The sequence below is a fragment of the Scleropages formosus genome, chromosome 4 (genome assembly GCF_900964775.1).
Source record: "Scleropages formosus chromosome 4, fSclFor1.1, whole genome shotgun sequence".
Lineage (NCBI taxonomy): Eukaryota > Metazoa > Chordata > Actinopteri > Osteoglossiformes > Osteoglossidae > Scleropages > Scleropages formosus.
In genome coordinates, this window is record NC_041809.1 from 31,204,121 (window position 1) to 31,492,478 (window position 288,358).

The 288,358-nt window shown below is 42.4% G+C and overlaps 8 protein-coding genes and 1 long non-coding RNA gene across 18 annotated transcripts; 4 read left to right on the forward strand and 5 right to left on the reverse strand.

Annotated features, from left to right (window-relative positions):
* Positions 1–6,190: 6,190 nt before the first annotated feature.
* LOC108934380 (spectrin beta chain, non-erythrocytic 1-like) lies at positions 6,191–74,351 on the forward strand. 4 transcript variants are annotated; one of them, XM_018752099.2, is made up of 40 exons: positions 6,191–6,797; positions 29,196–29,382; positions 34,149–34,256; positions 47,827–47,978; positions 49,043–49,216; positions 49,372–49,463; positions 49,618–49,698; positions 50,341–50,456; positions 51,030–51,142; positions 51,252–51,439; positions 52,089–52,206; positions 52,386–52,544; positions 53,240–53,542; positions 54,644–54,797; positions 54,889–55,283; positions 55,853–56,116; positions 56,289–56,500; positions 56,922–57,059; positions 57,850–58,069; positions 58,237–58,773; positions 58,907–59,109; positions 59,262–59,352; positions 59,670–59,816; positions 60,186–60,449; positions 60,760–60,984; positions 61,080–61,169; positions 61,633–61,923; positions 62,833–62,963; positions 63,356–63,560; positions 63,907–64,281; positions 64,904–65,148; positions 65,619–65,757; positions 65,893–65,977; positions 66,331–66,527; positions 66,803–66,930; positions 67,128–67,203; positions 69,732–69,925; positions 70,165–70,338; positions 70,518–70,560; positions 71,134–74,351. In XM_018752099.2, exons 2-40 carry the CDS (start codon positions 29,226–29,228, stop codon positions 71,344–71,346), a joined length of 7,197 nt encoding a protein of 2,398 aa, XP_018607615.1. In that variant the 5' UTR covers positions 6,191–6,797; positions 29,196–29,225; the 3' UTR covers positions 71,347–74,351. The 4 variants fall into 4 exon arrangements, with proteins under 4 accessions (XP_018607615.1, XP_018607612.1, XP_018607613.1 ...); XM_018752096.2 differs by lacking the exon at positions 34,149–34,256; XM_018752097.2 differs by lacking the exons at positions 6,191–6,797; positions 34,149–34,256 and adding an exon at positions 15,999–16,051.
* Positions 74,352–78,941: 4,590 nt separating this feature from the next.
* cdc42ep2 (CDC42 effector protein (Rho GTPase binding) 2) lies at positions 78,942–86,805 on the forward strand. 2 transcript variants are annotated; one of them, XR_001966105.2, is made up of 3 exons: positions 78,942–79,390; positions 84,468–85,662; positions 86,090–86,804. XR_001966105.2 is itself a non-coding variant. In XM_018751585.1 (2 exons), exon 2 carries the CDS (start codon positions 84,875–84,877, stop codon positions 85,601–85,603), a length of 729 nt encoding a protein of 242 aa, XP_018607101.1. In that variant the 5' UTR covers positions 78,942–79,390; positions 84,468–84,874; the 3' UTR covers positions 85,604–86,805. The 2 variants fall into 2 exon arrangements, 1 of the variants encoding a protein (XP_018607101.1); XM_018751585.1 differs by having other exon boundaries at positions 84,468–86,805.
* Positions 86,806–93,338: 6,533 nt separating this feature from the next.
* Positions 93,339–105,102, forward strand: LOC108934426 (zinc finger protein ubi-d4-like). 3 transcript variants are annotated; one of them, XM_018752234.2, is made up of 12 exons: positions 93,339–93,394; positions 95,271–95,431; positions 95,940–96,047; positions 96,135–96,316; positions 96,823–96,915; positions 97,351–97,432; positions 98,518–98,559; positions 100,566–100,703; positions 101,153–101,284; positions 101,541–101,653; positions 101,994–102,075; positions 102,432–105,102. In XM_018752234.2, exons 1-12 carry the CDS (start codon positions 93,363–93,365, stop codon positions 102,512–102,514), a joined length of 1,248 nt encoding a protein of 415 aa, XP_018607750.1. In that variant the 5' UTR covers positions 93,339–93,362; the 3' UTR covers positions 102,515–105,102. The 3 variants fall into 3 exon arrangements, with proteins under 3 accessions (XP_018607750.1, XP_018607748.1, XP_018607749.1); XM_018752232.2 differs by lacking the exon at positions 98,518–98,559; XM_018752233.2 differs by lacking the exon at positions 98,518–98,559 and having other exon boundaries at positions 95,374–95,431.
* A 2,663-nt stretch (positions 105,103–107,765) lies between these two features.
* LOC108934173 (muscarinic acetylcholine receptor M1-like) lies at positions 107,766–113,791 on the reverse strand. The gene is made up of 2 exons (XM_029251116.1): positions 113,322–113,791; positions 107,766–109,401 (listed from the first exon to the last, which is right to left on the reverse strand). The coding sequence occupies exon 2, from the start codon at positions 109,269–109,271 to the stop codon at positions 107,766–107,768; it is 1,506 nt and encodes a 501-aa protein (XP_029106949.1). The 5' UTR covers positions 109,272–109,401; positions 113,322–113,791.
* Positions 113,792–127,567: 13,776 nt separating this feature from the next.
* Positions 127,568–139,968, reverse strand: LOC108934229 (sodium/potassium/calcium exchanger 3-like). Its single transcript, XM_029251301.1, has 15 exons — positions 139,903–139,968; positions 139,107–139,181; positions 136,966–137,050; positions 136,293–136,396; positions 135,170–135,244; positions 134,377–134,402; positions 134,101–134,154; positions 133,828–133,970; positions 133,533–133,696; positions 133,033–133,261; positions 132,298–132,464; positions 131,554–131,668; positions 130,397–130,509; positions 129,210–129,275; positions 127,568–128,274 (listed from the first exon to the last, which is right to left on the reverse strand). Exons 2-15 carry the CDS (start codon positions 139,170–139,172, stop codon positions 128,164–128,166), a joined length of 1,518 nt encoding a protein of 505 aa, XP_029107134.1. The 5' UTR covers positions 139,173–139,181; positions 139,903–139,968; the 3' UTR covers positions 127,568–128,163.
* Positions 139,969–160,843: 20,875 nt separating this feature from the next.
* Positions 160,844–201,011, reverse strand: sipa1 (signal-induced proliferation-associated 1). Of its 4 annotated transcripts, XM_018752141.2 has the most exons (19): positions 200,795–201,011; positions 199,466–199,582; positions 181,552–181,610; positions 176,527–178,375; positions 175,310–175,434; positions 174,709–174,897; positions 173,555–173,729; positions 173,053–173,156; positions 172,581–172,738; positions 171,675–172,275; positions 171,036–171,310; positions 169,730–170,071; positions 169,042–169,180; positions 168,633–168,774; positions 166,952–167,050; positions 165,943–166,027; positions 165,701–165,779; positions 163,914–164,013; positions 163,710–163,786 (listed from the first exon to the last, which is right to left on the reverse strand). In XM_018752141.2, the coding sequence occupies exons 4-18, from the start codon at positions 177,656–177,658 to the stop codon at positions 163,963–163,965; spliced, it is 3,696 nt and encodes a 1,231-aa protein (XP_018607657.1). In that variant the 5' UTR covers positions 177,659–178,375; positions 181,552–181,610; positions 199,466–199,582; positions 200,795–201,011; the 3' UTR covers positions 163,710–163,786; positions 163,914–163,962. The 4 variants fall into 4 exon arrangements, with proteins under 4 accessions (XP_018607653.1, XP_018607654.1, XP_018607655.1 ...); XM_018752137.2 differs by lacking the exon at positions 163,914–164,013 and having other exon boundaries at positions 160,844–163,786; XM_018752139.2 differs by having other exon boundaries at positions 163,706–164,013.
* Positions 201,012–203,348: 2,337 nt separating this feature from the next.
* Positions 203,349–207,466, forward strand: LOC108934172 (insulinoma-associated protein 1a-like). The gene is made up of 4 exons (XM_018751702.1): positions 203,349–204,644; positions 206,468–206,539; positions 207,083–207,210; positions 207,313–207,466. The coding sequence occupies exons 1-4, from the start codon at positions 203,349–203,351 to the stop codon at positions 207,464–207,466; spliced, it is 1,650 nt and encodes a 549-aa protein (XP_018607218.1).
* A 9,131-nt stretch (positions 207,467–216,597) lies between these two features.
* Positions 216,598–221,450, reverse strand: LOC108934291 (uncharacterized). Its single transcript, XR_001966116.2, has 4 exons — positions 221,281–221,450; positions 218,350–218,695; positions 217,787–217,876; positions 216,598–216,865 (listed from the first exon to the last, which is right to left on the reverse strand). It is a non-coding gene; the product is annotated as an uncharacterized LOC108934291 (long non-coding RNA).
* Positions 221,451–246,959: 25,509 nt separating this feature from the next.
* Positions 246,960–274,079, reverse strand: LOC108934097 (leucine-rich repeat transmembrane protein FLRT1-like). The gene is made up of 4 exons (XM_018751613.2): positions 273,698–274,079; positions 256,738–256,927; positions 256,154–256,498; positions 246,960–250,759 (listed from the first exon to the last, which is right to left on the reverse strand). Exon 4 carries the CDS (start codon positions 250,635–250,637, stop codon positions 248,559–248,561), a length of 2,079 nt encoding a protein of 692 aa, XP_018607129.1. The 5' UTR covers positions 250,638–250,759; positions 256,154–256,498; positions 256,738–256,927; positions 273,698–274,079; the 3' UTR covers positions 246,960–248,558.
* Positions 274,080–288,358: the final 14,279 nt, after the last annotated feature.

Sequence of the window (288,358 nt, forward strand, 5' to 3'; positions counted from 1 at the left end):
GTAACACTTGATGAACAATCCCATAGTTCACTCATTTTGGTGATTGCAGTTTATATATCTTGTGCAGGGTGAGAGTTTGCTTTCAGTCGTCAGTGCTGACATGCCCCCTGCTGCAGAATTAGAATAGATGGAGACCCAGAAAAACGATATCTTGCACTGAAGGCAGGAGGAAAGAGTGACCCATTTCCCTGCACTTTATCCCATTTGTCTTCCAAGTCTGCTTGCTGACCTCACCTTCCCAGCACCCGTCTCTTCTCATCTACGGAAAGATATTAGCCCACACATACTCGGAAGAAAAAAAAAAAAGCGATATGTTGCACTCAGGAAGTTTCAGACTTCATAGGCGGGCTGTGCTTGTTCATTGTTGCCCCCTTCCCTTCATCGACCCAGAGGAAGTTAGAAAAAAAAATAGACTCAGGCCAGATTTTACATAATGTCCTCTTGTGGTCACATCGTTTGCTCACCAGTCCCGTGACACTCATCAAACCCCTTCCTACTGTCCTGGTTTCATTCCGTCTAATTATTCTCAAGTTCAAACTGGAACAGGAGGGTGACCTTGAGCTACTTGTTGGGGAAATGAGGGAAAATGAACAAGAAAGATACCAGAAATAGTGCGTCCCAGAGAGATGGTTAAAGCCGGAGAAATATAAATATGCTTTAGTAGGTCGCACACAGCAAAGAAGAATAACGTCCTGAGTGCTCAACGCAATAGTTGTGCAGTGTTTCCAGCCATATGTATGGAACTCCTTTCTCTTCGAAACTGAGGATGTCGTTTAACGTCGTTATATTTTTTCTACTCTTGTAAAAACAGGATCATCCTTCCCTCAATTATGTGATCTCTGTTTGCAGGCAGCTTCTATCTTTATTGCCTAATTTGAACTGCACTGAAGGTCCCAGATCCGACGTGTTATCTGTCAGCCTTTGGGAATGACCAGTACAATGGTCATAATCTCACTACAATTACTGAAAGATTATAATTGTACTTCGTTAACAGATTAAATAACAATAGATTCTGATAAAAGACCACGTGACAGTTTTGCTCTGGAACATCATGTTAGGACCCTTACGGGCTGCCAGATGTGCGGCAAGTCTATATTTTAGTTTAAGTAAATGAATTGAGAAAAGAAGATTTAAGAAAAAGCAAAATAACTGAAAGCCAGGTTTGCGGCAGGTATGAGGAGAAGGGTCTGACTCCTCAGTGCCTGGTCATTTCGCATGTGCGGCTTTGGAGATTTTGGGGTGACCTGTCAGCTATGGCCAGCAGGGTCAGTATTCAGGGTCACTTGCTGCAGGCCTCAGACTGAGCTGACTGCCACACACATGCTGAATGGAAGGAATGCAGCATAAAGCACATGCACAGAAGAAGTGCAGAGGAGAGAAAAGGGGCCTTTTTATCATAAGACTATGTATTTACGTGGAAATGTATTAACACTTTTATTAGCATAATTGGTTAATAATAAATTGTTGAATATGAAAGGGGGGCACAGGGGTGCGGTGGCACAGCGGGTTTGGCCGGGTCCTGCTCTCTGGTGGGTCTGGGGTTTGAGTCCTGTTTGGGGTGCCTTGCAGGTGACTGGCATCCTGTCCTGGGTGTGTGCCCTCCACCTCCAGCCTTACGCCCTGTGTCTAGCCAGGTTAGGCTCCAGCTCCCCCGATCCTGCTTGGGACAAGTGGTGTCAGTTAATGTGTGTGAATATGAAAGAGCAGGAGGGTGTAAAGACAGGTAGCAAAGCGGGTTTACAAGTCCAGGACGTATGTGTGTATAATGTTTTCAAAGTCAGAAATAGCTGTTGAAACTTAAAATAACAATGGTTAAAATCTGTCTCTCTGTTACACGCTCTGCATTTGTCATTGTCGGAGAAGCACAGCGAGAAGAACGAGTTCGAAAAAGTTGGGCACTAAATCAAATCTCATGTCACGGTTCCTGACATCAGTGATGCCTCCTTTCCAATTTGCCTTCGACTGGCCATGTCCACAGCTGGTGGACAGACAGGGGTTTAGATGAAATTGCTGCAATCTGCAGAAAGCCAGCCTGTGTAAGCACTGTGTCGGCCAGAGCCAGGCTGCCGGTAATGGCAGGATATCATGGACTCAGCTCTTTCTCTTTGTCCTGCCAGAATCTGGACAGCTGCTCTTCCAAAAAGAGGGACCAGGTAGGGAAAGGGGGTTGGGGTGGTTGGGGATACTGTATATGGTGCTTTATAAACATCTAGTAAAAGCTCTGGTTTAGTTTGGTGCCTGTTGCAAAATGTGACATACTTAACAAAAAGTTTAAAAATGAATTAATTTCCATTTCAGTGCAGTTTTTAAATCCAGTTACAGGTGCAGTTAAACTTGTCGAGGAGGGCAGTACTGAAAGTCTACAGTGTGATTGATGTACGGATGGTGTAAACAGTGATGGATAAAAGAATTCCCTTGAGTCTCATGAGGGTTACCAGTCTAGTACTCTTTAGTAGAAAGGCTAGCTATCCTGAACTGCTTTGACCGAATTTACTGCTGGGCAAGAATTATAAGTGAAGTGAGCTGTAATCGCTAAAAGAAGCTTCTCAGCAACAACATCCCCATCATTTAGCATCACAGCAACTATAGCCTACAATATAAATTCAGCATCCTAACCAATTAGTCCAAGTCTCTACATATATCCTTCTGCTGGCATTCTGTCCTGAAGGAAGGAGACAAAAGTCCTTACTGGCATCACAGTCCCATGCCAGCATGTGAGATGTTTCCCATGTGGCCCCCAGTGTGCCATCCGCTTCCAATGCATGGGGACAAGGATGAATGTTCCGCAGTATGTGTGGGTGCAACATCGGATGAATCCACCCAAACCTGTTCAATTGCTGACACCGCAGTTGGTAGCTTTACAGGGTTACAGTATTCTTTAACAAACTTTATCAAAACGGAGAAACACCAGACTCATTTGCGAAGGGGAAGAGAACTAAGCAAACGTACGAAGTGCCACCCCTCTTGATGTTCTGTCTGTAGAATTAGGTACAGTATATTGAATATATGGTTTTATAACAGGATATGAGTACACAGTCTGTACTGTACCTGTGAAAATTGCCAGAGGTCAGCATTTAGACTGCATAATGACATCATGAGGTAAATGAGTAATTTGGCTGTCAGATTTTAAATATTGTTTGTCTTCAGCAATGTGCAAATTAAAGCAAGAAGAAATAATTTTTTGCCTATTTACAGGTGAGGTAACATCAGTGTTTTTTAAGTTATACCAATCAACTAATTATGTTTTCTCCATCCTTGGGCATAATGAAAAGAGAGATGGCCAGCTGATGATGATGGGTAAACAATGAAAGTTAATAGCAACAAAAATATAACATCATAGTCATAATTATGTTCCTACCCAAGTGATACCACAGCACTGGATTTAAATTTAACATTAAAATGGTATCTGAGTGCTGCACCGTAGGACAGACATCCTACATTTTGGGATGATAGACTGGAATGTTACATAAATACAGCTTTCCTTATTAGGTTACTTCATATATTGCTAGAGGCAAATTACACACATTAATGTCACTCTGAACAGCTGCTAGTGCAAAATACAAAAATAACACTTATTACCAATAACACTCTATATTAAAGCAGAAATGCATGAATAAATACAGGTTGACATGGAAGCAGAAAGAAAGTGTGTTTACCTATGTGTTTTAGCTGAGGCTCATAAACATTTTGTTACTATTAGTGCAATCCATCTCACAATCATTTTTCATTGAAAAAATCATGAAAAACATTTTTCAGAGAATGCAGTAGAGTTTAATTATGTTTACTGCTTACTTCTTGTCACAATATTAGTATCACAAACATGGAGTAATTTTGCAGGGCAGACCTTGAAATGTTCTCAAGGCAATTCAACAGACATTATAAACTGAGCTGCTGATTCATTCATATTGTCATGGCAATTATCCTGAACTTTATCTATCAACCTAGAAAAACAAAAAAATCACTGATTTCCATTGGCTATCATTTGGCCTCCAACAGATTAGACATATCAGTGTGTTCGGGACCAACCATCATATGAAAAAACCTTCACAGAAGTCATATTTTTCTTCTATTTATACAGCAGCACTACAACAAACCTTTTTAAGATGCTTGAATTAATTACACGTATTCATTTAGCAGATGCTTTTCTCCAACGAAACTTACAATGAATATTAGATGGTATTTAGCTGACGCATTTTTCAATCCAAGGTGCCGTAGAATGCAGATACACTACAGTAATTACGGCCAATCACTCGTATCTGTGCTAGAGTAATGTTAACACACACTCTCTCACACACTATATCAAATTCAAGACATCGGATCAAATTCAAGACCCTGGTTATTGCCTACAAATGCATCAATAGAACTGCTCCCAACTATTTACAAGACTTGATCAACCGCTACACCCCAACAGGACCCCTTTGCTTGTCTACTTCTGCTCGCTTGGTGGTTCCCTGCACGAAAGGTAAAGCACGGAGGTCCTCGGTTCTGGCTCCGTTGTGGTGGAACGACCTCCCCTCTCACTCAGAACTGCTGAAACTCTGTCTACATTCAAGAAGGGTCTGAAAACTCACCTTTTCCGGACTCGCTTCGCCCAAGATCTCTCCAGCTCACGTATGGTGTAAATGGTCATGCACCGTAACTTTATGATCATCCCCAGATAAGCTTTTAGACAGCCGCTACTCCTGTATTGTATGTAAATGTTTGTGTACCTTAGGAAAAAAAAAAATTGTAGGAAGGTTTATCAGGATTCATCTATCCTGTGTTTTATGCACCTACTTGAGCGATGAGCATCGGTGCATCAAGTGGAAAGTAACAAACTAGGTTTACTTAACATGTCTGCAGCCATGTCTCTTAATGTAATGTACAAATTTGTATTTTTGTTGAAATGTAAGTCGCTTTGGAAAAAAGCATCTGCTAAATTAATAAATGTAAATGTAAATGTACTATAGCCAATTTAGAGTCACCAGTTCACTTTAGACACATCTCTGAGAAAATCCATGTAAATACAGGGACAACAACATGCAAACTCTGCACAGACTGAGCAGGGATCAAACTCACATCCTCTCACACCATCCAGGTTGTGTGAGAAAACAACGCTACCCGCTACACCATCATGCCATCTGTTGTTTGCTTGTTGTCCTTAGCCTGGAGTTCTAGGGAGTGCGAAATATGGGAGAATATAAATATTTTAGGAAAAAGCAGCAGTCCTGTGTTCTGGGACACAATCACCGTGAACTACAGGTACCCTGAAGATGACTGCGACACCTTGGGGTTAACGGGCCTGCAGTTGCTTTTACGAACGCTCTCAACTTTTCACCTGAGCTGACCCAAAAAACGCCGCGACTACACCCCAACGCAAAACCTCATAAAACTGATCGCGCTTACAGAAACATGGCGGAAGGTACCGGTTACACCGGTTACCTCATTTGACTTTGTCATCATAAAGGGTGCAGATATTAAAAGTAGTGACTGATACCACAGATGTGGACGTGGGGCACGTTTATGCAGCTCTCGACTTTGCAGTTAAGGCATTGGCATTTAATATTGTTAGTTTAAATCCCCACAGTTCGTGTTTATTGTTGGGAAAAAGGGGAGCAAACAAAAACAGATGTGGACTGGGGGTCCAGAATGTATGGAATGTGACACCGCAAGCATTTTAATTGGGCCCAGACGATGTGAGGAACAAAAGGCACGGGCATGGCGGCATTTTACTCGTCTGTGAAAAGAAAGGCATCGCCGAGGTCAAGATGTCAAATTTGTTCACGCGGTTTCAGACACAGATGGCAAGCAATAACCTTTTTACACATAGTCTGAAATGCTTATGCTCGAGGCGAGCAGTTTTCTTGAGAATTAGCTTTTGTAGCAGCTTCTCATGAGGATCTCTGCTTGTTTTCCTAAAAGTGCAGGTGAGGAAAAGTGCTTTTTTTTTTTTTTGGTCAGGTTGACAAGCTTGAGGAAACAGTAGGGCGGTCTGGCCTGCACACACTGTTTGAAACTCCTTCAGTTGTAGAAATTCGCGTCTTGAGAGAAATATCCAAGCCGTTACTTCAAAGAAAAGGGGGGGGGGGGGGGGGGGAGAGAGAGAGAGAAAAAAAAAAGGCCGCACAACCCACCCGCGTGCCGCCTCCTCGGCGCGAGCCGCGCTCCCTCACCTCTTCGCGCCTAGGAGATAATATCCATCCGCCAGTCGAGCGGTGTGTCGCGACGCACAGCGCAAAAGAAAGTGCGTTTTAAACGAGGGAGAAACACACTCACACGTGGCCGAAAGAACGCGAAATCCGAAGAGAGCGGAGCGAACGAACTGCCCCGACAGCAGAGTGCGGTGCAGCCTGAGGCCCGCAGTATGTAGGGTGCGAACCCCGCGCTTCGGGATGGTTCACGGAGAGCTTCCCCCCTCCTCCTTCCCCCCGCACTGCCATTCATCCTTTCTTCTCCAGCTAAACAGGAGGAGAAAAGGACGAGAGCAGGAGGACAGCGGAGCCCCCGCCGCCCTCCAGCAGCACAGCCCCGCGTTCTCCTTCCTTTAACCCCCCACCCTGCTCGCCGCAATTTTTATTTAGCTCCTTGGATTTCTGAATGTTCCGCGAGGCTCCGCGCTGCGCGAGCGGCGTGGAAATGAGGGAGTCCACGGCGCGGATTTAACGGACGAGCAGCGGCGCGGTTCGCGTCAGCGGCGACAGACGCGCCTCCTTCACGTCTCGACCGTTTCGTTTGTGACGAGAAAGAAGTACATTCGCAAATATTTGGGGGCTTCTTCGACTAGAGAGAGAGAAAAAAAAAAAACGGCTGCGGAACTGGTAAGCTGTTTGTTTATTTCTTTATTAAATAGAGTGAATATTTGAGTAGGCGGCTGTAACTGCGGTGCATGTTGACACACTCGCGCGCGTGTGTATCATCATTTTGGGTGTTTCGTTTCTCCCGAGCTGCGCGTCCTGTTCACGTCTTTTGTCGAGGTGTCCCGGCGGCCGCCTCTCTTGTCTGTCTGCCGACACCTTTTGCCTCTTTATCCCTCAGCTGAGTCGGAAATGACATTCGACTCGCTGTTGTTATTAAAAACATTTCGCATCTTCAGCCTCGCACAGTCAGTGTGTGTGTGTGTGTGTGTGTGTGTCATTGCCAGAACCCGCTTGGACAGAGAGAAATATAACCAATTCTGCAAAAATGTGAGCACACTGGGGCTGGAACACTCAGGCCGTGTGGGTCTCGAGTCGGGGTGCTCGGTGGCTGATTTATCATAAAACCAGCGATTATTATTATTATTAATATTGTTTTTATTATTATTATTATTATTATTATTATTATTATAAACCTGCGCATATTTTCGATGAGCAGTATGAAAAACACGTTAATTGATTCCATTACCGGGAACCGGCTGTACCACCACATTACCACATGTAAACGTGCTGTAAATGGATACGTTATACATATTTGCTAGTCTACTGTCTAGTGTTCCAGTATAAACGGGGCACGGAGATCTTCTGCGATTTGCACACCATTTATGCACGATTTTAATTCTCAAAATAGGTGCCAAATGCGCATTTACCTTGCCTTTATTTTCTCTGTTGAATTTGAGGCAGACCAATTGATGTTTGCTTTTACTTTTATGTTTTTAAATGTAGTTTTTCCAGTAACTGGGAGGTACATTCCCTTTCTGAAGTTCACACTAATGTAAGAGATGTTTTTTTCCCCCCCTACAGAAGACATTAGGTATCATGTTGGCCAAGAATCATCCTTAACAGAGGTACAGACACAGGATGCAGTGACATATGAGGTCATTTTGTGTTTGAAATGAATATGTACTCAACATGAAAACGTTGAGCTTCTGGTGTTGGTAGGCCAGACCCCGCCACAAAGGGGATTTATGAAATATTGCTACTTTTAAACATCCCCACCCCCCCCTGACTCCACCTCTTTCCCCCCGATGTAAAGAACAAAAGCTACACATTCTGCACATCACCCCTCAGCATATTAAACGTAGTGGATTAATGGAACATTGATTGAAGGTCTTGGGCCTGTATTGTTTTTCTGTCTTGTCATTTTTAAATACCACTCGTGTGTGGCCTGCTTCAGAAAGGCATAGCTACCTGTGTGATGGGTTCTTGCATTACTTTTGCTTTTAGTCAGCAGGCTTTGTTAACCCATTCAGACACATTGGCATCACCAGCCTCCCCTCCCCCACCCCACCCCACCCCACCCCACCTCCTCCCATTCCTACCCTTGTTCCCTTCCCTCTCCCTCCTCTCCCCTCTAAACCCTCTCTCCCTCTTTCTCACTTCTCCCGAGTCACTTCTCTCCCCTTGTAGCAGGTGTACCCAAAGCAATGAGTCACCTTTTTTTTTTTTTTAAACAAGTTCTACCTTTGGTCACGTTGCACTTTGCTCTTTCGAGGATTTACATATTAAAATGTTAAAGTATGAGATAATGTACAGTGAGCAGACCAGGTGTATACAAGTTGGCATGGTGATGTCAGTCGTCTGCAAATGCAGAAAATAAAAATGCAAGTTTAACAGGCTGGAGATGCTGGCCAGATGGCTTTCTACGAGTATGACTTTACTCATTTGCTTGGCTGAACTCTCTATCCTTGTGTGCGTTCACAGACTTGGAAATAATTTTATTGTATGTGCCACAGCTTCTAAATATACAACTACAAACAATCAGCGTTAAGGATCAGTTTTTGTTTCACAGTTGGAAGATTAATGTGTGATAGACCATATTGTAAGTTTCTTCACGTTTTTAATATAAAGCCCAGGAATTTTGTATGATGATATTTGTTGGCCTTTTATTAGCTAATTTCTCCAAATTAGTGTAAAAGATAGATTTTATTTTAATGTTATTTGTACAAGAGGGGTGCGGTGGCGCAGTGGGTTGGACCATGGTCCTGCTCTCCGGTGGGTCTGGGGTTCGAGTCCCGCTTCGGGTGCCTTGCGACGGCCTGGCGTCCCGTCCTGGGTGTGCCCCCTCCCCCTCCGGCCTTATGCCCTGTGCTGCCGGGTAGGCTCCGGTTCCCCGTGACCCCGTATGGGACAAGCGGTTCTGAAAATGTGTGTGTGTGTGTGTGTGTGTGTGTGTGTGTGTGTGTGTGTGTGTTATTTGTACAAATAACCTCCATTGTTCAAATATAGGCCTTAGTGTCTAAACTTGCATAGAACAGACAAATTATTTGTATAGTTTATTATTAGTGTGGGTCTTAATATGAGATTTAAGAATTGACAACTTATTGACACAGAAAAGGCAAGAAAAGATTACCATTTGAACATTTTTACGTTAATGAGTTTGACATAAATTTAAGGGTTAATCTACTTATAATTATTTGCCCATTTATACAGCAAGGTAGTTTTTGTTGAGTAATTCAGGATATGATATCGCGAGATTTGAATGCAGGTCATTGAATTGCAAGGCACCAGCTATAACTACCACCACCTGCTGCCCCGTTTGAATTTTTTTATTACTTTGAGAAATAATGTGTTGTATGATGCGCTACATTCGTGGGAAAAACGCTGCATTGGTTTATTGTTACAAGCTGTAAACAAACCAAAAAAGCCAAGTGAGCAAACAGTTCGGTTTCGACAAATCATGATATTTTTGTTTTAAACCGAGTTATACAATGGAAGATTACAGATAATCAATGAAAGACATAGTAATTCTTCTTTACATTCAATAAAATACATAAGTATGTTTATTTATTTAGCTGACGCTTTATTCCAAAGCGATTTACAATGTTAATCTACTTACAATTATTTACCCATTGATGCAGCTGGGTAGTTTTACTGGAGCAATTTAGGGTAAGTACTTTGCTCAAGGGTACCACAGCTGGAGGTGAGACTCGAACCTGCGACCTTTGGGTCTGAAGGCCGGAGCCATCAGCGATCAGTGTTAGCAATCAATAAGTATTGTACCAATCAATCAGTGTATCGATCAACAATCAATACATTCACTTACTGTAATTTATCACGTAATCTGGGCCCTGAAACAAGATGCACACTGTGGACATGTGACGCGCTGAACGCGCTGAACACAAACACACACACTTTCTGAACCGCTTATCCCATACAGGGCCACGGGGAGCCGGAGCCTACCCGGCAACACTGGGCGTAAGGCCGGAGGGGGAGGGGACGCACCCAGGACGGGATGCCAGTCCATCGCAAGGCACCCCAAGCGGGATTCAAACCCCAGACTCACCAGAGAGCAGGACCCAGTCCAATCCACTGCGCAACCACCCCCACGCTTTAAGTCGCTTTGGAGAAAAGCATCAGATAAATAAAATGTACTTACCTATTGCTTTCCTTCAAAGCGACCTGCAGTATTTATATGTTAAATATTTATATTTAATATAAAGAGAGTCTGTCTTCTCAAACTCACCCTTGAGGTCTAGACTAGAGAGTAACGAAACACGGAAAGTGATTTCGTAAATTATCCACTGTTATTCCTTTATTTATACGAGTTTCAGGTGATATTACTATGTTTACTGTGAAGAAACATCACATCAGACTGGATGTAGTACTGACCTTTAGATCATGAACTACTGTTGAGTGTCATACTCTTTTGCGGTCTCAGTTGTTGCAGTAACATTTGTGTGAATATGCAACTCGTAAAGTAACATCACATGTAAATTCACAGTACTTAGAATATAGATTTGAATTTATTCCTGAACTGAAGGGGGATAACCTAATTGTCGACACAAATAAACATTCGCGTATATATAATAAAAAACTGTAGGGCAGATATATTTATTCAGTACCCGGGTACCCCCACCCTCAATCTGTACACACAGTGACCTTTAATGGTTGTTTTTTCTTTCTTTTTTATGCGGTTCGTGACACCATACAACATAAAGCGGAGACTGAAGCCGCGTAATCGCGCATTTGGTCATTTGCCGCGTTTGTTTCTTTGGCGGTCGCGTTTCTCAGAGGAAAATGTGAACTAAATGGTCTTTTAGAAAAGGCCCATTTGGATGAAGAAATAACTTTAGACCTTTACGGCACAAATATATTCTGCCTAAAAAGATGTGAAGCGGCAACACAGTACTAAATTCCCCATGAATTGCCATTATTCGTTTATTTATTATTGTGCCGTTTTTTTCCGCTCCCGCCCGGCGCTGCCTGCAGTCCTTATAGTAGTGATTCGCGGGGCTGTACCGCAGAGCACGGTAAACTCAGTACACAGAGTACGGGCCGCTTACACACCAGCGTCGCCGAAACGCTTCTCAGACCGAGAGAGGAAACCGGCGCCAACTGCACGCAGACAAAGTAGAGCTCGAACCCAAGTCCAGTCTGCCGTTGTGCCCCATTTCATTAGAGTCATTTTTTTAAAAATGGACACAGTCACTGCCAAATTGTTTCTGCTTCTGGTCATTCTTAAATTAGCTTTCTAGTAAGTACGGAAAGTTGTGTGTAAAAATCTCTGGTCTAGCTAGAATACACACACACACACACACACACACACACACACATTTTCAGAACCGCTTGTCCCAGACGGGGTCATAGGGAACCGGAGCCTACCCGGCAACACAGGGCGTAAGGCCAGAGGGGGAGGGGTACACACCCAGGACGGGATGCCAGTCCACCGCAAGGCACCCCAAGCGGGACTCGAACCCCAGACCCACCGGAGAGCAGGACTGCGGCCCAACCCACTGCGCCACCGCGCCCCCGCGCCTAGCTGGAATAATAATAAAATAATTTTGTAATTCGTATTTCTTTATCAGCTTTGAATTCCATAAGTTAAAGTTGCAATTAACGTTTAAGAATTTTCGAAAATAAAGACACGGTGTCGGCAAAAAATCCCATGTTATGCCGATTCATACCATGCATGGCATGTTCGACGTTCGTAATATCGCCACTTTCTACGTTATTGTCCGTTACCATGGTAACAGTAAGCTTCTTAGTGGCGCCATTGGAATCACAACATTCTCAGACACGGTCTATGAACACGGTGAAAGCAAGTTGAATGCTTGATCCTTTACACATATATCGACTGAGCAGGTAAATATATGGTGTACATTTATGTTACAAACTGAAACTTTAGAAAATGGGTTAAGAATATATGCTTTTTTTTGAAGGGGGTGGGATTTGTTAAAAATTAGTTAAAGAACGTGAAATTGGAAGGGAGTAGACTAAAATTCATAAGTTGACGGTAAGTCCAGCAACCAGTTTTTAGTAAGTGTGGGTTTACTCAAGTGTACTAAAGTGGCCCTGTACAGGATGGTGTAATTCTTAATTATTAACGGAATGCTACATGCAGACTTTCGGTGTACTCTTGCCAAGTATCCTATAGGCTACTTAATTATTAATGAGTAAACCATGCTGAAAAACAGGCATGCACATTTTGAAGTATAGTGCATTACAGAAGGGTTCCAACCTGCAGACTTTCTCAAATGCCGCTGGATTGCAAATGAAACGGTAAAATATTTGTCCAGTTAGTATTTATGTTGCAAGATCACATCCTCAAAAAGAAAATATTTTAAACCAAAATGAATTATTTCTCTGCAGTATCATAAACAAAGTCCAAAGCTATAATCTGGTAGCTGCATAATTTTTTTTGGCTCTATAATCTAGTAGCTCAAAATGCACAGGTGAAAGACTAGGTGGAGGATGTCTATTTGTCTAGTCATTGGCCGCTACACAAACAAGGAAACTGTCCTTGTTCTCTGGACGTACCCCATAGGTTTCCTTCCCTGGGCAGTGAATCTGAAGAAGACATGAAAGAGAAGACAAAAGAGAAGGATAAGGATGTCAGAAATACTGATATACAATGTGTAGAGAGAAGGAAAATGATACAAATCAATTCCTGTGTGTACTGCTCAGTAATCAAGAAGTGGAAAATGCATCAAACTAACCAGACACAGCCAGAACCAGAAAAGCTGTTCCTCAAAAGTCGCCATCTGAAGAAGATGACATGTGAGGGATGGTACTGAGAGGCCAAGGATCAGGCTTTTAGACCTACATTGTTCAATGGCAAAGGGAGGAACAAAGGTGCATAAGGCAACTGCAGTATTTCAGGAGCACTACATATTGATCTGTATTTGAGGGTGTTAAGAAAGAAGCCCCTAGTAAGAACCATCTCAAAGCCTGTCTGGAGTTTACATGACATCACCAGTTATCCAGATAAGATGTGGGATTTTTGGTTTGATGACACCAAGATTGCGCTTCTTCGCCATTATGCAAAGCACTGTGTGGTGCAACAGTTATTCTTCCCACGCCCCAAATGAAGTATGGCGGTGGCAGCGTTATGCTGTAGGGATATGTCTCATCAGCGGAGCCTTGGGGGTCTGGGCATGTTAGAAATGGCATAATAAATAGTAAAAAGTAGCACAAACACTATAGTGGAACATGTTTCAGATTGCAGAAAACTGAAGCTTCTTGCTAAAATTCATTTCATCAAGACAATGATCTCAAGCCCAGAGCCAAAGCAACACTTGAATGGCTCCAGAACCAAAAGGAACACACACTCACTGTCTGAAGCTGCTTGTCCCAAGCATGGTCACGGCAAACCAGAGCCTAACCCGGCAACACAGGGCGTAAGGCTGGAGGGGGAGGGGACACACCCAGGACGGGACGCCAGTCCATCGCAAGGCACCCCCAGCAGGACTCGAACCCCAGACCCACGAGAGAGCAGGACCTGGCCAAGCCCGCAGCACCACCACTCCCTGTTTGCCTTCTAATATGTTTCTGCACATGTGACTTGCAACGAAAATACAAACTGGACTAATATCATTTGTGTTGTAATTTTTGAAAACTTTCAAGATTTCAATACTATTTCAAACAGTGCTGTACAGTGCTTTGCAACTATATGAATTCTGTAGGAGTGATCATTATTCTTGTATAAAATATAAAAATGAATGTATAAAATGTAAATCATAAACTAATAAAATAATTATGATTCACACATCCAATTCTACTTATTTGCTTAGATTAACCAATGCAATTTGGGGTTCAATTATTTTTGAACCTGCACTACTTCTGTTTATCTACTACATGCATGATTTTTTTCTAATCCAACAATTTGTAATTTCACAGCTGTTTTGTCAGATGAGGAAGACTGCTTCTCATCAAAATTTAGTGGTCAAACTAAGGGACGCAAGGGATTCACATACTTTCAAGCAGCACTATATATAAAGTAAAGCAAATTACTCAAAAGAAGGATTAACATTAATAAGAGGCATTGAATAGTCATAGAATACTTTGTTAGAAATATTTGAGTAATTATGCCATTAAAGAAATCCTTTTGGGTCACGTGTTTGCGTGACCTGTGTAGATAATACTGCACGTTTCACTGTGCTAATTAACTAAATGTTAGTAACTTACTGTCTTTTAAATCAAGGCCTTAATAAGATGGTAATTGGAAATTAGTACTGAGTGGCAATTTTTGGTTACTTTTCAGTGATTTTATAGCTGAATCATTAATTAAAAAACAATGTGTTTCTGTTTTCATTGCTGACTAGTGGGGCGGGGCTGGAAAAACACTTAATACTCAGCATGTGATCAAGTTGAGTCCGACTCATTGGGACTGCTCACATGGTTTTCGAAATGATGGAGGAACAGACGTGTTTTGCCAGGGCTGTCTATGCATGTGTGTTAGGTGAAAATACAGGGAGAAACGTAAACTCTACACACCCTTGGCTGGACTGAAACCCCGGCCTACGGAGTAGTTTAGAAGGCGTTGGTTAAACCCACTGAACCACTGTGTCCCTCAGGCCTTAGTCTGATCTCTTTTTATTGTTTAACTCAGACTTAAGCATCTGCATCCTAATATTGAAAGTGTACTAATGTAATCCAGATGCGTTATTGTTGCTAATTTGAAAAATTTTCTGCGAGGGTGTATAGTCCTGTCTGTTTGTCTTTTATCTCAAGTTCATGTTCCTTAGAGATACTCGTGTATTATTTATTCTTTTTGAAATAAAAAAATGTTTTGTTACTTTGTACATGTAGATGCTACTCACGGCACTGTAGTGATAATTTAATATGGCAAAGTTAAATGGTGAGTAATTAGATTATATATACCTTTAAATAGGTCTCCTTCCATACAGTTTATTGATATGAGGGTATGTGTATTTGAAGGGGGCACAGTGGCGCAGCGGGTTTGGCCGGGTCCATCCTTCTAGTGGGTCTGGGGTTCGAGCCCTACTTGGGGTTCCTTGCGGTGGACTGGCATCCCGTCCTGGGTGTGTCCTCTCCCCTTCCAGCCTTGCTTCCTGTGTTGCAGGGTTAGGGTCTGGCCCACCGTGACCCCGCTTGGTTTCGGCCAGCGTGTGTGTGTGTGTGTGTGTGTGTGTGTATACGTAAACCTGTATTTTCCAAGTTTTTGGCATAAATTTATTTTTCTTTAAAGAAAACGTTAAAATAAGTAGTGTGAGTCAAGTAGTTGCCTTCTACCTATGTAAGGGCTGGCCTGAAGAAAAAATGTTTCCCATTTCGGAACCTGAAGTGTGTTGTGAACTTCAGATGTCTAATGTTAACCCAACAGGTTAAGGTATTTAAGGGTGGGAGACAGGGAGTAAGTCTTTACTGCTTTACTTGTAATTTGGGATCAGCACAAGGGTTTGATTCTGAAGAAAACAGAGGTTATTGTGTAAGACCAGTTGTTACGGTTGCAGGGCGGTAACTAGCCGTAGTCAGGATCCTCAACAAAAAACATGGTGTTAAGATTCTTAAAAAAGAAAGCTAACCCTTTAACACATTTTTTATTTTGCAAACTTATGCCACTTGCTTAGGAAAGGGATCTTTACTTTAGGGTTGGCCTGTTGGTGCAAAGTGTGGCACTACTGCCTGGGCTGTTTGGGTGTGGGTTCAAATCTAGCTCATTCAGTGTGGAGTTTGTATGTTCTTCACATGTCTGTGGGTTTCTTTTGGGTGCTCTGGTTTCCACCAACAGTTAAATGACTTTCAGTCAAGGTGAGTTGACCATTCTAAATAGCGGCCCTTGGTGTGTCAATTGCTAGTCTCTTTGTTTTTGTTTGTGGCTACCTAATGATGGCCTGGTGTTCCTCCCCCAGCTACTGATTCCAGGATAGGTTCTGGACCACTGAAACCCTGACCAAGACAAGTGGTTACAGAAAGTGAGTGAGGCTGTACTTCAGCACCAAAACCTGTATTGACAAATGAGATCACATCCAGCAAGTCTGAGAAAGCTGTCATTACATTACAGTTCAGTGAAAAAGTTTCACTGCATCCTACTGCTTTTTAGTTGAATATGTTTGAAGTTTCCATATGCAAATATACAGAAGTCCTGTTTCCATCTAATGTCTTTTGTCTGTTCCGATTATTATTGTCTTTTTGTTTCTCCAAAGCACAGGTGTCAAATATAAACATTTAAGAAAACTATTATAATATGTTCACTAGTAATGCTTATCGTGAATTTATTGACTATAGTTGTGGGACATTTTTTTATTTGTACAAAACAAACCTTTATTGAAAAAGAATTGGATATAAATTTACCATTGTAATAAAAATTTGGAGAAACAAGTCCTCCATCACCCTTCAATGTATATGAAGTGTATATGTATAATTCTCTGGAATTTGTGTCTCTAGTTATTAGTTTATGATGTCCAGCATTTGTAAGAGAAGATTTAGAAAATGGCCAAATGAAAGTGCTCTGTACTCTCTTTGGAGGAATCAGTGATACTTAAAGGCTCAGTTTCTGTAACGTGATCCTTTTCCTTGGGTGTGTGCTGGTTTCTCCCAGAGGCTTTGGCCATCATATTTATAAGTGCAATGCACTATCATTACCACTGATGTTCCTTCCCAGCGCAAGTATCAGAATTAGGCCGCATTAAAAATGCATTGGCCTCCGCAATGTGCTTTTTTCACGTGGTCTGGGAATGATTTTGAAGCCCTCTTTTTAGCATCTTCTACCTCATCTTCCTCTTGGGTCTCAGAGAGCTGTGCTCACACTCCCTCATGGTGACCTGCACTTGTTTTAAACAATGGATGTAGGGTGAAGAGGGCATGCTGGGATGCCACAGTGTGCATTCATCAATTTTACAGACTGTTTTCCCCAAAGCAACTTCCAAAGGAGACTATGTAGTTGTATCAGGCTGCACCTTTTCAGCTAAGGTGACTTGCAATTCTTAGATGTACTACAGTACTCGACTTAAGTCATTTATATGCCAGTGAAACACCCTCGCTGGCATACAGAGTACTGGCGATTTAGAGTTACCGGTTCATTTGAAAGCATGTCTTGACAATGACAAAGAAATGATACAGACACATACAGTATTAATCCACTTTGTATTTTTGTAGCAAAGACATTTTTTGATTCTGGAGGCATGCAAGTGTTACTTTGGCTCTGGGTTTGTGATCGTTGTCTTGACTGTGGGAGGAAACGGACACAAACACAGGGAGAACATGCAAATTCCACACAGACTAAGCAAGTATCGAACTCGGATCAAACCCAGAGCCAAAGCAATACTTGAATGCCTCCAGAATCAAAATATGTCTTTGCAACGAAAATACAAAGTGGAATAATGTGTCTGTATTGTTGCACCAACATGCTGCCCACTTCTCTGACATAAGTAATCCCACCTCACCCCACCACAGGCTTTAGATGGAGCCACAGTCCTTTCGTACTCCCCAGGGATGAGGGAAGAAGGGCGAGCTTGTTTAGGGCTGCCGGCTAACATTAGCCCATATGCTTACAACCATGAAACGCTCAGATTTTTGTCCTTTCTCGAAGGCAAGAAATCTGTGTCAGTGCAGTGGCCTCATCTGCCTAGAACAGCCCGTCTTCATCGCAGTTTGAGCTGTGACCTTGCAGTCAAAGGACCCAGGTTCAGATTCCTTCTCCCACTGCAGTACCTTTAATTCCCGCAGTAAACTTTACAAAGATAATAATTCTAAGTAGGCTAATGTATAAAAAAAGGTTAATAAGTCACTTTGGAGAAAAGCACCACATAAATGTAAATTAATTACTTATTTTTAACTAGTAATGTCTTTTTTATGGCCTTTTTAGAAATTCCACTCCATTTAGGACTCAAGGCTCTGATTCGCTGGCAGGTTGAAGGTTCTGATTGGTCTGAAAACCAGGTGCCCGAGGCGTACAGCCTCCATCCTGGTTGCCAAAGGTCCCCGGGGAGGTCCAACCACCGGCAGCATCTGTGCAGCCTCGTTTTCACCGGGGCTAATCTGCCGAATTAGGGCATCAGTAGTAGGAGGGAGACCGACACAGGAAGGAAGAGGGACAGAAGTAGGTAAATGAAATCAGATTATCATCTGTGCAGAGGGATAAAGCAGGGGGATGGGTGGAAAGGAACGGCAGAGGCCTTTGTTTGCAGTTGGGCTTGTTTGGGTGGCAGACGTGCCTGCAAAAATACATTGTTGAAGGTGCTTTACCAGCTGCCAAAAAACCTCAACGGACGAGACGCCAAAGAGGTTGTAGCTGAGCAGTCAAATCTTTCCCGTCACATAACGTGGAACTGGCATTTGAAAGCACTCCAACTTTGAGGGGCGTCTCAAGTAAGCAGAGCAGCGCCTGTCCCTCTAACACATTTACGGCATCGTGACTCTTGAACCGTGGTACCAAGCTGCGGCGATGTGAAAGTGCTGGGTATTGGCAAGGTGTGAGTGGCGTACAGCGTGAACAATCTAAATCTGTGATGTGTCCCCATACACCACAGACACATGTTAGATCTGCAGCTACTTGTCATTACACTTTTGCTTTGGCCGCGCAAGTCTGAAAGACTGTTGCTATTTGAATTGCTTTGTGCTTGAATGATAATACGCAAATGGTATCCAGGGACTTGTGGCCCAAGTCCTGGTGTGCAGGTCTGTGTATGACAGTGTGGGTCGTATTTGAATGTACGTGGATGCAGGTATGAGCGCCGGCAGACGTGCACATGTGTGTGTTCCCAGATGTGTGAGGCTGAGCCCAACACACTGACGTGCTTTCACTAATTCAAAGCTACAGGAACGCAGTGGACCAGGGTCACCCCACTGAGCTGCCCCAGTCCCAACCCCGATTTGTACCCCTGATACATTTGTGTGATTTGCTGTTTAATCTGGGGCCTCATTGTTGCCAGCGGAAGGGCTCAAGCGGCTAGCCGGGTTTCACGGCTGACTCCGCTCCCGCTTAGGGTGCCCATTGTCCTGGAGATTTGTGGGTTTTCACCCGGATAATGTGAGAGGTGCCTCTTCATCCTGTCACTTCAGGAGAGCATCACTATTGTGAAACAGTGTGAAGAGTTTGAGCGATGAGTGAAGAATCCTACAGTCAAAGTAGAAACCTTGTGAGCTCTGAACTTATGCCCTTTGTGGTGTGTATGTGAGCATGTTCACATTTGCACCCGTCTGTGTGTGTGGATGCATGCATATAAGTATATGTAATTCCCTTATGGCCAATGCATTCGGGTCTTGTTTTCTCACTGGCTGAATAACTGGTGCAGTGAGAAGACAACCAGCCGGATGGGAAGAAAACAGGTCGGGGAGTGGGAGAAGGGAGAGGGATCTCGCTGATGTCATCTTGTATCTGTCTCTCTGCGTTTCGTGTCATCAGTCTCTCCATCTGATCTCACATCATCCACTGAATCTGATGAGTGGGGTGCCCGCGAGGTCACCAGAGCCCTTAGGGTTACCAAACCCCGCTGTGCCGGTCATCCCTTTTCTGCACTGCCCAAGAACAACTTTGGTGGGGTGGGGGTGGGAGTGGGGGATGTACCACAGTGGCAGTATTCCCCATTTTCATCTTGTCTTCCTCTGAACAAGCCACTCAGCGGTGCCAAATTATAGCTTATGTTTCCTAATGGAGGCATTTGTTTTGTCTCTCTCTGTCTTCCTCGTTTTTGACACCACTTGGAAATAAGTGTCAAGCAGCAAGTAGGGTGGGGGGTTTAATTTGGGAATTTGCACGAGGACTGAAGCATGGGACGCGATGTTCCAGTAGATTAAGGTTCTCTCACACGCAGGCTTTTGTGACGCTCTCTCGACACACTTCCAGGTCAAGTGGTTCAGGAATGGCATGTCAGCACTCTTGTCGGGTATTTTTTTTATGAGGTAAACTCCCGAAATGTCCCATTTATTTCTTTTAGTAGATTTCTTCTGGGTTCATCACTGATATTTCACTCCATCCTATGAATTCCTCAAACGGCCTAATGTCATGAACGTCATACTTCTACTGCATTCTAGTTTTGTGTTATTACCGTTCACTGCAATCTTTTGGCTGAATTTGAACACACGGTATTGTTAAGTGGTCTATTTACTCTGTTTCTTTTACAAAAATAGGCTGTTCTGCTGACCTGTAGCCAGTAATACATCTTAGTTTTGACCTTGCTGATATTTCTGCATTGATTTAATTAAAAAAAAAAAAAAAAAGTTCAAGATGGTATTTGAGGTGTTCAGTGAATTTGCATTCCTCTATATTCTTTTGAGAAATGAGGGGAAGGACTTAAATAGTTCTAAGCACATTTCTTGAATATAGCAACATTTTTAAAGTTTGTCCTATTTGGGTGTGAAGATCTGAATCACATTATAGTTTGTATTAATGAAATTGTTTTACTTGGCCTGATATCCGGAATAAATTTGTGCCTTATCCCGTCTGTGGACTGAGGGTCAAGGGCCAGAGGTTTTAACCGTAAATCTGGTTCACCACAACAGATGTTCCAGACGGTCAGCACAACAGTGGCTTTTCAAAGGCCCATCACAAAGACAAAGAAGCGTTCGCACATCTGCTCGTATTGTGAGGTTAAAGGTCAACCAAACCCTCAATACGTGGGCACCAATGGAGAAGTCTGGTGAGACATGATAAAGGGTGGAGCTGTGTCTGGAGGTCCCCAGCTGCTCTTGTTAATTTAAAAGCAGAAAAAGCTCTTTCCTGGGTCAGCTTTGGCCCTACAGGCATGTTATGGAGTTGTCCTTCATCTTTCTAATGCTCACTGTTTTATTTAATCTCTCTTGATTCTTCAACAGAACAGTTTTAGTCACCAGAAGTGAACAGAGCATCAAGAAAGTGGTGCCATTTGGTGCGATCTGCTAACCCAACTGCCAGCAAAGCCTTTGACGGCGCAGTTCCGTCTGAGCGGTTTTTGAATATTCCTGCTCATCAAAGACACACCTTTTGTTTCAGAAATGGATATGTATTGTAATTGTTATACGGACTAAAAGTAGCAGGATGTCTGCTGTCTAATAAAGACATTTATTTTAGGATGTACCCTTTTTAGAACTTAGAAATGCAGGATTTTCAAAAAATAGGTTTTGGAACAGGGAAATAAAGTGGTGTCATACAAATCTGAGAAAATCTTGGTGCTTAACAGCTGAAGGGTGTATCTGGGCTCATAAAGAAGATTCCTAATGTGAACAGGTCTACAGTAGGAACGAGGTATATTCTGTAGGTTGTATGAATTACTAGGGAGACAATTCCATTTCGCTGATATGCCTGTTCTTGTGGACACTGGCTGGATTATAGGAGTACCCGTCACCCATCAGCTGGTATTGACCCCCCCCCCCCCCCCCCCGCCATGTGGCACAGTACCGGGTAATCCAGTCAGATCTAACTAGTTCTGACATTCAGTTGGGCCACCTGTCACCAAGCGCGGCCGCGTGGCTCCACTCACCCGGCAGAAGTCCAGTGACAGGTAGTTGCCGTTGCCATGGTCACACCTCACAGGAGCTCTAAGTGGTTTACAAGAGCTCTAAGTGGGTAACGTTAAGCTGGTTACACAGTACATCAGATTTAAAAGAAAGTGTTTTATGTGGAAATTAGCCTTTGTGCTTCTGTTTTGTGTTGTGTTCAAGGGGGAATTTAAGTGTTTTTCTTGTGTCTGACTCTGTCGGTAGATGAAAGCCAATTAACAGTATGATCTTATTACAGTATTTTTGCAATGTTACTTGTAAATTTCTTAATATAACTGTAGCAAACTGTTTGGGATAATGTTAAAAATTGAATGGCTTAATAAGATAGCTTATTACACAAATAATATTACTGCACAAAGGCCATTATAAAACAGTGTGTCAATTATTAAGGAAAATATGGAAAAACTACATATGAAACAGAACAACGGCTAATTCCAAATAAACCTGTATATTAAACTAATTAATAGTAGTCTGATGTCATGTATTCTGTATATGAACAATAATGTGGTATAGTGTAGTAGTTCAGGATGTCTCCTTCCACACAAAGGATGTGGTTTCAAACCCCTGCACCTTCTACCTCTGAGCAGGGTACTTGGAGATGTTTCTGTAAAAATAGCCCAGCTGTATTAATGGGTAAAGTAGTGTAAGTAGTTTAAAGTATAACACTAACATTGTTACTAAGGAGAAAAGTGTCTGCTCAACAAATAAATAATAACTGAAAGACTAAAGAGAAATGTGATGTTGTCTTTCACTTTGATCAAACTGGTTTTGAAGCAGTTTGTATACTGCAGTAAAGGTGTATTGCAATGGATTAATATACACAGTTATCACGCCGCTGTGGAAGTAGTTAGTGTAAGAATGATGATAACACAGCTTTGCAAGTGAGACCAGATAGCAGATGCCCATATCGAGGGTGACTCAACAAGGCTTACGGTTTCGCACCTCCTGTGACACGGCAGCGCTTTGAATGTGGCACTTTAGTCAAAGCAGCATGCATTTTTCTAATGCCGAGCGGTGCTCCGTGTTGGCCTTCCAGTCATGAGTCTCATCAGCAGCCATCAGAGAGTCAAAAACGGTGAGAGAACAGAGCACTGAAAGGTCAGAACTATAACAACCTTTTCAAAGCGTGCCGCTGTACAGGGAGCTGCCGGCCTTTATCTAGGAGGACGTCATGCATCATCGAACCAAGTAACATCTTGGCTGAGTTGTTGCTTTGCTGTTACACCCCCCCAGTGGTTTCGGACAGCGGTGAGCTTTTCTTCACTATCTCATTTGCCGGTAATTATTGCCATCGAGGACTTGAATCACAGAGCGTCTGCTGAGTATCACGAAATAGGAAAAGCAAAAAAAAAAAAAGAATAATCATTATAAAATCTCTGCCTGCGTGAGCATGGATTTCGCTTAACTTGTTAGCTTTTCCACTCATAACTTTAAAGTTATGTTGCTTTCTTAGTCTCAGACAAATGAAAAACAGCCAACATTCATTTAATCTTTCGCGGGAGTGAAAAGAAATGTGTCCCTGTCCTGCAACTTGGCTGCCAAGGATGTCTCTTCTTCCATCTGGCAGCAGGTTGGTCTGTGGGCTTACTGGTGGGATCATAGTCTTTTATTACATTTTTCTATCGAGAGAATGAATATTTAATTCGGCGGCACGGTTACATAACCACGGTATTCGGCGGAGTCGGAAATGTACTCGACACCCTCCCAAAATTTGTAAACATATCATATTTTGTTTCGCAGACTCTTGACAGCAAGGATGAAGTTCACATTGTGCTGACATAAAGGATTGAAGAGGTACAGCCTTTTGGTGAAAGTAAGCAGTAAATGTATTGAATTTGACCGGTGGTTTATACACAAGAGTGTAGTAAACTGAGAGGGATCAAACAGCACCGTTTGTCACGCGTCGGATCCGTAACGGGGGTCTGCATTCCCGGTCCAGTTTAATGCCGTTAGAGGAAGTGAAACGTGTGACCTTGTCGCATTTTGTCAGGAGCGCGATGACGACGACACGGTCGGCGTACCTGCAGGTGCCACATGCTGCTCAGATTGTTATTAGAATCCAGCCTTCATTCTGACTCTGCAGAAATAGCACTCTTCTGCTTAAGAGGTTGTCGTGAATCTGCGCAAAGTGTGTGCTTGACACGTATTTGAATCGAGGACTTTAAGCAGGCCGACACGGTGCGAAGGAGCCTTCCTTCTATTTTTATTCGGACAATTTCGCTTCATATCAGATTTTAATAGCTTAGATTGTGGTGGGATTTAATATGCTCTTTCTCTGAACCTTAATGAGAACGACGGAGTTGATGGGTTTCATAACCATCATCTTGTTTTTTTGTTGTAACTCATCACTGCTGAACAATAATAACCGAATGTGACCTGCTGGACTGATAACTTTAATAGTGATTCCTTTTCGATGCTGTACCGGTGGGCCTGAAATGAGAAAACTAGACCGCGGCGCAGCGTTGGTATTATTTCAAATAATCGCAGCGGGAATTTTCAGCCAGTGAGAAAACAGCTTTCGAGAACACCAGCAATCTGGAACATACAGACCCTAAGTGCTATAATGCGGGAGCGTGGTACTGGATCGAATGTGATGGAGCATCGTGTTGCTTTGATATGGGCAAGTGGATACCTTTAGAGGAATGTCTTAACTGCGCTGGCACTGTATACGGCGGAGCGTATGCATTAGGGTGTTACGTTAATGAAGGGAGATGACTTCCTGCAATCTGGCCAGCCTATAGAGAGTGTGCCATAGCTGAGTTTGCTGGCCTCGCTGGTGCTTCTTTTCTTTCGGTGCAACCTTGATGCAGACCCTTTAGAAAGGCGCATTTCTCAATCGCAGGTTCAGATCTGTGCCAGGTCACCCTCGCCATCTGCGGTGAAGACGCCCAGAAAATTCACATTGGCTCATGTCACCTTAAGCGAATGCGATGCCTGGGTGCCTTCCCCTCAAACTCGTAGTGACACCTACAATCATGTGGGTGCCGACAGGTCTGCTGGCGGAATCGGATGAATAGCGCTCTTGCCTAAGAGCGTTACCTCGCCTGACGCAGCCTGCGGCCCCTGGAATGAGGAGAAGCAGGTGGCTCGCAGCACGCGCACCGAGGGAGGTGTGCGACTGCAGTCGCCTGTCCTGAAAAGGCTTGGTTGGCCTGCTTTCGTAAAGAGACTTAAAAAATGGGCAATTACCTATAAACAACTTCATTGGAGAAAATGAGCAATTAGGAAAAAGGTCGTCCTTTTACTTGACTTCATTCGGGCACAGGTAGGCATGGTAAAATTGACTTTAGAGGTTGAGTAACCCACCTCCGCTGAGGGTGCGGGGGCAGAGTGCTGCAGCCTCCGGTGGCTGCCGAGGACCCCCTGCGCAGCTCTTGGCAAGCCGGTGTGATCGAGGGGACACCTGCACGGGAGCATCTTCACCTCGTGCTCTAATCCGGGGATGATTACGCTGCGCAGCGATGCTATTCTTGACCACTTCCTGAGCTGCCAGTAATGGGATTGTGTGTTCTTTTTTGCTCTTGTTTTTGTTTTGATGTATAGTTTTCGTCACGCGTGTGATTCATGCTGGGCGGGGAGGGTTGCTCTTTGTCTCCAGGGGATTCTGTGATTACTGTATGCATTTGCTGCACTGATCGTTCTGTTTGAAGGCATCATTCGTACTCGTTTCATCTGCCCATTCCTCCAGTCTTCAAACAAGTCTAAAATACTCTTTATTGAGGTGCTTATCCAGTCATCTTTCAATATGGACTTTTTGTCTCATCCTCCTCACATCTGCTCAGACCCCCCTCCCCAACCCCCAGTTTCTTCCCCACTGTTCCGCCCATCTGCTGCTTCCAAGACTTTAGCCCTTGGGAAATGCCCCCATCTCTTAATCTCCCTACTAGAGCAGCAGTGTGGTGTTCCCCTAGTGAATTCACGCTATCTCGCTCTTGCTCCTGGTCTCTCTTCCTCCGTTCGTCCTTCTATCACACTCTCTGTCCCTCTTTCTGAACCTTTTCTTATGCGGAGATCCTGCTCCGTCCTTGACGGACCTCAAAGGGGTCGAGGTCGCTTCCGACAGACACGTTTTCCTGCAGCTTAATTTCCATTCGTTTCCATCCCATTCCACCTCCCATGGTCCTATGTCGTACTTTGTCCACTGTCTCGCGGCAGAAAAGGTACTTCTGGTGATCCTTTTCGCGATCCGAGGTGTCACAGAGAAAATTGAAACCCGCGTAGGGTCATCCGTTTCAGTTTGGAGTTATTTTGGGGAAAACAAACAAACAAAAAAAAGTGTTTGTGTACCTCCAGGTGTAGGAGTGGAATCGAGAAAGAAAGGAGCTAGTTTATATGATTGATGTATATTCATTTAACTGATGCTTTTCTCCAAAGCAGCTTACAATGTCAAGCTACTTTACAATTATTTACCTATTTCTACAGCTTGGCAATTTTACTGGAGCAGTTTAGGGTAAGTACCCTGCTCAAGGGTACTACAGCAGGAGAGGGGATTGAAACCTGTGACCTCTAGGTCCAAAGGCAGCAGCTGTAACCACTAGGCTACCAGCTGTCCCTGTATGTAGGTTTTTTTTTTGCAGCGGATTACCAGTAATTATTTAATTACTTGATATTTTTAATTTTTTGCCTGCATATTGGTTGTTTTAACTGGAAGTACGAATTTGTTAGATTTGCGGCTTTTCTGAAGAACACAGCGAGAGCTTTTTAAACAGAACTATTATTAACCGTTCATCCTTGCACCAGGTTCTCACCATGATTTTCTGCAGTCCATTTATCTGGGATTGTATATGCTATAGAGAATGTGTTAAACTGGTACTGTAATTAGGGTGTTTGCAAGGGGAGTAAATGATTACAGTAATTTTACAGTCATAATGGTGTTGACCGGTGGAATTATGGAGTCTTTTGTTTGTGACGTGTTTTAATGGGTCTGCCAGCGTTCTCACTCTGACTGCATTTGTGTGTGGAAAAGGGGAGGCAGGTCAAGCCCTCGCACTCAACAGCAACATGCTCGCTATGAAGACCTTCTGTGTCCTACAGACGCGGTGCGCTCGGGGAGCGTCTCGTGACCGCTGGTGCACTGCCCCCTTCTCCCCTCCTGCCCCCCTCCCCACAGAAGGGCTTGGTGCCGGGTTTGCACATGCGAATTAATCCAGGGCCCCAGCAGGAGATTTTCTTTTTTGACTGAAAGGGCGGTCAGCTTGATTGAGGACACGGGTTTAACAGGGAGGTGGTATAGCTGAATGACCGCACCCCCCGCACCCTCACTCCTGCCCACCGTCTTCTGCTCAGATCCTGAAGGAGCCAATGTCACTGACTACAAACAGAATTAAAGTGAAAGCACTCATTAAAATGCCAATTTAATAGCTAAGGCATTGCGTCATCACCCCCCACAGTGACCCGGTGAACATATTTTTGTGTTTCTGGGCTTTAACCGTTGATTTAAGTGCTTTATGGAGAAGTTGTACAGCAAACTGACCCTGGAACATTTGAGTCATACGGCCAGAACCTTAAGTGCCATGCAACACGCTAAACACGAGGGATTCACTCAGCCAAAAGGTTAAGCCAGTTAAAATCCAAATACGCTTCTGTCCACCTGTCCTTGTGTGGGTTTGTGGACTGCTGCAGTTCAGCAGGTGTTGCCCACATTCCTGAAGTGAGTAAGAAAGTTGTGGGTTAGCAGGTATGGGGTGTGCGCAAGGACATGGAGGAGAATGGTCAGCATCTGTCTGCATAATGGATATGTTGCCGTGAGATTCACTTTAACTATTAGATTAAGTCATTTAGCTGGTGCTTTTTGCCAAAGCAACTTAGAATGTTAATCTATTTACCAGTTTATACAGCTGGGAATTTTTTTTTACTGGAGCAATTTTAGGGTAAGTACCTTCCATAAGGGTTCTACAACCACAGGTGAGATTTGAGTTCCAAGGCAGCAGCTCTAATCACTACCCTACCAGCTCTGCCATATTACAGACCCCCCCCTTGGTGCATTGAGCCCTCGCACCCTACCCATGTGTCCTAAGACACAGAGGATCAGCTGTTTTCTAGTCGTGAGCAGTCCTGCGTGAAAAAGAAGTTTCCCGCTTTATTTACTCGACCTTGTCTTTCAGATCGCTGCCTTCCCTCTGCTTCCGGGAACCTCATTACTGAAATAATTCCTTACTTTTCTGCGTGTCTGGCACGAGTTTGGACACTGAACCTGCTGCACTCAAGACATCCTGATTGGCATCCAGTTGAGAGAACGATGCTGTTGCACAAAGCACCATAGCGCCAGCAGTTCTGTCAGGCTGCAGCGGCCCCTCATACAGCTGGGAGAGATCAAACCGCTGCTAAGTACCGTGGGACAGTCAAAGCTCAGGAAATGCAGCTCTGCCCACAAGACACACTCCGTGCTGCATATAAATACATAAACATAGCGTGTCGGGGCAATTGATCAAAGGACACAGAAGCGATGGAGGCGAGCAGCCGTACAGTCTTGGTGAAGGCAAGACTTCCTTTGTTTCTGCCTTCAGTGTTCTCAAGCTTTTTTTTAAAAAAAAAAAAAAAAAAAAAAACTGGCCTCATTAGGTAGATGTACTGCATTTTGGGCTTTGCTTTGGGTAAAATTTCAGCGAAGGGAATGAAATTGTGAAGGTCGGGGGGTGGGTAGTGGCATATGGAGATTATCCAGCCTGTACGTTTAGTTAACATTAGCTGCCCCAGTTAGCCAAGTGGGACAATGGAGGTGTGTCCCTGCAGCCTGGTCTTTCCCTTGGGCAGAGGGGTAAATGTGGCCCTGGCAGGGGGGCGGTGGACCAAACCAAAATACGAAAATTTCCACCTCGACGCTGTCAGTGTAACGGCGTACAATAACAGTTTACAGCTGTTGTCGGACTTGGCGTAGGGATGGAACCCCGATATTCAGGGTCTCTTGTACTGATGCACATGTGTCTTGTCCCATATCAGCAAAACTTTGTGCTTGTCATACGGAACCATACACACTCTTTTTTTTTTTAGACAGTCATGCAGCCATCTGTTAAGGGATGGAGTTCCTGAATAACTGCTTGATTCTTGTTCATTGTTTCATATGCGAGAGGGGACGCCGTGGTGCAGTGGGTTGGCTGGGTCCTGCTCTCTGGTGGGTCTGGGGTTCGAGTCCTGCTTGGGGTGCCTTGTAACGGACTGGCATCCCGTCCTGGGTGTGTCCCCTCCCCCTTCAGCCTTATGCCTTGTGTTGCTGGGTTAGGTTCCGGCTCGCCGCGACCTACTTGGGACAAGCAGCTTCAGCCTGTGTGTGTTTTTCACATGCATTTTGTAGTCTTGTATTGAATCATGGGGGTGTGGTGGTGCAGTAGGTTGGACCACAGTCCTACTCTCCGATGGGTCTGGGGTTCGAGTCCCGCTTGGGGTGCCTTGCGGCGGACTGGCGTCCCGTCCTGGGTGTGTCCCCTCCCCCTCCGGCTTTATGCCCTGTGTTACCGGGTTGGCTCTGGTTCCCCGTGACCCCGTATGGGACAAGCGGTTCTGAAAGTGTGTGTGTATGTATTGAATCATTTTAGTCCAACCTCCACTAGGATGATGCAGTGTATAATTTTCAGAGTCCTTCGAGAAACCCAGACTCATTCCTCCCATCCCTCTCTTTTTCTCTTCTGCGCACTCCCAAACCAGGTTGGATGGTTGGCCTCTGCCTAGGACACCATGAGCACCATCTCCCCCACCGACTTCGACAGCCTTGAGATCCAGCAGCAGTACAACGACATCAACAACCGCTGGGACCTGGCGGCGGAGACTGACTGGGATAATGAGAACAGTTCGGCGCGCCTCTTTGAGCGCTCGCGCATCAAGGCCCTGGCGGGTAGGACACACACCTTCCATCTTTTCTGCTTCTTCCCTTCCCTTCATCTTTTCTCCGATGGAGCCGGTAGCGAATGGCGCGTCTGTGCCGAAAACACCCCTGGAACACTGGACGCGTTTGTGTCATTGTGTTGGGTGCTACAGAATGCCGCAGAACAGGAATACAGTACCGTAGTTCTGCCTTGGGAGTGTGGTACCGTTGCGGTTCCAGCAGATGGAGGTAAATCCATAACACAGGAGTTAGATTTTTTCTTCATAATTTGTCATGAACTATCTGCGTTAAATTTTACGTAACTCTCTCTAGTCATTAAGAGAATAATATTACGAGTAGATATTATGCAAATTTAAAAAAATTGATATAACCCCTGACTACATTTACTGCACTACAACATGTTGAAGTTCATGACACAGCAAAAACATCATGCGTAATTCAGTATACGGTGACATGCAGATTCGTAGGAAATTTAAAGGAGCATCTTTTAAGAAGACATTATGTAGTAAATTACATTATTTTAAACGTTCTAACACTTTACCCGAAATGTGTTATCTACATCGTGTGGGTCATTACGCAGCCCGTTTCAGCCAAGTCCTACGGAAATACGTCTAGAAAATGTGTGCGGCATGGCTCCACAGAGAGAGCATCTGGAGATGTCAGACATCTCAACAGGTTGGCGTACGACACCGGGGTGAATCGTATGCCAGTGTGCATTTCTCTCCCTACACGTGGGCAGGCGGACAAGCAGAGGCCTGATGTGCATTCATTTAAAAAGGACCCACACTCGAGGGTCAGCGGCCTCGCCGCATTTATGCTCAGAGACGCACTCATGGGGCGCCTCATACCACCTCATTTTTCTCCTGATCACACACACACAGTGTCCCTTGCAAAACCTTATCGCTTAGTGCTATTGTTTAAAGAATAACTTATTTTGATAAAAGGCCTGTTGCTCTTGTCCATGCTGCTCTATTGTTGCTTTGAGAAAGTGTCCATCTGTTTGAATGGATGAGATACATGTAGGTACTCAGCTGATACTTTTGTATTCATTATTAATTTGCCTGTTTGCAGATGGATATTTCGGTAATGTAATTCAAGTCAAAAACCATCCTCAAGGGTGCTACCAAGACACCTTCTTAAGATTCACGCCTGCAAACTTATGGTTTCATATATGTGTCCTTAACCGTAATGATGCCCATGGTCTCCCATGCCAACTGAGAGCTCAAAGAGTTGATATTGATAAAAGGGTGGAATGAATCCAGACCTTGACCTTTGTCCAAGTCAGATCCAGGTGCATACTTGTTTACAAAGTTTTGACAAATCAGTATTTCTGTCCTGCCTTTCCCAGCACCTCAGTTACCGTAATTGCATTTCCTGTAGTTACACACTTTTCACTAATTTATATTGATTTGTTACTGGTTTGACTCGACACCTTTATCCAAAACAAATTAGCATTCTCCCTGGACAGTAGGTTATAAATCAGTTGTCTAAGTATAGCAATTAGAGCTACTGGACCTAAAAGTCATAGGTTTGAATCATACCTTCAGCTGTAGTACCCTTGAGTAAGATACTTAGCCTAGATTGCTCCAGTAGAATTGCCCAACTGTTTAAATGGGTAAGTAACTGTAAGTAGCTTAACACTGTAAGTTACTTTGGAGAAAACAGCTCAATGAATAAATGTAAAGGATGTGTCACTTGTTTGTCCCATCTCAGGTAAGAGGGTTGTACTCTCCTCTGTTGTTCTCACTGAGCCTCCGCAGCTCTCTCGTGTTGCTCTACCATTTCTCTGCAGGTTTGCATGTAAAGAATTTTTTTGGCAAGCAAGGCTGATGTGAGGGATTTTTGGGAGTGAATGAAAACACTTGAAATGCTCTTATTTAGACCATTTTTGGACAGAATCTGGTAAATTTCGTTCTTTGTGTGGGATGGTTTTACTGTAGCGAGAGCTTAGATGATTTGGTAACACTTGGTTGTTATAGCTTTATTTGCTTTTTTGTTTTACATCATCTGTTGCATTCAGGAAATCACTTTTGAAGGTGCAGTTTAAAGCATTATTATTTATAGTTGTAGTTTTTATTTTTGTAAGTAAATTTAAACCCTTGTTGAACCCCATGATGTCATGTATTCTCTTGCATTGGGTCAGAAAGTCTTTCCATGAGTAGATGAATCAGTAATTGACTTATAATTAAATAATTGTCCTTACCCTTGTAATTGTATGAATTATTTTTGGCCATGTCACTCATCCTTGCTTTGAAAGCCACCTGAACACTGCAGTTCATCCCAAGTCCCATGCAAACAAGGTACTTCATCCTTGACATGTGAGACCAAATCAAACATGAGAGCAGGCTGATTTTAGAGGGAATGTGGCCTGTATGGACCTTGTTCTAGAGAGAGACACACGTCATGCTTTCTGCCTTAGGGTTTGGCTGGTGTCGAGGTGGCCTTTGCTCCACAGCCAGATCAGTGGAAGTCTTACAAAATCAATGTTGACTGTCCTAGTGTAAAGCGGACTGCTTGCTTCCTGCGTTGCTCCCGCGCCATGCCTGCGATCTGTCAAGAAACGGGAAAGTGAGCATACACTGACAAGTGGAGATATGATTAGATAATCATTTTCTCATCCCACACAGACTGCTTCCTTCCCATGTGACGTGTTCCCGGAGAGAGCAGGCTGAAATGCGGGCGGGTTGGTTAGGGAACACACAAGGCCCAGTTGATGCTGTCCTGATGGACTGTGTCTAAGTTCTGCGATTGAGAAGATGTGATTCATACCATCCTTCAGTGTTTCTCATTGTACGCATTTCTTCTGTATCTGCTGTGTCCCAGCGTATCTCCGTTTTCTCCATTGTTTTATCAGTCTTCAAACCCAGCACTTTTACACATGTTTAACCTGTCTTATTCCCTATCGTGGCCCTCACCCCATCTGTCCCCCCTCTTCTTTTTTGGGGGGGGATATGTTCCAAGACCCCTAGCAGATGACTGAAACCACAGATAGTACCGAGACCTGTATATAATATGTTTTTTCCTATATAGAAGAAGAAAGAACACTAAGGACCAATGCCCAGGTCCTCATAAGCACTGATTTCTTAAATAAAGTTTTTTTGTTAAAAACAAAGGAGTTACTTGAACACAAGTACTGCGATACCGCGACAGTCGATCTGATAACCGAGATGCCTACTGAGTGACTAACGGGCGGGTAACATATACAGCATGGATACACTGGACAAAGGAACGATTCACGTCCAGGGTGGGACGGCGCGAGATTTCATCACGCTAATCAGAACGGCGTGCAATTTAAAACTTAAGAATTGTTTATTTCTGGAATTTTCCATTTAATATTTTCAGACCATGGTTGACCGCGGGTAACTGAAACCCTGGAAATCGAACTCGCGGATAATGGGGGGACTACTGTATATGCCCACAATTTCTAGAAACCCTTATCCATTAATAATTTTTTCAAATGTTTTTCATCTACAGCTTTTCTAGGTAGGCAGTGCATGTGTATTGGCTATTGCATCTTTTTCATTTATTAATGGAATATTTTTTTTAATTAGATTATCAGATATACTAAAGCAATCAGAAAAGTATGCTTTTCCTTGTGGGAGTGACCCATTGTAAGTAGTGTAAGTAAGTCACCTTGCTGAATAAGGTGCGTGGCTGACAACACTACACAGAGTTCGTTGGAAGTTGCTTTGGAGAAAAGTGTTCGCTAACTGAAGTAATGTAAACGTCCTTATGTTCTGGATGATAACTTTTACACAGAGATGGGAGAACTTGCCGACAATTTTAGTATTCCTAAGTATTTCCTTCCTCTCTTAACATCTTTTGGAACTTCGAACTACAGCAGGAGGGGAGACAGACTGCTAGGGGAATAAATATTGTCTCGCTGCTGATTCCCCCATAAATGCCTCCATCCGTGCTACAATTTGCGTGGTGCGGGGGACAGACCTCCCCCCACAGTACCTTGCTGAATAGTTCAGTCCTGCCTCACCTGGCCCTCTTCCAGTCCCCTCTCGGCTCCGCCCCCAAAGCACACCTCATGCTAACTGTGGACACTGAGCCATTATTTTCCTGGCTGTGGTTGGATCTCCTGCTGCGTTCAAACAAGGTGTGTGTGTGTGTGTGTGTGTGTGTGTGTGTGTGTGTGTGTGTGTGTGTGTGTGCTTGGAGGGAAGGCAGAACCTAGTGCTCTTGTGTTTGGGGAGGGTCAGGACGGGAGACTTGTGACTCCACATGCCCTAACTTCACAAGGGGAATAAAAGGAGTGTGAATGATACAGTGACTGAATAACAATGAAAATGTAAAAGGAATGGGGAAAAAACATCTTACATTGGAAGATAAGTTTAAAAACTCTTACTCCCCCTCCTCCCCCTGCCCCCACCGCACCCCACCCCCTGCTCTGATCCCTTCTTCTTTTCCGAGAAAACAGAGAGGAGAAAATATGAGGGACAAACAAAGAGAAAGAGGCGGCAATATGGCTCTGTTTGCCGTCACGCACCGCTAGAGTAAGCGAGTTGCACTTCGGAAAGAGAGCTGGGACACAACAGAAGCGCACTTATCTTGGACCTCGGGGGTTCATCTTTTCTCCTTGGATTAGAGCTGGAGCAGTGCTGCTCCTGAATTTCTCTGTACAGGAGAACAACTCTACAAACTGTATTCTTGTGACGTGAAACACTGAAGAACTCGGATTTTCCATTTTTTTCTAAAGCTGCGGGACTCTTCTTTGCTAGAGGTAAAAAGAAGAGCTGACAGGGCAGTGCTTCCAGGCCCGTGAGGAGGGATGGAGCTGGAGCAGAAGCCCAGTGAGCCTTGCCTCTCTCCAGCTGCTTATTTCAATCAGGTTCAGGTCTCCAGCATCCTAGAAGGGCGGTTCAAACAGCTGCAAGGTAAGATGGGAAGTGGCTGGCTAAGACATGGGGTAAGGGTTACCTTCACACTGTCTCAGAGGCATTGTCATAGAAGATTTGGCCTGATGCGTTTTTTTTTTCTTTTTTTTTTTTTTTTTTTTGACAGAAGGGTCAAAGACCAAAATATGGCAGTTTCACACTTGAGTATATTTTTTGCTGTGACAGCTCTGTCATATTTTTTTTGGTTTCATTTAAATAGAAGGCTGAGTGAACAATAAAATCTCTTATTTATATTAAGAAGAAATCAGACTAGCCCTATATTTTTATTCCAGTGGTATTTCTTCCCCATTTATGTAGTATATCAGTTCTTCCCTTGGACAGAGCATTTAATTCTCCCACAAGGGGTCCAAACAAACTAAATATTAATTTTTTTTTTTAACTACCCCTGACACGCTTTGGTTTTCTCCAGGAGAGAAACCATAATTTATGGATATTTACAGATATGGATATTCTTCTACAAGGGACTGTTGTATATCTGAAGCAATATGTCGTTGCCGCGATGCAAGTGCCATCATTATATTCATGAAGTCTAGTAACTGTAGATCTGGTTCCAATCTGCCACTTCTTTCACTTTTTACTGTAGGCATATTACATTAATTAAATAAAGATATAACTGTAATTGAGGCTGATCTATGAGCCGTGCTAATAATGCGTAAATGAACACGTTGTTTTTTCGCTATTACATTTACCACCAGGGCCCTTTTACTAACAGAACAGCTGTTCCAATGGCGGTAAACATTTGTCCCTCTAGAATTCTCTATCACTGCTCAGAACACAAATTAATTAGCTGGTTAAATATAAACTCACATTTTACATGCGTTAAAACATACCGAAAGAGTAATGCAAGTAACTGACTATGGCTTGTGTTTGTATTTCTGGGAAAACAGTACCTTATTTATTGTTGTTCATATTATAGACTGTTTTCCTTAGCAAACTTGATATTCACAGCGCTCTAAATGAATTCTTTTACTTGGTAGCAATAGGACTCCTAACTTTAATGGTTAGGAGCACCAGATAAAATTTCGAAGCACCAGAAAAAAAAGTAGTTTCCCCCAGTTCCAAAACAAGCAGCTCCTTTTAACATGTTAATTTCAAGATTATGTATGTTTTATTTCTAAGGCTGAGTTATTCTCAGAGCCAGCTCCTTCATTTCGGAGCATCTCAACATAAGTGAGCTGTAAAATTTGTTGCCCTTTCAGTTGCCTTGGATACCAACACAGGTTAGTTGAAGTCATGTAATGAAGCATCGTGTCCAAGTTGCACCCTATTGCTACCTCCTGCCAGCCTGCCATGGGTGAACTGCAGGATGAATACTGTCCAACTCCATCTCTGTTTTGCACAATGGGAGTTTGGCCTTTCATTAATGTTGTACATTTGCTTAGGAGCTGCTATGGCTCGTCCTATTTCAAATGGCACTAATTCTCTGTATTTCCCTACCTGCATATTTTGCTCTGGGTTGCAGCATCATTGTCCCACCTGGAATTATAGCATGGGCTACAAATTTTAAAAAGTTATAATATAGCCAAGTTATCCAACCGTAACCCTGTTCTCCTGTCTGGTGGTGACTATGACTCAACCATGAGGTTTCGTCTATGTAACACACACACACACATTTTCAGAACCGCTTGTCCCATACGGGGTCACGGGGAACCGGAGCCAACCCGGTAACACAGGGCGTAAGGCCGGAGGGGGAGGGGACACACCCAGGACGGGACGCCAGTCCATCACAAGGCACCCCAAGCGGGACTCGAACCCCAGACCCACCGGAGAGCAGGACTGTGGTCCAACCCACTGCGCCACCGCACCCCCTTCGTCTATGTAACAGTCATTGCTAAAATAAATTTCTGCAGTAAAATCCTTAGGTGGGCTGGTGATCCATTCTGATCTGATAGAGAGAGAAAAAAAATCCTTTAGTGTGCACTTTTGAAAAGTTTCCTGGTTTTCCTTTTGAGTATTTAAAATTACATTTATTTACTTAGCAGACAGTTTTCTCCAAAGCGACTTCCAATGAACTCTGTGTAGTGTTATCAGCCCACACATCCTATTCACCGTGGTGACTTACACTGCTAGATACACTACTTACACTGGGTCACTCATCCATACATCAGTGGAACACACTCTGTCACTCACACACAGCTTAGACTAGACAAACTATATATTACACATTCCTGAATTGTACAGAGGGGCAGCGTGGCGGCGCAGCGGATTTGGCTGGGTCCTGCTTTCTGGTGGGTCTGGGATTTAAGTCTCACTCGGGGTGGCCTGTGACGATGGTGTCCCGTCCTGGGTTTGTCCCCTCCCCCTCCAGCCTTGCGCCCTCTGTTGCTGGGTTAGGTTCTGGTTTGCTGCGACTCTGCTTGGGACAAGTGGTTTCAGTCAATGTGTGTGTGAATTGTACAGACAGCAGTGAAGCTCTGGGATAACTATAATGGGTTAACAAAAAATAATCTGTCATTTGCACTGAGGGAAAGAGTGAGGGAGGAGTTGTAATAAATGCTCAAGAGGAAATATAGTCACATCCCAAACACAAAACTCAGTTTTGCCACAATGCTTTGGGAACACAGAGTTTATACAAAAAGAAAATCTGATTTATCAGTACAAACTAAAGCATCACATTACGTTGTTAGCTGATTTCAGTAATATTCATCCTGGGACTTGAACCAGTAGCTGCCACCCCCCAACATATGCCACTTTTAAACCACTGGTCTGTCTCTGATGCACTGAAGGGAAAAAGCATCAATGACAACCTGACAACATTCTGCGTATCAAGCACTTAACAGTCAGTATACAGACTGTCAAGTTTTGTTTTAAGCATTTCCTTTCAGAAGGGTTTTGACATTTTCTTGCGCAGGACCGCGTGGCCTTTGGCTCGACATCATCTGCCAGTGTGTCAAGTGCCTTTTCTAATGTCCGTGCCATTTCCCCAAAGTGGTCACTTTGAGATGTTTCACTACTGTTACTGAACCTTACTTTGAAAATAAGTGGGAACCACCAGAATTAGGATGCCAAGTGCGCTACGGTGAGTGTTCCGGAATGGCGCTGTGAATAGCAGCTGAGCTTAATTCATTGAGTTTATTTGCCCTGACATTTTGAAATTGGAAAGTTGGAAGCTATTCCTTTTCCCGTCCCCCTCTTCATCTCCTTCCCTTGTTCCTTTTTAGTTTTTTTGTTCCTTGTTACTTTTGTCGTTGTTTTTTGCTCAGTCAGTGTAAAAAATGAGTTATGTTAAAATAGTCAGTTGGTTGACCAGGACCATATTTTATCTCTTGTGAGCCTGGTCACTTTAATGCGAGTTGTTGTTCCGTCAGTCCAGTAATAAGGGCGCTCCTGAAAAAAGGTCAGGTGTAGAGGAGTCACCTTGTTGTCGAGTCCCATGCTGAACAGTAAAAGCTCCTCCTGAGTCAGTGCTGTGAGGCCAGGGCCGCTGGAGTGCATATCTGTACTGACGGGAACGGTAGTGGGGGGGTCTCCTTCGGTCATGTTGAGGCGACACTCTTCACTGAATATAAATTGGTAGAACATCACATTAGGAGTACTAGAGGGAGCGATGAGGCTGATAGCTTGGTGGCCTTCTTGCTCCAGGGCGGCATGCCGTCCGTTGATGGTCCAGCCTCTCAACTTGATCGATGCATCAAATCAGACTGATCGGTCCTGGCTTGTTTTCATTGTGGTGATCACTGTGAAGTTAGCAGATCAGTGTTGCACTGGGGTTCTACCAGCTCCTGGCCAACGGGTTGAAAAAACAAGAATGTGTGAAGTTTCATTTTTCTTTATTAGAAGAATGGCAGAGCTTTCAGTCGTTGAATCAATTTCCAGTTGTGGGGCTCACTTAGAGCTCTGTCCTTTTATGTTCAACACACCATTTCTTCTTAGCTTTACTGCAGCAAGTGTGGCATAGTGGTTAGCGCTGCCACCTCTGTGGAGGTTGCACATTTGAAGCCCACCTCCTCCTGAGCAACTTAAGCAGCGAGGCTGCAGGAGCACCAGCGTGCTCACTTCTCGTGAACTCATTTACATTCTTGTCATTATTATTTAGGTTTTTTAGATGTTTTTTGGGGTCTTACATGTTTCCATCTAAATAAGAGTGAAAAGGAAGGTATTTATTTTCTAGAGTTGTGCTATTGTCCCCTTTCTCCTCCTTAACATTGCTGTGGCTGCTGCTGCTCTCTGCGATCTTTCACCCCTGGTTAATGCAGCAACTCTGTTGTGGTGAGGAGGACTGACAGCCACACTACTCATGGCCCTTGGACTGTCTTTCCACATAGACTCCTGTAAAGCTGGGTCAAAGTTGTGTTGGCGGGGGTCCGAGGCAGCGTTTCAACCACACACCCCAAACTGGAGCAATGCAAGTAACTGAGCAGAGCCCCGGTAGCTTTGCCAAGTTTCCAATTTCAGAGACACATGGAATAAGACCTACTATTGAAGTGAAATGGCCCCTACTGTGCCACACATTCGGAACATGTGTAAATGTTCCTGTCTTCATTTTATGTGCCTGCCCCGTTACATGCATTTGTGTGAAGATAACCTGTTTCTGGTAACATCTGTGTGTGTTGATGTTAATGAACACCCTTGGAGTGAAAACCCTGTCGGCGCACTAGGAGAATGGTGTCTTTAGGACTCAATGATATGTGTTCTCCTGACAGTGATTCTGCATGTACTTATTAACTGTGCCTTTATTTTGGGACTGGGCACCAGCTGTGTTCAGTACTTCCCTGGATGTGTTTTGAGGCATGGTGGTACACTGAGGAGTAGCATCGTTCTGGTGTGGAAAGCAGAGCTGTCGGTTTGGATTTGAAGGCCCCAGCTGGAGGTGTTAGTCAGGTTATGGATTTTTTGTGTTTTGTTTCAATAAACATATTTAGCTGTTTTCTTTTTTTGTGTCTGGGGCCGCAGCCCTCTTTTACAGAGATTAGAGAGGGTTTCATCTGGGGTAGATGAAGGGTGTTTAGGCACTTGCTAATGGCAGTCGGACTTTACCGCATGTGTAGCACCTCTGGGTACTATATTCAGGTTTAAGTGGTGAATCAGAGGTGTACCATAAAACAGGCTTAATATCCATTGTCATCAATTGACCTTGGCCGTTAGCTGTACCAAAACACCGGCTCTGCAGGTGCCCTACGTGTGGTTCAGGCCTGAGCAACTGTTCTCCCCTCTTCACATAAAAGGAACACAGTAGGGGCCTTTAATGGAGAGTCTGCTCCAGGGGGTGTGTTAATACTTATTTTAATGTAATCAGCCACAGTTTCCCTGCAACCTATTGCTGAAAGTAAAACAGTGACTTTCTTGTCTTAGTGCCTGTTTCAAAAAAGCCTTTTTTGTGCCTTAATATATTTACATTTATTCATTTAGCAGATGCTTTTGTCCAAAGCGATGTACATCTCAGCAAAAGTACAATGTATGCATTACATTAAGAGAAGGAAAGATAGCTGGAGACACAAAAGTCTCAAGCAAACCTAGTTTGTCATCTACCACTTGCAGCACCGAGGTTCATCGTTCAAGTAGGTCTATATCTGTTCATTTTATCTGTTGAAATGATAATTAATTTAAATGTTAACTCAGCATATGTACAATGGTTTCATTTTTTTAAACCATTATGCTTTTTTTGTTCAACCTTTGTGTTTCATTTCACCTTACCCATTTTTATGTTTTAGATATACTGTTTGTAATGGGCTGTGATGGGATTAGCATTCAGTAGAGCCCATATAAAGTGAACACAAGCATAAATAGAGGCATAAACGTAGTACAGAAGTGGTAAACCGACAGGTAATGGTAAGTGTGCTGTAGCTCCTCTTAATGCTCTCAGTAGAGACTTTGACGGGAAACTGTAGTATTAGACATGCTGATTGATGGCAGTAGTTTCTTCGTTATTTCCCTCCGGCAGAGATGGAAAGCGCCACTTTTCCCAGGGCCAGTTTTTTGGGCTTTGTTGGTGCATTAAACGAGGTTGTCAGTGGGCATAAAACATACCTGCAGTGGGGTGGAAGGGGTAAGATGGAAGTGAGATTTAAATATGTTTCCACCCGCCTCACTCTGATCATAAATAATGTTCAACAGTAGACCATGACATTACATAATGGTTTTTTGCATGGGTATATACACACACAATGTTTATAACTGCTTGTCCCAAGTGGGGTTGCAGCGAGCCGGAGTGTAACTCAGCAACACAAGCTGCAAGGCTGAGGAGGGGGGAGACACACCCCGGACGGGACGCCAGTCCATCACAAGGTACCCCACGCAGGACTCGAACCCCAGAGCGGCCCCACAGCGAGGCCTGGCCAAACCCGCTATGCCATCACATCCCCCCTAGGGGTATCTAAGCTGCCCTTATTTTACCTAAAGGAGTGTCTATATTCTAATAGCCATATTGTACACGTGTATGTTACATGAATTCCTCTGTCACTGCAAAAAAAAAAATGGATTCAAAGAAGCATGGACCTTTAAGGATGTCTTTTTGACTGAATCCACCATTATGATTGAACTAAAATGAAATAAAGTAACACCAGGGTCATCGGTGCAAATATGGTGATTGCACCAGTGCATTTACTGCTTGAATGATCGTTTGGTTCAGTGTGTGCCTCCTCACCTTGTTCAGTCGTTGGAGAGGACATGGCACTTGGCATTTGCCTTTACCTGTCAGCCACAACCTCAGTCTGTCATTTTCCCACCGCTGGCAGCTGCGTATGCGGTGAAAATGTTGAGCAGCTCCAGGAATTCAGAGGAATGCTGCGTATCGACACCTCAGCTCTCGGTGGCAGTAGCCCGGGCTGACCTGCTCCGGGAGGCTGCAACACTCAGTCCATGTGACTTGTAGAGAACTGACCGTTTGCGGAGAGGTAGGAGCCAAAGCGGAACTCCTGGAAGACGAGCGAACGCTCGGCTGCACAAGGGAGCTCTCAGTCACTGATCCGGAGAGATTCCTCCCACCTATTTGAAAATTATTTTTGGAAAGAGGTGGCGTGACTTACCCTTGGGAAAGAAAGAACTTAATCAGAATCTGGTGAAATATCCATGGTTTCATATGAAAACTGCTGTGAAAACTCCTATGGGCTAAACTTCTCTTCGAGGTGTGCGTCCGGAGAGCAGACAGCTCTTTGGTTCACCTCTTTCTTTTTACTACCAACAGGAGGTGGTCCTCAAAGACTGCTTTGCTTTTGTGAGCTACGGAGAGCCTGGTGATGACACGTCCTAGAAGCTGCTGTTTTTTTTTTTTTTTTTTTTTTAGGTTTTCTGTCAGCAAAGAGGGGACGCGATGATAAGGCAACTGGCGCCTTAGCTCAGGAATAGGTGTCTCATTTTTTTCTGTTTTTGGCCTTCTAAAACCAGTGCTGCTGTTTAAAATGTCGCCTCAAAGTAAGCAAAATATTGTCAGTGCTAATCCAAATCATCTAACAATTGATTTTTAAAACACTGAGTAACATTCTAACAAACCCCAGGAAGGGTGAGTTTTGGAGACCAAGAGACCAAACAGCACACGCACATTGATGCTGTAGCAACACCTGGAGTATTACTACCATTATTATTGCAATAATTACATTTACATTTATACATTTAGCAGACACTTTTCTCCACTCATCCTTACATCAGTGGAACACACTCTCTCTGTCACTCACACACTATGGGGGAACCTGGACAGCATGTCTGTGGACTGTGGGAGGAAACCAGAGCACCCTGAGGGAACCCACACAGACATGGGAAGAACATGGGAACTCCACACAGACCGAGCGGGGATCAAACCCATCTCTTCTTGCAGACAGCAGTGCTACTCGCTGTGCTACTGTGCCGCCCAGTAATTAATTATTGGAATTATTAATTTATTATTAATTATTAATTTATATTAATTATTTAAATTTAATTATTAACTGAATAATTGCCTTATGCCTTTATTTAGGTGGCCATACTATGGATGTTTTGAGAGTCAGAAGAGATGAATTTGGATTTTGGCTTAAACAAAGTCAACGAAGGTGCAGATATATTTGTTGGGAGCTTGTATGTGATGTTGGTAACCTATGATCGTACCATTGCCACTCATCTTCATGATGTGATGACAAGTTGGTGATTGTGAGCCTCTGAAACTTTCCTCGAGTGATAATGTTTTTTTAAACATTGGCTTGTGGTACCAATGAAAATGCCGCAAGATTCGCATGCCGCTGACAGCTAGAAATGGAAGGGAGACCACGATGAAATAGATGAACAAGGACACAACTTGCCTTCTCAAACAATGTGTCAGCACCTGCAGTGGGAAGGATTAGCGAATCAGGCTGCCTTCATAGGGTGCTCTGTCTCAACAGGTTCTACTCACAGTTTCCAACTCTACCCACGCGCTCTTTTCGACCCTGAGGGGCCTTTTCATTTGGTCTTCTCTCTTTAGACTTTTCGGCAAACTACCCTTACTTTGTGACAGTCTAGAAGCAGTCTTAAATAAAGTTTTCTTAAATCAAGTCTTTAAATGTTTGTTTTCTGATGACTATGGTGGGACCGCCACCATTGTTGGTACATTTGGATAGAGTGGACAGGGAGAATCACTGAAGTCATCTGCTGGAGAATGGCATCCAACTAATCTACTCATTTGTGCCACACCTCAGGCTCCATGAAAGATCAGTATTTGTTAGCATTTTTTGATGATTCGAGAAATACTGCATAAGATTAGTGTGGTGCTACCAGTGTGCTCCGCTCCCGGTGGTGTAGAATGAAGGGCTTCCATTGCTCTGAAGTGTGTCCTTCACAGATCTCACTGACGGAGCCTGAGGGGAACGTCACCAAAGTCCCCATAATACGAATAACACTTTGCAAATTCAGATCATGCACATAGTGTGAGTCACCAAAGGTATGTGGATATTTAAGCAAGATGCAGTACATGAAGCCTGAGTGCGCACACACACACACACACCCACCCTTTGTCATGTCCAGTTTACTGTAAAAATAAACAGGGAACGAAAAAGCATGTGGTACAAGTTGCAGCCAAGTGACTGTATAAACACTAAGGTGGTGAAAGACTGTAGTGGTGTTGAGATAAGTAGGCACTTTCCACGCTACCGCACAAGGTCTGCTGGCTCACTGTCCTCCGTTGCAGACACAAACTTGTGGTATTGTCCGAACCAGGCTGCTTGTGTCTCACCAGTCCAAAGGTTGGTGTTGCGCTGATCAGGTATCTTTGGTCCACTTGAAGAGGCCCATTCATAAGCAGGCAACTGAGCTGTTGTGTGTGTGTGTGTGTGTGTGTGTGTGTGTGTGTGTGTGTGGGGAAGGACTCCTGACATTTCCCTTTTTGTGTGATGACAGGTGTCACCTTTGTGGAGGCTTTTCAGGATTCACAGATGTTGTTTTCCACAGAAATAGGAACATAGACTGGAAATGGGAAAGGAATGACATTCAGTCACTGTAAGAGGACGCCTTTCATAAGTGCATAACGTTCTTTTAAAAGTTTATACGGTCCTTTGAGCCGTTTTACCGTGTTGCTGTTTTGCATATTTTTAAGCAGAATATTTCTATGTTAAAAATCGAAAGTTATTGCTTCATCTAAGGGGCCGTCATTTGAAACAACATTTAGTTCCCGTTTTTCCTTGACTGCCTGAGATGTTCGAAATTCAGCCTGTAATGACCTAAGATGGCTCTCGCAAACCTCTTAAAAGTTTTGCAGCATTTTAACTGCTCTGTAACCCCCATGAATAACCTCTCTGAAGCTTTCTTCGCTAATGTCTGAAGAAAAAACAAATAAAAACTTCCAGTATACCCTGACTTTGGCATCTCCTGATGAGCAGGACATCAGAGGGTTGCCACAAACATCAGGAGCCTGAATCCTCTTCTGGGAGCCGCCAGACACATAATAAAATATAAAGCACATAACAGCTAATTGTTTCATAGATGGTAATGAGAAATGTAGAAATCTGATCAGGCCTAAGTCATGACAGATTCTGAACGTTGGGGGTTCACGAACAAGTGCAATATGATAATGTCTTGTGTTGCTCCAGCATTATCCCCAATCTTGTCCTCTGCTCAGGGCAAACAAGAAATGTACAGCTGTTTTGGAGATGTTCCTGGAATATAGTGGTGCTTAGCCTTTTCTTGTTTTTCTGGAAACCTGATAATAGGAGATATCCAGCATTCTTCTCAGTGTTTTCCTTTAGTGTCTTTTTTTTTAGACTCTGAGCATGGAGATTTTTTTTTTTTTTTTTATCTGTCATAGTATGACCACCATAGTACAGTATTTTCTTCATAGAACATGCAACAGGCAACATTATTTTTTCATCATTTTACTTCTTTCTGCCAAAGCCTGGAAGCTGCAAAGAAGGTTACTGGATTACTTTAGGGCAGGTGTTTGGTCAGAAATCCGTTTACTCTAATTGTTAAACAATACTGCTTACCGTAGATTTTTAATGTCTCTGGACAGGCTATTGTACACTAATATTGTTTGCATTTTTTGTTGGTACCCAAATTGCATCCAACAGTGAGTGAAAATGTTACTACACTCATACATACACATGTATGTTTCTGTGTATTTGGTTACTTCTGTGAGTTTATGGTACATAATGTTTACGCTACTGTGACAACAGTTGGTGTGTTTGTATTTGGCTGGAAAGGTAGCCATAAAACTGCCAGGGACACACCTGTGTTTACCCACATGGTCAGTTGTTGTCAATGTAGCTTCAGTGTGGTAATGCTGTTTAGCCTCTCAAACAGTTCTCTTTGACATATGGCCGTCAAGCAGATAAATGGCAATGAATTTGTTCAAGCTTAGGTCATTGGTCTTTCAAACTAATAAGCTGTGAGATGGTAAATTATTTAAATGTTATTTTAATGGATAACAGCAAATGAATGTGTTTAACATTATAAGTGGGATAGGTGTAAAAATTCCCCTTTGGTGGTGTGCACTTTCATGAAGATTCGGTCCACCTTGCCAAACGCTAATCCTGCTTACCGTGAATTGGACCTGTGTCTTTCAAGGATAATGATTATTAAAGTTATTATGGCCTATGTTCTGCATACTTTGATGTTTACCAGTGATGAATTTTGTCGTATATTCATTTCATTAGCTTATAACTCTTCAAGGGTTGAGGTTTTATGAAAGCTGTGTTTTTTTCTGGGACGGTTCGTGAAAGCAATCTGTCTCTGAAAGCTCAGAAAAGCTTTAGCTGGAGGGATTCCCTTTTTCCTGCGCCACCCACACACTTCACTTGTCTGGATGTTATTCTAGTAAGTCTCCTAACAGTTGTTTCCACTGCAAGCCTTGGGTCTGTCCTTCCACAATGAAAAAGGCACTTCTTTTCCATTCTTCTCTAATCCATTTACATGGATTACATTCATTTAGCTGATGCTTTTCTCCAACGCGACTTACAGTGTCATGATGCTTACAGTTATTTACCCATTCATACAGCTGGGCAGTTTTACTGGAGCAATTTAGGGTAAGTACCTTGCTCAAGTGTATGAAAGTTTTAGGTGTGTTCAAACCTGTGACCTTTTGGTCCAAAGACAACAGCTCTTAATCTCTTTGCAACTAGTTGCACCTCGACATATGCTCAAAAGAACTTCCATAGGATTGAGTTTTTCAGATCCGAAAGAGGGTTTTGCATACCGCAACCTTTCTTAGGGACAATGGTGGTAGCGCGTCAATCTTGAACCTGCAACTTTTCAGTTACAAAAGCTCTGTAGGTTAAGGCTCTGCATGCCATTCCACACAAAATGCATTAGTGTTTCTATCCAGAGGATTCCCCTTGGTGGATGTGGCAATTTAATCCTTGAAGTGCCACCATAAATCAGGTCAGGATTAGTCTTGCTCGGCACGAGGGTAACCTGTTCTGCCTTAATGGTCAGCACACTGATGTTGTGACTGCTCAGTCCTGTCACTCACAGCTCAGCTCTCTTTTTTGTGGCCCAAGATGGCTATCCGCTGGATGTGGATCTGCTCACTTAGGCATTTTTCAAATGAAGTTCTGTGTGGTAGGAAAATGTTCATTTTCACATCTGAGCTCTTAGACTAACCCGGGATACAATAATCTGTTTGCATCTACAGTGCGGCACATGTACAAAAACATACACTTTAGGTTGACGCTATCCTCTACTTATACTTCGCTGTTAACCCTTTGGTTTTAAGGGCATTTTGGGTCATATCCTTAGTAGTTAAAGAAAAATATTTGCCCCTTTATCCACGATCTTCACTATTTGTATTCCCTTCAATACAGACATTTCATTTTATAACAGCAGGGTCTTCTCCCATTTCTTTTGAAACAGCGAATGCATTACATTTCAGAATAAGTTGGATGGATCATGTTCCTGCCTTTGAATCAATACCGTATCATATTGTTTAGTGGATTCTCTTAGGAAACACCATGATGTTGCCACAGTATTCAGGGCTGTTTGCTGAATCCTTTGTTCTGCCACTCAGCAACTGTAATTCTCATTGTCTATATTCATACACACAAAATACTCTAATAACAGGTTTTGCTCTGTACATTAATTCAAATATGAAGCAAAATGTAACAGTAACTCTGTAATATAAGACATGAGTGTTCGTAACGGTGCCAGATCTAAGGCAATGAGAGGACAGTTTGATGAAAGAATAAGTAAAGCCTTTGGGTAGTTTGACCACTGTCATTTCTTTATTTTCACCCCCTCTTTTTTACAAAATATGTAAACTATAGAATAGACTGTAGAACAGACTGATTTACTTACAACCATTCTACAGTGTTAAAAATGAGGCATTTTGGAAGCACCTACATTTTCAGACTCTTCCATGTTGCCAGGCTCCAGACTCCTATCAACTGTGGTGTAAATATTGTGTTTTCTGAATCACCCTAGTAGTTGCGGTGTGTCATCCTGTGCCCCTGTGTTGCTTTCAGAGCCACTTCTTGTTTTGAGTAACATAGTAAAATTATAGTAACAACTCCCCCAAACCATGCCCTTTGACCACTTCTCTTTCCTTTGCTTGCAACCCACTCTGTCATGTTCTGTCAGCCTCCTTTTGGTTGAAGCTTTAGTTTGTTTTTGGCAATATGTCACGTTGCTGAGTTCTGGACTGTGCCACAGTTCCTCGGCATGACTTTGGATTACTTGAAGGCTACAGGTTTAGAGATGCATCCAGCCATTCTGCTGATTTTCTCGATAGTGCCTGGATAAAGAATCATATGTAAACAATCATATCTCTCGTCCTGTGTGACTGCTATCTTCTCCACGTGAAGAATATCTTGTGTGTATTCCTCCTGCCTGCATTTTCTTTCTCCTGCTAGTTGCCTGGGTGTTTCTCACTATGTAATTCTTGTGTCATATTTTGTGTAGATCTGAAATTTTGCAGCTGCTGCGGCATTTATTTTTTATGTTGCTTATATAGTTGATATAAAGTGCAGTACAATAGCAGCCGTGCAGGCCTACTGCTGTGTATCTTTGTGTTGCTGCTTATAGAGGGATGTAGAGAACCAGTACAGTATTTGCATTATGTGATAATGTACCGAATGGTTCCGTTTCAGGTCACACGTTTTAGTGGCCCACTGATAAGGTCAAAACCAGATGTAACTGCACCCTCTTTCCCCCACCTACACCCCTCCCAAATTTTCACTAGATGAGCGTGAGGCAGTGCAGAAGAAGACCTTCACCAAATGGGTAAATTCCCACCTGGGACGAGTCACGTGCCGCATCGGGGACCTTTACACGGATCTTCGTGATGGACGCATGCTGATCCGCTTGTTGGAGGTGCTGTCGAGCGAACAGCTGGTGAGCGTTTGGACCTTAATTCTGACACTAACATTTGATTTGGGTGTATGTCTACAGTCATAAACAGAGAATGTGTAGTCCTAAAAGTTGGAGATATTTTATTACAAAGTGATTTATCGAAATGAAATGTGTTTGCTCCGTGCCGAATAATCACGCCGACAGTAACTTAATGCCAGAGTTCTGCCACTCACGTTGCACACATTTAAATCTCGTACAAATGTTGTAGTGTTTTTTGCCTCTTGTGTTGACCAGTGTTTATGAAAAAATGCTGAGTAAAATTTAAAAAATATACTACATTTGTTTTCACTGTAGTTTGAGATTGAATGATAGCGAGTTTTCAGCAAATGGATTTTAATTTGTGATTTGAATGCTGTGATACTTTGAGTCACCCCATCATATCCTGTGTCATTATATCCTTGGTATGACTCTATAAAGCTGTCAAAGGCAACCAGTTGGGAAGAATACAAAAATAAACTGAACTGCCTCTCTCTCGTAATATATTTACTGAACCAAATAGTGGTTCGTTGAAAGAAATTGAATCCAATTGTCAAAAAAACTTGAGAAAGCTTCACCCCCTTAAGGGACCAGTTGTTCTGTTTCTCTGGGATGCCTTCTTGGGGCATTGTGGGCAAGTGGGGCTCACATTATATTACATTACATCATTTTATTTGCTCAATGAAAAGTGTTATGTGAGCCATCGAATGTACAGTTTCACCAGTTTGTATCTGCTGCTTTGCTTTTGCTGCTGTCCTTGTGGGGCTTTTTTTATTTCACTTTGTTTCCCTTTTTCTCTGTCCCCCGACTGATTGGTAATGATATCAGTCATTAAAGTGGCCCGAGCAGTAAAATCTGAGCACTTCCATAAACATTCTGTCACTGTCGTAAGGCTGGTTTGATTTTGGTCTTTGGTGACGAGCAGAATCGGCAACAGGGAAAGATTAATTCTGAGGAAAAAACCAATATATAGACAAAAATAATCCTGAGTCATTCTTCACTAGGGCAAAGAGTTAGACAGCAGCTATTTGTCTTTCGTTGCGTTCTTACCCTACACCTTCTGCCTACAGCCCAAGCCCACTAAGGGCCGCATGCGGATCCATTGCCTGGAGAATGTGGACAAGGCGCTACAATTCCTCAAGGAGCAGAAGGTCCACCTGGAGAACATGGGGTCTCACGACATTGTTGACGGCAACCACCGCCTCACCCTGGGCCTCATCTGGACCATTATTCTCCGGTTCCAGGTGCCAAATCTGTACCTGTGCAGAACCCCGAGTCTCACTGTTACCACAGACCCTGTTGTAGTTCTGCCATGTTTTTTTCTTTTAGGTATTTCATCGTAATGTCTGGTTTGTGTTGGAGGATGTATTTGGTGACAGGGCACTTCTGCCTTCTGCAGATCCAGGACATCAGTGTGGAGACAGAGGACAATAAGGAGAAGAAGTCAGCTAAAGATGCCCTCCTCCTTTGGTGTCAGATGAAGACTGCAGGGTAAGCAAGGATCCTGGGTTGTGAGAGGAGTGAGAAGGCATGGGCAACAAAATGCGGGCTGAAAGCCTTTGATTCCTAAGCCTTTTTTTTTTTTTGCAAGATTTATTGTTTTGACTCTTGGCTGCAGAAAATTGACCCACACTCTTCTATGCAGGTACCCCAATGTGAATGTTCACAATTTCACAACCAGCTGGAGAGATGGCTTGGCTTTCAATGCCATTGTACACAAGCACAGGTAACTGATAATACATCACACTTTCGAGGGAAGGCTGATTAATCTGTACGAAAGGAGCAGTAGAGTCTGTCTTCAGTCAGACTCCTTGACCACAGTGTATCCGTTACATGTTTGATAATGAGTCGCGAGTGTCCAGTTTCTGCCATCGTCGATCCTGTAAACAGCAGCAAACCCCACAGCCTCTTGCAGTTCCAGATGTGGTTTAGCATGGGGTCAGACTCATTTCCCTGTGCTTTCTTCGTCAGTTAATGGAAAACAACTGCAATGGTGCTAACAGGATGATGACAAGGCCTGTGAATGCACTGACCTAGAAAACAAAAATACATATTTAGCTCATATACACAGTGGAAGCAGTGAAAGGAAGGCTTTGCACCCTCTGCTGGGCGATACCCTGGTCCTATGTAAGAATGTTTAAATATGGACACTTCTAGACTAATTTTTGATCATAGAATTCAAAGAGATTATCTTTAGTTAACCACAGTACTGTAGTGATGATTTGTAAAGACAGGCTTGTGTAAAATTTATATTGTCCTCATTTATAATGGCAGATGTTTGCAGAAATATTTCAGTTTGCAATACCTGTTTACAACAAGAGAACCTCAACTATTTCACATCTGGTATAACATCTCTGTGGTCTTGTAGACCAGACCTGATTGAGTTTGACACGCTGAAGCGATCCAATGCGCACTACAACCTGCAGAACGCCTTCAATGTGGCAGAGAAGGAGCTGGGTCTCACCAAGCTGCTGGACCCTGAGGGTGAGTTGCATCGTTCCCTTCCTTTTTCAGAAGAAGCTTTCTACCTTTTCTGTGCCCCCTTGGTCCCATATTTGAAAGATCTAATTACCAGGATAACACATTTATTCTTGTGATGCATCAACAAATTACATATATCAAGTGCAACAATGTCTGTAGTAATCACATTGACTACTGTAAATTTCCCTAGTCAACACTGTTGTTTCCTTTTGTTTATTCTTCAAGGTGAAAGTGGAAAAATTTAATACAGTCAGTGCAGCAAGGTCCAGAAGTTGTGGTAGTGTATTCAAATGTAAAACGTTGGTTTTTTTTTTGCAAGCTAAGCGCTGGAACTCTTCCAGCAAACCAGTCAAGGACCTCTACCTTCAGGCCCTTTGCTCCAGGGATCTCCAGTGTTATTAGAGGAACGGGTTGTGTAGTGAATGGTGATAATGGCCACACAGACACATTAGACGTGTACATCAGACATCACTCAGTCATTATTCTCTAACTGCTAGTGTGGATTGTTTAGATGAGCACAGAAGGTTCAAGTGTGAAGGGTGTGCTGAGATGGAAATTTCTTTTGTTTCCGAGCAGATGTTAATGTGGACCAGCCCGATGAGAAGTCTATCATCACCTATGTGGCCACCTACTACCACTACTTCTCTAAGATGAAGGCCCTGGCAGTAGAGGGCAAGCGGATTGGCAAGGTGAGACCAGGGGCCAGTGCACTGTTGAATGTCTAATGTGGGCAGAGTGTTTTCCTGCCCCTGCACCTACTGACACACCCGTGGACCTCACGTGTTTTCCCCGACCCAGGTGCTAGACTATGCCATCGAAGCCGACCAACTGATAGAGAAGTATGAAACACTGGCATCAGAGCTATTGCAGTGGATCGAGCAGACCATCCATACTCTCAACGATCGGCAGCTGGCAAACTCCCTGAGTGGTGTGCAGAACCAGCTGCAAGCCTTCAACACCTACCGCACTGTGGAGAAGCCCCCAAAGTGAGCAATAAGCAGGGCGAGCAGGGTGATTTACAGGGTTTAAACAAGAACTTGAAAAATTGAAAATCAAAGAATTTGATAAAGGCAGAAAGTAGTACTGGGAAATGCACAGAACATGTGTTCATCAGCAAAAAAAAAAGAATGTTCATTTTATAAATCTTATGGGCAATAATAAATTCAGTTGTAAGTCAGCTGGAGCACTGTATGGTCCCACGTGAAAATAATTTTGATGCTTGATTATACTAATGCCTCATACTTTATGTACATGGAATTCAGAGTCACTTCGAGGTCCATATAAAACTTGGGAGTGGATTATGAACAGGTCTGTGACCATGGCTGAGGTTTGGGCTATGAGTTTGAGTGATTTATTGAATATAGCGAGAGGTGGGAAAATGACTCCATGACTATACTGACAAAATTTATTGGAAGCAATAAGTGTTTTACATGTTTTAGAAAACTGAATATATTTTTATACATGCAGGTAAACACATTTCAGCATGGGCATAGAGTCAAATGTAATAGGATGCAATGAAAGTGGTACATGGGATGCATAACCCTCTGAAAATACATTGTCTTTATTGTGAGATACTATCATACATGATCAAGCCTTATCACATGTGTGTATCCATGTTATTTGTTTGCGGTGCAGATTCACAGAAAAGGGGAACCTGGAGGTTCTGCTCTTCACCATCCAAAGCAAGATGAGAGCCAATAACCAGAAGGTTTACATGCCTAGGGAGGGCAAGCTCATTTCAGACATCAACAAGGTACTGTGGCTGAGGTTTAGGAAGTGGTTTCGGGGTATTCCCACACCACAGAGCCATGGTACTTCACTCTGTGCACTCATATCCTGGATATCTGTGTACGTACATGTTCATACATTGGGAAGCTTTGCGTTATGAAGGTAAAGGTTTTTACTTTCTCCTGCTGCTGCCGGCTACAACAGGCCTGGGAGCGCCTGGAAAAGGCAGAGCATGAGCGTGAACTAGCACTGCGAAATGAACTGATTCGTCAGGAGAAGCTGGAGATGTTGGCGGCGCGCTTTGACCGCAAGGCTGCAATGAGGGAAACGTGGCTCAGCGAGAATCAGCGCCTGGTATCTCAGGTACGTCACTCTTCCACACAGTGGTAGCGCTGGAGGCACTGGTGTGGAGTGTGGTTTGTTCAAAAGAGCAGTAATGCTGTTGATGACAGTAGTGCTCGTTTTGGAGGATACCTTGTGTATTTTTGATGTTTCACGGTGGGAAATGAAAGGATGATAAGAATGTCAAATATAAACAATCTAAAACCTTTGTGATTTGTGTGCAAAAGCTTTTTTTAAAAAAAATGTAACGGTTTGGAGCTCAACTGAGGTGGAATTAAGAATCGTTCATTGCATTAAAGTGAATGTTAATGTATAATCTTCACAGTTTATTTTTCCATGTGTGTTCCTGCATTTCCATCCATCTGTTTTCGGTTATTGCTTCTTTAGGGTAACTTTGGCATCACTCTTAGGATACAGTTCTAGTACAAATGCAGTTACGTCAGATTTAAAAATGTACTCTATGGCAAAATGCTGTTATTGCTGTTATAGAAATTTTAATTTTGAATCGTATAACATATTTTGTTTGAATCGTGTTGGTCATTTGAAAAGAGCAGTGGGAGGCTGAGAAAAAAATGCATGGAAATGGTTGGACAAACAGGAACTAGGTAATGAAGCATTATGTCAAAGCCTTTCACGTCCTCCGTGTATGTCTTACTGTGCCCTCTATAAAGTGGTGCGTCCTATGTCTCTGTTGCTTTCCATCCCTGTCTTTTCAGGACAACTTTGGCTTTGACCTGGGTGCGGTGGAAGCGGCCACTCGCAAGCACGAGGCCATCGAGACGGACATCGGGGCTTACGGCGAGCGCGTAGCAGCCGTTGAGGCAGTGGCCCGTGAGCTCGAGGCAGAAGGCTACCACGAGGTGCGGCGAGTGCTGGCACGGCGTGACAATGTACTGCGCCTCTGGGAGTACCTGCGGGAGCTGTTGGCTGCACGCCGCGAGCGCCTCAATGCACACCGAGATCTGCAGAGGCTGCTGCAAGAGATGAGCTACATCATGGACTGGATGGGTGACATGAAGGTGCGACATGCATGTATATGAACCACTTGGCCAATGTCTTTATCTGCCAGTAAACACGCATTTTGTTCATTGACTTCTTACTGTCACATTTTACTCATTTACCTTTTACATTCCTGAGCAGTTCACTGAGTTAATGTATAAACTTTTGTGAGAAAAATTCCATACTGTGACTGAAAGTCACTGAAACTCATTGAAAGTCCACAGATTGTTTCCATGTGTCATGACTTCTATGAGTTATTTCTTAGAACGCGAGCTCAGAGGTCTTTCCTGAAGCTGGGTCGAGTTCACGGTCGAGGTTCTAAGGCTGAGGGGTCGAGATCCGAAGGGTTGTGGTTTTGATGTGAAGATCAAGGTCCGAGGAGTGGTGGTCGTGGTTCAAAGAGCAAGGGTCGAGATCCGAAGGGGTTTGGTTCCAATGCGAAGATCGCGATCCGAGGAGTTGTGGTTTGAAGAGTGAGGGTCGAGATTCGAGAGTCAACTGAAAATGGGCAAGGAACAAACTAAAGTGCCATGAAAAGACAAGGTTTCCCAATGAGATTCTGCAGTTTGGTGTGGGCAGGTCTCCACTTTTTAACAAGTGCTTTAATTAGGTCCAGGTGTTTAGCATGTGTTTGGGATTAGTAAATTACCTTCCCCTGTGGTCTTCTGGGGTATTTTCCCCAGAGGTCGTGACACATTGCTGATACAGCCGAATGTTGATGATGAGTTAGAATTTTTCTTATGCTCAACATTAACTCTATTAAGTCATACCCTTTTTGATCTCAAAATATCCTTCCAAAAGTTTGCACCTGCAGGCAGTTTGAGAAATGCCGCCACTCCCAAACCTATTGCCTATTCATGAGTAGGCAGGCTGGAAAATTGAAATAGATTCAAATCTAATTTGAAGACATTCACTGTAGTGCCATCCACACCCATAAGTAAATTTCCTTTTGGCTGCATCTTTATAATAGAGTCAATTCAAAACTACAGTATATAGCTTAGTGCTGTTCATTTCCAAGAACTGGTGATGCATTTCTGTCTAACAACTTTCCCATTGTAGCACGCTTTTCATTTGGGTAAAGTATTCTGTCAGTTATCAACATTAGTAATCTGTCTCTTCAGGGACGTCTGCAGTCACAGGACAGTGGGAAGCACTTGCACGATGTAGATGACTTACTGCAAACCCACACCCTGGTGGAGGCTGACATCTCTGCTCAAGCTGAGAAGATCCAGGATGTCCAGGCTGCAGCCCAGCGCTTCATCAGTTCTGATCAGAGTGAGTGCAAAGGGAGGGCCTTGTTGTCATGTTTCACTGTGTAGATTTTTAGTTGGTTTAAACAAAACCCTTTACTAACCCTTCACCCCAGGCTATAAGCCATGCGAACCAGCACTGGTCAGTGAGAAGGTGTCTAGGCTGGGCAGGGCCTATGAGGAATTGGGCCGCCTGGCAGCAGAGCGGCGGGCCAGGCTGGAGGACTCACGGCGCCTCTGGCAGTTTCTGTGGGAGCTGGGCGAGGAAGCGGCCTGGATGCGTGAGCAAGATCAGATCTTAGTGGGTGGAGATTGTGGGCGTGACCTTAGCTCCGCCCTGCATCTGCTGAGCAAGCACGAGGCCTTCCGTGATGAGATGGCTGCCCGCTATGGTCCTCTCAGCAACAGCATCGCTGCTGGCGAAGCCCTTGTGCAGGAGGGTCACGTTGGGGCACCGGAGGTCGTGGAGAGGATCCGGGATATCCGTGCACAGTGGGCGCACCTGGAGCAGGTAGGGCTTTAAATTGAGAAACTACACAGTGTGGCACTGAGGCCAACGTTTCTACCAAAGAGGTTGTTTCAAAGTCATGTTTTGATTGTATCTCCCCATTGTCCATCTTAAGACAGAATGTAAAATCAAGGACTAGGGTGAAATCTAATGATAGCCAGTCAGTTGCTGTTACTTCACACAGCTGTGAATTCATTCATCACTGGTTCAGCCACAGTGTATTGAAAGATGGTTTGTTTAGGCTGGTGGTTCTTGACTTTATCAGGCTTCAGTATGGCACCTAACTCCTAACCACCTAAACTCTTAGTCATTTATACATGATTAAGTTGTCGGTTGAATTCCTAGCGTGACCCTCCCTGCATTTTTTTTTGTGTCCGGGCTGATGACAAATGTGAAACAATAAAGTCTGGGCCCTTAAAATAACAATATTATAATTCCATAATCCATGCTTTTATTATGAGAATTTGTATCTATGAGCACTTGTACAATTAGAATAACAAGATATCAACTCACAAATTCCTTACAAGAACAAAAATTTCAATTTTCAATGCTTCCTTCTGCTCTTCTTCCAGGCCTCCCAGCTGAGGGAGCAGCGCCTGAAGGAGGCAGTGGCCCTGCACCAGTTTCAGACAGACGCCAATGATATGGAGGCCTGGATCATGGAGGCACTGCGCCAGGTGTCGAGCCAGGATGTGGGCCACGACGAGTTCTCTACCCAGACGCTGGCCCGCAAACAGCGGGAGGTGGAGGAGGAGATCCGGAGTCACCGCACATTGATCGATTCACTGCACGAGCAGGCGCTAGCTCTTCCGCCAGCCCATGCCCGCTCTCCCCAGGTAAGAGTGCTGCTTGTGCCACCTCCACCATTAACGGTGAAATGTCCAACCGCCGACACCAGAAGACAGGGCAAAGCAGCTGAACCTGGTGGCTGATGTGTATAATTACACTAAGACAGAAGGTGTCCACTGAAATTACTTCACCCTCACACCGATCCTCTGTCCGTTCCAGGTGGAGGGTCGGCTGCCGGCTATTGAACAGCGGTATGAGGAGCTGGAGGCCCTCTCAGCAGAACGGCGACAGGCTTTGGAAGGTGCACTAGCCCTGTACCGCATGTTCAGCGAGGCAGGGGCCTGCCAGCTCTGGGCCGGGGAGAAGAAGCAGTGGCTGGACAACATGGAGATCCCCAGCAAACTAGAAGACCTAGAGGTTGTGCAGCAGAGGTGAGGAAGAGACTGAGTTGTACATCACTGTGGTGAAAGGCCTCTGCCAAATGAATAAATATGAATGTTTCAGGGGTTTTGGAGATGTACAGGAAGGGCCCAGTCCTGAAAAGAATGAATACCTTGGCATATATTACTATATGGATTTTATACCAGGTGCTCCACCAAAATAAGAGCAAATGTCATCCACCATGTAGTTTCAGAGGTATTATTTAAAAAAAAAAACCTCGGCGCAGCAAGTGGTAGGTAACAAACTAGGTTTGCTTGAAACTTTCATGTCTGCAGCTATGTCACCTTCTCTTCATGTAATGCATAAATTGTACTTTTGCTGAGGTGTACATCGCTTTGGACAAAAGCGTCTGCTAAATGAACAAATGTAAATGTAAAACGGAAGTTGAAGATTGTGTATGTGTGGTGGCAGATTTGAGACCCTGGAAACGGAGATGAACAACCTGGGTACGCGCATCAGTGATGTGAACCAGGTGGCACAACAGCTGCTTGGCACGGACCACTGCAGCAAAGAGCAGATCCATCAGACCCAGGCCCAGCTAAACAACTGGTACTTAGCGGCTCTCGCACACAAAATTCACAATACAATACAGTATGTGTCAGCAAACAGGACTTTTATTATGATCCAGTACTGTCTAAATAAAGGAGCAAATTAATAAATCTAATTGTCATCATCTCTGTCACTGTTGTCAGGTATATTTTGATGTTTTTTTCTGCAGCAGTAGTAGAGAAGAAACAGGAGCAGACAAGAAAGCTTTCCCAAGTACAGTTCTTGATGCTTTGTAACCTTTTCACCAAACGTGAAAATCAGGCTCTTGCATAAATACGGTGCTCAACTGAAGTTCTTTTCTTGTTTTTTTATGAAGCTGGTTTCGGTTATAAAATTAGAATCCATAATCCACAAGATAGAGTTTGAGCTCCATGTTAATTTTATGATGTCATTTTTTGATATTCCGTGTTTTGTTTTAGTGTGTTTCGACTAATATGTACACATACATGAGTGAAGTCTATATTGTTTAATTTTGTGGTCAAACATTTGTTAGCCATTTAAGCCCTCACAATGTTCAGGGTTTCTGAGTGTAGTTCCCCTTGTGTCTGATTTACACCCACTTTTTCTCATAATAAATTCTTCCGTTAAAAAAAAAAGAGGCAGAGCTACAGCCAGATACCCTGTGGCCTCTGAGGACTAGTGTTGCCAAATCCTCTTTCTAACAGAGAAATGGGCATGATCCAGCTGCTCAGTATTAAATTTTCACAAGGTAGACTGACACCCTACACTGTGATCCCCAAGTTTTCTTCTGTCTGCATCTCCATCCCCAACCTCTGTGTTCCGTACCCAGCTGGAAAGAGTTCCAGCAACTTGCTGACCAGCGTAAGCAGGCCCTGGAATCAGCACTCAACATTCAGAACTACCACCTGGAGTGCAATGAGATCCAGAGCTGGATGCGGGAAAAGACCAAGGTGATCGAGTCCACTCATGGCCTGGGCAATGACCTGGCAGGGGTTATGGCCCTACAGCGTAAGCTCACAGGCATGGAGCGTGACTTGGAGGCCATTCAGGTACATCAGCCACTTTTCAAACCCAGGGACAAGCATGTATGTATATGGTAGCTTCATGTTCATGACAAGGAGTCAAAAATCCTTCAGTGAATGGTTGTGTGTGCATTGTTTTCTGAAGTTACATGACCTATAATAACTTGTTATATATAACTAATTTATTTATTCAGGGTAAGTTGGACAATTTGCGTCAGGAGGCCCAGAAACTGGCCCTTGAACACCCAGACCAGGCTCCAGAAATCCAAGCTCGTTTGGGAGAGATCCAAGAAGTGTGGGAAGAGCTGAATGCCACCATGAAGCGACGTGAGGAGAGTCTGGGTGAGGCCAGTAAGCTGCAGGGCTTTCTGCGGGACCTGGATGACTTCCAAGCCTGGCTGTCACGTACACAGACAGCGGTGGCCTCTGAAGACAGCCCCACCTCGCTTGCTGAGGCTGAGCGCTTACTTGCCCAGCATGAGGGTATCAAGAACGAGGTGGACAACTACCGTGAGGACTACGAGAAAATGCGTGCACTGGGTGCAGAGGTGACCCAGGGTCAGACGGATGCTCAACACATGTTCCTGGCCCAGAGGTTGCAGGCACTGGACACTGGCTGGCATGAGTTGCGTCGCATGTGGGAGAACCGCCACAGCCTGCTAGCCCAAGCCTTTGACTTCCAGACCTTCCTGCGAGATGCCAAGCAGGCTGAGGGCTTCCTTAACAGTCAGGTTAGTAGGGTCTAAGGTGCAAAATCTGTGTCAGTATGGAAAAAAGAGGCTAAACGGAAAAAATGTGTCTAGTGTGTGCTTAAATTGGCATGGGTTGAGACAAAGTGATGAGCCAGCCTCCTCTCATCTCAAGGAGTATGTGCTGTCACACACGGAGATGCCAGCAAGCCTTCAAGGGGCAGAGGATGCCATTAAGAAGCACGAGGACTTCCTGACAACCATGGAGGCCAGTGAGGAGAAGATCATGGGCGTGGTTGAGTCTGGCCGGCGGCTGGTCAGCGACCTCAATGCCAATTCCGATAAAATCCAAGAAAAAGCTGATTCTATCCAGGAGAGGTGAGGAGGTGGGGCTCTTAGGGATATGTGTTAAAAGCAGTGAAGAAGCTGGCTGAGAAAGTCAAAGACTGTGGAAAGGAAAAGAATCATAGAAATTAAGCAATGGGAGCAAGAGTTTATGTTTCAGGTTCACATCTTTCTCTCACCTTTAGACATAAGAAAAACAAGCAGGCTGCCCATGAACTGCTGGCTAGACTGAAAGACAATCGTGAGCTACAGCACTTCCTACAAGATGGACAGGAGGTAAAAAGGCTCCGACACTGGGTCATTGAGTGTTGTTAGTGGACATATGCATTCACAATTTAACTAAATGTCTGATAGCGTAATGTCACTTTAACTAAAAGTGCGACAAAAGTTATTTTGACACCAGAAGGGCAATTTACTGTAAGCTCAATATTGTTCAGTGGCATGTAAATGTAAATAAGGAGACTTAGAATTAGAGAACTTGCTTGTCATTGCTATGTGCTTCCAATAAATTTCTCTACTTTTATTTTAATTGTTCTGCTACTATGCAACATAAGACCTATTCTCGTTGCCCCCCTCTCTCTTGTTCTCAATAGCTCACTCTCTGGATCAATGAGAAGATGCTTACAGCCCAGGACATGTCTTATGATGAGGCCAGGAACCTCCACAGCAAGTGGCAGAAACACCAGGCCTTTATGGCTGAGCTGGCCTCCAACAAGGACTGGTTGGATAAGATTGACAAGGTGTGGAAAACATTTACATTTATTCATTTAACAGATGTTTTTCTCCAAAGCGACGTACATTCATAGATGTACTAACCGAGACTTTCCCATTTTTTGTAAAAACAGTGCAAAAGCATGTATAGTTTCAGTTAATATGTCTCTTCTTAATATGTAAGAATTTAAAACTGTTGGCTAACCACAAATGAAATTCATTATATTCAAGATGTATACCTCATTAACTTCATTTAACATTTGTCTTGTTTTGAACAAATTATAGATGCATCATAACAGATCATGATGGGCCATAATAATCAGGGAAAAGAGAACTGAATCACTTTTTTTAACCTCTTTCCCCTCATCACTGATCCCGATTGCTCCAACCAACGTCAGGAGGGCCAGGCTTTGGTGAGGGAGAAGCCAGAGTTGGAGTCTGTGGTGAAGCAGACGCTTGTAGGCCTGCAAAGGCAATGGGAGGAGCTGGAGGCCACCACCCGTACCAAGGCACAGTGCCTCTTTGATGCCAACAGGGCAGAACTCTTCACCCAGAGCTGTTCGGCCCTTGAGTCTTGGCTGAAGAACCTATCCGCACAGTTGCAGAGCGATGACTATGGCAAGGACCTGACCAGTGTCAACATACTGCTCAAGAAGCACCAGGTAGGTTGTGGAATACACAAGAACCGTATCTGGAAAAGAGGTAGATGTGATGTCACTAAGCAGTGACTGCAACACGTTTTGGACACGTAACAAGACACGTTGAATGACTGCTGTAGCAATAAATCCACTACTGCTTCACTCTTGTTTTATCCAGAGCGATGCTTCAAGTTTGCACAATAACTCAGCCGGGATAATTTAAACTGTGTTGTTTTCCATGATTTTATAAAATGCTTTTTAGCTTCAGGGTGAACACATTACAGGGGTTGTCACTGTCCAAGTCCTAGCTGTGAATTCGTTTTTTTCAACCCAGATGCTGGAACACCAGATGGAGGTGCGTGAGAAGGAGGTGCAGTTGTTGCAGTCACAAGCACAGGCCCTCACCCAGGAGGACGCCGGCCTGGCTGAGGTAGACGGCCAGCAGAGACATGTTGCCGAAAGCTTCGCCCAGCTCCAGGACCCTTTGAAGAAGCGGCGGCAGCAGCTGCTGGCCTCCAAGGAAGCTCATCAGTTCAACCGTGACCTGGAGGATGAGATTGTGAGCATCGACTGTGACAGCAAGCAGGGAACCTAGCACTCACCAAAATAGCTTTGATCTTCACTCTGCTCTTACTTTCTTCCTTTTGTTTTCAGCTCTGGGTGAAGGAGAGAATGCCACTGGCAACCTCTACAGACCACGGCAAGGATCTGCCTAGTGTGTTGCTGCTCATCAAAAAAAATCAGGTATGGGTTGGGGAACTGGAGGAGATAAAGATGGTGGGAAAGAAGCAGGTGTTCTTGCATATTTTCATCTAGAGGTTATTAATCCAGTAGACCTTGGATTTAAGGGCTGATATTCACAAAAGTTACTCTTGACTTACAAGTCGACGACAGCTGGTAGCAGTTAGAGCTGCTGCCTTTGGACCCAAAGGTTGCAGGTTTAAGTCTCACTTCTACTTGTAGTACCCTTGAGCAAAGTACTTACCCTGAATTGCTCCAGTAAAATTACCCAGCTGTGTAAATGAGTAAATAACTGTAAGTTGCTTTACATTGTAAGTCACTTTGGAGAAAAGCCTCAGCTAAATGAGTAAATGTAAGTTAAAATTCTCAACCCTGAGAATATTTTCTGGATAAAGTTACAGATAAATAAATTTGCAAGACAGGACACAACATTCGTTATTTTTTCCTTTAATGTTTCCTCTTCCAGACGCTTCAGAAGGAGATCCAGGGCCACCAACCCCGGATCGATGACATCCAGGCCCATGGGCATTCTATGAGCCGAGGCCAGGAGCAGGTGGACAGTGAGCACCCGTCCCGGCAGGAGGAGCGCCTGGCAGAACTACGCGAATTGTGGGCACGCCTGATTGCAGAGACAGAGGAGAGGCGCGTCCGGCTGGTGGAAGCCCACCGAGCACAGCAGTTCTACACTGATGCGGCTGAGGCAGAGGCCTGGATGGGCGAGCAGGAGCTGCACATGATGTCGGAGGAGAAAGCCAAGGCAAGACCATGTGGTTGTCTTCTCGTAGTACTGGGGACACGAGCAGTGTGTTGGATGAGGATGTCGAGCTAGAAGACAGGAGTTACTGTCTGAATGCCCAGCTGTTTTACCCTTGAGCACAGGTGATGAAATGATCACAAATGTAAACTTTCTCAAGTGCACTTTTAAATAATTCAGGTGAAAGGAAGTTTGGGTAACCCTACTACTTTCCTGCACTCAAACAGTGAAGCACCCTGAACAAAGGAGTTGAACATAAATTCCTGACAGACAAAAATATTGCAAGGTCAACAACAAGGACTAGATGTTCAACACTGTAAGAAAACAAAGCCACAAGAGACTGGGGCTGCAGACCAATTTAGATATGTGTAGAGAAAAGATTTTTTTACACAGATGATTGGAAGGAGTTTGCAGTAAGTTTCCCAAGGACATAAATGTCAATAATAATATTAAATATGCAAAATTATGTTCATTTATAACCAGAAGAATGTAATAAATAAAGTCGTGTGTTACAGCAGTTCAATTCTACTTAATATGCGCTTTTTTTCTATGCCCAGAGCCATGTACTTTAAGGTGGAGGCTGACTAATCGAGATCTTTGCAGTGGAGGCTGAGACTTTTTCTACTGCAACCTCTCAGCATTATAGAGAGAGGCAACAATTGTAACATACATGTTCCACTGTATGCCTGCTTCAAACCAGGAATAATTTACTTGTTTGGAAGATTCCAGATGTCCAACATCCAGTATATACAATTTACTGAAAAAGTGCAGCTCTGGCCTCACTGGTATAACAGCAGTTTCCTTTGTGAGACCTGAACCTATGGCTTTTCAGCTTCTTGCTATGTCCTTCAGGAAGAACATCATGTGATGTATTCTAACTACGTCCCTGGCTTCATCCCTGTCCCTCTGTAGGATGAGCAGAGTGCCTTGGCTATGGTAAAGAAGCATCAGATCCTGGAGCAAGCTCTGGAGGACTATGCCCAGACCATCCACCAGCTGGCCAACAGCAGCCGGCTCATGGTGACCGCGGAGCACCCTGAGAGGTGGGATATCCGTCATGTGGGGGTTCACATGAGCAGGGCCGAAGCACGGTGTCCAACAAAATCAGATTTTTGTTGAGAACAACAACCAAAACAACTCAGTGTCCAAGGTGTAAAACCAAAGCAAGAAGAGAAATGGCTGAAAAACCCATGATACAGTAGTCAGAGTGTGGAAGCTACACTACTCTCTATCAGCTCTCTTGATTTTGCTCAGGTCTCTTAAGGCTCTTTAGAACAGCTTCTCTAAACATGTGTTTTGATTGTCCCTCAAAATACTAGCAGCTGATCTTCATTACATCACATTGTCTTGGGGTGGGCTAAGGGGGCTGTACTTTGAGTCTCCTGCCCCATGCCGTGGCTCTGAGTGTTTCAGCTCTTTCCCACTCTTCCTATAGCGAGCGGATCACGTTGCGGCAAGCCCAGGTGGACAAGCTGTATGCTGGACTTAAAGACTTGGCAGAGGAGAGGCGAGGCCGTCTGCAAGAACGCTTGCGCCTCACCCAGCTCAAGCGGGAAGTGGACGACCTAGAGCAGTGGATTGCCGAGAGGGAGGTGGTCGCCGGCTCCCATGAGCTGGGCCAAGACTACGAGCACGTCACGGTATTGCCCTCCACCCCTACTCTCGGTTCTCCCTCTCATTCTCTTGCCGAGCCCAGCCCATCTCTGTGGCAGGTCCAATTTCATGCTCTGAGCGTGACTGATTGCTGTATTGGTCGCTGTCATCTCTGTCCACTGCTTTCGTAATTGCCGTTTTCTCATCTTTTATGCACCGTTGCCTTTGCATTCCACAGTGAGACCTTCATTTCACTTTATTTTCACTTCTTTAAACAAAATTTATACTGCATTAGAGACTTTCTAAAAATAAGCACAAGAGAATGTGCTGGAGATGTAGAAATGTCTTTAAGCCCAGGAGGTATGTAGAGTATGTCTTCTTGCATCTAATCAGATGTTACGGGACAAATTCCGCGAGTTTGCACGGGACACCAGCACAATCGGGCAGGAGCGCGTGGATGGCGTGAACGCCCTAGCTGACGACCTGATTGAGTCCGGACACCCAGAGAATGCCAGCGTAGCCGAGTGGAAGGATGGCTTAAACGAGGCGTGGGCCGACCTCCTGGAGCTGATTGATACACGGACACAGATGCTGGCCGCCTCCTACGAGCTGCACCGCTTCCACCAGGATGCACGTGAGGCGCTAGGTCGTGTGCGCGAGAAGCACCAGGCGCTGCCCTCTGACCTAGGCCGTGACCTCAACACCGTGCAGCACCTGCACCGACAGCATACGGCCTACGAGCATGACATCCAGGCACTCAGCGGGCAGGTGAGCAGCTCATCAACCCCTTGCCTTTGCCTCAGTAAAATACACCCCCTCTCTGGTATCATTCCTAAGAGTCCTTATTCGAAGTGAATTTGAGAAGTGAGACACTTGGTGACATGTTAAAAATGTGTAGAGCTACAATGCACTGTCCACAAACGCTTAACACCTGCACAGTAAAATGAGCAGTGAGAATGTTAGATCAGCTTTGAGGAGAGTTCATTTTCAAGAGGCGGGGCTCATATAAACTGTACAACACCAAATTTATCAATGCTGATTTTGTAATGGAGCTGAGAGCTGAACATGCACAGAAACAGCTGGTAGCATAATGGCTAGAACTAGTGTCTCTAGACCCAAAGATGGCAGGTTTGAATCCCACCTCCAGCTGTAATACCTGTGAGCAAGGTAGTTACTTTAAATTGTTCAAGTAAAATTACCCAGCTGTTTAAAGGAGTAAATAATGGTAAGGTGCTTGGAGAAAAGTATCAGGTAAATGGAACCAGATATGTTATTCAAACAGCTTTAATGAATGATATCAGCAAAAAGCTGGATGGAAAGAGCAGAAGAAGCTGTCAGGAGAATGAGAAAGTGAAGTGTTCAACTGTGTCGTCCTTTTAAACCTCCTCAGGTGTGTCAGGTGCAGGATGATGCAGCGCGGCTGCAGAAAGCTTATGCTGGTGAAAAGGCTGATGACATCCACCGGCATGAGCGTGCCGTGTCAGAGGCCTGGGAAGCGCTGCTCGCTGCCTGCCAGGCTCGTCGCCTCCTCCTGCTGGACACTGTGGAGAAGTTCCGCTTCTTCAACATGGTGCGCGATCTCATGCTGTGGATGGACGGGGTCAACCTGCAGATCGATGCCCACGACAGTCCTCGGTGAGCAGTGCTACACACACCCCGTTTATCAAAGATGAGAAGTACAGAACAAAAATACATGTGAATAACTGGTGTGGTGGCTTTCAGACTGCTGCAAGCAGCTACATAATTCTTGTTCTCGTTGGCCCAGAGGAGATTTAGGACATTTATTACTGTTCTGCTTTTTACAGAAGCTCATGAGTTATTTGGAACATGTGAATCTCTCAGTTCATATTTTCATGCTTTATGATAAAGCAGAGTTAGTTCTTGCCTTCTCATAGCTCACAGGTAGATCATACCTTCTCCTCTAAAGCCATCGGCATTTAGCTTCACGTCACTGGGAGACAGTATATCTTGTCATGGTGCTTCCTTGCTCAATATTTTTTTACAGTGTGTACAGATAATCACTCAGGATCTGCCAGTGTGTTTTATGAGCCATTAGTTGTCAAGCTCTCTCTCTTTTTCTCTCTGTCTGTTGGCTCCTGTTTCAGGGATGTGTCCTCAGCAGGACTTGTCATTGCCAACCACCAAGACATAAAGTCAGAGATCGAAGCCAGGGCTGTCAGTTTCACAGTCTGTAAGGAGATGGGTGCTACACTAATCAGCAAAGGGCACTACGCTGCTGATGAGGTACTCGGACCCCACCCCATCCCCACTACCGTTGCAGTGCAAGACCGCTGGGATGCCCGCAGAAGCTACAGACCAGTATGTTTTGTTTGTATTGGGTAGTGAAACAGTCCTTCTGTCCTATGTGCTGAATGGCAGATCCAGGAAAAGCTGGACCAGCTGCAGGCAAAGAGGGATGAGATCAACAAGAAGTGGCATGATAAGATGGACCATCTCCAAATCGGTGAGTATGAGATTCTGTAGGGGTAGGTCCACTGTGAGTGCACATCTGTTACTACAGCAGTATCTGCCTCTATATCAGGATGGTGTTTCTTCTGTCTCCCTGTCTGTTCTGTGCATGTCCAAGCCATGCCAATCAACTGACTGAACTTTGTTTAATATAGCAGAGCGTTGTCTGGATGGAATCAAAAATCTGAAAACCGCATTTGCTGATGTGATTAAAAGCTGAACTAGTGCACTGCTAAAAGTGACAGCTTGGACTGTTGGGAAATATGTTGTCTGCCTGGGGTTTTTCTCCCCGCCCTAGTTTTTCTCTGTTGCCGCTGAGCGTGTACCCTCCTGTCTTCCCTGGCACAGTGCTGGAAGTGCTACAGTTTGGACGTGATGCCTCTGTCGCTGAGTCCTGGCTGGCAGGCCAGGAGCCACTAGTGCGGGCAGCAGAGCTGGGCTCCAATGTGGACGAGGTAGAGAGCCTCATCAAGCGGCACGAAGCCTTTGAGAAGCTGGCAGCAGGCTGGGAGGAGCGTTTCATCCAGTTGGAGAAGCTGACCACGGTGAGAGGCTGGCCAGTTTATTGCTGTATGGTATTGAAGTCACCAGAAAGCATAATGGTGAAGGTAGGGGACTTTTGACTGGAAAACACTGGCTGTGTTTTCAAAACCCAAAAACTGGTCCCTCTGTCATACATACAATTCGCACGCCCTTCAGCTAAATAATATGTAGACCAGATTTTAATAATTGACATTATCACCCTGAAGATGCCCCTTGCACCCTCATCTAGCTCAATAAATTGCCAGGTATTTTCTAACCATGCCACTGTTACCCTCAGCTGGAGGAGCAGGAACTCAAGAGGAGGAGGGAGGAGGAAGAAAGAGCACGTCGGCCCCCGACACCACCCCCCGCTGAAGAGGTGGCACCATCTGATGCAGAGAGTCAGATGCACGACTCTGCTGCCAGGTGAGATCTGATTATTTTTCTCTCTAGAGCCCTTTAACCTCAGATGTTGAAATCAGCTTAATTCTAATTGATACCTCATGAGACAGCAAAAGCCCAGATCTGTTGTAGAACATCAGTATGGCTAAAGAAGATGGTGTTTTGGTGACCTTTCATTGACATACATACATAAAGATCTTCTTTACACCACCCCACCACAGGACTAGCCTGGACCAGACAACCCTGAACCAGTCGGTGTCCGTTAACGGCATCCACAGCGATCTAGAAACTTCTCAGGTGAGCAGTCTGAGCACTTAATTGTGGAAAGGGCAGATTGACCCAGATGTGTAGTCACAGTAATACCAGGGTTTTTCTGAGACATTGACAAAGGAGGCAAATGATGGATGGGAGGCCAGTTCCTCACTAGATAACAGGAGGCCTGTACTCATGATGTTCATAACCAAGCGGTCTCATCTTATCCTACGTTTTCTGTCCTTGTCCTAGTTTTTTGTGTTTTCTTTATCGCCACGTGAGCAGAAATGATAGGAAAACAGTTTTTCAGTTCATGGAACTTATGACTGTACAGATCTCTTTGTTGCAGTATATCTCTGTCATTGGCTATAAATGATCAGCGCTCAGCATCAACCGAATGACCAAATTTTCCCCTCGGCAAAAGCACTATATGGTGTTTCTTCCTGTTTTGCCTGTTGTTCAATGTCGCACCTGATTTGTAAGTGTCTGACAGTGTGTCTGAATGCAAGTGTGCTGTCAGTAAGTCTGCTGTGTAAGTGTGTGACAGTGTGTTCCCTTATGTCATCAGGAGAATACCTCAACGAGGGGTCTCAGACACACACACATACATGCATGCACATGCACTTTATGCTATATCTCCCTGTTGCATTTTTGTCTGCAGTCAGTATCGGTGTCAGTGGCCAAGAAGCCTGACCCTAAACCTGACCCTAAACCAAAGTCTCCGGATCGTGTGAGTATGGAGCCAGAGCCTAGTCCTCTCATTGCTCCCCAACTCCACCTCACCCTGCGCCCGCTTCCTGTGCCCGAATCCCCCTGACCTGTTACGGTGCTGCCGCCTGGCCCACGAGACCCTGCTGTGCACCTTTTACTGCTGCACCTCACCCTTGATCCTGTGTCCCAGGCTCAGTCGAGCTGAATGACATGGGCTCTTCTGCAGCTCTCCAGTCCTGCTTTTAAATTCATGCTTAGTGCTTTGAATTTAAATTGCTAGGTAGTTTGGGAGTGGGTCGCACATAGACTGATAAAGGCAAACTTCTGAGACAGGTTCAGACTGAGGAGTATTGATGGAACCTGATCGTGTACCGACTACGCTGTACATGTGTCAGGTACCTGCAGGTGTCTGGTGGCCCACGATGAATTGCCTCTTTCTCTCCCAGTTAAGTGCTGGCTCTCCTGGATGGTGATGTGTCGGCGGATGGATGAGAAAAGCCATCGGTTTGGCAGGAGTCCACACTTACCTTTCAAGGCGTACCTTTCAGACACGTCGCAATCACAACTGGACATGACTACATTTAGGGGAAAACCTTTTCACTGGAAATTTTCAGTCATTGTTTCTTGGTTAGGGGGTGCGGTGGCGCAGTGGGTTGGACCACAGTCCTGCTCTCCGGTGGGTCTGGGGTTCGAGTCCCGCTTGGGGTGCCTTGTGACGGACTGGCGTCCCGTCCTGGGTGTGTCCCCTTCCCCTCCGGCCTTACGCCCTGTGTTGCCGGGTAGGCTCCGGTTCCCCGTGACCCTGTATGGGACAAGCGGTTCAGAAACTGTGTGTGTGTGTGTGTGTGTGTTTCTTGGTTCTGTTTCTTAGAGACATAAAAGGGTATCCCTGATGTTTTCGGATGTAGTAGTGGACATGCTTCTATAAGGTTGGAGAAATTTCTCACTGAAAAGATTTCACTCTAAAACGGACTTACAAAATGAGGTTTGACGGTGTTTCCAGGGTCAAGCTTTCTGAACTTCCAGGTAACAGGTGAATGTTGTGCTCTCACAACATTTCTATAGCATCACACAGACATAAGAAACACTATCTTGCCCCAGGTTTCCTCCTCCTGAACCCCTGTTTTTTTGAACTCTGTATGTTTTTTGGATGTGTCTTATGTAATTGTGTTTGTGGAACACAAAATCCATCACATCGTCTGCTTTTCCTTCCATGTGTCTTTCAACACGTCCAATCTTTTCATACCTTGTGTCTGTGAATTTCTGTTGAAATTTTGTGTGTTTGTATATTTCTTGTTATCAGCCTGTTGAAAAAAATTACAGATCATGAACAAGACTTCATTCCCGTTTGTTAAAGGAATCAGATTTTAGTTTTGAGCAATATACATTATCTGTTTCTCTGAAACATCTGGTAATTTGATAGTGAGCTGGGAACCTGGTGATGATGTACATTAGATGAAGCACTCTGTAGTGTAGGACTCATTTGATTCATTGTTTCTGAAGTGTTATGAAGGTATTGTAAACAACAAAGGTATACCAGATAATCTGTATTTGTGATTCTGAGCATGGGAACGGAACATATAGTATACTATAATATAGTATAATAGTAATTTGGACTGGCAGCTGAAGTTTATTAAAGTAAATTCAGTGTTGTGTCAGATGTGTCTTAAAGATGTATTTAAAGTGTCAAGAGAAAATAGCTTTCCCTGCGTAGATACTGCTTCTGTAGGTATCAGCCTGATATGATGCCATGACTGTCAGTGACATACTGTTTTTAAATGTGTTTTTAAAAAATGCAAGATGAGGTTTGACTCTCCTTTATTTGACCTCTTGACCTTCACTGGTTCTGTTTTGTTCTGCAGGGTTCTCAAACTGAGACAGTGAACGGGCCAGGCCGAGACAGTGGACTGGCCACTTCCTCCCGCATAGATCCTTCTGCCCCCTTTGCCACACTGCCCAGTAAGGGTGTAGCTGAGCCTACACCTGTAGAGACCATGGAGGGAATGCTGTGTCGCAAGCAGGAGATGGAGTCTCACAACAAGAAGGCAGCCAGCAGGTAGAGGCCCCTGTAGGGGGGACACTGCATCACACTGCATGCAGTCTTATCCATTTATAAATGAGATGCTCGCTTAAGGAATTCATTGATGAAGTTGTTCCTTTCAGGGTGAAACCAGTGATTTCATACCTTTTTATGAGCTAAACTGAAAATTAATAGGGAAAACCAGTTGGACTAGAGAAAAGAGTGAAGGAAGAGCAGGAGTTTTGACCAACACTCTATGCGGTGTCCACTCACAGATCCTGGCAAAATGTTTACTGCGTGCTGAGAAAGGGAAGCTTGGGCTTTTACAAGGACAACAAGGGTGCCACCAATGGTATCCCATACCATGGAGAGGTGCCTGTTAGTCTGAGTGAGGCCTTCTGTGAGGTGGCCCATGATTACAAGAAGAGGAAGCATGTCTTTAAGCTCCGGTGAGTGAGAGATGGGGAGAAAGAAAGGAAGGAGGGAAGGAAGGAAGGAAGGGTGGGAAGGAAGAACAAGGAGGGGATAAAGGAGACAAAAAAGCCACATGAGGAGGTGGGGTAACTGGAGGGTATTCAAGTTGTTCTCTGTCTGACTGACACCGTATTTCTTGCCCTTCTCGGTACAGGTTAGGTGATGGGAAGGAATACCTCTTTCAAGCAAAAGATGAGGTTACTATACTTTTTATACTTCATTTTCATTATGCAGCTGCTTTTATCCAACTCAGCCATCAACAGCTGGCTATTTATATGCTTTACTCATGCAAAGAGCCAGGAATTTTTTGATGAAACACTTCTGATGTACGTTTAGATTTACTTTTATTCATTTAGCAGATACTTTCGTAGGAAGCGATGCACACCTCACAGTAAAAGGACTTGAGAATAGGCTGTGAGACTTTAGCTTCCAGAATTCCATCCCTTCCTGGGACTGATTGTCCCAACTTTTTAAAGACTGCTGGTTCTGCACCGTTATGCTATATGATGACCATTCAGAGAGGGCAACAGCATGGTGTTTTAGGACACACCAGCGCAGGTCTCAGGAGAAGCCCTGTTGTAGTAAACTTTGATATAGTATTTAACTTGGATTGCTCCTTGCTGCATAAATGAGTACGTTTATATATTGTTTACACTAATGTTTAGGGTAAGCAGTTAAGTAACAGCGGCTGTTGGGTGCATTACGTGGTGTTTTGCCACGTGATCAGAGCCTCTGTAGTCACCTGATCTGCTTCACCCATTTCTCACCAGGCTGAGATGAGCTCCTGGATACGCTCCATCATTTCCTCGATCCCCCCGAGTGTGGGAGGTTCACCCGGGGGCCAGCGGGGCTTGAGCCGAGCCATGACCATGCCACCCATTTCTCCTAGCTCAGCAGAGGGCAATGTTGTCGTCATGCGAAACAAAGAGGGCAAAGAGAAGGACCGTGAGAAGAGGTTTAGCTTTTTTGGCAAGAAGAAATAGGGTTGCCCCCCCGGTGGAGAAGCCCGACGAGAACATCCAGAAAGGACAACGCTCTGATACATGGACAAATTGGCCTCGGGCCCCTTACAGGCCAGTCGACGTGTCACTTGCGTGGCTCTAACAGAGCTCTCTATGTTCACCTTTGTCTAACCTGTAATGGTAGCTCCTGTGTCATTCTCAAGTGGAGGGGTTTGCGGGAGCAGGATTCCATCCCTGAGTTTCTGCAGAGAGCTCATTTGGGACCGACAATAGAAGACAATAATTAGAAGGCCCTGGGAGGGCGGGGGCGGGGGTGTCTGAGTTGGGCAGGTAGCAGAGGCAAGGCCTAGAACCACCAGAGACAGAAACATCATAGAATCCATTTTATTAGGTTCCTCCCCTTTGTTTCCTCATCTTTAGACTGGTTCGGCCTTCAAGCAAGCAGGCTTCGAGACGGCTAGAAGCAGAGAGCCTCCTGTGGGCGTCTCAGACACCTCTTTCTTTTCTCCTTGTTAGACTGCTTGAAGGAACGCACTGAATTCATTTCTTTGGGTATTGTTCATATTAACAGCATTAGTAATGTTATTCTCATCATTATTACTATTATTACTATTTGTTATTTATCTTTTTGCTGTTGCAGTTTTTGACAAAAAAAAGCTTATTAAGGATTATGTAAGTATAGGTAACTTGAGACCCAATGCAATGAAAAAATTAACTGATGTGATTTTGCAGGACCATGTTGGTCACTGTTTGTTTTTCCTAAAGTACCAGCTTTTAATGTGTTTAAAACATACAGTACATTATGGCAGTTAGGGTTTTAAAATCGTTTTAAATAATTATGTCAGTTTAACTATTTAAAGAGTTGTTTTTATTGTTATTTTTTTCTGCAATTTAACTGTTTTGTTCTTTTGGGGGAATTATTTTGTAGAGGTTCTTTTGGAACATTGTAGCTAAATAGGGTTGAGTTGTGGTGGTTCTGTTTTTGCACTTTTCCTTTATGTTTCCTGGGTCTTAGGTCAGTGCCATCCAGCTCCATAAAGAGAAAAAAAATTTTATAAAAAGTGAGGGTTAAGTTGCTGAAGACTTTGGTTTGAACTTGTAGTTGACACTGCAATGATCTTATTTTAACACTGCCTTGCTTGGTTATTTTCTGACTTCTGTATCGTTTTTCCTTTCTCACAAAGACATATGTTGTTTATTGGTATAAAGGGTCCATCTAATAAGTGATTTTGAACAATAGAAGATCAAATCAGAAAGGTGTTAGAGAGACGCAAGGGTGATCAGTTGGGGTTGCAATTGCTGGGATGCGTGCTAGACATGAATGTGTGTAAAATGTGAAAAGCTGTGCACTGGATGAGAGTTAAAACATTTCAAAATGAAGCATCAGATATTTAAACAAATAGATTTTGTTGCTGCCAGCAGGTTCCACATACAGTTACCTCTGCTGGTTTAGTTTTTACTTGTTTATTCAGCCTTTGGAGCAATTAAGCTTGTTTTCTTCTTCCTATACTTCATAGGAACAGGGAAATGTTGGAAGTAAAAATATGTTCAAAAAGCACATCTGTTTCATTGGCAAAATATATGCACACTTATTTTACATCAGCAGCGTATGGGTATACAAGTTGGAAGACTGTTACCAAAGTCCTATAAGAGAACAGGTTCTGGCATCGTTTGTAGTTGGGAGGAGTGAAATGAAAGGGAAGCTGTGTGGGGAATTTCTGAAGGATGAGTTTCTTTCAGGGCAACAGGAATTAGTTTTGGTTGTGGCCTTTGAATAGGAAACCCTCCAAAACTGGTGACAGTAGGCTTGATCTCACACATATTATCCTTGCCCTAATCATCATCTTATTTCAGCATAGCATCTCTAGCTGTGTGTTAGAGTTTGCCATGAAGCTTAAACACAACAACACGTGTTAAATCTTTACTGCGATACACTGAAGCTGTACTGTGTGTCCAGGCTTCGGCCACAAGGCTGATGATGGATATTCCGATTGAACTGGAGATGATCACGGTATGAGAGGTAGATACAGGCCCACAGTCAGCTTAACCCCCAAGTTACTGGAGCAGTAACACAGAGTGGTGGTCTCTTGCTGCCCATGAACGATGATGCTGTGACTACAACCATCTAGACTACTGTATAACTGGCTGTTCACACACTCGCTCGTACACAGCTGCCCTTACGAGTGACCAGACAGCAGTGGGCAGTGAAATGTGGCACCAGACCAGTCCTAAAGCTGCTCATGCAAGAAATCACTCCCTGCATAGGGCACGTTTCCGGCTTCAATACAGATTTTGTCAAGTAATCACTTGCATATCGTTAAGCCGCCTGCATACAGCATCGAAACAAACACACAGGCTCCTTTCTGACAGGCCTGTACTAGAATGCCCTTTTGGCCAACAAACTGCAAAAGTTGCTAATTAAACTTGTAGGAGCTGAACAGCGTGAGGTGTGTAATTTACCTGTGGTGTAAAAATACACCTATGGTGTTAGAATACATGGAGTACAGTATAGACAAAAAAGGGAAAAACATCACTTGGATGATGTGTGTCAAACTCTGGAGCAGTGAAAAAGCTAAGAGCACATGTCCTGACATACATACCTAGGACCTAAAGGTGTTGTAAAGTAAACTGCATTATTCATACGTCAAAGAGGAAAAAGTATATTTTGAAGAGCACCTCATTGTTGTACACATGAACACTCGGTGTGAACTGAGGGTCTGTTGCACACCAGGCAACGTTTGAATGTAGACTGAGTAACATCTTTATGCTCCACAACAACTTTTTCGTTATGATCTTATAAAAATGACTAAAGTAGATAAGACTAGGTGATTAAGGCAAGGTTTTGGGAAGTTTTACATATATGACAGTACATTTTTGGGAACAATGTAACTGCAAATACAGAAGTGGATAGATTTTATTTTTGCTTTATTCATTCACTATTATTGGAAGAAACACAAACTTTTCAAGGGTTATTTAATCCCAGTGATGCTAACAATACTCAAATAGGATACCAAAAATTATATAAAGAACAATGTAACTTTCTGTTCAGGGGATTCATCTCACAGAGGATTATTTTCTCATCCAATGATTTAGTTTTGCTGTATTGAATGGGCCTGTAAACTTCCTCCATCATGTCATTTTTTTTTACCTACTGTCATTTCCATTTTTGTGACTCATGGATTAATTTAAAATTTTCAGTACCACTACTGCTATTGGTTGTTATAATACTTACTATTGCTACTGTTATTACTACTACTGTTACTACTGCTACTTACTACAACTGTTAACTGCTGTTCATTTTCAGGTATGTGTCTGTAATGCCAGACCTTTCCACATGATGTCAGTGTGCTGTGGGGCATTTTCATTACAGATTTAAAAAAAAAATAAACTGTTGACTTGTGTATCTATATCAAATACAAAAAATGAAATAAAATATGGTTTAAAACAAAACAACACAACAGTAGCTGAGTTCTTCTTCATGTTACGGTGAATATATGTGTCTTATCGGGACCCCTGAATATTTATGCGTAGAGGCAAGTGCTCGTAGCCGCGTCATAGTGAGACTTCAGTCTGAACATCTGTGACCTCTGTTAGAAGTGTTGGTAGTGTCTTCACTGGTTCTGCTGGAGGAAATCGTTTCAAAACTTTTAGGAAAGGAATAAAAACACTGCTAGTATTTCTTCCTTTCCTATCCAAAGTTTGAACACAAGAACTAACTTCTGTGTGATTAGTCTGAATGGCAGTGTGTGTGTCAGGCATCTTGTGATTTAGCTCTGAGTCACCACTGATGGTAGGACACACGTCTTTCAATTAGAAATGCGGGAATAAGGTGAGAAGATGTCAACTTAACACCTGCAAGTCTATTCGCATGCTGCTCTCAGGCCTTCGATCCAACGGATGTGCCAGATCCATAAACTGTAAACTATTAGTCATAGCAACTGGAAAATAGTTTGTTAGAGCTGTGAGATAACGACAAATTGAAGAGTCATCTTCTATTAAACATCAAAGAGCCGACTGATATGACGGGAATACAGATTTTCAGATTTAGACGGTGGAAAAAGACTGTGGTTCAAAAACTTACTTTTTCGATGCTTCGCTTTTCTTTAAAGAAGCGTAAGGTTTTACATCTGTACAGCTGATTACAAGAGAAGTTCACCTTAAATACAATGCTCAAGGGTATTGTGTTCAGGCCCATGTCTATAACCGCTACGCTACCTTCTGCACCTTTCATTTTACCCGTTGTAGAGGGCACAAAATATGCAGCCGTTGCTCATAAATAACTTTAAAAGTAGGTGATGCACTGTCGTTCCCCCCTAGTCTTTGTTGAAAGACAACCTTCTTAGCCATGACTGCACGATAACATCCGACTCCTGCTGTTAGTGGGAGCCAGTCTACGAGGACAGGCACACTGATGGACCACCTGGTGTCACCAGCTGGATCTGTTGTTTTGCATGCGCTATAATCTAAGTCACATATGGAGGACTTCCTCCTAGAGTGCTTGAGTGGCTCTTTAGGCCTTCCTCATATCTCCCAGTGGACCATTGGCTTGAGAGAACAGCCTTAGGTGGTCATATGGTGTCCACATGATCTGCTCATGAGTGACTTTGGTGCTTCAGGGATCCCCCCCCATTGGGAGCACCCCTGGACTGAGAGTTGTCTGCCCCCACAGATCCCAAGCACATATAGTCAGTCAAAAACACAAGCTGGTTTTAACATTTCCATGTTCTGTAGCCCACAGCAGTGTGGAGCAGTCTTTATAAGATGACGGGAGTACCATCAGCACTGGGGCGTCTGTTGGAAGGCTTTTTTTTGTTCTGAGAGTCCTCATGTCTTTGTTTTCGGGTGCCAGTGTTTACCTTGGTGTCTGCGCTGGCGAACCACCTCTTCCTCCATTCTGCGTCATATGTTGAGCAGCAACAGGTCTGAGGTCTTCAAACCACCATAACATCTGCAGTTTATTTAGAGCCAGGAAGGAAAGCACAATCAGGAAAACAAAAATCTGGCATCAATGTGGGACATTGTGGCCCCGGCAACGTGGGGGTTCTCACAAGCCCTTTACCCCAGTTCTTCCTTTACAGAGTATGAGAAGCTGCATATAACTCTGGGATGGCATGCTTCTCCATGCAGAGTAGTGTCAACTTTTCAATGCTGATATAAAACAAAGCTGTTAGACTTAATCCCAAAAGGCCAACACATAATTGTTAAGATGCTGTCCTTTTTGTCTCATGCTGCAGTGACCGTCAAAGGAGGTGTGTCTGAACTACAGGCACAGCTCTAGTTCATAAGTCATATCCGGGAAAGTGATCTCAGGGGCCTTGTGACATTCTTACAGACATATTTCATATATGGATTAGGTAATTAGATAAGATAATTGTTGATTATTTGGATAAGCCTTTATGCAGCTGCCTGTGTTATGTACATTGGTTCATATGGTGGAATGAAACAAATTAACTGTACTTTAGACTCACACTTCTGCAACCAAGTCTTTTTCTTCTGATGTAATGAACACATTGTATTTTCTATGAGATGTACATCGCTTTGGAGAAAAGCATCTGCTAAATGAATGAAAGTAAATGTAAATATGGTATATATTTGTGCTTTCTAGTATATTTTCTTTTTTGTTAACCAGCACTATGTCAAAAAAGATTTACACTGAATTTATGATATTATTCATATCAAATTTCCAGTGATGCATGCTTTGGAAAATTGTTTATGATGTAGACATAATAGAAAAAATGTATTTTTAAAAAATTAGAATCCAGCATCTTTGAATGCCAGCATAATGAAAAGATGGTCAAGGTCCCACATAACACACCATGGATTCAAACCGCACTGCTAAAATGTCAGGTAGTGCACTTTTTATTTTAATTTACTACTTTCCATATCCAACCTATATAAATACACACATGTTGACTAAAGCCACTTGTCCTAAGCAGGGTCGCAGGAGCTCAACCCAGTAACATGGGGTACAGGGCTGGAGAGGGAGGGGACACATCTAGTACAGGATACCAGTCCATCACAGGGCACCCCTAGCAGGACTTGAACCCCAGACCCACCAGAGCACAGGCACAGGCCAAACCCACTGCACCACCACACCTCCTCTATAAATAGCTAGCACTAAATTTAAATACATTTTTTTTTAGATTTGTATCATATCAAACCATAGATAACTTAAGTTTGCTTATTTTATGCCTTTTCTGTTTGTTTTGTAGTGATTTATTTCTTCACTAAATTTGTAGACCTTGAGCGGCACAAATTTGTGGACCTTATCCTGTGTGAAGCATTAATTTATTAGAGAGAGAGAGAGAGAGAGAGAGAGAGAGAGAAATACATTTAAGGTTTAACAGGAAAGTGATGCAATTCAACTGATATTGAGTCATTTTTAATAGGGGGCATTGAATTTATGGTTATATATTTTCCAGTCTCATCTCTTGAATTTTACATAAATTAGGCGCACATTTAAAGCATGTAGCTTTGCTTCCATAACCTAGAACTGTGCCAGTTTTTCTGTTCATGAAGAGATAGAGCTAGTAAAAAAGACAAGTGTCAAAACTATTTGACCCAAAACATTCACAGGAATTTTAATATTCCTGTGACTATGATGATTATATTGTAGTTCGCAAACATGTGATTGCAATGTACATTTACTCATTTAGCAGACACTTTTCTCCAAAGCGACTTCCAGAGAACTCTATGTAGTAATAACAGCCCTGACCCTTATTCACCTCATCCATATACCAGAGAAACACACTCATGCTCTGTCAATCACACGCACAATGGGTGCTTTTTTTCGGAGTCACCAATAGACCTGAACAGCATGTCTTTGGATTAGGAGAGGAAACCAGAGCACCCAGCGGAAACCCACACGGACTGAGTGGGGATCGAATCCATGCCTTCAGTACTTGGTGTGCCACCGTGCAACCCAAAGTACACTGTTCTTACTCTTTGGAATTAAAGAGTAGAGTCTCATCATTACTCTTCTCTTTGGTGCAATGGCTCCAGATGTTCAGACCAATGTATGATGTAACTTCAGGAGCTGATGTGTAACATGAGGACAGGATGGACAACAGCCAGAGGTGTCCACTAAGGCTCTGAAGTGCATCACCGTGAACTTACCCGGCAAACAGACACTGTTCTCCGCAGCCTTTTGCCTTGTTATGAGGAAGGGCAGGAAGTGAACTCGGGCGAGCAGAACATCTCACGGGAACCATGACATGAGTTTGAGTCTGAATCATGCTTTCGTTTGCGAGCGTGTAAGCAACACACACGGCGAGAAATCTTATATTTGTGCACACAATATATTATACAATTATAATATTATTCCGGTCCATTTACAGGACTGTGATGATGTGTATGAATTCAGAACTGAATTGATGTGCAGGGTGGGGGGACATGAGGAACATTGTGTCTGTGTGTGTGTGAGAGAGAGAGAGAGAGAAACCTTCTCTTTTTATGTAATGCCATTATATAACCCTCATCCGTTTACAAAATAGATGCGACAAACTGTGTGAGGCAGAGGTGCCAGACAACAGGGATCATCAAAATTCTCCAGAATCTGTTCCTCAAGCCCGGGGCTGAGTCACCCGCCCGGGGAAACGCGGACTGTCTGTGAAAGGAAGAGTTCCGCCTCAGCGCTGAGCCCACCGTCGCTGCGGCTCCTCGGCGTCGCACACCAAAGCGCGCGCTAAGTCCCAAATTACACCGTAACGTGCGCTGACTCCGCGAACGCAGTCGCGCTCGCGCTGCAGCTCGAATTACTCCGTGTTGCGGCAAGTGGCCGGAGCGCCGAGGACTGGAGGCGGCGCTTCGTTCAGCGTTGTTGGGAGCCGCGTTCAAGTCAAGAGAAGAGCGGAGCCGAGAGGGGGGGGGGTGGCGCTCTCTCTCTGTCTCTCTCAAATACACACAGACACACACCTGAGACCTCGCTCACGTCTCTGTGAAACGACGACAGCACCTTCTTCGCCACTGCGCTCCTGAGGCGTTCGCGCGCTCCACTCCCGCACGCGGACAGACTGAGTGAGAGGGAAAGGAGGCACGCGGCCGCGGACAGCACGCGCATCGCCAGGTACATGATCATTTTACACCTCCGTTCGCCCTTCGTCTGATGCGGAGACTTCTTAATTTCCGCTGATTTACCTGTGTGTCTTAGTGCGGTTTCAAGGTGAAGGGTGACTGTGTGTGTGTGTGTGTGTGTGTGTGTGTCTAACGATCGATTCCGCTTCCCACCGCACTGCCACTTGAATTACAGTGCTTCACGCTGTGTATACAATTTACAGTAATACAGACTGTATTATAATTACTGTGGTTTTACGCTGTTTCTCCCCGGCCTTATTATTACTGCTCTAGTGTATTTTCGGTGTCGTGTAACCGTTTGTGTCGATGGGTGGCAGGAAAATGAAAGGGTTTTAAACATTTGGAGGGACAGGTACGAAATACCTCACTGACTGGTGATGTTGTGCTGTGGAAGTTTCTGTCACCAAGACAAATTCCTTGTATATTATGTGAACATACTTGGCAATAAAGCTCGTTCTGATTCCAATGATGTGTATGATAATGGGGAGAATAATATTAATAATATAATTTATGCTAATATCGTATTGTGCTGTACATCTCATGCTCATTCTGTGCATAATTGAAATAGCCGCGCAAAATGTGTGTATTGTGTTATGTGTCATTGTGCAGATGTTCATATTTTATTCTCGTAGGGAGTTCCCACGGACACATTTGAATTGCGAGAGGGCCACGACTATACACGGCAGTGTTACACTTTAACTGCTTTTGACAGCGGAGTTTGAATACTTACAGTACGAGCATTGTTCGAAGAAATCAGCGAGTTGAGGGCAAAAGCATGTGCACTGCAAACAATGCTCTACTGTAGACCCCTGACAGTCACTGTGTTCTTTGTAAGAATTCACTATTTCAGCAGCGCAAAAAATGCTGTGAGAATATTGCACGTCCTCTACATTATGTAAGAGGCGAACACTCCTGTCAAGTGCAGAAAAGTACCGTCTTTTTCTTGGCAGCTTCTCCCCAGAAACGTACTTTAATTAAACAGAAAGTAAAACTAATTCGTTGTTATAATTTTACATTCCAAGCTAGCCAGATATAGGTTGCCTTTATTTAAAAATCATCTATTACCTGTTAAACTTGTATTTTTGTGGACTTCTATAGTCTTTTTTTTTTTTTTCTTTAGGCCTGAAGACTTCTGTTCTTGGCTTAAGTGTTAAGTAGAAATTGTCTGTTTAATTAATGACATAGTATCACACAAACACAAAAGATAAAGTTTCACATTTAGCCTAAGCAAAGCATTCATTTATGTTGTTGTATTGCAATTGCATTTTTTTATACTTCTTTCTTTCAATAATGGATTGCTGTAGAAATGGTCTCTGCTATATGACTCCCTTTTGTGTGTTGTTTCACAGATACAGCTCTCATTATTTGTGAACATATCTGGCCATAACGCACTTCTACTCTACAAGCGCAGTGACATATTTTACTGGATATTAAAATGGTCGGTGCGATACTATTTCTTCCCATTTGATATTTTAATTCAAAATAATGCCACTGAAAATGAATTAATCAAATTCAGCATGTTTTGCCTTTAACGGCTTGCTTTGTTTAGTCAGGTTTTGTAAGACTGCAGGTTGCACTCTGTGCTAGGAGAAACCATTCTGGAGGAATGTGACACCGTGTGTGTGGTAAGTGTTGGTGGCACTTGACACTCCCACGTTTCAGGAATGTTGATGTCTCAGATGGTTGACATCAAAAGGATGGGCAAACCCATCCTCCGACTTCGCAATAGTAAGTTTGTCATAGTGGTTGTCGTAACGAGCTTGTGATCTTACATCAGTCCATGGTGCGCTGGACAAAAAGGTTCTGCAGCTGTATGGCAAATGCAGTCATCCCCCAACACGCCTACTGGTGTTACAAGAATTCGACTTTACTATGAGTTTCACTTAATACCCCCACTTTTTCTTAGGAGGCATTCCTTTGCGTTTAGTATGTGAGCTGATTTTGGATTTTGCGAGCCTCCTGACTTCTGAACAGTACGAGACATTTACATTTTTATTTGCATGTACTCATTTAGCACATACTTTTTACCAAAGTAACTTACAATTATTATGTAACATACAATGTTAGATACACTATACTAAATGCCCTGTTATCATTCGCACATTTAAGAGCACAGTAGTGTAACTCACATACATACATGCAAACATACATACACACTCAGGGGACTTTAGAGCCACCAGCTCACCTGAAACATTTATGTGGACTGTGGAAGGAATTGCATGGGAACATAGTGAGGTGCAGGTGGGGATTTATCTGCAGATGGGACATTTTTATGTATAACTGTTCTGTGCCTTATGAAGGGATTTTCAGCAAGGCATTACCTTCGTAACATGGGGAAGACTGTTTCGTGTATTTTAGAGATTAACAGGAAGTTACTGTTGACTGGCTGATGATTTTATCCAGAATGGCATACATTGTCACTCAGTTGTACAGGGAGGCGTCTCATTTGGGTTCAGCATATTTGTAATTCCAGCATCTACGTAAGTACAGCAGGATCCTTATTTGCTCCTAAACCAGTGGCCGTCAAATTATAAACCCGTAACTTTAGTAGGACGCTATTTGCCGTTTGGTGACGAACACCCATAGTCCAATGGAATGTTCATTGATGTCACAGCTACAAGACTGTGTAGGGCTTCTGTACTATTTTTCCATCTCTTCCATTATTAATTATAACCATATGCTGCATTTCAGTTATTTTGTTTAGATTATTATGAAACAGTGTACAGCTGCGTAGTACTATAGTGACATGTATATGAGCAAACCTGATTTTGGGAAGAACACTGAACATACTTCAACAAAATAGTAAAAATACAAAAATCATCTTGCCCTACAGTTTCTCAGGATTGTGTGTGTTATTCTGTAGTAGATTATTGTTCTCCGATTCTTGATGTTGTAAACGATATTAAAATCTGTTTTGAAATCACTTGATGAGTTTTCCTGTTTGAACACGACTGAGAGTAAATATGCGCTTTTGCCCGTGACATGGAATGTAACAAAAGGGGCCCAGAGGCGCAATACTGTCACTGAGAATCCCCAAAAGGGCACATGAGGAGACTTTTCTCAGCATTCTTTCAACCAGCCATGAGGCAAGGTGGTCCTGCTGTAGTGCTATTTCTACCATCTACACATCTTCCTAGACCATGTCAGGCATGGTTTGATAGTAAACAGTCATAGCTGCGGTACTGTTACCAAGACATAATTGCAACTAAATCACCTAAACACATCACATGTTGTTTAGGTAAAAACCACATCCAAAAAGAAATACAGCCTGCATATGCTTTGAAAAGTCTTCATTTTCTGAGACCAGTGGGATTGCATTGTACTTTGTTTTGGTTTCTTATGTCTTGCCACGTGCATACATAGCAGCCACCATTGAAAAGGTGTAACAGGAACATGGAAATATTATCACAAAGAAAGCTTTTCCTGTGAGTCAGACACAGGCGTCTGCAGGCTCCATGCGTTCTGGGAAACTATAACCCTGGACCCGCCAGTGGGAGGGACTGGAGCGGTGCCCAGTTCCCTAACCTGTCTTGTATGCCGCTCCTTTGAAGGAGGGTTCAGAGATTGAAACGCTGCTGTGTTCAGGTCCATCCCTTGGGCATAATAAGCTCTGTGTGCCATCAGGACATGGTCAGCCAGGTCACTGAAAGCTCCAATGTTGTCTTCATCTCCTCCTCTCTTTCCTGTTCAGTCCTCTTTTGCCCTTGCTTAATAGCTGAGCATTCCTAATGAGCAGCAAATTGGTCCTAAGCCCATTTGCCCCAGCAAAATTTCAGTTTTTCCATGCGTGAACAAGCCGTTCACGCTCCCCTCTAATAAAACGTACACAGACATCAATATTACTCATTATTCACTATTAATATGCTTGTTATCTCTTTCTTTAAGCAACCACTGGAGGGAAAGAGCTGTCATCCATTGTTGATTTAAAACAAAATCCCAAAATAGGCCTCGGTTTCATTCATAATTAAATGTAGTTGTAATGTGTATTGCTGTTGCATATAGGAGTTTTTTTTTTTGATTTGATCTATGGAGAGAAGAATCTTTTTTGTGGTGGGCTGACTGATTTGTCATTTGTCACACAGATCACAGTGATTGGGGGCTAATGAGAGGCTGGCTGTGAGTATCACACAAATTTTCTGGATGGTGGCTCTAGGTTACAAGCAGAGTTGGCCTGGGTATTAGACAGAGCAATCGCTACTTTCATAAACAACCACTTTCTACCAAAACAAGGAGAATATTGTTGGTACTGTGTGACAGGCACGAGGCAGCTGAGGGTGGACTAACTCTATTTATCATACTTCCGGGCCATATTCCAAAGCAGAACTCTAGTCAAATAGGTAAAGTGAAACAGTACTTCCACTCTGATTTAACAAAGAAACTTTGGCTAACTGAGGAAATGTTCTCAAAACTCAAATCAATGCTAAACCCTGCAAAAACTGCCAAGACTCCTCGCTCTTCTCTCCACTCAGACTGATCAAAGTCCTTTGAAAGAGACGGTTTAATTGGGCTTTATTGGCCGTACCAGGTAACAAGCTTCTCCCAGGTTCAGCCGAGTCCGGAAGGTAGGGGCGTGAAAAGTGTTCCTCCCTGCCACATACCGCATTGTACTGTGTTGTACTTTGTTTTCAGAACTGAGGAAGAAAAAAAAAAAAACATTGGCATCTGGCACACAATGGCTCTTCCAGAAAAGCTTCAGAGCATTAAAATTCAAGCACATAAAGTGAAATGTAATAGAGGAGGTTTACATTTGATCGCATGAGTACAAGAGAAATGAGACACCAGATGGAGGCTTGTGTGGAAGCTCTCATTTCGCTCACCCTCTTTGTGTGTGTTTCTCAACGTCATGGGCTGTGTCTCTCATGTCATTCGCGCTCTTTGCTTGTGTTCTTCAGCGTCATGGATGACTAGTGTGGTGACTCAGCGTGAACTCGTTGCCTGAACTCCTCTATCTCTTGAAGGAATTTTAACATAAAGGTTCCGGCATTTCTTGCATAACTATGGGATAAATAGCTCATAAACTATAAAATGTGATTACCTTAATTCTAATTCATCCTGTGTCTTTGTTTCAGCAAACGCTTGAGGCTCAAGCAGCGGAGGGGTCTGACCCGGTGGAAAAACATTCATTGCTGGATTTTTTTCTGAAGACGTCATCATGGACCATTTCAAACGGTCTTTCCTGGAAGTGTCACATTGTTATATTTAAAACTGAATATATACTGAATTCTATGTTATTGCATTTTATGGCTAAATGTGATAGCAATCAGTCACCGCACTAATAACACAAACTGGAAAGGACAAGCCCTGCTTTTCCTTCTCCTCTGGCCTCCAAGCATCCTCATTGTCTCTGTGTCACTGTACTGCAGCTCAGCAGTCAATGCAGTGACTTGATTCCGAACAGTTGCGACAGGTGATCTGTTCCTTCTTCGCTGGGATACTCATCCGAGAGATTTGCCTTAATCCCGGGGAAGATCCGTAAATGTCCAACAAAGCACCCATTTACCTGAAGCGGGGCAGCCGCAGGGGAAAGAAGGAGAAGTTGCGGGACATCCTGTCTTCAGATATGATTAGCCCACCGCTGGGGGATTTCCGGCACACCATCCACATTGGAAGCGGCGGTGGAAAAGACGACGTGTTCGGTGACCTGTCCTTTCTTCAAGGAAAGTTCCATCTGCTCCCTGGACAGCAGGACCCGGGGCTCTCTCAACACCCAGGTCTGTTGGCCCGTCCAGCCAGCATCTGTGGACACACACTGTCCTCAGAGAGTTCTCCACTGCTGAAGAACGCCTTCTCCCTGCCAGTCATGGGTAATGTGCAGGCCCTTGCGCTGCCCAGCTCTGGCTCTGCTCCTTCTCAGTCCCAGGCGCCACCTCCCAAACCACCCAGGCTTCACCTGGATGACAGGAGGCTATCGAGCTTTCCACCAGCAACCTCCGATCATCCCTTTCAGTCATCTGGCAAAACCTCGCCCATCTCTCCACCATCCCCCGGGGGATCCCCCGAGGGCCGGTCCTTACTTCAGGAGGCCTATCCAGAGGAAACGGAACAGGAGCAGTCCTATCTCTCTCATGCCGGCTCTCTGCTCTCCCTGCACTTGGACTTGGGACCCTCCATCCTAGATGATGTGCTGCAGATCATGGACAAGCATGATGTGGGCCACGTCAACGGAACTTGTCTACATGGGGGGCGGCAAGAGATTTTCACCTAGGTGCAGGACTTCCTTGGGCAGGACAGTGAGTCACGTCTCCTTTCCATTCTCCCACTCAGGTGCGAAGACCTTTCTTTTTAAAAAGGTTACTAACGGTGTCCACAAGCAAGCCTAGCTGAGCCACCTGGAATAAAGATCAACAAATTACTGTAACCTTCTTATTATTTTCAACTGTAACCCAACATTTTCACCTGGATAAGTACTTATTTTTAAACAAACACATTTAGGTTATACTTTGAGATTGTTCCATGTCACTGGCTGAATTGCTGCAGTTTACAATCTCCCGGAGGTGTGATGGAGTCGTGTGTGTAAAACGGTAAAAACAGGTTACCCTGGTTAGGGATTTTAGGCTCTTAGACTAGTTGAAAACTGTTAAGCCCATTGACTCCTGTGTGAAACACAACACTGCTGTTTAGTGTAGTGGAGGAACCACTTTACTGCCACTTATCTACTTTTTATTAACATTCTGTTTTGTACTAATAATAGCGTTCTGACTGGGACAATGGATGTCATGCCTGCACAGCTCAGTCTCAGACTTCCGACTTTTCTGTTGGGATTCCTTTAAAACGGCACTGGAAGACGACTGCACGTCATTAATGGCATCTGGGGAGGATGACATCAGTGGTCCTCTGTCCGAATACCCGAACGGAAACTGGTCTCCAGCGCCGCACCCTGGGATTGTTGGCATTTTTGGTCCTTTCTTTGGTCTTACTTTTTAAAAGTAAGCATCAACATTCGGTATTCATAAGAACTGGATGACAGAAGAGGTGTCAGAATCGGTTAAGTTCTGCATTTCTTGGTCACTGCACAGAGCCTCTGAACAGCTTATGGTCTCCATATGACACTTAGATGGTTTTTAATCTGTAATATTACTTGAATTTGTAATCCATTTAAGTCTTCATCAGGCAATAAAATGTAAAGCAAAAAAATGAGAGAACCCACATTTTTCACAAGGACCCATCTCCTTGTTTCAACTTTTACCGGAACATTACAGGTTAATATTGCGGGTTTGTAGTTCTTTTAATGTACCCTTTTTTGTAAACCGACAGTGCATAAATAATAAAAATAGTTTTACTGTCACTATAGGTGTCAGTATCTGTGTAAGTATGCAATGAAAGATTAATAACCTGTTAATATTGTACCATAAGTTCTCCAAGTCTTATGGTTTGTTACCATGTTAGTTTGTTCTTGTAATTAAGGATGTATGGATCTAAATTAAAGGAGAGATTTTTTTTGTACAGTTTGGTAATTATGTAATAAAATGTGCCTCTTTTAAACCACAGCCTCTGTGATGAAGAGTAAGCTTTTATTTTTCATCTATATCTGGAACTGAGTAAGAAATAAGAGAAAGGAAAGTTGACGAAGTGAAGATACTGTGGTATAGTGTGATATGTGTTTCTCATCTTGGAAACGTTCACTGGCAGATTCTGCACTGTAACAATCCTGTATACAGTAATTCCTGTAAATATATATACTCCTTAGTTGCCGTTTTAAAATGTTTTGGGTTATGTGCAGAGCCATTGAAGTACAGCTCAAATGTCCACTATCTGTAGTGAAGTTTTGAAAGTGTTACAAGGTGTAAATGACTTAAAGTAATTTAAATCCTCTGTAATGAAATGACACAGCGTAAAAGTTACGAATGCGATGTGCGAATGTGACACTAGATGCGGTAATCGAAACCTACTTTTCTCACTGTGGGTTGAGCACGTCACACTTTCATCCTCTTTTAAAAGAATTTGCTTTTCTTTATTTTTTTAAACTCACTTATCACACACCAGTGATGTTTAAATTAGCAAAATGACTATTTTATGTGTTTACTTGAAGGGCCAATCTCAGAGCTGTAGGGCATTTTTACAGTGCTTCAAGACAATGGAGAAATTATATTGTCAGTGCTTCATGGTTACCTTCGAGATGTGTGCTTTTCAGGACGCTTTTGAATGGCCTGGTAACAGTATTGAATTCCTGGAGATGCTGTCCTAGACAACTGTTCTGCTTGACTGGGTAGGGGCCCCTCATTAAGCCGTTTTTTGGGAGAGGGTCCAAAGGCAGACCTCAGACGATGTTGCGAAGCACACTGGATTCTGCCTAGAATCGCGGCCAGATAGCACCCCGGCCACAAAAGGTGGTCCTCTTGAAAAGAACCTTATTTTGGTTGAATGTGGATGATGCCAGGCTCCCCATACTGAGATCTGGGAATGGGGGGTGGGGGGGGGGAGGTTGAGGATCAGCGCTCTGCAAAATGTGGTGTTGGACACTGCTTGTGTCAGTCTTGATGTACAATATTTGCAAAGAGGAAAACTATAGCTTTTCATATACAACCAGGAGCATAAAAGTGTGCTTAAATGCTAAGCATTGTGTATAAATATTTGTAAATAAATTTATAATTTGCCACTGTACGTCGTACATCAGATAATAAGTACAAATGTGCAGTGGCAGCTGGCGACTCACATTATCGTGGTATTGGCAGTTTTCGAACTGATTTACTCCAGATGTGATACTTCCTCCCATAGTCCAAAGGTTTGTGTTTCAGGTGAAGCGGTGCTTCTAAAGTGACCTTAATGCGTGTATGCATGTGTGTGATTGCACTGTGATGGGCTGATGTGCACTGCCTCCTGCCCTATGGTTCTGAGAAAGGCTCTGGATCACCATGACCCTGCATTCAACATGCAGGTTGGAGTTAGGGTCAGGATGGGTGGAAGGATGGATGAGGTTGCGGGTCTGGAACACATGGCCTGCAGATAATAACATCTGTGTTACCTTTTGCACAAACCTCATGGGAAACCCAGTTGTACACACCGCTTACTGCGGTTACCTCGTTTCGTACGCGGAAAAACACCACAACAGAATGTGTTTTGACGTCTCGGATTCTCCGCAAATTGTCTGCTGGATTCTTCCGTTCGTTTCTCCCTGCTTTTCAACAGCGTTTTGCTTGTTCCCCGAGTACGTTCCGAGAGGCTCGGAACACACAGCTACTCCAGAGCAAATGATGGTAAGAGGAGTGGAATTCTGCTGAATCATTTCCCGAGCTCCGCTGCGTTCGCATACGTTTCTCCCATGTTTTTGCCGAGACGTGAATCCGCGCGGGGCACGAGGGAACCACCCTTGGTCTGCTGGCCTTGTATGATCTCACTTTCAGGAACACTAATCGTATTATAGTATTATAGTAATTTTAGGCTGCTTGTCCACAGAGCAAAGTTTGACCAGGAGAATTTCACGTCCTGCGTTGTTTTTTTGCCCTCGTTTGTAAACGTGGGGGCTTTAACCTAACATACATTGTGAACCATCCTCCAAGGAGGACATCTCCTCTCTGCTACTTGATCGCTCATTGCTGTTCACAGCCAAGTGTTGGGTCCTGTGTTAAACCGCCGGTCTGACTTGAAGATGAGCGTCAGTGAGCGAGGACTCCAGGGATTCTCAACGTAACCCTGAAATAACCGTGCGGTAACTGCTGGCGAGGTCAGTTCAAAGCTCTTTCTTTTCTGATGACGTATCTTCGTGATCCAAATCCTCACCGAGCAGTGGATCTTCTCTCCGTTATGTTAGACAGTCGTCGCGTGCTATTTGAGTTAATATACCTCAAGTTGAGAACGGCTACATCCACTCGGTGACAATTAAACACGCAATGATCAGTGCCGTTTGTTTTACTCTGCTCATTTTGTGGGCTATGTAACACAACGCAACAAAATTTTTCAAAAATTTTTTCTTACGTCAGTTTTTGCATTGATTATGATTAAAGTTTACGGATTACAGAAAACACCACTAGTTCTTCTACAGTGTCAGTTTTAGTTAGATTCTAGAAGGCGCCAGAATGTTCTAGAAAGCATCAGGTCCTAAAAGGCACCGGAATATTCGGTGGCTGAAACCCGGTGCCAAAATTTGCTCATTTCAAGAATGTGGAATACTTTCATAAAAACAGACATATAGTATGAACTAACACCAAAAATGTGATCAAGGCAACAAAACTGAGTGGAAATGCAAAAAGATGGACATGATAGAATTTCTGTTATACCGTGAGGCTGACCTCACGGATACTGTTGAAGTTCAGAGGAATTCTATGACAGACTGACTTGTGTCAGAGGGATTCTCTGACAAAACATTTATTAATTCAGCAGACACTTTTCTCTAGTACAACTTATAGTCTTAAGGTTACAATTATTTACCCATTTATACAGCTGAGTAATTTTGGATAGGTGCCTTACTTAAGGACATTACAGCCAGAGGCAGAGATCAAACCTACAACTTTTGGATCCAAAGGCAGCTGCTTTAACCACTGTGCTACCAGCTGTTCTCGAAGAGCACATCTTGTATATTTATACGTGAAAGAGAAAACATGATGCATCTGCACACATGTGTACTTGGCTCCCATATGCAATGGATTGTGCTCCTTGAGGGCTGCTCTGGGAACCCCTCCAACTTTGTTAATGCAGGCCCACCGGACCACGGAGTGGCCGACCTTGACGGCAGAGGCGGGCTGGGAACGCGGGCGAGACGGCGGAAGAGGAACGAGCCGAGCTTCCCGACCGGGATCCGAGCCCAGGCTCGGCCCGGATCGCTCCGGGCCATTGGCCAAGCACCCTGCGCGAAGGAATTGTCCCGAGGGAGTGGCGCCGCTCCGGACGAATCGTGCCCGTGCAACACGTACCTCCTCCAGCAAGATGAATGCACCCTGTGTTATTTATGTAACCCACGGACAAAAACATTACGTTGTGCAAGAAGCACCTCAATTAGTCCGGCGACCGGACCGGCGAGCGTGCGCTTGCTTCGCCGTCACTCACTCGCCTTCGAGAAGAGGCCTTCCGAGATATTTATTGTGACCCCCTCCGCCACCCCTGCCCCTGTCCTCGTCCTCGTGAGAGGCGCAGTCCCCACCATGGGCGTTTGAAAAGGGTGATTGAAGTGCGTGGTAAGCCGCGTGCAGCTTTAAGCTGCTCTCTGCGCAGCACCGCTCCATTCAGATCCTCTTTGTAATGGGGAAGCGTGGGAGAAAAGTGGGTTTGGGGGCTGGGGTGGGGCAATCGATGTAAGTGCTTTTCACCCTTTAATGAGATTTGTTACCCGGGTTTCAATACATTTGCACATCGCACTTTCGTTATTGTAAGAAAAGCGTGTGTGTCTGTGTGTGTATGTGTTTTCTAAAAACTTTTGGTTATTTCTCAAGCCATTTCCTTTATGAGAACACCTCACTGTTTTTGTGGGTTTTTATAACCACAGCTGCCACTCTCTATTAAAAAAAAAAAAAGCATTTCGGATCCATTATTGTGTAATATATTATCCCATTATTTTAATACTGTTAAAATATTTTGAATGTTTTCATATAATTATTTTGCACCAAGCTTAAATAATATTAATCTTTGCTGAAAGGATTTAAGAGAATATAGTAATATTACATTAAAATGTGGATTCGGTGATTTAAAAATGCAGTGCAGTGGGTTGGACCAGCTCCTGCGCTCCGGTGGATCTGGGGTTCGAGTCCCGCTGGGGGTGCCTTGTGCTGGACTGGCGTCCCGTCCTGGGTGTGTCCCCTCCTCCTCCAGCCCTTCGCCCTTTGTTGCCGGGTTAGGCCCCTGCGACCCCGTATGGGACAAGCGGTTTCAGATGATGTGTGTGTACTCTCACCACCCAGTACTGAGTAGGTATAATGTGTGTGTTTTTACAGCTGTTGTTTAGCAGTCAAAAGATCCCACTATAAATGCAGCTCCTGCTTTAATACATTTGATCAAGGCACTTAGGTGGAACTCATGTGGTACAAATAGTGCTGTATAAAGGAGTAACTCTGTAAAACTGGAAATCTGTTATTTCAAGAGGCTTTGGATGAAGGAATCAGCCTTTAACAGTAATAAAATATTCACCACACTTAATAACACAAAGTCACCCATTGGCAGCCAGAGAGCATCAAAATTTATCTGCGCTGAATTGTACTTTAATATTGCAAAACTAGGGGGGTGCAGTGGCGCAGTGGGTTGGACCGCTGTCCGGTGGGTCTGGGGTTCGAGTCCCACTTGGGGTGCCTTGCGACGGAGTGGTGTCCCGTCCTGGGTGTGTCCCCTCCCCCTCCGGCCTTACGCCCTGTGTTGCCGCGTTGGCTCCGGTTCCCCGTGACCCCGTATGGGACAAGCGGTTCTGAAAATGTGTGTGTGTGTATTGCAAAACTACAGTATTTGTCACATTCCACAAATTCACAGCACTGTGTAACTATATTTTTCACAGCTGTAAAGTATTATCTGCTCAATATTTGAGTGTAATGATTTCTGGGTGAAATGGCGACATTGTTTCATGGCATTAAAATGTGCACTGAATAATATATAAAAGTTGCCGTGACTTGCTCCTCAAATGCAGATAAATATGAGGAATTTACAGCAAATAGGAATACAGTAGTACTGGATGCCCAAATACTGTACATGTATAAAAAATAGAAGGTATTACATTTATTCATCCATACATCAGTGGAACATTTTCTCTGTGTCACTTACACACTATGGGTAAACCTGAACAGCATGTCTTTGGAGTGTGGGAGGAAACCAGAGCACTCAGAGGAAACCCACACAGACAGAACATGAAAACTCCACACAGACTGCGCAGGGATTGAATCCACATCCTTCCACACCACTCAGACGCTGAGACAGCAGTGCTACTTGCTGCGCCACCATACATTTCTTCACACATCACTTTATGATTTAACAGAACATGTTTGTAATGTATATTTATTTCTTTTGAATGTGTGAAAATTGTTATATTCTGTGTTACAGGGGTTGTGAAACAATACAGCAAGCACCCTACTCTATATCATGGGAGCAGAGCTGTTAGAAGTGCTGCCTTTAGACCAGAAGGTTGCAGGTTCGAGTCCGCCCCTCCCTATGTAGTACCCCTAAGCAAGGTATTTATGCTAAGTTGTTCCAGTAAAAAAAAATAAAAATTCCCAGCTGTATAAATGGGTAAGTAATTTTAAGTAACTTAACATTGTAAGTCGCTTTGAAGAGAACCGTCAGCTAAATGAATAAATGTAATTCAAACTTATCAATTTATTCAGCTGCCTTCAGCGTGGCATTCAGACAGTGCCACCTGCTGGACGGTCGGAGATGTTCCTCGTCATTTACGTTTTCATTTACTTATTTAGCAGACACTTCTCCAAAGCCACTTCCAATGAACTCTAGGCAGTGTTATCAGCCCACACACCTTATTCACCAAGGTAACTTACACTGCTAGATACACTACTTACACTGGGTCACTCATCCATACATCAGTGGAACACACTCTCTCTCACTCTGTCACTCACACACTATGGGTGAACCTGAACAGCATGGCTTTCAAGTGTGGGAGGAAACCAGAGCACCCGGAAGAAACCCACACAGACACGGGGAGAAACCCACGTCCTCTCGCACCACCCAGGCGCTGTGAGACAGCTTCTGGTGCGCCCACCCGACCTGTACAACCGGTGAAACAGTCATAAACATATATTCAATGAGCGCACACTAGCGTCGTCAATCAGCCTTTTATAATTTCAAATTTGTATTTCACCGAATCATGATTGGTACTCAAAAAAAGACTAGAGAAAATTGAGATTTTTTTAGGGAAAGAAAACTACGCATTTTAAATATTTGCCATCGAGATACTTCAGTACATCTGGCTCAAAATTTCAGACTTATCACGTCAATATTTTTCCGACCTCGACGCTCGAGGTGAAAGGCTAGCGGCGCGAGAGCGCGGCGATATGCGCGCATGCGCAGTGCGCGTGCCCACCGCAGAGTGTAGGCGCACGAAGATGGCGGCCGTTGTTGAGAATGTAGTCAAACTGTGAGTGCTTCTTTTTTCCTCGTTTTTACACACGCCACTTCGCTGTTACTGAAAGAACATTGACGTCGGTGGACTTAAATAGGTGCTTAACGTTGTAAATTCTGCGGAAGTCGTGAAGAAGGGCGTGGTACGTGGTTTTGAGGAGGCCGGGAAGCCCGACTAGCCCGTTAGCTCGGTTGCTAACTGCTTTTCTCTTCACTTCATTGTTCGAAGGGACACGCAAAGTTTAGTTGGCGGAGCGCTCGCGCGCCGCCCGGACACCGGGTTCCGTAAAGACACCGGAAACGTCCGCTTCTGCGCTGGAGCCGCAGCCTTTCTCCTTGCTGCTATCGTCCTGTTTTCACACGGATTGGCGGTTCCGTAGTTTCCTAGCCGAGCTGTCCGGATACAGACACAGTACTGTACACGCAGCGTTCCATGAAGCAGAAGTTGGGTGGTGGGAATGGGATAGCTAATTGCTAACGGAGCCGTTCAGCCGCGCTCGCTCCCTCCCTCCCGTCCTGCTGCGCTTCTTTGGGGATTTAGGAAGAAGCGGATTGGCGGCGTGTCGCCTTTATCCGGCGACCCGGGGGTGACTGAGGGCGCCTCTGCGGCTCTTCTGGAGGGTATAATAATCATCATGACATGTGGCCGGGTGTTATCCGCTGTGAACTTGACTTGCTAAACTTCGCCCATAGAATACATTGAATGAAATGAACACTTGTTAAATCGGAACAACATTGTTGTTCTAGCAGGTGGCATAGTGTTAGTGTCTGATGGTCACTGGTTCTTCTAGTCCCATTCCTGTTGTTCTCTTGTCATTCTGTATTTACCCTGCTATATATACCGTTTGAGATTTAGTCAGAGACAGTCGGTCTTCTCTCTCAGAAATCTGGACGGGTATGTACTATGTCTCATAAGAAGGACAGCAGTCATTGTTTTGGATATATTTCCCCAGGTGTCTTATTTAGCAGATAGGTATGTCCACTGTTGGATAATCAATATTTTACCCGTTTTTATAGTAGGATATTCTTATGTATCAGTTCAGGTTAAGTATCTTCATCAAGGTACTAGAGGAGAAGTAACCATCAACCTTATTGTTTTAATGGGACAACATTAAATTGCTCACTACTTACTGGCCTTGTTTAAATTTAGTTTTGTTTAAAATGCCATGTAATTAAAGTGTAAATGTGAAATGATATTTTAGGGTCTTTGGGCTAAATATAGCAAGGCTCCTGATTGGCTGGCTGTTTTAAGTGAAAATAAAAGGAGTCTCAGCTGTTGATGAATGCCTTACCTAGTTAACTGCACAGTTCTTGATACTGTTCTGCTGTGGAGAATACAGGCATTGACATTATTTTCCACCTGGTAGAAATGACTGTATATCTCTTGTTCAATGAGATCCTTCAGAATAAACAAGAATTCTGGCAACAAATTCATTGTAAATGTTGCTGCGGAGGCTTTGATTCTGGTATACCTTTAAATTCTCAGATTTTCACAGGTTTGCGTCTTTTAAATTGGGTGTAGTTGGGTTGCTCATAGTTTGACAAGTTACAGATGAGGCTTACTCTTTGGGGAAAAGAAGGGCATCTGGTAGTGTAGTGGTTAGAGTGACTGCCTTTGGAACCAAAGGTTGCAGGATTGAATCTCACCTCCAGCTCTAGTACCTTTTGAGGAAAGTATTTTTTTTTTTTTTTCAATTACTCCAGTAAAATTACCCAGCTGTAAAAATGGGTAAATACTTCAAATTATCTTAACATTGTAAGTTGCTTTGCAGAAAAGTGTCATGAATTTCTTGCTTATGTGAATCCCCTGGTGTGTTAACATTTTTGGCTCTCTTTATTCCAATCTGTGCATGCATCTGTACTTATGTGTTTGTGTATGCATGGGAGCACAGGCTAGGGGAGCAGTATTATAGGGATGCTATGGAGCAGTGCCACAACTACAATGCACGACTCTGTGCTGAGAGGAGCGTCCGCATGCCTTTTTTGGATTCCCAGACTGGAGTCGCACAGAGCAACTGCTACATTTGGATGGAGAAGAGACACAGGGGCCCAGGTGTGATGGACACCACTTCCATGCGCGCACACACACACACACACACACACACACACACACACACACACACACACACAGAACATATACATACACTGGCTCGACTGTTGTTTAGTATGAGATTGAGAATATGGTGTCAGCTGTTGAGGCTTTTCAGTGATTTATGCTTTGTTTCTGCCATTTAACCTCAAATTATGGTAGGTATTTGTGAATAAAGCATATGGAACTGTTTGGTCTTTTCACATTTGTGGATATTTTATATGCTGTAGCAATACGTACGTTATGTAATTATTTTTTTTGTGGACATCTTTAAAGGAGTTTGCATACTTATACTGTAAATTCATGCTTTATATATACGGCTAGTATGTGCATATGTACTGGTGCCATATATACATAATTGGTATGTTTAATGTGATTACACACACAGATCTTGTACCAGCATTTTAACAATTTCTGTTGATTTGACTTTTGTACTGCCAACTGAATGCTCAGCAATACATTTGTTCTTCAGGCATGGCCCCTGGACAGCTGTACACATACCCTGCACGCAGGTGGCGGAAGAAACGTAGAGCACACCCTCCCGAAGACCCTCGCCTCTCGTTTCCTCCGCTGAAGTCAGGTATTCCTCAGTTTATGGCTGTATCTATGTGACTGTTTTTTTGACTAGTGGAAATGTATATCTGTTGTGTTCTACCTGCTGCTGCAGAGCTGGACTTGGGCCTGAAGAAGGACTCTCTAGGCCCCACAGATGGTAGCAGCCTTGAGGCTCTACTGAAGGGAGAACCCCTGGATAAACGTACTGTCCCAGAACTCCGGGGTCCTGAGGAGGACCCGCTTCTGGCTGAGCTCACTGGGGGAGGCCTGAACCCTGCCACACGTGTCAGGAAGGTACGTGTGACCTCGTTGTCGGTAAACTCCGAGTGTTCACCAGATGCCAAGAACATCCTGTCTTCTTGGCAAAGAAGACAAGCCATGGTGAAATGTGAGGTATTTAATGGATTTCGACCTGTTATTGATGTTTGTGACACACCTTGTGACTTACACCTGAACTGTTCTCTTCCCTTAACCAAGGAAAGAGCAGTTTGCCTAAAGAAGTAGAGACTTTCATGCTTCTTGCTCACTTTTTGTTTTGATAAATGTCTTGAATGTATTGCTTTGAGAACTTTTATTTTGGTTTTAGTGGTTCACAGATCTACAGACTAATGTAATTATTAGGAAGTGAATCTCATCTATAAATGGCTGAAATAAAACTACAACAATGAAATCTATTGGAATTGACCCAAATTGAATGGCTTTGACAATGTGGGGTGGTGCATTTTGTAAATGTTTAATAGTAATAAGCAAACCTAAAGCTGATTTTCTTCCCTGAAACATTCTGTCCCAACTGTGTACAGAGAATATTGGAGCCTGATGACTTTTTGGATGACCTAGATGATGAGGACTATGAGGAAGATACTCCCAAAAGAAGAGGGAAAGGAAAAGGAAAGGTGAGTATGCATGGATGGAAGAGGTTATAGACATTTATGAATTTTGAGCTGTTTGTTTTTGTTGTTTGCTAAATGAGTTTTCACAGCTCTGTGACACTGAAATATGCACGAGACTGGCTACATCTGGCATTAATAAGGCCATAGTAAGTCAAATTACCCTAATTTAAGTATGTGTTCATGATTGCCTCAGGAGCTAAGGCATGTTTGGAATGAATCATTCATGTATAATGAAAGGAATTGCGATCTTTTTTTTTTTTTTTTCCTTTTCCAAATCCATGTGCGAACTGTCTAAGATGAGAGAACTCCCACTTTACGGTTAATCAGAAGAGTTTTTTGTTTGATTATATTATCTCAATGAACTGACAGTGACACAGCAGAGAAGGGTGTGGAATAATATTGAGGGTAATTGTGTCATACTGATGTAATTTCTTCCAGGGTCGTGGAGTTAGCAGTGCTCGAAAGAAGCTGGATGCTGCAGCAGCGCTGGAAGACAGGGACAAGCCATATGCCTGCGACAGTGAGTGACACAATGGGAGCATCTTGGCCTCCCAGGGGGTCCGTGTGGCAGTGACTGGGGGGGAACAACATCTTCTCTGGAAGTCACAAAGGGCCTAAGAATTGGACAGTACTGCACAACCAGAGAGCTATTTGTTGGCATGTGCCTTTTGTCCATTTCTAGCAGGCTGCTCCTGTCAGTCTGTGTGACTGTCTGTGTCCAGATCAGGGACGCTGGCCATGTGCTGCCACTTGACATGCCTATTTGGAAACATCCTCTTGCTTAATTGGCTTTTGTTGTTAGTGGTTACATTAAGCCAGTCTAATTCAGTTCATGTGTGAATGACTGAGTGAATTGCAGTGTAGTACAAATGCATCATTTAAGGCTTGTATAAATCTGTAGGTGGTGGTGAGAGATGTTTGTCTGTGATGCTTGCTACCACCTTTAAGAGGGAATTGTCTCATGCAGCTCATCTGAAGGTTTAGTATTTGCTAGTGCATGTCTGTTTAATGATTGAGCCCTGCATGGGCAAGCTCTGTAGGGGAACCAGCCATCACAGGCTAAGGGAAGTAGGTAACATAGAGGACATGGAACTGTCTTGCATTCAGAAGTCCATTGGGGTCATGATGATTTTCCCTAGAGAGGGATATAAGCCTTTTTTTTTTTTTTTTTTTTTTCCTCTCTTTTCTTCCCCAGTGAAAGTGTGTATTGGTGTGAGTAAATGAGTAAATGTAACTACTTGACGGACATAATTTAGGGCTTACATATTCTTTTGTGCTTGTTTTGCTGTTTCACATGATTATCAGAGAAACCTTTTTGGATGTTGTATTAGCTGGAGGTGTCTTTCATTTTTGGACAATCCCTGGTGAAATTCCTTCTAATTTTGACAGTGCTTTCCCTCTGCTGAGCAGATTTAAATGAATAGGCAGAGAGATCAGTTTTTTTTTTTTTTTTATTAAAAAAGATGATTCCCCCCCACCTTTGAGCCAAAAGTACAGTTAGGGAATTTCTTAATCCTTAATTTAATTCTCTGATTCTGTGAGCACAGTTCTCTGAGTCTTTCTGTCTCTGCCCTCTCTCTCTTTCTCTCTTTTTCTCTCTTTCAGACACTTTCAAACAAAAGCATATTTCAAAACCTTCTGAACGAGGTATATTTCTCTCTCATTCCCTTTATTCTGCCTCTTGTCTGCTCATTGCTTGTGAGTTTTTTGTCTGTGAATGTGTGCATTAACATGCTGAGCAGGTTTTATGGTTTTGTGTAGATTTAGTCTGCTGGATGAACAACAATGCTGCTTCCTCCCCCTCCTGCAACTTTCTTTGGATCTGAAATTTAGATTTTGTACAGTTTAAAGATGAAATAGAATTTTTGTTGTGCGTGTGACCTATTTCAAAAACAATAACAAATGTTTGTGTTATACTTCTCTAAGTCTTGGAAAATGAACTGGCTTTCAAAAGTTAAATTGAAAGCATGAGGTGTAAACCATTAATTCAGGTGTAGACAGTCCTCTCAAAGCTCAGTATTTGTGTTAACGTTGCATCGTAGTCTAATGTAAAGTAAAATCAAATGTGTATACTGGTTTTGCAAAACTTTTAATTTCAGTAAGTATTACTGCTTCTTTATACCTGAGTTTATATACATGAGCAGTGATGAAGATACATTTCCAATTGTATGGAATTTTAGAACTGATTAATGCAAGTTATTCATGTTTCATTATTGTAGTTTTATGTGCCATTAGTGTGGGACATATAACACTTGATTGATCAGACCAAAAAAAGTTCCCCTTTGTGGTGGGAGATGTTATAAAAGGACACTTGCACAGTAGCCGGCTTCTTCATTTGATAACCATACAGATGCGTGTTGGAGGCACTGACATTGACTGGTACATAAAATACCCAGATTTATCCAGGTTCAATACATTTTGAATGCACCTTACAACCATTCTCAGCTCCTTCTCAAGTCATACAGTACTTGTTTCCAAACTAACCAAAAAATGGTTCTGTAAACATTTGTAAAATATAAGTGTACCTTAGGCAACATTTAGAGCTATATAGCAAGAAGGTAGCTGAGCAGAATGTGCACTTCCCACCTAAATGTCTTGCTTTTGCATAGATGCTTTTTTGCTTTCATCACATTCATTCAGGCAGAACCAAGTTCATATAACATGCTAATTTTTCTTCTAATGAAGGTATGACAGTATGTTGTATGAATATTTGGACCATCTGCCATTTCTCAAAACTGTCCTTAAAATTCCAGTTTCTACCTTTCTGTGTGATGATTTCCAGTTTTGTCTTGTCTCCTAATTTGGTGTTGATCCCATGCTCATTTGCACTTCTTTGCCTTCCAAAGATCATCCATGCCGTCTTGTCTTCCTCATCTCAGCCCTTTGACTTCTGAGTGAAATAGAGGTTATGCTTTTGTTTTGACCCATTTTGAGGACACAGCTTCACAGATCAGGGGTCAAGGGTGGTGGCATCGGTAGAGGGATGGGGGACCGTTTAACTGAAGGTTTACTAGCAGAATGCTGCACGATTTCCATTAACTAGTTTCCTAACCTGAGGATGGGATACATTTATTGCAGAGGGCATGTTACTCCTCCAGCTTTTGTATACATGATCATAAGTTAGGATGGGTGGGTCTGACGTTTTTGCTTGTCATTTTATGAGTGACCTTACGGAAGCCTTTGAGTTGCACTGGAGTAAGAAAATCAATGTGACCTTGAACGCTCTGTGACCATTTGTCCATCTGAGGGAAAATTAAGTAGATTCTTTAAGACACACAGTTTGTGCTCAGTTTCTGTACATTGTTATATTGACTTAAGACTTGTTACTCAACATATCCACAATTTATTTACAACATTATTTCTTATCGAATTCAGTAAATATTGGTTAGTGTCCATGACTAGATATTAAGGAATTGCAGAAATCTTAAGATTGGCTGCACGTTCAGTGTCTGTATAGAGTTTAGGAAAGATCTCATTGACAAAAGCTGATATTAGACCTGCAGATAGTTTTGTGCTAAGGGTTTTTTTCTTAATTGGGTAGAGTAAAATTAAATGGCAATACTGTGGTGACTTGGTGCATGCACAGCTGTATTTGTGACAAAGCAGCATTAATTCCCTAAGCGTCTGATGTGCATGGTTTTGGTTTTTGTCAGTTTGTGGGAAGCGCTACAAGAACCGGCCAGGCCTGAGTTATCACTACACACACTCTCACCTTGCGGATGAGGAGGGCGAGGACAAGGAGGAGACTGAGCTTCATGACCCAGCTCCGCCTCAGGTGGAGGAACCCAAAAGTGAGTGAGCTTTGCTGATATCCACAAGGGCATTGTTAGCATTCATTAACTGAATACCTTTGTGTTGTCGTTGGTTCACTTTGTAAGTAATTATTTTATTGGACTGCACAAAACTTTGTTTGGTAGGCTTAAATCAAATTTCTTGAAATTATACAAGAAAAAGGAACGTAATCAGCATTTTAAACGTCATACTTTGCTGGCTGCTTCAGAAATATCTCCGTATCCCTAAAATTATTATATAGTATGTAAAGAATTTTGGTAGATGGTAGGTTTTTATTGCCTGGTAATGAATTATAGTTTGCATGCTTTAACAAAAGGGGTTTACTGTGTGTGTTTGTGTGTGTATAATATACACATAAACCAAGATAACTTAAGACCCTGTAAGTGACAGCCCTAAAAACGGAGAAGTCTGTTACATTATGTGGAACTGAAATGATTCCCGCTATTAGCACCCAAGAAGGGACCGGATGGCCTGGCGCTACCCAATAATTACTGCGACTTCTGCCTGGGTGATTCAAAGATCAACCACAAGACAGGCCAGTCAGAGGAGCTTGTGTCATGTTCTGACTGTGGGCGTTCAGGTACGTTGCTGAAACCCTCTTTTCTAGGCAACATATGTAATATGTTGGACCACTCAGACCACTTCCAGCCACTTATTTTTCCTTGTTGCGTTTTGCTGTAACTTGTGTTTTCTCCCCCCCATCTCTCTCTCTACTTTCATCTGCTACATCGAATCTCAGTAATGTAGACAATCAGTTGGCCTGCCAGAAGAGAAATCACACCAGAGTGTGCTAGGGTTCATCTTCCTTCAGCCTCACTGCTTTCTTCTTCACCCAGGTCACCCATCCTGTCTGCAGTTCACCCCGGTTATGATGGCCGCGGTGAAAACCTATCGCTGGCAGTGTATTGAGTGCAAGTGCTGCAACATGTGCGGGACTTCGGAGAATGATGTTAGTGCACACCCTCCTCCAGCATAAAAAAATATAACCTTTACAGTGTGAAAAAGAGCCTTTAGCAATGGACAAAAATATGAAATGCTGTGTTGTCTTTGCAAGCTTCACTTCTATATCAAAAACAACAAAAAGGACCCAAACAAGTACCTATGTTGCTTGTTTTCTGAATGTGTTCAGTATTTGTTGGAACAAAATATTGTGCTTATAAATATTGTCTTAGAAATACTTTCTTGGCCTTGACCTCAGCTGACTTTGAGTTTTCTGAATGAGAATGTATTCTTCGCTGCGGAAGCAAGTTAGTAGCTTTTAGGCTAATTTTTTCTGTGGCTCTGTGCAGGACCAGCTGCTCTTCTGTGATGATTGTGATAGAGGTTACCACATGTACTGTCTCAGCCCCCCAATGGCTGAACCCCCAGAAGGTAAAGTGCATATTGCATTGCTTTTGATTGCATACGAGATGTTTGTTTATAACTGGTAGCCATAGACTTGTTTTCTCGTACCGCTTTGACTTGACAACTTTGGAGTGCATGTATTTTTCATTTGCCTGTGTTGTAAGAGCAGATTCAGAAGAAGCTCTTTGCCCATTTAGTTTTCATTTTAATACTGCATTGGGAGACCAGTAAACTATTGTTTTAATTGTAGCTGCAACATGTGTGATTCTGTTATGACAAACATTTTGCCTTTGGCTCTTCAGTAGGTAGCTGTGGTTTTTAGGATCAGTACTGTTGTGTCTGTTATACTTCTAAGAGAAACCTTTTTCTCTCCTATCCCATAGGAAGCTGGAGTTGCCATTTATGTCTGGACCTGTTGAAGGACAAGGCCTCTATATACCAGAACCAGAATGCTCCCCCATCATGATGGGTTCTTCCACTTAAGACCCTACAATAATTCCTTCTCCAGGCTCTCTCCCCAGTTTTTTTTTTTTTCCAACATGAGACCCTTCACCCATACCCCACTCAGCCCTTCACAAGAGGTAGAATAATGGAGGCCTAGTGGTATGTTGGGAACCTCTGAAAAGGAAGCCAACTTGCCCTTGTCCCATCCATCCTCAGCCATGTGCTGCCTCCTTTCTGGTTCGTTCCCACTATGACTGTTACAATATTTGAAATCCACAGCCTTTTCAACAGTTAGCTAGTCTAACAAGTAACCCTTAAGTGTACTGTTTAACTCTTTTTCTTTTTTTTTTTTTGTTTATATAATTACTTTATGAAATATCTGTCCAGTGGTTGCTTCACTAAAGTTTTTTTTTTTTTTTTTTTTCTCCCCTCTTCTCCTTCCCCGTTGTGTTGGATCTATACACGATGTGGCAATGCGTGTATGTGCATTTAATGCAAACCTTCTTTGGCTATACAGATCCGTCCATTTAGAGTAAATAAGAGGATTACAAGGTCTACACCTGCAACAGTTGTGAGCCAAACTAAGTGATTATAAAGGAAAATTTAGCTTTTTGCTAATTTCCAAAAGACACTTTGCTTCAGACAGCAGGTGTTGTTTGTAGAGGAGAAATAGCATGCCGGTTCTTGTTCATAATAAGCAGCGGTAGATGTTTTGTATTTATATACATGTGTAGCATTTAAAGGTGTGGAACTATTTAAAATCTGGAAGAACATAATTTGTTGGTTGTATTTGTCTGTTCCTTGGCTCAATTTACAAAGGAGAAATCAGGTTTCACACCACAGAGATTGAAGTGACCAGGAAAATTCACAGAGGAGGTGACTTGTATGATCTACATGACTTCTGTTCATTTGTCATGGTTTCCTGTCTTGCATTTCCCACTACCTAGTTACAGGTAAAATGCAGATAGATTGTATTGGAAAGACCTCCTCAGATTCAAATACACATCCCAAGTGTGTGTTAGTAACACTTAATATGAAAATGAGTCTTTCAGATTAGACATTATGATAGAAGGCTCCCATTTCTCAGAAGACTGTTCATACCCTCTATTAGGACTTCTTTTCAGAAGTTCAGTTGATGAAAGGATGTTAGAGAGCTTTCCTGACTTGTTTTCTAGAAACGAGCTATGCAAGTTCATTGTGGGAAACCATACAGTTTCCAGGAATTGGTTGTAATTAAATTTTGGATGAGTAGCATCTTCCACCTGAAAGCAGTGGAGTTATAGTTCCGGTAGTTTTCATTATCTGTGTAACTTGCCGCACAGTTTTTAATCTAATAAATACTTTCTTGCAAGTTGAATCTTTAGTCCACATATAAAATGTAGGGATGGAAAAAGAATGAAAGGACAGCATATCCTGAATGCTTGAATTTTTCATAAAGATTTTACTGTTTGTACTTGAGAAGCAGAGTAGTTTCAACTGTATTGTCTCTCTACGTAGCGCCAGCAGAGGTCAGTGTTGAACTGGAATTGCTGTCCTGAATCTGAATATTAATTTATTGGTCCTCAGATTCCATAGCAATTTGTTTTAGACGGCGCCCCCTGATTTTTATTTTTTCCTTTTATCTTACCCTCAAAAACAATGTAACAAAGTTTGAGCTAAACAGGAGCACTTACTGAAAATCTGAGTAATTACGCTTGTTTTCAAGTACCATCTAAATGTGCTTTTGTTGTGATGACAATGGACCGTTTTTATTGTAGATATTGTAGATTCCTCCTTAAACTTCAGGTATGAGCTATTACTTTTAATGGCAAGAACTTGTCCTTAAAACATCTGAATATTTAGAGATGACAACTCTATATACTGTATATATAGAGATTTAACTTCTAGACAAGGAAAATTTATTTTATAGCCACGTTCTTGATATTGAGTTACACGTTTTAGTTAACTCTTTTAGTTACCAAATTGACTCTTCTGAACCTATTGGTGTACATACAACATATACATACTGTATATTTCAGACCTTGTGGCTGGTCAACAATGGCATTCTCAAGGAGATTTTGCAATATGGATGCTCAGCTGAGAATCACTAAACGTGTTCTATGAGTGAATGAATGTTGAAAGTAAAGATTTCCCCTTGTGTAAACTGGTGTCATTTTCTGCAAGCAAGTAACCTGGAGAGCTTCTATAAAAATGGATTTCTAACAGTTTTATCCCCAGTAATAACAGTATTTCCAGAAGCCTTTGTCTAATGACAGCACAAGGCACCACTGACTTTTTATATAGTTTATGGTAACCAAGTGCATGCACTTTTGCACACATACAGACACGTCATTATGCTCTTCAGTTGTATGATGTACATATATGTATGGTTGGGATATTGAAGGTTTTGGGAAAATTTCAGATTAATTTAGTTGATTGTTTTATCTAACCATTATTTCCTTAAGCATTACAAAAGTATAACCTTGTTTTTCTATTTTTGTTAGAAACAGTTGAACATTGTTTTGGTGTTTAAACTTTTCATGTCTAGATTAATTTTTAAGGAGTTGTTGGGTTTTGGGATGTTACTTTTGTGTTACAAGGTTTGTGGGGGTTTTTCTTTTTTTTTTTTTTCTTTTTTAAAGAAAATAAATATTCGGCACTAACTCTCACGTTCATTTTGGAATTATGACAGTTAGGATTCAGTAAAAGAAATTAATGCAAAATTTTTTCCAGTTGCATTTTTTAACACTTTTTTCCATGGATTTTACATTATTCATTTAGCTGATGCTTTTGTTCAAAGTGACTTACAATGTTAAGCTCCTTACAGTTATTTACCCACTTATACAGCTGGGTAATTTTACTGGAAAAAATTTAGGGTAAGTTCCTTGCTCAAGAGTACCTCAGCTGGAGGTGAGAATCAAACCAGTGACCTTTAGGTCCAAAGGCAGCAACTCTAACCACTGTACTACCAGCTGTCCCTAGCATATCAAAAAGAATCTCATTTTAAAAATTATGTAAATCCTGAAGTGTTTGTTACAGTAGCTAGTAAAATATTGAAATATGCTGTATGGCATAAGTACTCCAGCACTCAGGAGTAGAGTAGGAGGTGAATTTGTTGTGGTATTCAGTATTGATACAACTCTACTACAGAAATTAAAACACATGATTTTACAAAAGTAGGTTGTGCTTGACCTGTAAAAAGTACATTGTTTAAATAATCAGAACAAACATCAACATACAGATGACTCAATTTATAGTGCTGCTCAGTTCTAATAAACACTGCATAAACAAAAGGCATTTCTTGATGGCTGTAACTGCTCTGCAGATGTTCAATGGTTACAGTGAAAAAGAGGTTTGCTTTGTGCAAAAACAAATGAAATGGTGTGCTTTAGCCAAGATTTTTTTCTAAGTCTGACTCTTTACCCACCATGCTGCCACTGAGGTATTTTAACAATTCTAGACTATTCTGTAGCTAGTTACAGCAACAGACATCCAGAATTGCTACCTCATTCTTCTGAAATTTTGCAGACTTGTTCTGCGGGTCTGTTGATAATAGCAAATAGTAACACTCCAAGTCTGGCTGCTGGAAGATGACTGTTTATAGAGACATCCTGGTTGTACATCCCTCTTCTCCTATATTCTTAATAACCAGTCACATCTCAATTCTCATACTCTGCAATGGAATTGCAGCCCATCTGGGGTGTACCACACCTAGCCTAGCACCATCTGCTTCTCCAGACTACTACGATCCTTAATTAGGCCATGTGTTTATCAAGACCGGGTGAATGTAGTTTTCACTCTGCAAGAGGGTACCCACCCTCTAGATCTGGTATCCTAGTGGTGAAGGTCTGCACTCAAGTTTTAGAGTATGATTATCAGCATATACAGTATGCCTTATACAAGTACACAGGACTTTATTACTTTAATAAAGGCAGGATTACAAGATTATCGTTTGCCAAAATATCTTCATTAACATTTAGGATGTATTGGTTTTATCAATGCAGTATTTTATGAATATTACCTGCGCATAACATAATGCTTAGTCCCAAGGGAATAAATGCAGAAAAAAAAATCCTTTAAGAGTAGCCATAAAATACATGTATTCTTTTTTCTGGTTACAAGTGCTGAACCTTTTTTGCGTATAACAGAAAAATATACACACATGTCCTGTGAACATAACATTTTGACAAAATGGTCAGATAAATGCATAATGGCTGTATTCCCTCAGCAGTTTCGCATGGATACAGATACCACTCTTCGTTCTGCATCACTGCAAACTAGTCAGTCTGGCTTTTAACGCCATGCTATTCCCAAAAGCTGTATCCATTTGGGTTACAACTCTTTATGAGGACATTTCTACATCTAAATGTTGTAATTCATCATAACTTTGAATGATTTTAAGGAAGAAAAACAGAGAAATTGTATTAATGCAGTAATACTGAAACATATCATTTCAAGTTGAATGTAATTTAGTATTTTATAGTCAAATATCACCACATTTACCTGATGCTTTTCTCCAAAGCAACTTACACCGTTAAGGTTACAATTATCACAAGCTTACAATTATTTACCCATTCATACAGCTGGGTAATTTTACTGGAGCAATTTAGGGTGAGTACCTTGCTCAAGGGTACTACAGCCAGAGACAGGGATCAAACCTGCAACCTTTAGGCCAACAGGCAGTATCTCTAACTACCACACTACCAGCTGTCCCCACTCAGGTTACTACTGAAAACAAAGATTTTTAATTGTTTTTGAAACCATTCTCTTAGTTATTTTACTGTTTTCAGAGGAAACAATATTTCATTGCTTTGAGAGCTTTCGTCGACTGAAAGAATTTTGCATTTTTACATTTGAATCCTTTTAAGTTACTTAAACTGATGAGCCTTAAACTGTATAATAAATAGACGTACAATGTGCTATGAATTATCTATTTATTGCTTATTTGGCACAACTAAAATGTACATGCAAACTGTCATAAATGCCTGCATAGCTCTTTGAGTCTTTTTGGTAGTAATTAGTGCAACCAGTTATTTATATGCATCCCTGTCCCTCTCAGTAGCAACACAGAATGCTGCTGAATGCAAGTGTCCCAAGGAGAGAAAAAGGCCACATTTTCTATATAAGGCTCCCAAAAAATTAATTGGATGCATTGTTCTTGTACTATGGAGCTTAACTTCCCCGTTAGTATCTTTAGTATCAGATAGTTTTTAATAACTTCCCCTCCTTGCTTTTATGTTCACAGACTGGACAGTGGGACACTCAGAGCATAAAAGTCTGTCTGTCATAGAGTTTCACACGGTGCTGCTCGTACCAAAGGACTTGAGAGAAAGTCGGACACTTTGCTGCGGCTTGGCCCACTTCCTCCTGTCCCAACGGCAGAGCAGCAGCCTCTTGAATGTAATCCGAAATGACTCGTTGCAGAGGGCGTAGCACACAGGGTTCACTGTGCTGTTGACATAGCAGAGCCAGTAGCCCAGCTGCCACAGTTTTTCAGGTACACAGTAGAAGATGGACAACAACACCATAATGTTGTAGGGGGTCCATGTTATAATGAAGGCCAGCAAGATGGCAGTCAAAGTGCGAGCTGCTTTCTTCTCCTTAACAATCATACTCCTCCTCTTGTTAGTGATGGGCGGTTTTGGGCTGTTTGGGCCGGGCTGTTTGCCTGTACTGAAGGAAGGTAGGCTTCCCAGTTGTCTGGCACCCAAACGATGCATCCTGCGGATGCCACTGTCTGTAATATTTTCTTTTATGTGTTCCTGCACATCGCTCATCTGGATCAGGGGGACACGGACCACCAAGGCACTCACTCCTTTGGCATCCTGCTCATGCTCTTCTTCTGAAGAAGTGGAGTTGGAGGCCTCCTCCTCCAGTTCCCAGCAGCTGTGGCTCACAACCCTAATGCTGCTCTCTTCTGAGTGGGATGACAGGGCTGTAACACTCCTACCGTGAGTCAGCCGGGGTGTCTTCTGTCGGATGGAGAAACAACCCGACTGGCCTTCTCTGCCACAGTTCTCCCGAGTTTGCATCTCCCTGGAGCTGCTTATGCTGCTCTTGGTGCTGTTGGAGTAGGTTGGTTGCCATCTAGGTGGCTGTGAAGGTCCGTGAGCGACGACTGAGGCCAACAATCCAGACAGGTCTCTTGTGCGATTCTTAGTCTCACGGTACACACGCCAGTATAGAAAGATCATGATGGTGACAGGGAGGTAGAAGGCAGCAATTGCTGTGGCAAAGGTGATGATGGGCTGAGAAAAGAACTGGATAAAGCATTCGCCATCCTGTACCTTCCTCCTCCCCTCAATATATTCCCAGAATAGGATGGCAGGTGCCCAGAGCACAAAGGAGACAGCCCAGGCCAGGCCAATCATAATTCCTGCTCTCCGGGGGGTACGCTTCACTCGATAGGTGAGAGGCCGTGTGACAGAGAAGAAGCGGTCAAAACTTATGACAAGTAAGTTCATGACAGATGCATTACTCGTCACATAGTCTATCGCTAACCAGATGTCACAGGCTAGATTCCCCAGTGGCCAGCGGCCCATGATAATGTAGGTGGTGTAGAGGTTCATAGAGATGGTTCCCAGAATCAGGTCTGCCACAGCCAGGCTCAACAGGAAGTAGTTGTTGACGGTGTGCAGGTTGCGGTTTACTCGAATGGATATCACAACCAGCAAATTGCCAACAATTGTGGCCAGAGAAAGTGGTCCAGTGATAAGGATGATCAAGGCTACCTCCCATATTTGGTGACCCCCTAATGTATTTGTAAAATTTGAGGCCTGGGATGCACAGGAGATGTTCATAGTGGTGAGAAGGGAGGGATAAGTAAGCTAACCCACGTGGCTGAACAGAGAGGCCATGCTTTAAAACGAAGGCTCAGATGGAGATTGTTTTTTGTCACAGGTTTGTAGGGTTTTACGGGCATCTGCCAAACTGTAGAAGAAGGTAGAAGAAGACGATTAGCAAACAACCGGAAACAAGTGACTTTCTGTAAAATTGGACAGGAGACCAGATGTTTAAAAAACGAACTTCAGTAGAATGAGACACATGAATTTTACTGTAACCCAAGTGTAAGAAAGCTCACAATGTTATTAAAAGAAGAAGAAACTCCAGTACCTGAATTGTTTTATCTTTTATGTTAGACATCTGCAATTGGACAAATATACAAAATGTACAAATGAAACTGAGTTGACATTCTTTTGCCTCCTTTAAGATTTTCAGTGGTATAATACAAGTAAAATTCTGTCTTGGCCCCTACAACTGCAACATAACGTTCAAGCCTGTAGTCCAGTTTCCTTGCAATTAGTGCCCACTGCTGCACATCCAGTGCACAGGGTCATTGTTTTTCCTTCTGTTTTGATTCAGTGCGCTGACTGTGTATGAGCTCAGAATAATGCTACATCACTCAGGAGAGGCAAACTAAACTGTCAGCTGTTGCTATGACATCTTAGAGAGCAGGACAAAGGCAACATGAGGTAGTGAGAATTAAAGTGAAAAACAAATGGACATATCCTTAATATACTTTCTGCTATGTCCACATGCCAGCTTTGTTTTTTTATCACTGTCTACTGCCAAGACGGAAGTGAAAGGGGCATCGCATCTGTTGAACTCGATTAAATTGTGAAGTATCTGCTTGTACAATACACAAAGCACCTTAACCCTTGTAACGCACATGCAATATTTAATGTACTATGTATTGGCTGGCTGTCCAGTAATCAAGCAGCTGTTTGTCTTGCGATAAGGATTATTTTCATGATTATACTGAAAGGAACAGAAATCTGCACAGGCACAGTGCTCAGTGCTATGTGCATCTGCTTTATTTCATGTCATACAGTTGGAAACTCTTCAGTGGTATTTATCGAAATACGATAAATACCAAAATAGTTCAAAATGGGAAAGCCATATGGGTTTTACCATTTGTTGTCCAGTTTATGATAAATATTAACCTTGCTGACCCCCATGCTTGTTGCTTCAGACCTCCTTGTAGGGTTGTGAAATAGACACAGAGAAACATCTCAATGCACTATCAGTAGGCGAAGCCCCTGTATAGTAGGGCTCGAGAGCATTGCGTTCAGGATCGTTTGGAAGAAAGATCAGGGGCACTTAAACATTACTGACACACACAGACAATCTGAAACCACTTGTCCCAAGCAGGCTTGCGGCAAACCGGTGGCTAACACAGGGCACAAGACTGGAGGGGACACACCCTGGACGGGACGCCAGTCCATTGCAAGGCAGCCCAAGCAGGAGTCGAAAGCCAGGTCCATCAGAGAGCGGGACCCGGCCAAGCCCACTGGGCCACCATGCCCCCTAACACTTATATAACGGGCATGTCTGCACTGTGAATGCAACAGAACCTCAATCTGTAACCTGTATCTAGTATCTGGTCCAAGAAAAGATGCCATCCTTTTCTTTACATCCCTGGGATTTAGCCTTTAAGGTCAAGGGTTAACTGTAAGTGTAACTATGGTGTTATTCAGCATGCAGCAACTGTACTTTTTTCTTTCCTGCTCTTGAGGAACTTACACAAAAGAATCTTTAATGAGAGATTATCTTTCTTTGTGCCACTTGAGCGGTCCCTGGTGCAACAGTTTAACAGAAAGCACAGGCTTGGTGACTGGCTTCTACATGACCAGTTTAACGGAAAAGGGAAGTAAGAAGGTGAGGCCTGCCCTCAATAACGCTCGTGTGTGGGTGCGATGGCAGTCTGTCCTGGCCATCCACAAATGTTTTTGATAAATAATGAAAAACACATTGAAAAATATCCAAACACAAAACATTTACATGGAATTTTTGTGGATATTTGGATGTAAGTGTGAAGAAACGCGCGAAAGGGGTGCCAATCTGATAGGAGCAAAAGTCAGGAATTTAGCTGACACCAAAATACTAATGACCGTTTACCAGAGGTTAATTCATAGCAGATATATATATATATATATTTAATAGACAAGTGGAGGAACGCAAATTTAACATACGAGGCATTAAAAAGTATATTAAACCCGTTTCAATATAAGAGGCGTACAATACAAAACACTGGACCGGTCGGTTGTTGCGCCCACTGTGCAACAGGGGGCAGGGGCGTAATAAAAAAATGTATATACGACGTGTTTAATAGCATATCCTTATGAAGTTATTGCATTCGAAATGTTCAATTCTGGAAACTTCCTTTTGCCTCATTTCTCACAGCACGCGACAGGGAACGGAATCAAGGGGGAAGCGGAAGCAAACCCAAAATGGCGGGCAGTTTGAGGCGCCAGATCCGCGAATAACGCTCTCTCAGGACGTTAGCGACAAACGTCTCGGCGATTCACTCCTCCATCGTGCCAGCGTTATGTGTTCAGTCCCACGACCTGGGAAATAATTATTTTCCGCACTGTGGGCCGTTGTTAAGTGCTGAACCTAAGGCAGTTTATTAGTCCTTCTTTTGCAGTGAGTGGTTTTGGGCGACGAATATGATTGAGACAAAGGTGGCGATACACGGAGAAGGCTCGTAACCTTGGTACAGTGCAGTACAGATGCTGAGGTAAGCGACAAAACACCTGCCGTTAAACGCTGCGACTCAACAGACCCCTGTGGTCCTCAGGTCACAACAATTATCCAGGTGAGTTCACTTAACGTCGCGAACCTGCGCGACGAAGGGTCAGTTCTGAGTGCACACTGACTCAATGTGACACGACGACCGTGTGGTCAGTCAGTGTCGACATAACCCCTCAAGTGACCCGTTCTAACAGCCTGTCTGTTTGCTGTTGGCGTCCAAGCAGAGTCAGTGCCGAGCCCGCTGAGGCCGTTCAGCTCAAGCACTTGGTTTAAGGGGGACTAAGTAAGTGCAATTGGCACGAGTTCCGAAGCACGATTACATGATGAGCCGGCATTCGACCAGTACATGACCGCACGGTCGCTGTGTGACCGCTCTGTGCAGAAACAGCGCAACCCCCAGACCCGTTCTGTCATTCCACCCCGAAAAATGTGCAAAAAACATTGCAAAAAATGGGACAGACAAATGAATAATAACGTAATAAATAATTTTCGTCGTTCAAATTCGGATTTCGCCTTTTCTTTTTGTTTCTCATGAAAATTTGTGGTAGTAGTGGCCCCTTCCCCACTATAATTCATATAGACCATGATAATTAGCTCTTAATTTTTTTATATCGTTAAGGTTGGTTTTGTTAACGGCGCATTGAAAATTGTCTTGAAATCATTGTAAATCTGGAATTATTTGGAATAACAGAGTACTTGACTTGCTAATTGAGTTGATGTATGAAACTGTACTCTACAGTCAAGTTTCCATAGTTTATTAAAAGGCTGAAGAAGCGCGCGAGGGGTATTATTAGAAACTCGCTCCCAGCTTCACCAGCATTCAAGTTTCCATGATCCGCAATATTTCAGCTGCTGTCAACGTTAAAAAAACACACAAGTGAATATTAACTAGTATACATAATATTTACTGTATTGTTTTCAATTATCAAGTAGAAGTACCATTATTATGTCATACAAGCAAGTCTTAAGCACTGACTGGACAATTATGAATAACTATAAAATATGTATTTACTCTGAAACTGGACCTAAATCACCTTTTGTAAAATTTATAACCTATAGAAAGTGGGCTTGTCTTTCATAATAGACTGAGTAGAACAGGTAAGAATTATACGTTTTAAGATCCTTTACCTATGAAACTAATCTTAATTTACAACCATGATCATCCTGTCATTGGTTGTAGATCGACAGTTTAGTGATTTAATCGAAACTACACACTTCTAAATAACTGGTTAAAAAGCAAGTGGAAACGTCAATAAATGTGATTATTCATTCATTACTTGGTTAAATCAGGTGTCCGAAACAGGTTACATACGTACCAGATTGCAAGGAGAAGTCCTGCGCAAAGCGGCTGCACTCGTTTCTTCGTTGCGATTAAAGTAGTTAAGGTTCTGCGTTGGTCTCGCGCAGCAGCGGACGGGAGCCTGTGTTGTTGCACCCGCAGCATCCTCACCATTTCATTGTGTGCAAACGCGGGCCGCCGAACGAAGGGACCGCCGTGCTGCGGGTCCGAGTTTCCTCCATGCTGACGGACTCATTGAAGTCCTAAATCCGCTCCATTCATCCCACACGTATGCTGCTAAAATTAAGTGTGTGTGTGTGCGCGCGCGCGCGCCCTGTGTCTGTTCACATCTGGCTCTCGTCGTCGTAACGTGGAAAGAACGTGTGGACTGAGTGTCTCACACACACACGCACGTACGCACAGTGGCTGTGAATGGAGCTCGTACCTTCTCCGCAGGTGACACGTACACGCGCAACATCCTCATCCTCGTCCTCATCCTCATCCGCAGCCGCCTGCGCTCCTGTACGGAGGTCGTCTGTTTGTGGCCCTCCCTTCATTACATCTTCACAGCCTTCTCGTGCTCTTAAGTTGTGCGTAAGAGTACGACCTGTTTGCTTATGAAGTCCGTTTGTAGGCATTTCAAAGGCAAGCGCTGCAGCTGTGTATGTAACACAGTTATAATTTCATTTTTACATATGAAAACAATCAGTAGAAAACATTGCTTTTATTCAGCTATAAAAAAGAAAGGTCAATACAGTTTAACTATGACAAAAATTCCAAGGTTACTGGAATATGTTTTGAAAAGGGCAGTAATTATTTTACAAACTGTCCATATGAGAACAGTGTTTCAGGAAATTAGTTGTATTTATATTCTTGCATCATAGTCTTCATTTTCATAGTTTATTCCATAAAGTGGACAAACAGGAAACTGCTGACAAAGGTAAAATGTTTCTGCATGAAACCTGACCTTAGGGGTCTGTATCTTGTCATGCCCATAGTTTATAGCTCTGCTGTTAAAAGTTATCTCATATTATTATTAGTGCACCTTCAGTATGATTCTAATTTATGGGTTTAAACTTATGGTCTGTCACTTGACATTTTCCATAAGTGACTGCAGCACAAGTAGATGGTGCATTCTTGATGTCTGAATTAAATGTAAACACAAAAGTAGTGTTATGAAAGAGCAACAGATTTACTTCTGTGTGAAGTTAAGGACACAACAGACAACGGAAATGTGGACTTTGTAAGTCCTGTAAGGCACCTTTCTCTGAGAATTCCTGCAGCATTGAAAGCATCAGCATCATCAGATAAAGGTTGTGTGCATTTATTTACAGTTATAAATGTCATTTTGTTTCTTAGTTGTTGCTTCAATCCAAAACAATGCAGGTTATTTTACTGGAACAATTCAATGAATGACATACTCCGTGTTATGGGTCTTTATTTTTATACCACATAATCGCTAACATGGTTAATTTCATATAGATGTAAATGGACTCAAATTAAAACTGATACTCTGCACCTTAATCTTAAACTTGTTTGTGCTCGAGTACAGAGGCAAAATAACAAAAATTGTATTACTTTACAAATACTTAGCAGACTGCACTGTAACACAGGAACTAACAATTTAAAGATTTATGAGTGAATCAGCTGATGAACACAAAACACAAAGCTAAGCTCAATTCAGTGTTGGGCATCATATATGTCTTACAATAATGACTTTTTTTTCATAAGTTAAATCACACAATGTCAACAGTAATATAGTGCTGTTCCCAGTTTTGTGTTTCAATTGCATTTCTCATAACTGCGTGAGCTTGAAGTTGACAGAAATGACCACCTGTCCTGACTTATCTCAAGTTCAAGTTCAAGTTGTTTTTATTGTCATTCCTCTATACAGCTTGTGTACAGTGGAACAAAATGTTGTTTCTTCGGAGACCATGGTGCAACACAGGACATAGCACAAGACAATAAATAAATACACAGGACAGTACGTGGACGCAGGTATGGCTACGAGCTGTAGGCAGTTGTGGTGTAGTGCAGTGCTGAGTTAATGCTCCTGTACCTCTTGCCAGATGGCAACAGGGCGAAGAGTCTATGAGAAGGGTGAGAGGGGTCGTCCACAATGCTGGTGGCCTTTGCGGATGCAGCGGTTTTTGTATGTGGAGTCGGTGGCAGGAAGAGGAACTCCGATGATCTTTTCAGCTATTGTTACCACTCGCTGTAGGGTCTTGTGGTCGGAGACTGTGTAGTTCCCGTACCACACGGTGAGACAGCTGGTCAAGACACTCTCTATCGTCCCTCCGTAGAAAGTAGTGAGGATGGGAGGGGGGAGTTTGCCTCTCTTCAGCCTCCGTAAGAAGTGGAGACGCTGCTGGGCCTTCTTGGGTAGGCAGGTGGTGTTCAGGGTCCAGGAGAGGTCCTCTGTCATGTGCACACTAAGAAACTTGGAGCTTTTGACTCTCTCCACAGTTGTTCCATTAACCTGCAGAGGTGAGTGGTCTACTCGGGTCCCCCTGAAGTCAACAGTTATCTCTGTAGTCTTATCAACATTTAGAGATAGATTGTTGTCTTTACACCATTCTGCGAGCTGGTTCACCTCCTCTCTGTATGCTGACTCATCATCGTTGGTGATGAGGCCCACAACTGTAGTGTCATCAGCAAACTTGATGATATGATTTGAACTGTACTTTGCAGTACAGTCATGAGTCAATAGGGTAAACAGCAGTGGACTGAGCACACAGCCCTGGGGAGAGCTGGTGTTCAGTATGGTGGTGCTGGAGGTGGAGTTGCCGATCCTGACGGACTTTGGTCTCCCACTCTCCTTACATATTTGTCCTTTTTGTCTAGATGGGTCAGGGAAGGGTGGATAGTAGCAGGTATGACATCTTCTGTCGAACAGTTGGGACGGTAGGCATACTGGAGTGGGTCCAGTGTGGTTGGAAGACTGCTCTTTATGTGTTTCATGACTAGTTGCTCGAAGCACTTCATGATGATAGGCATGAGTGCAACTGTTCGGTAGTCATTCCGACAGGACATCGATGATTTGTTTGGCACAGGGATGATTGTGGTCGTCTTGAAGCACACAGGGATAACTGCCTGGCTCATGGAAATGTTGAAGATGTCCATGAAGACATCTGCAAACTGAAAAGCACATTCCCTGAGTACCTGGCCAGGTATGTTGTCAGGACCTGCAGTTTTCTGTGGGTTGACTCTGGAAAGAGTCTTTCTGACATTTGCTGCAGACAGACAAAATACTCGGTCGGTGGGAGTTGGGGTGGCTTTACCTGCTGGCATGATGTTCTGTGCTTTGAACTGTGTGTAGAAATCATTCAACGCATCTAGGAGTGAGGAGTCGCCGTCACAGACAGTGATGTAGCTTTGTAGTCTGTGATAGCCTGAATGCCTTTCCACATGTGCTTTATGTCCTTGGAGTTGAGAAAATGACAGTGGATTCGTTCTGCGTAGTTGTGTTTCTCCTCTCTGATAGCCTGGAACAGATTGGCCCTTGCTGTGCGGTACGCTGCCTTGTCACCAGACCTGAAGGCAGTGTCTCGGGTTTTCAGCAGTGAGCGCACCTCAGCAGTCATCCACGGTTTCTGGTTTGCACGTGTGGTAATGGTCTTGAAAGGAAGTCACATCATCTATGCACTTGCTGTTGTAGCCAGTCACTGATTCTGTGTATTCCTCCAAGTCTGTGATGTTGTGGTATGTAGCAGCCAGGTCTGACAGGTCTGTCTCCAGTGCAGTATGAATTGGTATCATCTGAAGGTTACTAGGCTGTACAGATGTATGTGCCCAAGCCCAGAGTTCTTATGGCTGACAAGAATTCCTTGTGGGTGTAGACAGGCAACTAAGACATGTTGGCTGCCACAGTTTTGCTGATGGTTGATGTGGGTAAAACAGTTTAGTGTTAGTTTGGGATTATTTCTCAGCATTGATTGTTGTTGGTGGCTAGAGACCTTCGTTGCTGAACTGAAGTGCTGGCTTTTTGAAATGTGACAGTTGTGGTTCAGGTGGGCCTTTTCACATAGAACATATTATCTTATTGACAATTTTGTTCTCTCACTGGAGAAACACTATGTAGAGAACTTGTTGCTGTTTTAGCTCTGCTGTTGTGCCCTCTTAATAGAATTGTAATGCACTGTTGGAAGTAGAAGTGGCTCATGTTGGCAATCATCCACTCAGATTAAAAGTCATTGTATGTACATTGTGTTTTTAATCTTGCAGGTAAACAGGTTTCTCGTGGCATTTCTTACAAAAGATATGTGATGTCAAAAAGAAGTTCCAGCCTGGACTTAGACTGCTCAGAGATGCAAATAAACAGCTAATTACTGAGGGACGATCACACAGAAATGGAAAGATTGTCGTGACAATCTGTACATAAGAGATACTGATATCCAAGGCACTTTATAAGACATTACTGATGAACAATAACCCTCAATAGTGGGTCATTGCCGAGAAGAAAGGCTCCTGGAACACATGGGTCTTCCACACATATCTTTAGGTATACACACACACACACACACACACACACACACACTTTCTGAACCGCTTGTCCCATACGGGGTCACGGGGAGCCAGAGCCTACCCGACAACACAGGGCGTAAGGCCGGAGGGGGAGGGGACACACCCAGGACGGGACGCCAGTCCGTCGCAAGGCACCCCAAGCGGGACTCGAACCCCAGACCCACTGGAGAGCAGGACCCGGTCCAACCCACTGCGCCCCCCCATCTTTAGGTATATCTCTTCAGAAAAGTTATTTTATGATCTTAATATTTGCTGTAAAAAAATCAAGGAGCATTGACTGCAAAAAGCAGTATTCACTCCAACTAGCTATTACAGTTTAAAAATATTTTGAGTTAGACTGGAGGTAGAATAGCCAAATACCAGACACATGTTACTAACTTAATGCACTGTAAAAGTTTGCTCCTTCTCAAGAAAACATATTCCACTGACTACCCATTATAGTAGTGTGCCTCACTTTAATAGATAAATAACTTCTTGTCTTGCTTGCTAAAACTTCTACGTACCGTATCCTCTTACATCTGACAAGTTTAATGGCCTTTATGTCTAAGTAGAATTAAAATCCTGACTCCTAAATCTTTAAACTCTGGCCTGTTTTTACTCCTTGCTTTTTTGTGCCGTGATGACAAGGTAATATTATAAACCTCTCCTTTTCTGCTACTTTTTCTTCTGCTCTCTCTATCTTTCTCATGTATTACTATCAGTCATCTATTGGACCTTAATCATGAACTGTTTGACTGTAAATTTCTGAGTTACATCCCAGTTAATTTCTGCTATGATACTTCACTTGCATAACAACAAATCTTGCCCTAGGTTCTTATTAATTATTTATGAGACTTCTGCCTTACGGAAAAAATCTTGTGTCTCCGGCTGGTTCATATTTCATTTGCTGCACTAGACTTAAAGACAGTTGTTTAGACTGTGTTTGCCAAATTTATTGATGGTGGTTTACCATATTGGTGTTTGATGAAAGTTATCTGAAAGAACTCTTATTACACAGTCTCTCTCCTTTGTATAATAAAACCTTTTCTGAGAAGTCGAACTTACAAGCAAATGCAATTTGTATCCTAAAATGCATGTAATGAGCCATAAACTCAGGATTATGAAAAATACCTTATGAAAACAGTTCACAAGAAATTTTAATTCAAAATATGAGCCTTGATGTTGTTGAACAGCGCAGTGGGTGAGCAGCCTCCTCCCATACAAACCTATCTCCTCTGATGTTAGAAATCTAATTAATTTTTCTGCAATAATAATTAGCTCTAAAGCCAAAAAAGCAAAAAGACATTGAAAAAGGAAAAAGGCCAAGGAAAGCTTTAGCTCTTAGTTTAAATTTGCGGCGTTAAAATGTACTGAATTCCTTTGAAAGGATATATCATTACTCATGACTGTGTGATGTAATCTACTTTTGATTTACTTTTGTCGCAAATGATGCTTTGCAGGGAGGTGTTATGAATGTTATGACCAACATATCTAATAATGTTTTCTATATAGCACATTTAAAGGAGCTTCCCAAAGTGGTCGACAATTATGGAAAAAAGATTTACAGCACTGCTTGAAAGTATGTGAACCCTTAATGTCCCTTATTTTTACCACAAATTTATGTAATTAGCAGCCTAATTTGACATAAGTGTGTAATGACCAATTTTATATGTTGGTTTACAGGAAATTATGAGTGTAGTAGAAAAACAGAAGTACTACAGTTGCAAAATATTTAAACCCCAAGTGGCATTGGTTAAATCAAGGTAAGTAGAATCAGCTGTGTAAATCATAATCATTTATTCTTTTCATAAGTTTATTTTCAGACTTAAACATAAAATCCAAATCTTAATATTTTATGCAAGAATAATGAGCATCCTTACAGGGTTCACCTATTTTGAAGCGACACTGTATGGATTGCAATTCTAAAGTAAAGAAATATAAAAGAAATACCAGCGTTTAAGGAAAAAAAAAAATACAGTTAATGACTAACTTTATTGGTAATTAAGTGCTGATTGTTCAGTGTAGGTCGCGGTACCAGTCCATTGTTGGGCAATTGCACACATTCACTCGCATAGATACATACTAAGGCCAATTTAGATTCACCAGCTTACCAGCTCACCTGGAACATGTCTTTGGTCTCTAGGAAGAAACCAGAGTACCCGGAGAAAATCCATGTGAAAACAGAGAGAGCATGCAGACTCTACTTGCTGTGACACCGTGCTACCTAAGAACAGAAATATTATGACAGAATAAAAAAAGAAAATAATACTGAGAAAAATAATGGGACAGTAAGGGAGAAAGGGGACTGAAAAAAGGGAACCTGCAAATGTGCTTGAAAAGTTGAGTAATGAGATTTAATTTTACATCCAAATTTTTTTCTAAACCAAGTATTATGCTTATGTATGAATTTTTTACTTAATGCATATTTGTTGGAAGGTTTGATGCTTCATGGTAGAAGTCCATAGCATGGTCTTTTCAAAACCATACTCCACTTTGATAAACATAACATGTTTCATTACAGTCTCTTCTTCATTCCAAAATAAAGCTTCTTTTGTTGACCTACTAATAATTTATGTGTTGTTGGCATGTGGCATTTCCCTGGAAAGTGAAATAGGAACGTGCTGCCGTGTGATTTTATCTGTACTTAGGAAAAAGTTCTTGTGTTTATTAAATTAACTGTAACTTTTTCAGTCAACCAACTGCGGGACTATTTTCCAAAATGCAGTACTTTAGATGTAAAAAAGCTCTTCGTTAAGGCTGTGTACTGCTATAAGGTCAAGAGACTTTGCTGCAGCATGACAGGGGAGTAGCCCTGAGGGTTTGTTTACCCAGCGTAAAACTTCATAATTGCATAGGTGTTTGTTTCCCCTGCATTTGTCTTCTGGAAAAAACACTCTTAAACTGCTCATAGTGTGGTATTTTGCCATTAATTTAGATTAATTGCAAATCTGCTGTCAACTAAGCTTTATTTGTTGAAGGTGCTTGCAGTGTAAACAAAAATTAGAGCTATATGGCCTTAGGATGGCCATGAAGAATATTGCAGGCTATGTTATCACAGAGAACATTTTATAAAATGGATTTTGAAATAAAGTTTAGAAAAATGATTATGGCCTGCTGCATGCTTTTCATCGTACTTGCCAATGATTCCTCCTTTCTGTATGAAAATAAACCACTGTGGATAGCGGATAATAACCAGTTAACGGTAACAAACTTGCAAGAGATAATAAAATGGGTCAATCCATGTGGGTCACTTTAGCTGCCTATTGTACGAATAAATCACCATATGAAAAATTGAAAAAGGGGCCCTTATCCTGTGTGTCTGTTCGTCTGTATATAATGAGCTAAAGGTGGGCAAACATATAGTGAGTGAAAACGAGGGCATCCTCTGCATGACCCTCTCTTGGCTCTTTTCTGTGTGACATATTTACCTTTAGTAGTTAACAAGCTGAAAACAACTTGTGGATCCGTTAATGAGTGAACTGCAGGCCTAGAGAGTTAGTTTTCATTGGCACTCTGCTCTTACCTCTAGTACTTTGCAAGGGATCTGAATTTAGCTCTCTGTTTACCTGAGGCCTTTGATGGACGTGATTAATTAATTCATAAATAATGAGGTGTTGATTAATTGAAAGCTTCATGCAGCCTAATAGTGATATTTGTTATATACTGAGGGGAGTGTGGTGGCACAGCGGGCTTGGCCAGGTCCTGCTCTCTGGTGGGTCTGGGGTTCAAGTCCTGGTTGAGGTGCCTTGCAGTGGACTAGTGTCCCGTCCTGGGTGCGTCCCCTCCACCTTCAGCCCTGCGTTGCCGGGTTAGGCTCCAGTTTGCTGTGAACCCACTTCAGACAAGCGGTTTCTGCCTGTGTGTGTGTGTGTGTGTGTGTGTGTGTGTGTTTGTTATACTGAGGTGTCAAATGTGGGAAATAAATCATAATATAAAGAGTTTTTTCTTCACATGCTGTCTATCCTTTGTTGCTGACTGCATGTAATTACAGTGGCTTCTCATGTTAGAAACATTTTGGTTACCGATTTTACAAGGATATGAACATTTTCCAGATTATTTGTATTTTCTTTTTTCATTTATCATTTTCTTAAATTTCTCTTTGTTGTGGAGTGAGTGACCTGCGATTCCACATTCAGTTGGTGGTAAAGGCACCCAAACAGATTAGCAGTGTGGGGAAACCTTCATTCAGCAGTGTTCGCAGCTCTTGTTTTTGAGTGCTGATAATTAATAGTAAGATTGATTAATGCTGCAATTATTAGTAGGTATAAATTGTTCATCAGTTAGCATTCAGTAGGTTTGTGGAGATTATTTTCTGTCATTTAAAATTTATTTTAATTTACTTAGTTTTTTCAGTGGTAAAACAGAAAGACTGTTTTACTTAATGTAGCCTCCTCTGAGCCTTTTATAGAACATAACGTATATGTAAGTAAAGGGACATTTGTTTTATTTAGCTTTTGTTGGTGTAGATTATAAATGAAGACGAAAGTGGCTGGAAAGTGACCAACATTGCACATACTTAGAGGATGAATTCAGTTATCAGGACTGATTAGGAGGAATTTCCTATTTATTATACCTTTAGATGAAGTTTTTACAAAAACTTTACATCAAATAATTAGAAGAATATCTATATTACTACACATTTACTGTTTGTGCTTACTGGTAAAAGTGACTTTGGAGTTATAAATGGACTTCCGGTTGGAGCTGTGTTTGTAAGTTGAGTAAGCAGTGTGGACTGAAAACAGGATTTAGATAGTTATGACTGGGATGTTCGTGACATGACCATAGAACAAGTGAAGATGAAGGGTAATAACATTTTTCCTTTGACATCCATTCATAGTTTTCCATATTTAGTACTTTGCATCAGTAATATTTACATTAAGATTCTTTGAATTAGTAATATTTGCACTTTTGCTTTAACATAAACGTAAGCAGCAAGTCAAGCCTGGTATAACTTGGCGATCCGATCATTGTTCTTGGGTGACCATAAAGCATTGAGAATAATGAGACACTGATCTTGCTGTTTAATAAAACACGGTAGCAAGCACTGGACTGGAGAAAGCTGGAAAGGGGCAGTTGGCTAGGATGGCATGATCATAAATGTCCTCTCTTCCAGTTTTCACAATACTTTAAATTCCTTCTGATGTCAAGGAGCTTCACTGCAAAGGAAAGAGGGCCTGTCTCTTGTCAACCTCCGACAGCCTTGGCAGTGTCTCTGCTTGCTTCTGTGTAAGTACATCAAGGTGACGTGGAGGTAGAAGACACATTGCCAGATTGAGTTCACATCTCCACCTAGCTTGATGGAGTGGTGCTTTTGCTTTTTCTTGCCATCTACCTGCCTCCTGATCTACAACATATGCGCTTCATTTTCCATGAAATTACCGACCACTAAACCATGCTGAGAAAAGGTCACTGAAAACTTCGGAAGTTGGTGTCAGAACATGAAATGCAGAGGTTATTGTTTACTTAATGAACATTATTAGCATTTCAAATGCTTTGTCTGGTCTCTACGTATACATGTAACAAGCCCCCACCCGTAAAACTGTACATCTGTGCCATCTAATATACTTAAAATGGTGTACGTATAAATGAAAGATGAATAACGGGCTGAACATGCTAAATGTAACATGCTTAGGGAATAGGACCTCTGTGTTTTGAAAGACACTAGAAATTATTTAAAAGCCCAATGTGTAACGCTGCGAAGCGGAACTGCAGATGCACAAAATCTATTTATATAAGTAGCTATCAGAACAAGTTGAATACAAAGTGAAGTGTTGCAAAGTTCTCTCATCAGTCCATATACAAGTTGAATAAAATGTTTCATACAAAGTATTTACTTGCAGAGAACTGCTGGGTCTCTGGGCTGCTCTGTGAATATGACTCATTTCTCAATCAGTCTAGATTTAGGCAGCTAGTTAGCTAAGTTCCTAGTGTTGTTTGTTCAGTGAGAGCCCTCGATGGATGCAGATGGGAAACCTGGCATGAGCCTACCTTGGGCACTGACAGCCTGGCCAAACACACAGTAATCCTTGCTTCTCCACTCAACCCATTCTGTTTTCAATCAAGAAAGTTGCTAAGTGAGCTGAAGAAGTGAACAATGCACACTGCCGCTCTGCTCCGGTGTCTGCTGAACTACCCGCTGGCTTCATGCGCATTCAGAGTAAAAGGTGAAAAGTTGGAAGTTCCCCCATGGGATATGGTTACGATGACAAACAATGTTTTTGTATAATTTTAGTGTTATTAGTGACGTTGTAGGGGGGCGCGGTGGTGCAGTGGGTTGGACCGGGTCCTGCTTTCCGGTGGGTCTGGGGTTCGAGTCCCGCTTGGGGTGCCTTGCGACGGACTAGCGTCCCGTCCTGGGTGTGTCCCCTCCCCCTCCGGCCTTACGCCCCATGTTGCCCGGTTGGCTCCGGTTCCCCGCGACCCCGTATGGGACAAGCGGTTTAGAAAGAAAGTAGTGACATTGTTGTTGCTTAATAAATGCTAGTAAGACATTATTTTGTATTTCATCTATTCCCTCAGTCATGTTAATTTTTAAATTTTAATTTTAATTTATTACAGCTGTAGATGATGATTTCAGCAGAAGCTAACCTGTTAATAAATTGAGGGATTAAACTGTATTAAGATTTCATTAAATGGCATGTAGTTGGTGGTTTTATATTAATTCATTTAACTGATGCTTTCCTCCAAAGCAACTTTTAATGTTACAGTTATTACAGCTACAAGCTCACAATTATTTACCCATTTATACTGGTGGCTAATGTTACTGAAGCAACTTAGGCTGAGTATCTTGCTCTATAGCCAGAGGTGGGGATCAAATGTGTAACCTTTGGATCCAAAGGTAGCAACACTAACCACTACGCTACCAGCTGTCCCTTATGAACACTTCCAAGTTACAAACAGGCTTCCAGTCCCAATTCTGTTTATAATTGGAAGTTCAAGCATGCTTAAGAGGTGCGTGTACATCAGCCAGGTGAGATAGCCTAGCTGACTGAAGAAGTAGCATTGCATCAGACAGAATCCAGACCTGTTGCATAGTTGCGGAACTCCTTGTCACATTTGGTGGTTGCCTCAATTTCATCTTTTGTACTGCCAGAAATTTCCCTGGTTGTGCTGGCCTGGAGCATAGACAGTAAACAATCGCCATGGACAGCTGCACACTTGCACATAAAATTCTATTCATTTTTTATAGCGTGCTCTTCTCATAAAATCACCATCGCATAAACGTCTGCTATGTTGCGTTTGCTGTGTCACCCTCCACCCTTGTCATGCACACTTTCTCTGTGCAAAATCACTGAAACGATCTATTTACTGTACTTAACTAGCGTAACCTCAGGTTTTATCACCACCACCCTCCCACAAACCCCTCTGTCTCCCAGCACATTCTCTCTGTCTGTCACAGGCACAGCTCAGCCGTAGATCTCCTCTCCAAGAATGGCAAAAAGTCTTCAGGAGGCTGGAATCACATGTGATCCTTCAGGGACAGTGGAGGGAGACTGCATAGCATCTTCCTGACTGATGATAAACCCCTGGCAGGACAAACAAGACCCAGCCTTTATATTTATACTTTCTTTCTCTGTCTGTCTGTCTCTCTTTCACACACACACACACACACACACACACACACACACACAATATGACCTTCTAAATCCAATTTTTTGTTGCGGTTTTGTTTTTTCAACACATACTAACAAGTCTATTAAACATATAGAAGTTTAATTTTCTTTCTGAGTTGCACATCACTGTGGAGAAAATGAGTACATGTAATATTGTAAGTATTATCTAGATGAAACTGCTCCCAGTATGTCAGAACAGGGTACAGCTTTATGGTATGGTATGGTACTATGGAATAAGATATTGCTACAAATTTTTGTCTTTGCTCATTGTCTTTACATTCATGTAATTTTCTCTGGAGAACAGAATATGCTGAATAACAATGTACAGCACATGTGCACTGACCCCTCATATTATGAACAGTCAGTAAAAGTCAAGTAATTTTTCGAAGACAGTTTTATTTTAAATCATATTTTCTTCACTGACTTGTTTTTTTTTTAAGTTTCAGTTTATAGTGGAATAAAATCAGTCAGTGTTTACATATTGAGTCAATAGACACCAATAAAACAAATAAACAGGGTTGTGGAACCACCTTAATTCAGTTCACTTCCATAGTTTTATAGCTTTTGACTAATTTTCTTGAGTGTTTGTGGCAAATAAGAGGAATGACATTGCATGTGTTTAAGGGACGAATCGGGTAACGGGATTAAACAGCATTTTGTAGAGACAACATATTTTTATTTTTGGTCATTTGAAATTTAATATAAGTTAACAAAAATATATATTTTTTAAGTCTTACAAAGTATTTCTTATTTATTATAACCAAGACTTTTACAGAACCAAACCAGCAAATCAATCAAATGATATCTGTACTATTAATCTTGTATGGATTATGTCTAAAAGTGACTTACTTCTGGACAAAAACATGAGTTACGAAGAATACATCATTAAGTTATGGTTTCAGGGCCCGCTTTCCTGTGGTCTGGGGTTCGAGTCCTGCTTGGGGTGCCCTGTGACAGACTGGCATCCCATCCTGGGTGTGACCCCTCCCCCTCCAGCCTTACACCCTGTGTTGCCGGGTTAGGCTCCGGTTCGCTGCGAGCCCGCTTGGGACAAGCAGCTTACACGTGTGTGTGTGAGAGAGAGAGAGAGAGAGAGAGAGAGAGAGAGAGAGAGAGAGAGAGAGAGAGAGAGAGAGAGAGAGAGAGAGAGAGAGTGAGAGTGAGAGTGTGTGTGTTCTGGTTTCAGTTGTGTTCAAAGGTTTAGTCAGGCCTTCTAAACTCAATAATTTGTGTAAAATACACCAACATTTTTTTTTTTTACATAGTCACTATACTAAAAAATTCAAAGAATAAAATTGTGAGACATTGTTGCACACAGTTTTGTTTATTGCACTCAACACAATGAATTCAAAGATACGAAAACCTCTGCACCAAATTATAAATAAAAATGTAAGGTGATACAAATAAAGTTGTGTAAACCAGATAATACATGTATGGTCTATTAAGAGTGAAATTTTATCACCTTTGAAACTTTTACCTTAGTAAAAAGAATTTGGGTTCTCAAGCATTAAGTTCCTGAAAATTCCTAACTTTTTATGTCAGACACTTACTGAGGAAATTTGGGTAATGATAATTCCAAATGCAAACAATCATTTTAACTATACTGACTCTTGTTCTTATGCTTACATGCTCACTGTAAATAGCTTACCACCTTGATATATAACGTACACTTAAGTTTTTGGGCACAAACTGTTTTTAAATAAAAAGAACTCAAATTTACATCCCAAGGCTGTAAATATCCAGTTCTCTAAACAATTCTAAGCATGAATCTTTAAGTTGTACAGGTTGTCTGGAACAAGACCTTCATGAAGCAAATCAATAATAGGACAATATCAAAAGAATGTTCATGTTGTTCAGAAAATCATGCTGAGTATGAATGGTGACTTCAGACTCCCATTTAAACATCATATTGATAATTTCATCACTGTCAACTACTATATTGCAAAATGATTTGATAATTCTGCATTTCATAAACGGTATGGAAAGCAAATATGCTATGATCAGATCAACAAAATATATGAAAAACTTTTACATAATTTATGTCTAGTCTTTTGTTGAAATTATATAAATAAGATTGATAAATGCAATGGTTTTGGAGGCTTGCAGTAATATTTTAATACATTCAATACACACTAATAAGTCTAATAAATATATACAATTTCATTTTGTTTAAAAAACACTTCATGGCAATGAACAGTGACCCATACTACAGAAGCCTACCCAAAAGTTATCAAAACTGGTAACTCTTTTTAAATATACAAATACCTATTAAATAATAAAGGTATTACAAAAATACTGAACAGGTGAAATATTTTTTTTTGTTCTGGTATGTAACAATAATCAAAACTTCTGAGCAGCCTAATATAAATAATCTTTGTATCACTGTCAGTCTCTTCTAAGCAGATGCAAATATGAATTTAATAAATGCTTTAAAACTGAGTGTTCGTCAGTTACTGGGGTTTCTGCCATAATGTGCACCTTTACAAACTAAATCACCTCAGGTGGTCACTGCAATCCACAGACATGTTACTTTGCTCTTCATCCATCAGTCATTTTGCTACAACTCCTACTGTGTTTCTCTCAAAACGATATACACAGCAGCAACAAGATGATGGTCCAAAGGGCTCCTCCCATGTATATACATGTGTGTTTATGTGTACCTTCTTAGTATATGTGTACTGTCTTTATGGGGTTCCATGTGTAATTACATCCAAAGATGTAATAAGAGTGCAATAGAAAAACTACCTTATGGTTCTGGACATATCATATTTGTATGAAAAGTATGGAGCAAAGAAGGAAGATGGCGTAGAGAAAGAGCAAACCCATGCCCAGTCGCCGGTCCAGCTTCCAGTGATTCAAATGAACACTCAACACCTGGGAGGAGGATAAGGAGAAAAATACAGCAGACACTGAGTAAAAACAATGAGAGACGGACAAGGAGACTAATACTGTGGAAACTAAGCAGTTTGATGAAAACAAGATTATGTAAAAAGTGATGAAGAATAGAAGAGGAGAGCCCCAACAAGTAAAAGATTTCTCAATACAATTTTAACAACAAAACTACACACACACACACACACACACACACACACACACACACACACACACACACACACACACACACACACACACTTTCAGAACCGCTTGTCCCATACAGGGTTGCGGGGAACCGGAGCCTACCCGGCAACACAGGGCGTAAGGCCGGAGGGGGAGGGGACACACCCGGGACAGGCCGCCAGTCCGTCACAAGGCACCCCAAGCGGGACTCAAACCCCAGACCTACTGAAGAGCAGGACCCGGTCCAACCCACTGTGCCACCACGCCCCCCTAAAACTATACACATTCAAATGTATTCTAATATAACAAAAAGTAATACACATACAATAATGTACAGGCAAAAAAATTGATAAATTAAGCTAAATTAATTAATATTTCATATGAAGATTCTGATGAATTTACTATAACAAAATCAATATTCTAAATTCTTCTGACTTCTGCTACATATGACAAAACCAACAAAAATCTAATTCCGTTATAACCATGAGGACCTTCCTTGTAAATAAGTGAAAACCCCTTTTTAGTGGATATGTATTTATACAAAATAACACTATCTGGAGGAAGTGTGGTTAAGGACCTGTTTGCAAGATTAATCAAAAATTAATCTGAAATTTAAATTGCCAGACTTTTGCCAATAATTCCAGACTCTTAACAAATGAATGGTTGTGTGCCCTCGCATTCTGGTATGTGTGAGCAGAGCATTTTCCCTATAGCTAAGGAGTGTGGACTTGCCAGGGCTCTTTGCTACTTACTGTGAGAAAGACAGATGCAAGCAGCAGGATGACGGAGTACACCAGCCCTTTGTTTTTGATGAAAACCTAAGAACAGACAAATATTCACTAATAAAACGCGTGTTCCGCAGGCATCACGGGTCCGGCCGCACCGTTTTTGGGATTCTTCCCGAAAGGGTATCCATAACCAACAGGCACCATGACCTAACCTCTACTGGCTCATCGCCTTACTCCAAAGTGTTGAAGAAATAGTGCCCCCCCCCCCACCACCATAGCACTGGGTTAGAGATGAGATTGACGCTATCTATCCTCATATGTCCACAACATGTCTTTACCAGACCCTGAGATACTAGGTTTGGTTTTTACCACAACCTGGAATTAACTTCTCCCACTGAATATTTCATTTATATCTTACCTCTCCGTTTGTTTATTTTAAAATGGTTTAAATTTTTTAAAACATTTTGTTAACTTAATTTTGGGGTGGTTGGGAGGGTTGGGGACTGCTTTGTATAAAATGGGGTTTCTGTGTTTTCTCTGTATTTGTCCCTGTATTTTACCCCTTATCAAATTGAAAAAAGTTCCTTTGATCTCCCATGAATGATCAAAATGATCACTGATAGAAGTTCATTGTTGGTGTGCTAAAACAGTAGTGTTTCACTGAGCACAGTGACTGCAAGGCACAGACAGCTCTAGTCATTAAGAACACATTAAATGAGAAAATGCTCAAAATACAAAGCTCGGATTTAAAAGCCCCGATGCAGAACCTTTCTTTAGAGCACCACTACGGCTCCGGGCCTAGAACACAAAATGGAAGGAGGGGAAAACAGGCCTATCATATGTGTGGACGTTTCGTTTACAAAAGAGCGTTAGAGCTATGCGCAGTATTCCATCACAGACTTTCAAAAGCAGTCCTTGGTTGAAGCAGAACACTTCTCTCTCGTGACATGGAAACATAAAGACTAGGTGGCAGTGAGAGTGAAACAAGGGAAGGAGACAAGTGAAGAGAGAAGAAGGAGAAACAGAAGCCACCAACTGACACATGTTTGTGCTCGTCTCTGTTGTGTCTGTGGTTTTTGTTACAGCACTTACTGCACTCATGTTTGCCCACTTCTAAGTCACTCTGGACAGAAGTTTCCACTAGATAGATGAAAAAGGAGGAAAGAGATGCTGCAGAGAGAAGAAACACATGGAAGGACATGAGCACCTACCAAGGATCCATAGTCCACCACCAGGGTGCGCAGTGCCCAGGGAAAGCCCAGCCCCAGGAGGATGTCAAAGATATTGCTGCCAATGGAGTTGGAAACCGCCATGTCCCCTAAACCTGAGCATGACACGGGAGGGACAAACTGTGTTTTAATGAATTGTAGGCTACATATTTTTTGTAGGGAGGCATGGTGGCGCTGCTGTCTCACAGCACCTGGGTGTTGTGAGAGACCGGGGGTTCGATCCCCTCTCAGTCCGTGTGGACTTGCATGTTCTCTCCATATCTGTGTGGGTTTTCTCTGGGTGCTCTGGTCTCCCCCCACTCTGTGTGTGCGTGCCTACCCTGGAATGGACTGGCATCCTGTCCGGGCTGTACCCACCTCAGCCTTGCATTCAGTGCTTCTGGGATAGGCTCTGGTTCACTGCGACCCCACTTGGGATAAGCGGTTGCTAATACTGGATGCATGGATATTTTTTGTATGGGAACCAATTTTGTTCCCCGTAGGAATTAAGCAGAAATTTTAAATCCCCTCACAATTGGTTTTGTCTACATTTATTTAGCAGATGCTTTTCTTTAAAATGACTTCCACTGAACTCCATGTAGTGTTACCAGCCTACACACCTTATTCACCAAGGTGACTTACACTGCTAGATACACTACACTGGGTCACTCATCCATACATCAGTGGAACATTTTCTCTGTGTCACTTACACACTATGGGGGAACCTGACTAGCATGTCTTTAGAGTGTGGGAGGAAATCCACACAGACACAAGGAGAACATGTAAACTCCACACAGGCTGAGCAGGGACTGAACCCACATCCTCCCACACCACCCAGGCACAGTGAGACAGCAGTACTACTCACTGTGCCACTGTTCTAACAAGGTGAGGTCATGGAACAAATGAATCCTGTTATGTGAGTGACAGATTTATTAACTGCATATTTTCCCCAGTGTTTTGTTTTCCAAAATAAAGTATATGGGTCTATGCAAACCAATTTGCAAGAGTGTAATATTGTAACCAGGGCAGACGTGTGCAAAGTGAATTCATGCTAAATCCATTATAAATGCATAAATGGTGAAAAGTGACTGGACACAGGCTAACAAGGACAAAGACATGCTGACAAAGCAGAAACAAGAAAGAGAAATGTGCTTTAGCACCTTGCCGGGCAACGATGAGGCTGGCCATGCAATCCGGAACACTGGTGCCAGCAGCCAGGAAGGTGATACCCATGATGAAGTCGGGGATGTTGAGCGTGTGGCTGATGATGGTGACCTGGTAAAGCACAGGATGTCAAGTTACTGTTTCCACCAGGTGTCGGTGACCTGACTCTCACGAGCTCCACGAACACCTCCATCTCAAAGTGAAATATGTAGTACCTATGTATGTTATACCTTCTAAGAGTTCAGGGAAAGTGTGGGGGAAAAAGGGCCCCCCACTTCATGGACACAGGACTGTCAAACCTCAGGCCTTTTGTGCTGCAGATTTTTGGGTATGTTATAATAAGAAGATAAAATGGAAGAAAGATTCAGAACTGCAGCTCCCTAAAAATTGTTCATTAGGTGCTGAACACGTTTCAGAGAAACTTCTTAGTTGGAATACTATGGAACAGCCCACCAGTGCAACAATCACTGTAAATACAAGGTGACTGTAACTACAACAAAATTAAAAAGCATCAGTGGTACGTTCATACTAGTTGTGTTTTAATTGGTTTCTGGTTTAACCCTTAAAACACCAAATGAACCAAATTACTCAAAGTATTATTTTATAATATATATAATATTTTACAATATTTTTATATACATATTACTTTCATTATTCCAATAAATGAGTGAAGGGATGGGGACCATAAGGAACCAGCACACTCAGCAGCCAGTGATGACAAGAGCTGTTAGTGTTCTTACCATCCACACCATGAGGTAGGAGAAGATGGCAATCCACAGCGTGGAGGTCACAAAGGTGACCATGAACCAGCGGTGCCATCGCGGGAGCACGCAGTTCGGCACAGTGCAGTAGAGCAGCAGCCTGAGGGGCCAGGACACCAGCCACTTCACACAGTCACAGCGCCCCCCTGTGCAAGAGAAGACATATAGTCAAGCTAGTGGTCAAACCGTGAGATTTTAGCCTCCTGCTTTTCTACCCTATTTTTAGGTTTACTCACCTTCAATGTACTGTCTGCACTGAGGCTGCATTTAATTATTTGTCCTTGCTGTAGTTGTTTGTTTCTTCAGAAACTGTCATACTGTAGGCTAATGTACTTACAGTACATATACAATATACTCTTAACATGATATGTTTCTTAGGAAAAAAGAATACGCATATTGTTGATCATCTGAGGTAGGTTAAGCAGTCCAATCAATACTCAAGTGCAAGTCCTGTTACTTTCAAAAAACAATGACTTAGTAAAAGTACTCATAGCAATATCTACTCCTCAGGCATGAAGTTACTTTTTTACTTTTTTTTCCCCATGTTTTCTTGCTATTTATTTGTCATTTTGTCATTTATTATCATTACTGTTGAGATTAATAAAATATTATCCTATCCGATCACGTCCTGGTTTGTCCTGTCCTCTCCAGAGGTTGCATGTTCTTCCCATGTTCACAATCCAAAGACATGAACAGAGCACAAGCAACACTCACTAGGTATCTTTAGGGGATTGAACATCCCCTCTTGAACCTCTTCCCCTTCCACAGGCCCACCACTTTCTGGGGCTGACTCCCTCTTCAGCATGTTCTCAGACCCTCCTCTGTCTGTGGCCTCCCCTGGAGGCTGCTGAGAGTGACTGTCCCCTGCTGCGTTGTCTCCTTTTGTAATAGGGCCTCCCACTGTCCCATCAGTGTCCCCTACACGCTGAGTCAGACGCTGCCTCTGGAGGGTGGGCAATTGCAGACACACAAACATTTGAGGGAGTCTGACCTTGGTATTAAACTTAAATTCACACGTCATTTCATACACTCCTCAACCTAAGGCATGGTTTGGTGTAGATGTCCGGTGTTCTTACACATTTCACATATTCTTCTGCAAAGAACAATTAATGAACTTGCAGTATATTTTAGCTAAAGCATCTTAAGCTGAGCTCCAAAATACAAGGCCAATTCATTTGCTGTCCTCTTCCACCACCTAGCGGCGAGGTGCTAACCTCATTAATGAGCAGACGCCCAGCCATGATGAGGCGCGTGCGGGGTGAGAAGTGACGTGTGATCATGACTCGCATGCTGGCCTCAGAGAAAGAGAGCTGATGGGGATGTATTCTGAGGAGTTCATCCACCATCACAACCTGGGACTCTCCCGCTGAACCCTGCCCTGAGGTGCCAGAAAATACAGATGCTGAACCTGACAGGTTGCAGCAAAAATCATGGTACACAGAGATGGCGCCACATCCGGTGTCAGCCGTGAAAAGGTATGGTAACAAAGACATAGGCAGGTGTGCTTACCTTTCCTGAGCAGGACAACAGAGGAGTCACAGTTTGGCCCCCTGTCTGCCATAGCTCCATCTGTGTGGGTCTCACCCCCTGTGCATGGTGATCCAGGACCACCACATCGCTGTTCCACAAACCCAAAGATCTGGGCATTGAACCTGAAAACAATGTTTTGTGTTGAAACTGTGGTGTCTGGAAGATTTATATGTAGTTCCTTTATATCTTAATTTCACCTTCTGTGGCAAAACAGCAGTGGGAAGGGGCAATGCCTCTGAGATGTGCACTTACTTCATGATAAGGATGTACAGCCCATACATGGCAACCAGCAGCAAGGACTCCCACCTGTAAAGTAGCAAAACAGGAGGGTGGTCAAAAAGGCCAAAAAAGCAAATTCACTGTGTGGGAAATATGACAGCTACTGTACTCCCACATCTATGAACTCTTCTGGACTTACGACCACGGCTGTGTATTCGGTGTAAACAGCTCGCCTGGGGGGGCTCAATATCTGATTTGGAATAGCTTTTTAAAATTATTCTGCAAAAGTATCAGATTAACGACACTCACCAGACCACTTTCTCATCGTAGATAACCTACGGAAAGAGTTCACAGAAAATTAAAGTAGCAAACGGTCTTCTGTGCTGCACATAACCCTTCTAAAGAAATAACAATCTCATTAACAGAGCTATACATCAGACATATCACACTACCTTATCAGTTGTTTAGTAGATTACATTTATTAATTTAGCTAACACGTCTCTCCAAAGCAATTTAGAATGTAAAACTACCTACAGTTATTTACCCATTTACACAGCTGGGTAATTTTACTGGAGCAATTAAGGGTAAGTACCTTACTCAAGGGTACCACAGTAGTATGTGAGAATGATCCAAAGGTAGTAGCTCTAACCACTACACTACCAGCTGCCCAGCTATATAAATGGGAAAATAACATCTTAACACTGGAAGTTGCTTTGGATAAAAGTGTCAGCTAAATGAATTAATATAATACTGAGATACACACACACATTTTCAGAACCGCTTGTCCCATACAGGGTCGCAGGGAACCAGAGCCTAACCCGGCAACACAGGGCGTAAGGCTGGAGGGGGAGAGGACACACCCAGGACAGGACGCCAGTCCATCGCAAGGCACCCCAAGCAGGACTCGAACCCCAGACCCACTGGAGAGTAGGACTGCGGTCCAACCCACTGTGCCACCACGCCCCCTCACACAGCCATGCACTCCACAGTCAACCTAAGCAATTCAGTAAAATCAGTAAAATGTAATTTCCCAACAAAACTAGCAAATGTTAGATGAACAAAACTGTAAGCATAAAGCAGAAAATAATATTTTAATGCTTACCAGAATCAAGGCCACCACAGACAGTATGTAGTAGAGTGAGTCCCGAAACAATGACCACCACGTCAGAGACACGGTCTGTAGTGGCACAAGCAAGAGTACACAGCTGACAAACTGAATTTGAGCCGCACTTCACCACGCCCCACATCACACAGATTTTGGATGCCATTCAAAAAAGCTGCACAACAAGCATGGAGGATGTTCACGCTGTTACACATCTTGATAGAGTGTCGGAAATGTACAGTATACATTTACGGCAGCAACATGTGCCTGAAAACCCCAAAGGTGCAAAAGCAAACCCATAAGGCACCAGTGCAAAGCTCGTGCGGGGACAACATGCACAGCAGGATATAAGTGTAAGCTGGGGAAAGTGTACAGTGTGCAGTGTCCAGTGTGCAGTGTGCGGCTACCCACTGAGCTAGTGCACCACCCCATGGAATAAAATGTAGGTGCACATGTCTGTCTGTGTAACATCCACTGTAGTGGTAACAGTGTATATTATACACTGAATCAAAAATACTAGCACGGGGCAGCAGATAAGAGTGTGAACTTGGAGGTTGTTGGTTCAAGCACCACTCCTTGATGCTTTTATATTACCCAGGATCAAGGTTCTTACCCTGTACTGTCTGAATACATACTGTATATCCAGCTGTGTAAGTGGATCAAATTCTGCAGATCATATTATTATAGATCTATATTATCGATTATATTATTTTCATTTGTTGCTTTGATGATGCTTTTGTGTAAGGGGACACATTAATATACTCATTTAGCTGGGTATTTTTACTGAAGCACTTCCAGGAAAGTCTTTATTGAAGAGGACTATAGTGGTAGTGAACAGCAGGGCTTGAGCCAAAAACCTTTGCTTACCTGCTAAAGGATGCTTGTTGAGTAATAATAATAACAACAACAACAACAACAACAACAACAACAGCAATAATAATAATAATAATAATATACAATGAATGCACAGTCAGTTTAAGACAGGCAGCATGATAATAGTTCCTTATTTAGCAGAAGCCTAGGATTACAATTATAAAACAAAATCATTATCTGTCTATGAACTGAATACATGTGAAAAAGGATTCCACAGCTGTTCCTATGAAACCCCTTCTGTGCTGCCTACCTGACGAGTGAAGATTCCACACACTCCTATGATGACTAGAATGTTGAAGACTGCTGAACCAATAATGGTGCCGACACCAACATCCCCTTTAGTTATGAACACACCTGAAATAAAATTGGTGATAAGCAGTTGTCTGTTGGCTTCTTTTACCATATATATATCCATATTATATTTTTTTTATATTTTTATTTTTATTTGTTTGCTTGGAGATTACAAATATGACTAATATTTGAATTTCTTAACCTGGAATGATTTAAGAATAGCTGTATGAGAAGTCTGCTCTAAAAAAATTGAACATCAGTGGTCATTAAAAAGCATAACTGCATCCATATGTTTGAACCAGCAAAATCAACCAACATTAGTTATTTGCATGTATAAATGATATCTAGCTTTCATTTTGCATGCTACCTTTCCTTTTATCAGCATAAAAGTCTGCACAACCAACCATTAAGTGCACAAAATTACAACAAACTGCAGATGCACACTACAGCAAACAAACAGGGAAGTTTGGAGATCTGGGTGAATGTCTGGACAGCTGTGGAATACTCTGAGATGTGCAATAATATTCGCAGTTGGTGCAATGCCCAAAAAGAACTGTACATGATCATTTGAGGAAGAGGCGGACACCTCTGGCCAATAGGAGGGAAGGACAGCGTGAAGGTACCTTACTGACCAATCAGAGAGGTGAAGAGCTCAGGAGCGGAGCTGCCTGCTGCCATGAAGGTTGCACCTGCCACATCCTCACTTAGCTGCAGGTTCTGGAAGGAAAAACAGGAGGCATCATGGGGTGGATGGGAGCACAGGGGTGGAGTTACAGAAGATAAACGCATACAAGATTAATTTATAGCCTTTCCTTATTTGTCAGCTGAAAGTTCTTTGATGCAATAAAACTAAGCCCCATTTTTGTAACAGTATAGCAATTAATTTTGTATCTTTGTTCCTCACCCACTCCCATTTGGTTTACATGCCCCCTGACAGTTACCTGCTGTAGAAACTTTGGACAAAGCTATCATTTTGAAAAAATTCTGTAAGGCTTAAGTTTTTATTACCTTAATTAGAACTAATTTAAAATTGCTCAAAGTAAAAATACATTGTTGCTCCATTCCTCAATTCAGAACAAACTGCTGACAGGTTTACTTTATAATTATGCACAATGTTCTTCTTCCAGTCAGTTTAAACATTATTTCTATGTCCACGTTTGTCTCCTTAGTATCAATTCAGCCTTCTCACTAACACTATTAAAAACACATCAGACACGAGACTAAACACTGTACAAGCAAGTTGAATAAACATCCCACACTTAATACACACACACACACACACACACACACACACACACACACACACACACACGTCTGAACCGCTTGTCCCATATGGGGTTGCAGGGAGCCAGAGCCTAACCCGGCAATACAGGGCGTAAGGCTGGAGGGGGAGGGGACACACCCAGGACGGGATGCCAGTCCGTCACAAGGCACCCCGAGCGGGACTCGAACCCCAGACCCACCGGAGAGCAAGACCTGGTCCAACCCACTGTGTCACCGCACCCCCCCCACACTTAAAGATAAGTACAAATTAAAAAAAAATGAGAAATGTCTGAATCTGAACAATTTTAACTCAAGTAGTCATAATCTGAGGAATTTAGTTTTTTAGAACTTTCTTCTAACAGTGACACAGAGTGCTGAACAGAGGAATAAGACAGAGATACAATCAAATATATAGTTGGCTATATATTAAATGACTAGAGCATCCATGCAGTTATTAAAGTTATAAGTATGCCTACTGGCCACAGAGGAAAGGAGCAAAAAATTCCCAACTGAAAGGCAAGGGAGAAAAAAACTCTGGGGGTCCAAGTGCCAATTAAATTGCCCATCAACCAGTCAGAACAAAAAAAACTGTAGATTCCAACCTTTCTGAAATAGATTACAAACTGTCTACAGGGGAAAAGGATGAATGTTCTGTGATCAGTGTCAACAAATGACAAAAACATCTCTAGAACAGTACTTTGACAGGACACTTCCTCAGTGTGAGGAAAGTCCACAATATAGGTAAACAAGGTACCCCAATAAAAATTGCTTCTCTGAGTTATGCTGAGAAAATTACAAGTAGACATAAATTCTGCACATTTTTTTATTTATCTACAATGAAAGGGTCTTTCAACAGTCTGTCACAAACTGTGTGGCATTCTCATTCTCAGCATAAAGCCAAAGAAACATGGAGAGAAAAAATACTTAACAATTGTGCTCTGTGTTACTATTGTAAATTATTTAGATATAATATACCTTGATTCTTATCATGTTAACGAGGGTACTGCTACTCTTGTAAATTATTTATGGATTTTCCTTTAAACAACCAATCTTTATTTATGATTTCCCGCACTCGTTATTTTCAGGCCAATAAACAGTGCGATAGAGAGCGAGGTAGAGAGAGAAGGTTTATAGTCAGATGTTATCGCCCAACTACAGAGAGGAGAATGAAGTTGGGACAATTAGCTCGTGTTAACTGGCCAGTAAAAAACTGAAGCGTACTAGTCTCTACATCAGTAGTCGTCTATAACAGAAGTGCCCACTTAGCACACGCTAAGATTTCAGAAGCCTCAACTAGAAGTGCAGCGTGTATTGAAAGTGCCCACTTAGAACAAGTGAAGAAGAAGTCAAGTCAGATGTTGAAGATTCAAACACTTAGAATCGCATTCACAGCTTGTGTTCTTTCAAATATTCTCATCCATCAGAAAAAAGATTTGATGTGATTCAACTTGAGGCAAGCAATTTGACCTGATGTGAAATTTAGTGTGAGACACTGAGTTGTAATTCTCACCTCTGATATCTTCTCCAGGGATGGAACAAAGTAGTCGTCACAGACAATAGCAAGTGCGTAGAACATGTAAACAGCCTTTGAAATGCAAGGATTAAAAGAGAGAGAAAGACAGAGAGTTTATAAATAGTGTGAACACTTCATAGGTCATTGAGACCCAGTGTTTTCAGACACCTGTAAACACTGGCCCAGTATCTATAAAGATTATTCCCTGAAAACCACTGAATAAATTATAGCTGACACATTCAGTTTGTAAGGGGCATTGTGTGGGACAGACCAGAGCTCAAAACATCCCTAATAGTGGCTCCCCTTAAAGAGGACAAACCAAACCAATACACACAACCACATGGAGATTAGGGTCTGGCCTATGGAAACACCATTCATGCATTTTTCAAGCTAAATCATTCTGGACCTCAAAACTGTCTGGGTCAAGCACAAAATCAAGGGCCCTACAACCAATTTTCCAGGTTTGCAATAATCAAATGGGAGGACTTTCAGTTTATGTAGTATATGTGAATCAAGAAATGTAACCTCAAAATTTCTAATGTCTTATCTGAAATATTGACCTTTAATTGAAATATAACCAAGATGAATGTTAAGATACTAGAAGGTCACTTGTCAGGAGTTGATCCTTACCCCGGTGAGATGTATAACAGAGATGTGCGTAGTGGCTGGCTAAGAAGTACAATTTAACCGAAAGTTATGAGTAGAAACAGCTATTAATTTGCCTGTCCAGCAAAGGTGGAGATGACTGATGCTATGAAGTCAAAGGAATGAAGTGAAGGGTGGGGCCACTCACACAGAAGACATGCAGCAGCACTGCTCCACGCCGCTGCTCCTCCTGAGTGAAGATGTCATCCGGGAACTCGGCTGGGCAGGGATAAAACAAGCATGAACATTATCAGTGGGGAAAGGGGATACCATGCCTAAGAGGAGTTGTGAGATACAAACCTCTGAGTAAACTTACATAATACGTAGATAAATCATAGGGCAGGTTTGAAAATGCAATCTTACAGGCTGAACCTGCCAGACACTGCTATCACATATATAAATTTGCTCTGCAGCATGTGCTCAAAATCTCTGCAGTACTTTATAGATTTGACATCTTTAGAAGAGTCTCAGTGGAATTGTTTTTTGAGAATTGGAACTTATGAGAATATGTCATTTGTACAGTAGCATTTACATGTGGAGTCTCACACTTCTAAGAAACTTATATGAAAATGTTCTGACTTTTTATCATTGTGTAAAAACCAGAACCAGAAAAATTACTTATTGGTCAATAATTACAAGCTGTAAACAAAAAAGGGTTAAAGAAGGTGGAAAAGGAAAAGGAAAGCCTCACCTACAGTACCAGCTTAAGACTTGAAGTGATAACATGCATAGAATTCTCTTGAAAGGCAGTATCATTACTAGTCAATTTGTGTGATTGTTTATTATTTTGTCACAAATGACAGTTTGATAGAGTTAGATAACAAGCGTAATAAGTGATTATAGTAATTTGATCAATCAAGTTATCATGCTGGGATAATGGAAGCCGGAGGATGGTGAATAGGATCAAATCGCGGGTTCCGTTTATTGACAACAAAAGCCAAGGAGCAAGACGAAGAACTGTAGTCGGGGACAGGCGTGAATCAGGTGATGAGCATTTGAGGTTTCTTGGGACAGATAAGGGACATAGATGGTAAGACGAAGCAAAAGTCGGTAGCCAGGAGATCAGGAACAGCAAAGAGACAGGAATCGTCATGCACACACGAGTTGCGGTTGCTCGAGTGAGGTTCTGCAAGCAGGCATGCAATCCTGATCCTTTTATACAGTGTCGCCTAGATGAGAGACAGGTGCGGGCGAGGTGCGCGTGACACATAATGAGAATTAGGGAGAAAATGGCAGCATTGAGAAAACTTGGCACCATTCAGAAAACAGAAGAACAACAGATTTCTTCCATTATTAGTTACTGCTTGTGCAATGGGATCATGCCATACCATGGATCAGAGCCTATTTTGGAAGCGTAGGGCACATGGCAGAGTACAATCTTTATGGGATGCCCTTCCATTGCAGGGCAATCACATGCACGCTGGTTCATTACACATACTGTATATACACTATGAGCCTGAACAATTTAGAGTTAACAGTTCATCTGAAGCACATCTTTGAACTATGGTGGAAACTAGAGCACCTGGAAGAAACCCATGTGACTACAGAAAGAGGATGTGTCCTCTGCACAGACTGAGCTAGGAGCTTCAAGGCACCAGTGCAACCAGCTGTACTACCCAAGGCCAAAAAAAAAAAAAAAAAAAACATAATGACAATATCATATCAAGGTAAATCATGACAGAAAAAGGGGATAGAAAAACAGTTCACAAATGTGTTATGCACAAGACATACTGAATATCTTGGTCCTAAGTTCTTATTAGACCTCTGGAATAGTTAAGATATTCTGCACTTGGTCTTGAAGTAGATTTCTTCTGTATTCACATTTATTCAGCTAACTGATGCTTTTCTCTAAAGCAGCTTACAATGTTAAACTGCTTACAATTATTCACCAGTTTATACAGCTTAGGAAAAATAGGAAAAATACCTCACCCCAGGGTACTACAGCGGTAGGTGAGATTTTAACTGACAACCTTTGAATCCAAAAACAGCTGCCCCGGTTGCTACGCTGCCAGCTGCCCCTCACGTTTGAAGATAAAGTAAGAACTTTGCATGTTTGATGAAGAAATGGTTGAACCTTTGGTGGCTCAGCAACACATTATTCTTTGTCATAATGGTAATTAAGAGACAGTGTTATGAGAATTTACTTGATGCAGACTGATGCAGATTTTTGGGAGCAAGTTACAACTGTTATGTTTGGAAAGTCTGTACATTGGAATAGCATTATATGTTATATTGGGATCTTCTGATGTACAGTGCTGTGAAAAAGTATTTGCCCCCTTCCTGATTTTTCAAAAAATTTTTTTGCATATTTGTCACAACTAAATGATTGAAATCATCAAACAAATTTTAATATTACACAAAGATAACCCAAGTAAATACAAAATGCAGTTTTTAAATGATGATTTCATTTATTAAGGGAAAAAAGCTGTCCAAACCTACCTGGCCCTATGTGAAAAAGTAATTGCCCCTTAAACCTAATAACTGGTTGTGCCACCCTTGGCGGCAACAACTGCAATCAAGCGTTTGCGATAACTGGCAATGAGTCTTTCACATCGCTGTGGAGGAATTTTGGCCCACTCTTCTTTGCAGAATTGTTTTAATTCAGTCACATTGGAGGGTTTTCGAGCATGAACGGCCTGTGTAAGGTCATGTCATAGCATCTCAATCGGATTTAAGTCCGGACTTTGACTAGGCCACTCCAAAACCTTCATTTTGTTTTTTTTTGAGCCATTCAGAGGTGGACTTGCTGCTGTGTTTCGGATCATTGTCCTGCTGCATAACCCAAGTGCGCTTGAGCTTGAGGTAACGAACTGACGGCCAGACATTCTCCTTCAGGATTTTCTGGTAGAGCGCAGAATTCCTGGTTCCATCAATTATGGCAAGTCATCTAGATCCTGAAGCTGCAAAGCAGCCCCAGACCATCACACTACCACCACCATGTTTGACTGTTGGTATAATGTTCTTTTTATGAAATGCTGTGTTAGTTTTATGCCAGATGTAACGGGACGCACACCTTCCAAAAAGTTCAACTTCTGTCTCATCAGTCCACAGAATATTTGCCCAATATTTGGGGATAAGGGGGGTGCGGTGGCGCAGTGGGTTGGACCTGGTCCTGCTCTCCGGTGGGTCTGGGGTTCGAGTCCCGCTTGGGGTGCCTTGTGATGGACTGGCGTCCCGTCCTGGGTGTGTCCCCTCCCCCTCCGGCCTTACGCCCTGTGTTGCCGGGTAGGCTCCAGTTCCCCGTGACCCTGTATGGGACAAGCGGTTCTGAAAATGTGTGTGTGTGTGTGTGTGTGTGTATATTTGGGGATAATCAAGATGTTTTTTGGCAAATGTGAGACGAGCCTTTGTGTTCTTTTCGGTCAGCAGTGGCTTTCGCCTTGGAACTCTCCCATGGATACCATTTTTGCCCAGTCTCTTTCTTATTGTTGAATCATGAACACTGACCTTAACTGAGGCAAGTGAGGCCTGAAGTTCTTTAGATGTTGTTCTGGGTTCTTTTATGAGCTCCTGGATGAGTCGTCGTTGCGCTCTTGGAGTAATTTTGGTAGGCCAGCCACTCCTGGGAAGGTTCACCACTGTTCCAAGTTTTCTCCATTTGTGGATAATGGCTCTCACCATGGTTTGCTGGAGTCCCAAAGCCTTAGAAATGGCTTTGTAACCCTTTCCAGACTGATACATGTCAATTACTTTGTTTCTCATCTGTTCTTGAATTTCTTTAGATCGCGGCATGATGTGTTGCTTTTTGAGATCTTTTAGTGTGCTTCACTTTGTCAGACAGGTTCTGTTTAAGTGATTTCTTGATTCAACAGGTCTGGCAGTCATCAGGCCTGGGTGTGGCAAGTGAAATTTAACTCAGCTTTCCAAAAAATGTGGTTAATCACAGTTCATTCATGATTTAACGGGCGGGGGGGAATTAGTTTTTTACATAGGGCCAGGTAGGTTTGGACAGCTTTTTTCCCTTAATAAATGAAATCATCATCTAAAAACTGGATTTTGTATTTACTTGGGTTATCTTTGTGTAATATTAAAATTTATTTGATGATCTCAATCATTTAACTGTGACAAATAAGCAAAAAAATAAAAAATCAGGAGGGGCAAATACTTTTTCACAGCACTGTGTGTTTCTCTGTTGCATGCAGCTAATATATAATATCAGGTTGAATGATAACATTTTCTTATTTTTATTATGTTTGGACTGACCAAACAGGAATACATTACAGGACAAACTCCTGCTCTTCTATTGTTGTTGGGGCTTCAAGAGCCACTACAAAGAAGTCTTCATAAAATGCCCTCTCATTCTAACACCCTAAATTACTTCAGTGCTCAAAAACAGATCTCAGGTTGTGGCTTTGACAGGTTGTCTTAGATATCGCTATTGCCATGGAGACACTATTCATAGGGGAACAGGTTGATGACAGAGGGTGACAGGGAATTTGCACTAACTGGTGACATAAAAAGAAGTAAGAGAACAAAATTAATTCATTTTTTCCCCTGTATCCTTGAGGAAACCATCTGAACAAATGGGTCAGAAATTCCCTCTCTGAGTGTTTATTGCTTTGCCAGAACAGAACCATTAACATTGGACCTGCACCTCTAAATTTTTATTGCTAAGCCATTTTATTTTTTTGTTACTGCAGATTCTTAATAGATAATGCAGTATATATCTTATAGTAAATTTACTCATTCACAGAGATGAATACTTCACTTAAAGTCAGGTTAAGTATCCTTTGAAAAGGTTAGAATAGCAGAAGCTGAGAGCTCAAACCAGTAATGTTTTGATGAATCCATATCCATAACCACTATATAACCTTTTGCCAGCTACAGTTATGTAAGAACACATTTAACATCTTATACGTGCACTGGCAGCAGCCTATCCCAAACTGAAATGTGTTAAAACTAGAGCAAATTTAGTGTAAAATGCATGTTTTCAGTAAGTGACTCCTGAACAGACACCATTGCCTGCTTCCTCCCTGTATTTCCAAAGGAAGTGGCAGAGACCAAACACCTTGTAGTTGCCCGATGGTCAAGCAACTATAGAAATAACTAAATGGGGCTGAACTTTGACATCCTTATTATCTTTATTGTGTATATATCTTCATTCTGCATTTTCCTACTATTGCACTCCTCTGTTAACTACTGAATCCGAGCTGGATTTCTGTACAACTGCATTAAAGATTGTCTTTGCTGTGTACCAGCTGATCTAATCAGGTGTCAGGAGTGGGATCATAAAGGGACATGTCTTTAATCCCTCTCATTTTGAGCTTTGAGTTCTGAATCCATTTTAGCTTGAACAATCCAACGGGACAATATTACTGACTGCACCAGAGGTTAGTGAGAGAGCTGGTGACAAACTGCATGACAGACTGGTAGAGAAACAAGACTGTTTATTTTTGGATTTAATCTAGAGCTGATAAACTGTAGTTGATGAATAGCCAGCAGAATAATGGTTGCACACATTCATGTTAGGATTCACTTGAAAGGCAACAATAAATTTAGATGTTTAATATTGGATTTACAGCCACCCCCACCCTAAAAATGTTTTCACTTCGGGAAGCTCTTACTGAACGTCTGATTCATTTTGCAAGCTTAATTTCCCAAGACCAGCCTGTTCCAGCCTCCTGCATTCTGTTGTCTTGTGGCATCAAAATTATAATTTGAAAATTTTATAAACAGACAGTTTCACAGGGACAGCAGTGTAATTATTTTGTATTTTCCCCCAATAATTTCAAGCTGCAACTTTCAACTATTACTATTCATATTAGGACCTTTACTAATCGCTCATGTAAAGTAAAAAACTTTCTGTTCAGTTGAATGACATAATGATGCTTATTTGAAAGAAACAAATAAATTGCTCCCTTGAAACTAAAGAAAAATCTCAAGGCGAGTATTCCAAGACTGCCTGCCAGCCCTTGGTTCTTAATGTCATTCCTGAAAAATTAAAATAGCATTGACGGAAAATTCATTCAGTGGAGTGTTCCGCTTATTTGCCAAAATAAACAAATAAATGCATAAAGAACATTTGTGCCAACGATATTGACACATCCACAAATACATACTATTTACACACTATGCATTTTATTCTTCTATACTGTCCCTTGTGTCCCAACCCTGGTATCCCAGGCTTTCATCTGATGATATACAGATTTTTAAAAAATGAAGAAGCAGTTGCCTAGCAACATGGTCTCAAAGAGTACTCAGCTGTGGGCAGAAGCTGCTGGCTAAGCCCATTTAAGGAGTGGAGAAATGGAGGCAGAGAGAGTGAGCTCATCCACTTGATAAGATTATGTGGAATCGTGAGAATTTACAATTAGTTAAATGATCGGTTCTCATGAAAGTATTTGCAATTATTAGTAATGAAAACAATCATATGGACAAATAAATTTTTCAGTTGTATGAACCCTGACTTAGTCTTTTTTTGAATACTCTGTTGAGCTGCTTTTTTAAGATGTGGTCAAAAAATCCTACAAGCCATAAAACAAAGCTCAGCAAAACAAGGCAGAAGATTAATGACAGGAATTGTCTACGGAAGATTAATGACAGGCTTACATCCAGTACTATGCATTTCGGTTATTGCTCTGTGACTATGACACAAACTCGGGTACAGTGGGAGAAAACAGAACTTGATTCAAAAAAATTAATAATTATGCAGTACATTTAAACTGTTTAAGTAATTAGAAAACTTAGTTTCCAATGACTCTTAAAATGTAGCACTCAGTGTGACCCGTTAAATGAAACACTAAATCATTATGGGTAATGTTAAAAAGTATGACTTTATTTTAACCTAATTTCTTGCCATGCATAAAAAAGGCTACTGTAGAATATCTAGTCCACAGGGTCTTGCTAAATGGGCTTTGAAGTGGACAGAGCATTAATTGTATGTACACCTGCTGCATGTGACACCAAAGACAGAGGACTCAACCAAAATCAAGAATGATCCTTCACTTATTCAATCTGACAACTTTTTCTGAATTGTGAAAAATACAGTAAAAAGTTGCACAGCTGGTAATGTAGTGGTTAGCACTATTGCCTTTGGATCAAAAGGTCACAAATTTGATCCCCCCGCACGTTGTATTAATCTCCAGTACAGTTACCCAGCTGTATAAATGGGTAAATAATTGTAACCTTAAAATTGTCAGTCACTTTGGAGAAAAGCATCAGCTAAATAAGTGTAATGTAAATGCACAGTGTCATTTTCTATTCTAAATTCTGGTTTAAAGACAATAAGCTATATTTTTATAACTGGTGTAGTCGGTACAGCAGAAACTGACAAAAATAGTCAGGCTAAATCAACTTGGCAGCCCAAATGAGCCACAGTTGAGCCTCAGTCCAAAAAGTCCAAAGATGGGCTTCACCTTTGGGGTTTCCATGGAATAGTCGGTAAAAGCTCATGTCCCAAACATAAGCTGGCCTCTGCAGGCCAGACGGATTTGTATCTGAGTAGTGTCAGTAGCTAGCTCTGACGGACTTTCTATGTAATGGAATATAACTGGCAATTTTCCACCACAAAGGAGAGGGTTCAGGCCTTCTGTGCTATCGGGGCTGAGCTCTGTGCCAGAATGTCCTGATGGATCAATGTGCTTTAGATGTTTTACATATTTAAATTGCTTTTTCACATTTATGGTCAGAATTTTTTCATGGATATTGCATATTTGTAACCAAAGACTGCATGTTCTTCAGTCACAACTAAAATAGACAAAACATAATGGAGGTACAGTATTTCATATATGTGGCTGCCAAGCACTTAACTGTACTAAACAACAAGCTGTATGTTTTGCATAAAAGAATTGTACTTGGTTAAGGCATTCATTTGCTTTCTTCTGAACTGATCTCTTTTTGCCTCGGTTTACTTCAAAATGGCCCTCACAGTATGGACTGATAGTGTCTTACTCAGTACAGCAGTAGCTTTCAGCGCATATTACCAATCTCAGTTACTTTTCACCAGAGACCACCACACAGCTTCAGATTTGACACCACTTTCATCTCCTCGGAGATCCTATGCCCCCCAGAGCCCATCGGAATTGCCATCCCACCAGCGAGGCAGTGTAGGCGGTGGAGGGAGAGGAAACAGAAGCAGGGATGTGAGCCGGGCTACATGCTTGGCTACAGGCTAACCCATACAGACCAGCGCTTCCGAGCCTGTTCCTCGCCACCTCCAGGTTTACTACCAACAAGATGGACAAGCTCAGAAGTGGATCGGACAAGGGACTCCAGAAAAAGCAGAGGAGGAGGACTGTACATCTATGTGAACAACAGTTGGTGCAGTAGGCTATACATTTCTGCTGCTGTTGTTCTGAGGGCTGCCACACAAAATTTCATTGTATTACATACAACAACAAAAAAGTATGCATGCACACATTGTCTGAAACCGTTTGTCCCAAGTGGGGGGGTCACCCGGCAACACAGGGCGCAAGGCTGGAGGGGGGAGTCAACACACCCATGATGGGATGCCAATCCATCACAAGGCACCCCAAGTGAGACTTGAACCCCAGACCCACCAGAAAGCAGGCACAGGTCAAACCCACCATGCCACCACACCCCGACAATAAACTATTTCATCTCATTTTTTGACGGCAGTTCTCTGGAATGTCACACAAATTATCGGCTGTAGCTACAATAGAAAACAGAAAGATCCTAACCTTTGCATTAAAATTTAAACATATAGCATTATTAACAAAAATCAGTTAAAGGAGGATAAAAAAATATGATCTTCCTTATTCAGAGCTCACAAATATACGTGCATGTGGATATTTTGGCCTGGTAGCACTGCTGTGGAGATCAGAGCAAAGAAAAAGAAAATGCTGCTACCGCCTCTTTCAGACCTTGTGTAGTAACACTTTTGAATTTCTTTCATTGTCTGGATTTTACATTAGGTCTCCTTTTAGCAGTTTGTAGAAGGAATTTCTCTGGAATGATAGTCAGCAGATCATGTCAGTACATCCTAGAGGGCAATTAGGTTTCAAGAAGCACATAGTAAACAGCAACTTCTACATGGAGCACTGTGTAAAATGCAGGATTTTTACAGAAGTTAAAATGGGACATGTCTGGAGATTGCTCTCTCCGACATGTACCATCCATTTAATATCCAGGAGGTCCCTCTCTCCTTGTTATCATGCTTTATGTTTACTGCCTGTTTATCCATCGTCTAAATAATTCCACCCGCACAGTTGCATGGCCCTCTTCTGTCGCTCTTGTGTCACTCCAAACACAATCTTCTTCCAGGCAAGTTTTACAATGCAGAGTTTAAAAGGCTGATGTTCCAGCAGCAGCAGTTGGGCTGCTCAACCCCTCACTCACCCTTTCCACTTCTCAGTATTACCATGGGCTAACATGTTTCCTGCAGTTTACCTGTCGATGAAAGACGTATCATTGCTTCACTCGACAAATCTCAGAAAACTGACAAAGGTAGAAAAAGCTTCAAATATCTCAGCACCAAAAAATTAAATTCTTAAATTTTATTTAATTCTTGAACTTCTTTGAGCATGTTTGTGCTTAGTACCAGAAAAAACTCCGGATTTATGAAACTGTTATGATATCTGGGGTCTTGTGCTGAGCTGTCTAGATACTACTACACTGTGACACTTGGTCAGAAAAAAGAATGTCACATTATCTGTCACACTCCATTGTAATTTTGTGCAGAATTCATTTCCCTTATTTCCCCATTTCTGATAACTAATCTTTTTTTTTGAAAAACCAATCTGACAACTGGATGCCAAATTTCTGTTATTCCAGTTATTTTCTTCTTGCTTTTTGGTTTATAAGACCTGTGTGTTACTCCAGGTAACAATATCGGGTAAATTAATATGAATAAAGATATAAAGACACACATGCAACATTATAACATTGATAATCTGAAAAGTGCCATTACAGTATATGATTTTCACCTTTTTATTTGGCAATTTTTATTGCATTGGAGGAGTTACCTCGATGAGAGAGACAGCATAACGTTGAAAAAAAGAACTGTGAAATGAAGGCATGCTCCATCGATAACGGTATGTTAATATAAGACAATTATTAACAATGTAGCTATCTTGTTTAAAGTGGCCAAACATATTAGATTTCATCTCCTTGTTTTGAAAGTAGGACAAATAGCACCCGTTCTAATTTAATTCATGTTTAAGATATCTGCATAAGTCTGGACAGTAGGCTTTCGAACTGGTTTCACATCTAGCCAAAGTACTTGATCCATTTAGAGTATATCTCTGTATTAACATCTTGTATTAACAACGTTCACTATACAAATCTATGGTTGTAAATGCTTCACTACCTGCAGTCTTCTTTAAATTGGTCACTATTTTAGAATGGCACGACTTAACCTGCGAACTTCGGAGAGACCTATGGCTTTCTCAGAAAACTGCTGGAGGGTAAGGGCTTTGGGGTGGTATTACTTACTTTCTCTTAGTTTGCTGTTGAAGTTGACCTCACTCTCCTGCAGCAATCTGCGTGCAGACCTCTTGAGGCTGGGGGAATCCGCCTCTGCAAAGGAAAGAACACAGTGCAGGTCAAAAGTCTGACTTCTCAAAACGTACATTCACATATATTCACGTGCCATGCATTTAACAGGGAAACAATTACAACACTGTACGAATTTATAACAGAAAAAAAAGCAGAGTTCACTTATAGGCTATATGACACAGAGAGACATGAAAGTTGAGAGAAAATAACCCGTACAACGCTATGGCTAAGATGGTCTTGTAACGGTCATAATTCTGTAATACAGTATTAACAGAAGCTACAACACGAAATTCCAAGCCTATTATTAACTGCAAATCAAAAAAGAATCTTATACCACAAATCCATACAGTTTAACATTTTTCCATTACAATGTATCATAAATAGCATTTTGCTTACATGCTGCTTTCAATGATCTTGAATTCATTAACAAGGACAGTAAAGCTCTGACCTGAACATTTGCTGCTAGACACTTAAAATTAGCTTAAATTCTAACAATCATCTCTGTAGTTGACCATTGTGACAGGTTACTTATCTCTCTGTAGTTGTAAATATCTTTGTAGATCTTTGCACTGTGTAACTATATAAGGACAAAATAAACAGTGGATCCATACCAGATGTTCCATGCTCAGTGTCTTTATCAGTGATTAAAAAAAACATTGCCATCATGTACTAAGATCGGTATCCAGAGGGCCAAGGCAGTGTGCTATCGCCTCATCAGCAGACACTGGATCTGTCTGAAGGAACAGTATTAATGATCACCTGATTGAAACATTTTTTTTCACTGACAGTTGAGATCATACAGATGAGCTCAACATGGCCGGGACTGAGAAGTACAGCGATAAACAGATTCTTCTGTGTGGAATAAAGATGGCTATAATATGCAATAATATTATGTCTCAGCCTTCATGATCAGTATTTTGACTTTAATGATGATTAAATCCAAACAACAAATTTATTAACATGAAAAGCATTGCTATGCCTTGTTATCACGACAAAGGCAAATCTCTGAAAACTGTGAGCTTAAAATGTGTGTTTTACCTATGCACCAAACACAGAGAGCTTCACATGACACAATAATACTTTTCATACACCTTAGCAAAAGACTGACTGGAGTTAAATGCTGATATTACCAAAACGCTGATGGGAAATCATGATGCTCTTTGACAGCTGAAGAACACCTTAGAGACATTACGAAGACACAGTAAAAACAAGAAATACTAATGTACAGGTATCTGACGGTTTTCTGGCACCGCATTCAGAGAATAGGATGTGTGAGAGCTGACCAGTATCTGTAATTCTGTAAGAGCCATGCAGAACAGCCTTCAGGCTGATGTGGACGGCAAACACAGTTTCCAGTGACGTTCTGGAATATCCCATAAATGCTCAGTTGGGTTCAGACCTGAACTCTAGGGTGGTCATCGAATATAAACAAGATCCTTTTCATGCAGATCAAATCATGTGTGGGAGATCACATAAGCACATGAGGGCTACTATCATCCAAAAGCACACCACACGGGAGGACATGAATGCTACATAATGCGAGGATTACGCAGACACTCTCCCTGACCTTGCGTTCTGCAACTTATTTTTTTCACCACTTTCCCACCTTTTCCCCAAAACTTTCAAAAAAGTTACTTGTGTACGTTTACCCGCACTTTACGAGAAAATTAATTACATGAGTACTACAGAGGCTTCAAAGTGTTTCAGTTCTATAACATCAACAGTTCATACATTGCATTCTAGACAGGATGAATTTAGCAGACAGGTGGGTATTTTTTGTTGAAGCAATTTAGAGTAAGTACCTTGCTCAAGGGTACTACAGCCAGAGGTAAAATTTGAACCTGTAACCTTTGGGTCCAAAGACAGCAGCTCTAAGTACTGTGCTACCAGCTATCACTAAGCAGAGTCCCTTAGTGGCTCTGCTTTCATACATTTGTGGGCTTAAGTACGTACACACACACACACACCGTCTGAACCGCTTGTCCCATTCGGGGTCACAGGGAGCCGGAGCCTAACCCGGCAACACAGGGCGTAAAGCTGGAGGGGGAGGGGACACACCCAGGACGGGACACCAGTCCATCGCAAGGCACCCCAAGCGGGACTTGAACCCCCGACCCACCGGAGAGCAGGACTCGGTCCAACCCACTGCGCCATGGCACCCCCCTGCTGGGTTTAAGTAAACTAAACCAATTGAATAATTTTTCATTAATTAGTATATGTTTGTAGCAAGGTACTCAGAATACAGTACATTTGTTCAGACTGAAAGTAATCAAAATGATCAAAATTAAATAAAAAAAAAAGAAACACAGCTTTCTTTACAGTTACTTTCAAAGCATATTTCAGTTGTCCAGATTATGTAAAGCCACCATTTTCTACGTAGTCAATTACAGATTCCAGTCAAGATGTCTCTTCAGATTAATGAACTGACCCTATAGACATCTCCTACTACAAGATATGATGTCTGTATACAGGAAAGTAAAGGTAAATCTTCAGCATTCCATTACATTGACCTTATGATGCTAACAGGTAGACTTCATTTGAGTTATCTTATGAAGTACTATGTCATTATAAATATTTTGCATTTATACAAATGACGTGAAATAATGGATTTGGATACATATTTAGCTTACCTCAAGTATACAGAGTCTTGGAAAAATATTTACTCATGTGAAAAGTTTCCATATTTCTTGCTGACAGAGTTTACAACTAGAATACTTTCAAATTTAGTTTATATGTACAACATACAGAGTCTTCTGCATATGGCAAAAGCTGAAAAAAAGACTGTTGAACAGTTATGTAAAACAGAATAATGATAAAATTGTATTCAAACTCTTTCCCATGCCTCTGTATGTTCCTTTAGTCATAGGGATGTACAGTATATACAGTGAGAGTCATATATTCATACAGTGCACACAAAACATAAATACACATCAAGATTTGTACGCTGCCAATATATTCTTCTTTGATGCATAAACGAGACTGGAATGATTCCATAACCTGCGATGGCCTGGTGTCCCGTCCAGGGTGTGCTCCCCCACCCCCTCAGCCTTGCGCCCAATGTCTCCGGGATAGGCTCCAGCTCGCTGCGACCCCACTCGGGACAAGCAGTTATTGAAATGGGTTGGATGGTTGGTGATTCCATAACTGAAAAAACATGCCTTAAGTCTCAAAATGAGATGGAAATATAATACAAGCATAGAGAAAAAAATACTTTGTGGACAGAAAATGATGATATTTTAAGTTGTACAATAACCTAGTAAAAGTTCTAGCCTGCAGGAAAAACACACCTTCAAGACTACACCATTCCAGCTGTGATTCATGGCTCTTCTGGCATAATGTTATGAAATTGCTTCTTTTTAGTACGGACTAGAGCACCTGTCAGGGTTAGGGGTAAAGTAGATGGGCAAAAATACAGGGCAAATTTATAGGCAAGACTTCCTTGGGCCAGCAGAGAATGAAAAATTATATCAATATTTCACATTTCAGCAGCACAATGGCCTGTGAAACAACGCCTTATGCCACAGTAATGTTGATCAAAATGTGAAAAGTCCTTTATAATGTTAAAGAAAATCAGATTACTGTGCACTGGTGCACCCCACTATACTTGTGGGGACTGGAGCATCTGTGAGGAAAATACTCTGTGCTCCTCCATTCAGCAACCTCAGAGACCTGTACAAACAGATGGTTCAACAAGTGCTGAAGTGGGAGGCTAACTAGTTACAAATTCAAAATATTCATTGTATCTGTTCTTTACTCATCTGCATTTAGCCATCTTTCTGTGTATAGCAACAAGGTCCACCAGATGTGTTATAGTTAAATATTCATTTATTGTAAAAGGTATGAGGTTTATACCTTACATATTTGTATTTGGTATAAAGTTAATTCTTTTCAAGCCTGTAATATTTATCAAATGTGTATGTATTTATATTGTAAGTTTTAAACAAAGTCTGAGAACCAAGGCCAGAACAAGCACCAGAATAGAATTATAAACCAAATTGTAAGTGATGAAAGCCATACTTGATTTCCAGATATGCTCTGTACCAGCACACCAGCAGATGGATCTAATGCATCTCTGCGCAGCTGAGAGCCAAGCAGAGGGGAAATGGACTTCTTTGAAATCCCAACCTTTGTAAAGCACGTGCAACACTATGTACTTGTCCAGAAGCCTTTGTTGCTCATTGTAGATTTCCAGAACAGCCTTCAGATTCACATGCTTAGAGGACCACTACTGAGGACAACAATCTCACATTTATCTCATGTTCTGTAGAAGTTCTCTGAATGTCTGGTATCATATCATAAATTGTCAAAACTGTTATTTGTCTGTCCAGAAGACTGATGAGACTCTTATAATTTAGGAGCCAAAGCTGATTTCTATGAGGTGAGAGGCAGATCACAATGAGTTTTCCTGGAGTAAGAGGGTGCTGTTAAGGTCACTGGCCTGTAATCACTCTGCAGTGAGGTGGGGGTCTGTTTCGCAGGTGTGTCACAAATTTTTTCACTTTTCCACTCGCTCTCCTTTCATTTCCATATAAACATAGTAAGATATTTTGAACAAGAGCTGAGCTCCAGCACTTGAGAGCATCAGTTAATCTACCAGGAAGACAGGGCTACTGAAGAAAATAAAACACTATAAAACGCAGCCTTCAAAACACATCTGTATGAATATATACTTTACAGTTATGTCAATCAACGTGGGTGCGGCGGTGCAGTGGGTTTGGCCTGTGCCTGCTCTCTAGTGGGTCTGGGGTTCGTGTCCTGCTTGGGGTGCCCTGTGATGGACTGGCATCCCATCTGTATGTCCCCTCCACCTCCGACCTTGCGCCCTGTGTTGCCGGGTTAGGCTCCGGCTCGGCACGACCCGCTGAGGACAAGCAGTTTCAGTGTGTGTGTGTGTGTGTGAGAGAGAGTTAAGTCAATCAGATTCCCTGCAGGCAGTACTGTGACAGTAACACTAAAGAGTGTAAGAACCTTAGAGGTTTAACAATCACAACATAAATTTACTTAGCTGATTTGTCCCAGGTTACTTTCAGTGTTGGATAATCAACTTCAGAACTATTATCCATTTATAGAACAAGCCACAAGGTATTCTTGTATCAAATCAGCGGAGGCGCCTTAAGGTACTGTAGCAGTGGTGAGATTCGAACCAACAACCTCTTCAGATAGCAAGGCAGCAGGTGTAACGAGAACAGTACTTAACGGAGCAGGACTAAGCAATAGAGGAATCCGCAAATCCGTCATCGCTGCTCACGTAGTAGTGTGTGAAGGAGGAGGACACACTCACTGTGGAGGTGCAGGAGCCGAGCGAGGCAGATGCAGGAGAGGAGCGCCGCCGCCGCGCAGAGAAGCCGGGAGCGGAGCCGTAGCCGCCGGCGGATGCCGAGCCACTCGTTCATCCCGCCGCTCTTCTTGACTTGGCGTCCTTCGCTTCAGAACATGTCTGTTCCTCGGCGACACCTACCTAGCTGAGCTCCTCCACCACCTTTTTGACCACCTGAAGTGACGCCCCCCTCCGCTTCCCCAGGACCCGACTGCAAACTTTTGCTATTTATGCTCAGCAGCGGACTCGTCCTGACTCCTGCATCTCTTTGGCAGAGGGTCGCGCTCAGTCGCGAGACATGATATCTCTGCGCGAGGGCAACAAAATGGGAAAAAAAGCGGGAAAACGCGGGCGGGTGCGCGTTCGGACGGGTGCCTGCAGCCACGGGCGATAGCGGACGAGTGGGAGATACAGGGACATTTGACACAGTACTGCGAGCTTGTTATCTGCTCGTTCGTGCGAACCAACTCCCCCTCCCCTCGCATCCGTGTGTGTCTGTGGGCTTTTGTGGTTAAGGCACCGCCACGGGACGACTTCCGAACTGGACACGTCGCTGTCCCGACTTAGTGCCGCCCAATGTATTTACGCCGTTTCTCGTCACGTTTGAGAAAATCAAAATGCTCACTGCTTTTCTCCAGAATTGCCTCAGACTTTTTTTTTGAGTAAATATAGCTGAAAAACAGGCTTTGCAAAAAACACCTCTCCCAGGAGCACGTTGCCAGTCTTACCCACCCAGTCACCTAATTCAGATGCGCTAGCGAATAAACATTAATAAAAGTATAATATTGAGGATAAAACATTATAATCTTGACGGCTAATGCTTTTGAATGAATAGAAACTTTAGAAATGTAATTGGTGCGTAGGCTACGTTTTGTGTATTGTAATGCAACCGTCACTCTCTGCTGGACACCCGGTCTGGAAAGCACATGGCTTTTTAACATTAATTACTACAATGAAACAATAGCAACAGCATTATTTATAAAACAACGAGAAAGCACTTCTGAAAGCGGCTCGTGGGACCAGGAAGAGAGCACGTAAGCGAACGGAACGGTGTTTCTGCGCGCGCAACTTGTGCTCTTTCTCTGCACGCAAGCCGGATGTGTTCGGAAAAGTCCAGAACGTTTCAAGAACACACAGCGTTAATGTGTTTTGAAAGCACACACATTTACACTGTTATGTAGCTCCTCTCCCTATCTCTCTCTCTCTCTCTCTCTCTCTCTCGCACACACACACACACACACACACACACATACAGTGTGTTTACCCCAGTGAGCTCTGCTTACACTTCCCCCCTTGTCTGTGCTGATTCCTAGCTGTGCTCCAGACCCATATAAAGGCAAACAGCAGTGTCCTTCAGCCGTCACACCTTGTATAGGTGTCAGGACTGCGAGACGTAGAGCTCCGGCGTCCCTGTTGTTTAGCCAAGCCTTCCAGTGGACATATTCCAGAGGCCTGTTTGCGTGATGTTGTCTAGTTCTGTTCCCGGTTGCTCTTCTCACAAACGAGTCTCCAGGAGCATATATATTCGTTGTGGGTTTTATGCAAGCTCTCATTTTAAAAAGAGCAAAACAGCTTTCATATATAATGTTGCTTCCGTGTTTGAGGAGAGTGTAGGTGTTTGTCTGACCTGGACGTGCCTTTCTGCGCCAAAATAAGACGCAGCAACGCCAGCAGGTGTCTAAAAAGTGTAAGAATGCCGTGGCTGATGTGTCACCGTGCACCTTAATCTTAAAAGTTTCAGGATATTTGCGTTACAACCAGGCTTGTTCGTGACTTCGAGTCAATGTGCTATGGTGTGAATTCAGTGGCTTGTGGCAGCCATATTGATTCATGGTGGTACCATTTTGGTATGTTTGTACTCTTGCTTTTTCGACTGGCTTTCTGTCTCAACCTCCTCTCCTTATCCAGTTCTGATTGTTAGGACCAATTGCCATTGCTCATTGAAACAGAGGAAAATCTAAGATGACAGTCTTTGTGGTTCTCAAGACAGCTGTAATGCAAAGCTACAATGAGATATTTACATGGGGTGAGGTGGCCATCCATTAAGCAAGTGAAAACAGAGTGCGTCAGTATATTGCCCCCGAAGCTGATGGGCAACATCTTCACTCTTTTCAAATTTGACATGTCCCTCTGCATTCCCCTAACTTTACAAAGATGCCAAGTAGTTTGCCAAAGCTTGAATGGATAACAAGATTTTACTAAATATGGTTTATTGTAGTGTTATACATGTGAAATGTGCTGCCTGCACATTGCCTTCCCTTGTTCCATTAAAAGTTTTTAAATTATTCACGAAACAAGAATCAGGTACGGAAAACATAACTTATCTAGCCTTTTTCTACTTATGTAGCTTTTTGCCAGGCCTTTTACTAACTTAGTGCATGAGTGTTGGCTGCGATTGCCAGTTGGCTGGTGCTGATGGATGATCAATCAACTTTCCTGAAGAATTAATTACCGTATTCTATGTTTACATACATGATCTTCGTTGTTACAAACTTGCCATATTAAAATGTCATAAAAGTTCTTTTTAACAGGCTATGTGGGTCCAGCTCTGCCACATTGCTAGATCCTTGAGATGTATGTTTATCCCAACTTCCAAGTGTCTTGCACTTTCTGTTCTAACAGAATACACTGAATGTACTTGGACGTATAATCTAATAAGATTTGAACAAGACGCATCTTTTGGCTCTGTTCATGACGACTTGCGAGCTGATAAAATGAAATTACGTCAACACAGATTTTACAGGAACCCTGCACTTGAGTTCTCTTCAGGCTTTGAGGCAATTTAACAAGTAAACAGAATATTGTCTCATCAAGGAAATGTCATTTTCAGATGACGCTTAGTGTCACTTTCTGTGTCTTACCTGTGTAGTGAGTGAGAGGAACATTTGGCAGGAACTCAGTGATGCTACATTTTTCTTGGAGATGCTGACAATAAGTGTCTCTTTTTATGAATTTGCCTTGTTCTGCATTAATGAAAATGTCCATGCTGATGCTTTTATTCAGTGATTTCAGCGGATCACTATTTCTCATTCTTAATCACATAATCAGTTGAATATATTTACATAAGCATCTTAGACTACTGAGTACCTCCCTAAAGGGTACAACACCAGAGCTTCTCGCATTTGGTCTTGCAACCTTTTTAGATGTCTCACTGCACTGCCTGTTACTGTATGTATAGATTTAAATTTTTATGAAAATTAGTATAATCAATATCATTAGTGACTACTACAGCAGAACCAGAGAGTGGGGCCTGAAAAAGCAACTTTGGGTCACAAGTTCATGTCTTTAATTGTTATGATATTTTTAATTTTTCAAACACATCAAGAGGCAGAAAAGGGACTTGGTAGTTCAGACCAGGTTTTTATTGCCAGAAACCCTCCAGTTTACATGTACAACACTTGACCAATCGATAATTCTGGAGAGTAAATGAAGGAGAGAAAATAACAGGACAAACTCTCTGGTTGTTTGCATGATATTCCTTCTCCCTGATAATAGATACAGGTGCTCAGCTGTAGAGCCACTGGGATGTTGAGTGCATATGAACAAAAACACTGTGATTTGCAGAATGACATATCCACTCCACCAGTTAAATTACAAAGAGAAACACTGTACAAAGTAGCTTACCAAACATTCTTTACAGATTTACTGTAACTTTCTGAACATTCTTAACAGATTTATTGCACCTCTCCCTCATGTACTCAAGATATACGCAGACCCACCCACACACACACACACACACAAACTTTGTATGTCCTATACATACAGACAAACCTACAGAACCAGGTCAGAAAGACACTAAACAATAAACAGCCACACACACCTAAATAACACTAATGTGAGTTGCGGCTTGAAAACACACCAAATGTTTCCTGCTCTTCATGGGAGTACCATTTCCAGCTAGTTTGTTGTTCCACCTATTCATATAAACAAATGGACATTTCTCTTTTGCAACAATAAGCTGTGGCAATGCAGTCCTGTAGCTCACAGCGTGATGTACCCTTAACTCAAGTGCAGTGGAAATGACACAAATGCATGGAAAACAAACTGAAAACAAAATTAGCAAAATGTAAAAGTTAGCACCGGGTGCTGATCGCATCATTATCTGACCAGAGTTCAGCCCCTTGCAGTCCCCATTTATTGGGGTGGGTACGTGGGGCCGGTTTGTACATAATGGACTTGCTGGAAGGCCATAAGCAATATGAGGATGTATGATGATGTTACAGTAATGGTGTGAGAGAGTGCTACATGTCAGCTGGGCAAAGAGATCTTTCCATCCTCACGTGGTTACTGCTTGAACAAATTGGATTGCATGGCAAAGTTGTGAAAGTTATGTCTGGGTTTGGAGATGCAGAGTGTCAGGGTGCCAGTAAGGCCAGAACGAAAAAGGCCTTACGGAGGTTGGGCCTGAAGAACTGAAGAGGGAAAAACGGAAGACTCAGCATCCTAAAGAAAACCACACCTTCATCCACGTCAACTTTGTTTTCTACCATGACGAGCACCTATTCCAGCCGGAGCTGGATGACCGGGAACTAAATGAAAAAGATTAAAGTAATTACACCATCCACATTTATATAATACATTGCAATTATTTAGGCACAACATAGAAAAAGAAAATAAGTGTCAGTTTTTCACTTTACTATGATACCACTGTTTTCCATTTCTTTCAAGTTTCAAGGTTATTACCAGATAAGGTGCAGCTAGGGCCATAGTAAACCCTTGACAGTGAGAGATGACGAGCTTTATATGAATGGGGAAGGAGGGTGAGAGTAAAAACCTCCTTGAGCAAGGAGGATACTTCAGCTCACCCTCTCACATATTCAAAATTATGATTTAATGGTGTTTGTATTTCCTTCATAATGATAATGATATCTATTACAAGAAATTAAAGTACCAAAATGCAAATAATATAATTGAAATACTTTTCCTTATATCTTTTCCATTTTAGAAAAATTGTATCAGTACATACTGTACATACACACATTTACAGTGGGACTCTGTAAGGAAGTTGCTTGGTGCATTTTCGTGCTTCAACAACCTAAGACAACCTAAGTACCAACAGAGTACACACTCACACAAGAGATACTCTTGCACATGACCACTTTGATAATTGTATCCAACAGACTGCTGCTATTAAAAGAACATCAGAGTAAATATCTATTTAGGGGACATTTAATTCCATCAACATAAATATTCTATTCATGAATTTGCTCCCTAATACTTCAAGGAGCAAAGAGCAGCTCTGCTGTATATGTTCTCATATACTATATATGTATATATACTATATATACACATAAAGATATACAGTATATTTCAATTTTCATTTCATATATTGTAATCTGCTGGTACCAGGTAATCACAGTGACTCAAAAAAAATCATATTCAAAATTACCAGAGGAGAAAAAACATAAGTATTTACAACATATAGGTTCATTAACATCATGAAAACAGCCTTTATACTGTATTTGCTGACAGAAAGACACATACATGTCTGGGAGTCTGCCAGACTGTTTACTATTTATGATGTGGGTATAGTCACCAAACTTGCCGTTTTGTTTTCTGGGACTATGAAAGGGCTCTGGTGGGTGCCCCGTCTTTTCAGTGTTCCCTCTCTGAGGTAACAGAGAAATCACTTGTCTTTTGACCCAGAAGAAATAAACAGACAAATGTGAGCTTCTACACAGCTCAGTGACACACCATTCTTCTGTTTGCACTCTTATCCAGAGATGGCACTGCTGAGGGGAAAAAACATCCCAAAATTCTGCACTTCCAAAAGCTGGTTAGCAGAGGTCATACAGCATGCAAGAGCCTGGCTGCCAGCATTAAAAGTCATCCACTTAAAGCTGAATTTCCATTTCAGCCAGCTGCTAAGAACCCTACCACATGGGACACATGTAGGTTATCTTCCTTTACATATGCTGAACTCTCAGTAAATGAGGTATCAAACATCGTTTTAACATTTGGCTCAGTTGTATAATGTTGAATAGTTCTGTAAAAGTCACTTCATTTTCTGTTCCAAAGAGAAGGAGCATTGCTTCTTTTCCATTTCCCCTGGAATTCATCCTCCATGGATTTTAAAATGTGGACAGTTAGCAAAGAACCCTTTGTTAGTATTAGCAAGACGGTGGAATCAGAGTAAAAACTGGCACAACATTCTTGTAAGCTTTTCCTTTTCATTGTTAAGCCTCAAGAATTCTGTTCATGTGGGGTGACTTTTTTTAAAATAATCATTGGCATTATTTGATTACAGTGGCACAGTAGTGAAGTGGGTACTGCTGTCACCCAACAGTGGCTGAGCTGTTTCGAGCACAGGTTCAAATTTACATTTACGTGTATTTATTTAACAGACGCATTTCTCACTCAGTTGGTGGTGGAGCTTACTTGTTCTCCTGTGGCAGCACTCGAGGTTCCTCTGGGTGTTCTGGTTACCTCTCATAGGCCACAGATATGCAGTTCAGTTGAATTGGTCATAAAAAATTGCCTGTGTCTACTTGTGTGGCTAGCCTGTGATGGACTGGTGTCCTGTCCATGGTGCACCTGCAGGATAGACTCTGGACCACTGTAATCAGAACAAAGGGGTAGCGAAAGTGAGTGAGTGATTATTTGTCTAGTTCAAATTCTGATAGCGATCAAAAAATTTTGAATTAATAACCATCATTGTTCAGGAGAAGATTTTGCTGCTTATTAAAATTAATGAGATTTGGAATGCCCTGGAACTTTTTAATGCTAAGAAATCACTGCTAGTGACACAAGTGGAAATGCCAGCCAGCAGGAGGAGCACTTTCTCTATTACTCACACACTCATTAGGGATCATGGCTTGTTCAGGGGAGGGCTGTGGTGGCCCGGAGCCTATCCGAGAAGCATAGGATGCTAGGCTCAGTAGGGTACATCCCAGAAAGGACAGCAGTCCATCACAGGACAGCCACAAACAAACACAGTCACACAGTACAAATTTTTGAAGAGTTCCCCATCCATGTGAAGCATATGTCTTTGAACTGTGGAGGAAAAAAGCAGGGCACCCAGAGGAAAACCACAGTACCATGGGGACACAGACCTATCGGCACTGAACTTATGTCTATTATACATAGCCCAGGTTCTGTTAGGCACCAACGCTACCCACTTTACTACTGTGTTGCCTGCTTTTCCTATTACTGTTGCTACAAACTGCTTAAGCTTTATTAATTGTAAAAGACTTTTTCCCCTTTTCACTTTTGTGGGAAATGTTTGCACACCTAAGCGAACACAGAACAATATCTGTGAGCAAATACATGTACGTACATGACATACAGGCATGTCATAATGTTTCCAAGGAAACAGCACAGGGCATGCAGCCCAAACCAAGAGGGATCCAGTCAATTTTTTTGCTGAACCATAAAAAATGCTAAGATATGCTGTCACACTCCTGGTGTCAAAGACAGACTACTACCCACATTTGTAAAGATGCGCACAAGACAAACAGAGAAAATCTCAAAGAATGCCTAGAGCAACCAATCGCAAATGAGTGTAATTACATTGTTTGTCCAATATGATTTGCCTTGGGAGAGAGCTTTTACCTAAAGTCAGCAAAAGATCCTGTTCAACTCAGATTGCATAGAGCAGAATGGGCTTCCCTTGATATGGTGTCACCAAGGAAATCATGTCCAGATGTGGTTCTATTGCTAGCACAGTGAGATATGGGGTGTGGGTTGGATCTGTAGGAACTGATATTACAAATCTATACACTATAAATTAATTTGATGTACATTTCAAAGTGGCCACCAAACATATTGCTTCCCATGAATAAATGCAGTTTTTCACCATTTAAATAAGAGCTCCAGACTCTGCAGTTGCTATCGAGTCCGACTTGCTGATAGTATAACACACAAACAATGCAGCTGCATGGAACAGTGTGTGCTCAACCTTGGGCAGCGGATGGATGAGGAGCTAAAATACAGAAGCAGAGACGATCCATTTCTGAAGGAGAGTAGACATGCATACCATGTGGACCAGCGCAGTGCTGACCACACGAATATTTTTGCATGGGGACAGCAGCCTTCAGGAACACGTGGACAGGGGGTTTGCATGTGGGGCTGACAGAGGAGCAGCCGATGGAAGGTGGGGTGGGGTGGTCCGGAGGGACTAGCAGGGCTTGTTGACGCTGCACAGCAGCTCTGTGACCTTGATGAGACGGGCCACCGTGCTCTGGGACTCCTCCTGCAGCCGCTGGTTGTTCTGCCGGAGGCTCTGCACCTCTGCCTGCAGCACCGCCTTGTCCTCTTTTTCCTGGTGGGGGATGGGAGAACAGGATTCAGTGGTCAGAGGGGAGGTGAAGTGGGAGGTGGGAGGAGGTTCAATAGTACATTTATGTCCCCCTCCAAACGTACGCATACACAAGTGCAACAAAACACACTTTCCAGAAAGACATGGACATCTCTTTTTTCACTGGCCTCGCTGAACTCTCACGCAGCCCTCAAGCTGCTCGTGCACTCATTCACTCCATCAGCATTGTGCTATACCACAAATGGAGAGATAAAGAAATTACAAGGACATCAATCAGCTGATCAACAATACTTTACAGACAAATACATTGTGCTTTTGGAAATGCCCAAGAACTGAAATTCACATGCCCATTAAATTGAAATATGCGACCATAACCTGTACATGTAAAGAAGACAAACTGCATTTAGTTCTAAACACTTGACAATAGTAGCACAGTACCAATGACTCAAACAAAAATGATCAGATTTGCAGGAGAACAATATCCTATTTATTGTATGTGTGTGTGTATATTATATACTGTATATATATATGTATATACATACATACACAGCACCAACAGAAACAAGAAAAACACAGAGTTATGATTCAGAGGTGACATAAACACCGAACTTTGGTAAATTTATTGCATTTGTTTTAGACATGTTTCATATTTTCATTGGTGGAGTGTGTCCTTGTAAGTACCTACTACTGATGTCACCAGTTCGTACACAAATTAGTGCTTAATCAACTCCTCAGAATCTAGATTACTACAGCTTTATAAACATGTCAAAGAACTTTTTCTTTTTTTTCTTTTTTTGAAGAGTTTCATCAAATGAAAATTTTGATTCCATCATAAAAATGAACACACTCTAAATTATGCAATACATGGCTACAAGTCTGGGAACAAGTCTGACTGCAAATAGGCAATACGACCTACATAAACAAGGGAACATGTAAATGAACTGTCTACTAATAGCTAGGCTGGATACTGAAGCATTTATGAAGGAATTCAGTTCTGTCCTCACTGCTCTATGTGTTCATCTTATCTTTGAGTCCACTGAAAGACCATTGCACAACACACCAAGCTCACACTGAAAGCCTGAGATGGAAGGTAAAATTAACCCTACAACGCAGAGAAAATTAATAATCATATTTGACGGTTCACTTATTTTCGATTTGAAGTGACACAGTCTGCTGCCTTGGGTCCTTCTGTAGTTGCTAGGCATAGCAGAACAGAGGCTGGTTTCTTGCTTTTCTAAATTGACCATAATGAGCTCATGTTATATGCAGGCACATGTAATTTAAAAAGGCCCTGTGGCTCATTACATGTTATTGAAAACAAATTTTGACTGAACTATCTATCACATGACACTTCCTTTGCTTGTTGGCAGGTCATATCCAGAATATAAGAATATGTCTGTCTCCATCACCAAGTCTCTGATATGGCTTCTTTCACAAATGGCCAATAATCCAGACTGATTTTCTTTAACGTTAGCTGGCCATCACCACCCTGACTTATCAGACATCTGCTGATATGGCTTATCATTGCTTCAGGATAGTAATGGTTGCTAAAGAAAACCCATTAATGATATTAATTCTGTTTGCATTTAACATGACATTTACATTTCTGTAATAAAAACCTCACAAAGAACATTCTCTACCATCACTGGCCACTTAATGCTGAGATCTACTGCCAGGGGCCACTTAATTTTGAGAGGCTCCCATAAACCATTTCCACAGCAATTCTGTTCAGTGTGCGCAAACGAATGTCACAGGTTCTGTCTGTTAGCCCTGCCTATCGACGCACATTTCTTTCCTCCCTCTGCTCTTCACGGCTGTCTATCTGAAAGGGGACAGACAGCCATTTGGTGAGAGTAGAAATGGGTTGCGAAAGGGCTCAGTCTTGGTGTTGTGGTTACCTATGCTGGAAACCATTACCTTCTGAAGGTCATCTTGAAGCCTCTTTAACATGGCTTCCAGCTGAGAAACTTTCTCTTCCAGGTGCCCAGGAGAATCACTGCCGGGTAAAGATAGAGACAGAGAAGGAGAGATCCCACAGCACTGAGTCAATGGAAATATGGAAAAATAAACAGCAATAAGAAACTACTGATGTTAGATTGTGAAAAGTGTGTTGCCCTGGGTTCCACGTGAGCCCTGCTCTTTAAGTTCTAAACACTCACCTTTCTCTGATATCCCTCAGCTTGGCTTCCATCTGTCCTGGAACGCTGGAGCTGTCCATTGGACTTGGTCCATCTGCTTTACGGTCTGAAACAGTGCTTTTATTTACACTACGACCTCAGTGTGTTGCAATTGCTGGAGGTCATTTCATGTACTGCATGGTTTACTTTTCAAAAAGGGGCAACACAAGTCTCCCCAGCAATATAAACTTGAGAAACTACAAGAACACAAGTTATTTATGAACAATTGTTCTATTTAAAAGAAAAAAAAGTTGGGTTATACTTTAGTACACAATTTTGGATGATTGCATCTTTTTTTGTTTTCTTTATCAGCTAATATTTCAGTTTTGTCTCAGAAGTTTTGGCTGTCTGTTTCTGCCTACTTCGCATCATTTCCCCTTGTTTTTTACTTTTTATTGAATTTCACTGAGGTTTATATTGTTTTAACAAGAAGCATACATTTAATAAATTAAAGGTGCATTGGTGCATTATCTATGACGGCAGAGCATGAACACAATACAAGAAATGTAAAGTATTAAGGGATGAAGGGTTCTGCTAACTCAAGCAGTTTTAATTGAGGACAGCAGTAGCACACCCTTGTCAAATATATTTAATAATTCCACCAGTTCTGCTAAAATGGAATTTGTTCATGACATTCTCCATTGTTTTGTGTGACCGGGAGCTAAAAGTCTATTACATATCCGCTCATCTCTATTCCCCAGAGTCTAATTTGTAAACAATACCAGCTTGCTCCAGTTCTGCACTGGTAAAACTGTTCTCCATGGTAGCATTCAGCATCATCTTACTGACGCTGATGCTGTCAGCCAGCCCATAACATTACAAAATCCACAAAATGTTTATTACGATGACATATTTGTTGGGCATATGTCACATAGGAACAGCTGCGCACACGTAAAAAAATCCACCTCATATCAAAACTTGACATAAAAATCTATTTGCTTGGACACAGTGAATCCCTCCCCATTGCTGTAATCAATCTAGTAATCTTTACCATCTCGTGACAGGGCCTCCAGGATACTTCGACAGGCTGCTGCCAGATCGGCAATTGACTGCCACTCTTTCTCAGAAGACTGGCTTGTTTCTGACAGGACTGAAAGAGAACATAAGCATGTCATTATGTTCCTTTTCTGTTGGTTTTACTGTCTTAGCACATGTAACACAATGTACTGAATGTACTGAATATGTACAGAGCATCACCACCAGAGGCCACTGCGTTAAACATTAAACACACAGGCTGTCGTCTGTAGCTGGGAATGCAGCCCATTTTTAATCCCAATTTTTTGAACCTTAAGACTGTGGATACTTGCCGCCACAACAGGTTAAGTATATGAAGTGATTAAGTACTGGATACTTACAGGCTGCCAAATGAAGTCCTATGAGAGGCTCTGAGGTTGTAGTCTTGAGACAGACAGTTAACCAGAACCGATCATGTGAATTATTCCACTGTTTGGGGGAGTGAGTGTGGGGGGAAAGGGGGGGCAAGGGGTTAAACTGCAAGATATGTAAATGAAGTGGCCATACAGTAGAACAGACTGATTTGGAACAGTAAGGGAGCAGATGGCTGAAAACGGCTCCTGGTTTTTGGGGCAGTCTAAAACCCTCCCCCCATATGTCCCTCCTTCACTCTTAAACTGGTGCAAGGAGGTAAAGGGGTTGGGGTGGTACAGACAAACACTGGCTTTTGTGATAGAGGGAGAGCTCACAAAAGGGAGAACGACGGCTATGGATTTTTAATATTCCTTTAATATTATGATTTTTGGGGGGGTGCGGTGGCGCAGTGGGTTGGACCACAGTCCTGCTCTCCAGTGGGTCTGGGGTTCAAGTCCCGCTTGGGGTGCCTTGCGACGGACTGGCGTCCCGTCCTGGGTGTGTCCTCTCCCCCTCCAGCTTTACGCCCTGTGTTGCCGGGTAGGCTCCGGTTCCCCGTGACCCCGTATGGGACAAGCGGTTCTGAAAATGTGTGTGTGTGTATTATGATTTTAGGGGGGCGCGGTGGTGCAGTGGGTTGGACCGGGTCCTGCTCTCTGGTGGGTCTGGGGTTCGAGTCCCGCTTGGGGTGCCTTGCGGCGGACTGGCGTCCCGTCCTGGGTGTGTCCCCTCCCCCTCCGGCCTTACACCCTGTGTTGCCCGGTAGGCTCCTGTTCCCCGCGACCCCGTATGGGACGAGCGGTTCTGAAAATGTGTGTGTGTGTGTGTGTGTGTTATGATTTTAAGAGAAAAGGGATTTTATACAAAACTGACTCAAATTCTCATTTCTATTTGGTCTTTAGAAAAGGTTCAGTTTGAAGGCCATTTACTGAGGACCTTTAAAAAAATATATATATATTTAGTGATTTAGTTTGTTTCTGAAAGAAATTCTAAATGTCTGCAGTTATTTCTGCTGCTTTTACGATTCTATCATATGGTTATATTAATGATACTTATAAAGTCATCCTTTTTGCTCATTTATAAAGTTGGTCATTTTACTGGAGAAGCTCAAAGATAAGTGCCTTTCTCAGGGGTACAGCAGGCCGCCTCTTGGGACTAGAATCACAACTTTCAGCTTACTACCTCTTTCCTTAATTAACCACCGGCTAAGCTACTATTAACTGTAGTTCTACATGTGTCCAGGCTGTGTGTGGGGCAGGGCTACATGTAACTATCAGTGTGTGGTAAACAATGCATTCACGTACTCTTGGTGATGGAGTTGTGGAGGCTGAGGGCACGCGAGTTGTGGTCAGCTCTCTCCGGACCTCCGAGTGGTGCTGAAGGCTGGGAGGGAATGCTTCCCGAAGGCTGATCCTCGCTCCCCTCTCCACTGTGCACCTCCATAGACTGCAAGCAAAGGAAAAGACGCTGCTTTTTCCTTGCTTTTCATTTTAATGCTCATTTAATACATGCATTACGACACGGAAAAGGATCCAGCCATCAGTTTAATGGTATCAGATTTAGAGGTGAAGAAGCTGGACTTGTAACTGAGGTTTCAGTAAATGTCCAGCTGTAAATGATGTGTAATGGGTAATTTCACGTGTAATATAATACACACTGGAAAAGGCTAACCAAAAGCCACAGAAATAGAGGGTAAGTGGAGTGGAGTCAGACCTGTTTCTGTAGCTCCTCACCATCTGGAGGGACCTTGGGCTTGGCTGCCAGGATAAGATCGGGCGTATCATTGCGTAGCTCTGTTGCCTTCCCACAGACATGGTCGTCGGCCATCCCACCAGTACCCTCGTATAGGTGTCTGACAGAGAGATGATGACACAGATGAGGGCAAGACAGCTTCGGTTGAGGAAGTCACGCATTTTGACAGTGAGAACCCCAAAAAGGACAATGGTCAAGAAATGTAGAGGAAAGATCAAGGGCATTGCATTTGGGTCAATGCATTCGCACAGGAATCTCTTCGGTTTTATTGCAGCAGATTTGACATCAACTAGAAAACTCAACACAAAACTACCTAGATCCTCATGTGGATGCTGCATAGGATAAGGAGGTTGCAAGTCAGCATTAGCTGTGAATAGCTGTATAAAGCCTGTATCGGCACAGGCCTCATTGCCACTTTTCTTCAGTTCAATTAAATTTCCTTCAGTTACATAGCAACATTCCCACCAAGGTTTGCTTAATGCACTTAACATTAGATCAAGTGGAAGGCAGAGAGTCATAGTACTATATGTAAGACATTGCATTAGTAACCATCACAGATGAATACATCCACCATTTACTGGGGGGAAAAAAATCATAAAGCTGGTTCAAAATATTTAAAAAAAAAAAAACTACTAGGGGATTAAGTTACCTGTCAGGGGAGTCCTGGCAGGGCATTGGCCTCTCAAGGGAGCAGCTGCGTGTCAGCATGGAGACGCTGATTTCGGTGGATGTAGTTGGGGTGCTGTCCTGAAGGGAGCTTGCTCGTAGGAGGGGTAAACTTGGTGGGGAAAGAAGGGAGCTCTCTGTGACTTCTAACTGTTGGATGTCCCCACCTTTGGCTGGCACAGAGTCCTCAGCTCTGATTTGCTCTCCCTCTTCTTGCTCCTCTTCACCCTCCTTCTCATCCAACACCCAGGCCTCTCCAGTTGGCTCCTCCCCTGCCTTGCGCTCTGCATCCTGGATGGCTTTTTGGTACAGCTCAGAAAAGCTCCTATACCCAAGAGAAAAATCATCAGGATGGTCCTTCAGCATCGACAGGATCATTTTATATTACTGGCTTTTATACAATGAGATGGTAACTGACAATCATCTCTCTGCCTTGCCTGTCTTGAAAAAATTTTACATAATATATTATAATGGGGTATTTCAATGTCACCTCACAGAATGTGGGTTTAATACCCACTCAGTCTGTATGGATTTCATGTCTGCGTGGGTTTCCTCTGGGTGCTCAGGTTTCCTCCCACAGTCCAAAGACATGCAGTTCAGGTGAACTGATGACTTTAAGTTGCCGTTAAGGGCACGAGTGTGTGGGTGTGTGGCTATGTGCTACCTTGCAGTAGACTGGCAAGTAGACTGTCTAGGGTGTACCCCCCCAGCCTTGTGCCCAATGCTTCCGGGATAGCCTCCGGATTACCGCAATCCTGATCAGGACAAGTGGTTACTGAAAATGGATCAATGGATGGATAAAGTAAATGCATCTTTCAATAAACAATTAAAATAATTGCATATAAAGGTATGCAAAATAGTAACTGAGCATTTCCAAAACCTGAAATATAGAAATTTTCACTTGCATAGAAAAATGAATGAGAAATGTTAGCTTTGAGGAATGATAATTTCCATATTTGAACTCAAAATCTATTATATAAAAATATCCTAAAGATGCATTATGAGCACTTCCATAGGAACTACACAAAGTACAATACTTTGCCAAGTGGCATTTAAAAATATTTTACGGAAAAGACATTAAAAAAAACTCCATTTTGAATTACGAACACTAGTCAAGAACAAGGCAGTGCAGCCCTGCTGTTTTGTTCGAGGTTCACAATATTGTGGATCTGTCATTCATACTTTGAATTATGAGATTCTGTCAGGAATAAGTTTCTGTAGTGAATGTCTATTAAATGCAGCTTTGATAAAAACTGAATTTTGATGACCCCTCCCCCAAGCTCCCTCACCTGCGGGGTTTGCCATTTTCATCTGGGGGGATCACTGTCAGCTGGATTTTGTGGGCAGAGCGCAGCAGGTTCGTCCTTGCCTCTAAATCAAGGGACACCAGAGGCTGGCCGCACAGCCGCACCACCCGTGCCCCCAGCTGGAGCCCACCACTGTCAGCATAGCCAAACCGCTGAAGCTCCGTCACAAAGCCCTCCTCGCTCAGCAAGAAGCCAGGTTGTCCAGCACTGTCACGCATAGGGCTCACCTCCTTAGCCTCGCAGCCCCGGGTCACCAACTGCAGACATGTGCATTTGGACAACGGTGACGCAACAACAGGGAGCAGATCATTGACTCACAAACAATAAGCTTTACCATTTAAGTTTCATTCCCCGAGTGCATTATGTTAAGGAGCAACAGGTAGCTTTGTGATTAGAATGGCTCCCTTGCAACTGAAAGACTCAGGTTTGAATCCCACCTCATGCTGCAGTACCCATAAACAAGGTATTTACTGTGAACTGCTCCAGTAAAAAATGGCACAGCTGCATAAATGCATAAATAATAACTTAAACAACACTACCAGTCACTCTAGAGAAAAGTGTCAGACAAAGAAGACACAATGACAAAGAATTATGATAAGAACGGTGATGATTTTTCCGCACCTCAAGCCTCTGCACCACCTCCCGGATGTCCTCCGCCTGGTTTTCGGGCACGCTGACAGACACAGAGTCCCCCCTCTCATAGAAGATGTCCAGGCATGCTATGCCCTTCGGCCCACCCTCCGTCACGGCTTTCCAGCCAATCACATCTCGACAGCAGCAATTGAACACAACTCTGCGGCTGCATCGTTCTATCAGTACCACCGATTCGGCCGACACGCCCAACAAGCAGGGCAAGCTGTGCCCTGAAGCTCCGCTCTCCGTCGCTGTCACTGCCCACACGAGTGCCCCAGCACTGTGTAGCTCTGCCCCCTTAGCCCCCTTAAGCTTATCCTTGCGCTTGCTGCCCAGAGAAAGCAGAGGAAACTTGGTGGATGAGTCAATTGGAGTGGTGGTGACATAATTCTCTGCCAAGTCCTTCAGGTACTCCTGCCGTGTGCGGGTGGCCATGGAGCGGAACTTCTCGGACTTCTCCGCTGCATTCTCTGCGTTGACGGCCTTGGCCAGCAGGAAGTCCCGGAAGGCTGGTGAGCGGGGGAAATGTGCCCCCTTTGGGAACAATGGTCCAAATAGCGGGATGTCCTTGGAACGTGTCACGGCCACTCTGAGGCACGACATGTGCAAGATGGAGAAAGGGAAGGGGAAACGGACATACTGAGGATGCTCGTTGAATGCATATAATATATTTGTTGAACCTAAGAGTGATGTTGGTTGCAAGAACTCCCCTAAATTGAAAAAAAAACTTAACTGTAAAGCTGTAAACTTCCCAAGCTAAACATTTAGGAAATCCTCAAGTCAACCTGGTATCTACTAATGCCACATAAGACCTTTAGGGTGAAGTACAGGAAACCAGTTGTTCAAACTTTCTTGTAACAGTCCCAGGTAAAACGGGGGTCCTTTTTCTCTCACCTGTAGTAGGTGCGGTCGGTGCAAGGGTAGTGAACCTGCACCACAATGAAAACATGCTGAAAGTGGGAGCGAATGGCTTTGGGGGTAAAAGGCAGGGCTCCTGGCTCTTGGAAGACAATGGTCACAATGTCATTGCCAATGTGCCTCTTCCTCAGCAACTGTTAATGAGGGACACAGATATATAAAAGTGGGGAGGAAAGAGTAGAGATGGTAAAAGCAGAGTTTAGTCAACACCACTCAGTTTTGGTCCCAGTCACTACCTGACTCACTGCACTAGTGGTTTTGGCAGACAAAGTGAAAATCACACACTATACAATGTACACTCTTACTTACAGTAAATATTCAGGTGTTACACTGTAACAGCAGCAAAACACAACAGTTAACTGAGCATCTTTTCAAGTGAGTTAATATACAGGCTTATGTTCCCAAAATGTATTGTGGTGGACATAGCCATCTTTACAGCTCTCCATACCTGCTGTGTGTTGTTGGCAGTGTAGGGCAACATGGTGGAAACATGGAACATAATCTCATAGTCCTGATAGCGTGTGTATAGGGAATGGGTGCCTGTGGAGTCCGCTGCAGAGAAACACAGAACACGAGACACATGTAAGAACTTAATGACAAGAATAAAGAGCAAGGTTAAGTAGTGAACTGACTTTTCATCTCAATGCCTAGGGAAAGTTTGTATGTGTGTGTGTCTGTTTTTTGTGTCAGTGAATTGTGTGCTGTCTCTTGACCTCAGGCTTTCCTCAGCATCTGTTGAAGCCTGAAGTATGCAGGACTATATGTATGCATGTTTTGAGAATTTAAAAAAAATATATTAAAAAACAAATTTAATAACATCTTTTAAAGAAAAAGCAAGCGTCACCATCCTTAAATGTTTATTTTAAAGGTCCCCAAATGAAAGATAAACAAAAACTGTATGCATGGCTCCCCCCCGTGTGTGTGTATATGTTTGGGAACGGGGCACTGACTTTTGGTGTCAAGCTGGGCCCGGTACTTCTCAAAGCCCCTCAGCCGTACACGTTCCCCCAGCAGGTCGAGGAACTCCTCGAAGGCAGGACCTGCGCTTTCATTGTTGTACATGTCCTCCTCTGAGCTCTGGCTGGCCCGGCAGTACATCACACCCACCTTCCTCTGGAAGTTGAGCTGGAGAGAGACAAGAAGCCACTGACTAGATGATGCTTTGGCTCTTGGTGTTCTGGTCAGTGTAGTGCACTCTTAGGGCTCTTGCAAGATTAATGTTGATTCTGTGTTCAGTGGGGGAGAAAAACCACCTATCAATGTCAGGGCTTTTCACTCCCGGTCCACATGGATGCTAGTTTTTGCATTGTTTTGTGGTGTGCTTGATTAACCCTGCAGATTAAATTCTTTTAAATAATTTAAGTAATTTCTAAAATAATTACTGGACTGTCTGCAACACAAAAAAACTCTAGAAGGGATGTTTTTCCCAAAGGTGGTGCAGCGGGCTTGGCCGGGTCCCGCTTTTTGGCATATCTGGGGTTCGAGTCCTGCTTGGGGTGCCTTGCAACGGACTGGCGTCCTGTCCTGGTTGTGTCCCCTCCCCCTCCAGTCTTGTGCCTGTGTTGCCGGGTTAGGCTCCGGTTTGCCGCGACCCTGCTTGGGACAAGCGGTTTTAGACTGTGTGTGTGTGTGTGTGTGTGTGGGTGTGTGTTTCCCCCTTAAAATTAATAACAACATGGTAAGTATTTTAATTAAATGTTTTTACAATGATTATGTATTTAACCATTTTAACTTATTTGTGATTATGTAATTAAGTGATTGATTAATCAAAATGAGGTTCAATAATAATTTATTGGTTTTGCCCAAGTTTTAGATCACCAGTATTATTTTTATCAGACCAGTGCAAATTCAATTTCACACAGTTAAAAAGGTAGTATTTGAGTGGTTAAAGTGTTCCTATAAAAATTGATTCAATCAATAGCTAAAATGATGCCTGATTAAATAAAAGCTCAGCTACTACAAAACTCAAAATGCAAAGTCTCATTGATGGTTTACCTGGTACACCATTCCACCAGTCCACCAGTCCGCCAGTCTAAGAGTCTACCAATCCGCCAATCCACCAGTCCACCAATCAACCAATCCACCAACCCCAAAGTGAACTCACCCCCTGTTCATCCAGCTTCAGCAGGGTGTCCCGGACCTTGGGTGAGGTGGAAGCCAGACGTAGACAGTGCAGGTTCAGGTCTGGGATGATGTGCTCTAGCAGCCTCTTGGGGGAGAGGCCCCGGGGAGTGGCATGGCGGGCTGCTGATGGCACCGACTCCTCCAAGATGGAACCCCTCAGGGTCTTCAACTGGGCCAGGAATCAGACTCATATGAATGGCTTGTCCTGTGGCCTTTTTCCATCCTTCAGGATGGCTGAATATGCTTCTTGCAGAGGGCGATGTATGTTTTAAATCATGACCTTGGACGTTTTTCTTTTGGCTCTCTGCCCTAGTGACTTTGTAAGTTCTGGAGGTATTTTGCACCTGACTGGTATTTGTGTTTTTAGTAAGAGCGCACAGATGTATGGCTGTTTTCTATTTGAATGGGACACAACTTTACAGTTGTGTTTTCTACTGAGGCTGTGTACACGTTTAAGTTTTTTGTAACAACTACATAATTCTGAAATAGTGTCACTTAGCAAGGTTTCTAAGCCTGAGTCTCTTGCTGTGTTTAATTAATCCATGTATGTATAAGAGTGAGTTTTCAAGTGTGACAGGTACCTCTGTTGTACGGAAGATGATCCTATAGTTGTATTGGGCACCACTGGAGCCCTCCTTCTCCTCCCTCCGGAAGCTGATGGCCACAGGACCGAGGCGTTCATCCATACCGAAGAAGTTCTGGTGGTCTTTGGATATAGGTTTTAATAAATATTTCAGCACTGGTAAGGCCAAAAGTTTCAGAAACATCACAGCTCTAGAACATTTAATGCTGCAGTCTGCAAAAGACTGGATTTTTAAAGATGAAAATGTCCACCATGTCTGCGACCTTGTCCCTCAAACATGTATTTAAATCACTGCAAAATATTTAGGAAGCTGATCAGTGAAAGTGTGGTTTGTCTTTTTCGTGCAGAGAGAAAACTCAAATTATAACTGATGGGTACAACAGTAAACTGGAATTGCCAAGTTGTTTGCTACATAAAATAGTGAATTTGGTAGGCACTGCAAAATAGTATGAATTTAGTGCAAACAATGAGTAATGAGTTTTTAAAAGGAATAATTAGTCCATTAATGCTCTTATATGATAAGCATGATCACCAACCCTCGGCTTGGTGATTGACATAGTAGTACGTATTGTTTCATTAGATACTAATCTGAGCTTTCCACCACTTTTGGAGAACAATCGGTGTATTGCAATCATTTCTAAATATAATGATACTGCTTTGCCTTTCAAGTGAGACCAATTGTTGGCAGTTTTTATTTTCACAGTTAATGACAAATTATCTGTTTTAATTAAATGTAATTGATTCCTTGACAAATGATGGAACAAAAGCTTTTCTTCTCAGAGAGAGATGACAGCTGTTGTTTACTTTAAAATGCTTCTTTTTAATGGTGGACAGTGGGGACAGAGTCCTAACACCCTGCAGGCAGCACGAAGGACAGGAAATGACCTTCCTTCTTCCTAAATCGGTAAGAGCTTTGTCCTTTTACCGATTTAGTCACCTACTTCATGTGCTTATTAATCAGAAGATCCATCTGGCCTAATAGCAAATGTAGTATAGTGTATAAGTATAGTGAGTGCTGAATACATCGTAGCATTTTTCTCTCCCATAGTGAATATTAACTACTCCCACATTGAGTTTGACAAAGCTGACAAGCGAAATCTTGCACCGTGAGCAAAGACTCAGAACAGATCTAGAGCACCTGTCCTTGCAAGAGAGTAAAAGACTTTGAGACATGAAAACAGCTGAAATGTACATGCAGCAACCCAAATATCACACCTTTCATGTAGAAGTACTTGCGATAGTAGTGGGCTCCCAGGTCTGCATGCTCAATAAAGTAGTTGCTCTTGCCCTGCTGCTGAACATGGCTCTCCCTGGGTTCCTCCAACACAGACACAGCATCATTGGGAATCCGCAGGCTAAGTCGCATCCCACCGGGACCCCGTGTGCAACCTAAGCCTGGCCTCTGCTCACCACCCATCTCATTTCGGAAGTGAGGGCAGCTGAGCAACAGGTCATTTCCATTGCCATCGCCCTCATCCAGTGGCAACAGTGACTGCTCGGGGTCCTCGGGTCCACCCCCACTGCCTCCGCCTTGTGAGGGTGAAGGAAGTGCAGCAGCTGTAGGGGGTCGGAGCTGAGAGGCTGCTGAAGCCCCTGAAGTGATGTTCTTCTTGCGACCAATGCTGTCGCGGCTGGAAGCCACCTCAACCAGATCAAACAATATGCTCTGCACATCATAGTGGGCAAAGTTGCGGACCCAGGCACCACCCCCCAGGTTGTCACCAGGGCCAGGCTGAGGAAGCTGAGGTGGAACAGGTTTGATTTTCTTGCTCTGCATTTCTGGTTTTGGAGGTTTGGCCGGCTTTGCTGACTCGCCACTATGTGCGCTCAGTCCACGGAAGAAACCGTCAGGGTCAGGGGCTGAATCCTGTAGGCCGAGTAGGAGGAAGGGATCCTTAAAGCGCAAGGCCGAAGGACTGAGCGCACCTGGGTCTTCGCCACTCGCAGCATGTGGCCGTATCTGCCGCTCCAGGGATGAGAGGCTCCCGTACTCCCTGTGTAGTGCTGCCCCAGCATCGCCCAGAGCTCCAGTCTCTCCTGTGCCGGCTTTATCACCACCTGCCCTGGTGGCTTTCCCAGATCCCTTTGTCGAGTCCAGGTCACCCAGTGTCACATCACTGTTGCTCCTTTGCATGATGTGGCTCCGGCCCAAGGCACGCAGGTTCAAGCCTGTGCGGCTGGCCGTCAGGCCCTCCCCCCCTGTTGCCTCCTCGTCCTTCCTTGGGGGCCATTCTGCCACCCGTGTTCGCACCCCGCCCTCACGCTTTGGGTCGAAGCTGACTGATGCCACGGGCGGCCGTGGGCTTTGCCTGCGGAACTTTCGGATGAAGAGGTCATCTGACTGCATTGTTGCTTGTTACTAGTTCCACTCACTTATAACTGTAGCCTCCTTTTACACTGCTTTCTGATTACAATTCCAGTCCTGTGCAGTGTTGTGAAAAGTGAGCGCAGGAAATGGTGATAGACACACAGCTGGACAATTGACTGGCAATCCAACACAACTGCTCATTTGCGTCATCCAAAAAAACTAAAAAAAGACTTCCTTTGCAACTTCACTGCCGAATTACTTTTCTCAGAAGCCACTGCCTAAAATTAGAGGTACTAAAAGAGAACAGCTTGTTTGGAAAAATAAAATCATTGATAAAATTTCACAGGTGGGGGAGGTATATGGTAAAAAAGGGCATCCCTTTAAGTGTAGCATGAGACTTTTATAAGTCGAGCATCATCCAATTCTTATCTGGAGTGTTGATTTGCTACAAGTAAAAAGCCCGTCTTTCTCAGACTTGTAGGTTGTTCCACCACCATAAAAAACTGCAGCCTCAGTAAGATACTCATTGTATGGTGACAACCAAGTTTTAAATTTTAGCTGACAATTTGGCTAAAAATTAAGCTGATTTTGCAGGAAACGCAGAAAACTGGGACAGCAACCTTTACGGAAGCTCTGCTTCCTCTTATATTGGGATGGAGAATCCTTCTGCATTAGGCACTCAGCTTGATCACCATTTACAGCATCTTCGAGGGATTTCCAATGGGCTGCTTTTGGATTGGGTTTTCATCATGCCACCTACAAAAAATATACAAAACTAAATATCACCACAGCATCTTCTATAACATTACATTAGTTGCTTAGTGTAAATTTGCACCCCAAAAACACACACACACACATTTTCAGAACCGCTTGTCCCTTACGGGGTCACGGGGAACCGGAGCCTACCCGGCAACACAGGGCGTAAGGCCGGAGGGGGAAGGGGACACACCCAGGACGGGACTCCAGTCCGCCGCAAGGTACCCCAAGCGGGACTTGAACCCCAGACCCACCGGAGAGCAGGACTGCGGTCCATGCACCCCAAACATTACATTTTTATTGATTCTTGCAACTGAGTAGTTTCAGTCAACTTTCTCAAAGGTTCACTGTAATCCCTGAAATTTAAGTGATAGCAAATTCAGTTCTTATTCAAAATTCACACTATAGTACAGCAGACTGGGAGTGCAGTAGTATATGAACAGGTTAGCCAGTGACATTTACATTTATTCATTTAGCTGACACACACACACACACACACACACACACACACACACAACACACACACAACACACACACAACACACACACACATTTTCATAACCGCTCGTCCCAGACGGGGTCACGGGGAACCGGAGCCTACCCGGCAACACGGGGCGTAAGGCCGGAGTGGGAGGGAACACACCCAGGACGGGACGCCAGTCCGTCGCAAGGCACCCCAAGCGGGACTCGAACCCCAGACCCACCCGAGAGTAGGACCCGGTCCAACCCACTGCGCCACCACGCCCCCCATTTAGCTGACACATTTCTACAAAGCAGCTTCTACTTACTTACCCCATTATACACACACACACACACACACACACACACACACACACAATGTCTACAACCGCTTATTCCGAGCCTAACCCGGCAGCACAGGGCTCAGGGCTGGGGGGGAGGGGACACAACCCGGATGGGACGCCAGTCCGCTGCAAGGCACCCCAAGCAGTACTCGAACCCCAGGCCTGCCACACAGCGGGCCCTGGTCAAACCTGCCGCGCCCCCACACCCCCCCATTATACAGCTAGATAATTTATACTAGACAAATTTAGGGTAAGGACCTTGCTAAAGGGTACTACAGCAGGTAGTGAGATTTCAACCTGTGACTTTTGGATCCAAAGGTAGCTTCTCTAATCACTACACTATCAGCTGTTCTACATTCCAAAGACAGAATAACAATAAAAAGATAACACTGCAACTGTGTCAGTGTCCTGAAGCACGTAACTTCCCTCCTTTCTCCATTCATCTTTCTCCTTCTCTCTCTCTATTTCTCTGCTTCCCTCTCTCACTCCTTCATGCCAGTCACTGAAGTCTCTCCACAGAGTTTTTTTGTGGAACAAAGCATCAGAAGCCAAGCTTCAGAGCAGATATGCCAAAGTGTTACCCTCTGAACTCTGTCCACTCTGTCTGTGCTGGACCACATGCATTCATTCTTACACTTGAATTTTATGCTTTCAGAAGAATCATCATTAACAGGTTTAAATAGCTTTGGGTTTGAACCAAAACTGTACTTCACCTGACATTTTAACGTGAAAAAACTATTTAGTGCTATAATATCTTATATTTCATTACACAAAATCTAACTAATTTTTCCAGCAGCCACATAACACTTCAACTTCTGTACATGTGTGTACAGTTTCCTGTGTATAACTAATACTTTAAAACACAGTATTACACATATTATTATACATGATTACACACACACACACATTTTCAGAACCGCTTGTCCCTTACGGGGTCACGGGGAACCAGAGCCTACCCGGCAACACAGGGCGTAAGGCCGGAGGGGGAAGGGGACACACCCAGGACGGGACGCCAGTCCGCCGCAAGGCACCCCAAGCGGGACTTGAACCCCAGACCCACCGGAGAGCAGGACTGTGGTCCAACCCACTGCGCCACCGCACCCCCCCTATACATGATTAAATATGCACAAATTGTTTCTAAATTTTTAAAGGATACACAAGGGTACTCACACATTTAGCAAAGGCACACACTCACACACATTCACACCTTTAGCACATTCTTGCTCACACATAACCACATGTATCCCTTCATCTCACAAAGTAACACTTACACACATAAGTGCACTGACACTGTTTAACTAAATAAATGTCACTTAGTTCAAACAGATGCAACTGTAGTTGAAATGTTGGTGGATTAAGGTAATTTGCATTGAAATATTTTTCAAAATTAATACATATTTTGTTTCAGCATCCTGCTGGGGCAATTTGACACTTTGTATCCAATATATTTAATTTGTATTTTGCCCATCCCATTCTTAAAACCATAAGTAATATAGTCAAATATGAATGCATTTTGAGTAAATTGATTCACATGATCAAAGACAAAAGTTTAAAAGAATGCAGTAAAAGCTTTTACTTGAAACTTGAAAAGTTTGAATATATTTTTTTTTCCGCTTACCCCATATTATACCTTGGCTTGTATAAAACCAATGACTGAGTATATTGCTGATTATTATTGCTGGACTGTGAAGTATATCAGATGAGATCAAGATTTTATTTTGCACTTTTTTCTATTAAAATAATAAATATATAAAGTTGCAAAAGTAGTAAATATAATTGCAAACATCCACACACAGCAAAGTGGGTGTAGAAACATTTTTCTACACAAAAACACATCTACAAATAAATACATTTTTTGTGAGCTTAGCCAACAGAAAAATATCCCTGAGAGCTGGACGTAGATCCACCAGAGATAAGGCCCTGTCCCCAACCCATCACATAACAGCTTATGCTATTAATCATCCCAGGCATTAATCAATGGGAAGCCTGTACTTTAAAATCCTCCCAAGAACCATATAAATGCAGACAGATGATTCTGAAAAGACAGTCAATAAAAAAAGACAGTTTGCCTACTGTTAACTACTGTTAAAAGGTATTTCATGCTGAACTGTGGTTCCCTGCTAAAGGGGTATCGTGGCTGGAGCTTCAGCTATCGGCTTCACATCAAACAGAAGGCAACTAGCTGTGATTCAGCGGGCTGTAACTACACTAACTTCCCACGGAAATTTAACCAAAGAAACGCTTCATATTACCAGAACTGAATGGTAGGTAGATATGGCTGACATCTGTTGTTCAGATGTTCAGTCCCAGCTGCAGAAATCAAAAAGTTCCTCTATTGTGCATTTAAAGAGGCAGGACATCCCTACACTCTCACCTTAAATCACCAGTCAGACGGTTCTCTGAATTCTCCAGACTGAAGAAACTCTTCAAGACCTGAGAGGAAACAAATACAGGTATAGTGCACTTAGATTACTGTATTACATGAGTTGGATTCTCAGGAGTTGCAATGTTTACATTAACTTTTGTTTGTATATATTATTTCTATACATAATATGTACCCAGTTGGTTTTTCTAGTGAGGAAAATGACAAAATGTTAGGCATGCTGGCATAACCCATATGCAAAAAACAAATAAAATAGGATTGACAGATGGAAAAGACCACTCGTACCTCCTTATATATAATTACACTGAGGTTGTCAATCAAGGTGGGATGAAGCTGGGTTGTCAATTCATGCTGAACTCAAAGGCTATACTAAAATGATTGGTCTCACCGGAGAAAAATGCAAACCCTTTACAGTATCAACACACTACTCATTACACTATATGTGATAGTCTAATGACATGCAATTACTAATATTCAAAGTAAAAGTAACTGTCAGCTGACAACAGCCAGTTAAATTCAAAGAGGACGTTAGCATACAGCGAGAAGATGCCGATAATATGTTGCAAGCATCTAACTCCCCTCCTAGATCTAACAACACAATACAGCTTACTACTGCATATTTTTAAAATGTCATTTGCTGTGATTTTTTTTTTTTGCATATACAGTGTAAAGACATAACTATGTGCAGGCACGAAAAGGTAGTGGTAATGTCAATAATCAAGCTGCAGTCTAAATGCCATATTTACTCATTAGCAGAATATAGGCAGAATCTGTGCAATAAAATGATAAACCCTTTTCTGACACTGGTTTGATTGTTCATAAGTATTTGAAAATTGACTGTACTCCAGAATCATGTGTCTGCATTCAAACCTCTCTTATGTTGATGTAATGCAGTCTTTGTATTTTTTTCTCTGATATGTTCATTGTTTTGAAGAAGAGGGTCTGCTAAATGCATAAATGTAAATGTCAATTTGAAATTAAAGTAATAATGTGGACTCAAGCTCCCCTCAGCAGTTCTGACTTAACATTTTGAAACATCTTCAAATGTTAAGCAGCTTACAGACTGTCCAACTTAATAATAAAAAGGTCAATTTAGGGCAATCATGTTAATGAACTTCCCAGTGTTGATCTTAAAAGTCAGTGTGTGTATAACTTTTCATTATTTCACGATTACAATATACTTTACTGTCTTTTTCTCACCAGTCCATAATTTCCCTGGTCTGTCCTAAAGAATCTGCTTATACCAGGCCTTCTATTCTTTCTGGTAATCATTTTTTCAATTGTTCATTTATTAAATGTTAGCTTCATATAAAATTCAGAGGTCAAGATTGATTAGAAAGTAAAAGAAATATTTTTGGCACAATTATTAGCTCTAAAGTCTCTGTTCAACTTACTTGCCAGAAATCAGGTGTGACCTGGAATAACATCATTGAAACAGATATACTGAGCATACAGAAAAAGCTGTAAATGTGGACAGTTTGTATAAAAGTGGTGGGCAACTATTTAGGCATAATATAAAATATGGAAATTAAAGTTTCAAAGAAATGGCAATTATAAGACTATGGCTATTCTAACAGTAAAACAGAAAATAGGGGAAAGGAGGCCACAGGGCCAACTGGTGAGAAGTGTGTGATGTTTTAGGTTGTTTCCTAATTAACCAGGAAAAACTGGTCAGTTGCTCAGGTTCAGTTATATGAAAAGGACTGCTTAAACATTAATTGAGGTGGATTATTGGGTTCACCCCTGAGTGGTTGAGCCTACAAACAGACACGTATTGTGCAGGTCTACGATCTGTTTGAGGACAGCTGCTGCTGATTGGCTATTTCATTTAACACCACAGAGCTCTAGGAATTTACATAAGTGTGGTCTTCGCCACCCTTTAGTCAATATAAGCCAATGCTGACATACTCTACCTCCACTCAGAAACCCAGATTTCTATCAGTTCTTAATAAGCCTCATGATACTCCTCACCTGCGCATCCTACAGCCAGGCTTTTCCACAGCACTCTGGAAATATTCCTACATCATAGTCGTGCAAAATGACAGACACGCATGTGTTGTGTGCGTGTCACCTGTCTGCAAAATGAAACCCCCTGAAAAACGGTCATTTTAAAACCGCATGAAAAATATGGAAGAATATCAAAACAAATGCTGTGAAGGACAAAACACTGCACTGTATATATCTCCTGTCTCTCCCTCAGCCTTTTTTCTGCTGTCTAGAACGGAAACAGTTGGCAGCGACCATTGGCTGCTAAGTGATTGGTCTTGGCTTGCACTCTCCTTTAGTTGTGCATTTATCTATGTCTTTATTTTATACTGCTGGCTGATGTATAATTGAGTTATTGGGTCTCTGGAGAGATCTTGGCCTTCCCTTTTAATAGATTGGCTAGAAACAAGGTTACTTGTCACAATGGGGCTTGGGCTAGGAAACGAGGCTGCGCCAGTCTAGGGACCATACTGAAGTCACCTTACTGAATAAGAACTTTGTGAGCTCTACACCACAGTTCTCTACCTTGGCTCACTCTGCACCAAACCTACCCTGCATCAACTTGAATCTCTGTGCACCATCTTGCACCATCCTGCACTAACCCGAAACACCCGAAACCACCCTGCCTGAACCATCCCATTCCACAGTGTACCAGCTTGAACTGAACTGAACTAACCTGCTACGAGTTGCTGTAAACAGGGTCCATTCCCTGAAGCATTTCTAAGTAACAGTCTCACACTTTAAGCTTCAGTGCTGTTAACACTTTACTTTCTGAACTGCAGAATTACACCAGATGAGAAGATGACAATAAGAGCAGTTTATTTTGTAAGCCAACTATTCTTCTAGTTCAAGTAGCTCCACTGTGAGTCAAATAAAAGTACAGTAAAGTTTGTATGAAATGCAGACCTGATAAAAGTTCTTAACATTCTGTCTGGCATATTGTTACTTCAGTATTTGATTTACAGTTGATTTCAATCATTTTGCATAATCAAGCAAATACAGTAGCAAAGAAAGAAACAGTATATTTGTCCTGACCTCCAAAATCTGGCAGGTTTTTTGTAAGAAATCCTGGGACGATCAGTCAGACGATAAGCACACCCAGTTGACAGAAAGCAGTTTAATGGATGAGCTGTGAGCGTATTGAGGCCATGCACAGCAGGCAGCACTAATAACTGGGCATGTGCTCACTGCTACAGGCTACCTGTTACATGCACTCGTTCTTTACAGGCTGTTGATGATGCTCCTGCCTTGTTAGGGTCTCTGTGTAATAGACCAATGGGAAGATGTTGTAGGTACTGTTCTACTCAGCATACAGCTGTAACTAAATGCTTCCCTGTACATCTGTCAAAGTGTCCGGCTAAGTCAGATTATATATTTACTATTAATGACCTGTGGAAATGCTGAATGAGGACAAGGGGGGTGGAAAATGCTGCATGGAATTAGGCATGCTAGTTATTTATGAGGTGTCCCCATTTCCTCATTTGTAATGACTAGGTGGCAAGATGGGACACTGCTTACAGTGACACTAGCAGTAGGGAAAGGCAAAAGAGATTGCTATTGCGAAGCTGCGTATGGTAATCGACTACAGCCTCAAGCACTTCAGCCCACATTCTTATAAATCATGGTACTTGGTTTAATCTACCATCAAAGACAACTCCACCAAACCACCACCAGCCTAACTAGCCTAACGCCCCATCCTTTCTTAGAAGGAGGTTACACCTCAAAGTTGAGTTCGTTTTCTTGAATAACACCTGCATCGCAAAATTAGCTATTTTGGTTAATATTATTATGATTGTTTAAATTTTTGGCAAACAAGTGAATAGGCCGTGGGATTGCCAAGGGTGCTTAGTATAATGTCATTCTCAATTGTTTGACTGTTTCTATGGTGATTTACCCACTATGCCTAACATCTGGAGCAGAGAGTTCTACAAAGTTCTCAAACGTTCTCAAACTGCACTTTAATCCTTTTATGCTTTTGTTTGATACTGCTTGTATTACTGCCAAATAGATGGTGAAATGATTTCTATAAATTTATATAAACGACTTATGTTTTACTTCAAAACCCCTGACCAATAGATGTTTCTGAAAATACTATCTTCAGTTAAATGCATATGAATATGAATTCATAAAATGGCTCATTTACAACAAATAAGCAAATGCTGATTCATTTTGTATTTCCTGAAAACTGGTTATAGTATAGTAGTAACTCCTGGGATTTATAATACTCACTGGAACCTATACCCCCAGATGGTATTATTACTGGAAAACTCACTGAATTCAGTTGTTACGAACTAGGTGGTTGTGGTAAAACTGTTCTGCATAAAAAGTATAACCAAGATGACTTAATTTAGTACAAAATGTTACAAAATGTTCTAAATAACCTTTAAAAAGAACCAAGGGAAGTTTTGGGACCTCATCATTTTTGGTGTATGAAGTTGTGCGTGCCTGACCTCACCCATCTAATGTAAATTTAAATAATTTATCATTATCTGCTTGGCAGCAGTGACTAGACAACAAAGTCTGATGCTCAACTCCTGCTGAGAGGAGTTTTTTGGAAGGCCAAAGGGTGAGACTGAGAAAAGCAGCTGGCAGTCATCTGGAAACCAGCACATGTTGAACCTTTGGCTCTTTATTAAATTAACTGCTGCTGTTATCCAGAATGACCTACCCATTTTAGATTATAAGACCACTTCTTTATCCACAATGATTCCATACTGCTCATATTCATTGTCATACTAATGGTCACATGGTTTGATGAAATTAATTATTCTGTTTGGATTGTGTGCAGTAATTCAAATTACCAAGGTATTTTTAAAGCTAACTTGACGGCACATTTACTTAAATACCATACCACTTTCGTTTTGGAACTTCTTAGATAGTGCTACATGATGACCCTTTCTAAATATTGTGGTTTTTTTGGCCCTTCTGCCATATTTATGCCTATTTGTATGTACTGTCAGAATATTGTTTCAGTCTTTATGTTGTTGTGATCCAGTTCTGTTCTGCCCCATTAAGGAAAAAACATACTTAATAAGTCAGTAATAGAAGCACAAATCCTCATTATTCTTTATCTGACTTTGTCTTCACATGGACACACTGGTTGTGCACTTTTTTACTGTTCTACACGTTAGTTATCAACTTAAATGCCCCTCTGGCTTCTTTGTCTATTTTGACAAAACCCAGTTAGATGGTGGGCACTGACTGTGAAAAGCTCAAAAAATTTCCACACTACTGGCTATGAAGCTCCTCACAACTTTCCATTTATTTGGCCTTTCTTCTCTACACAAAAGCACACCTGTTATGAGTGATGTGACTGTTTTTAATCCCTGCATCCCTCAGGCGATGAAAAGCAGCTGCAAGGTGGTTGCCAAATTTCTGCACCTGCCTGCATCTCAGACAAACCTACGTAGTACTTTCTTCTGGTAGAAAAACAAACCATTGTTCACTACGTGGAAAAAAAATCTTGTTCTTTACATGGGATTGCACTTCCTGTGTCTGGTTGTACTTGGATCTTTACTACATATATGTCATTATTTAGAATCTTTCTCCATGGACAGCAGAGCACTTTAATCTTCTGAGCTGCACTCTGCAGTATTAAAGAGCCTTGTTGGTATGCTGCTAGTGTATTACCAGTGTATCAACAAAATTCCTTGTTACAGAAAATCCTGGTAATAGAAAATCTGAATTCAGCAATGATGGTACATAGCACATGGTTGCACCATGGTTAGAAATAGATGCAGAAACAAAGACAACAACAAAAACAAAGGATTAACCCACTTTTTTCTTTGTCTGGTTTTAATTTCCCAGGAAGTGTATTAATTTTGCATTATTTTATCATAGCCACCTGTCTTCATCTGTAACCAATTAATTATTTACTATAAAAGCCTAGTTCTTATCATCAGGTATCATAAACAACCCATCTGATGGTTCTGACAAGTCTCAGACAAAATGAAGCATCTAATTTGATATTAACTGAAGATTTTTTTTGTATTATGAGAGCTGGTACTTGTCAGTTTCGCCACACTAATGTTCTTGAATGTACTGTACTTAGCCACTGGTCCTCTGAATTAGTTACAGGTCGCAGCACACAATACCCGTGATCCTGTCTCTCCATGTCCAACTGTATCACAATAATAAATTGCCTTAAGTTATTACCATATATTTTCTTATATATTTAATTTCGTCCAGTATTTTATAATGACCTGAAATAAAACAACTTACATTTTTAAACACCACAACCACACAAAAAAAAAAAAACTAAAAGATTTTTATATCTATTTCACATTGAGGTGTCTGTCAGCCGGAAGGGCTCCATCCTTCCTACAGAACCAAGCCCCTCCCAGGGGAAGGGTAGTCAGCTTAGTCTGTTTAAGCAACCATTTTAAAGGCTTTTCAACCCAGAAGGGAAGGAAAATCTGTGACACACCCCCCCAAGGGATGGGATTCTGCATGCATCTGTTTTTTTGACTGAGAAGCTTGACTGTGAACGCAGTACCAATGTCCGTCTGTACGTCGCAGCGGTGCTGGGGCTGAAAGGAAAACCAGGCCAAAGGGGCAGTGCTCATTCTTCTGTCCTTTTGTTTGTGACTGAGCCTTCAGCAAGTGGCCTGGAGACCTGGAACAGGCTGGTTGCAGATGGTTTCAGGAACTGGTTTGTGACTGCAAGGTTACAGGTTTAGAGCGCAGCTGGGCCAATCTAATATACCCCTCGAGCAATGTCTGAAAACTAAAGAGCATATCCTGCTTTAAAAATGGGAATAATTTAATGTTACCTATAAGTAACGAAATGTAATCGTACATGTAATGCTACCTGTTCTCTGGCTCCTCGGCTTACAAACACACTTTTGACCAGGAGCCTTAGAACTCGATTTGCTTGTAAATCCAACCATTATGTCACAATGAAAGTTTAATAATGTTGACATAAATTCATTACATTACATTTACTTATTTATTCCAATATAATAAACCTTTTGTCTTATGTAGCATTTAGTATTATAGCAGTATTATTCAGTAACAGTTTTAATAGTATTTTTGCTGTTAAGAACCTAATTCTAAAAGATAGGGAGAGAGGAAGTGTGCAATGCGAATGGTGCCACTGTTTTTTTTTTATATTACCCTTACTAATTTGAAATAACATTGAGCCTAATTTGAATTGAATTAAGCCCAATGTAAATTTATTGAAAATAAATTTTATATAATCTCCACAACCTCTTACCTGATGCTGACCAATTACTAACATAAACATGTGCAACTTTCAACAGCATCTGGCCACTTTGTTTGCATTTTTATCTATAAAATGAGTAATATTACTATTAGAGAATATTAAAGATATGTCCCAGTTTATAATTTATTTTTATTTAAAAATAAAAAATATGCTGTAAGAGTTTTAGCATTTGTGCACAGGGAAAATATAAGGAAAAAAGCCTACGGTGCAGGGTGAGCTGATACACAGGCCTATGTTTGGTTCTGTTACTGTGTGTGTGAGATTCAAAAATGCTTTATGAATTGGTTCAGATGAAAGAATTAAATAATTTAAATTTAAATTAAACTTTCATAATTTTTAAAAATTTTCCAGGAACAAACCATAATATGTGAACACGAAGGGCAAAGCGTACTGAATTTTGCACTGAGCCAGAAGCTTCCAGACACCTAATTATATTTACATATGCATTTCATTGTGGGCATAGTCTTCATCTTCCCAAGGTAAGCCACAGAAAGTAATTTATAGTCACCGCATTCTGTTTGCAGTGCTATCAGAGAAGCGACATGAAATCGTATGGCTACTCCCAATGACATGATAAATCATCCCCAATTACATTATTGAACAGAGAGGACCAGTGCTGTCATTTATCATTTACCATCTTTCTAGAGAGGGGTATATTGATTGGGGTGAGTTTAAATCAAAAAGAGCTCGGAAAATGCCAGAATCACATTTTCTTTTACTAACTTAACAGTTCAGTACAAACCACTCTTCCAAGGCCAGTCCAGCGCAGTAATCAGAAACTACCAAGAGTCATTAATGCTAGGAAAATAAACATGTGTAAGGGGAATGTTGTAGTTAGATAAATAAAAGCTGTTGCTCAAAAACCTGATAAGTATCAGCTGTAGCACAATACATTATGCAGTGCTGAACTCTCTGGTGAAAAGAGACAACAATGGCATTTCTCATCTCTAATCCACTTGGCGGTTCATTTAGTCTCCAAGCTGCCGGCCATCAACAGTTTGTTATACTCCATGCACACTACTGCTCCTGCTCATCGGGTCTTCACACCACTGACCATCCAGACAGTTCATCTTCCATTCACACTGCTTTATATATCTCATTCGCGTTACTGTATACTTCCTGACCACGCTGGTGGATGTATCTGACCACATCACTGCACATCTCCCATCTGCACTGTCAGCTACATCTGGTCTATTCTGTCATGTTGTATTCACTCTGCAGTTCGTCTCCTATCCATAATAGCAGTTATCCCATCTATCACACGGCTGTAAATTTCCCATCTTCACTGCTGGGCATATCCCATCCACAACACTGCACTGCTGACTGTACTTCAGATGTGTTGCTATTTCTATCACATCTGCATTGCTCGCCAATATAACATCTACATTGTTACTGATTTGTAGCCAACACACTACCACATATTTCTCATCCACACTGTTACACAAATCTGATCCACATTACTGGTTATCTCCTATTCGTGCTGCTGGACATATCCTGTCCAGGATTCTGCTCGATCGCTATCTGCATTGCTGGCTATATCACATCCACACTGCATCTCAATTTCCTATCCACACCACTAGTCACACCCAGTTTACAACGCTGGCCACATGGCTTCCATGTTGCTGCACAATGATTCTTCGGGATTGTCGACATTCCCATTTACCATACAAGATACCTTACACAAAACTAACAATCAGACTGGCACTGTGGTATTTTTGATCACTGTTGTGTTCACAGTTTTGCTGTTTTGGATTTAGCAAATGAGTTAGTTATCAGAGTACAGACCATTTACTAGTTCTAGGTTGTTTTATTTAAAGATATTTCTTTGTTTCAGTAATCCTTACCAGGTGTAAGTTAGTCATAAATTCCCATAATGTTGCAATATTACATTTATTCATTTAGCTGATGCTTTTCTCTAAAGCGACTTACAGTTATTTACCCATTTAGACAAATGGGTAATTTTACTGGAGCAATTTAGGGCAAGTACCTTGTTAAAGGGTACTACAGCCAGAAGTGGTGATCAACCCAGCAACCTTTCCATCCAACGCGAGGAGCTCTAACCACTACGCTACCAACTGTCCCCGTATTTCTTTGTGATTTTTATTATTTATAATATAATTATATAATATTATATAATTTCTTTATTATACTACCAGTTGCCCCATCACATTTTTTGTGTTTTTACTGCACTTTTTCAGATTGCAAATCACAGATATACTGTATAGTGGCATTGTTCTTCATATCCGGTATTTTTGTTTTGTCATAAACATTTGCAAAGGCAGTGTTTCTATTAAGCTTAACAGTTTATTAAGAGGAGACAATCATTTTCACTGAATAGCCTTTTCATAGCTTTGCCTTCTATTCAGCTGTGTGCATGGTTTTTCTTGGGTTAATAGCTGGTTGTAAATCCAAACTTTCTCTCTGAACTAGGTAAGAAACTCACCTATTTCATGCGTTTTAAGTCTGCAGAAATACAAACTTGTCAGGTAGTAAATAATCCTGGAAGTTGTATTTGTTATCAGTCTGCTATAGGACTACTGGAAAACATCAATAAAAAGACAAAATTCTACATGAACAGTCACAGAGTCAGGGTTTACTAGTACTGCTCACCCCCCACCCCCCCCTTTGGCATATGGGCTCCAGTGTGATTGTATTACAATGGGGTAACTGCAGAACATACAGTTACTCCATACACCATACAGTGGCTCAAAACAATTCTCAGTTATGCTCAGTGCACTGGTGCATGTATTTTTTTCATGAATGTAGCAGAACCAGTCAGAGCACAAGTATGCTGAGATGATGTCATCATTGCTATAGTTATAAGGCTGATTTTTTTCCAGAAAAGGGTACTGAATACTAATACAATATACAGTACTCACTATATATTATAGTTGTGGTGTGGAACTAGTATGGTGCATATTACATTTTTTTATGAACCACAAGCAATGTCAACACATTAAAAATACAGTTTTAACACATGGGAGAAAGTAAGTCTAAATTCTTTTCAATAAATGACATAAGATGTACCAATAAAATTAAATGCTTTCAGTTGGGCTGACTGGATGAGTATTTTATTTAATAATAAATAAAACTGATAAAACAGGTATACTCACTATGTTATCAACTGCCTCAAATGAACAGTTATTTCACTTCATTGCCATTTAGCTGAGAACTTCATCCAAAGCAATTTCCAAATGTTTACAGATTTATACAGCAGGGCATTGCAGGAATGGCAACTGGGAGGAGCTGATCTTTTGCCAGTTGGTCAGTTAAATTTTGACTGAGTGGACTGAAAGCTGCACCTGCAAACCTGAGCAATGGACTTGCTGGTTTTGTACTAGAATTATGCATGCGCGAATGTTCATGTGTTAACAGTATACCAGATTTTCATATTTTTAGAATGTGCTTCCCAGCTGGTGGCTAAATTAATAGTGGAGATCTCAGCCATGTGCAACATGTCCTGTTTATCTCTTTGAAACTCTGAATCTGTATTAAACAGTTTGTTTAAAACTTTGCAATGTTTCTGCAATGCAAAGATCTGCCAAGAACAGGCTAAAAAGCTCTCGTACCCAGAAGTACTTAGAAGCATTTTATTTCTACAACTAGATGTTTAGAAAATCTCCAGCAGCAGTTATAAGCACCCCTTAACACTCCAGACTAATAATAATTTCTGTGTATTTATAGAAATAAAATGATTTATGGTTTAGAGCTGTAACAATGTTTAGTTCTTTTCAGACCTTTGATTATACATGTAAGGAATATGCACAATGTTACCAGTGTTAGTACAGTTCATTATCCTTAATCTACTCTTTTCAAAAATACAGACCTGCTTAATTTTTATAACATTAAATTCTCAGTGTGGAGAAGACTTGTTCATTTGTTAAACACAATTAAACATCAATTTTTTTCCCCTCAAAATTCACTTCCTCTGCCAGCGAACCAACTATGCTGTCAATCAAGGCAGTGAGAAATTCCATGATTCCTCTGATCTCTGGTCTCACAGTAAAGGAAATCTGTGACTGATAACTGACTGTAGCCACTGAAATCCACATGATACATCAGCTGACAATGAGGAGGTGTCACTAACAATTTGCAGTAAAATTATTTTTAAGGAGATAAGGTTGACAAAATGTGAGAAAATCTGAATAACAGGATATCACAAAGGAATGACTAAAGGTATATTTTTTTAAGAGAAGAACTTAAGTAAAAAGCACTGATGCCAAAAACTATTGTGAAAAGTACAATTTCTCCAGAAAATAACAGTGTAAAAGTAACTACCGTGCCTGCTGTAATCTCTCTCTGGATTAGTAAAATATGTTGCAGTGATGTTTGCAACTTATCAACATAAGAGCTGGGTGGTGAAAACTGGTTGGAGTCTTAAATATGGTTGACAGCAACACAGACAAATGAACAAAATCTTTAAGTTCTGAACGCAGTGAATTGTAAACAATATGACTACCTGTCACCACAATTTACGGTATCAAGGGGACACTGGGGGAATGGCAGACACCTCTCACTAGAGTAGTAATCGTGGCAGTGAGGCAGGAAGGCTGACGCATGCAAAGCTCTCGACTCCTCTCACCTAACAGCTGGTTCGTCTGAAGCATCGACTGCGGCAAACTCGGAGCACACCTACAAGTGACTTCAGCCTTTATTCCGAGGAGGAGGAAGAGAATGATGACATGCTCGTGTTTCATCTGGGCGTTCTCGCCAGCTCACATTAGTGCTCTAATGCTGCTGCCACCACTAGGCATGCAGCTTCTGAAAAACTTCTCTTTGAGCAGTACGAGTACACTGACAGCTACTTTCTGCATGGTATTTTTAGCCATTTTGATCTCCCATCACTTACGAGTTAGAAAGTGGCACTGCGGTCGCAATTTTTTCCAAGTTTAGACAGCTTTCCTCTGCTGTTGATTATACCTCTAGTGCTGATGGCTTTATTTAGGATTCATATATACACATTTTCAAGATCAGCAGGACTTGGATTACCTAAAGCAGGTTTAATATGCATAAATGTAAGATTTCATCCAGAGAAGAACCATGAGACCTTGCCAAAATGAGATTCCCCTTTGTCTTAAAATTTCATGCATCTGTTACCAGCAATTGCTGGACAGATACAGGGCTGCAGTGCTCCGAAGTCTATCCTGGAAGTATAGGGAGCAATCCTGGATACACCCTTAGTGGGTGCCAATCCAGTTTACCTCAAACACATCTTTTAAGTGTGAGAGGAAACTGGAGCACCTAAAGGAAACTTATGCCAACACGTGCAAACCGCTCAGGAGCTGCGAGGCATCTGTAGCACATGTTCTAATACTGTGTCACAAAATTTAGTTTTACCTCTAATTATACTGTTCTTACTATGAAAATTACAATGGGTTATAGCTAGTTCACATGTTCAATTTTAACGCTGCAGCAAAGGAATTAGCAGATTTTTCCTCATCCAAAGTAAAATTTACTATGAACTAGACAACGTGTTACACCGTTGTACCATATACTGCTAAACTGCTTATGAAATTTGCGACAAGCAGTGCAAATAATACCACTTAAACACTTCTAATGTAAATGTGGTTAGTTCAAGTCTCAGGTGGAGGTCTTTTTGCAACTGAAAAATGCTTGACCTGAATTGCTCCAGAATAATACCTTGTTATATAAATTGGTAAAACTGTATGTTGCATTATTTGAAAGTGCACTTACGCATTGCAATCTAACATTGTACTTAGTCTTGCATAAAAGCGTCCCAAGAACTAATGAATAAATGAACATCATAGAGGATACTGGATAATCTGAAGGTTGGCTAACATGAAAATTAGGGCTCATGGAAGAGATCATTTTTGCAGGGGAAGCATTCTTTTGAAATATACAGTAATCCACATACTGCAAATCTGGAATTCTACCTAAAAAATAAAATTGCTGAATTGGGCTGCTTTGGGTTTGACTAAAGTTTCATAATTTGTTTCCCTTATATATGGGAACAGAATTCCCAGTGAAATGCACTCTTCTGAATGACGTGAAGAAAAACTTATCCATCCAGTATGAGCTATCCAATATAAGCTTGTCATGGTTGAAATGAGAAAATGAGTAAAAATAAAAAAGTATTGGCTATACTGCTAAAGTGAAATGTGATGGCTAAATTCTTTGATGGGTTTTGACAACATCTGCATTAAGTTTCAAGTGAGCCCAAACTGAATTTTTCACATCTGAAAAATGAGTTAAAATGGATTCTCCGGCTACGGTTTTTTTCAGATAAGGTGCACCTTATGTCATTACAAACCTCTGGAAATGAGGATTGCAGGGCTCGAAAAAATGGGAACCGCAGGATGAGGAACAAGGGGCAAAGAGAGATTAATAAAGGTTTCAGCATGGAGGGTTATTCACAGCTCTGTTTTCTGCAACTCATCTCTGGTCCAACAGCAATGAAAGAAACCTGGGAAATGAAAATGGTGGGCTCAATCTAGACTAGTTCATTTTTGTGCTTGTGTCCTGCGTTTAAATCAATGTGCACACGTACCTGAAAAGAAAAAATGTTTTGTGTACAGAATGGGAGTTTGGTAATGATTGTTACATGGGCCCTACAGCTGAGTGTGAACAACAGAACACCATTTTACCAGGCAGGCCCTAAACTTAACCTCACTTGCTTCTGTCAAAAAAGCAAAACATGTGTATTGTTTAATAAAAGATGTGAAATATCTAAGTGTGTGCATTGCTGCCTTCGAAATTGACTTCCGCCATGTAAGTAAATGCAGAGAATAAATATAAGGATTTTCCATTTGGTTTGTGCAGTACAGTATAATATAATGGTATTCAGTAATAGAGGTTGTTATTGATTCTTTAGAAAAACAGTTTTCAGAAATACAGCAAGGCTCACCAAAGTAAGAATGGGGATATTTGAATGGAATGGATTTAGCTCAAAATTACCGTTGACTGACTGCATTACGCGGGTGCCTTCCATTCACAGAACATGATGCTTATCTTATTTGATGGCAGGTATAGAAGGATCTTCTGATCACATGTTGGTCAAATTTAAAAAGGGACCCTCTGGCCTACTTCAGTCAAAGCCATGTTTCCAACTCAACCACAGTGAACAAGAAACACACAGAGACAAACGGTGACCCAGGAATGTAAGGTATTTCAATAATAACTGGGGCCATGGTGCTCACCCACCAGGGCAGGTGACTCAGAGCTGGGTTTTTCAAAGCCACTTTCACCAACAAGGCAGTGCTACATCTTTCAAGTTTCTGACTGTACCACAGTCTTTAAAGATTTTACATACAGAATGTCCCATTAATAGACATCTGAAATGAGTAATAACCTGATAAAATGACGTATAAATGATTTAAAAAAAACATTAAGAGCATGCGTAAATTATTACAAATATGAAAGTCAAGGCTTGTGACTGTAAAGAATATTTCTGCCTTGAAAATAAATATTTCAATAAATTACACAATGCTAGCAATTTTGTGTCACAATGAGAAGCAGATTGAAAATCACAGCTGAATTTTTACTGCAGTTGAAACAGTACAGCACTTTTACTGCAGGCAATTTGCAAAAAGTCACCACGCAAAATAAAAATTGATTGAAAATTCACCTGACAGGCATATTGGTCTGAACTGTGAATTAATTCTGCACAAAAAAGTCATTATTTGCAATAAAATAATTTACAACTCCACCTGACACAGGAAAACTTGCGCCATTATTTCACATGAACCTTGCCACATATGCAGCAATGATGACAACAGAACCCCAACTGTTCTTCATTCCACCAAAATAACTTGTTGTCAAGGTCCCTTCTGTTCTGTAACCCATACCGAAATCAAACACCTGAAATCAAAATGAATCTCTTTCTGCACTGATTCTCCAACTGTCAAAGCAATGTTTGAGGTTCGTGTTGCACATTTTGCAAGTCGCTGACACCGCATACACTGCTTGAGAGTAGTGCACATGAGGACCCCGAACAAAGCATCACCTGAGCACGTGTGCAAGGCTCTGTCCTGTTTCCAACTCTCTGGCCAGCCAATCAGCTGCTTCGAGCAGACTGAAGGACCCAGATTTTTTCTTCTTTCCATGATGCATGTCTGCGCAAATGAGCAAAGCACCTCTGCAATTTCATGCGTACCACTACACACAAACACAAGTGTGTGTATGTCTGCATACATACCTTCATTCTTTCATACACAGCCCTTTATCTATCCACAAGCAAAGCTATTGCACATTCCAAGTCCTCGGATTGACCTATGGCGGGATAAAACAAAATGACCCGAACGTAAGTGCTGATCTTTGCTGTCACATCTGGACACAAACACTGTTGTGCATAGAGCCAGGGACAAAAGAGTAGTGTGCTTGCATATGTCACACAGCCCATTCAAACATCCATGTGTACTTACAGCAGCGATGAATACGAAACATGATCTGAAAGAGAATTTAGTGTCCCCCATTCCTGCATCTTCTCCTTCAGCTGCTACCCTTTATGAATAACCCCCCCAAACGTTTGCTCACACTCCCTCCTATCCGCAGCCACCTTGAAAACAACACCACCATCCCACGGCCTCCACTCCATCCCTTTTTGTCTCTACATATCCCTCACATCAGTACAGCAAGACCAGTCCCCCTAGCTCAATTCGAAAGCGCACAATAACCACCGGGCTTTTTCCTATGAGAAAAAAACCCCCATTCGCTTTACCTCCTGCGTCTGTGAATGAATGCATCCTTCTCTCTCTCTAACGTTCTCTCTCTCTTGTCCCACCCCCCCAGCCCCCACCTCCCTCTAGCCCCCCTCTCCAAGTCCTGCAGCACAGAAAACCCGACAGCAAGGGCTGCAGTGGCTTCATGTCAATGTCATAACACCATTTCTGTGCGATGAGCGAATGAGGGGAAACACAAAAGCAAGGTGCAAAGAGAAAAACCTACCATAGACCTCATTCTCCTTTCTGTGGCAAAGCGCTGAGCTGATGACAGCAGTTACAGAGATGACATTTCTCTCAATGAACTCGCATAATCTCCTGCACCGTGTATCTGTCCTTGTTTTTAAATGGTGCAACGTGCAGACAGTGTGCTGTGCACGTTCGTGTGTGTGTAAGGATCTCGGCAGGGCACACGGGGCGATCAAGCCTCTGTCACCGATGGGAGTGGGACTCCAGTTCGTGTGATCCATTTGAATGTGGGTCAAGTCAAAGACGAACCTCACCTCCGCGTCTCCTCCTTGTCCTGCTTATCGTGTGTCATCTCAGTCCATCCTCTCTAAAGCCTCCCTGCCCCCTTCTCCTGACGACGGCATTTTCTCCATCAATCCCGTCGTGTTGTGTGGTCGTTTTTTTTCCTCCTCTTCCCCCCCACACCTCCTTGATTATTTCCGTCTTCTTTGCCCCTCTGGCTTAGTGTGCAGGGTAGCTTATTCCCCCCATCAATTTGCTCAGTCAAAAGAGACGGGCTGACTTGCTCCTTCCTCTCTCTCTCTCTCTCTCCCTCTCTCTCTCCCTCCCTCCCTCTCCGTCCCTCTTGGCCTCTCTCTCTCTCTCTCTCTCTCTCTCTCTCTCTCTCTCTCTCTCTCTCTCTCTCTCTCTCTCTCTGTCTCGCTGATTCAATTCCATGCACATCACAGCTTAAAGCCACCCCCCCTCCTCACACCACATCCCTGATCCCCCCCGCCCAGTCAGAGGGCAGCAGAGACAGCCACAGACAGGATGTTCTCTCTCTCTTGCTCTCTCTCTCTCTCTCTGAAGCTAATCTGTTTTTTAGACTGATGGTCAGATGATTAGGGGAGCTAGATTAAGATACCAGTGACAATGTGCATTAGTGTATTGTGTGTCTGAGCGCATGCAAGGGTCTTTTTTTCTGTCTGCTGCATTGAATTTGTCAGTGAAGCTCACTCAGACATTAGTGGTCAAATAAATCATATGCCTGTAATGAATTCCCATGGAAATCAGCTGCACTAATGGTTCACTCCAACAGTCTGACCTGCTAATATTCCACAGCACCACAAGTTAAAATACATTATCATAGAAGTCAACCACACGCCGCCAAACCACTGCCACCAAATTCTTTCATGTGGGCTCGAAGTCCCGCATTTTGCACAAACAATTACTGTGCCAGACAAAAAAAAAAAAAAACAAACATCAGTGAGTTGTATTATTACATTCAATAATTATCTCAAAGGATTGCGCTGCGTCCAGATTATCCCCCTATATCCTGTAACAATCTTAAGATCAATGATCTTTTATATCCAAGTGGATTTTCTTTTGGTCTGACTGAATGACCTAACTCAAAACAGAACTGGAATATTTAATATAACACAGGAGTGTGGTACCAATAAGGTAAAACTATATATAATGAAAAGATTTTATGATATGCATGTGTCATTAAAAATAGTCGCGCGTGTGGCCATATAAACACATACCCGTGTTGCAACATTTCTGTCAAGCTTCCTTAATTTTGTACTCTTGAAAGGAGTAGAGACCTGGAATAATTTTCTCTAAGATATGTGATGGCCAATAATGTAGTAAAATGTAATTGTGCAGGCTTCGCTTAAAATCAATTAAACAGTAACACAGTATTTAGGGTAATTGGGTGTTATGAATGGGAGTGATGAGGTCAACTTTATACTGGGTACTGGTCAAACTTCTCCTCTGCTAGCAATGAGCATCTGGACACAGAGACGGTCTCTCTTCCCATATCGCTGAATGAGCCCCATTTCATCCTCACCTCGCTTGGCCATATGGTTCCAGGCGTGGGGTCACTGATCCTGGTCAAGCGGCTGACGGTGGGGGGTTATTGGGAGGGCAGTCTTCTGAAGCCTCTAAGGAGGGAGGGGCTCTGCATCTTTTAGAAAGAAACAGCTTGTGAGCTCTGTAGCAATTGATCATAAACATGCGAAAGGCTGTGCAGATGAACGACTGTTTCATCTCTACAGCCATTCTCGTCTTTTTTCTCAGATTTCCATGCAAGTCCCCGGAGAATCCGCAAAGACACTGTTGCAAGGAACTGTCTCCAGTTTTCCCTTTCAATGTGTGTCTGTGACAGTCCTTAAATAATGGATAACTTCCGCTATAATATCACCTATTACAAAGCTGCAGTTCTGGCTGACAGAAGTGCAGTGCTCATTTTCTCATAATTTCTCAGTTGGCATTTTATCAGTCTTTATTTTATTGACTTTGTATGAAAATTGCTGGAAAATAGGAAAATAATAATTATGTTGCTTAGCCGACATTTTCATCAACTTTTCATATCTTACCCAATTACACAGATTAATATTTTGCTTGCACCTCCGTAGAAAAGGAGAATAATTTTCAAGGGTATTACAGCAGGCACCTTTTGAAACTCATCATAACAACTTTCAGGTTATAAATCTGCGTCCTTAACCGCTACTCTACCTGGTGCCCTACGTAGAATTATTTACACAAGTACCCTTTGCGAATTGTATTTGGCATTCACTACAATTTAACTGTCTAAAAGAACACGAAAAGCACATATGAAATGTTTGACGTATTTTGTAGGAAATTAACAATATGCTGACAGTGCATGGACTAATAATATCTAGAGATAGAAAGGGCAAAAAGGCACTGCCAAAGTGTTATGTATACGGTCATCACCTTACAATTTGAAGGTCCGTGTTTGAATCCTACTCCTGCTGTAGTACCTTGAGCGAGTTACTTACCCTGAATTGATGATACAGTAAGATTAACCTGCAGTACAAATGTGTAAACACTGCAGTTCATTACCTAATTGTTCACTGCCTTGGACAAAGTTTTCACATAAACAAAGGATAATAATGAAGTGTACATTACATCTTAATTAATTTCAACAATGCATTTTGGTCTTTTTTTCAAACACACAAAGGTTTACGCTTTCATGTTAACACATAATTCAGTGAAACATTTTATAATATTGATTTAAAAACGGGTGTTTTGAGTATAAGCAAGCAGTTTTCGGACTGTTACTGTATATATCAAGGACTAGTTCTTTGTTGACTTAATTACAAGCACCAGCGACTATATAAGTAACGCAAAGGTGAGCGGTGTAGTATTGACAAACCTTTCAGATTGCTGCTACTACTCCATATCTTCCAAATAATTAAAAATATTTCTGTGAAAAACACCTATTGATGACATCACGAAGACAACTTTTGCCTCAGAAGCGATTTTCAGTACAATTATTGAACTATTCGTAATGGCTATCGTGAAACTAAATGCTTTTTTTCTGCGGCTAAACGAAAATCACACTTTAAGACACAGTTTCAAGGCCAGACTGAAATCGTACGTTCTTGTGGTCACTTGTTAACTTTTGCGTTCGTTTTGTAAAGAACCGTTTTGACGTCACACAATGGTGGGTTGCGGGGGGGCTTTCGCGCGCTCGCACGCAAACAGCGCGTGCATCCTCACCTGTTACCCGCCATTTTTAAACGCTGCTCAACGTTAATCTGTAATTTAGAAAGGCGACAAGACATAATGTAGGTGTGTTGCAATTAACAGCTGCTTTAACGTGACTTTTTTGGAATTTTCACTAAGACCCTTTCGTAAAATCACACATCATCATCAGCAAAAATGACCACCACGTGCCACTGAAGCCTCCAGTTTCATTACTTTATTCGAGAATGACAAAAAACGTTGAGTGTTGCAGTTTGAATTTGCCTCATACACAACAATGTATTTTAAAAGGCAACGACGCCGTCTTGCGGCCGTTCTAAATGTAATGGAACGGGGGTTCTGGGAGCGTGTGGGCGGGGCTACGGTCTGCCGTCAGGGACAGTCAACCAAAGAGTGACGTAATGTCCCAGTGTTTGGGCCCCTGGATACAGTGTTTGCCGGCATGCGTTTATAATGCGTCCTGTAAAACCGTTCCCAAACTCGAATTTATTAAACACACATTAACCTTTAATTATAATGTTAAACGTTATATGCCTTCCCGAACTGCAAAGCAGCGCCCATTATATAAAATATCACCAAAATACCAAATCATTATATTATCATTATTTTATATTTAATCATCATTAAAACTGACACGGTTGTTGCAATAGTTATCAGTTGTTATACAACTTGGACAAGCAGTTATGGAAAGCAAAAAGGGGAAAGAAAAACCCGAAAATATAAAAAAAAAAAACTGAAAAGTGTGATGGAAACCTAATGGAAATATAAGTATTTATTAACACAGCTTTACTTAATATTAATTTCAAAATAGTGGTAAAGTAAGTTATTTCTTTCATTATGCTGAAATAAACATTTGCACATTTCCGTTATTTATATACTTAGAAGATGCTTTTATGTAACTTCCACACTATTTGCCCATCTGGATGGAAACTCTAGAAGTACATGTTAAGATCCCTTCTCTGAAGTAAAACAGACAAGTTTTAATCAGTTCTAGTAGGCACAGGTTTTGTTTGTTTGTTTAAAGTGTGCCATCAATATTTTACATTTACTTGTGGGAAATTTGTTTTACTTCATTATATTTTAGTTAATAGTTTTTTCTGCAAAAATATGAATTTTAGCATTACCAAATGCTATACGTCCAGCAAAAAACTGTTAAGTTGAATAATACAATAAACAAACATGATGTATATGTAACTGATGACATCTGTTTATGAGTTATGAAAGTTAAGTGAACATGTAAAGTAATTTAGATGGAAATGTTTAGTAAACATATGGGGCCAAGGCTTAAAGTACTTATTAAATGACAAGTAGATAAATCTTTGCTGAAAAGAGAAACTGCATTTCTATAAACATAATTTGCTGTTTGTGAGAAAGTGTCAGGCAGGTGCCACGGACCTGTTGGGTGCAAATTTTCACGCTCTCCTGTTTGTTTTCATAAAACATGTTTTGCCTCGTACTCAAAATGAAGGACCTGACATCAGATAGATGTGATGTGACACTGAGAGAGTTTGTCAGCGTGTTCCTTGACATGTTCCGGTAATGGAAATAGATGCTTGTGGAGACTGTGGAAGGATTTGTGGCACAAATGAAGCAGCTATGGGGAAAGTAATTTGTCAGCATTTCTTTGTTATAAAAAAAATTGCTCTGGTGTCCTCCTCACTCCTTTTCTACTGGTCTTCTTAACCTTATCGCCCTCTGTCCAACCTCCCTCCACAGCACTTGTAAACTCACATTCTGCTCACTGTTGAATGAAGAAGGGGAATACGGCACGTGTGTCCGTTGAACAAAGTCCCAGAGGAGTCGCCTGAACAATAACTGTAGCAGATTGGCGTGTGGCAGTATCTCCCATCTCCATAGTGATGAGAAAACGCGTTAGGGAAAGGGTGGGGGAGGTCACAAGGACAAGGCTGAGGGCCGACATCTGCCACACTAGTCCTCAGAGACTCTGACTGCATCATGCTGTCAAGGGTCTGGTGTTGAGGATTGGGCAGCAGCCATCTGCGTTCCTGCTGACGCACGATAGACGTTAGGTGCCTTTAAAAAGACCAGACAGAACAGGATCATTCAGCACGAAGGAAGTGAGGCAAAGCACACAGGACACAGTGGGTTGGCTTATTCTCTGGCTCTCGGTCGTAGTACTTGAAGTATTTTTTGCAGGTGAAAGGAACTTAGCTCTGCTGATTGATATTATTTGGGGAATTTTTTAGTCTGTAATACCAACAATGCCAAGGGGATTTCTGGTAAAGCGAAACAAAAGGACTGGTCCAGTCTCCTACAGGATACGGGAAGAAGACTCTTTGGGGGAAACATCCCTGCCGCTTGGCTCGGCCTCCTACGCATCCTGTTGTATGGAGAAAATAAAGAAACCGGCAGCCACCCAGCCCTTGGTGTGTAACAGACAACTTGAGAATATCCAAAGTCCGATACAGGAGATTTCCAAAGATTTCCACACCTCTTCTGTTAGCCTAACTCCAGCTGTCAGCCAGGAACACCTGCAGAAGCACCTTCTGGCAAACTGTTTTGATAGGACACTCAAGTCCAGCTTCCTATTTCAAGCAGAATCTTTCTCAGAGCCACACCTTGGCAACTTCAACATTTCCAAATCACCAGCAAAGTTTTCAAAGTCTTCTGCCGAGATGACCGCCAAACTGGGCTCCCAGGGCAGTGCTCCAGCACTTTCTCCGGTCAAGCAACCAACTTTACTGAATGTTGAGGCCAAGCTGGTGAATCCTAATAGGCAGAAGCTTTCAGGTGTTCTTCCAAGTGGGAAGCTGCTGAACTGTTGGGACAAAGTGGCCCCAGAGACCATCTTAAGGTTGCAGGTTAAAGAGGAGGATCTATTGGAAGATAGCAAGCAGCAACCAAAGAGCAGCATGCTTGGGGAGTTCATTTGTCAGCTCTGCAAGGAGAGATACTCAGATCCATTGACCCTGGCACAGCACCAATGCTCCCGCATAGCACGAGTAGAGTACCGCTGTGCTGAATGTGACAAAGTCTTCAACTGCCCAGCTAACTTGGCTTCCCACCGGCGTTGGCACAAACCAAAGGAGGTACTGCCTGACACAGTCTCGCAGAGGGGCAAGAAGACAGAACCCAGTATGCTTCCAGTCAATATCCGAAATGGCACTGCACCACCTTCAAAGCAAATGGATCCTCCGTCTGTGGAGGAAATAACTTTTAACTGTCGATTTTGTGGTAAGAAATTCCGACGACGGTCATACCTCCGCAAACACCTTGCACTGCACAACAGAAATGCAGCAGGGTCACAACAGAATCAACCTTCTGCTGTGGAAAATAAGGCAAGACCAAACTGCAACATCCCAAAACATGGTTCTCCAAACTCACCGGGTCCTTTCAATCTGAGATGGGAGTCATCCCAAGTTTCGATCTCAGATAATACTGAAATGTGTCTGTGTAGATATTGCGGGGATTCGTTTTTCTCCTCTCCTGGGCTGATGAGACATATAAGCAAGTGTCACCCAACAGAAACAAAAGGAATAACATTTTTGCCCCAAAGGGTTTGAAATATGCCAGAAAAGGCCATTGTCCACTATTCTCACCTGCAATCTATATTTTTCTTTTACACATCTGGTGTGACAAAAATTTACAAACAAAAAACTATTAATTTCTGAGCTTTTCTTAATATTACTTTGCTTTACTAAACAGGAGAGGATGGTTATTATTGCTTTTATGATATGAAGTCGAAATACTGCTTTGTCAGGAAAAAGTACCTAAAATTGCTTGCTTGTTCAAAACAAAATTGTCTGTAATGATGTTTCGTAATAGTTTTACTCAAATGTGTAAAATCTATAGCAATGAACCTATTTTTTCAATCCACGTGTTTATTGTCTAATAAATATTACTACTAAGTCCAAAGACATGCTGTTTGGGTTCCCCCATAGTCTGTGAGTGACAGAGAGAGTGTGTGTGTTCCACTGATGTATGGATGAGTGACCCAGTGTAAGTAGTCTATCTAGCAGTGTAAGTCACCGTGGTGAATAAGGTGTGTTGGTTGATAGCTCTATATACATAGAGATCGTTGGAAGTCGCTTTGGAGAAAAGTATCTGGTAAATGAATAAATGTAGATGTACTAAGAACTCAAAACATTTAAAGATTTTAGTTTTGCAGCCTTCTGGTAACAACTCCAGTTCAGTGTCATCATCTGTCTGTTTAAGAGAGATGGCTTGCTGTCATTTTGAGGGAGAGGTTAGTTAACTGCAGACTGGGGTCAGGCTCTTTCTGTCTGGGTCCCCCCTCCCTCCAACGGTTGGGGCCACCAGCTGGGAGCCTCATTAAACTTGACTGTGTTCAATTTAATCACTGCGGTTGGGGACGAAGGTGAGACTGGTCATCCTCTCGCTCAACAAGGATGCAAAAGGGTTGCTGCTGACAACTGACTATGTTCACCTTGTGAGCTGTTTAAACATTCTGTTATTTGACCTAATCAGAGAATTCAGTTGTGAGAAGAATCTTTTTCCACAAAACATTACAACATGAGAAAAAGTCAGTAGAAAAAAATATTGCTGTAAATATATGTCGCTATCATGCTAATTAAATTGAGGGTGTTTTTTAAAATGAGATGGATGGATGGATGGATGGATGGATGGATGGATGGATGGATGGATGGATAGATGGATGGATGCATGCATTGCTTGGTCTCAACAGAGTGCCAGATTGTGGGAAAAAGTGCTTTAATGCTCAGTGTAAGTCAAGTGTTTTGGACAAAGACTGAATTTAAGGGGCATCAAAAATGTGTTGTGCTCATTCCCAAGTATTTACAAAATGTTCCTGGTAAGACTACTATTTAAAAAAACTGAGAAGTATTATGCCAAGATTTATGCAAAAAAAATAAATAAATTGGACCAATAATACAAAGGTGGGGCACTTGTTGGTTTCAGTGGTGCCCAATATAAAATGGGACAGAATCGGAACACCTGGATTTACAAGCAGTTAGTATATGCATAGCAGGACACGCGAAGACAGAAAGGCACATACAGTTCAAACCGAGGGCCCCATTTGTCACAGGGCCCAGGGGAATTTTCAGGATGGACGGTTGGGCCGCCCCGGAGAATAGGGGCTGAAGGCACGGCACCAAAAGCCACACAGCCCTTAGGAACCAAGTGCCAGGGCTCCAGTGACAGATGTTCTGGGGGTAGAATCTCAGCTGCAGGCCGAGGAGTCTTTCAGTAGGGATGCTCAAGGGACCGGTCAATGGGCTTCCAACTGCCCCTGGCAGCACCAGCTGGGGAGAATTTTCATTCATAAGGGCTGGCTTCATATCCCGGGGGGGGGCAGGGATAACAGGCTGGTGCATCCTTTGGTTCTCTTGTTGCTTTTCAGGCTCTAGAGGATTCTGTGGCACTTATAAAGAATCAGCAGCAAATGACCTCAGAGACACAGTACACTGTCAAGGTGGATACTGTCTGGGCAGCTCAGACAACTACTCCTCCCTCATGAGCCACCGAAAACCTTCCAAATCTGCCTGGCATGTTACATCACTAACCACTAATGATTTTGTTTCGTTCCATTTTTTATATACTGTACGTATTTTTTTTTTTTACTTTTCCTTGTTTCGGGAAATACTTTCCCCTACTTCCCATGTTCTTGCTCTTTTATTACTCAAGAGAAAGCTGTTAAGCTTTTGATTTTAGGCATAAAGGAAGTTCACTGTGTTACTGACCAATATTTACATTTATTCATTTAACTGACACTTTTCTCCAAACAAATTACAATGTTAAGGTTACAGTCATTTATACAGCTGGGTAACTCTACTAGAGCAATTTAGGGTAAGTACTTTGCTCAAGGTTACTACAGGCAGAGGTGGGGCTCAAACCTACAACCGTTGGATCCAACAGCAGTAACTCTGGCTACTATACCTCAGTCAGAGACCTCAGTCAGTCCAGATCAGGAGCAGCATCTCCAACACCACCACACTGAGCACTGGGGCCCCCCCAGGGCTGCGTGCTCAGTCCACTGCTATTCACTCTGCTGACTCACGACAGTGTAGCAATGCACAGCTCGAACCACATCATCAAGTTCACTGATGACACGACCGTGGTAGGTCTCATCAGCAAGAATGACGAGTCAGCTTACAGAGAGGAGGTGTAGCGGCGAAAGGACTGGTGCAGAGACAACAACCTGTCCCTGAATGTGGGCAAAACAAAAGAGATGGTTGTTGAGTTCAGGAGAGCATGGAGCGACCGCTCTCCGCCGAACATCGACAGCTCCTCCGTGGAGATCGTCAAGACCACCAAATTCCTTGGTGTTCACCGGGCAGAGAACTTCACCTGGTCCCTCAAGACCAGCTCCATAGCCAAGAAAGCCCAGCAGCTTCTCTAATTTCTACGTAGGTTGAGAAAGGCCCATCTCCCACCCCCCATCCTCACCACATTCTACAGAGGGACTATCGAGAGCATCCTGAGTAGCTGCATCACTGCCTGGTTTGGTAATTGCACCGTTTCGGATTGCAAGACCTTGCAGCGGATAGTGAGGACAGCTGAGAAGATCATCGGGGTCTCTCTTCCCTCCATCATGGACATTTACACCACACGCTGCATCCGCAAAGCCACCAGCATTGCGGAAGACCCCACGCACCCCTCACACAAACTCTTCCCTCTCCTGCTGTCTGGCAAAAGGTAGTAAAGCATTCGGGCTTTCACGGCCAGACTGCGTAAAAGTTTCTTCCCCCAGGTCATCAGACTCTTCAAAACCTAGGACTAACGCTGGAACTATTGTCCTGTCTTAGTAATTATTGTCTTGTTTTAGTAACTGTTCTAATGTTCAGCACTGTTTGCCCAAGCCTTGCACTTTATGTAGTCTGTGTCACTAACTGTGTTTTATGTAGCACCATGGTCTTGTAGGAACATTGTTGTGTTTCTCAGTGTATTGTTGTATAGGGTTGAAATGACAATAAAGCCTCTCTTGACTATACTGCCACCTGTGCTCAGTACATCTGTTCATTTAGCTGTTGCTTTTTTTCCCCCTGAGCAACTTACAATTATTTACCCATTTATACAGCTGGGTAATTTTACTGGAGAAATTTTAGAGTCAGTATTTTATTCAGGAGTACTACAGCTGGAGGTGGTAATCAAACCTGCAACATTTGGGTCCAAAGGCAGCAGCTCTAACCACTAGGCTACCAGCTGTCCTGTGTGTATGACATAATATATATAATACAATTCAATGAACTTTCTTGGAATTCCTCCATTAAAAATTACCCAACTGTGTAACTGGGTGAAATTATTTTTTAGGATCATATAACAGTGTACGTTGCCTTGAACAAGGCAGTGTAAATTACACTCTGTCTTTTAGACTATTTTCTGATATGTGATGATGATTTCTTTCCCTTTATGGGGATATTGGAAGACATGTGGTAAGTGTGCAACAATGTACAGGGGGGTTTTAGAGCAATAGAGAGTTGGGGGTGGTTGAGTAACAAAGGAGCCCAAGCCAACTGTCCACAGTCAGTGTTGGGCGAGGGTGAGGTGGGGGGGCTCACACGAGACAATGGGGCACGTGTGTGTGACACTCACCAGCGGCAAGGAGGATGATGTCCGCAGACACACACTTGAATAATTATTTAACGACCGAAAGCTGTTTCCTTTGACTATTTTAAAAGCACACAATGGAACAGCAGCTGCCCCTGTCTCAGCCCTCCCCTTTGACCTTTCCTCAAAGCCCTCAGATTTAACACTCCATTGACAAATGGTGACAAAATTAATGTAAATTAATATCAGCTGTATGTTAAATTTACATTCTTCTTCTTCTTCTTCTTCTTCTTCTTATTATTATTATTATTATTATTATTACAACAAAAATGATTATTGCAGCCCTGGGAAATGTCTACAATGGAAGTTTCACTTCCAAATATTACATTACTTTGTAAAGGTTTCATAACTTATATCAGGGCAATCAAGGAAAACTGAACTATTGCTGCAGAAATATACATTTTTAGTGACCAAAACAAACATTTCGATAACTATAACATGTTATCTGGATTTAAGCCAATTCAGAACAGAGTCTGAGAAATACATATATAGTAAGATGGGGTCTTCGGGCAGTTCAGTACACTTGTTTCCCTTCTAAATGGTCATTGCTGTCATCATCCTTTATTTATGTAACATCTTTGTCCAAGAAGACATACAACATTAAAAAATTAACTTTTCACTCGAGTGTTAAAAACAGTCTTAGAAGTATACCTTCATTATTACCTGTTATACAGCAGATTATTCTTACTGGAGTAATTCAGGGTAAGTCCTTTCCACAAGGTTACAACAGCAGGAACCAGAGTTAGGATTTAAAAAACTATAGTTCTCTCTATTGCTAGACTACATGAGAAATATAACATCTCTAAATGACAAAGTTATGTCTAGAATAGATTCATTGCTCTTGTAGTATCAGAACGATGAAAATAAACATCTGTTTGGTTCCACAGACCGAAATTTGTAAAAAAAAAAATATGTCAACAGATTTGTTATGATCTGCAGTCCTAAAATACAATGCAGTTCAAAGTATCATTTATAGAGCACAGGGAACTAGTAGAGGTTCCACAAAACGAAATTCAATCACTCAGCTCATTTTCTGTCAATGTAACCTCTGTAAAATGTTTTAAAATATTACAAACAGAATATTTTTTTCCAGAATGCAATATTCCAGTATTGAAATTGTAATGTTTGTTGGCAGTTTATCAGTTATTCACACTAAAATAAAACCTCAATCAATTGCTTTTATTGTCAACAGCGTGTTTTTGTTTTGTGAATGTAACTAGGAGCGTGTGAAATACAGTCATGGAAGTATACCTTCATTTGTACATTATTAAATATTAATTTTTAGCTGCACAACTGTGTACGAGTAGCAGCTCATAGATAGTGGGTGGATGATGTTGTTTTCTCAGCAATTTATTTATCTGACACTTTGTCCAAGGTGACTTTCAGAGTTAGATAATCCACTTTAAAATCTTTGACATGGCATTTATAGAGCAGGGCATTCTTACTGTAGCAGCTCAAGGTAAGAACCTTGGTCAAGAGTACTGCTTTTCAGACTGCATGCCAACAGAGTTAAAACTACGGTACAGAACTTGAGAGTATGGCATCAAAACAAGCCTGATTGAATTGTTCCACTTTTATTTCATGTCTGAGAGCGTGATGGTGAGGGAAAGCAGCCAATACATGGACATGTACTGGCAGCAACAATGGGCTTCAGGGGACTCCAGAGCAGCATGCCTTGTGCCACTCCAGTCATGAATATTCATGAGCATCCGAACCTGAATAATACTTTCACACAGAGACATTTAAAACATTTTGCACATGTAAAAAACAACTCGGACTTAAACCATTCGACTGACTGGCAGTTGCACTCTCCTTGCTCATGAATATTCACAGCCATCTGTTTTTACTGGAACAATCTGGGCATCCTGAACTTCTTTCAGTTTTTCTTCTTTGGATTTTATCAGTGACTATATTGTACTGTAGCGTAATGTACGTCGATGTTTGTTAAATGTTTGAGGCATAAAATGACTATCGAAACTTTAAAATGTTGAACTGAGGGAATATAAAAAAATCTAATACTGTGAAATACATAGAGAATTTGATAATGCTCACTGGCATGCAATTTTTAAAACACAAAACTAATTAGCTGTTGCATGCAAGACAAATTACAGATAAAAATAATGATAACTGATTGAAAGGATAATACTCACGATGGACTAATGAAAAGTGCAAGCACATAAAAATCTTCCCATTTTATTTATCTCTTGTGTATCGCTTTCGGCATGATCCGTTATTATCTGCTGCGGGTTCCACTTTCTACATGATAGAATATCTAATGAAGATTTTTTTTCCCTTCATTTAAACTGATTTGGAACTGATCTGGGTGAAACATATCTGTCGGACACAAATACTGAAAATTTATTCATAACTGTTGGTATACATGGTAAACAGAACATTTTTTGAGCCCTTGTGCAGCACTTCAGGAAATAACAAATGTATCAATAATAATCTTTTGTAAAAGGAAAACGATACATTTTACTAGTGAACTGCATTTCAGTAACTTGGGGAATTCATATTTAATTATTACACAAATAAAGCATTATTATTTGCAAAGGACTGTGTTTTTTTCTACCAGATCTTTCATTTTATAGATGCCCTGCAAGGATTGTTGAACTTCATGGCTCCTTACTATATTTCTCCATCCGTCAAACCTTCAGATTTTCTACCTACCTCTTTGACTGTTATGGACTATTTTGCTAGAAAAACATTACCCTTCATTATTTCTCTGTCGCTCCCTGTTTTCATGGAATATTGTACAATTTCCATCACTCTTTATCTTCTCCTTTCCTCTTTGCTGTTTAAACAAGCGGAACGTCCATCCCATCCATGTAGCACTGAAGCAGCAAGTTCACATTCTCTGAACTGTCCCCATTCTCACCTGAACGCCTGTAGGATTTGTTAAAGGTGTGTTTCATACCGCACTGCTCCTTACCAACACCACCCCACCTCCATGCACGCCATTCAACTCTCTGCTCACCTCCTTGGTTTTTCCAGAACCTCCAGTCTTTAACAGCAATACATCAGTATCATCATCATCATCATCATCAAGAACAACATCATCATGTCCACCTTCCTCTTCATAATCTGTCATTTTTCCAGAGGTTTTTCAACTGGCTAGACTCTAGCTACTTTGAAACCATTTTACACACTGCTACCACTTTTTCCAGATCCCTTTGTTTATTTATCTGACATTTTTCTCAAAAACAACATGCAATGTTTGGCCTCTTAAAAATTTTACCAATTTATGCTCTTTGCTGATTTTTTTTCTTTGCAGAAGCAATTCAGGTAAAGTGCTTTGCTCAATAGAACAGAAGGTCAGATTCAACCCAAGGCAGCATTCCAGCCATTACAGTACCTGCTGAATGGTACCAGCTGTGCCAATAATTTTCCTTTGATTCAGGAAACAAAAGGTCTTTGCAAAGACGTCATTAATCCTTGTGAAATATTGACACTGGGATTTATGGCATCCGAGCAATATTTTACAGCAACGTTCCATGTTTATTAATCTAAAAATTTGTTACACCACATTGTCTGCGTATTCAAAGAACTGGGTTTCTTTGTCTACGTACTTGTAAATGTGCCACATATAATCATTTTTCTCACTCTCTGCGTTTTGATGAAGTACTTCACCGTTCTCAAATAATTGACACAATTTGCATTTATTACACTAACAAAAGATTTCTGGCAGTTATGACACATTAAAGATTTGAGGTCTGCCATTAACCTTAAGAAGCAGATGAAAGTTGATAAAATCCTCCAAAATGGAATGTCCATTTGCCAGTGCAAATGTTCAGCTCACCACTTAAATATAACTCTACCACTGAGATACCAGAAGCCAACGTGCTGCAAAAAACAGTTGATTTCCTAAAAGAATCTTTTTATTAACTTGGCAGTTTCCATCTGGCAAAAAAACAAAAACAAAAACAAAAAAAACTGCCAGAAGATGCAAAAGGGAGCCAAAATATTATTATTAACATACATATAAAATTAATTGGAAACAAGTGCTTTGAGTGTTCTGTATTTATAAAACAGAATCATGGCTATTCACATAGATTAGTAATAGCTGTAAAGCAGGCTGAAAAACAATGAAAGACAGATTTACTGCACATTAATTATTTTAATGGTACATTGCTTGAATATTTTATCAAACACAGGACCATTTATTTACATAATAGAGTACGCAAATTGCAGGCAATGTAAGACAATGATACAGCTGGTTCGAAAGCGGCACGGTCCTTTAGTTCAGCCTCATCGAACACATCTATGCAGTACACCAAGGAAACAAACAGGCTGACTGCGAAAAAAGGATGCTGTGAACTAGAATGAAAGTGACTCAGTATTTCCTCTTATCAAGTGTACGTTTTGCATATTCAGATTAAGTAAAGTCATACAGTATGACTAAATCATTATTGTGTAACTTCAGAACTGACGACTCGCTTCGCAAGGAATATTTAAACGGGGTAATGGGAATACTGGTGACTCATTCGTGCATGCCAGCCTTTCTGAGAAATGTCTTGAGGTACATATCATATGTTGGAATGTAATTCATAGCATTTTCCAAAATTAAATTACCGAAACGTTATACCAGATTCAAAAAACTTAATGTGATTGAACTGGCCTATTTAAACAATTTGCTACTGGGTATAGAAAGTCCAAAGAACAACAGGGGCTATTTTTATTGTTCGATTGCGTCCGACCACAGTACCAGACAAGCCCATGACAGTCGTGAAGCTCAACAACCACAGCGGCCCCTGAGTTTCAATAAGGCAATAAGAGGAACTCATGCTGAGTGCAGTTCTGCACAGCAAACCCTGTTCCTCATATGGTGTTTTGTATCTAGGCTGTGTTATTAGTGAACACTGTTTCCATGGCAGCAAGAGTGTGAGGTGTAAGTGCTGGGAGTCAGGTTGCTGGCTGCCTCCTCCAATCTATGCTTGCTCTCCTCCCTGTGACCATGAGCATGTCAAAGAGCCATTGACTGGCGCGGCTGTGTAATGGGAGAAGGGGATGCCCACCGATATCTCCGCAAGGCTGCCTTGGTATTTCTGAAGGGCAAAGGGAGCAAAAACAGTCAGAGATTGAGAAGGAGGTCTGCTGGGAAATCCTGATTGTATGTTCAGATATTGCTGTTTCATCAGCTGCTGTTTAGAATGCGCTGCAGAGAACAATGAACTACGTCACAAACAGTGTGTGGAAGCATCTCTAGCTCTAGAATAGAGAATGTAGTCACACTCCTACGGTGAAAAATAAGGGAAATGAGAAAACGTAAAAGAGGATTTAAACTGTATTATATTGTCCTGACTTTTTAAAAATGGGATTCAGGAAAATGATCTTTTTTACCTTGCTTCAGTGAGCAATCAAGCAAAACCTATTAACGTTCTTTCTCACTGCTCTCCTCTCACTGAGCTACTTCTTTCAGGTGAGTAAGGTTTCGACTGACTTGTCATCTCAGGAGCAAACATGATGCACGGCATTGTTTTCATTCACTGCAATGCACTGTGGTGAAAATAATGACTGACCAGCAATCAGTGAGAAGAGCAGTTACACTTGTATGTGAACACAGCATTAAACTGAGCTTTGGGAAGTACTAAGTGCAACAAAAGGTAACACTCTAAAACCACCAGCAAACAATCTGAGAGGTGACAGTAAGTAGATTGTATCAAATAAAGTGAGTAACAATACAGTAAACTGACCTTTTAAGTGGCGTGAGCTGAATGTGTAATGGGGGGAGCTGTGCCATATGCTCTCTCCTTTATTCTGCGGGTCTCCTCATCCTACTCCCAGGTGGGTCTTAAAAAAGTTCAAGTCAATAAGGTTGTTTATGTTTTTCATTATTGTTACCATTAAACTTTGCTGGATGAGCTTTCAAAACGATGACATGATAAGATGAACAAAGCAGTTTTATGTAGAGGGACATAAAACCCCCATCTTGGACACACACAAGCCCTTAAAATGTGAATTTTAGTTGTGTATTATAAGAGAGTATGCAACTGCACAAAAAAGTCAAACCCAAGACATTTCTAAAAAATTGAGGATATGTTGACTGAACAAAAAGTACCCAACACTGGTGAACACTGGACATTTTTGTCTATGATCTTGGTCCATGAACGACCACACGTGAATGTACTACACTAATGGGTCCGGAAAGGGACATCAAGAGCAGCCTGAAGTCCTGTTTCGGTCATAGTACAAAAAAGTGTGGTTACTCATCCTATAGTAGGCTTTTAATCTCTCGCTGCATTTAGAAATGTGAGATTTATGGTATTATTGCCTGCCGTTGACTCATATAAAAAATAAACCACAGACGTGAGTACTGATTACAGCAACTTCTCCCATGGGCAGTTTGGGACAGAATAATAATTCACACTGTGATTTAATCCAAAACGCTGTGTGTGTGTTTATGAGAGAATAATGACTCTTGAGGACTTTGCCTGTCTTAGGACAGGGACTAGACAAATGGCCTGGTGAAGGTGGAGGCTCAGCTTGCTTCTGTAATTTGCTCCTCTTTCTCTAGTCCTGGGGGTAAATGTGCAGGCATTAGGGGTCTATGCACTCTTGTGGCCTTCCACAGCATTCTCTGTCTGTGCCACCATGTATTGTCCTTGTGGAAAGGCAGGGAGACGATTATGATTCCAAAGGGCCATTACGAATTATGACACAATTACCGAGCGGGACAACATGCTTACAGCTGCACAATCAGTCTCAGGCTGTCTGTGAGGAGCTGATGAGGGTAAAGTAGCATAGGGTGGACATTATATCCTCTTTCTTCACACTTAAAATCTCATGGATCTCACTGCAAAGGCTGACTGTCAAGAAAGCCACACAGCCTCTGACTTCAACACTTTTACTCTTGCGTACTCTTCACATGTGGCAATCTGGCCATCTCAACCCAAGAAAAGGATAAAATAAAGCAGCAGCATGTCAACGAGATAAAAAACATCATGCAATCCATCTACTAACACAGAAAGTCTAGTATATTACATGCTTTGTCATATATCCTTCCCTTACAATTAGCTGCTTGCCCTCACCAGGGTCGTGGGGTCTGGAGCCTATCTAGGAATCACTGGTCGCAAGGCTGGGGGGAATAGTCCATTGCAAGGTTGCCACATTCACCCATTTACACACTATAGGCAATTTAGCATTACCAGTACACCTGAACTCCAAGTCTTTGGACTGTGGGAGGAGACTGTAAGAGTACCCAGAAGAAGCCCATGCAAACACAGGAAGAACATACTAACTCCAGATAGATTGAGCCAGATTTGAAACTTCACCCAGCTATGGCACAGTGAAGCAGCAGCCCTACTTACTGCACCAGCGTGCCACCTATCCTTTGTCACTATTTGCTTATTTTTCATTGAAAATTGTTACATCATGAATAAAATTACAGTTGGCAAACCACTGACTGTTCACTTAACACATTTCATAAAATTAATTTACATCTACACAATTGCCCTGTTAACAATTAAAAGGTAAACTACAGGTACATGAATAGTTGACTGATATGTTATTATACTGGTTATTAATCACGTTGAAGCCTGTAGTTGTACTTCAGAATTATATGTAGCTGTTCACATTGTCATACTTGAGATTAATAAGTGTGGTCTTGGACAAATAAGTACTGCAGGCCCAGGTTTCGTAGGGGTTTCTCTTCCACTTTCCACTTTCGCTTCCACTTTCCACAGTTTGCAGACCGATGAGGGTCTAAAGAGCAACCTGAAAAGCAAGCAGATAAAACTTATGGTATCTAGAAGGGTAATTTAAACCATCCCTTAGAACTGGCATGTTTAAACACACATTCTTCATCACTGATGATGTTCCTATTGTAATGCTCAAAGAAACAAAATTAACTACCACAACAGCTCAATTAAAAACTCATCATATAGATTAACTCTAAGTGATTAAATATGTTTAAGCCTCCCAGTTGTCAGACTCAGTAAATAGCAATTACTGGATGATGAGTTTGTAATGTTGATACAAATGCTGAATAACTGGCTGAAATACTCATCCATTCTCTATAACTGCTGTGTGACATAAATCCAGGCAAAGACCACAGCAGTATTGCTGAAGATGGAACGGCAGGTTCATGCTTTGAGCTTTCTCTGAATTCAATGAGCACTTTTCCATAGCCCGTCCGCTGATAGCGAGGCAAGGTCAGAATGCATGCCATGCATGCAGTAATTCTCCGCTGAATCTGCTGACAAGGCAAAAACAACACAAGAGGACAGTGGTATAACTTTCAATTAAAGCAAAATGAAGACCAGCATTTTGAAGTATAAAAATTATTCTGACTTAAATCCTTCAACCACAGCCATCATATACATTGATAGTATACTACTCCTGGATGATATCATATTGTATAGCATACCTGTATAGCAAATATAATAGTGTCAGATTTTTTAGTTGTTTGTGCAAGTTATAAGAGCAGTGACAATGTACTGTCATATATCCCATTGAACATAAAGAGCTCAGTACAGCAGAGTTAAAGCAAATTCATTTGCAGCCAGTGTGCCATACATTCAGAAATTATGATTAGAAACTGCTGTTTGGACCATGACTTATTCCTTTAGAACTCACTTGTAGAAAAAAATACAATTATAGATGTTTTTTTAAATAAAAAGGTATTGACAAGAAATTGTATGCCTGCACAACACGGCATGATAAAGGGCAGCTAGGCAGGGATAACTAGTAGTGTTGTGATTAGAGCTACTTCCTTTTGAACTAAAAGTTGCAGGTTTCAATCCCACCTCTAGCTGTAGTACCCTTGAGCAAGATTAAATTGCTCCCATAAAAATTACCCAGCTGTGTAAATTGGTAAATAATTGTAGGAATCTTAATATTATAATTTGCTTTAGAGAAAAAAATCAGCTAAATTAGTAAATATAGAACAAAGTGATCTTCAACTGAATGGTTATATTAATATTTTAAACTCAAACTATTGTCTACTGATCAGAGATCATTGCATTCCCTGTATTATTTTGTGTTTTTCAGAACTCTTTGCTGCAGTATAGGTTTTGATCTGCTGTGAGGTCTGGATTATGTACATGTTACAAGACACATTACACTCTGCTCAGATTTCTCCTCAGAGACAGTACTTGGCAGGTGCAATGATCACCTTTTTCTTTGGGCAATCCATTTCAAAGAAGGAGATGGTGTCCTTGTGGTAGATTTCATTTCCTGAAGGGGGCCGAATATTACACTTGTTCTGGCGAACAGAACCCGAGAAAAATGAATTATGCATGAAACTGTAGCTATTTAAAAAAGCCAATCAACTTAAATAAATAAATGTAAATGTAAATGTAATGTGATGTAGATGTTTGCCCTTTAAGTAAAGAAAGGTCTAAAATGTGCCATTACGCAAGTTCAGCAGGCAGCATCATGTCAGCTGGCTGCAAAGAAGATTCTTTAAAACCAGAAAATGAATAACTTTATCAAATGTATATTTTATTGATATATATTTATATATGACAGAAATTTTCAGCTAGACAGAATCATATCAATAATCTGTAACATTCAGAATACTTGAAATACAAATTTAAAAAATGTTACAAGCCTAGTAACACCTTGCCTGGTCTGTTAACCAATCACAAAGCAGTTTACACGACAGCAACCAATCGTGTAGCAGTGTGCACGCTATGGGGTGAAAGAAGGGTGGTTAACTGGCCTCTGTATACATACTCAAGGTAGAACTCAACAGATGTAGAGAATGGCAGGGCAGTCAGCTCCCGGGGCAGGATGAGAAGTACCAGAACTTTAGGCAGGGTCACCCAGCCCTTTGCCCTCTGGGTTCTTCATGAGTACAATGTCATCATGGCGATGATCTCACACCTGGCTGCTGGTCACGCAGGGGGCCGAGAGGGTGCCATCCAAACTGTCCTGGCGGTGCTGGACCAGGAGTGCAATGGACTTGGTGTGAAGGTGTCGGTCATGTTGGCTGGCAGCGGTAGATGGAGCACACAGCACACAAAGTAAATCCCATTTCATACCAAAAATCAGCAAATCCTGCAATTTTTCCACTAACATTCTGCAAAAGAAACACAGAAAAAGGCAAAATAAGGGAAGTAAACAAAGCTCTCTAGGCTGCAGGTAGATGTTGGCAAATAGTGGATTTTTTTTCTGGAGACCTTTCACAATCTAAGAGAGAAGAAAAGGAGGACATTCTCTCCTGGTTTATTTTACACAAACATATAAATATTGTGTTTGGAAACCTGCGCGTAATGCAGCAGAAATGGATTTTATCCAGTTCATTTGTTCCTGGCCTTATAATTTAGTGAAGATTTTCTTCACAGCCCACATAGCTGGAGAAGAGTGCCAATTCCATTACATCTTTCTGGCACGCAGTGTTTCACAGAGCTGGTTCCACACTGTGACAACTGAGGCTAATTCCATTCATTCACAGGCCGAACAGCAGATTTTATAAAAAATTATGATTCTAAATTTAATTCACTAACCCTCGCACTGCTGAAGTTCTGTTAAAACTGCTCCCTTTTAATAAGTTTGTTCCATCTCCTCTTAAACAATATTGAATCCAGCATGTCACGCATAATGCCCAGCATTTTCGCAGTGTAAAAACTATATTCACATTAATCAGGAACAGTGGGTAGCATAGTGGTCAGGCTTACAATCTGAAATTTTTTAGTGTGAACACAACTCTGAGGCAGCACTGTTGATCAACGCACTTACTGTAAACATGATACAGTAACAGTACCCTGGTGAATAAGTGGATAAATCATTATAAAGATGATTATCTAACATTATATAAAGAATGCTGGGCCCAGGTGTTAACCAAATACAGATTAATGACAAATTACAACAATAAATGTGTTTCACTCTCTTGAAATGGTAACATTCAAATACTGTTATATAAAAATAAAACTGATCATTACGTAATGGCTTAAAAACATTTGTCATCTGTTGCTCGAGACCAAGGGTTATAACCAGACTTGATATAAATACCAATATATGTGCAAAGGTAATGATACAAACCCTATACATAAAACAAAGCCTCATCAGTCTACCTTCCTGTTTTTACCTGTCTGAGACTGAATGAGGCGATAGGTTGTATAATTCTTAAAGGGAAATATGACATACTGTATATTACTCATATTTTATGACTAACATACTGTCTGTAATTATTATTATCCATCCATAAATCCTTCCATCCATTGTCAACAACCGCTTGTTCTGAGTGGGGTCGTGGCGAGCTGGAGCCTTCCCGGCAAAATTGGATGCAAGGCTGAAGGGGTGGGGGGTACACCCTGGATAGGACGCCTGTCCATCGCAAGGTACCAAGCAGGACTCAATCACCAGACCTGCCAAACAGTGAGGCACTGGACAAACCTGCTGTGCCACCCCATTATTATTATTATTATTATTATTATTATTACTGATTTTTTGTTGAACAGGAGAAAATGTAATCCACAACCACTCAAACCATTCAACGTGGTATTATGTGTAAGCTTTCGTGTAGAGGAGAGCTGCTTGTAGTCATCATGGATGTTGGCTTCTAGGGCGCAGCTGTTTATGTTGCTAAAAGTCGTGTCGATAAACACCTGGGTAGTTTCGGTCGAACCAGGCAGCAAAGGCACGGGGTAACTGGGGACGTTTTTGTTGCTGGGGAGACTGACTCCACCTTCTGCCTCTCCACTCCAATCAGAAAGGCAAACGGCTCCCCAGCAATTTGTGCAGCAGAAGTAATAATTCAGGGAAGTGTTTATTGCTAATTCAGTTTGCTCACTCAACGAGCCGTAAGGCTGTAAGATGAAACAACAAAAGCTAAAATGCCCGACAGCAAGCATAGTGTAAAAAGACAGAAGACCCTCTCTTCTTCTGACGTCAGTGCAAACTGCTCATACTTTTCGTTTTTTTGTCTCTCGCATAACAAGTGAGTGACGAATACCATGAATGACTAATGGAAGAGTCACGATGAAGATGTTCCAGCTGACCAACTCCACTGTTTACTAGATTGTGGAGGTCAGCTGATAATGACACTGTAGCACGAACTGTGACTAAACCACAAGGTGGAAAATCAAAGCTCAACGTGCTGCTCAGTTCCTGTATACAATTTACAATATATGCTGTACTGTTAAAAATACTGATACTCTTTATTTGACTGGGCCACCGCTCTCTATGCGAAATGGTATGAAGTAGTACTACGTGGAGCTTGTGCTGTTTTCAGGTTGTTCCAGAGCGATCTTAGTTCAAACAGAGAAAAAAGTGGCTTTAACAGGCATGTTATAGACACACCTACATATTAATTGATGAGTATTATCCATCTGATGTAACTTCAAGGGAATTATTCTGATTATCACATTATGGACTCTGATTATGTTCATGTGCTTCATCCAAGCAGCAGCAGCAGCCTTAAAAGATTTCAAAGTTTAAAAAGTAAATGCCAGCTAATCCCCAGTGATGATGATATATTATAAAATTGCAGCGTACCTTAGGGTATGAACTGGCCTTTGAGTTATTGCACACTAGCCAGACCTGCAATAGAGGCACAGGGAACTAGCTTGTGTTCCCCTGGGTGGGTGACATGTCTGGGGCCGTCTCACCGTTGCTCACACCAAATCAGGCCGTCACGATACCTACGGGGTGAAGAGCACACACCTGCAAGCGTGTTACACTGCTGAATGAAGCCTGCATCTCGGTAAGGCAGGAACACATGGGTTCTTCCCAACATGGACACTGGCAGAAATGTTCACCCTTCTTGCGTTGGTAATGGGCATCCTTTGAGGAGGAGAACTAAGAACTGTTTATCTGTCCATGACTAAACTGGGATAAAAAGAGGAAATAAAAGCATTAACAAAAAATATGGATTGGTTTAAAAAACCTCTGAGACTGCAAAATCTGTTAGCTTAAAATAATAACTGAACCAAATCTAATCCAAATCCAACATTCATTTGAGGAGTAGCAATGCAGTTACACACACGCTCTATTTACAGTACACATATACATATATAGAGGGTATATTCTGTATATATACATAGACATATATATATAAATCTATGTATATATTCATATAAACATATATAGGCAAAAATTCAAGACATATTAAAGCACTTTAAACTAATTTACACATTCCCTATATGCTTTTGTAGACGTTCAAAAGCTTTAATTTTTTTTACTTGGAAACAAAGGGCTTCCATTGCCACCTAGTGGGACATGGAACCAAAAGACTGAAGACGGTGTGAAATCACAATGAAGTTTTAATTATCTGTGAGCTTTTTCAGTTGCAAGTAGTCAGCCTGACATGCATATTAAACACATCTAAAGCTAGAAAATGCAGAATGCAAGACATGCTGAGATGAGGAAAAGCTCAAGTTGTCCAGATTTAAGGCTGGATTGCTTAGATACAATTCACTAACTTTTATCTATTTCAATTAAAATTTATGAAATTGTAATACAACACTTAAATTCAACCCTTCTTTAAGTATCATTTAGTGGATTTTTAAAAAATTCTATTTTGACATATTTAACTAATTTGATTGAGAATTATCACTTAATTTTATTTTATACATATATATAATAAAATTAAGTGATAATTCTCAATCAAATTAGTTTTATTATATATATAGTAGTTTAAATGCACATACTATAGTACTGCACAGTAAAACAGCAGTGTTAAATCAACAGCAAGGGAATTTTTACTGTTGCCAAATGTCCAACATTAACTGCTCCGAGCTAAGTTAATTTTCCTTGAGAGGATTCACTATCACCACTTTTACAGTCTTCTAACTGAGATGGGTACTTTGTAATGATGGAAGTAATAAAAATTGTACTGCAAGCAACAAAAAGCAGAACTTTTATCTCATTTCAGTTCTACTTTAGTAAGATACATCCTTGAAATTTGTCAAAAAGCTTTGTTCATCACCCACAGTGTATTCTTGCTACATCGATGTAAATGCAAATAGAAGTGCAATAATCAGATATGATCGACAGTGCATTGTCATAAATAAAGTATCAAAAGTATGCTGGGGTTTGTACACAATTGACTAGACAGTTCACTGTATGAAAATATTTACAGCAGAGACAACTAAAAAAACAGCTGAGCTGCTTTATTAATGTGGCAAACAGCCCAGAGTACATGTCTTATTTACAGCATTTAATACATTTATAGTGGCAGATCCCACTTGCAGAAGCATTTTGCAAGACAAATGGATGACTGGCTGGATTTACATTTATTCATTCACCTGGTGCACCAAAGCAACTCTCAATGTTAAGTTCCTTTGCAATTACTTACCCATTTACAGAGCTGGATAATTTTATTGCAGCAATTCAGGGTAAGTACCTTGCCTGAGGGTACTACAGCCCAAGGTGAGATTCAAACCTGTAACCTTTGGGTCTAAAGGCATTAGCGCACCTCACTGCACTACTGGATGGATAGATGGACAGATATTTACTTAGCAGCCATCCTCAATAGTGTATCTGTCACACTCCACCACTAGTTAAGCTCATTTTGAGAAGTGTGTCAGCCGCTGGAGTTTGAAATGTACGCACAGGATGCCACTCTCTTTTTTTAAATTAATGCAACACAAAAAGCAATTGTACAAATAATTGTATTGTCCACAACTGCTCATCCCAAGCAAGGTCATAATCTACAAAGTAATACAGGGAGCAAGGCCAAAGGGAGAGGGGACATGCCCTTGATGGGATGCCAGTCCACCACAAGGCACCTCGAACCCCAAACCTACCACACCACCTTGCCCTCCTTGTACACATAATGAAAATTAAAAGAGATCGATAATAGAAAAAGGCAGGGGAATATGACTACAGATTACAGTTTAGATTAAAATACTGACGGATTTTTTAACATCTTTATTTGCTTTTTTATTAGTCTAGTCTAAGAATGAGATTGCAGAAATGTGCTGTTCGAATTCATTTGAAAGTTTCTAATTAGTCCAGTGGCATTTATGGCTATGAAATTAGGATAATAATAAAATTTGATTGCTTAAGTGAAATTTTTGTTCTCCTTGCAGCAATGGAAGCCAAACAAAAGAAGAACAAGAAATCAAACAACACATTTTACCAAATAATCACACATCATCATGGGTTTGTGGTATGATGAATTTCTGCACTTTTTCCTCAGTGCTGCGGTACATGAGCACTGCTCTTCGCACAATACACACTTTGTATTAATTATATCTTTCTGGAATTTGTGATGGTGACGACGCTAAATCTTTTTCTTAATCTTTATCATGCTCTTGAAGTTTTAAGATAGTTATTATTATGCGGTAAACACACAGTCGCTTTTCTTCCCGAACAGCACCAGGCGGCAGGACGACACCTGCTTTGCTGTCTTACGCTGATAACTCCAATAACACTTCGTTTCGTTTTATTTATCTACATTTTTTCGTGAGAAACGGGAAAAAGTACATAGTAATTTGAGCGCAACAGTGAACACCTAAATTGCGTGTAACCACGCCCATCGCGCAGCCATCTTTTCCTTTTCCTTGTCCGGACATTAAGAGAGCTAGGTATTGTGGGAAATGAGTGACGTGGGATGCGCGTGCCCGCCTCGTGCAGGTGCGAGAGATCGCGCCGTGCCAGAGCGGACATTTAAGCACGGGGCCCATTGTCAGTTTATTTATCGTAGTTCAAAAATATTGGATCTTGATTAAATTACTATGCAGAGTGCTGCGCGCCACAATATGTCCAGTGAGAAAGAAACTGGTTTTTATTCCTTCTGTCCATCCTACATGTATGAGGAAATTGTTCATTTAGGAAATGATGACATGTTTCTAAGATTTAATACAGTTTTTTTTTTTGATTAACGATTTTGTTTATTGGGGTTTGGGAAACACTGACTGAACTGAATGTATTTCCCACATATTTCTGGTGATGTTTTAATGACCATTTAGAGGGTTTAGAAGAGTTAAATTTGAAAAAGGTCATTAAAGGCTACTAAGCTGGCCACTGCTGGATTTTAGTCTGCTGCATTTATTCTCATTTCCTTTGAATCTGCTAGGAGATCAGAGGAGCTTTACACTCACACTGGACCTTTTATTTAGCCCTTGTTTACAGACCAGTAGCTAGTCCATGTGCACTGCTCTTCACACTTAAATCTATCTGACCCAGGGTCTTGCAAGGTCTTAATGTGCCATCATCTTTCTCGCATTTGAACATTTCTGTTCCTACTTCTAAATATACTTACCTTACGGCTTCTAAAGATACTATAGTATAGTATTGCCTTGTGAAGAGGCAAACTGGATTTTAAATTATTCCGTGGAAAAAAAAAATCACCCTTAAAAGTAAAAATGAATCGAAGTGAATAAAATTTGATTGATTTGTTGACATTTACCAGGCTTCCTTCAGCTAAATAAGCGTCGGCTCTTAATTTCCCACTCGGCAACTGTACACATTCGTGCCGCATACCGTACCAGACGGATCCTTCTTCATTCCCGCGCTTCGCAGAGCCCCGGAAACGATTTGCGCGTGACCGCAGCGCCCTCTGGTGGTGTCGCGTGCCTGGCAAGGTGCGCTCGAGATCAGCGGGCCACGCGACAACCTGCAGTGACCTGTTTCATTGAACGCTGTGTTGTGAACTATTCGTTTTTAAAAGGACATTAAATAAACTAATATTAAACAAATAGTATGAGTTTTGTGCACAAAGTGGAAACAAACTAAGTTTACTTAATCACACGCCTGCAACTATGTCTCTTTTTCTCCTAATGTAATGTACAAATTGTGTTTTCTCCGACATGTACGTCGCTTTGGAGAACAGCGTCTGCTAAATAAATGCATGTAAATGTAAATACTTCAATAAATTCAACCGTGCAGTTAGTGTATTTTCACCCATAGTGTGTGAGTGACAGAGTATAGTATGGATGAATGACCCAGTGTAAGTAGTGTATCTAGCAGTGTAAGTCACCTTGGTGAATAAGGTGTGGGCTGGTAACCCTACATAGTGACAGTTTGTCGGAAGTCGCTTTGGAGAAAAGTGTCTGCTAAATTAATAAATGTAAATTTTATCTCTCCACCCAGTCCCCTTTTAACACCTTTCTACTATCTCACATGCTAAATTTGCTTAATTTGTCATTTGTCAGCCAGCGAAACTTCAACTTGTCATTCCTCTTGTTCCATGAATCCTCACATAACTCCTCTAAACACTGTCTGCCCCAGTTCCAGGATCTTCTTGAGTGTGTATCCTCTTGACTCCCTCCTGCAGATGAATGATATCTCAAGTACTCCAGCGGAGCTGATTGTCCTCCACCGTAACATATAACTCTCTGACTTCCAGCTTCTCAACCTTTCCTTCGTTGGAGTACCTAGGAAATCAAATCTAAGTTCCCTGTCGATACATTCCCAGAGTAAGAGCCCATTGTTTGTTTTTTTTTTTTTTTTTTTTTTAAATCTATGGCCTTTAGTGATGGAATGGCCTTCGTTCCAACCACAGCCAAAACAACTGACTCTTAAACCTTTTACTGACTCAAGACCGGTCCATTCCTGCATTGTGTCGTGTATTTCACTTAATGAATATATCCCCCTGTGCGTACCGATTGTCAGTTGCAGGATCTTATGGAACAAATGGTAATTGTAATGTGCTGTCTTGCTCCTCGGGTCTTGCTCTGCTTAATCCGATTTGTACGTTTTAGAATCCTCTTGGGATGCTTTTTATGGATCGTTTAATGTCTGCGTCCTTTAAGTTGAACTTCTTGCTCCGACAGCCATTACTAGCTGCTACTATATAATGGATGAGAGCATCTGCTAATGAAATAAATGTATAAATAAGTCATGACAACTGACACGCCAAGATTTGTTTGTGTGACGTGCGGTTGGATATTGTCAAGCATGCGAGAGGTACGTACAGTATCTGTCTCGGCATTGGGAACGTCTTGATGTAACGCACTCGGTGTACGTCGCTTTGGAGAAAAGCGTCTGCTAAATGAAGAAATGTAAATGTATGTAATGTAAAGTAAAGTAAGAAGTTAAATAATACATCTCCCATTTCTGGCTTGCTTCGTTCTCTGGAGAATATACGTAGCAGTTGCTTATGTTCCGTGGCACAGCTTCCTGCTGTTATTCACTGTACTGTCATCCTGGACCCTTGTTTGCCAGTATGAGGTTTGTCATTTCGGCATAAAGGAAGGCGGTGATTACAGAGTCAGACTTATAATGGCACGGTTACTGATTCACGTCCACGCAGCCCACTTGCTCGTATACCACTGAGTGAGGCACTTATGATGAACTTATATTTTTCAGAGAAAACCACCAGCCCTATGAACATGTAAGCTGACTATAAGTTATCCTCCATGTAAGTCATCAGACAAAAAACATTTTAAAACAATGCGCAGTATAATAATAGATTAACAATATATTGTGAATCACACTGTAAAACATTCTATCTTTACACGTACTGAAAGATTGATCTTCACCCTCTTTCATGAAAGGCCTTAGAAAAGTTCGAAAATTTGCTTAGATTTCATTTTAAAGGTGAGCTCGCGGTTCTGCGTCAAAACGTAGGTGCAGGAAGAACATGTTCAAACCCTCGCGTCTAGAAATGTTTCAGGATTGAGCGTGCAGCTTAGCAAGGAATACTTCACAGAGACGGTCCGACATCTGTGAGCAGGTAAGCACATTTTCGTGTCACTTTCAAGCTTTATCAGTCTCAACGCTGACTTAGATCTGCACATAAGGTGAAATTTGCAGCATGCTTCATCAAATCCATGCATGCAAATGTTTCATGAATGTGCCCTCAGGTCACATTCTTTCAGACTAGGCCGATATGAGTTTTTTGCCAGAAAAGCCCAGGACAGTGTCCATAAGATCAAGGAAGAGAAGGAATAAAATTCAGAATTCAGAAGGCCACTCTCTATTAGTAATGGCTTTGTAGAAGCTGGACCATTGACCAGATGTTTGTTGTGCTGGTAAGTGCTTTGGCCAGGTACTTCCACTTGACTGCTATAGCAAAAATCAATAAATAAGCAGCATATTAAATTAAAGCTTGTATGCATTGCCCATCACCGCTAAAAAGTGATGAATAATGCACTGTAAAGTAACATGCAAGGTTCAAAGTCTGCATAGATCCGACTCACTATGTGTTATCCATTTCCATTAAAATCTATGAAACTGCAATACAGCACTTACATTCCACCCTTCTTTAAGTGTCATAGACACTCAGCAACAGTGCCAAAAATACCATTCACCACTAATAAAGGAAGTCACACATACATCATTTACTGATGTAAAGCAGGGGCTGGGCGGCAGCGTTCAAAGGACACTTCTGATCCAACAATAGCAGTCTGTGCACAGCGCAGACACCCAGCGTTTGAACGGAAAGGGAGGTGCTACATGTCTGCTACCCCTGCCGGGTCTGGAGGAATGTAAGCGACCAAAGGAAGGGTCCCTAAGAGAGGCAGTTATGTGGCTATTGGCGAGGTGGAGGTGGCCTCGCACACAGGACGTAGGCCAAGGACAACAGGTTTTCCAACCCAAACTAGATTTCAGTGTGATGGTTACACTTGTTCACAATGAGGAAAAGATGCCTTTAAATCAGAAAAAAAAGGCAAACTAAACTGACACAAGAAACTGGCAGAAAATAGCAATTATAAAAAAACACTTGACCATCTACAAGGAGGCTTCCTGGTCCTTCTTTGCTGTCTCCACGTCTCTCCAACCAATTTCTTAAACGTCCACTGTAACCGTCCTTCAGTTGTCTGCAAGCAGGTTGTCATGACTGGGACGAAGGAGCTGTGCATAGTGTTCATCCTCTTTCCACACCATGACTTCACTGCCCACCGAGTCACACTTCTTACTGTTGATTATTTTATTGCCTTTAATGCCAGTGGTGTCTAAAGCAACCTGAAATTTACCCTCTTATACAGTCCAGTAGTTTACTGGACACAATTCACACAGAGTGTCCTCCTCCAGAGTGGAATGGTCTTGCAGCAGGTGCGGCTGGTGACTAAGAAAGTTTCTTTCTGTGGATTCTCCATTGATCGTGTGGTTTAGCATTAGAATAAATTGCATCATGCTAATCACACACATACACACTGTCTGAAGCTGCCTGTCTCGAGTGGGGTCGCAGCAAACCGGAGCATAACCCGGCAACCCAGGACGCAAGGCTGGGGGGAGGGGACACACCCAGGACGGGATACCAGTCCATTAGAGGGCACCCCAAGCAGGACTCGAACCTCAGACCCAACAGAGAGCAGGACCCAGCCAAGCCCGCTGTGCCACCACGCCCCCCTGCCAATCAACATAATTCAATTGGCTTACCTGTCTTTTTGCACTTGTCAGAGTGAAAGTGCCAAGGGCCTAGAAATACCAAAGTCCAGCTCAGAAAACCTATGAAGACCTTCTACCAATGAAACCAAGACTGTGTCCAAAACTTTCCCAGAAACATAACACTGGTAACCTTTCCAAATGTGCATGTCCATTTATACAAGATACCATGTAATCACATATTCTAAGCAGTGTTTTTCAAGGAGGGGGTGTGGTGGTGCAGTGGGTTGGACCACGGTCCTGCTCTCCAGTGGGTGTGGGGTTCGAGTCCCGCTTGGGGTGCCTTGCGATGGACTGGTGTCCCGTCCTGGGTGTGTCCCCTCCCCCTCTGGCCTTATGCCCTGTGTTACCGGGTAGGTTCTGGTTCCCCGTGACCCTGTATGGGACAAGTGGTTCTGAAAATGTGTGTGTACATGTACATTTATTCAATTAGCAGACACTTTTCTCCAAAGCGACATACATCTCACAGAAAATGCAGTTTGTGCATTAGCAGTAATGAAGGAAAACAGTGTAAATAAGCACCGATTGTCCAGTACATTGCTTTCATTGATCTATGGTGGCCGTTAAACCGGAACTGGAACCTACAGTTTGACTGATTTCAAACAGAATGGACAAGATGATTAATATGTATGACACATTACTGCTTCTACTTAAAAACGACGAGTGTAGCTCATACCGATATGAATTGGGTGTGTCATTATTAAAAACCCAAAATCAAGAGTCCTTTCTCAGATTTTTTTGACTGTTATGGAATGAAAGTAGACATTTTACATTTATTCATTTAGCAGATGCTTTTTCTCAAAAGCAACTTTCAATGAACTCTATGTAGTGTTATCAGCCCACACACCTCATTCACCGCGGTGACTTACACTGCTAGATATACTACTTACACTGGGTCACTCATCAATACATACATCAGTGGAACAGACTCTTTCTGTCACTCACACACTATTGGGGAACCTGAACAGCATATCTTTGGACTGTGGGAGGAAACCAGAGCACGCAAAGACTTACACTGCTAGATACACTACTTACACTGGGTCACTCATCCATACATCAGTGGAACAGACTCTTTCTGTCACTCATACACTATTGGGGTACCTGAGCAGCATGTCTGTGGGAGGAAACCTACACAGACATAGGGAGAACATGCAAACTCCACACAGACTGAGTGGAGATCAAACCCACATCCCCTCAAACCACCCAGGTGCTCTGAGACAGCAGCGCTACTTGCTGTGCCACTCGCTGTGCCACTCGCTGTGCCATCATGCCTCCCATACATACCTGATGAGACATACTCATCAGAGGTTCAAATTTGTGACCAACAGGCTGAATTCCCAGATGGGGCCTTACTGCTGCTGTCTTACGCTCGGTACTTAACCATAATGGCTTGGTAAATATCCAGCTGTACAAGTGGGTCATGGTGTAATACTGCGTGCCACATAAAAACACTTTGGCTAACAGCGTCAGCTAAACATACACTATATTCATTATATATTCCTGTACTCTCACTCCCCCCATCTCACAAGCGCCCTTTAGATCCCATTCCTCATCAATCTGTTGAACCTGAGCTAAGACTTGACCATCACGCTATCTATGCCCCAGACTACCCACAGTGCTCTACTATCTTTAACAAAACCCTGGGTGGTACGAGAGGATGTGGGTTTGATCCCTGCTCAGCCTGTGTGGAGTTTGCATGTTCTCCCTGTGTCTGAGTGGGTTTCCTTCAGGTGCTCTGGTTTCCTCCCACAGTTGAAAGACATGCTGTCCAGGTGTGTGACAGAGAGCATGTGTTCCACTGATGTATGGATGAGTGACCCATTGTAAGTAGTGTATCTAGCAGTGTAAGTCACCGTGGTGAATAAGGTGTGTGGGCTGATAAAACTACATGGAGTTCATTGGAAGGTGCTTTGGAGAAAAACACCTGCTAAATAAACACTTGTAAAGTAACTGGGTTCACTGGAATGTGCATTTGGTTCCTTACAATAGCAGTGTGTTCGCAGCTGGGTCTGCAGGGTTATTCTTAGTTCGTATGACGCGATTAGGGCCACAGTTAATATTAGTACACTTGCCATGGCTGTTGGGTGGATTACCAGTGTTTTTTACTGTATCCCCTCTTGCTGGATCAATATGCCTTTCACTGTGAGTCTCTCTGGCGGAAACCATGTTAAACTGATATATAAAAATAGAAGAGGAAAGCTTGTTACTCACTCACTCATTCGCTGTCAATGGCTGTTTGTCCAAATTTAGGGAGACTGGAATGGAAACGGAGGGTGCGAGGCTGAATACTCCCTGGTCGGGACTCCAGTCCAGTCCAACGCAAAGTGTGGACAACTTGTGCCAGCTGTACATGACAAACCTCCCTGCTGTATGTATAAAAAGGCAATAATTAATATAACTGTAACATACATATGGGGGGTGCGGTGGTGCAGTGGGCTTGGCTGGGTCCTGCTCTCTGGCTGGTCTGGGGGTCGAGTCCTGCTTGGGGTGCCTTGCAATGGACTGACGTCCCGTCCTGGGTGTGTCCCCTCCCCCTCCAGCCCTGCGCCCTGCTTTGCTGGGTTAGTCTCTGGCTTGCCACAAACCCCATCTGGGACAAGTGGTTTCAGCCTGTGTGTGTGTGACACATGTCACAATTTATCATTTTAACAGAATACTGGTTTTTAGCCAGAAAAATTTGTTTTACATACATCTTTCCAGTATTTTGCAAGCACTGTACCCCCACAGCAGCAGCAGGGCTTTTTTGGTATTAAGCAGATCCTAGAGTTCACTTGCTGGCATATAAGGCTCTGTTTCAGCATTGGGATTTCAGCATTGTCATTCATCATAATACAGGATTTTCTACTGTAAATCGTCCTGAAGTCTTCAAAAAAGTGGCAGCACACTGTTCGAATGATGTTAAAAATAAGTCAGCGACGGTGTTCAGCTTGGCTGCTTGTAAAATAAGTCATTTTTATGCTGTTTACTGAGCACTGTAATGTTCTTGATTTTTTTATTGCCGACAGTTTTATGGGCGCACAGTTACACCACATTTAAACAACATAATAAACTATCTGCAGATTTGTTTCTGTGCAATAAAGCTCACAAAACTGATGGTGAGTGCAACTCTGGTAGGCAGATGCAAATTTTTTAGGCCCATCTCATAAGTTTCCAGTTTGTGAAACCCATGTCCCAGTTTAAACCTTCAGTCACACCTCATGCAATACCCAGCCCCAAAAATGGATAAATCTAAACTTTAGAACTCAGACTAAGAGCTACACTGCATTGTGTGTATGTGTGTGTGTGTGTGTGTGTGTGTGTGTGTGTGTGTGTGTGTGTGTGTGTGTGTGTGTGTGTGTGTGGTTTTTTTTTGCAGATGAAAACTGAAAAATCAGTGTCTGACCAAGGAAGTGCTTCACCTGCTCTCTGATGCAAATCTGTTGATGGGTAAATTTTGCAACTCTGGAGTGGTTATGCAATTTACATTTATGTATTTAGCAGAAACTTTCTCCAAAGAGACTTCCAATGAACTCTATGTAGTGATATCAGCCCACACACCTTATTCACCGTGGTGCCTTACACTGCTAGATACACTACTTACAATGGGTCACTCATCCATACATCAGTGGAACACACACACTCTCTCTGTCACTCACAGACTATGGGGGAACCTGAACAGCATGTCTTTGGACTGTGGGAGGAAACCAGAGCACCCAGAGGAAACCTAGAGAGAGAACATGCAAACTCCACACAGACTAAGCGGGGATCAAACCCACATCCTCTCACACCACCCAGGCGCTGTGAGACAGCAGCACTACTTGCTGTGTCCCCGTGCCACCCAGTGTGGTGAAAGAAAGTAGCAGTGTAGTTGCAACATTGGTTTGAAACCCATCATAAAATTACAGATATGACTTCTGCAGAATTTCATCATGTGCACACAAATATAAATCAAAGTTTATATGTATGAAACTTGGAAATGATGTGAAAACGTACTTAAATGTACGCAAAAGTCAAACCACTGATACACATTAGTGGCATTGCCAGTAGGAGGTCTGGGTAGGGCCTGGGGCTGCTCTCTTGAACCTCAGTGTCACACGTTTTAATATTAAATAACACATTTTACACATGAAATTGCAGCAAGTGTGACAAGTCTCATTTATAATTAAACATCATTCAAATATTTAATTCAAATGTTATTAAAAATGTTACTGTGGCTCATGAAAATGCTCTCAAAGCGTATTTTGGCATCAGTTTGAGTGGCAGTGCACAACATGACAGTGAACTTGATGATCATTTTGCAGCCTAGCGAGATTAAAGCAGTCCGATGCACCAAGTCTTTTGAAACATTTCTGCACATGATGCCGACTGCATATGGCGCAATCCGATTCTTTAATCACATCAGCCCGAACAGACAGAAATAAAGCAATTTCTTGTCTGAGTTGGCTGTACATGCTGAATGCTGTACTGATCAATGAACAGAATTTTGCTAACATGTCATCTTGTAGCTTTGCAATTATATATATCAACTTTGTGTATTTGCCCCATGTGTGATTACCTTAAGTTTACTTTGCATTTAAATCACATTTATTCACTTAGCAGATGCTTTTCTCCAAAGCAACTTACAATGAATACTATGTAGTGTTATGAGCCCACACACCTTATTCATCACAGTGACTTACACTGCTAGATACACTACATACACTGGGTCACTCATCCATACATCAGTGGAACATTTACTTTGTGTCACTTACACACTATGGGTAAACCTGAACAGCATGTCTTTGGAGTGTGGGAGGAAACCAGAGCACCCAGAGGAAACCCAGACATACAGGGGGAGAACATGCAAACTCCACACAGACTGAGCAGGGATCGAACCCACATTCTCTCACACCACCCAGGCGCTGTGAGACAGCAGCGCCACTCGCTGTGCCACCGTGCTGCCCCCAGACTTACAATGTTAATGTACTTACAATTATTTACTGTTTAAACAGCTGGGTAATTTTCCTCGAGCAATTTAGGGTAAGTACCTTGCTCAAAGATACTACGGCCAGAGGTGTGATTCGAACCTGTGACCTTTGGGCAGCAGCTTTAACCACTATGCAACCAGCTGTCCCCCTGGCAGAAATGAAAATGTTTCTGTTTCTGAGTGTGTTACCGCTACCGTGGTTTACGCACAAGCATAATTCAGGCAAGTACACATGGTCTGGACTAGTCCTTCTTGTGCTGCATGATCAGTGCTTTGTTTTTCCAGTTCTGCGGTTCTGGATATGTTTAAGGATGCGAATGTGACTGATGCTCACTTTTATGATGAAATCCCATCGATTCCATTTCAGCAAAATGAATTCCCAGGAGATTTTTCCAGTCTCAAAATTTCCCAGGAACTCTTTTCCCTTTTCCAAAATGTGCTCCCATGCAACAGTTTTATACATTTTTGCGCGTTGTTTTGAAACACCAACTGGCGCGACTGCCACTCAGCCACCGCTGGTGTCAGGGTCTCAAGTCCCTTTCTTTTCACAGCGGAAGGTCCCTGCTTCAGTGCATTGCTTGTCAGGAAGATCACCACGCTGTGGCCGAGTGACAAAGTTTGGCCGGAGCGCCGTTTCAGACGGAGGGTCCCTACTGCGCTCAGGGCTCCTGGCGTTTGACATCTGACAAGGTTCTAGTCATGAAAGAAATGGCAGGATTTGTCTCGGCAAGAGTGAGGAGTGTAAGGAATCGGCAGGTGGTTTAATGGGGGATTCTGTTCCCCACAATCAAGCGGAATGGCCTTGTTATTGACTGAATCGGTGGCCGCTGCGCTCCGTGACCGCGTCAGTCTACAGCTTTATTGGAGGGGAAGGACATTGGGCATGGAAGCAATCAGCAGCAATCAGCTGACCAAATCAGAAACCCCGCATCAGCTCTCCCTTATACCCAGGAAAGTGTGTCAAATGACAAGCTGACCTAATTCTCCGAACCCATTTAGAAGTTTCCAGAAGGATATTCCAGCCCCTAACAAACTGCTTCTGTGTTTGTGAAGGGAACAACAATGATTAGTCTGTTGTCCAGAGATCACAGGACAATGCAAACCCTCGTTGTCTCTAACAATGCTGGGGTGGTGGGCATGAACGGTGGAGTTCAGGTGTCAGCCTTTGTGTTATTCCTCGCTTCTGCTTGGCAGTTGGGGTCAAACTCAAGGGCATAAATATCTCTTTATTGAAGATGTCATTATGGAGTATTAGTGCTTACAGTTAAAATAGTGCAAATAGTGGCATTGCTATCAGCAATTATAGTTTTTGCCCATCAAAAACTGGCTTGTGTCAGTAGATATACTTACTTTCAGGGTTTGTGAAGGTAGAATTTATCCACTTCAGCTCTTCTTGGCTGGAGGAAGCAGTTGAGCAGTACCTCTGTCAGCTGCAGCCCTGTCCTGAGAGCCAACAACGAGTTTGCCACAAATTTAATTCCTTACTCCTGACTGTTCTGTGTTTTCCATCCATCCATCCATCCATCCATCCATCCATCCATCCATCCATCACATCCATCACTCATTCCCTTTGAAATAGACGCAATGGTGGCAATTCTGGGCCACCAATTCAGCTGAAACCCATCTCTTTGGACTGTGTGAAGAAACCAGAGCACCCAGAGGAAACCCAAACAAACAAAGGGCTGTATTACCTACTTATGGTCACTACATTGTCATTACTGAAGGAAATCAGCAGATGGCAACAAGACCTTTGAAAACAACTTATTACTATCTGATAAATATCTTTCTTGGAGGAAAAATGTCTAACAGCAAAACCCTTTATTTCACGTGCCATTTTTGGATATTCACACACAGAAACACATAGGAACAGCTGTATGTTTTGTGTAGTTACGTTTAGTTGGGTCAAGCAAATGGTGTGCTTTCAAGGCAACGCTCGGCCGTGCAGCAGTGGATTCCAAAATGACCCAAGCAAAGCCCAAGCAAAGCAGAAAATGGAATAAATCATGAAGCAGCACTTTCTCTTCTGCCACTCCTTTGTTGTGCCTTCATAGATTATGTTTCCTTTTTCTTTTACAGTTCAGGTTCCTTCGGGTTTTCAAGAAGGAGTTTATTTATAGATTATACATTTATCCGTGCTCTAATGTGAGAGCTGAGCCCGTGTTTCTGGGACTTCACGTCTTTCTGCTTCTGTGTGTTTTTTGCCCCGTGCCATTTGCTGTCGCCTCAGTGGTTTTGTTTCGCTTTAGTTCCCGGAGTGTAAAGAGAAGCAGGCGGAAGTACAACTGTGCCGATGCTGCGCTGAGGGAAAGGGGGAAGGAGGAAGGCGCCGGGTGAGAGCAGAATGCAGTCAGCGCACGCTGAAGGGAAGATGGGACACAGCGAGAGTTGGATAAGGGCCTGTGTTTTGGTCCAGAACAACCACAACCCCGCCGTGCCCTAATGAGGACTTTGGGCCCCATTGCCGAGTCTGTGCTGCGCCGCTGCCTGTGTGCGCGTGCATGTGATTTTTCTGTGCGTGTCCATTTAAATTGCCTCTCCCTTCAAGTCTTGTGGAGCTTCAACACATTGGTCCATATCGTTGACATGGCAGAATATGTGTCTGTTTGTTTTGTATTCAGCCGGCATTATATGTGGATGTGTCTCTGTGTGTGTGTGTGTGTGTGTGTGAGAGAGAGGGAAGGCCCAAAAGCATCAATAGATGGCTGAAGGGACCAAGGCAGTGACCAGCATGTTCCAGATTGGGACAATATAACTTCAAACTGTAAAATCGGACAGGTTTCTGCCAGGCGGAGAGTCCGAAGTGAACGTCTGAAACTTCTGAAGCGTGCCGTTGGCCGAGTATTGAATTCTACGATGTGTGTGTATGTACAGTATGGAAGCTCTCCAAAGTGTGTGGAGCCTATTACACGAAAACACAGCTTATGAGTTTAATGCTTTTATTAAGATTCCCTCCGTTGGCTTCCTGTAGCCGTTCATATAACTGCCTACATGAACAGACACAGAACACACGCACACACACGCGCTACGGAGCAGCTACCTTGGGGAAGACGCCAACCAGCGATATGACCTGGCATTTTACAGAACCGGATTGCGGTACAGCGCATTAGTAAACTTGACCAGATGCGGTGAGATCGGAGAAACATGAGCAGAGGCAGCAGGGAGTAAACAGGAAATGGAAATTTGGGCAGAGAGAAGGAGGATGAAGGAACCAAAGTGCTGGAGGAAAACTCAGCGGAGAAACGCGACGGCGGCGGAAACGGGGGCAGCGCTGGGGGCTGTGCGGCGGCTGTGAGCGGCAAAGCGGACGGGGGCAGGGGGGTATGCGGAGGGTGCTGGGGTGGGGAGGGGAACGAGTAAGCGTGAGCATGGCAGGCTATCAATTGATTTGTTCTGGCTGTATCGACCCTCTGACCGGACCGTCTGCGTGTGAAAAAGCAGGGAGGAAAAAGGCCTCGACGTGTGTGATTAATGGGCTTTGTGGGAAGTGGGTGGGGAGCGTGGGGGGAGGCTCATGGTAAGTGAGTGCAAAACAGCAACCTTCCCCACTTAGTCTTCCGCATCTAATGCACTTGTGCTCAAGGTTGTGACACAAACATTCTGCCCAACTCCACCCACCCAAACCTTGCAGGGAAGCAAAAAAACACACACACACACACACAAAAAAACAGAAAAAACAAAAAAAACATGCACTTATAATTTTAATTCAGTTAGATTAGGCTGAGATCTTTTTCCTGTACTCTGTTACTTCTAACCGAATCAAATTAGACTTGTGTCTACCAAACTGGGGAAAAAAATCAAATCTGCTGACCACATTATGTAATTATGATTTGCAACATAATTAGATTTTATGAACTACAAAGTACTCTGGCATTACACCAAACTGAACTGATTTCACTGACTGATTTACACATGTCAGGGGAAGGACACGGAGATGGACATTCAAAGAGAAAACGTGCAGAATCGGGCAGAGTTGGGCAGCGGACTATCAGTTCAGAGAGGCGCACAGGAACAGAAAACAAACAGCATGCAGGGATTTACCATCAATATGGGTCAAGCAGCTCCAGAAAGCTCTATTCCCCACTCCTCATCCGTTTTTTTTTTTTTTTTTTTACAGTTTTTACACTGACCCCTTTATCAAAACCACCTTCATAACTCCACTTTTTTATCGTGTCGGATATTTTTCATCTATAATTCACGTTAAATAAACTAGCTTCGCCGTTACGGCGGGGCTCAACATGAAAAGCGAATTGGCAAACTTCATCTTCGATTTTCTTGCGTCACGTTACTACCGGCTACCTCGAGGGCATGTGTGACGGGCAGAGATCATCGACGGAGGCACGTTTGTCCGGCGCGCTTCCGAGTAGTGCTACTAAACCTATACGGTGTCTGAAATATATGATTTCTGGCCTTTCAGACAAGGAACAGCAAGATGTCCAGAAACCGAGGATCGCAGCAGAGCCAATGCGGTGCGTTGGGTTTGGTGAAGTTCTTCAGCATTATATATATATATAGTAAGGCCACGAGCATTTTCAGAGAAAAAGTCATTCTTACGCATGACTAGATCTCGCTTAATGAGCTGAAATTGCATTGTGTGTAGATCTCTGTATGGCTACGCCGGAGAGAAAGGCAGAGATCAGATGGATTTTACAACACAATGAATATATTATATAGTGTGTACTTTGTTAGGAAACAAGTCATTTCCCCGAAGAGAAATTTGTTTGCCATCTTCAGTAAAAGCTGTGCTCATACCAAGCTCCTTTCTGCTCTGCTTAATTTCTCTCTGCCTCGCTCTTAGTGGAGTTCTAGTCCTCCGTGTGGACAGCTCAGTTGATCACCTCCACGTCATTATATGGACGGTTGCTTGCCGTCGAGCAACACGATACTCCCGTTGGTCGCAAAGCAGGGCTGACAGCAGTTTGGATGTCTGCGACCTCGCCTGTAACCCCATGCCGTTGTACCTTCCATCTCACTTTGACTGCCTGTCTCTCTGGCGTTGTCCTGCAGTCTTCATCCAAGCTCTGATGTCTTGATCCTTGACGCCAGAGATCCTTCCTCCGATTTGCATTTAAAAATCCACATCCCACATTTTTTGTGTCTGAATTTGCTTAGTCGTAAAATTCCAATGAGCGAATGATACACTCTCCACACAGAAAAGAAATAAATTTAATTGCATGTCTGGACTGTATATGTGCAAGTTTTCATGTTTATATATTTGAAAGTCACTAGAATTTCATTTCAGGGCCACAATGAAATAGCCTCTCGTTTCTACCTGTATTTTTCATAGGCTGTTTTCAAACAGTTATATTTCTTCTAAATACGTTTGAAAATGAGTTTTACTTCTGCATGTAACATGCACACAAAGCTGTCGAGTGATTTTTCACGAGTCTTCTATGGGAAATTCTGAATGACCTCAAGGCTAGTGGCAGAAACAGCAGCAAAACCCACTGCCACATTTTCCTGCTGTTTACAAGAACCCCACAGTGCAAATTTTTGGAGGAAGAAGGTATAAAAACATGGTGGGTAAGGAACTCAACTTGCGCAGAAAGGTTTCGGGTACCTGTGAGGCGATCTGCTTCTGTACTCTTGTACGGAATCACTCCAGCATAAAATCGAGCTGCATAAATGGAAAAAAATCGCAGAATTCTGTCTGTGGATATGGATAAAAGCATCTGCTAAGCAGGAGAAATAACCGAGGTCCTGCGATCTAGGAGGGAGTTCAGAATGTATGTTTTCACATCCGTTCTTCAATCACTAAGTGACACGGGCAAGATGTAAACGCATAGACCTTATTAGATCCCCAGCTCAAAAAGAAATGGTTCATCGTAGGATATAAACCACTCACCTGGGTCACTCCTGGACACGGTAACCTTGTCAAGACGGACATAAACTTTCAGTACCTACAGGGAGGACGCTGGGTTCGTCTACCCTAGGAGCACTACCACCTACTGCACTCTCTCCTCACGAGGCCACAGCTCAAGAGTTATTACACTCACGAAACAGTTTGCGACAAGAAACCTGCAAGTTAAAATCCATTTATTTAGCAGATGCTTTTCTCCAAAGGGACTTACAGTGTTAAGCCACTTACGCTTATTTCCCCATTGATGTAGCTGGGTAATTTTACTGGAGCAATTTAAGATCAGTACCTTGCTCAGGGGTACTAACCTGGAGACGTGATCTGAACCAACAACCTTCGGATCCAAAGGCAGCAGTTCAGAGCACTATGGCATCAGCTGGCCCTTATCAAGGATGATGTGAATGGTTGGGAAAAAAAAACATCTCAAGTGCCTTAGAACATATACATATACGTGGTCTGAAACCGCTCGTCCCGAGCAGGGGTCACGGCGAGTCGGAGCCTAACCCGGCAACACAGGGTGCAAGGGGACACACCCAGGATGGGACACCAGTCCATCGCAAGGCACCCCAAGCGGGACTCGAACCCCAGACTCGCCAGAGAGCGGGACCTGGCCAAACCTGCCACACCACTGCGCCCCCCCCACACTTAGAACATATCAAGGAACATATATAAATGAAAAGAAGCAAACATGTAGTCGCTGTGTACTCACAGTGTTCCTGTACTTCTTACGATCTCATTTCTATCAGCATCGATGTCTCCGTTCCTTTCTACCGTTGTCTTCAGCCAGAAATAAATACGCGATCCAAAAATGGCAAGCAGAAGTCCCCTTTCCCACATTGCAAACACTAGAACATTCTCTTAAAAGGAGACCTGCTGGAGCATAAACACAAAGAAGAAATTTCACTTGTGTGCTAATTACTGTGTGATAATCAACTAAATATATTTATGAATAAAGAAATTACAATACGGCTCGGAAGGACCATTTATGCGTCAGTCTCAATGTTATGTTTCAATACTTTACTGAGCCGGAAAGGTAATTACAATCTACGTGCTAATTGAGTCAATATTCCTCTTTGGCACTGTGAAAGCTCAGTTATAAACCCCTTCACCGTTCTATCCATCTGCTCCTGTCTCGGTGAGCTGGTTCATCGACGACTGACTTGTTCGCCGGGCGTATGCGTCACAGAGCATTCGCAGACTGAAGGCTGCCTTCATCTGCGTCCGTACAGTTGTGAGGGAGATTGTAGGTTTGTGGCGCATTTTTGCTCGCATTTAACAGTATGAGAGTACAGATATGCGGCTCAAGGAACGAAGATCAACGTATGTGATCAGTCAGCCAGTCGTGCTGCTCCCTGCAGCTGTGATTATTATACATTTAGGAGCTGTCAGCACACACCGGTCTCATGCGTACGGCGGGATTCCTTCAGTATGCTGTAGCTTACATGTAAATGTTCATGCACGCACTCAGACACACTGACCGTAAAGACGACCACTTGTTTACACGCAATCCCCCTACACGCCGTCTACACTCCTATGCAGGCCCTCCAGTGGTTCTGAAATGCAACCCAGCTGGGGCTTTCTTGTCCCGTGTTTTCACATGACTTATGGATGCCCACACATAAGCAAGAATTTTTTTTTACACATTTGGCTCTTTATACACTTTCCCGAGTGTGTTTCCACACCTCAGACTGTTACTCGCTGGCTTTAAACAATATATTTCTTATGAAAAATGCACTCGCACTGACTGAAACCACTTGTCCCAAACAGGGTCGCGGCAAACCGGAGCCTAATCCGGCAACACGGGGTGCAAGGCTGGAGGGGGAGTGGACACACCCAGGACGGGACACCAGTCCACCACAAGGCACCTCAAGAAGGACTCGAATCCCAGATCCACCAGACAGCAGGACCTGGCCAAGCCTGCAGCACCACCACACCCCCCTATGAAAAATGCCCATTTCCAAAATGACATTAAGCATGTTTATAACTACTGTACATAAATTTACTGTACAATTAAATATAGAGGACTGCATAAAAGTTTTAGGTACTTGGTTGGGGAAAAAAGCTGTAAAGTGAGAATGATTCCAAAAATAATGCTCTTAACGAATAAACTTCCTACAAAGCTCAGTAACCATCCATCGTCAACAAGCGCTTGTCCCGAGGACGACCACCTTGTGTCTTGTTGCTATAGTCACTCTTGTCATGGTGTAAGATCTGAAAGTTAAACTGCCACATCTGACAAAACCTCATATTTTCAGTGTGGTTGTACCTCGCCCAGTTTTATTGCCTCTCTACAGCTGTTGGTGCTTCAGTTAATCGGTGATCCATACAGAGACCTCAAGTTCTCTATTTGGAAAGTGGTTTATTACTATTTTACTTTCTTTCTTTAACGACATACAAAACCCTTGCTGTAATACTGTAGCTTTTTGCAAAACAAATGCTTGTAAATCTAAAATACGCTCTTTCCCATTGACACTAATGCAGAAGACATTAAATAACCGTCTAAAACAAATATTATTGTGAAACATCTAAGTGCCTAAGACCTCTGCACAGTAGTGTAGATTTGTTTCTCTGATCTTGGTGCATTACATCACAAGCTCATCTTCTTCATGTGAGCTCAGAGGCGCTGACCCAAGCATGGCCTTCTGTTGCTGTTTCCCATCCACTTGAAGGTTTCATGAGCTGTGCATTCCGAGGCACCCTTGTGCACACCACCATTGCATTAGACTGTTATTTATTTCCTTGTGGTATGTTAACACAAAAAAATCTTGCCATTCTCCTCTGACTCCTCTGATCATCAAATCTTTTTTATCCACAGGATTTCCACTGACTGGATTTTTCTTTGTCCATCTCACCACTCCTTGCAAACTCTTGACACGAAAGAAAGAAAATCCATAGAGCATAGTTGTTTCTGAGGTGCTACAGCCACCACATCTGGCACCGACAATCATACCACATTTTAAATTGCTTAGATCATGCAGCTTTCATCCTTCTAATGCCGAGTGCACCAGTAACTAAACCTCCTAGCCATGCCCGCATGCTTTATATATACTGAGATGCAGCATCATGACTCACTGTTTGGAAGAGCAGGCTGTTTGCATTAAGGAGAATCTAATAAAGATTCTCTGACAGTATATGAATGAGTGGTATTATAAGCCTCTGTGTAATGCAGGTACACAGGAAGACAGTTCACGGCACCTACCACCTTTGCGTAGTTACCAGCACCCAGTTGCCGTGACTCCCCTATTTGAGACTCTCCTTTACAATGAGAAATAACATTCCCTGGAGGGAGAGGCAGAGAAGCACCAAGACTGCGTTCATCTCCTTCTGCCTGACAGCTCGTCCAGCTTCACCGTTCCAGAAGTTTGTGCCCTCTTGTCCCACGAGCCAGTATATTTGTCGCATTTGTCTTTGTAAAAAAGTATGATTCCAACAATGATGTCATAACAGTAATAGATCCAAATTATCACTGCATTTCTTTAAAGTTCCTGCTGATGTATTTTGGATTTAAGAAGGAGCAGTGGGGTGTGTTTATGAATTATGTAAAATGTGTTATGCTTTGAATGGGTCTCTAAGGGGAACAAGTGTTTAACTTCATTAGAGTATTTCATTTTCCAGAAAAAAAGAATAAAAATGTTCTTAAGCACCAACAAATACTTGGTAAGCATTATAAAAACCATAAATAAGAAGTTCCCTTTACTAATTTGGAGAACACAGGATACACGTATGGCTCATCTGTGCAAACACTATGTCTCGCATAGGTTATATGTGGGTGTCCATGTGGGACCTAGAATCTAAATTGTCCGCCAAGGCCCTGCCAGTATCCTATCTTGATCCCGTTTTTATCCATGTTTGGATACGCGCACCTGGGACCCACAGACAAACTGGGTACAAAAGTTGATTTGCACAGGTGGGCTTTACATTTGTAACCCCTGTGAGGCCCACATGTACATGTTCCCCAGGAAGTGATCTACAAAGACTCGAGTACTCACTCTCAACCTGCATGCCAGATGCACCCTTCATCTGAATCTCATATTTTGGATATTTCTTGCGATCAATGCTAACTAAGTCTGATAGAGCCTAATGTGCACTTTTTAAAACCACCTTGTGAAACTGCCAGGCAACTGTGTGAATTGATTTATAAAGTACGCTGACAAAGGCCCAAAACAATCTATTATTTTAAAAACATATTCAAAACACTTAATATCAGCTCAGTGACTTGAATTATTTTAAATCAATGAATTCCGAATGACTGAATTTGAACATCAAAAAAGCTGACTGTTAAGCTATTTAGAAACCTATAACATCTACGGTGCAATGATAAAATGATTACTGCTTGAACAACTTTATATCTGAGAGAGACATCTGTTTCAATGGTACAGCTCATTCTAGGCAATATGGGATTGAAATTCTGAAGGTAACACTTGTCTGTTTCAGTAGCTAAAACTGGGAAAAAAAAGTCAGTCTCTCTTATTTTATTCATGCTTTGTGACAGTACTCATTTATTTTAATGTTATATAATGTTATATCATGTATCTGGGCCATCTGTTAAGGAGACATTTTATTTACTGGACACAGTTCTATTTATGGCCAAAAGTACAAGAAGAAAGAAAACTTTCAACTTTCAATTGTCTCCTGACATATTCCTAAGTTGTCAGAAATTAATTAGCTAAAAATGGCATTTGGTGAAATCCTCACATCATTGATCTGAGAGGCTTCACATGATCTTACTGTGCTGCTGTCTTAACTATTCATCCATCCATTCGTTAAGCAGAGTCAAGGTGGTCCGGAGACTATTCCAGAAGTCAAGGCATGAGGCAGGGTACACCCTGGATGGGATGACAGTCCATTGCAGTTGCTTTATCTATGTTTTGAAAAAAAAAAAAAAAAAATGTCTCTCCGGAAAGACTTTAAATTGCAAACACTAAAGGACTAAAGGAAAACATATACTTAAACACACACACACACACACACACACACACACACACACACACCATGCAGTCTGCAGTGTAAATTATTGCTACATCCGTCCATTGACATCTTGTCCAGTTTTGCATATAGAGGTATAAACACCATTTATAATTTTTTAAAACCAGTTTATTTAAACAGACAATGGAGTTTCAACACACTTCCCGTGTAATTAGGCTGAAAAAAACCTGGTAAACAAAATTGTTTTCCTAGCCTTTATTCACCTAACAGTGTAAAGGAGAAAGAGGCATTTCTAATGGTAAAATCAAAGAAAAAAAAAAAACAAAGGTGGGAATCTTGAGAGATAAAGTCAAAAACAGGAGGTAGGGCAGCCCAAGGGCAGCTAGTTATGCCCTACAAGGGCAACAAGGTCTCCAGGTTTTGTTAAGCCCTTTGCATTCAATTTATTAAGTCTAGACAGAAAAAATGACAAATTATCACTTCAAATGAAAATTCGCTTCTGACTGAAAAGTGGTCCAATCAGTAAATTATTCACATCTGCGAAAACCAAAACAATCAAAAACAATGAGTTTAATAAAGGAATAAAATAAAGGAAATAAGCAAAATCTGCAGACCCTGTGACCCTCTCAGGACATGAATTGCCCCGTGCGACAGCCCATGTGACAGCAGTCTTTTGTTCGGTAAATTCGCGCAGTATTTTATACTGTCATCCACCTGATGGTTCAGCCGTGAGGGGTCCTATACGATACACAAAATGTTTTCCTTGTTTCCATACTTTGTTGGGGAGAAAGTAAGCAGCTTTCTGTCTCACGCAATACCCAGGGAAGAGTGTAAATAGATTCCAACGAACAGAATAGTTCATATAGCACTTAAACCAGCTTATTCGGTGCTTTCTTATTACTTGGTTTTCTATTAACTATTTTATTAATATATGTTTCTATGATCTGTAATTATAACTCCTTTTATAAAGGTTCCGAAGTAGGCATTACACATTTATTCATTTAACACGATGCTTGTTGAACAATGATTACTGGTATTTGGCTGACACTTTTATCGAAGGCATCTTACACTGCTAGATACACTGCTCTAAACTCTCTAGACCCATCTATACACAAGAGTATAGTTACACACAAGCGCTAAAGGCAGTTTAGAGTCGCCAATTTGTCCGAATTGCAAGTCTTTGGAAACCGAAGCACCTGGAGGAAAGCCACACAAACGCTGTGTCAGGTCCAAACAGATCGAGGGAACACACTCACATCCAACTGCGCACCCCAGGCATTGTGAAGAACCAGTGGTACCTGCTGCACCACGGTGCCACCCAGTATGTGCCGTAAAGGCTTGTGATGGATGAATAAACCAGCAATTATGAAAATATGACCACCTTGTGTCCCCTTCGAGCAAAAAAAGGAAATAATTCTGGTGACTACAACTCCATCGACAACCATGCGGGAAAGGATGGACTTTGTGTCGTGACCCTATATGATTCCATACAAATGTGCAATTATGGCCTACTTGACATCTGTTTAAAATGAGCTCCGTTATTTTCACATTATCAGATGATTCAGATGCTCTGCAGTGGAGGCAGAAGAGCTGTGGGCAATATGAGATATCCGTACTAATGGGCAGCAGGGAGGAATAGCTGATAAGTGAGACTGGGTGGATTTAAAAAATAACGGACATAACTGAACATTCTCATCCTCCCTTGCTGTCTAAGGAACTGACACGAGTGAAATAGTCTGAAGGTGAGAGAAAGGAGGGAAAAAAAAATGTTGAAATACATAGGCATAACTTCAATATTATGATGGATTCATTTCAAATCGTTTCAAAGTAATGATTCCGGTAAAGTGATTTTGCTAAATCCACATTAGGAAAACAAATCAAGGCCCCGCAAAATTGAATTTATTCTGTTTTCTGAAAAATAAATGTGTGCTTTAATGGTGCAACTGATTTTGCACTCTAGAAACACAGTGGAAGGGGTCACATTTGTATCAGGTGAAAAAGTCTAACAAACATTAATGCACAAAAACACATATTAATCAGAAACATTACAAATATTAAACAACAAGGAAACAGTGTATGATCTAAATAGAAACTAGTTTAGGATTTTTGTCTGTTAACTCAAATTTTGTTCAGTTTGAACAGGTATTTGCAGCTATATTTGGGAAAATATAACCGTTCTTTCACATCCTACTGTTATGCGTGTATTGCTAAATCCAGTCCCACAGAACAGAGTACAATTTAGCTCTTTTAAATAGCTTAGTAATAGTTCTTTATTAATGGACAAAAAAGAATAGCAATACAATGTGAAATAACAGTTTTTGACAAAGTTTCACAGCTCTTTCTTGTTGTCATTCTTTCTTGTGCATTCTTTTCTACTGCCTTTGAATTTCTCTCTGCCTTTTTACACATCCCTTCATTATCTCTCATAGATTAAGTGCTGACTGATTAATTAAAAGTTCTTACAGTTTTACACTGATGGCTGAATAAGATCCAGCACATACAATAAAAACATCTCCCCACGACGAAACACCACACCCTGGCCTATCCCTGTCTCCTAAACCTAATTTACAGTGTTACTGGCATCTCCCTGATTTTTTTTTACTGTAATGTTCCCATGATCCGTACCCGCTCACTCCACTCCCTAATCTGAGCTCATTTGAAGATATTGTCTCAAAATGATTGTTGCAGACCAACAAGCCTTTCTTGTGCAACGCAAGAATTTGACTTTTATAGTCTTAGCTTTAACTCTGCGAGCTGTTTTCAGTTATTAATGTTCCATGTTAATCCCTCAGTTGAGATTTCTTTTGTAGGTTCACTGCTCAATGAGAAATGGCATTTGAAACATTCCCCATTTATTTTTTCTGTATCCGAGGCCCACTTGTAGTCCGTTCCCTCATGATTGTCATTACATTTCTTGTTGCCTTGCTCTGGTACTGTCTGGCGACGCACAGAAATTCAGCTGTCACTTAAGTGTCATGCACGGTGTCATTTTGGTCCAGGGAAATTTTTGAGCAAGAGCGAAATTCTACCATCCCTCTTAGCTGCATCCCTCTCCCACCAACTCAATCCATTCACATCAACATGTCGTCCTATTCACTCATTCCAAAAAAAAAAAAAAAAAAGAATTCTGATAGCAATTTGAGCCCCTTCATTGTCAGAACTGTCATCTCCATTGTCAGTTTCTCCTCTGGTAGGAAAAAGCTGTCTCTTCAATGTGCAAAAGAAATAGAAAAATACTAAAGTCAAACTAAGGCGGACAAAGTCTGAGAACACAGAATCCTCTAGCTTACACGGCCATATTTCTGCTATACAATTCTTCTGTGTACTCTACAGGCCTTCTATGCAGAACACAAAGATCTGTCTCTTGCCGAGATTCTCATTTTTAGTTACAATATTCCCTCCAGTGGGGATAATACCTTTGTTTAACTCTCTTTAAAGTTTTGATATGGAGAGGATTCTTGACTGTTCTCTGGACCTAAGGATCAGCGGTATAAAGCCCACGTGACGTGCTTTTGTGCCCTTGAGAGAGTGAACTTCAGTGGTTCTGATAAGGATGCGGCTCTGTAAATTGTTTTTCTGCAGCACGGAACAGGATGGATTCACTCTCATCTTGCAGATGAAAGTAAAATTAAGTGAATAAATAATGCTTTTGGCATTAATGTCCACCTAACCCATTCTAACAAGGAAAGTAACAAAGCTATTGATCAGAAACCTATCGCTTTTATGAAAATTGCTGTAGTGTCAAAAATGTAAGCGGTATATGCACTATACGATCAGGGGTTAAGCAAAAGCATTTTATGAACTTCTAACCCCTTTAAAAGTCTATATGCAGTAAGAAAATTTTATGGTCTAAGTCGGAAATGGAAACCAAAAGCTAAAACAAGTCCTTCAGAGCCCAGTATGAGAACCTCTGCTCCCCATCAGTGTGTAGTAAGTGTATCACGTGTATGAATAGTCTATGTCTGGTATACCACCTTCTCTGTGACCACGGTTAGTACCAAAGCCACTGTTATTTGTGTTTTGGGTGCCTTTGTAAAGGCCAGTGCCATTGGAAGGGAATATAGTGTGGATGATGTAATCTTCTCGTAGAGCCTTGGTGTGAAGTGGTTGCTGGGCTGCCATGGGCGTCATCTGAAAGCCAGGCCCACGGATCTCCAAGATGGAAGTGTCCTTCTTCGTACCCGACTCCACGTAGTCATCGTAGCGCTTGTTGCTGCGATAACTGCTCCTTGTGGAATGCTCGCGATCTGAGATGTGTCGGGTCCGGTGTCCGCACCAACAGACGATGGCAAAAATCAAAGCCAAGAACACCAGGGCGGTAGCACCTCCAATGATTCCCGCAAGAGAAAGAACAGAGAGCTGCTCAGGGCCACGGTTTTCACCCTTCTCAGAACTGGGCTGACTGAGGTCAGCTGTCTCGGCCCTGGCGCACACAGGAGTCTCATCGGGGTCTCCGTTGCCTTCCAAGACTGCACTCCTGGTGTCTGCAGGGAGGGGCGCCATGCAGATGATATAGCTGGACTGGGGCTGTAGGGCATTCAACAGGTATTCCCTTCGATCCCCCGGTACCAGCGTTTCTGTGATGGAACCCATGGCTGCGCCGTTGCCTAGGCGGAGCCAGCTGAGGCGGAAGGAGGCACTGGGCTGTGGGACGCGCCACGTGAGATGAATGGAGTGAGGGGAGAGGGGCTTTACATTAAGAACAAGTGTCTTACTGTTGGCACTGCTACCAAGAGAATAGTCCAGGCCAGAGTCAGGGAACCGGAGACCTGGCCTTTTGGATCTCAGAGTAAACAGTGAGCCTTGGGGAGGGGATAAGGTGGTAGATGTAGCAATTGCTTTTTCTCCATTGCCCAAGTCCCGGCTCCCCGCTCCCACAGCTCCAGCCCCAGCAGGACTGCTTTCGCACTCCTCCATCTGGCTGCTGAGGTCTTGGAGGGCCAAGCCCCGCACCCTCTCAGGATTCTGGCAAATGAAGCCCCGCACTGTAATTGTGGAACCTCGAGCGTGTAGCCAGTCATGCACCCAGCGCAGGTTGCACCCACAGTGCCAGGGGTTCCCACGTGCCAGCAGCTGTGCTAGGCTGTCCAAGTCCCTGAAGAGGCCGCGGGGCAGGGTGGTCAAGTTGTTGCCTGACAAGTCCAGCCTCTGTAGCCGCCGCATGCCATCTAGGGAGCCCCGTGGCATGTGTATGAGGGCATTGTCCTGCAAGTTGAGGCGCTGCAGGTGAATACTGGGTAAGTTGAAGGGGGGTGTCTGGAGGGAGTTACGCACTAGCGATAGTTCCGTCAAGTTAGTCAGGCGGGAAAAGGTGTCGTCAGCTATGCGTTGATTGGCCAGGAGGTTCCCATCTAGGACAAGGCGACGGAGTGAAGAGAGGCCTCGGAAAGCATGCGTGGGGATAGTTGAGATGCGGTTGTCATCCAATCTGAGCTCTTCCAGAGAAGCCGGTAGTCCGGAGGGAATGCTGGACAAGTGGTTTCTGGAGAGGAAGAGTAAACGAAGGCGTGGGTTGTCAGCGAAGGCCTGGTCCTCGATACTGACTGTGGAGATGGAGTTGTCGTCCAGGTGCAGCTTCTCTAACAGTGGGAGCCGAGCTAGCGCACTCCGAGGCAGGGTGCGGATGTTATTATCCTGAAGGTGGAGCTCGCGCAGGGATGGGGGCAGGTGCATGGGGAAATCGTCCAGTTCGTTGTCGTAAAGGTACACCACCTGAACAGTCAGGTGCTTCTCCAGGGAGGTGGGCAGCCCGGCATTGTCAATATGGTTGTTCTGCAGGTAGAGGATTGTGGCAGCAAAGGGCAGTGGAGGGATGGCGGTCAACCCACGATCATTGCAGTAGATAAAGTCCTCATCGCACCGGCAAGCCGCGGGGCAAGTCACATCAATTTCGCTCCCTGCCCCACGTGCCACCGCCATGGCGGCGGCAAACTCCAGCATTTCGGCAAACAGCGTTAGGCAGAGAAGCAGCAGGAAAAGCCAATCACGAAGCTCAGATACCCCCTCAAGGGCCATCATGACAACAGAGCTCAACTTGTCCCCTTCTCTCGTCTTCTGTTTTTGACCACACTCTCCTCACCCTTTCGCGAGGCAAGAGGAACTCCAGCCGCGGTCAGATTTCAGAGTTTTCACGCAAATCCCTGTTGGAAAATGGAAAAAGGATTGGAGAAAGGAGAATGGAGAAAGTTAAAATTTGGTTAATGTAGTATCAGAGCATAAAGCAAAGCATTTTCATAGATGCGTTTTGAACCATTTTATGCCCATACCCTTCAGTGTCAGAAACACTATACAGAAATTATACTGTCATTATCAGTGTACTGGCAAGCTGACAAGGACAGGGAGGAGCTGAAAATGTCAGCCGTAGAGGCACTATCACGGTGTGCTGGAACACAGATTTCAGAAACAACAGAACCTCAGTCTCTTCAGCATTTTGCATCACTGAGACAAAACATGAACTGTTTACCTTTGAAAATGAAAACTCAGGCACACTTACTTGGAAAAATAATTGGATGCGTGTGAGACTTGGTCAGTTAGAGTTGGAACCAAGATGGAATTATTACCATACTAATTGGCAGCATAACAAGTCTGCTTTTTATGAGCTATTTTTCCCATGGAAAATTCTAATTTCTTGTGCACTGAAATGCAATGAAATTCCATTTACCATTACTTCAGACATGAAAAATTCTGGGACATTGCCAAAAAACTCTTTCTTAAAATGTGCTCACAGGTGAGCACTGCATACGGTTGCAATGGAAGGATAAGGCTTCTTTTCAAGTCTATTCTGAAGAGATTAGCTTTCCTAAATAGTGGCCATAGCAACTTCTACGTTTGAAGCATAGTGAAGAAAAAGAAGGATCTGTCTGAGACAAATCTTAGCTCTGATACAAAATCTAGTCTCTAGAATGTTACTGGAACTGCTCCCAAATTCATTGCAATATTCAAATGAAATAATTATTTTACACATTAAGCTGTGAGTCAGTTACTGGCACTGTAAGCGTAAAAGTTATCCTGAAAAGAATGACTTATATTTTATGTATAAAACCATAAAAATCATTAATTTTTAGATGATCAACTATGATTTTATTCATATTTAGAAATCACTTGTCATAGGACGGAATCCTGTATCAACACGCAGCAGGGGGCCAAGCTCGGATTGTATGCCGTGCCGTGGTCGGGCACACCCGCACTCTGTGGACAGTACAGGATTCCCTTTCCACCTGAACAGTATCATCAGATTACAGAAGGAAACACGTGTCGAACACAAATATGACAAGCTGAGGCATTCCAGGTAAAAATGAAACTAGAAAAGAAATGCTATGAGGTCCCAACACCAGCTGCTCCATTACTCACTCTGGACTGTGTAAAAATACTAAAAGGTATAGCAGCAGCCCTTTAATAGAAAATGTAATCACTAAAGAAAATTAGAAAATGTTTACATGTGCTAGCTTATGCATTTTTATGTTGAGTTTAAGTACACCGAGATACACCCGTTCCAGTTACAAGAATTCGACATTATGATGAGTTTCATTTAATACCCCTTTTCAGCTTATGAGGAATTGCTTTGCATTTGCGAGGGCTGAATTTGACCGTCACAAACCTCTCGACAGCTGAGCAGCACAACATAGTTACATTTATTCATTCAACAAATGATTTTCTCCAAAGTGACTAAAATGATTAATATGTCGCATTTAGATGACTCCTTTATTCAAGGTGCCTTACAACATTAGATGCACTGCAGTAAACTCTACTAACCCTAACTCTAACTCTACAGTCCTTCACCCATTTGTACAGCAGAGTAAAGTAACAGGCTCTCAAACACACACACACACATTCACACACACACACACACACACACACACACACACTATGGTGACCAATTTAGAGTCACCAATCCACCTGTAACACACATACCTTGGAACTGTTGGAAGAAAGTGGAACACCAAGAGGGAACCCATACTTTGTTAAGTGGATGGTGTGTAACGTCTCAGGAAGAGTTCAACAAACACAGGTAGCGACGCAGCTTTTAACGAAGAGAAGCTGATGTATATTCTGCTACGATAACTAAGTATTGAAATAACTGACCCTTTTTTAATGGTATATGATGATATTTCATTATAAACGGGTGTCACTTTTGGGGCTCGGGAACACAAAAATTTTAACAACTGAAACGAATGGTCATTGTGTCTTGAAGTTATGAGAGTTTGCGTTACAAAGTGCTTCCCAGGAACGCAAAACCTTCATACGGTGTGGTAACAACGCATAAAGAATTTGTAGTTTATTTTTTAAGAGCATTTTCTGTATGGGTCTATTTTTATAAAATTCTATTTATAGTAGAAAGAGTACAAGCTATTTATACATGCCACACACACAGATGTCAATGAAACATACCCAAAAAGAAAAAGAGCGAAACCGGATTAAATCAACTTGCTTCCACTGTGGTTACAACTTCCGTATGGCATTTGTGAATGCTGGTCATAAATAACAAAATGACAAACATCTGCACTTTTACAGGTTGATTCGGTCAACAATGAAGAGAAAAGACAATGTTTTTGATTGTATTTTTATTTGCTGTCATGTGAAATGAGTTGTAGCCTGAATTTAATAAAAATTATTATAAAGTAGTTTTGACACAGTGTAAATGATATTCTCCACGATTGCTTGTTCGATCCAAATCTAAAAATAAAAAATTAAATGGATGTATTGCGCTGTAATTGTGACATACACAGCTGGGAACATTGTTCTGTAAAACAGCAATCGCTACATTCGTCACTCTTACTAAGACAGAGGTTGAGAGGTGAGGAGCAGGGTACGATGCGGTGGTAAGAGGGAGCAGATAAAGAACCGCATGGAAAAATAATGCAGCTGTTTGAAAGTTTGACACATAGCCAAACACTGTTGTCCTTGTGTAAGAGCCCATATTATTTATTATCAATTTACCTGGTAGAGCAACTGCACCACTAAATCATTACCTTCAGTCTTTTTCAAAGGCACTAAAGCAAACACACGCAGCCAACACAAGTCTAGCAAGTGCAGAAGAGCGTGTTCTGGGTGCGTTAAATGGTTTCAGCACCTAAAACATATAGCCTAATGATGCTGGATTGCTGATTGCAGGATGAGCCCGGGCTGCGCAGACTGCAAGGTCCCCCTGGCAATACACAGTATGCAAAGCAGCCCCACACTTCCCAACTGAAGAAACGCCAATATCAGAGCCGGAGGGTGAAGAGGATGGGCACCAACCCACAAGTTGAGGGAGTGGGACAGAGAAAGAGAGTGGGAGACCGAAAAGAGCTCAAAAATCAGTCTGAATAAATGCACTGATTTGCTGCGATACTTTAAATTTCCAGTTCACCTACAGTAGGCATTACCGATCGTTTAAGGCAACAAATTTGGGAAAAAAGAAAGTACAGATTGGTTTGAGCCAGCAGCCAATAGTCAGAAAGAAATATACTTAAAATTTTATGGTAAATTTCCTGTAGTTGCTAATGTATTTGACTATTATTCGATGAATTTATTGAAAAAATATGAACATGACACCAGTCCAGTTACAGCAAAACACAGTTAACATAGTCTTAACACAGATTTTAACAATCAGCTTTTTCATACTGGCTCCTCAGTTTATGAATGCAGCCTGAAACACAAGTCTGTAATCTGATTTCTTTATATCTCTGAAGTCCTATTTACTACTAAATCACAAGCAATAAAAGCTAAATAATACAGAAGTCCTTTGATTTATTTAAAAGTTTTATACAAACTTTGGATATACGTGCAATGAATATAAAATACTTTGTAAAATTTAGTTTTATTATTTTTAATAACTTTGAGCTACATTTACATTAAAGCTAATTTAAAACAATATGAAACTACATTGGCTCCACAAATTCCTATTCATTAACTGTTGACGACTCATTCCTATAACATAGATAAGGTCCATTTTCTTCTGATTACCGACGCTTACAAACGCCATACAGGAGCTGTAAACGCTGTGGAAATGAGTTGAACTAGGGCAGCCAAACACTCCTATTCTGGTTGGGTGCTCTTTACTGCCACCAAAGCAGTCACCACATGGTGATATTGTGCTGTGCTAGGTTCCATCCCCATGACTGAGGGTCGGAGACCATTTAAGCATTTGACCCTACGATAACATCATGGTTACACCACATGCTAATGCAAACAAGAATACAACTGTACGACAGTAAAAAGCGTACAGATCCAACAGGAAACACATTTTGATTGCGTCTTTTGGGTTGATGTAGAGATTTGATGGATCTCGCTCTTCTTTCACACTGGCTAAATAAGGGTTCAAATTATGTCTCAACTCTGTACCTGCAGATTCAGAATATTCTCTGTGAGTTTGCATGGGTTTCCTGTGTGTACTCTGGCATCCCCCCACAATCCACAGACATGCTATTAGGATGAATAAATGAGTCTGAATTGCTTTTTGTCAGTGTGTATGGATAAGTGCCCTGCAGTGGAGTGCTGCTCAGTCCAGAGTGTATCCTGGAGACTCTGGATCACTGTGACCCTGGCTGGTTAAGTGATCCTTTAGATACTCTAAAAGGATGGAGTGATCTCTTAATTCGTTTTGTCCACAGTATGCCTACAAGGAACACAACGCACCTTTTTGGACAATATTTTTGTTTGACGCTTTTTATTTTTATCATCTTGAATTCCCACTCAGACCTCATCTCAAAAAGCTGTCTTGCCAAGCAACATATTGCGTTGGATTTTATTACATTTTGTTTGACAGGATACACAATGTCAAAATCGGAGGGGAAAAAAAAAAATCGTCGCGCTTGCTCACGCGTGAGAGAGTTGTACAGAAGGCTGTGTTTACCGTACCGAACCAAAGACGCTCGCTCTCTCTCGCTCTCCGACCGTCTCACACACGCTTTCTGCATATGCTCGGCATGCATAAAAAAGGCGACAAGACAAGTTTAGCTCTTCCTGTGACCCTTTTCACTCCGGCTGTGTTTTATCACGCCTCCTTCCTAAAAACTCGGTCCATGCATACATTTTATGTTTCACCATTTAATAATCTTCCTTTCGCTCTTTCCTTTGCTTCCTCTGCTGCAACTTCTTTGATCTCCTCCCCCTCTTTTGTTGACTCGCCTCCATCTGTCGCTCTTTATCCCTGTACATTTTCTCATCGCTTTGTATCCGGTTCTCTTTGATTGTCTCCTAAACACCGAGTTCTGATCAGAAACTAAATGAGAAATCATAAACTACCTACAGTACCTAAAGTAACAGTCATACCGTAGATTAATTTCCGAAATAACACATTTCCGACTCTGAGAGGTAATAACTCTTTCAGTCTGACTGAAGACTAGTAATGCATACAGATGCAATAAAAAAAGGATGGAATGAGTTCAGAATATTGTCATTTGGTGGGATAATGAGCACTGCCTAGATTGTACATAAAAATGTTGAATGATATTAAACAACACTATCTATATATTTTGATATATGCATTGTAGTAGTTTTTAGGCTTATATTCATTACCTGTATGCCAACGATAGTAACTAAAAGGATCTTACCTCTGATACAAAGAGCCTACTTGGGGCTTGGAGGGGGTCTGTGCTGTCGACTGCAGGTCACTGCTGAAAACCTTCTAGAACCTTCTGTGACAGAAGGGGCCCTTTGTCAACTCACACTGTCACTCTGGCACTGTCTTCTGGTTCGGTCGGGGCTTAAACTTCTCTACTGGTGTGTTTGTGAGATTGGACAGAGACCACCATGGTGTGTGTCGGCCAGCCTATCCCATGAGCGTTGCCCTCGGCCCTTCCATCTGCAGAGCCCACGCCAGTCCACTGCCCAGTCCCCGCCTTCGCAGGACTGTCCTCTTCCAGCCGTCCATTTCTTCCAAATCGGAGTCAGGCAGACTATAGAAAAAGCTGTGATTTCAATATCAGTAGCAATTTTTTACTGCGTTCTTGAACATAAGAGCAATTCAGAGGTCGGGGTGCAAGTCGTTATATTCTCTCCGTCTGTCTCAAATTGCCGTACTCAGAAATTCCATCTCATTTGTCCTTATTTGTAAAGGTACTTTTATCTGACAGTACCCCCGTTTCACATAATATCTTCTCAACCTGGTTAGTGCTAAATCATCAGTTTACGTTACCTCCATGATAATGTAAACATTACGAGGATTCAACGTGTAAAACATTCACGTTGCAACAGCCTGCATTGTATGTTGTGGATGCTCATCTGAATGTCTTTGTGATCAAAGACAAAATCGATGATTTGCTCTGCTGGTGAGGCTGGTCCTGCCCGTCGCGCAGACCTCCTTCATGTGTTCACGGCAGCACCACCTAACGAAATAAACAGGAAAAAATCAGAGGCAGTTAAAAATGGTCCTGGAGAGGTGTTTTTTTTTTTTTAAAAAAAAGAAAACAACTGTTAACATAACCTATAGATCCAAACCAGGCTTTTCCACTTGTACAGATAGATGGCCTTATGTGGGGAAAAAATCAAAACGCCTTTCTCAAGTACGAAAGCCAGTGTCCCCCTGAAATGTTGACCCAACAGCCTCCCTCTCATGTACTGTAACCGCATTCAGCGGGCCTGTAGGCTGAGACTTAAAGAAACGTCTGAAAGAGGGTCCTTTGTATTATAAGTGTTCTCTTTGCCTCATCTCCACTCCATTTAGACAAACATTACATTTATTCATTTTGCTGATGTTTTTCTCCAAAGCAACTTACAACACTAATCTACCAACAATTACTCACCCATTTCTACAGCTGGGTAATTTTTAATGGAGCAATTTTTAGGGTAAGTACCTTGTTTAAGGGTACTACAATCAGAGGTGAGATCTAAACCTGTGACCTTTGGGTCCAAAGCCAGGAGTGCTAAACACTACACTACCAGCTGCAGCACAAATACAACAACCTGGTTAGGCACATGCTTTAGTCAACCAGCAATCTCAAGCATGTTTTCATAATATAAAAGATACTGCTGACTTAATGGAGTGTATAGCACTACTGTAGTTAAACAGGTGTTTTTTGTAAAAAGTAACTCAAATCAGCGCAACAGGTAGTGCGATGGCGAGAGCTGCTGTCTTGGACTCAAAGGACCCAGATTTAAATCCCACCTCCTACTGTAGTACCCTTGAGCAAGGTACTTACTCTGAATTGCTTTGGGAAAAAGTGTCAGCGAAATGAATAAATAATGGAACGTAAAAATATTAGGTCATTAAACGACATGTGTTTGGAGGGCTGACTGAGTAATAAAGATAAAGCCTGCATAATGAAATATGTGTAAATGTACTGGATAGTTCAAAAAATTGAAATATCGCAGTGATTTGTATTACCCAGCTGTAGATGCTTCGCTAGAACCATCACAGGCTAATGGCCTAGCAGGAACATCATAATAATAATGGATTGAAGAACACAGCGCTTTGTTCCACACCAACCCAGCACTGGGATACCAATAAACCCAGTGTTTTTTACTGCGTAAAAGCTCAATTTTACTCTTGTGCTGCATAACAGATGTACACAAGTTAATAATGTATGGACACTCAGACGCTGGTGCTTCGTATCTGTGGCGTTTACAATACCTTTGTGGTATTTTTAGACTCAAATTGGCTTTGGCTCTGCGAAAGAAAAGAAATCCTGTGTGCAGGCTCGTCCACTAAGACGAACACGGGGCTTTCACGTGAAAAAAGAATAAAAAGAATAAAAAAGCAAGTGGAAATGTGTATGACACAGGGAGAGGGAGAGATGGGGGGGGGCGGGGAGAGAAATAAAGGCTTTTCTTTTCACTTCTGCTGGTTCTCGGCCCACCGTCCATCTGATGTTTATACTTCCTGTAAATCCGTCCGTTTCTCCAGCTCTCTCGCTTTCTTTCTCACCCTCGTTTATGCGACTAGGGCGCTTAACAAAGCCGTTTAATTACCGCCAGAACAAACGCGTCGTGCCGGTGGGGGAGCTGTGTGAGTCACTGTGGAACAGGCCCACTGGAACACGCACCCTCCATGCGGACCGGCAGAAAAGGACTCGGGTCAGAAGTTTTGCCTGTACATGCTTCAGCGGGAATCGTGGTTACTGTTCCCCATCCTTTTCTGCTTTTTTACCCTCTTGGTGTTGAACTTTGACTTACAGAAGTGGAACAAGCATTGTGCCACAGCAAGTAGTGCTGCTGTCTCATAGTGCCGGGGCAGTATGAGAGGACATGGGTTCAATCCCTATTAAGTCTGTGTGGAGTTTGCAGATGTGCTGTGTGGGTTTCTTCTGGGTGCTGTGGTTTCTCCTGCAGTCCAAAGACATACTATTCAGATTCATCCATAGTGTGTGAGTGACAGAGAGAGTGTGTTCTGCTGATGTATGGATGAGTGATGCAGTGTAAGTAGTGTATCTAGCGGTGTAAGTCACCTTGCTGAATAAGGTGTGTGGGCTGATAACACTACACAGAGTTCATTAGAAGTTGCTTTGTCTGCTAAATACATGTAAGCTTGTGTCCATTACTGTGTGGTCTTCTATTTCAATGTGCATGAGTTGAATTAATCCTGCAGCATTTCTGAAATATGTAATTTCACATGCACATGACTGTGTACACCTGTGGGCCTCCTGTGAACTTGTTTAAGCGCTTGTGTCAGCCAGGTCTTTTCTTTCCTGCTGGTATTTTGGGGGATATATAGTTGGTAAACAAACTTTAAGCATGGATTTGAAATGCAGCCACTCACGCAACTGCAAGCACAGATTTAAAAAAAAAAAAAAAAAGTGTTTTAGCCAAATTAACAAATTAGGGATTTGTGGAAGATTTCTGAAATAAATATTGCTACAAATCCCCAATTTGCTGTAATAGCTATGTGTGGTAATGAATGTGTGATAAATATAGAAAACAGAAAATGCTGACTGTACATAAAAATATATGAATATCTTCATAGACAATATACTGTGAAAAGAAGACTTATTTTTCCTCACTGTCTGAGAAAAAAACAAGAGAACATTAAAAAGATCAGTAATTGCCTCTGGGGGACCCAGTCTTGTCAATCCAGTCATTTTAACTGGAATTGAGTGGTTTGTGATAATTACAGGGAAACTGTTCTGTATCTTCAGTACAATTTTTTTTCCCCATATTCCAATGGAAACCTGTAAAATGACAGGTAATCAAATGATCAGCATTGATCACTGAAGTGGTGGGTGTAAGGCCCGAACTAGCCACCAAATTGGGTTCAAATTATTTGAAGCAGAGACAAAGCAGCATGGGAGCGTTCAAAACAAAAAATTATCCAAGCACTACACTGATACTCGAGAACTGAGCGACGGGTCATAGACTGGTCTCCAAAATGTTCATCACATGATCACGTGAGCGGGTTTGGGATACAGATGGGTCCGGCAGGTGGCGTCATGGTTAGCTTCACCCTCTCTGGACCCTCAGGGACCTTGAACTGCTGTCAGAGCTGTGGTTCCACTGCTGTTGAGACCCATGGTGCCTGATCTAAGGTTCAACAGTTAAACCCAGCTGAGGATGACTGAGCCAGTGATGCAGCTGCACCCCCATATTGATCACTGAATCTGCTCTTATTAATAGTCTCTCTGCAAAAGTGAACACCTGGGGCAGCCGGGAGCGTAGTGGTTACAGCTGCTGCATTTCGACCCAAAGGTTGCAGGTTTAAATCCCACCTTTACTGTAGCACCCTTGAGCAAGGTACTTACCCTGAATTGAACCAGTAAAATTACCCTGCAGTGTAAACAGGTAAATCAGTGTAAGCAGCCTAACATTACAATGAGTAAATGTAATATATGGGTAACAACTGGTCTTTGACTAGCATATGAATGAGGCGCACACACAGTACCGCGGTATAACAACTTGCTGGGTATTTGGGGGTGAATATGTGGGAGTATTTCTAGTAAACAACACTTAAGTGTCCTCGGGCTCAATAAATATAAGAAGAAATCTTTATGTGCTCTATTCGGTTTTTGTACGTTTCAGGCCCGCTCGCACCTACGTCTTTACAATTCATATGTTGCCTGTGTGTTTTTTTTTTTCATTTTTAAGTTATGTTTTTGATTTGTTTTGTGCTGTTCATGGTCACGGTAAATAAAGAAGCAAAATTATCAAGAAGTTCATGCAAAGAAAGACGATGTGTGGCAGGGAGGGCTTGGGCGCCCGATGGGATGTGAACTGCAGGCAGAAAACAGTCACACAAGAGTGAAATTTAAATTAATCCGAGCATGAAGTCGCACTTAGACAAGGCGAGCTCATTCGGCCCGTGTGCGTAAACCTGTTTTCTGTTCCCCTGTGTTGGTAAATAGCAGTTGTCCTGAGACCACGAGTCAACAGTAAGCAATAAAGATGGGAGTGTTTTATCGCCCAGGTTTTATGGTCATATTCTATTATTAAAAATAGCACTCAGAACGGCTAACTCTCGACACCCCTCCCCACTCCAGCCCATCCTCACAAGTCTTTCCAAAATTTATCGGCTGGAATTTAACTGCCCTCGCTGTTCTGCACCAGACGTGTCAGACTCATCTTCCGTATATTACGGCAGCGAGAAGTTTCACGGACAGGATTTATGTCGGCGCTGTGCTGTTTACTGTAAATTTAAGTGCAATGTCTAGTCGGGAAATTAAGAACGAGTCGAATGCATTTACGCACATCGCAGCACAGACACTTATTGTGTAAAAGAGTGTTAACATTCGAAGGGAAAAGCTGTATCGTTCACTCCGCCGGCGTGTCGAGCGCGCTGACTGGGAAGCGCGCGGAGCGCGCATGCGCACCGAGCGCCGCGGGATGCGAGCGGGCTGCACGCGGCACCGCTCGTCGGCGCGTGCGGGTTCGGAGGAGGAGGATGAAAAGATGGAGGAGACGGAGGGACGGGGAGTAACGGTGGGGAAGATTCACACTGACAGGCGCTGACTCTTCATGGTGCCATTAATTACGTGCGCTTTGTACCCGGTTCAACCGCTCTTTCTGTCTTCTCCCACCATTAGGTAGCGCATCATTCCTAACAAGAAAGCTTTTAGCTGAGTTAATTAAGAGACAACCATATGCAGGAGGTAATAATAATAATGCCCGTTTCAGGCGCTCTCTTGCTCCCTGTCCATCTACACACAGAGGCCTATTTTTTCCTCTAACCCCCTGGGTCTCTCATTTAATACAATTCAAAAGAACTCCCTTGTTTTGGAGGGTCTGTCATTTTACGCTGCTACATTTTTACTTGACAATATGGCCAGAACTTTATCATGCTTGGCACATTAGTAATGTTCTGAGACCTGCTGGGTGCCATCTGTTGCTTCGCTGTCGTCAAATGTTTCTTTCGTCCGTCACCCATAAATACAGCGCTGCTTAAAAGTATGTGAACCCTTAGCTACGGTCGTTATTGTTGTATGAAACATTAAATGAACTTATAACTTGTAAATAAATTACTACGATTTACACACCTGATCCTACTTACCTACTGGGGTTACCCAGTGCAACTTAAGGTTCACTTATTTTTGCACATGCACTACTTCAATTTTTCTACTACACAAAAGATTTCCTCTAAACCAAGATACGGGATTGGTCATTACACACCTATTAAGTCAGATGAGAAATACTGGTTCTTACCGAATAACAATTTTGCGGTAAAAACACCAAGCAGAACCATATTTTTCATAAATTGAGATGTGACTATCTTACAACTTTTATCCTTCATTTCGATTTCATGTTGACATTTGATTGTACAGATGCTCCTTGACTAACGATGGATACGGTACCGCACCTACCGATTGTCATAGCCTCGCCGACCTTAAAGGTGCTCAGAACACTTAGGATCGCTTATAGCTGGGCAAATTTAAGCAGGAGACACACATGATGGGATGTGAAAACACAAAATCAAAAAATGCCTTCGACACAGTATCGGTTGTTTACACTAGTTCACGTGATCACTACGCAGACTGCGAGCGTGGATGAGTGGATGCTGCCCAGCATTGGGGAAGAGGATCTAGTAGCATATCGGAGGTGCGGGAACAAATTGAAATTAAAAAATTTGAAGTATAGATTCTACCAAATGCGTATCTCGATCGTAACTGTGAAAAATCGTAGGTCGAACCATCGGAAGTAGAGGAGCATCTGTAGTTTGATCCTTTTTGTTTTTCATTGCCCTTTCAAGTACTGAAACAGATATGGGCTTCAACCATGCACAATTCAGGGTAACACAAACACACACAGTAAAAAGAGATCTACACCATGATGCATCAACAACTTGTGAGAGTAGGTCAGCATGCAAGGAGATGTTATTTATGCCAATATAGCTTTTTAACTTGACATTTGAATCTCAAAAGAGGGAGAAGATAAATGGATGGATGTTTTAATGGGGAGAAGAATAATTCAGAGGACAGGGTGAAGACAGTTTTGTTTTCAATAAAAATGGATAAAGTAGTGCTTCCTGGAGCAATTGAACCCATGGCGATGACTCATGGAAAATCATGTATATGATAAATACAGAAAGGGAAATGGACATTGAAGAAAACAGTATTGAGGTAAGGGCAGAAAATTAATCAAATTAAGAAAATCAAATGAAAATGTACTGTTTTAAAGGCTCTTTCAGGCAGGTGAGGAAAAGGAGACAATGGTGCAAACACAGGACAGATTTTTAAATATTCTGGTGAAAGAGCACTAATTAGCAGTTGAAGGGAGCTTAATTAGCTGACAAAAAATGACAGACATTTAAATGTATATCTGTTCCTCAAAGAGTAGCAGCATAAAGCAAAATCTACAAGACATGCACAGATACACATACACTATCAATGGAATACCAGTTCATACAGATACAGATAGCAGATCAGTTTGGGGGTTTGAATCCCTTGTTGTATGTGTTAATTTTATACCTCCACTCTCTCCATCTGTCTCCCCCACACATGCACACACATATACACACATTCATTTCTTCCCCTTGAATGTATTTCATTTAACACAATAGTTAATAAATAAGGGAGAGATTCTTTTAAAGGTACAAATCCCTTCCATACCGGTTCCACTGCTATACTTAATCACTATTAATTATTGTTATGCTGACATTCTTACAGCGGTGATGGTAGTTTTTATAGATAGCCCATTAGCTCTTATCCAATGTGTTGAGGTGACAAAAATAATTTCACACTCTCTCTCTTTCCAATCAAGTCTCTATTGTCATTTTCTTCCTTTATTTCATTATTCTGTTCCTTCCTTCCTTTCTGTTCTCTGCCCTCTCCTTCTCTCTCTGCTTTTTGTATTGTTGGCCACCCCATGTCTAGAATTGTTGGTTGGCTGCTATCCTTTTTCATTGCCCCCAACCGCCATCCATTATGCCCTCTTTAATTCACTCCTATTAGTCTCTTACCCAGTTTTCCTTCCTTCTGGTCTCATCCTTCCCTTGGTCTGTCTTTTCTTTTACACATGCATTTGGTCACACACACACACCACACCACACACATATACACATGCACCCTTCCCCCACCCCATTCCCTGTTTCTGTGTGAATGATGCAGTGACTGGAAATAAACAGGCAATTTAAGTGCAGGGCAGTTCGCTGCACAGCCTCTGCCTCCCTGTTCTCTGTCTCTCTCCCTCTCTGCTGTCACAGTCACACACAGGTGGAGTGAGGGGAGAGTACAAGGTCAGAACACTGAAGATTGATGCAGGAGGGCAGGGTGGGGAGCAGATAAGTTTGAAAAAAGGCACGGACAGGTTTTATTTCAAATGCATATTGCGTTGGCATGCATGAAATGTGATTCTCATGGCATCTGTCAACCAGTTAAAAAACAAAAAACCCCCACAAAACCTATCGAAGTTGAGCGATTTATGATGCTTTCTCTTTCATAGCACGTCAGATCAATAGAACCGGTGTTTTTTGGTCAATTTTACATTTTGGAGGCTGGAACAGATGACGTGATGGTTTTAGCCAATGGAGTTGGAGGGGGGCTAAACAGGCACTTTTCAAGCGGTGGTTTCCGTTTAAAATCTGTTCTATCTGACAGTGACAGCTCCCCATGCCTAAACCTCTCGGCTCATTGAACTGAGTTGCCTCCCCCTTCCAGGCAGACAGAAGGAAGTGCTGGGCAAAACTCTGACAAAAGAGGCACAGGCGATACTGTCCGGCCTAACGAACCGTGTCTGTCCCACTGCGGGCCTCAATAAGTCAGGTCCGAGGGAGGGCCTCTTTCATCCAGACAAAATGACAGTTCGCATCATCTTAGCTATGCTCAGCATGTCACTGTGTGCATGCATGTGTTTTTTCGTCCCGGATTGGCCTGTTTGTATCGCTGCAATCCAGTCACAGGGCATGAATATTAAAGGTCCGCAACCCTGGTTGAGCGCATCTCAGAGTTAATAATGAATGGACGCTAATGATTTAATGGGCCAATGTGTTGACACATCCCACTGGCTTCAGAGTGCTCCAGTCACCGCATGAGCTTGTGTTATTTCAAAGGGTATGAGAGTGATAGAAAGAGTGCGGGAGGAAGAGGCCATGGAAAGAGTTTAGTTTGCCCTCTTCATCCTCTGCCTAGTAATTCATCTTCTCTTTCATTTACTCTCATTACACTGACTGTAAACCACACCCTCCTGCTTTTATGCACCACATCCAAGCGACATGTACTACCACTTGGTCTTGTAGCTTTCCCCTCTACCAGGCACATCATCTTTTTTACTTCCCATCTTCTCTTTGGTGTGACTTCTTTTTCCTCAACCGTCTTACTTCCTATTTCTTTACAGCTCAAACAGGCAGAACTGCATCTCCCAGGCAGATGCTTCATCATGCACAAGTAAACCTGCCATGCTTACCAATGAACCCTCCTCTCCTCTCCTCTCCTCTCCTCTCCTCTCACTTGTCTTACAGTTCTTTGGCACATGGTTTCTCTCCATCATCTAATTCTACAGAAATCACAGCAAAGAGATGAATGCATTCCCTCCATGGAGCCCTTTTGAGGGTCCTCAAACAACCTTACACAAACCTTTAAAACATGAAGCATCTTCATAATGGCTCTACTATGGCATACCAGCAATACAGTGAAAAGTGCCACATTAATCTTTAAAGAACATTAAATATAATTTGTTCAAAGGTTAATTAAAAGACTCAATTTGGGCTTCACAGATCACATGTACCTTTTAATTGCCCCACAAAACCTCCCAAAAAAGCCTACAGATGGTACGATGAATTGATAGTGAATAGCACGCGTGCTTATACGATTCCCTGTGTATTCTTGGAACAATATCCCTGCATTGTTGAAAGAACATGATGTTGTGGTCCACTGCACTGCACATCTTTCTCCTCCCAGTCCTGAAGATCTGGATCTACACTGTGCTTTGGGAGGCTGATAATGAAGGTTTTATGGAAGGAGTCCTATGCACAGCATCCAAAAGCAGTGCTCATAAAAAGCATGTGTATGTGGAAAGCTGCAGATGCATTCATGAGTGGGGGGGGGTTTTCAGGGACCTTGATAATGCTGTCAGAGCCACACTTATCCACATGAGAAGCCAGAGAGTGGGGGAAGCACCGAGCAACAGGGGCCAGGCCTGTGGGTAGGGTCTGTTTTATGGGTTTGCCTAGGGCTTTTACGCTTGTACAACCTCAGTCCACACAGGGGTCAAATCTAATTTGCCCTAAATGGAACTCATACGTCTTACTTGATGCAATCTACCAATGTAATGAGATGATGGTTGGACCTCAGTGTCATCTAACAATGTTAGGCTCTGTCAGGTTTTAAAGAAGGTGCTGTATGAGGTTGATTGATTGGCGGAGGTCTTGCATCATATCTGAAAAGTTCTGTGCAGTGCCCCTGTTTTTACACCTTTACGTATATTTTATTGTATTATTCATTCCTGCTTTAAACATTTATAAAATTAAAGGTTGTAATTTAGGTTAAAAACCTTCTAATGGAAGATCCTGACAAACCAATTGTTTGCCCTCAACAGTATATTCACACAAAAAGGTTGAAAATTCAAAACTCAGATATTAAATGTGAAGCTTCATCATACCATGGGGAAGAATATTGCATTCTGTTACTTAGTGGTATTACTTAGAATGAAATAATATTCATAATCAGGTAGACTTAATATGGAGACACATTTTCTGTGTACTGTCATGCTTCAACAATGGTTCGGAAAATAGTATTTTAATATTGTAACGTAGAGCCTGCTTTGAAAAAAAATGTCTGCAAACAACAGTAATCTTTTGGAATAAAAAGGCTGGTTCCTCTTGTCTCTTTACCCCAGCTGTTTCCCTGCATGCATCTTTCTTCTGCTCCCTCCTCACCAGCCCCTTGTTTTGCCCTCTTTCTATGTCTCCATCCCCTTCTTTCATTTCTTTTCCTTTGCCTTGGGTTTTATCACACAATCCTCCTTCAATTGCTTTCTGTTTCCTCCTCCCCTCTAATCTAGTTGCGCATTGTGCATAGTTTTAATCTGCAGTGCTGGTGGAGCACCTCATCTGGCTTGTAATAATTCAGGATTATGTAGTGCCATGGAGCACGTGTGGGTGGATATATGTGTGTGCTTGTATCTTCGTGTGTGTATGTGTGTGTTTATGTACATGCGTGTCTGCGTAGTTCTAATCATATGATGGAGTGTGTATGAAACTGTAATCTTGTCTGAATCCTGACTGCTGTGCTTTCATAATATAGTAGAAAGGTCTTTTACCATAGCCTCGTGAAAGCCTTGATCTTTGGGTCTTCGTTTTGCTAATCGGCTCTGCCAGCACATTCTGAATTTTGCTAAAGCCCACTGAAATTTGAACACCTTAAATTCCAAACCAAACAAACAGTTGGAAAACCTGAAGTAGTTCCTTGGTATTGTTGACACGGACATTTCTTTTGAACAGCGATAAATACTTAGCTGGAATTTTAAATCACTGCACTATGTGCAATAAATAGAGAAATTCACGAAACATACAATTACTTCTTTTCTTAGTTACAAGAAACACTGACTCGGTGTCAGTAAATTAATTTTAAAAAAGTAGTATAATAGCATGAAGAACATTTATAATTAAATGGGACTTTGATGGAAATATTTCTGACTTTGTTTCTGTGGTTAAAAAACTAAGAAATGGTCTAGGAATAGATATATCAAATAATTTCATTTATCAGGTAGTTGCATATTTCTGCCAGAGTGCTTGGATACACTGGAAAAAATCTTAAGACCTACGTGCGTAATAGCCTGTATCAGCATTCAGAGTGCTGAGGAGCATTTGCCATTAAAGCTAAAAGGAAACTGAGAATGTGGATCTCTGATACAAAATCGTATTACCTATAAGCTGGGATTCAGTATCCACTAAAAAGTTAATAAGAACTTTGTGTTGAGAATACAATGCAAGTACAACGTTCATAATGGCGCACTTAAAAATCTCTTTGAACGGCAGGCAAATGCCATAAAAGTAACTGATTCAACAATGTAAAATAGAAATTTTTGAATGAATCAATGTGAGAATTTGGGCAAACCAAAAGCCTACATCAGAAGCAAAGTGATGCTTATGATGCACTTGGTCTTCAAAACTGGTCTTACTGTTCTTATGGAAAATATTAAAATATGAATGTGAGTACCTTTAAATATATACATTTGGCAGACACTTTTCAACAGAGCAACACACAGACTCAAGAGTAAAAAAAAAAGTGCATTCCAAAAGGGCAGACATATGTAAACCTCAATTTTGACTAAAACTAGGCAGGGAAATAAACGCCGCTGACTTTTCAGTTACATCACCCAATTCAAACAACTTTATTCTTCTGAAAAAATAGGAACTACATTGAACATGATAAGCATCTTTGTGAAAGGTGTCATTTTATCAGCCTCTCCTATGCTTGTTCATGTCCAACGGAATGGGTGTTTTTCAGAGACGGACTTTAATACTGCATTTCACACGAGGTGCACAAAGTCTGAAGGCAGTTTCTGAGACTTCTTAGTGCTAAAGGCTCTGCTGGTGGCAAAGTTCTTCCCTTAAAAGTCACATAATGCGCAGCAGAGAGAGCAATATTTTTATTCAATGATTATATGTTTCAAATCCAGCATTTACAGTTAGTCAAATGACAAAGCAAGATTTTTGAAAGAAATCAATTACATATATTCATTTTCTCAGGTGCCCAGATACCTCAGCAATTTCTTAGACCTATCACATGCGAGCAACAGGTCCAACGCCAGACTCCACTTAACCGTAGGCTCAAAATGCAAACCTGTAAACACTCGAAAATCAGTATTTGCACAATCACTAGCAAATATTATCCAAAATTACACAAAACAATGTCATCCAGTTTGGTTTTTCACAGCTCTGTATTTCCTTAATTATTGGAAAAACACAATTTGAAAATGGTTCGAATCAAAGGTCCACGCTACTTGTGAATCAGAAAGCACATTTCATCAGCCAGTTTACAAATGTCAGACGCAATATCTTTCATTTCGTTGCTGTCGTCCTTTTTTTCTCCAGCACGTTTATTCTTCTGCTCAAACCCTTTTAGTCCTATATTCCACGACTGGTATTCAAACTTGACACAGCAAACAGCACTTAGTTCACTGTTTGATATCTTCAAATGGTACTTTTTGAGTATTCATATTCGCCCACAGTTGGTCTTCGGTGTAGAGAGCAAACCTTCTCTTCCCGGGCTGATGTTGCAGTGGCCCACGAGAAGGTCAGCCTCCTTCTCAACAACACCTACAGTTCCAAGTCTGCACCAGCCATTAGAGCCCAGAGCACTGCAGCTTTCTCTAGTAGTCATGTTAGATCTCAAGAACAGATCTGCGATTCAGCTTGCATGCAGCGGTTTAATGAGAGAACTACAAGGAGAAGAAACAGGAAATTTTTGTCCTCCATACTTTCTTATAGCCGTAGCTCCCGTCAACACCAATTAAGCAGTCACAGAGAAGTGCTATTCTGTCAGTCCTGTAGTACACCGTGGAGCGCTGTTAGCCGCACCGTCTTCAGTGTTGGAATCAAAACTCGTCAGCGGCCGTGCCTTAATTTGTCAAGCATGGATGCATAAATTACCCGTTTCACCGAGCCCCCTTGCCGTGCCAGCCATGGAACCCGTGCCTTTTGCCAGCGCTTCCCCAAACAGTGGCACTGTTCGTTGGACTTGTGGATCTCATTGTGCAAACAACCGAGCGCAGCCCCAGAGACTTGAAGACAAGGACTGTAATCCCAGATACAAGTGCTAATGGTTGACGACACTGCTCGGCACACAACTCTGGTAGGACTTATTTGCAGTGACCAAGGAGTGTCAGACAGAGAAAAAGCCAAACGGGAAGAGGAAATAAAATGCGCAGAAAGCGCAAAGGCCAAAGCAGAGGTCGATTGTGGTTTGTAATGCTGCACTTTGCAGGAATGCTAATACCACACAGTGCAACGTCTTGAAATATAGAAACGGTGGAGACAGTTGAATAATTCAGGATCTCTTCCTAAGTGTTTCTTCCCTATGCAATGATATAGACGAGACAAAGAACACTGATTTATTGTTTGCAAATGCCAAATTGGAAGAATCTAAATGGAAATTATGGTGTAGGTTTAGGCTCTCACTTTGGCGTAGCGCTGCCCCATAGGGTCTTTCATACCGGATGAAAACCTACGGCCTTAGATACATTTGCTCGAACTGACAGTGTTTGCAATCTTTTGTTTATGTTTTTTAAAGAGTTATTGTCAAATCTTTCTTACAGTCAAAAAGGTCTAAGTCCTGTGCAACTCCCAGCCAATGTAACTGAAAGTGTCCAACATGTGTGCCCTGCTGTTTTACTTTTGTCCAATCCATTTTGGGTCAGTAGGCATGGTTGCGCAGCGGGTTTGGCTGGGTCCTGCCCTCCAGTGGGTCTGGGGTTCCAGTCCCGTTTGGGGTGCCTTGTGATGGACTGGCGTCCCGTCTGGGGTGTGTCCCCGGCCCTATGCCCTCTGTTGCCGGGTTAGGCTCCGGTTCACCACGACCCCACTTGGGACAAGCGGTTTCAGTCTGTGTGTGTGTGTGTGTGTGTGTGTGTGTGTGTGTGTGAGTGTGTGCGCGCGCATTTCAGTTCACAGAAGTTAGCATGTTCTGAAAAACATGTTACGTGCTTATCTATCCGTATGTGTGCGCGGTGTGTCACCACGTCTCCTTCCTCTTGCAGCATACATTTGCCACCAAGTCTGCGCTTATGTCAGCCTGTCTGCACAGTTCCCAGCTGTCATCCAGTGAGAAAAAAAAAAAAGATGAAGGAGAAGGGATTCTACTGTGAGGACACAAACCCTTGAGCTTGTTCTCTCTCCTCTCGCTCTCTTTCATTTTCACCACTCCTGTATTTTGCCTATTTTGGTGACATAAGTGACATGGACGTTCTTCTGAAAAAGAGACAGAAAAACAGTGGGATGAAGGAGGAGGGATGGAGACAGACAGTGACTTTAGGGAGTAGCAAGAACCCTCCCTCAAGCAATACAAAGTCCCCAATGTGTGGCACAGGCTAAGGGGAAGCGGAAGAGGAAAAAAACAGAAGAGAAAGAGCGAGAGACTGTATGGGGGATGACGCACAAGAAGCAGAGAGGTTAAATGACAGAAGGTAACGTACTTGCGTGTTTCCATCACTTTGTGAATGGAGACTCCACGCTGTAGGAAATACCGCACAACAAACAGCGGCCTTGCTCACCTGTCCATCATTGTCTTCCTGAGAAATATAAATCTGTTTCCATCAATATCCAGTATTTCAAAACGATACGTCTGAAACAGTAATGGGCAGTGAGCACAGAGACCATAAAAATGAAATTCTTGTTAACTAAGGCTTCTTGTGCCATAATGACTTGAAGAGAAAACACTCAGACCGGGGTAGGTGTAGTTTTAAATTGTTTCAGACTTTCATGTTTTTGCTTTACTGGGATATCCATTTTTTCACTTAACTCTACAAGAGGCTTGACCTGAGTGCCTCGGCCGTTGAAGCACGGTGAAAAAAATGGATACCTAAATAAGGAGTGTCGTGCATCCAGCATTTCCGCGTATTCTCTAAATGTATTCTTTATTGTCGTAAAAAATACATATATATGAACAAACCGGCCGTGTTTGGACAGTACTTTGAGATTGTTTATTTTCCGTTGTTTTTAAAAGAAGTAATCAATATCCATCACGGAGGCAATCTAGAACCATCCCTCAATAATACATAAGAGGAATAACACGAAACACTCAGCGTATTCTCCGAAGGCGTATCGAGATGGACTCAAACATCAACGGAGTGCTTGTCACCAGCTGACATGCAGCATGTTTACAGTTAAGAGAGACATTTCACTGGGGCCAGGGGACTGGGAAGGGTGTGGGGAGGAATAAAAACATGAGGATAAAGTCTTCTGGGGCAGGAAAGAATCACAGAGTGCTGCAAGATGGACTGTGATAAAGAGATCAAAAAAAACAAGGAACGGGGGAAAAAAAAATGGAACTGACAAGAGATGGAGGAGCTGTGGCGTGGACAAGCATTCTCCAGGCACGGAGGGAGAACAAAAGAACAGGGATTCCACGAGCGTGCGGAATGCAGGACTGTCTGGCAACACGCCTGCGAACATCACGGCGCGCTCCGACATCGCTTGCGCTTGTATAGCGCCTCACGCAAGAGTGGGTCGGACGAGGACGGCTGGATGGCGGAAGCGGCCGGACTTTCCTCGAGTTTCGGGGGCTGCCGAACAGCCCGGTGGCCAGACACCCCCCGAAGAGTCCACAAATACACCATTATGCCGCCACCATTTTTCGTGTGCGTTATGCATCGCCGAAGCAGAGAGAGCCATTTTAAACTCAGAGGTATAACACAGCAGGGGAGTGCAAAGAAGCTTTGAAATGTTCTTTTACATCATTTGAGCGCTACATTACGGATGTAGGGCTATAAGCCTGCTGGGAATTGGAAGTACAATCTTGCGGTGTCAGGACAAGCACTAACCACAAGGCCACCGAGCCACTCATAAAAGTTTAATAATGTAGTGTATTGCTCTTGACAGGGCCGTGGCGTGGGGAGTTTACACGGCCGCGGGCGTTATGGAGTGCGCTCCGCCGCTCCGGCACGGGAGCGTCTCCCAGGGAGGGCCGGAGAGGTGGCCGGAGAGCAGGGATCGCGGCGCCGTCGACGTGGCCGGAGCGACGCTCACCCTCCATCGTTCAGCACACCCAGGGCGGTTCGCCATGCCTGGTAATGTGCCGCATTAATGTGGACACACGTACGCCGGTACTGTTCCCTCTCTCCCTCAGTCTCACACACCCTCACACTGTCTCATACACATGCACGCTCACACACACCCTCCCGGTGTGTCGTAAACATACACACTCACAGAGTCCCTCACACACATAGATACGGTCTCGCACGCAGATACACACCCTCGCAGTCTCTCTCACACACACACACACACACACACACACACACACACCCTCACAGTGTCACACAACCAGCACGCTCGCTGAGTCTCTCACACACATACACACCCTCACAGTGTCACACACATGCATACAGGCTCTCAGATACATACACACTCTCACAGTGGCTCATACACAGTCTCTCTCTCACTCACTCGCACACACACACACACACACACACACACACACACACACAGTCATGCATGTGCTGGCAGCGGACGGTCACACACAGGTAACTTGTGCCGACTCTGTTCAACCTGTTCCATTTAGGTGTTATATATAAACACCTCTTTACCTCATTCTTGTCCACTTTTACCCCTCGCATCGCACGCTGGCGATAAATAAGAGCACATGTGTGAACAGACCGGTTTATGTTGCCACAATCATCATACAGCTGCCTTATTTTACTGAATGAAATTGACGGCGAGTAATATAATAACGGTGCTCCTCGCAGCCGCCTTCGCTTCGCTTCGGCTCGTCCGTTTTTTTTCTTTTTTTTGTTTCCAAGCGCGTTTCTGCGCCCCAAACCGCGGTTACATTCATATTCCAAATGTGTCACTGTTGCTCTTAAACTAGACAAACATGAATGAAAACCCACAGGCGTGTTTTCGTCCGTCGGTTCACACATATCATATGTGCATCCATTATGTGTCATTTTAAGGCGACTAGAGGAAACGGACGCGCGCGCACACACGCGCGCGCACCGCAACGCAAAGTGGATCAGCACCAGTGAACAGACACGCAAACCGCACATTTACCCAACACACATGATTTTCAGCAGTCAGTTCCTACCTTCCCGAGAAACGCCGCCCGACGCTCTAATTCTTTACGATCCCGACGATCCTCGGCGCCCGCGCGTCTCCGCTTCTTCTTTCTCTCTCATCATCGTGATGATTTTTTGCCACGTTATTTTGCAGCGAATTCGCAGCTCCAACAACACGCACTCCTCTCTGTCTCTCTATACGCGCGCGCGCGTGCTTTTTTTTCCCCCTTTCTTTTCTTTTCTTTTTTCCTTCTTTTCTTTTTCTTTCCTCCCCGAGAAACTAAGAAGCGCTTTTCGGCGGACTATTATTCCCAATAAAGTCTCTGACGTTATTTGGATGCTGTGTGTCAGTCAGTCAGTCATCATCATAATAATTGCTCGGCTCCCTCCCACTCCGGCGCTCCGTGTCCGTCCCCCCACTCCCCCCCCCCTCCACCTCTCCTTCCCTCCCTTCCCGGTCCCTGCCTCGCGCGTCGGCGCCTCCATCCGCGCGAAGCCGCTCTGCCGCGCGATTAAAATCGTCTTTGCGATGTAAATTGTTTCATTTACCGCCACAAGTCTGTCAGAAAACGACGCCGGACGCTGCGTAATGTCATTTACCCCCCCCCCCCCCCCCCCACACACACACACACACACACACAGAGTCATACGTTCCCGCACTGCCCCTCGGAAACCACGCATACATAATTTATTTGTGGTATCGAAATTCCTTTTATTCCAATAAAATGGACTCTCTGGGGACACGGGTTAGTGAGGCCCGTTTTTCATTCGTCTCCCAGTGGCCGTTTGCTGGAGTACTGCGGAGGGAGCTGCTCGGAGAAGGGGGATCTTCTCCATGAAGAGAGAGAGCTTGTGTGTGTGTGTGTGTGTGTGTGTGTGTGTGTGTGTGCGTGCGCGCGCGCGCGCGCCCGCGGAGGTGTGACAGTCCTCTCGCCTCTTTTTTTCTTTTTTTTTTTTTTTTTATATTTATCCTTTCCTGTAAGTGGCTCGTTTTTCTCCTCACTCTAATAATTATTTAGGGGCTAACTTTGAGGAGGGCCCATGCTGGTGTGAGGCCTTGGAGAGCCGGTGGCACGTGCCTGTTCTTTGTGTGTGTGTGTGTGTGTGTGTGTGTGTGTGAGTGAGTGTGTATGTGGCTATGGTGCTGTCCACCCGGAGCAGCCCTAGCTCTCCCCACCCCCCCACCAGCATCACTTCCGTCACAAAAGTGCGGCTCCGTCTAGGTGTGTGTCCACACACTGCAGGTAAGAGCGCAGCCCTGACATATGCCAGCGAGGAGCTGCACAGCCCGACTTGCTCGTTTCTCTGTCAGGTGGTTTGCTCGCCTAATAAATATGGTTTTGTTGTAGGGCCTACAGTAATATCCATAAAACCCCCGGCAGCAGGACTTCGCCAACGCTGGAGGAATCGCGCCGGCAAACTGGTTGTGTGGCCTGCGTGCCAAGTGTATGTTCGGTCGAGATGTGATTCGAAAGGGGGAGGCAAAGCGGGAGAGCTCAAAACGAAATATGTAAGTCCCGGGGGGGGGATTAAAGTGAGTCTTAGAGAGTTAGAGAGGGAGATAAAGAGAGAACAAGTGGTGTGCATCTGAACCATTTAGATAAACAAGGTCTCTCAGAAATGTAAATGTTACATGTGCGTTGATAATGAAATGCACATGTGGTGTGATTTTGCTTTCTATTATTGTTATTACACCCCGTGGTTCCTTTTAAGCTCGGAAATGTTTAATTCCAGCTTGCGCCGTCAACGAAATCCTGCTGGGTGATCCCAGCAAAGGCTCTTTGCCGCCACTTTGACATCTTCGCGGTAACTTTGTTTCCCGCTCACCATACTGGAGGGTAATGGACGCCCTCTTGTGGTGAGGCTTTGTGCTCTTGGGTCACAGGTGGTGGTGGTTGGGGGGGGGGGGTGTCAGGGTTGCATTTCATCACAGTTTTGCATTTGGCTTCATCGTTGGTGCGTTGTTTTTGCGTTTATTGCTGTGCAGGCGGAACTTTAATTTACCGAACCGCTGTGCAGCCTGGCGGCGTCCTAATGAGGAGAGTCACCTGTCAGGTGTGCGCAGCAGCGGCGGAAGTTCGCGATGGTTCTGGTTTCGATTGGCCGGGGGGTCGCAGCAGTGGCAGATGTAAAATTGATGGAGCATCCTGGTTGTCAGAAGATTTTCTACCTTATTATTTGTTTTATGGCTAAACATGCACATTTATTTATTTAGCAGACGCTTCTTTCCAATGAACTCTGTGTAGTACTACTTACAATGGGTCACTCATCCATACATCAGTGGGACACACTCTCTCTCTGTCACTCCCACTATAGGTGAACCTGAACAACCTGTCTTTGGACTCTAGGAGGAAACCAGAGCACCCAGAGGAAACCCACACAGACAACATGCAAACTCCACATGGACTGAGCAGGAATCAAACCCATGTCCTCTTACACCACCCAGGTGCTGTGAGACAGCAGCGCTACTTGTTGTGCCAACGTGCCACCCATAGACTGTTTGTTTATTCAGAAACACTTTGTTCCATTGCAGATCTGCCGCTGTTACTGTTCATTGCTACCCAGCTCCCAGTGCATGATGTTCTAAAAGTGATTAAGAAGAAGGCAGTGGATGGGAGCATCTCAGAGGAGGGTTTTGTGAAGAGCTAAATGGAGCTGACCATGTCTTTTTGCTCACTGTCACCCGTGACAGCTGAGACTGCCTTGTTTTGACGGAGGTGTTTAAGTTCACAGGTCAATACCTCCATTGAGCTGGAGGCTAGAGATATAAGAGTGTATCTGCAGACCTCAATGGGGTTTTTACCGCATGTGATTTATTGAGAACCATCACAGATAAATACTATCAAGGAGGACGTGCTCCAGTTCTCCAGATGCATGAAGTTAAGCCTTAAGGGTTGTCATGTAAAAAAGCATGGTGCTCGATGGCTTACAATGACATCTTCAGGCCTTTTTAGGAGTAATGTCTAATAAATGGACCATGGCTATTGAGTCAGTAATACTTTTTCACTTGACTCCAACAATGAATTACTGACCTTTGGTCACCTTTGTAGAAGAAACAAATAAAACATTTGTATTCTCTTAAACTGTGCCTACCAGGCTTAATTCATTCTGTTTTCCTTTTCTTTTTTTTTTTTTTTGCTTGTGCTGTTGTGGTCCTTTCGTTGGGCCCTCGTCACAAGTACAGGTTCAGTCATCCCCGCAGCTCTTTCTCTTTGCCTCTCTGTGGAGGAGATCCTTCATTCTGTCCGACTCTTTCACCCGGGAGTCAATGCAATCATGCCAGTCTCCGCACCTCTCCCGGCCCGGTGTTGCGTACTCCCGCTCCCCCGTCCTCCCATTTTCCTGTCACAGCCGTTTCCTTCCTTCTTTGTTGAGTCTGTGGCTTACATTGTGCGCCCCAATGCGTTATTTAACCCATCTTGCTCCGCAAAAAATTGGATTGATTGATTGGTGCTTTTCCGGCCTCTGAAAATCCCCAATTGTCTCTTAGTCCTTCCTCCCTCCCTCCTCCGTGTCTGTCTCCCAGTGCAATCGCACAGTACTAAATTGCCCAGTGAATCTGGACATCTGTTCAGTTCAGATTGCTTACTTGACGTGAATTATACTTTTGAAAGTGTTTATATTGCTTGCAAAGTGTACATGCAGGCAGCCAGGTAATGACATTGTTATTATGCGGCGGTTAACTCACAGGACTGGGTGCAAGTTAACCGTTTCATTGCCACCGACCAATTTCTTTTCTTGTCTTTTATTTTTGGATTTACCATCGCTGCCACGATAGTAATTAATATAAAGTCAATAACCGTCCTCTGCTGGGATCTGATTATGTTATTTTGGTGCATGGATCTGATTCTCTGCCGAATGGTCTGCGTGTCCCTCAGGCCATGGCAGGCACTAATATACTGAGCAACTAGAATGCCTGTCTGTTCCCCTTGCCTCCTACCAGTATGATTTGTAGTCATTCAGTTTCCCTAATTTTTGCCTAAACGGTAATGGCCAATAATTTCCTCTAAAGCTGATTCTTGATCAGACTCTCACAATGCCTTGTTCATGTCTCTGACAGCGAGACAATCCTAAGAAAGCGCAAGGCTCTTCAAGAGCCTGATTAGCATCCTGGCATAGTGAGCATTTTGCTGCCATTGTCCACAAACTGCACACATATTTTTGCTTTTTTAATCATTTTGTTTACCCTTATCTGTGACCAAGTATCAGTACTAATTCAGGTCCATCTTTTCCTTGTTTCAGCAACGGTTTCCAGATCCAGAACCTTTGTACTCCCCTTTATACCTGTGAGAGATCTGAACAAATTCTGCTCGAAGAGTTTCTCTTGGATGGCTGCCCCATTAGGTGTAGTGCATTGGCTGACTAGATCTCATACCTCACTGCCACACTTCACAGTGCACCGGATGATCCTATTAAAAGGTTTGGATCTGGCTGTAATTGCTATATTGATCATGCAATCCGCTTGCATTTTGGAATCGAAGGTCACGCCAAGCGATTCCTCCATCATTACATTCCAAGCTGGCAGGAAGATCACATCGCTCCACCTCGTTCATCTTAAGTATCTCAGTCTGCACCGAGGTGTTCTACCTCAAGGGGAGGCGCTCATTTGTCTTTGTCGCTCCCGTGTCCTTCAGCGCTCAAAAACAGAAGCCGAGCATGAGGCACAGACAGCATTTCTCGGGTTTGTTTTATCAGGCTAATTAGTTTCTACTAAAACAGTGGTCAACACTGGAAATCTGTGCGATACACTGGAATAAAATTTGCCTTTTGCAAAACAATATAATCCTCATTAATGCATCCCACAATTCATCTATTTTATTCTGTCCATCATCCAACATGGCCCTCAACATCCACCCACAAATATACCATCAGAGGAGTCATTCAGCCCACTCAATCAAGATGAAAAGATTAATGTTACTCAGAGATGAAGGATACGTCATTTAATTGTGGTTTTCTCTGCAGTTCTGCATGCCCCAAGTAGTAGCTGAACCCAGCGACCAGGGAAAGCCCAACGGATCCAAAGGGCAGGAAAGAAACGCCAAGAGCAGATTTTGAAAGCATTCCAGCAACAGGGGCACTCGTGTTTGATCAAGTAGACAAGCTCTAGGTTTCCGTGGGTTGCCAACCTATCCTCTTCATAGTATTATTTTTTTTGGAGATGGTCCTGTACAGTGACCTCACTCTCTTTTCTAATAAAATCATAGCAAGTTAGGTGCTAGACAGGCAAAGAACACAATTTCCCTTAGTGAAGGTCTGTCGCACAGCGGTGAAGTAAATTTAAAAGACATCTTACAAATAGTTGTGGGTTTTGGATATGCACACAAAGGGAATCTCGGTTTCTGCTGGGTCAGAAACATAAAAGTATTGCTTTTTGGTCATAAATGCATGAATGTAAAGGGTCCCTTATGTAAAAAAAAAAATTTCACATGTGCTCTGTAAATATTTGAAGATAGTGCATATAAAAACAGTTGTCCCAAAAGTGAAACAGCAGGCAGATTAAAATAAAATTGTCATTGAATACACTGTGTTGCTTGTTGATCACCTGACAGTAGTGTTATGATGTTGTTTGTTCCATAAATACATAACAAATGCAAATGCATAGTAGCATGAGCACCATGCTCTCCCAAGACCCAAGTTAAAGTCCCACCTCCCGCTGCAGTACCTTTGAAAAAGGTCCTGTAAAAACTATGCAGCGAGGGTAGGTCACTCTAAATAGTTTAAGATTGTCAGTCGTTTTGCAGAAAAGCATCAGTTCAATATGTTCCAAAAAAAGCTGTTTTGAGCAGAATGTTGCAGTTGCCAGTTATGCTACAGGGCGAAAACCTCAAATCGTTCTTTCTTGTTTTTTACGTTCCCCGAGTTCAGACCATTTTCCCTCCAGAAGCTGCACAAAATGAACCTGAAACTGGACAATAAATGTAGAACCTGGCCCTTCTCACTGTGCTCATAATTACCTTTGGCCAACATAAATTTAGCCATTTTTTTTTCTTGCTGGCTCTTACAGGCACCTCGTCTTCCACTGCATTTCAGCTGTGCCAGTAGTTATTTCCCAAAGTAGCATACCTCAGTTTCGGCATCCGTCCAGTTTTAACGTGAATAGTGGCATCCCCACAAATTGAAATCAAACACACCCTTTGAGGCGGGACTACTGCCTTGCTTTCTCATTTTCATCCATTTTTCTGTTGGCTGGCGATACCTTAGTACAGCGCCAGCTGATGATGCCAGTCAGCTGTGCTGCATGCAAACAGACGTGGAAAAACTTTATTTGACCAAAAATAAAAATCCAACCCAAGCCTTGTCAGCCAGGATGCACGTTGAGCATCAAAACTGTAGATAATCACGCAGATATATGTCCCAGTTCTGAATCAGATCTATATGTGGATGTAGCAGAAAATTGGGCCACGTGGAAATGGTACGTGTAGCCTCGCAGTCCGTCTTTGCCGCGTATTGTTACGTTGAGGTGTTCTGTTTATTTACGCTTTCTTCAGCTGGTGGTTTAACCTGTAACTTGTGTTCCACAGATCTTCACTGGAGCACGAGTTATAGGTCATATTTAATATTGACTAAGGCAGTCACAGTGGTGGAGAGTTTGATCGCTCCAGAAGGCACCGTGTGGCTGAACTTCCATCTCACTTATGCTGCAAGAAGGGCCCTTGGCCTTGTGGCACCAAGGTTCAGAAGACCCAAACGGTCCTGTGGGTTGCTGTGCCGCCGCACCCCTTTTGCCTCACATCGCTGATAACCACTGCTATCCGGATAACATCATTGCCACTGTGCCCCAATCCACCCAGGACCAGGGTCCGCATCCCCGTCGGCACCTTGCCAAGTGTATCCGCCCATCACCCGTATAATTTCCCTTTTCCCATGTTTCGTATACACGTCGTAAAAGAGAGGTGCCGCCAGAGACAGATAAAGCTATACCCTGCTACCCGTAATTAACTCCGTTTCAGTAACTTGCCTTTAGCCTTTGGGGTTGCCATGGTTACCTCCGTGGCCACGGCTCTCCCCCTGGTGTCTACCAGGCTCTCCTCCCTCTTTGATTCCTGCTTTGAAAACACATGCTTCCACTCACATGTTGCATTCACAGCCCTTCCAGCTGTGGCAGCCCTTGATAATTAGACTAATGCATCTTCACGTGTGCCAAATGTTTTCCTTCAGTCAAACCATGAGTAATAACTGCTTATTTTTTGTGCGGTTATCCACCTGTCACATCATGAATATTATTAGAATCCCCCTCGCATTTATCACGCCTGTTTATGTTGGTGCACCGGGGCATGCAGCTCCGCTATCTCGCAGCGTGCTGGAACGGGTGTCTCCGTGACAGGGTGGTTACTGGGGTCTCTGGTCTGAATCCCGATAAGCCGGCCCCTATCTCCCACCGCACTGGCTACGTTGCCGCTGTAATCCTGATTCAAATCAAGGCTGCGGCGCTGATCTTTTTTTCTACCTCCGGGGATAATGGCGCTTGCCAGCGAATTGCTAGGCCGTGGCAGCGATTGACGTTTCCCTGAAGTTTTGTTAATTTGGTTTTCTTGACAATCATTGCAGAATCTCTGCTGCCATTCACACACCCTGTTGTGAGCATCTGTGATTTTTGATGTGTAACTACGAGAAGGCCAAGAACTGTGGTATAATTCAGCGCTTGGGTATCAGTGGCAGAAATAAAAAAGTCAACCATGGTTTGTACTTCTAGTGCTAACACTCCAGAATAATTGTATTTTAGTACAAAAATACCTACTGGAACAAAGCAATGCATGTTTGAAACAGGTTAATTTGTTTTTTCTTTAAATTGCCATTTGTGTCACTGGTTACAGTTTGTTTTTCCAGTAAGAATTACGTGCGGCTGTGAAGGAGACCAGGCTACTTTGATTTCTTTTCCGTCGCTACGGCCACCTTGTGCTTTTCTTTCAATTAATGTATACCCCTGTCTCGAAGGAAGAAACGTTTGTGTGTAAGTTGTGCTTATTTACTGTGGATGTAAACAGCGAAGCGTAGTGTTTCTCCAGGCTAATTCGATGCTCGGCGTATTCCCTGCACGTGAGCCGATATCGGTGATATATCTGTACTGCAGTTTCCATCTCACCCCAGCCATCTCTCACTCCCTCTCCTTCCCTTCTAACAAACTGTTTTCAAGAAAAGAAAATCCAATCACGTTGATCTTTACTGGAAGGCCGGGTCACATTTGTATTATACAAGCAATTACAGGAATCGTAAATCTGCATTCAGTTAAACAGTCAAGACGCCTCTTGTCACATCAGCTTTGATTGTATTTTCTTACATTTACATTTATTTACATTCATTCATTTAGCAGATGCTTTTCTCCAAAACGACGTACATCTCATAGAAAATACAATGTGTACATTACATTAGGAGAAAGAGAGACATAGTTGCAGATGTGTGATTCTTAAGTACGGTTAGTTTGTTTCCTTCACCATATGAACCAATGTTCATCACACGAGTAGCTGCATAAAACTCAGAATATCGACGAATCGTGATAACCTTCTCGCTAATTATTTTTTTTTTTGAGATACACAAACATTTACGTACGTTACAGGAGTAGCTGCGTAAAAGATTGATCTGGGACGATTTTAAAGTTATAGTGCATGAACATTTATACCTTACATGAACTGATGAGAGATGATGGTCGAAGTGAGTCTGGAAGGCGGTGAGTTTTAAGACCCTTTTTAAATGTGGACAGAGATTCAGCAGTTCTGAGCGAGAGGGGGAGGTTGTTCCACCACAACGGAGCCAGAACCGAAAACCTCCGAGCTTTCCCTTTCGCGCGTGGGACCACTAACTTTTTTACAGATGCAAAGACATATCAGGTACAATTTCTACGTATGTATGTGCTGGTGTTCTATTTACAGCCTGTTCCTCTTTCAGAACACACAAATTATAGGGAAATGTTTTTTTTTTCTTTTCTCTAATATGTACACTTTTTGTAATATAATAGGATTATGTGTGTAGTTTGGTAACTGCCTTTTTCCATTAACACATAAGCAGTTTAGGCGACCAAATATTATAGCTGTCGGTCAGGGTCAGTCAGCCTGCACTTCATCTGTATTTTTCTGTGCTCTTTTCTTGAACCCATATACAGTAAAATATTTTGACAGGGGAATGATTTTGTGGCAGAGATTTAAAAAAAAAAAAAATTAAAAAACCCACATATTGTGTTACTTACTTTTGCAGTGGCAAAATCATTTATAATTATTTCCATGCTTCAGATGGATTTGTTCCAATTTATTTGAATTCTTTTTTTTTTTTTGTATGCAGCTGGGCATTTTTATAATATGTTTTGAAGCGGGGTGCCGGGAATTGAAGTCAATTGGCGGAGGTTCAGCCCAAGTTTGCTGAGAGGGCTCTCTGGGGAGTGCTGTGTAGTGGTGTGTGTGTGTGTGTGTGTGTGTGTGTGTGTGTGTGTGTGTGTGTGTGTGTGTGTGTGTGTGTGTGTGTGTGTTTTGGTGGGGGTTAGGTGGTGGATATCTGCCCATTCCAGTCCCGCCAGTGCTTTTCGCTGTGCACCTGTGAACAGGCGGGGACGGGCTGGCGGAATTCCACGTGGAGATGCCCTGTTGGTTTTTAATCCTGTTTCTTATCGTTGCTGGTTTATTAGCGTGCTGCATGCTTCACCCCGGCAGGCAATGATTGGATTGATTACGCTCTGAAAATTTATTACGGTTGCATTCATTCTTTCTGTGGCTTTGATACAAAATCACTTTTGTGATAAAAAAGGTTCTCAGATGCTTTAATATTTAGATGGATATACATACATAGAGGGCCAGGGCTGAATAATTTACCGAGTGATTTATGGCATTGTTCCGTGGGTAGAGCTGTCCCGCTTTCCCCGAGGTCTGACCCTTTTTTGGGAATACCATTGCACGGGTTTAATGCGGACTGTCAGCGCCTGTTTCTAACGGTTCTTCTCGAACAGTGACAGGCTGCACTGTGACTCCGGTTCTTTGGGTGACAGCAGAACCAGGTCATCCACATGGAACGGGAATTAATGTCTTTGCCCTGCAGAGGGACGCCAGGAGCTGAAGAACGCTAAGGCAACCTGGCCAATTCGTCGGTACGAAATGTTAAATTCTGCTGGAAGTATTCCCTCCAGGTCTCAAGGCCCAGCTGGAATAGGCCTGGTTTTAGTTTGCCAATAAAATGGTCATGTTTTGTTTCATTTATGAGGGAAACAAATGCGTGCTTTTTTCCCCCGCTCCCCTTGGTGTTGAGTTGGCGCTGAATTTTAATGTTAACCTCGGCCGAGCTGAAGAGCCGGAATAGGTTTGTCAGCAAAGGTGTAAGAAATACTTTTTATCTGAATACCGCAGAAACAAAAGCGATGGGGAGAGAGGCTTCCAAATTAGTAGGAAGGAAAGAAAACGATGAACTCCAGAGTAATAATGCATGATTGTCCCCATACAGACCCTCTGTTTAATTAGGCTGTTTATAAATGACCCGTGAAGGACTTTGATGCACCAAAGTATTGTTAGGGACTTGCACCTGGGACACAGATATGCTTGAATCATTCTAACATTATGACGCAAAGAATGATAACCCTGGTGTCACAAATGCTCATATTCAGTGCCCACTGACCTATCCCTGGTTGGCACCCCGTCACACCGTCTAGTCAGACATACAGGGGACATGCAGGGGATACTGGCCACGACTGACCATAGGTGGACAGTTGATGTAAATGATAAGTCACAGGACTGTGTGTACAGGCAGTTAAGGTTTTCCGTGATAATGTTTCAAATTTGTGTACATTTACAACCACGGACCAGTGACATTACCATGGTTACCGAAAGGCAAAAATAAATGAAATGGAATTTGCAAAGAATGAATCTCAATGCATTTGTCTTGGCTAGTGCTGCATATTTTGCATGTTCCTGTGAACATATATGTGTGGATGTATTTGTAGATGCGTATGCCTGCATGTCTTATGTTTGCTGTTTATGGAGTTACATTTACATTTATTTATTTAACAGACGTTTCTCTCCAAAGCGACTTCCAATGAACTCTATGTAGTGTTATCAGCCCACACACCTTATTCACCGCGGTGACTTACACTGCTAGATACACTGCTTACAATGGGTCACTCATCCATACATCAGTGGAACACACACACTCTCTCTGTCACTCACACTGTGGGTGAATTATTTTTTTTTTTATTTTTGCATGTGAATTATTTTTGCACAAGTATCTGCTTGTGGAAATGTTTATGTGTATGTGGGTCCTTCTTGTGCTTTAACAGATGAGCGCACTTTCCCTGTCCTGCTGTTTCCAGGGCAGTTGGTACCTTCCGACAGGCCTGTCTAGGCCTATAAAGGCGATGCGTATGGGACGATGCAGGAGGGCTGGTGACCCCCCCCAGGCCTACAAGTTCTCCAGCACTTAGAAAAACCCAACTGGCTTCGTGGGTTGCAAAATGCCCATTCCTTGCAATACTCCACCCTCTCCCCGTCACTGCTTACTCAGCTTCACCGCCATGACATAAATGTACTTTGACATCCAAATTACGAATATAACAAACAAAAAAGAACAACCAGAACACTGTGTTGCACTCATACTCTAAAACATAGTGCATTTAAACAATCTACTAACATGTCTTTTGACTTCCTATGTTGTGCTCAGTAACTGTGTGTGGTGCGCACAGTGTTTAGGTTTAGTACCTTTCCCCAGGGCACAACAGCAAAGGTCCCTTCTGGGATTTGACCGAGAATTTCTTTTGTGCCAAGCCTAAGTATTTATCTGTGTCCCATATGTATGTCTCATTATTTCCTGCTTCAACAATAAAACTAAACATGGAAACCAATACAATGTATAATTACGTGAGGGAGATGTCACTCTTTACAAGTACGGCTGATTCCGGTATACCTGTGTTTAGCTTTTATTGCATGGGCTATATCATTCCTAGGCTAGCAAATTCTAGGTACATCAATGGATATGTAAATGTAAAACTTTAAAAGAAAAACAGAAGGGGAAATATTGCGTATTGCATGAGCTATATTATACGAGTAGCTGCTGTGGTTAGACGAGTGGTTAGAACTGGTTAGAGCTAGAGGAGTGGTTACAGGTGGTTAGATCTACTGCCGTTGGATCCAAAGGTCATAGGTTCAATCCCCACCTGTGGCTGTAGTATCCTTGAGCAAGGTACTTACCCTAAATTGCTTCAGTAAAATTACCCAGCTGTATAAATGGGTAAATAATTGTAACCTTAACACTGTAAGTTGCTTTGGAGAAAAGTGTCAGCGAAAGGAATAGAAGTATATTGGAAATAAAGGAGAGGAACAATGAAAAATGTGTTCATTATGGTTGAATAACAAATAAACCTTTATGCAGCTATTCATGTGGTGTGCATTACTTCATAGGGTGGAATGAAACAAACTAACTGTTCTTTAGAATCATCTGTCTGCATCTAAGTCTCTTTTTGTTGATCTTATGCAGTTGTATTTTTCTATGAGATGTATATCACTTTGGAGAAAAGCATCTGCTAAATGAATAAATGTAAATGTAATTAAAAAAGAAAAACTTTACAAATAAGAGTTGAGATTTCGGTTGTTGCAATAGTACAAGTTGTTGTTTTTTTTAGTATTAGTTGCTCCAGGGCGAAGACGATCCTTAATTTTGTTACTTATTCAGTACTGGATGTAAGTGCATCATATTTGCATATCAGACACATAGACATGCTGGCATGGAGAACCTGAGAAGAGGGAGCTAAAACATGAAAAGGAGTGCAAAAATCTAAATGAATATTTTTTTTGGTCCTGTGGATTGAACCCACAGTTATAGCATCTGTGTGACTCTCAGAGAACAAATGGAAAACTGTACAAAGCAGAACATACAATTCCTGTGAAGACTGTGTGGAGAGTTGCACATGGCGACTGCACTAGGATGCAGGTGTAATGAGATTGGGGTCATGAGCAACGAAGTGAAATCAGCAGACAGATACACATTTCAAGATAATACTAATACATTTGGTGAATGCTTTTTTGGAATAAAATCCTCTGGGAGGATTGTACCTGGTCACTGGGACAAGGCCAGTCCTTCCCTGTTAGCCTTCATAGACATGGAGGGGAGGATGAGATAGGGGTGGAGTGGGGGGTTGGGCAGGAATAAGAGACATAGGACCCAAGTGGTTTGTGGGCTTTTAGGTTTGAGGATAAAATTGGCTTATCTTGGCTTATTTAATTGCAGAGGCACCATCTGAAAACCCACTCTCCCAAGTCTTTGGTATGTTCAGGCAGGAGTAGTTCTGAATGGAGTTACTGAGCACCAAAGGGGTTTAGTACAAAGAGTATGAACAGAAACAATATACAATTTTTTTTTCTTAGAAAAACAAGGAACACAATGACTGGAAAACTGTCAACACAGCCTTAGCTTTCTTGCAAAGCGCTTCCTTGCATCCCTTGCTCTCCCTTGGGCTGTGATTGCCCAAGTCTCACAGCGGCTGGTGCGCTACTCCACCGGCCCCCCAAGAGGATGAGCTATTTATTTTCCTTCACATGTTTTATGAGGTAGCATAATGTGGTGCTCACCTCTTGGAGATCATAGCGTGAGCAGTGTCTCCGGCTGTCTAGCCTTCCCTCCCCTTGGCAAATTGGTGCTCACCAAATCTATGTCTTCCACCTGCTTTTGGTTATGTACTTATTTAGTTTCTTAGGAAAGGTTTTCATTCAAAGCTGTTTGTGTAGTTTCTGATATTTTTATTAATGCACTTGGTTCTATTTTACAGAAGCTCTTGAAATAAGGGGACAGCTGGTTGCCGACCCAAAGGTTGCAGGTTTAAATCTCTCCTCTGGCTGTAGTACCCTTGAGCAAGGTACTTACCTGAAAATTGCTCCAGTAAAATTATCCAGGTGTATAAATGGATAAATAATTGTAACCTTAACACTGTAAGTCGCTTTGGAGAAAAGCGTCAGCTAAATGAATAAATGTAAATGTAAATTGCTATAGTGAAAATTACCCACCTGTACAAATGGATAAGTGATCATAGGTAGGCTAACATTGTAAGTTAGCTGAGTGAATAAATGTAAAACAATGATAAGTGGTTGAAGATCATAAGGAATATTGGTGGTCTTTCTAGCTCGGGTTGACGGTTGAGGTGTTTGGTTGTTCGCCGAGCTTGGCATTTAGGTTGCAAACGTTTCATCACCAGTCGATGATGTCACCAGTCGATGATGTCACCTCGACTGGTGATGAAACGTTTGCAACCTAAATGCCAAGCTCGGCGAACAATCAAACACCTCAGTGATAGGTAGTGTTTTCTCTGTTTAGTCACTGTATATGTGTGTTTATGTATGTTGTACGTGTGCATTTATGTTGTATATTGTATACAGCTGCAAATTAGTGGAATTTTCCTGTTTGATAAAGTTTAATCCTTTCTTTCTTTCTTTCTTTCTTTCTTTCTTTCTTTCTTTCTTTCTTTCACTGTCTGCCTGAGGGAATGGCTTAGAGCTTAATTTGTTTACGTAACTGTCTACATTGTAGTCATTTCCCTGAAATTCTTGTATTCATACAGACTGTCAACATGGGAATGTACAATACGTGCACATAACAAGCAGCACAATGTGACGGGTCTCTCCTCTTGCAACCCACTTAATTTGATTTGTAATTCTATTCATGTACAAATGTAAGATACTAATCGTTTGAAGACTGAACTGAAGTTCTTTCCGCTTCATTCCTGGGTGTTTAAC

Excerpts from the sequence above, each read along its gene's own strand:
- LOC108934380 (XM_018752099.2), top strand. The coding sequence starts at position 29,226 with ATGAGCACCATCTCCCCCACCGACTTCGACAGCCTTGAGATCCAGCAG. Across the intron at positions 52,545-53,239 it reads ATCAGCGCCTGGTATCTCAG|GACAACTTTGGCTTTGACCT; the intron begins GTACGTCACTCT and ends CTGTCTTTTCAG. Across the intron at positions 57,060-57,849 it reads CAGGCCCAGCTAAACAACTG|CTGGAAAGAGTTCCAGCAAC; the intron begins GTACTTAGCGGC and ends TTCCGTACCCAG.
- cdc42ep2 (XM_018751585.1), top strand. The coding sequence starts at position 84,875 with ATGTCCAACAAAGCACCCATTTACCTGAAGCGGGGCAGCCGCAGGGGA.
- LOC108934426 (XM_018752234.2), top strand. The coding sequence starts at position 93,363 with ATGGCGGCCGTTGTTGAGAATGTAGTCAAACT. Across the intron at positions 96,048-96,134 it reads GTTTCCTCCGCTGAAGTCAG|AGCTGGACTTGGGCCTGAAG; the intron begins GTATTCCTCAGT and ends CTGCTGCTGCAG. Across the intron at positions 98,560-100,565 it reads TTCAAAACCTTCTGAACGAG|TTTGTGGGAAGCGCTACAAG; the intron begins GTATATTTCTCT and ends GGTTTTTGTCAG.
- LOC108934173 (XM_029251116.1), bottom strand. The coding sequence starts at position 109,271 with ATGAACATCTCCTGTGCATCCCAGGCCTCAAATTTTACAAATACATTA.
- LOC108934229 (XM_029251301.1), bottom strand. The coding sequence starts at position 139,172 with ATGTTCTACGCACTTGCTATTGTCTGTGACGACTACTTTGTTCCATCC. Across the intron at positions 134,155-134,376 it reads TACGATGAGAAAGTGGTCTG|GTGGGAGTCCTTGCTGCTGG; the intron begins GTGAGTGTCGTT and ends GCTACTTTACAG. Across the intron at positions 133,262-133,532 it reads GGCGTCTGCTCATTAATGAG|AGGCAGCGTCTGACTCAGCG; the intron begins GTTAGCACCTCG and ends CCCACCCTCCAG.
- sipa1 (XM_018752137.2), bottom strand. The coding sequence starts at position 177,658 with ATGCAGTCAGATGACCTCTTCATCCGAAAGTTCCGCAGGCAAAGCCCA. Across the intron at positions 173,730-174,708 it reads TGAAGCTGGATGAACAGGGG|CTCAACTTCCAGAGGAAGGT; the intron begins GTGAGTTCACTT and ends GTCTCTCTCCAG. Across the intron at positions 171,311-171,674 it reads AGGTGGTGCAGAGGCTTGAG|TTGGTGACCCGGGGCTGCGA; the intron begins GTGCGGAAAAAT and ends ACATGTCTGCAG.
- LOC108934172 (XM_018751702.1), top strand. The coding sequence starts at position 203,349 with ATGCCAAGGGGATTTCTGGTAAAGCGAAACAAAAGGACTGGTCCAGTC. Across the intron at positions 204,645-206,467 it reads TAACATTTTTGCCCCAAAGG|GCTCTAGAGGATTCTGTGGC; the intron begins GTTTGAAATATG and ends GTTGCTTTTCAG. Across the intron at positions 206,540-207,082 it reads AGACACAGTACACTGTCAAG|GGCTGCGTGCTCAGTCCACT; the intron begins GTGGATACTGTC and ends GGGCCCCCCCAG.
- LOC108934097 (XM_018751613.2), bottom strand. The coding sequence starts at position 250,637 with ATGATGGCCCTTGAGGGGGTATCTGAGCTTCGTGATTGGCTTTTCCTG.